This window comes from Dinoponera quadriceps, unplaced genomic scaffold (genome assembly GCF_001313825.1).
Source record: "Dinoponera quadriceps isolate SergipeBrazil2010 unplaced genomic scaffold, ASM131382v1 scaffold405, whole genome shotgun sequence".
Lineage (NCBI taxonomy): Eukaryota > Metazoa > Arthropoda > Insecta > Hymenoptera > Formicidae > Dinoponera > Dinoponera quadriceps.
In genome coordinates, this window is record NW_014554754.1 from 3,551,264 (window position 1) to 3,836,938 (window position 285,675).

General features: G+C 43.4%; 21 protein-coding genes across 48 annotated transcripts in view; 10 read left to right on the forward strand and 11 right to left on the reverse strand.

Moving 5' to 3' along the window:
• Window positions 1-8,394, reverse strand: part of LOC106741318 — a 206,265-nt gene extending 197,871 nt beyond the window's left edge. The window contains exon 1 of the mRNA XM_014613157.1: window positions 8,059-8,394. Within this exon, the coding sequence (XP_014468643.1) occupies window positions 8,059-8,290 (232 nt within the window). The 5' untranslated portion in view covers window positions 8,291-8,394. The remainder of the gene's footprint in view (window positions 1-8,058) is intronic.
• A 58,458-nt stretch (window positions 8,395-66,852) lies between these two features.
• Window positions 66,853-172,201, reverse strand: LOC106741335 (transcription factor EC). Of its 6 annotated transcripts, none has more exons than XM_014613192.1 (8): window positions 172,090-172,201; window positions 138,905-139,776; window positions 117,780-117,987; window positions 115,806-116,165; window positions 92,956-93,145; window positions 87,972-88,047; window positions 80,289-80,574; window positions 66,853-75,942 (listed from the first exon to the last, which is right to left on the reverse strand). In XM_014613192.1, the coding sequence occupies exons 2-8, from the start codon at window positions 139,084-139,086 to the stop codon at window positions 75,703-75,705; spliced, it is 1,542 nt and encodes a 513-aa protein (XP_014468678.1). In that variant the 5' UTR covers window positions 139,087-139,776; window positions 172,090-172,201; the 3' UTR covers window positions 66,853-75,702. The 6 variants fall into 6 exon arrangements, with proteins under 6 accessions (XP_014468678.1, XP_014468679.1, XP_014468677.1 ...); XM_014613193.1 differs by lacking the exons at window positions 138,905-139,776; window positions 172,090-172,201 and adding exons at window positions 122,668-122,740; window positions 128,992-129,248; XM_014613191.1 differs by lacking the exons at window positions 138,905-139,776; window positions 172,090-172,201 and adding an exon at window positions 129,156-129,638 and having other exon boundaries at window positions 80,295-80,574.
• Window positions 141,678-146,718, forward strand: LOC106741339 (cathepsin L1-like). Its single transcript, XM_014613203.1, has 5 exons — window positions 141,678-141,815; window positions 142,284-142,460; window positions 143,036-143,395; window positions 144,845-145,005; window positions 146,523-146,718. The coding sequence occupies exons 1-5, from the start codon at window positions 141,678-141,680 to the stop codon at window positions 146,716-146,718; spliced, it is 1,032 nt and encodes a 343-aa protein (XP_014468689.1).
• LOC106741336 (inhibin beta A chain) lies at window positions 155,967-169,483 on the forward strand. Of its 3 annotated transcripts, XR_001374169.1 has the most exons (6): window positions 155,967-156,248; window positions 156,631-157,336; window positions 161,923-162,177; window positions 162,757-163,139; window positions 165,320-165,681; window positions 165,988-169,483. XR_001374169.1 is itself a non-coding variant. In XM_014613196.1 (5 exons), the coding sequence occupies exons 2-5, from the start codon at window positions 156,919-156,921 to the stop codon at window positions 165,482-165,484; spliced, it is 1,221 nt and encodes a 406-aa protein (XP_014468682.1). In that variant the 5' UTR covers window positions 155,967-156,248; window positions 156,631-156,918; the 3' UTR covers window positions 165,485-169,483. The 3 variants fall into 3 exon arrangements, 2 of the variants coding, with proteins under 2 accessions (XP_014468682.1, XP_014468683.1); XM_014613196.1 differs by having other exon boundaries at window positions 165,320-169,483; XM_014613197.1 differs by having other exon boundaries at window positions 156,241-156,302; window positions 165,320-169,483.
• Window positions 172,202-172,341: 140 nt separating the features above from the next.
• LOC106741337 (acidic fibroblast growth factor intracellular-binding protein) lies at window positions 172,342-174,175 on the forward strand. Of its 3 annotated transcripts, none has more exons than XM_014613199.1 (6): window positions 172,342-172,657; window positions 172,756-172,957; window positions 173,025-173,252; window positions 173,370-173,597; window positions 173,672-173,926; window positions 174,023-174,175. In XM_014613199.1, the coding sequence occupies exons 1-6, from the start codon at window positions 172,573-172,575 to the stop codon at window positions 174,099-174,101; spliced, it is 1,077 nt and encodes a 358-aa protein (XP_014468685.1). In that variant the 5' UTR covers window positions 172,342-172,572; the 3' UTR covers window positions 174,102-174,175. The 3 variants fall into 3 exon arrangements, with proteins under 3 accessions (XP_014468685.1, XP_014468686.1, XP_014468687.1); XM_014613200.1 differs by lacking the exon at window positions 174,023-174,175 and having other exon boundaries at window positions 173,672-173,675; window positions 173,753-173,873; XM_014613201.1 differs by lacking the exon at window positions 174,023-174,175 and having other exon boundaries at window positions 172,343-172,657; window positions 173,672-173,675; window positions 173,821-173,920.
• LOC106741338 (pyruvate dehydrogenase E1 component subunit beta, mitochondrial-like) lies at window positions 174,167-177,125 on the reverse strand. Its single transcript, XM_014613202.1, has 5 exons — window positions 176,883-177,125; window positions 176,590-176,652; window positions 176,128-176,334; window positions 175,430-176,060; window positions 174,167-175,129 (listed from the first exon to the last, which is right to left on the reverse strand). The coding sequence occupies exons 1-5, from the start codon at window positions 176,889-176,891 to the stop codon at window positions 174,978-174,980; spliced, it is 1,062 nt and encodes a 353-aa protein (XP_014468688.1). The 5' UTR covers window positions 176,892-177,125; the 3' UTR covers window positions 174,167-174,977.
• An 803-nt stretch (window positions 177,126-177,928) lies between these two features.
• LOC106741340 lies at window positions 177,929-200,589 on the forward strand. Of its 3 annotated transcripts, none has more exons than XM_014613205.1 (3): window positions 177,929-178,115; window positions 179,947-180,065; window positions 200,508-200,589. In XM_014613205.1, exons 1-3 carry the CDS (start codon window positions 177,969-177,971, stop codon window positions 200,536-200,538), a joined length of 297 nt encoding a protein of 98 aa, XP_014468691.1. In that variant the 5' UTR covers window positions 177,929-177,968; the 3' UTR covers window positions 200,539-200,589. The 3 variants fall into 3 exon arrangements, with proteins under 3 accessions (XP_014468691.1, XP_014468692.1, XP_014468690.1); XM_014613206.1 differs by lacking the exon at window positions 200,508-200,589 and adding an exon at window positions 188,251-188,327; XM_014613204.1 differs by lacking the exon at window positions 200,508-200,589 and adding an exon at window positions 178,687-178,918 and having other exon boundaries at window positions 179,947-180,594.
• LOC106741334 (calcium-dependent secretion activator) lies at window positions 182,216-208,017 on the reverse strand. 7 transcript variants are annotated; one of them, XM_014613186.1, is made up of 15 exons: window positions 207,657-208,017; window positions 195,444-196,004; window positions 194,975-195,142; window positions 193,753-194,241; window positions 192,714-193,120; window positions 192,151-192,615; window positions 191,141-191,500; window positions 190,089-190,328; window positions 189,727-190,030; window positions 188,646-188,802; window positions 188,041-188,492; window positions 187,523-187,681; window positions 187,296-187,409; window positions 186,988-187,226; window positions 182,216-186,842 (listed from the first exon to the last, which is right to left on the reverse strand). In XM_014613186.1, exons 2-15 carry the CDS (start codon window positions 195,873-195,875, stop codon window positions 186,635-186,637), a joined length of 4,194 nt encoding a protein of 1,397 aa, XP_014468672.1. In that variant the 5' UTR covers window positions 195,876-196,004; window positions 207,657-208,017; the 3' UTR covers window positions 182,216-186,634. The 7 variants fall into 7 exon arrangements, with proteins under 7 accessions (XP_014468672.1, XP_014468670.1, XP_014468674.1 ...); XM_014613184.1 differs by having other exon boundaries at window positions 187,296-187,412; XM_014613185.1 differs by having other exon boundaries at window positions 186,635-186,842; window positions 187,296-187,412; window positions 189,730-190,030.
• A 7,124-nt stretch (window positions 208,018-215,141) lies between these two features.
• On the forward strand, window positions 215,142-222,772 carry LOC106741485 (beta-1,3-galactosyltransferase 5-like). 2 transcript variants are annotated; one of them, XR_001374190.1, is made up of 3 exons: window positions 215,142-215,769; window positions 216,007-218,672; window positions 219,363-222,772. XR_001374190.1 is itself a non-coding variant. In XM_014613581.1 (2 exons), exons 1-2 carry the CDS (start codon window positions 215,637-215,639, stop codon window positions 217,038-217,040), a joined length of 1,167 nt encoding a protein of 388 aa, XP_014469067.1. In that variant the 5' UTR covers window positions 215,142-215,636; the 3' UTR covers window positions 217,041-222,772. The 2 variants fall into 2 exon arrangements, 1 of the variants encoding a protein (XP_014469067.1); XM_014613581.1 differs by having other exon boundaries at window positions 216,007-222,772.
• Window positions 222,773-225,875: 3,103 nt separating this feature from the next.
• LOC106741500 (AP-2 complex subunit sigma) lies at window positions 225,876-227,593 on the forward strand. The gene is made up of 4 exons (XM_014613607.1): window positions 225,876-226,006; window positions 226,449-226,598; window positions 226,672-226,845; window positions 227,016-227,593. The coding sequence occupies exons 1-4, from the start codon at window positions 226,004-226,006 to the stop codon at window positions 227,115-227,117; spliced, it is 429 nt and encodes a 142-aa protein (XP_014469093.1). The 5' UTR covers window positions 225,876-226,003; the 3' UTR covers window positions 227,118-227,593.
• Window positions 227,594-227,684: 91 nt separating this feature from the next.
• On the reverse strand, window positions 227,685-232,671 carry LOC106741499 (integrator complex subunit 2). Its single transcript, XM_014613606.1, has 5 exons — window positions 232,279-232,671; window positions 230,151-232,222; window positions 229,601-229,805; window positions 229,210-229,516; window positions 227,685-228,894 (listed from the first exon to the last, which is right to left on the reverse strand). Exons 1-5 carry the CDS (start codon window positions 232,620-232,622, stop codon window positions 228,442-228,444), a joined length of 3,381 nt encoding a protein of 1,126 aa, XP_014469092.1. The 5' UTR covers window positions 232,623-232,671; the 3' UTR covers window positions 227,685-228,441.
• An 865-nt stretch (window positions 232,672-233,536) lies between these two features.
• LOC106741522 (trans-1,2-dihydrobenzene-1,2-diol dehydrogenase-like) lies at window positions 233,537-236,574 on the reverse strand. 2 transcript variants are annotated; one of them, XM_014613641.1, is made up of 5 exons: window positions 236,494-236,574; window positions 235,234-235,399; window positions 234,591-234,882; window positions 233,872-234,278; window positions 233,537-233,688 (listed from the first exon to the last, which is right to left on the reverse strand). In XM_014613641.1, the coding sequence occupies exons 2-5, from the start codon at window positions 235,397-235,399 to the stop codon at window positions 233,594-233,596; spliced, it is 960 nt and encodes a 319-aa protein (XP_014469127.1). In that variant the 5' UTR covers window positions 236,494-236,574; the 3' UTR covers window positions 233,537-233,593. The 2 variants fall into 2 exon arrangements, with proteins under 2 accessions (XP_014469127.1, XP_014469126.1); XM_014613640.1 differs by having other exon boundaries at window positions 235,198-235,399.
• On the reverse strand, window positions 236,575-238,769 carry LOC106741523 (mitochondrial inner membrane protease subunit 1). Of its 3 annotated transcripts, none has more exons than XM_014613643.1 (4): window positions 238,456-238,769; window positions 237,869-238,066; window positions 237,563-237,715; window positions 236,575-236,681 (listed from the first exon to the last, which is right to left on the reverse strand). In XM_014613643.1, exons 1-4 carry the CDS (start codon window positions 238,555-238,557, stop codon window positions 236,595-236,597), a joined length of 540 nt encoding a protein of 179 aa, XP_014469129.1. In that variant the 5' UTR covers window positions 238,558-238,769; the 3' UTR covers window positions 236,575-236,594. The 3 variants fall into 3 exon arrangements, with proteins under 3 accessions (XP_014469129.1, XP_014469131.1, XP_014469130.1); XM_014613645.1 differs by lacking the exon at window positions 238,456-238,769 and adding an exon at window positions 238,130-238,449; XM_014613644.1 differs by having other exon boundaries at window positions 236,590-236,681; window positions 237,592-237,715; window positions 238,456-238,767.
• A 614-nt stretch (window positions 238,770-239,383) lies between these two features.
• LOC106741518 (non-canonical poly(A) RNA polymerase PAPD5-like) lies at window positions 239,384-245,985 on the forward strand. Its single transcript, XM_014613636.1, has 8 exons — window positions 239,384-240,003; window positions 240,791-240,961; window positions 241,469-241,826; window positions 241,938-242,084; window positions 242,165-242,358; window positions 242,461-242,614; window positions 242,772-242,910; window positions 243,055-245,985. Exons 1-8 carry the CDS (start codon window positions 239,504-239,506, stop codon window positions 243,261-243,263), a joined length of 1,872 nt encoding a protein of 623 aa, XP_014469122.1. The 5' UTR covers window positions 239,384-239,503; the 3' UTR covers window positions 243,264-245,985.
• A 295-nt stretch (window positions 245,986-246,280) lies between these two features.
• On the reverse strand, window positions 246,281-248,095 carry LOC106741421. 3 transcript variants are annotated; one of them, XM_014613434.1, is made up of 4 exons: window positions 247,763-248,095; window positions 246,896-247,090; window positions 246,623-246,815; window positions 246,281-246,526 (listed from the first exon to the last, which is right to left on the reverse strand). In XM_014613434.1, the coding sequence occupies exons 2-4, from the start codon at window positions 247,082-247,084 to the stop codon at window positions 246,414-246,416; spliced, it is 495 nt and encodes a 164-aa protein (XP_014468920.1). In that variant the 5' UTR covers window positions 247,085-247,090; window positions 247,763-248,095; the 3' UTR covers window positions 246,281-246,413. The 3 variants fall into 3 exon arrangements, with proteins under 3 accessions (XP_014468920.1, XP_014468919.1, XP_014468921.1); XM_014613433.1 differs by lacking the exon at window positions 247,763-248,095 and adding an exon at window positions 247,527-247,717; XM_014613435.1 differs by lacking the exon at window positions 247,763-248,095 and adding an exon at window positions 247,550-247,715.
• A 360-nt stretch (window positions 248,096-248,455) lies between these two features.
• Window positions 248,456-256,198, forward strand: LOC106741418 (arginine/serine-rich protein PNISR-like). 3 transcript variants are annotated; one of them, XM_014613429.1, is made up of 12 exons: window positions 248,919-249,012; window positions 249,111-249,299; window positions 249,532-249,776; window positions 249,889-250,063; window positions 250,118-250,299; window positions 250,366-250,602; window positions 250,700-250,802; window positions 251,613-251,684; window positions 252,155-252,249; window positions 252,552-252,714; window positions 252,790-253,595; window positions 255,850-256,198. In XM_014613429.1, exons 1-11 carry the CDS (start codon window positions 248,919-248,921, stop codon window positions 253,572-253,574), a joined length of 2,340 nt encoding a protein of 779 aa, XP_014468915.1. In that variant the 3' UTR covers window positions 253,575-253,595; window positions 255,850-256,198. The 3 variants fall into 3 exon arrangements, with proteins under 3 accessions (XP_014468916.1, XP_014468915.1, XP_014468914.1); XM_014613428.1 differs by having other exon boundaries at window positions 252,790-253,592; XM_014613430.1 differs by having other exon boundaries at window positions 248,456-249,012; window positions 249,535-249,776; window positions 252,790-256,198.
• LOC106741419 (lipase 3-like) lies at window positions 255,374-261,306 on the reverse strand. Of its 2 annotated transcripts, none has more exons than XM_014613432.1 (9): window positions 260,490-261,306; window positions 259,645-259,770; window positions 258,782-258,983; window positions 258,584-258,698; window positions 258,131-258,374; window positions 257,295-257,453; window positions 257,148-257,235; window positions 256,925-257,067; window positions 255,374-256,652 (listed from the first exon to the last, which is right to left on the reverse strand). In XM_014613432.1, the coding sequence occupies exons 2-9, from the start codon at window positions 259,750-259,752 to the stop codon at window positions 256,500-256,502; spliced, it is 1,212 nt and encodes a 403-aa protein (XP_014468918.1). In that variant the 5' UTR covers window positions 259,753-259,770; window positions 260,490-261,306; the 3' UTR covers window positions 255,374-256,499. The 2 variants fall into 2 exon arrangements, with proteins under 2 accessions (XP_014468918.1, XP_014468917.1); XM_014613431.1 differs by having other exon boundaries at window positions 260,636-261,302.
• Window positions 261,307-263,649: 2,343 nt separating this feature from the next.
• LOC106741303 (dr1-associated corepressor) lies at window positions 263,650-265,834 on the reverse strand. 2 transcript variants are annotated; one of them, XM_014613121.1, is made up of 5 exons: window positions 265,631-265,834; window positions 265,334-265,406; window positions 265,128-265,221; window positions 264,760-264,939; window positions 263,650-264,510 (listed from the first exon to the last, which is right to left on the reverse strand). In XM_014613121.1, the coding sequence occupies exons 1-5, from the start codon at window positions 265,670-265,672 to the stop codon at window positions 264,237-264,239; spliced, it is 663 nt and encodes a 220-aa protein (XP_014468607.1). In that variant the 5' UTR covers window positions 265,673-265,834; the 3' UTR covers window positions 263,650-264,236. The 2 variants fall into 2 exon arrangements, with proteins under 2 accessions (XP_014468607.1, XP_014468608.1); XM_014613122.1 differs by having other exon boundaries at window positions 263,651-264,477.
• A 1,344-nt stretch (window positions 265,835-267,178) lies between these two features.
• On the reverse strand, window positions 267,179-270,747 carry LOC106741502 (DNA polymerase eta). The gene is made up of 7 exons (XM_014613611.1): window positions 270,456-270,747; window positions 270,090-270,224; window positions 269,756-269,958; window positions 269,521-269,687; window positions 269,193-269,416; window positions 268,995-269,118; window positions 267,179-268,861 (listed from the first exon to the last, which is right to left on the reverse strand). The coding sequence occupies exons 1-7, from the start codon at window positions 270,590-270,592 to the stop codon at window positions 267,437-267,439; spliced, it is 2,415 nt and encodes an 804-aa protein (XP_014469097.1). The 5' UTR covers window positions 270,593-270,747; the 3' UTR covers window positions 267,179-267,436.
• Window positions 270,748-271,574: 827 nt separating this feature from the next.
• On the forward strand, window positions 271,575-276,890 carry LOC106741503 (protein arginine N-methyltransferase 1). Its single transcript, XM_014613612.1, has 8 exons — window positions 271,575-271,753; window positions 272,087-272,419; window positions 272,501-272,685; window positions 273,845-274,003; window positions 274,194-274,381; window positions 274,480-274,706; window positions 274,862-275,221; window positions 275,472-276,890. Exons 1-8 carry the CDS (start codon window positions 271,741-271,743, stop codon window positions 275,579-275,581), a joined length of 1,575 nt encoding a protein of 524 aa, XP_014469098.1. The 5' UTR covers window positions 271,575-271,740; the 3' UTR covers window positions 275,582-276,890.
• A 6,172-nt stretch (window positions 276,891-283,062) lies between these two features.
• Window positions 283,063-284,397, forward strand: LOC106741321 (insulinoma-associated protein 1a-like). The gene has a single exon (XM_014613159.1). The coding sequence runs from the start codon at window positions 283,063-283,065 to the stop codon at window positions 284,395-284,397; it is 1,335 nt and encodes a 444-aa protein (XP_014468645.1).
• Window positions 284,398-285,675: the final 1,278 nt, after the last annotated feature.

The following is a 285,675-nucleotide window of genomic DNA, read 5'->3' on the forward strand; positions in this document are numbered from 1 at the left end:
GGCCGCACACGCGGGCCGAAGTTGCCCGCAAGTTAGACTCGCGTGGAAGCTCCTAAGACGAGTCAGTTTACGATCGAGAAGTAAGTTCGTTACTCGCCCGGTCGAGATTCGCTCAATCGCCATGCTCGCGGAGTGTCTCGCAATATCCGGTGTCTCTGTCGCGGCGGAAATAATTTCGACGCGTTTAGTCCGTTTGCCGCGCCACGAGACTGTTCAGACGTGCTTGGAACTTGTAACGTACACGTCGCGCCTTGGTTGCGTCTTAATCTCCCGTGTAATCCTAGCGAGTCACTTTGTAGAGGTACGGAGAGGCGCACCGTCTGAGCAAACTGCGATCATACCACTGCCACGCCGACACAGACATAAACGTCGCGAAACAGTAAACACTACGCGCCATTGTCTCGCGAGGTTCGTAATATTAGCGGCGCAACATATTGTGTGAGCCGAAGCGTTTTCCGTCTCATGCTGCAGTCTCGTGGCCGGTTTCGCGAGTTTCGTCGGTCTGCGTCAACAGAGGGAACGAAATATTTTGCGTACACGGAAAACGTCCCTGTCTATCCAGTTACAAACTACAGGCTGAATTGCGACTCGATTTTATCGCGAAATGTCATTTCTTTTTTACTAGAGGCGTGTGCACAAATTCGTCAAATTTTTGCCGGCACTTTTTCCCGTTAATAATAACGCAACAGTAAACAAAGTCAGTGGGAGAAAAGTAGCGACATTTTTTTTTTCAACGAGTTTTGCAACGCGTCCGTATCTACTAGAAGGATGTGTTTTTTAAAGAAATTTTCAGAAAATAAATCTTCGTATTTAACACCGGATGCGTGCTGAAGTTCGAGGTAAAAGCATTGTAATCTTTTCGCTACTGACTACATGGAAAAAAGTTACTATCAAGATTCATATTCTCACACATAAGCAAGAACATATAATCTTATATGAAGGTGATATTTGCTTATATACATAAAAAAGTTCCATATAGTTACACTAAAAATATCATTTTCTGTTATTCAAAAATAATTTTCATAAATTGAGAGGAATATTAGATAGCAAGAACCTTCAAACTGATACTTAGTTCGAAGATATTTTGATACATATATAAAATAATTGGCCTGGTCAACTGCAAAAGTATAGTTTCTCACTCGCATGTTTGCCGAGAACATGACCTAAATCCCATTGATCCGAGAAAATATCAGAACGGAACGAATTTCGGCACATTCTTCGTGCATGAAACAGAGAAATGTAATGTTTCAGCAGGTGCAAAAAATATAGCAATGACGCAACTCCGCGCTGCTTTATGTAAATCGCGCATTTAGTTTTCCCTGAATAAAAACGTGACGTTTTGCGCGGATGGCGATGTGGGAACGTGAAATCGCTAAAAAAACATGAGGAACATTGGGACAATAATATTAAATTTACATACACTACGGTGGAATACCGCATTAAGAGACAAAAAATATCGAATATCCCTCTCGCGCCTGTACGTGGGGGGAGGGGATCAAAATCGCGGCGTAAGATTTACATACCGCCCATTACGCACGCGTGCACGCGACTTTTACTGCGCAAAGTACGCATAAGAACGTTTTCTCATTGTACAAACACTCCATAATCCATTGTCGGTGCTAATGAGCTTATTGTTGTTACTATAATGGTTTGCCGCCGAAACCAACTATTATTTCCAATCAACCCAAGTTAGCATAGTATCGCATCACGGCGAACCGACTTACGGGACGCTTTTTAATTTATAGTTCCGCGACACGTCCGGGAGCGTCTGATGTTCGCGGGGCCAGTAAATTTTCCATAAAAATACTTCAGTGACGGTCACCGGAGACCTCCACTCAGTCGTATCGCGTTTCAGCTCCGTGAGCTCCACCGCACGCTATCGGGCATTATTGATACGCGTCCCCTGTACCGCCGAATAGCTCTTGACGCTATAGACTTCAGACCGTAGACAGGAAACTCGATGCGCGACCGCATCGTGCCACCCCCCCCCCCCCCCTTCCCAATTTTAGAGCCACCGCAGCACCGCTCCTCGCTCTCTAACGCTAACGCATCCCGCCCGCGCCTGCGAGGGTGTCCATTACGCGAGAAATGAAAGTTAGGGCGTAACGCGTATATATATTTACACCAGGCGTTTCCCCCGAAAACGTCGACCCGCGTCCCCGACAGGACGATGACACTTGGCTGCGACGAACAGATTCCCCGAGTCGAATTGCATACTACTCTGACGCTCTTAAGCACAGCTTGCGCCTACTTAGACGACCTGTAGACTAATAAAAGCTACTTCGATAATACTCTTTAACTTTCTCTCTCGAACCTTTAATTCTACAGGTTGAATACACCCTTCAACAATCTATTTTGATATTAAAACAACGAGAACGAAAATTTGAGATATTACCAGGATCAAAGTGGGAATTATATTATATTATTAGAATTGAAATTGAACCTATTTTGCTATTTTAGCCCCCGTGTTGCAGAATAACAAGTTAAACTCAGGACCAAAATTACGACTTGGGTCTTATAATGATATAATGAAAATTTTCCATCGAGTCGGAAGCGCACGAGTTGGAAGCCCACCAGGTTATTTCGAGCGCATCAAATTTGATTTGCCGCTCGCAGCGTGGGGAAGCTTAATAACAATGCAAAGATCACCGCAAAGTCTCGCCACCGCGGCGTTCTTCCATCTTCTTGAATCCTCATCGGTGAGAAGCACTCTCGAGAGAGGTGAAGTCCTTACTCTCTCTTCCTCCCCCGAGCTTTGCGCATGCCGCGGTCAATATCGGCGCAGACTGCGGCTCGAGATCGTGAATGAAAATTGATAAAATATCCACGTATAATTCCGACGGTGCGGGAGAGCGTCGGCGAATCACAGATCGCTTCACGTGGGATAAGAAAGGATACTCGTGGCGTTACGTGACTTCTGTACAGATAACGGCTATACACTCCCCCGTGGAAATCTCGCAGCGCTCTCTCTCTTTCTTTCTCTCTCGCAGTTTCCGCATCCGGTTTTTCCGGCAACCGTTTTCGCCCTGAAGCTCCGCTCAGACGCGACGCGACGTTAATTTTAATGACGCGTCTGAGCGGTTCGCGCGAGCCGCCCTATGAATAATTTGCACGACGTCGACGATCTGCGAGGATTTTCCTGCTAAGGTCGTATCGTCTCGATGACGCGGCGGGTGTGATTATGTAACGTGCGTCGCACCGTAAATGTGCTTCCAGTAGGAGACGAGACAAGATATCAATTCGTTGTACGTAAATTTACATGTATTTCCATGGGGTTTGCGAGCAAAATAAACGAAACACTCTCGAAATTTCTTCGAGTGAAACTCCACTCGAAAAACAGAGTGACAGCCGAGTCACTTGAATTCGAGTGATTTTTCAGTCGTGTAGAGCAGTGAATCGTTCCACTCTGAATCGTCGAGTGAATATTTTCATTGAAAATTGAAGAGTGAAGCTGATGTGCATTAAACTTTAATAAAGCCCAAGTCAAATCTAATTAGCCCTTATAATCGTGCAGCAGTGCATGCCACTTGTGTGCCACTGTATAACACATTTACTCTAATACCGTACAGTTTGAGTGTAATGTTCGCTTTTGTAATTTCGAGTGTATTTTCACTGTCGTCTCGAGTAAATAATCACTCTCTTTCTGATGGAGATTTCACTCCAAGAAGAGCTCATTTTCCCGTTTTAATCAACGATACACATTTCCGCCGAAATTCTTCTCCCACCCGCACAAAAGTCCATCGTGCCAAACGTAACTGCGCGCTGCGCTTCTCCGTCGTACATAAAATGGATATAAAAACTCTGATATTAAGGCACGACGCGGATATTACTTGCCTTCTTATCGGTCGTTACGCGAGATAAGCGCGAAACTTGATCGTCGTAACCCGTGAGCGTGTTCAAAATGTGATATTACTTTCCGCGAGAAATAAGCATGAACTTCACCCCGGCTCTATTTACCGTGAATATCTGGCTAAAAGGGTCCTCTCGCTCGATTAGACATATTGCACTTTTATACGCGACGAACGGTTGAACCGGTGTTTTCGAGCGACATTGTCCGAGAGATCGTCCTTTCTTCTTTTCGCAACAGCAGCGACCGGTGGATTTCGCGTGCCACGAGCAATCGCCGTTGCGGACGCCTTTGATCGACCATGCGACGTTTTTTAATCGCGTTAAACGTTCCGTCGTTGCCCTCAATCATCCAGCTTCCACTTGTCACACCCGCCCGTCCCGACTCCACCCGACCGACGGCTCGACCTTCCCGGCTTCCTCTCTCCTCCTTCGCTCTTCTCTCCTCCACACTGTGTGCGCGCGTGAGACGTCCGTTGTTTAATTAAAACCAGATCAAAATGACGTCCGCCGTTTCCGCACGAAACCCATGCGACGTTTCAACGGCGACGACTTTCAATTAATTCAACGTCGGTCTCTCTCGTTGGGCAATACCGAACGATGACGACGGCGCCGATGTGATCCGACGTTCCATGAACGTTACGCAAGAATTTACGACGATGGATCTTCGCGACGCGGACAAACACTCCGAAGATTCCGCGACCAAGTTTTACATAAATGCGCAACCGAAAGAAGATGGAAGCACCCGGTTCAGTGACGCACGCTTCCACCACGCGAGATGCTCTCTCGAAAATCCTTCGAGAGAAATTTCACTCGATACGTAGAATGACAGTCCATTCACTCGAATTCGAGTAACCTCTCGCTCATAGATATAGTGTGAATTCTCCATTATCGAGTGGATATATTTATTCGAAACTGAAAAGTGAATCTAATGTATTCAAGCGTTAATAAAAAACTTCAACATTTATCACGCCGTAACTCGCTAGTTTTTCTAATTGTTCGCATCATGTCCAAATACATGCATACATTATAATGTAAATATGACTGTTCGGTTAATATATCATTTCGACAGCTTGGCATATCGTGTCGTCGTATCATATTACATTTAGACATACTAAAAACGGTTCGTATGATTAGTGAAAGTTTGAGCCTGGTAAATATTAAGGTTTTATTGAAGCTCAGTGTACTCCACTATCACACAGTAAAAAATTTTGTGTAAAACATGGTCCACTGAAATCAGGTAAAAATTGGTTGAGGAATGGAGTAATTACTCACTTTGAATCTAGCATTTTTTCTGTTGCACTCAAAGTTCAAATTAAACATTCATTCTTGTGATTCCGAGTGACGGTGTCTTCACAGTCGCTATGAGTGAATTTTCGCTCTTGTTGAGTGGAGGTGTCACTCCAAGAAATTCAGAGAGGACGCAACAAATGGAAAACATGTATCATGCAAATGGACTCTCGTTTCCTCTCGTTGTGAGAGATAGAAAACGATATCCAAAAGTTCAAATAATTATTTATGTATTCGGTGCCCTCTCGATAAATTTGCCGTGCGAACACCGCAATGGACCTTTTTAGATTTCGTACACGTGCATAATCCACCGGCTCGGTGATATTTGTTTAATTCAGCGCAGCTTTCTACGCTGAAAATTTTTAATTTCATAATACTTGTCCTGCAGTTTGCGTAACACGCACGCGAGCGCACGAGCACAATCGCTGAACAAACACCGTGCGACAGGGAGAGGAACAGGATGGGAATAGCGCGCGAGCCTCCATTGTTCGCTGCATAATCTCCAGGCGCAATTTCGGACGCGGGATATTTGTGCCGGAAAAACATTTTTGGCAACGTACGGAGGACGATATCGGCGGCTGTCGGGACGATAATCGCGATCGATTATGATCTCGTACGTGCGTGCGTGCGTGCGGGTTGAGTATACGCAGGTATTAAGCTACGTCTATCGATTAGATAACTATATCGTTCTTTGCTCTATATAATGCGGCTACTCGAGATGAGCACACAAGGATTGTTTGCTTGCGATATTGCGACGACACGCGGGAAATTTACATTAACATCCTTTAGTCCATCTCACACACACGGCGTATAATAATCTCGTGACACGCCGCACGCCGTGTTATTAATGGACGCGCGGCGATTACGATCGCGCGCGTTTTACGGATTTTCCGTCGACTCGTGTTTGCTTTCCGCCGAAAATTCCGCCCGGTCGTCCCCTTTTTCGCGAGCGTTTAATGCCCAACTTCATATAGCTTTGTGACGGTCTCCGAAATTAAAATTCCTAATTCCGCGATTCTCCGCAGGAAGATTAAAAAATTAAAATTTCGAAACGCAAAAGCAAAATGACAAGTTAAGGGGAAATTCGTTCGAAATTAAATGCAGAATGCAGCTTCGTTAGCCGTCGTGGAAATCTCGTAGCCGAATCTACAAGAGACATTCCTCAGCTGCATATCTCGCGATATAACGCAGAAACGATTGATTTCGCTATTAATAAAAATTATTTACAATGGAATTCGCAAAAAAGAGATACACGGGCGATATGAAAAATTCCTCGTATAGTTTGAAAAATTATTCCAATTTCCTATTTTCTACCATTTATTTCAAAATATTTCGCACGATTGCGAGTTCGAATTCACGTCGAAACAACGTCGGGAATTGCATTTTTAAAGCATGATGGCTCCGATGAAAGTTAAATTGTCAATATAGGACCATAAAGACTTAAACATGTTTTAGTGTCATACGGTGTGTTCCGACATAAGGAGAACACTAAAATATCTCTCTTGTTTTGAATAATGGGAACTCTTTAGAATCGATCAAAATTTCGTATCATTAAAAACGAAGGGAACACTTAGGTGTTCTCTTTATGTTGCGGCAGCCTGTATATTGAGCGGAAAAAATTGCGCATTGCTCGACGGTGCATGAGTCACCGAATTCACGAGATCATCAGCACCGTGACGGACAAAAATCGTTCTGGCGCTTCGGAGGAGATGAGAGAGAAGCAGCCCCGATCAGCGCTCTCTGGCCGTCACTTAGTATGCGTCTCCGCCACTCGCCATTATTCGAACGATCTCTTAAATCTCGTACGCAGTTACGGTGATGGGGCATCTCGAATACGAAATCGCCGAGGTCGCGCGCCACGGGGTTACACCGTCGTTTCCCCCTCCGATGATCCGAGACCGACGGGGAATTCGGACCGCCCAAAGACAAACGATCGAATCTCTCGGACGGGTCTCGCGATCGCGGATCGTCGCCGTCTCGAGTCGCGGCAGGATGTTTGTTTCCACTTCGAGAGACCTTTGTCATGAAGCTCGGTAAATTCGCCGATGAACACGTTCCGAAGTTGGGCACGTTCCGAGTCTCGGTATTGGGTTATCAGCCGAATTTAGATGGCAGCGGATACTCATTGGAATGGACGCGCACGTCCAAGGATGACACAAAGTCCTTGTGTAACCTCAGCCCTCGTCTCGCGTCGATATCAAACATATCGTGTATATTCTTCATATTGGACCAAGTTTACGCGAGAGCTAAATGAGGTTGAAATTACACAGGCAACCCTTTAAACACTTCGAAATCAAGGGAATATTCTTCCAAAACGATTATAAGCAGCCGTCCAGCTGCCTCTCGTTCAGATCCGGGAAGACGGGCGGCTTTTTTGAGAAGAAATACTTCAAAATTTATCTATGGGATATAAGGTTTATCTCACGGAAATATAAATTTTATTTCCGTGGAAATAAATCTTATTTCTCTGCGAAATAAACTTTATATCTCACGAGTAAATTTTTTTAAGTACTTTCTTCTCGGTGTAGATTGTAATTTTCATGAATGAACCGCTTCCTGATTTCCTATACTTGTTGCACGTCTTTCGGTGTTATATCCCTCGGATTTGCATAAATTATAAGAGAAAGTTTTATGGTGTGCAGCCTCCCTTCACCGTTCGGGAGTTTCAACCCCTTATTTATTCAGGACTGATAACGATCCTCGGAATTAGGGAGCTATCCGAGCCTGCTATTAAAGCGCCTTATTTATATTTCCTTTAATGGTGGATTATGGTTTTCAGGCCTATTTATCCGCCGGCCGGTTATTTATCAATCATTCCCCCCGAACTTTCTTATCCACCGCGCGCGCGCAGCACTCACGACTCGTGAAGGATTTACGAGGATCCTCCGAACGGAATACCGCGGAGAAGGCACTCTCACTCACCCTTGCTGGGTACCGCCGCCGCGCCGACGAACTGAATAGCGAGGAGCGCGCCGATCAGGAGAAACTTGCCGGGACCAGCGCGTTTCGTCGTGACCGAAAGCCCTTCGACAGCCGACGAAGCCCTCAGCTGACGAACAGCGACACGCACCCCCATCCGCGACGGATGGCACCTCCGTGAACCCCCGTCGCCGGCGTCCGATCGGAATACCGAGGTCGTCCTCGTCACGGCCATAACTGATCACTGAAAATCCTCGGTACCGGAGCGCTGAACGCGCGCGGAAACGTCACCAGCGCGCACCACTCGGAGGGGATCCCTCCCGCGGGATCCTCGGGAGCTTCGTCGGTGTGGCGGAAAAAATCACGACACTCGGATCGTATCACACTGGCGTACAACCCTCACTGCCGTCCGTCTCACCACCGCTGAACGGGAGCGAGTCGAGCTCCACCGCGGTCACTCGGCACTGGTGACCGCTCGCGTCTCCAACTGTTCCCAAACAAAACACGCCGAACGTCACTCGCGAGAGCCGCACCGGCGCGGTACCTGGCGCCTTCGCGAGGCCGCTCGGTTCCACCTGGAACTAACCGTGCCGGGCGTCTCCGTAGGGCAGGTCCACCCCCATAACGAGACGAGACACCACCACCGGTCTCGTCGGTGTGGTAGCGCGCGCGCCAGCGAGACGTGAAAGAAAGGAACCACTACCCTTTTTTGCTCGCGCAGTCCGTTAGCTCGCTGGTCCCGAGGTGAGCGGTTTCGAGACTTCGGCGAACGCGACTGCACGCGTCGCGACGCTGTTTTCCCTGCGCGACGGGAAAGAGGGGGCAGGCAGAAAGGGTGAGATCGAAGGGGGAAGGGGAAAGTCACTCGCGCGCGGGTGGGCGGGTCCCACCGCGAACCCTCGAGAAAGTTGAAGAGGGCGGAAGGGGGTGGCCGGGCGGTGACGGTGGAGAAACGAGAGAGAGAGGAAAGCGATAAATAGTCAAACAGACGGATGAAGAGCGAGAGAGCAACGGAAGAGGACAGAAGGAGAGATGTGGTGTACACCGAATTTTGAAAGCACGACTGAAGCCGCGTGTCAGATCCCCTGGCGCAACGTGCTGCCGCGTCGAGACGCCCGGCGCTACTGAGGTGAAGGAGAGCGCCGGAGAGCCCGTTCGGGGGTTGCTGCCGCTACGCGAGATCGGGAGGAAGTGGCGGCGCAGGGGTGGTCGGGGGTAGAGGGGCTGTTGGGGGTTTGAAGGGGTGGCGGCGCGGCGCGCCTCTCGTCGGATATTCTCGCCTCTCTCCGGCCTTCTCCCGTTCGCTCCTTCTCTATCCGTTTTTCCACTCTCTCTCTCTCTCTCTCCCCCCCTCGTTCTCCACTTTCTCCCTCCCATTTTTCCTTTTCTCCCCTTTTTCTTTTACACGTCGAATTTAATGCACGGCCCTTATTTTATTCAGCATTGCAATTATTTGTATCGCGTTCGTACATTTTTTTCCTCGCACGCGTATGAAGTATTGTTGCGTTGGTGCGGAAACGCAGACTCGGCAGGCAGACTTGGGTCAATATTACTTCGCGAAACGAAAATTCCGACGGTGAGGTTTGCATTTCGCCTAGACGAAACTTCTCGCTCTCAGCCGCGCTCGTTCCATTCCGGACGCCTTCCAGGTGAGATGAAGCCGGCTACCGAATCAGCGACTCCTCGACCGACCCGCGAACATTATTTCTTCAATCGAACCGTTTTCCTTCGTGGGACTTCTTAAGGCGTCCGGAAGTACGCGACAAATGTCATTACCACGGGTCGAACGACTCATCCTTCTCTCTTCCTCTCTTTATGCGGGAGATACCAAAATATACGGTAGATACGCCTCTGAGCGCGCGAGATTTCGTCTGTGTGGGTGGGAGGCAAACTTTAATAAAGTAATATCGATCCGGAAATCGAGACTACGCTTGCTTTGAATTCTCATATTTATTGGCGCTCCCGCGAATACTATAGATTCCGTTTGTTACGCGCCCGCTTACGCCTGTATTATTTTTCGGTTCTTACTCTTACAGACAATTTGATCCTACATTCGCCATTCTCCCTTTCTTCCCCCACCCCTTCTCCCTCTCTCTCTCTCTCTTTCTTTATCGTTTTCTCTCTTTATCTTCTCTTGCGTAATTCGTTTCCGCGCACGCGAACGCGAAACGCGGCGCCGAGTACAGCGCGATGCACTTGCTAAAAAGCGAAAAAAAGCGAAAAAAGAAGGGAAAACAATCCTCAACTATGGCGTACACACGGCTTTTACAACAAACGGTTTCGATTAAACGCGATGGATCGAGCCGGCGCGCTTTGTGCCCAGAGCTGCATAAATTCGACAGAATGAACGGGGTACGAGTGCATCTCCACATACGCGCGCTCATGCGGGGACGGTCCGCAACTGTTTTACATATTATTATTTTTACCGTTCCGATCCGGCGACTGGTGGGCCAGCAGAGACGAAATCACCGCGTGGATATGTTTGCTGCGCGGGGGAAATTAGCGAGTAATTCGCGCGTCGATTCGCAACGGTTTGTACGCGCGCGCGCGCGCGTTGCACTTGATATCTTTCGTCGCGATTGACAGCCCTCTCCTCCCGTTCGCTTTATGCAACCGCCCGCGTAACAGCGTCGACGATTAATCGTCCACCGAAATGTTAAATATGTGACAGATACAAAAACGGGTAAAACGCGACCGCGCGCAGCCAGGTAGGATAGGTGGAGGTATGGAGGTTAACGCGATCTGTGTGCGAATTCGACAACTGTTGACAGCCGTGCACGCAGCGACGCGCGCGTACTCTCTCCGTGTAATTTTTGCGCGGCCGATGTTAGGGAAAACAATGTCCGGCAAGAGATAGGTAGACAGATAGGTGGAGATAGTTACGCGGAAAAAAAGCTTGCTTGATTCAACCGAAAAGTGAACTACTTGGTTGTCTACTTTCTGGTTGATTCAACCAAACTTTTTTTCACGTACGTAAAGAAAAAAGTTTCTTTGGATTTAATAAAATGTCTCCAATTGATGCAAATTTGGAACGGAACGAACAAACGAATGACTGATTTAACCAACAGGATTGTCTGGTATCTTAGACAATAAATCTTTACATCAAATAACATATATTATCCTGTACTCCTGTTGTCGCCCTGTTTCTGATGTTACCTTGGGAGATGTTATTGTTACAAGATGTAACTATCTTGTAACAAGTTGCATCTTGTAACAATAGAGGCAATTGTCACATTGTACACAATTGCTAGTATACAATTATCTTGTGTAACAATTGTTACACGAGAGAGAGAGGGGGGGGGGCGGATGAGTGGGAGAGAGAGAGAGAGGGTGGTAATCAGGAAACGATCGAAATCGGATTATCGGGCGCCCGATCAATCGACAATCACGTACGGCTTCGGTCGCTGGCGTCGTGCATACATTGCGCACGGTGTTGACACGAATCGGACCGACAGCAGATAGATCGCTAATTTCGCTCGGTGATTCGCGTCTCGAGTTCGAGCACAGGCAAACAGCGTCCATCTGCACGATTACGATAATGATTTCCGCGTCTCGCGGTGAGTTGCACATTAGCATTGAATTCGTGTAACGGGGGACATGCGGGGAAAGAAATGTAATCTTCTCAGCAATACGTCGAGCGTGTCTCTGTCGTCGCATTCATACTTATTGCCATATTCGTAAGAAAAATAATCTAAATGTCGAATTTAGTCTGTGCGCGCGTGTGGTCAATTCAGCGGATATTACCAAGCACAGGACGAGTTCTCTAGCGCGTCTCGGGGGAGAAAACGCCGGACAGAAATGACTCCCACGTTTGTTCCCGTTTCAAATATTAAAGCGTCCAATTAGCTCGATGGTAACACGAACTTGCGAAACCGCTATCTACCTGGTCGATGCATTAAGCTTTGTCCACGTGCTGCAAACACTGTGGTCACAAGCGCAGAACCAAAGAACAGAACGAACAGCGATGAGGTGTACGGGTTGCGTCAGAATCTCGCTCGGTTTCCGCGGACGCTGCAAGTCAATTTGACGAAAGTGGTTATCCGGAACACTGGCTCAAAGTAATGCGTTCATTTTGTAACTATGAGCGATTGGAAAAGTCAAAATCCCTTTTCAGAATAATTATTTACGATATAATAAGAATCTTGAGTGAACTTTCTATTGTATAACCGAATTTATGATTCAGTAAGATATTGAAAAAATATTCAACCCTCTGTTACGTTTAAAAAATACTTAATATGAATAATAAGATGAAGGATCCCTTTATCTCTATGTGAAATCTAATCGTGCCATTAAGGGAAATTAGCATCGGATTCGATAACAAGAAACGCCACGCGAGCTCTGAAACAACCAGTATTCTGGGACGTACACGGAACGACATCCGATCTCACGGAAAATCAAAACTTAACGGTGGACACGCTTTGCCGGGGTTAATGCGCGTTGCTCGTTTCCGCTGCGCTGCTGGAAACACTAATTCGCACCGTCGTGACTGTCGCAGAAAGGCACGGCCGTAGTCTCCGAGGAGAACAGAAAAGAGGAATGAAATATTATACGAAACTACGGCTGTGGATTGAAATGGACGACGAATTTCGTGGCCGCGAAACAGCGAAACCACAGCTACGCCGTTCGATAAACACGGGTTATAGTATTCGTCATTTTACTACGGATTCGCTGACCATGGAATTTTTCCTCAATAAAGAAATTTAATTAAACTTCGCACGCGCACGGGTATTTTTTTACGTAGGCTGTGGTAAATTTCCTTCGGACAGAAATTGTGCTATTTCGCATTGCATCTGTCATAATTTTACGTATATATTTTATAAAATATTACATCGGTCGAATATTAATCACTAATATTCTTTTCGAACGCTTTATGTAATGTCTGTCTCTACTTGTTATAATAAATCGAGTAACACGACAATAAAATCAGCGAGTGTTTTTCCTAAAGTGTTTTACAGCGGCGACAGGTGTAAAGTAAAACACGGTAGTCTCTTCTGCTCTTTTTTTCTCCAAGTGAAAGAAAAAGCAGCATGGATTTTTATACGACGCGTAAACTCGGTACGCCGGAGCCTCGTGACACTGAAAGTTCAAGAATTATACGTCGTTGGTCGCCTATTCGCGTAGACATAATCAACTGTCGAGGCGAGAAAAACGCGATGTAACTTCACGAAAGAGACGACGATCGATTCTGAATAACTTAAGGATTCCTCGGGAATCTTTCGTGGATAGAGGGAGAAAAAGAGCGCGCGCGAGCAACGGCACCGTCGAAGTTTTGTCTGCAACTTCAAAAGACTTGGCGCCAACACCAATCGAGCGTGGCAAAGCGAGCTTCATGAGCGTTACTTTTTTCCTCCTCTTCCACGACCATCGTTGACGAAGAGAGCGCGAAAATTACCCTTTTTTACTCGAATATAATGGAAGTCCGCGCGATGGGATAATTCAAATCTCATTTTAATCCAAATTTTTGGCGTCCCAAAGCGAAACGCTCAAAGCGTTCAGCCTTGCGCGCACGGCCCTTGACTCGTAATCTGCTTTAATTGCGATAATTGGGGTTGAACCACGCCATTAAGCTCTTCATTACGTTCGCATGTCTAACGTTAATTATAGAATCGCGCATTTAATTGCTCGTCTGGTTATTTCATCGTTAATTTAATCGCTTAATGCTGCCGCGCGCACGCGAATGCGTGCGCGCGCGCACGCACTCGTTCGCTCGCTCATCCGCTTATTGGTCAATACGGCATGTAAATCTCTGAAAATTTGTAAATACCACGTCCAATTATACGCATCAATTATTTCCTAATCAAGCGGCTATATAAATAATACATACAAATAATAACGCGCTCGCTCGCGCGAGCCTACGATTTTAATGCGAATTAAAACGCGTCACGGCGACGACCAGGAATAATTCGTCGACGATATCATTCCGATAGGGACGTATTCATTATCAATGGCGCTAATGAAAAGCTAATTAGCAATTATTCGCGCTGGCGATTCGCTGCGCGAGGAAAAACAAAGTCAGACCGGCGGGGCGACTCAATTTTTATCTACTCCACATTTAATTCCGTCGCGTGCTTTTTAACAAGTTTCGTTAACTCGCTAATAGCCAATTACGCGCCTGCCCTATGAAATATGGAAATGCGAAATATTTGTACTTGGCGCGACATGGTTTTGCGGAGCGGAACTTTTGATACGAATGATATAATAATTCCAGCATATTAAACGTATCGATAATTGCAGACGGAGAGGGAAAACGCGTCGCCACACATCGATTATCCGCTTACTTATACCTCGCAGCGGGAATAGAGAGAGATCTGATTAAATATAAACGCACAATGCGTTCCACGTTATTTTCCACGATGGCGGGTTTTATGAATAAATGATGAAAAAAGATAATACAGAGAGAGAGAGAGAGAGAGAGAGAGAGAGAGAAGAAGGGAGGAAAGGAGGAGAGGAGGGAAGAAGAGAGAGAGAAAGCGAGGCAGAAACGCGCACCGCGTATCTCACTGTGGATTTCAAGAAGATTGAGAATTTGTGTAAATCGAATAGGTCACGCAGGAAATAACGGATTTCTGCCACGATCAAAACGCAAATTTATACTGACTCTTCAAAAGTGCATGGCTTCCGCCTTCAAAAGCGCATATCGCTATGCATCTCACGAAAACGACGAGAGAAATATTCCGCCGAGTCTTTCCGCGTCGACTTTGCGTCCGGGAAGCGGCTTCGGCAAATACGAAAAAGTTGCGCGTCGTCAATTTATATTCCGCAATTAATTTGCGGAATAAAATAATACATCACTCAAACCCGCAAGAGAGTGAGCTTGCAAATATATCATTAATCCAATCGCAAAAATATACGAATCTGTAACAGTTCTTGCGACTGAACCGCAATTAAATTATAAAAAAATATGTCGACACCATTATTCTTAATTAAAAAAAAAAAAAGAAAATCTACAGATACTGTTAAATCAATCATCAAGGTAAATAGATGCATGATGATTTAAAATTTGTTCGATCGGAATGTCCCAGTAATGAGCGATCAGAATTTCATTCACTACAGTTAGGATCGTCGTTTTCTCGGAGAAATTGCCGCATAAACCGATGATAAATACGTACTATTTTTTCACTTGTTTTCCTAAGTAAGACAGCAAATTACGGCTGACGTATCCATAAAGTTGCTCCAGCAAAGCTGAAAGATAGTGGTCACCAAACCGCGATCTCCTCCGGAGACATACTGTCGGTTGTTTCAGTCAAATCGGAAATATATATATAATATAATAATTAGTTCTTCGCTAACTATTGTAAATTTTGCAAAATGGTACACGACTTTTTTCGCTCAGTTTCACCCGTTCTTTCACTAGTACACCACGGGAACCGAGATTAGTTTGGGACATCCTGTATACATGTGCCACGTGTGCAAATTCTATCTCTTTTTCTCTTGCTGTGACGCTCATGTGGGACAGAGCGAAATTGCCCTAACCTTTAATGGTAGCCAATTTTTCAGAGCTGTGCGTCTGTACGTGTGTACATGGATGTGTATACATACATACATCGCTCAACTTGATTTTTCGCTCGTACCATAATAGCGCAAAGCGTTGATCGTTTTAACATCTTTACTTTTACCGTTAAAACATCAACAGCCAGATATCTGGTGAAATATGCATTCAGGGATGCATCAGTGGCGCGCCAATTTAGTAGGTGTGACTTTTTTATCGTTATCAACGCATACAAAAAGATACATTATGATCATGTACAATGGTAATTATACTAATAAAGTCTCCGATAAACAATTGGTATATAATTAATCTATCCGCAACTTTACATTATTAATTAATGACAAACTCATTGATATTGTAACAATCGACAGTTGTTATTGACTCAAAATCATTCTCTATCTCTTGTTACTTTGAAGGATATGAATGGACGCAAAATATATTAAACATTGTTATGCGACATTTCCCTTGTGGGAGATGAATAATTTTGGTAGAAATACAATGATTTTTAATTTAACAACTGAAACCCTTATAACAGAAAATATTCAATGCCGTCATGGTTCACATCGCTATTGTTAATCGCGAATTAAGCTTACAATTCGCAATGGTCCCTAATGAAAAAACATTCTTGTGCAAAGTTCTAAGAGCAAACATGATTTTCGACAGAGAGAGAAAGGAAGATAAGTCCTGGGTGGAAATCCAACGGTTAAATAAATTTATCTTTCACGACGCTGTGCCATTGGTGGACCTCAGCGTTCCACGCGAAGAACCTCGTGCCGAGCTTTCGCAGACTTTTCAGGCACACGAAGTAGCTAGTCGAATTTCGCAAACGACGAAAGTCCGTGCAAGTCCATTGCGAATTTGGCAGCAGATGCTTGCCGCGACACACAACGAGAGTCGACGCGCGGATACTTCCTCTGCCCATGAAGATACTTCCGTCATTCGCTGACCCGCGAGGGGGCCAGCTGTCGCGCGAAAGTTCAGCAAGACAAACGGCTGCTTTTAAGAGGGCTGAAAGTTCACGCGGGGTCGCTCGCCTTTAAACGGCGAAACAGCGTCGAACGAGGAAATGGAGATTTTCGAACAAGCAATAACGAACTAAGTTCGCCGCGCCGTCATCGCGAATTGCGAGCCGAGCTCGTGATTAACAATTACAATGTGGACTGCGACGACGACGTTGCGAGTTGCTCTCGTTGCAAATTTCGGCGAACATAATTCAGAAACAGCGTTATGTTATGTACCGTGAATGCCAAATGTCGCGAAAGTGACGACGGGAATTTCAATGACAGGATTGTGTTGGCTGATTGTTAATCGACTACTCGTCAGCAAGAATTAACATTTCCTCCGCGACTGCTCTGAAGTTCTTCACAACTTGAAGCATATTTATTCTTAATTGCCAAGAGTTGACATATCATTTGAAAAGCCATCTTAATCCTCTAACAGCCATTAGTTAAAATGTAACGTTAAATACTTGGTAACTGAAGCTCGCGCGCTGAAATTCCGAAAAAGTCAACTCAACTTGAGCTTAAGTGAACAAGTTTAAACGAGCGGTCTTTGCGAAAAACAGGGTCTAATTTCGTCGAGGTCACGTATCGCGTATAACACGAATGGACGTCGCGGCGGAGAGCTCAGAAACGTCAAAGAGATTTTACTCTCATTGGAGTCCACACCGCGAAAAAAGCTGCCCCGCGGTGCCGGACGTCGCATAATAAATCTCTTTCAAAGCGCCCTGCGTTTTTCTCATCCTTGGGGACGGACGTAATCGTGAATTGTCGCGATAATACATCACGAATAATTCTTGCGTGTCCCGCATCGAAGATTAAAAGTCTCTCGGATATACAGAACGTTTCGACATTATCGGAAAAAGGGTTTTAACAGCGCGCTCGCGCATGTCAGTTTTGCCGGGGGACGAGAATTCGATCGATCGCGATTATTATTATTATTATTTATGTGCCGTGACATCTCAAGAGGTACATCCGAATTTCCCCCGAAAAATACTTATGTGGCATAGAATTAAAGGAAACATGACGTACTTTGGTAACGTGGCCCCAACAACAAGCTCGCGAAACGTTCCGAAAATTCGGAGCTAATTATGTCCGAGTGCAGATATAAGCAGCTCGCGAAATAGATGAACATTTAAATGCATTCGCGGCTCGTTCCGTTTCCGCCGGCGAGCCTTATTAGAATGAAAGCGCGTTCGCGGAGTATACGGGAAATTAAGTGGGTGCGACTCCGTAACCGGTTCCACGTGGAAGTGCTTTCACGTGTCTCGCGGCGATCTTCGGAGGTGAGCTTATTTACGATACCGTCGTGGCCAGCACGGTCCCGTAATTTCGTGTACGACCGAGAATGACCGCCGCAACCGTAAATAAGCGACGACGAGACAGGAGTCTCGCGCGGGTGGACGGGCGGGCGCGAGGAAGAAAAAATGGGAAAACCGACTGCAGCGTCCACTTAACAAAAGTTACGTTCGCGTTTCGTGCACCATCGATCGATCGCCAGCCTGCGCCTTGCCCCGTGTTCGAATAAATTAACGCTGTTTATTGAGCGCGAAGATCGTCGTGATACGTCGCTCTTCAACGGACCGTGATATTTTACGGGTTCTGTACGGTTAACGTAAATGCGCCGCTAAATCGGCAAATCGATCACTGGCCGATGAACGACTGTGGAATATCGATGCTCGTTTCTATAACCTGGCGGTTTAATTACATAAAGCAGCGTACTGTGTAGAGATTTTGCGTTTCTGAGCGTTTCTGAAATTTCTCGCTTGACGATTCACGACGCGTCTTACTCGCACTGGAGCACTCGATAATATAGAGGAACGATCGCTTCGTTGTCGAAGAAACGGGATAGTCTTGGCTTTCAAGTGCAATTTGTTTCATGTCACTACGATTTTCCTACGCGGAGATATCGACGAACGGCGAATTTCAAGCGGAGATTGAGACCTGCCGGCGAAGCTGCGCGCCGCCCGTTCTCTTTAGTCGAACGGTGTAAGCTTTAATATGCTCGACATCAAGCACTACACGAGGAATTCACTCTTGGTTGATGTATGCTCAACTAAGAATTGACTTCCGGTAAACAATAGTAATAAAGGTTCTCAGAAGCGAAGCAACGAGAAAACGAGACAAATAAGAGGCAAACGCTGTCGTTGATGCGCAATATTTAATAAATACTTAAAATTACTTCAAGACAGATATGGGGCCCGATTTCTTGTCTGACTGTAATTCGACGTTGGGTCAGGTATTAGCTGGCCGCGCGCAATCCCCAACATAGAACGCAGATAAGTTTTGCAAATCTGTGGCCGCAATCGCGAATGTGGGGTCGACGAATACGACATCGTTAGAAAGCTCACGATTCACGCGGCATGATATAATCGATAGCAAAGTTCCACGAATAAGAAACGATTTGTAGGAATGTTGAATTATTCATGCATCCATACCGTCGCTCACGAACACGTCGCGTAGTGCAAAAGTTACGGAGTAGCGAGGCCTCGGATGTCACCGCATTAATTCCGAATTACAAAGTCAACTACGTGAAATTTTATTAAAACTGAATCACCAACTATTCCGCGCAGAAAAATCATCCCTTCCCCATCGCAATTTTATCTCATCTTACAAATATGTAATTAGAGGAGTCGAAAAATGCCTTACACAAAAGATATAACTGCGAAAACGCTTTTTCTTTTTATCCCGAGTCGAAATCTTGGTTCTACCGACGAGTCCCGCTATGATGACAATCAAACGATCATTTGTAGCATCAAAATTTAATGAGAAACCAAGATTCCGATTCGTGCGCTGAAATGTTTCTCTATTAAAGATTAAAGAATTCCCAGAGAAACGGCCCTTTTCATTTTAACTTTATTCGCAATTTATACTTATACTTATACTTAACTAAACATCAAGATTCTACATCAAGTGTGCCATTTTAATTGCTAACGCGCCAGTTGGCATTATAGTAGTCTTCCTAAAACATCGCACTTCTGTGAAGTTAAAGCGGAAGTCGTAAGATTCTACGTGTCTCGCAGAAATGAAATTGCAAAACTCGGCGACAGTATCGGCCGTAAAAAGTCTCATCCGTGGAGCCTACGCGGTTTACCCCTTTCCTACCGGGAGGGGCATCTTTATTTCTCCAAGAATTCTCATAAAACCGTCATTTACTTCAAGTAACTTGAACATTTTTCGGAATGTTTTCAAAAAACTCTCACAATATATCCGATGAAAATTTGCGAATAAACATTGACGTTGTCGGACGAACGGCACAGTGCAATGATTCCCCGACGATATCATTAATAATTACAATGAAATTGTAAAATACGAACATTCAGTATTATCGCCGGGAGATCATCGGAAATCTGTAATTATTTATTCCGCCGTCGGGATTTATTATTACGATTTCACCGACGCACGAAATCATCGCAGGATCGCACTCGCCCGAAAATTGCCGCCTGATTGCATTTGGCTCTCGGTACGAGAAGCTTCTGACGAGACTAAAAATCAGAGAGATCGGAAAGGTTCATAACTCCCTCGATCCGGCGCTTTTTTTTATCGCGTATCGCGAAAGAGCGACGGGCGCTTTGAAATTCGCGGCGCGAGCTCGCGCAATCGAATTAATCGGGGCCGCGTACACCGCCGACAATATAATGCACTGTCGTCTGCGGTCGAGCCGGCACGGCCGAGAGCTTATATCAAAAATCATTAATTGAACGTACTCCGCTCGCGGTGTCCGAGTAGGGGACGAGAGGGGTTCAAAGGTAAACCGGGATTAATTAAACGTTCCGCGAGCGAGAGGAGCACCTCTTCGTGTTCCCGTGGGAAAAGATACGTTACCGGTAAAAATCCTACCGCTGGAGAGAGGGGCAAGGGGAGCGGGGAGGACGAAGCGAGGGATAACCGGGGATGGTCGGTGGGCCCTCCAATTACCGTGCAGCCGATGTGCGCAAAAAGCGCGCGACCGGCCGAAAACGTGGACGAAGAAGGCGAGCCGATAACGAATGTTGACGCACTCGCGTATCGTGGACACTCGATGGGGCGCTCTTTGCACGTGGGCGGACTCCTGTATTTCGTGCTACGACGTGATCGTTCGTCGCTCTCAAAGATCGCGGAGCAGAGGAAGGACGGGGCCACATTGGCGAGCTCATTACGGGCCGACTGACGCTTCGAGAGCTTTCGACGAGATCGCGAGATCGAAGGAAACCTCGATGGATAATTATAAAACGACTACATGGCCACGGATATAGGCGAGGCTTCGCGAATATTGAGGGAGGAAAAAGCGGAGTTCACAGTAGTAGCGCATCTGTCGAGTCCGCCGACAGTAGATACAGCAATTGATTTGTGACCAATTTTGGATCATTATTTCCAAATTCAAAGGAAAAATGCTCGAAAAGATGGTTGGTTAAGCAATGATTCAAAAGGTTAAACAAATAATCAATTTTTTAACATATTATGTTTAAGTTAATCCCGTTAATATAAGTGATTGCTAATCATTAACGAAGATGAAATTTATTCGAATATACAAAGAGATCGTATGTCGCGCGAACACCGATACATGTATTGTTGTCTTGCGTCGACTGGCGCTTCGCAAAAATCCTCATCGGTATTCCAACCGAATACGAAAACGCGACAGGTATCAGTATGGAATAAATGAAAAATGTAAATATCAACAAAATAGACATACCGAGGAGACCGGGGGAAAAAAAACTTCGGTCTGACGCTGCTCGCGGTGAATCAACGAGGTTTTCGGCGGAAAGATAATTGAAGGATCGAGAGGCTGGCGAGAACGGTCGATCGGGAGGGAGTCTACCGTAGTGGGATTACTCGCAAGGTTAAGTGGGTGGCCTTCGAACGGATCGCGCGAGAGTGGCCTGCGCGATAATTGAGGATACCTCGAAAGGGTAATTACTACGTGGCCGACGAACGTCGGAGTGGACGCTCGAGAGGAAACAAGCGGCGGCTCTCCGGGAAAGATACGGAGTATCCGGCAAATTACAGGGCTCGAGAGGGCCTTCGACAAACGAGTTACGATTGGGGGGTGCCTCGAGTGGAGTATTACACCCGTGGCACACACGACTTTTTTGTTTACGAGGCAACACACATCGCAAATCTGAAAAGCGGAGGGGAAAAATCCGGGGAGTTTGCGATCGAATGATCAGTGGAATATCCGGAGAGTAAACGGAGATTACATTGACAAAAAATATAGATAACGAAAAAAATAATTAAAAAAACATACAATAAAAATATATAAAACATACATACGAAGTGTGTAGAATGTAAACTAAATAATAATAATGAACGAGTCGAAAAAATACGTTCCGACTATGCACAATAAAAAACCTTTTTGTATTTCTGTTTAAATTGGTTTTAACACTTGTTAAAGCAATTAACTTTTGCGTTAAGTTTTTAACACACTCGTGTTAAAAATTTAACATCTTGCGTTTATGTGAAAAATTTGTGTAGATATGTGAAATATGTTAAATTTAATACAAAATCTTTAACTACGTGGGGAATGATAGCTGCTACTTTTTTAACGATTTTGCAGTAACTATCGATTTCCGCTGCGCAAAATGATCGTTCCCATCTACCTGTATTCGCTATGTTACACGAGGAAATATTTCCGAGACGATGCGGTACCGTCAATGCCATGAGAGTCGGCACTTATCTAAAGTATTAATAGTACGTTCATACAGAAACTCGGAAACACAACTTTCCTAATAATTCTCGTCAATAACAACGCGATCGCGCGATTTCGCGTGCATTTTTCGCAACACGCGAGCCGCCCGGCAAACACGCGAGCTCGCGGAAAACGAAAATCTCGCTCTATTTAAACGTCAACGCACTGCGGACGCAAAATTACAGCGCGATTCATAACACGGTCAATTGAACAAACGATCTCCCGGCTCTACTCTGATAAATAACATTGCGTCGAGGCGTGTCATTGCGTAACGTATCTACCTGAACATAATTCGACGAAAGTTATCACCTTGCCGCTTTGACCGTCACATTTTTACCACCGTAAATTGGACCGAAGAGGGCAAACTGCAGGAAACTATCCTATGTATATCGTGCGCGACGTAACTGAAGTTCAAGAAGAAAAATACGAGCAAGACGCAACGTGCAAACTTTCTAATCTTTCCCGCCGAAGCGCAAAATCAAAAAAGAGATAACCGTGGAGAAACAAGAAGCTCATAAATACAAAAATATTAACGTGCTTAGTTGCCAAGACACGATTACCGGGCTACTTTTTCAACCCAATTTTCAACTGAAAATTTCTCGTCGGCTTCGATCGCGCCGTTCCGTCTCAAGCCTATTATCAGCCTGCCGTCGATTCGATCGTTAACGCGAGTTAGCAGTCACGCGGAGCAAGTTTCGCATACTTTGTGAATACTTTCGCCGCGAAAGAAGCGAGCGAGAGAGAGAGAGAGAGAGAGAACGGGGGCAAGAGGAGGTTGCCATTACAGACATCCGTTGGGGTGCCATCACGAATGCCTGCCATGTGGCAGCGCGACGTCGGCGACAAAATCGTTGGTGCGGCTCCTCGCTTCTCCCGATACCCATTCGCCGATATTTATCACGTGACTCGACGAAGGGTCATCGCATTCTTCCTGCTCGTCGCCGCTCTCCACTGATTTCTCTTTCTCTCTTTCTCGCTTATCACCTCGAAGACACGTCCGAGATCTTCTTACCTCGATGGTCCCGAGAGCTCTCCCCGCAGGTTCTTTCCAACACGGGGGACGAAGTTGGCGGACTTTCACGCGGCTCATTGCCGTAATTGTGTCGATTAAAACGACGCTCGCGAGCCGTCTCGTCGGATCGCGAAATTAAAAACAGTTTGATTTAAACAATCACGAAGCACAAAGGGCCACCCTCGAGAATAAACGTCCGTTCGATCTAGCGATAATTAAGTTGAACGTTTATCTTGCCGGCATATTTACCATCTGCAATTTCTGTCGAAAGAGGGGGAAAATGGAGTCCTGGCTCCCTCGTGTTCGCCATGCCCTCCCTCTCTCTCTCGCAACTCGCAACACTTTTATAGCTAACTCCGCCTGTTCTCTCTACTTTCGCAAGTCATGTCCCGCTCCTTGTTTTTCCCTCCTCCCACCTTCTCCGTCGCTTGTACTTCCTCAGCGAGCCGTCACAATCCTTGCCGGCTACTTCCCGTATTGTCGAGCCTTGAATGAGGGAAAGGGAGGGAGAGAGAAAGCGACAAACGTCGGCAGGCAGGGGTGGTTGCCAAGAGGCTGTAGTAGGTACGAAGAGTGAAATCGAAACTTTGTCGGCATGTGCGAGAGAGCGTGTCTATATGGAAAGCAGTCTGCGCCGAACACGTACGGAAATTGCTTTGCTAGCTGGGTGCGCGTTTTCGCTTATTACAATATTTAAGTTGCTGTAAATTTGATGTTCCACTGATAATACGAGGACAAAAGGGAGGGAGGCAGAGGAGAAAAAGAAGCTAACCGGTGCCGTGCGAATTTTCCTTTCGTATAATGATCGCGTTAGAATCTCATTTTCCAGCGGCGGTTCGGCGTACAGCGGCAACGTCGGTTGCGGTATCCCGTTAATTAATACTTAACGTACCCGCCCGCGGCCGGTGCGCGGAAAGAGCGCAGTTGATAAATGCGATCAATTATGCAGGCAAACGTGTAAATTAGCGACGAGCCATAATGCGGGAACTGTAAATATTATCGATAGGGCGCGCGCGCGACTCGCGTAAAGGGGAATCACGATGCTGATACGTACAGCTAACTCACGATTGTTTACGTTACATCTCTCGTTTTAAGTAAATAGAGGTATATAAAATAATAAGTAATATTGATTCAGTAATATTAAACTTGCATTTGGCTACCGATAATTTACAATGCAATATATTGCTCCACCGCGGATATTTTCGCTCGCTTCGGTTTCCGCTTTAACCTCGTTTCGTCGAGAATTGCCTTCCTCTCTCCCTTCATTAGCGATGAGGATGGGCAAAATTTACCGCTCTTTGGAAATGTCAGCGGCCGAAATAATTCTTTCCTTAGGACGAAGAGCGTATGCGCCGCGTTGGGGTTTACAAGAGCACTACGGCGTAATCATAAAAAGTACTTTACGTTCACGTGGTTTACGTTCAGCCCAGATACGGCCGGCATTCCTGTCCGAAGGGCCGCGGAACCGGGAATAATAATCGTTCGAATCGACATTCTCGTTGGCGTAGAAAAGCGGCTAACGCCTCCATTACATCGAGAGATCTTAACGCATCGGGGCACAATGCGGCGATCGCGCGCGTTCATGGCGGGAGCTTTCGCGCGTGCATTAAAAATAGAACGCGACGACGACGGAAGCGCGAAGAGCGACGGGGTCGACGACCTCGCTCGTGTTATTTATAGCGAAAGTCTTCGCGACTCGCTCGTACCGCCTGTTCGCAGGTGTATCGCTGATGAGGCGTCGTTCGCGCGAGTATCGCAGTTGCTTTCACAGCCGCGATGCCGGTCGTAGCGCGCGATTCTTAGCTAACTGCTACCCCGTGACACCGCTCGAGCAAACTTAACGCGCGGTAACGCTGCTGCATCGCAATGCGGAAATTCCCAAGCAGGGCCGAAGTAACCGCACCTGATTGTCCAACCCGTACAATCCGGCCGTGCGATTCTGTATCGATACTACGGAACAGCGTAGTCGTGATCCGAATGTTTATTTCGTACTTTCATTCATGATACTTGTATTCATTTGGCTATGTACAACTTTCCGAATTTAAATCCCACGTTGAAATTCTCCTTTAAATGTTTTCTTCCAAAGAATGGTTCTTTTTTTTCACAACAATGTGACGAGAAAGGAGATGCGTAAATGTTTAAAGGGGGTAAGTGATAGGGAGATAAATTTTCCAATTTTCAGAGATGTTAATTTTTTAATGCTTATGGAATTTGCATCGTATAAATATGTGAGGTTGTATGATACGTTGACGTTGAGAATATTTAAAAATCCTTAGTCTTGTTTGGTAAATAAAACAAAATCTATTTTTCACGCTCATTTCTCTCACTTCATACACCTATGAAATATTCAGGGCATGTTCCTATAATTAGTTTGTTTCTTAAGAAATGTTCCAAATATTAACGTTTAAAACAGTTTTATGAGAATCATCATGCATTGTAAAGATTGTAATTATAATTTTGTGATTCTTCCTCTAATGGAAATTATCAAATATAATTTTTTATATCATCAATTAAATCCCCCCTTAACGCAATTATTGGGGAAAACGGAACCATGCTACATTGTGTGCGACACAATGTGTGTGTGTGTAACACGACGACAGCTCTCATATAAACGATACTTAGAAATCAATGTCGAGAAGAAACATCGAAACAGTCCCTGGTTTACCTTTTTGCTGTGCGGGCACGATTTATCACTGACCGGCGAGACTCGGCTGCGAAACGTGCAAAACGATCGCTTGAAACCACTCATAATCGCGCGATCCACGCTATGTTTTTGCGGCAACATACGTTTCTATCATGTCGCGCGCGTTCCGCGCCGATCTTTTAACTCGCGCGACAAAGACGCCGGGCTTTTATATTTTTGCGAGAATACGCGAACGCAAAGTTGGATGCCGCACGCTCCAACGCCTATCGGATGATTCTGCTCGGCGGATCGTGAAAATTTAATGCGTGAACGCGGGAATACGTACATAAACGCGTCGATAGAGGCTTTGCGCGACCACCGCCGTCTTCCAGGCCCTATTTAAGCTGAGCTTCCTCCGCGACCACCTGAAGTATCAAAGAGTCCAAAGAGGAATGCATTTCCGCACGGTGCAATCCTTTCACGAAAGTGCAATCTGCAAAAAGCAGCTCTCGCGGGAGTTTCGAATGCTTCGGTTACGAACACGATTAACCGTACGGGTAGGAAATTAATTGGAAGAGGAGATAATCGACCGTAATTAAATGTTATAAATTAAACAGAGCCTGTAGCCGCTGAGGATAAAAAGATTGGCAACATCAGTTTTAACGAGTTGGCCAGACGCTAATTTATAACTCCGACGGCGCATCGTTGAATATATTGTGCGGATTCGCAAAGCGAAGGTGATAATCGGGTGGAAATATAATTTACAGGCGTATGCGCGGAAGCGTAACGACAAGTGACGTTTCACGATTTCCGCGAGGACCTTCTTATCGTCGCTCGCCTTTTAAAAATGCGACTTTCGATTCGATTTTCTGCTTACATTCCGCTGCACTCGAAAAGCACAAGATGGCACAGAGGCAATGTCACCCATATCTCACTTCGTGTCTCGCGGTGTGTAACGCGGGGATAAGTTTGTTGCACATTTTGTCGAAAGTCAAAAGTGCCCGAAGTGGATTTTGAACGCTCGATGTGAAACACTCACTACGCCGTGCAACTTCGCGAAAGTCTACGCTTTTGTCACCTCGTGCACGAGCACGGATTATCCAAGATTTTTGAAGTACACACGACTGTGAGATGTTGAAATATGGAGCGAACAGTTACTTCCGAACTTCACGGAACCGAATAATTTCAGGATATTATATACGGAAAGAAAAATTAAATCTTAAATCAAGAATAGATATTCTCATATATAAGCAAGAATATCATAATTTTCTTAAGAGACTTTTAGTCTTGATTTGATTGAATTTATATTGATGCAAGTATTACTTGAATTCAATTTAAGACTAAAAATCTTCTAAGAAGATCATAATATTCTTGCTTACATATAGGAATATCTATATTTGATTTAAGACCAGTTTTTTTTCCGTATACACGATATACAATCATACATGTTAAATAAAATGAATATAATTACTATAAAAAAATGCACGCGTGATCGTCATATTGATATATTACGGAAGAAAAATAATCGACTAATAAAGATCTGACAGAGAGAGAGAAAGATAATCTAAAAATAAAATTGAGTTCCGCGTAATAATCTAAATGCTAATTCTTTCCGATGCATCATGAATCGATAAAGAATCCCGTTGTTATCCTCCATTTATAGCGACTAACGCTAAAAGCGACATTTTGCTGCTTTCTCGCATCGCGAATAAAGGCGAGAACCCATCATCTACTTAGCAGTCGCTTTATAAAATGTTAATACCTCTCTCTCTTTCTCTCTTTCTCTCTCGGTACGAATCGATAACAGGATCTTCGAGAATTCTCTCTGGTATAAAATTCCTCTTCGCATTTCAGGTTATTAAAGAGCTTCCCCTTTGCAGGGGCGTAATCAGAGGAGAGAGCGCTTCCGCACTCTTGCTTTCGTCACTCATTTTCAGGATAAGTTTGTTTGGAAGCGGAGTACAAATTTAATATCCGATTTCAGAGTTCCAATACCATTCGCGGAGCGACCATCAAGTATCGTTAATCGTCATCCAAACATCATTAATTCTTTCCGTAATGTTTCAATTAGCAAAATCTTTTCGACATGTGTATACGTGAATTATCACACGCGATGCGTCTCAAACAAAACAGAAAAATATCTCACAGAAGCAAAACTATTATATATAAATTTATAAAAGAAATTCTTTCTTACACAGTTTCTGTTGCGTTGCGGCAGAAATCAACTGGCCGAAATCTTGAGCGAACTGTCGATTCCGTCGCGAGAAATTTGCTGGTATCCCGAAAGCGCGAAAATCGGCGCCGAGAATAAGCGAATAATCTCGAATTGTTGGACTCGGTCCATCTGCAATTTGGTCAAGGTATGTAAATTGCACGGATCCTGCTGCGTTCATACAGCATTTGCCACGGACAGAATTCCCGGATACCGACACCATCAAGGATCGAAATGGCCGCTGACCGAGTCACTTACATACTGACCGCAGCGGTCAGAGGATCCCCATGTTGTAATTTCCCTCCTGATTACACACGGCGAACTAATCCGTGTCGCAACTTCAGGTGACCTCGATCGAGTGCGCGGAATAAGCCGCGTTTCACCGCGAATTACACCTAAGATTAAGCCGCTCGTTATCCGACGTAACGTCGATCAATTTTACACTCTATTCTTATTGCCTAATTATTCGCGAATATTAATCGCAGGTTGCACACTAGAAATCTGCCAGCTTTTCTGTGTTAAATTTGTAAGGACTTATAATATCCGACTTTATTTCACAACATAGAATTTATCGCACGATTCGTCACGCTAAAATTAAAGCGACTCGACACACCATTGTGTTTTATTCTAAGAAAACTATAAATGAATTTTCCGATAGTGTGGTCAAATTAAAACATTTCTAATCCGTTTACAATGTATCTGTATACATTTTGATTAACTGTAGAATTCGCGTTAAATTAAAAATATCAGTTTATTAAGTTACTGTTCAACTTGTAAAGAACCGTCTTTCAAGGCAACAACGAGGATATGGTCAAGGTCGAACATATCGATGTGATCTCCCTTATTGCTATTATAAGAGCACGTTATAGCAACTCGTTGGACGACCGGCAGCAAACTGTAAAATGGCCTCGCGCAGACCAAGCGCGACGAGGGTGCGAGAAGGGCGAGGTGGGAAGGTTACAGAGGGCGGGGAGAAAAAATACGGGGCTAGAGCGGATTTAACAGTTAACAGCCGCAGCGGACGGTTAACGAAGGCCTTATAGAGAGGCGCCGCGTTCTCGCGCCAACGACGTTGCCGCGAGTTTACGCGCGGCAACTTTTAAGCCAGGGTATTACCCACTGCGCGCGGCGTTAATTAATAATTAAAAATGCACCGCCAAGTTTTGCACGTACACCCCTACGCGCCGAAGGAACCATCGACGTCAGACGCGGCGCACGAGAAAAGGGACTCGACGTGAACGTAAAGCACGCGCGTCGTTAATACCGTAAGGATTAATTAACAGCGCGGCAACTCATTAGATGTGCGTTGGTCGTGCGTATTGGAAAAAGCTGCGTTGGAACTTTATCGAGTCGCATTATCTTCCGAATCATTAATTACTTTGATGAGAAACAAGATTTGTCTCCGACCGAAGTCTGTAATTATCCCGAATGTTAAATAAAGCTAAAATAATGAAGGGCAGAATTATTATATTGATTACCGTTTCCTTCAACAAAAACGTGCTTGATCCGTTCAAGTCAACTCAACTCATCCTTTTTCTCCGCATATTTGTCGTTATTTTGGTATGAAACGGATCTTACAATTATATTGTATTAGTATTATAGTGCAAGTATAAAAGAACAACGTCGCAAAGTCGCTCGTTTACGGTCCAATAAAAAATCTCGTCTCTCATTGCGCGTAGATTAGCGATGGAGTAACGGCGGGCGCAAACGAAACCGGCGGACGTCCGGTGATGAAATGTAACTCTGATGAAACGAAAGTAATTTAAGAAAGTGCACACGCCGGCTTCAATGGCGGATAATCACGGGCAACGTTAAGTGGCTATAAGATACGGCGAGGCAAGGATTCGTCGAGACACAGCAGCGCGAGATAGGATCCTGCCGAACGATGGAAACATCGGGCAGAAGTGAGGACTACGCGCGGTAATTGAGTGTAATTGTCAGGAGCGTCAAGGATTCGACTCGTTCTCATAGAAATAAATAAACTGGACGATTCTTCGGACGATGAAGAAAAAGGAAACGAGAGACCTTCATAATTGTTTTTACCCCGCCGCTCGGTAAATATGAGACGACGCGGAACACCGATTGGCCGGAATAAATAAGCAGCCGCAACGACCATTAATCAAGAACGAATTTCCCATTGATACGCGATATCGATACTGTGATTTTCACGTCATCGCGGTCGTAATTCCGGCGTAAATCTTGCCGCGCGAAATCACCTTCAGTCACCGTCACATCCCATCACGGGACGCCCTCTATCCTCCCGTCATGTCTCTCTTCCGAGACAGGAAAAGCTCCTCTAAGCAAGAAGCTCCCTCTCGACCCCTCCTGCCCGCCGCTTTCCTTTCCCTCCTCACGTTCAGACCGTACCCGTCGTCCCTTCGCTTCCGTTTAGGATCCGGAGCTCCGAAATGGTTAGCCGTTACGCCTTACGAGGCTCAGAGCGAAAAGCGGAGTCGAGTCTCGCACTCGAGGGCGCCTTTAATTGGATTCGATTGATTCGATTAAACTCGCCCCTTCCCGCTCGGTGGGAAGGGCCATTTAAATTCGACCGGCGCGATAATCCTCGCCGTTCTCGTGAGATCGTTCCCGCTCTCGAGCGCGACGACGTTTCTTCGCCGGCGGGTATCGGGACGCGTCTCGTTCGTTTCTTGCTTTCTCTTCCTCTCTCTTCTCGTCCTGCCTATTCCCCGAATCGACGAGACCCTCGTCGTAGGCATCTTTGTCAGCGTCGCTCGTCCTTGCGACTCTGCGTGTAACTCGATTTTGAGTGGCCGGACGTCCTGCACCCTCCTCGATAAGGAGGGCCACTCGAAACGACATTATTACCTAGAACGTCTCGAAACGGCGTCCCAGGCTTCGACTCGCGTTCCGCGGAATCAGCCGGATTTATTTCGACTGCCGGATTAAAGCCGCTTCGCTCCCTCTCTCACGTGCGCGCGAGGAGCGCATTTAGCATCAGTGTTGGCGGTTCTCAAATTTCTCTCGAGGAGCTTACGTTGCCATTTTAAATTATGTCGGGCAATCAATTATTCGATTTTCTTTCTTATCAGCGTTAATTTACAATTGCTCTCAATTTTCCCGTGCTCTCTTCTCGTTAAAAACTTTCTCGTCTGTATCTTGGTATATTCCGCTCGACCTAATAATGTCGAATGATCTATTTCATTCCGTTCGCGTATGCTCGCACGTTCTGTACGATCTTATCGCCAGCTCATGGTGGTCGAATCAATTCTTATCACACGCTCAACACCGCTATCGCGGGCGAGCCCTTTGAGAATTTTCGAGGTCTCCGCGAGATACTTGGAAAGAGCGGCAATCTCGGGACGAATCTTCGCAGGGCGAACTTGTTTGCGAATCATTTGTAGGATCATAGAGTGACGTAGGGCTCCATCCACGAGGGAAGCGGAAACGTCGGTCTAAAGGGAGAAATGTGCGCGAGCGAGGAAGAAGGGCCGGCGAAGATAGCTTGTACACACACTGTGTGTCGTGCTTTAGTGTAACATTGTCCTGTTTGGCGTCCATTAGGAGACCACGTTAGCTCTTACCATCCTTTCTCATCCCTTTTCAGCTTTCATCTCGGCCTCCGCGCTCTCGCCACCGGCTGTCTATTTCGCCATCCACTCCTAGTACCAACCCGCCGCACACATTATTACTCTTGCCGGGGGATAGAGAATAGCGCGTTCCTCTGCCGTGGAATCCGAACAACAGCTACGCCCGTTAGATCCCGACGATAACGAAAATACACTCGCCACAAAATGCGACACAGACATCTTTATTGCTTATTGCGTTTCTCAGTCAGAGCTGATTAACTGCGCCCTGTGTCACTCGTGTGTCTATTCGCGTCTTCAAGTTACCCGGGATTGACGCGACAACTCGCGAGAATCACACTGATTTATCGCGACGATATTCAACACAATATCGAGTGAAATAGAGAATCTAGGAACCGACAATTTTTCCTGAAGGCGCGTGTACATCCAGCGAACGAACAACGAACGAGCAGAGAATACGAACGTTACAGCTCGAAAAATGTATACACCTTAACGAATCGAACGTTCATGTGAGTACATACGAATAACGAACGAGCAACGAACGTTAATTATTGCAGTTCGGAAATGTTTACACCTCAACGAATCCGAACGCAACATTTGATTCGCGTTCTGGCCGATTCGCTCTCCTGGCGGTAGGACAAAGGAAGCTCGCGAATATTAAGTTAGCTCCTGGCTGTGATTTGTTTGTAATTTTAGATCCGACTGGTTTTAAATCTGATTGGCACATACTTTTGGATCTAAAAGTACAGACAAATCAAGCTGAAAAGAAATGAACGAACAACGAGCGCCAAGGCGGACCTCCGAACATTCGTTTTCAACGTTCATTCGCTGCTCGCTCGCCAGGGGTATACGCACCTTAATCATCATCAGAGCCGAGTGTCGCGCATTCCTCGCGGCCTGTTTTAAATCGCCCGGTGCGATTCACGGCGGACCCACGACGTTCCGTAAAATTCACTTGTTGTCGAGCTCATAAAATGCGCCCTTAGAACGGCTCTGTCTACCCTCTAGCAACAGTAACGGCTTATCGCCCGGAACAACGCGTCCTCCGCAGCCAGTAGTAGGCTACATTTCGAGCGAGGGCTTTAAGCTCGCCGACGTTCATTATTCGCCGGTATCTGCCGCCTAGCTGGCGCAACTCGCTCTGACCCTCCCGCCGAGGTTTTCATCGCCCACACAGTCATTCCAGAGGAGTTCCCCGCGTTCCGCGGTAGGAACCGGCGACGATGCCCGCGCGCGGCCGCCCTCGGCAAACTTTACAGGAAACACCCTCGTCGAACAAGAGCGTTTTCAGTCGTTCCGAGCACTCCGCTCTTTAATATTCTCCCTACAGTGTTTTCATTGCAGTGGCTGCCGGTGTCCCTTGCGCGAACTCTTCTCCTCCCTCCCACCGTTCGACTACCTTTTTCGCTCCTCGTTCTTTCGTGAGCTTTTTCCACCCCCCCCCCTCACCCTCCTTCTTCTCCGGCCACCTTCGTCTTTTGCCTCCACCTCATTGTCCTCGTTTCTTCCTTTCAATTACTTTCCTTCGACACCCCGTTGCCTGTGAGCGTTTATTTCTTTCGCAATTTTATAGCGGCATTAAATACCCTCCCCCCTTCCACCTTTCCCTCTCGTTGTCGCTCCTTCGTTTCTCCCCTTCTCTCGCAACGTGGGGTTTAATCGCGAGCTTAATCGGAAAAATCGTTCGCGCGAGCATTACGTCGCGCGCGGTGTCCTTCCCGAGATGCGGGAGTTAATTAAGCGAGAGTGGCGAGATATCTCTTGATTTCTGCAACTCGCCCGGATTGTAAGTCCGCGGGGAGCGTGAGCGCGTTTCGCTTTGAATTTTTCTGAAATTTTCCTCTGCTCGCGATTTGTCTCCCTCATGTCGAGGAATTTTCACCGGCTACAATTACATCCAGCTTAATTGACTTTTGAGACGCGCTTCGTCGCGTTAATAATGTCTAAGCTTCGCGATATGTCAAAATAAGTGAAAGACGCTCGAAGAGAACACTTCATCTTATTGACAAATTTATGAATATTTTTCTCGCTTTCCGAAAAAGACACGAAAGACAAGGAACTAGATTCACTTGTGTCTGTAATTTCCACTTGAATATTGCTGAGTTCTGTTGCCGTATTTCTCTACTGAACATTTCCGCCGATTTTATTCGTTTGCGTTTCCACCGTGTCTTCTCCGTTTGAATATAATTATAAAAAAATTAAGACATTGCTGCGTGTCAGAGCGCCGTTGCGTATTCGCCACGCCTCACCACTTTCCGTTACCCTATCTTGCGGGATTGAAAGCGCAAACTGCGGATGTTTGTACGTTAAAAAGGGTTCCCGTACAGCGTTGTTGCAATGTAAACACCGTCATACGTGCATCGCGCGTATTATTTCGATGTAATTAACTTCCGCGTACAAAAGCGCGACCGACAAGAAACAGGGACCTTTTATCCGGCGCCGTATTCTCGCTTGTACACCTGCCCGACGCTACGCCACGTAATTCAATTTAAAATAGCAATTTTTACACGATTAACTCGAAAGTAAAAGAAACCCCACGAATGGATGAACGAGCTCCTATACATCCGCGAGAGGAGACCCACTTCACCCTACCTCCGCCACCTCAAATTTACGTTTATCGGCTAACGTTACGTTGCGTTCTTATTTTAACATTTTTTCTAAAGATATATTAAAGATAAAAGATATATCGCGAATGCTATGTTTCCGAATTGTAATATCAATATCCTTAACAAAATACACTTTCGTACTTATAATTATATTAATTTTCGCCTGCCGTATAGTAATTAGTAAATATCATATAATTGCGTTTAATTTTATTATCGATATTAAATTTCTTTTTCGAAAGTTATTACACTATGATGGAAATATTATTAAACATTATTACATTTTTCGAATTACTATTTCCTCCCATTATGAGAGAAATTATATAATTTTAATTTTTGTGTAATACCATGGGCATTTCATATCTTTCTTGATAGAATACAATTTTACAGTAACATATTACAATTTTTTTTAAAGTAATCTAGGTAATTCTGGTAGAATCTCCGGATAATCTAATGTGAAGTCTTCATTTCGAATTATATCCGCAACACATTGAGAAGATTTCGAATCATCTTAGGCGAATTAGTGGTTGCACTTTGACAGACGATGTATAACCGCACTCCGACAAGAAATTCCAGATTCTTCCGAAATCTCTCCCCGAAGAACGTTCTTTCCATTTCGCACAGTCTTTTCCAAGGGAGACCGCTAACCTAACTGCAACGACCAACCCTTCCCACCGAGGGCACATACGCTTTCGCCGCTGTCGACAGCAACTCATCCCTTCCCATCCTTTCGTTGCGAACGAAAATTATAGCGACGAAATATCGGGTGTCCCGAAACAATGTCGCGCTACGGGTTTCACGGGGAATTTCAAGCCGGCAGCTTCCTCAACAAAGCGGGCAATTTAATTAGCCGTCGTTAGCTCCTTCAAACTTTTTAATTTTTCCTGAATCTTTTCTCTCTCTCCCTCTCTCTCTCTCTCTCTCCTTAACTTTCAATCTCGATTTTAAAGTTCTAAAGATCCTTTGAAATTACACAGTATTCTACGCTAAGTATCCCAGCACTCTTTTATTACCAGTCGCGTCCAGTTGTGAGAAATCGCCGGCGTCTCGGCGTGAAAGCGCCCGGCGCACCTTTTCCGATTACTTCGGGAGAATTAAACAACGCGTGGAACACCCTGTATACAGTAATGGACCCTACTTGCCGGCTAACTCGCTCGCACGCGTAACCCGAGACAGTTCCAGCCGTGGTGCCCTGTAATATTAAGCCGAGAAACGGCGAATGGACGGGCGGCTCGGTCAACTGTACGCCACCCAGAGGGTGTTTTGCGATTTGTTTGGCCATGTACAGCCGCGAAAAGGCGGAAATTAATCCTTCCGCATGGATGATCACAATTATCAGTTCGCTGTCCGAGACCGTAGGTGGATGCGCATTTCGCGGACTCGCCGAACGAATGGCTCCATGCGAGACGCGACGCTCAGAGAGAGAGAGGAGATAGCGTGCGGGAAAAGCCATCTATAAAACGACCATGTAAATATGACCAGGGGACATAGCCGGGGAGTTGAAGAATGCGATTGCTGAGCGCTCGCGACGAACTTGCGATCCTCAAGCGCTTTCGTCACGGTTGATTTACGGATGAAGCGAAGAGAATGAAAGAACATACACAGAGAAAGACCGCGACACGCAGTTACATACGTGCGTATGTACGGGATGTAAATCCGTGAAATGTGGTGGAGGATTTAACTAGACATTCGATATCTGAGATTATCGAGAAAACGTGATATACCCAGCAGAAATAGAAATAGACCTCGCTTGAAACTCATCCGATACCACACAGTTTTCTTCGAACCTAAATCCGCAATTTTATACGTCCGTACGAACGGACGTCGCCGATAAAAAAGCAATTTATATCCCGCGTAACCTACGTAATTGGTGTTCCTTTGATCTGTTCCGAGGTAATTATTTACGAAGGGGGAAATCGGGAGGTTAACTCTAATTGGAGTTAATATCAAGGAGCATACTTATTCTTGAAACGGCTTCTTCGTTCTCGAATCTTATTAACGCGACTACGTCACGTTGAATATTCGTTTAACGCGCCGCGAAATTACCTTCCACGCCGGGCGATCAATGATCAAATATCGTTAAAATACCGGCAATCAGACTGCCGACATCGAACTTAGACGAGTTAACGGATCGTTAACGGTTCGTTGGGAAATTAAGGGCGACGAATAAATACGTCGACGAGTTTACAGCGGGCGAAAAGTTTTCCTTTGATTTCCGCGTGTAGAGGCGCCCCGGCCGCCCTGTGTATTTTCGAAACCTTTCGAGTAGCGAGCGGAATCTCGGAAAGTTTACATTGTCCTCCGGAAAATTTCATGAATAATTTCCGAGTACATCAGTACGGCAGACGGGAACGCGAGTGCGCGGCCGCTGGAATTGCGGAGGAAAACACGGCGCTCGGACTCTTCCTCGTGCTCTCTTCTTTTCGCCGCCCGTTATCTTGGGGAAACGCGATATCACGAACGTCTCGCAGAAAATACAAGCAATCGGCCCGAAATGTTGACACGAGACACGGGCAACGGCAATGAGAAAGATAAATCTTGCGATCGGCACAAGAGTGGATTCATTTATATACGTTAATACGGGGCGAGCGAGTTCGCGTCCCATATTATTGAAAAATCGACAATCCAACTTATCGTTAACTCTAGATCACTAAACTATCGTCAAAATTACGACGCTCCTACCACACGAACAGTTTGCGATCTGTGTCCGTCCAAATCCAAGGCAATGACAACTAACTTGCATTAGCTGTAAACCAGCAATATGTCGTCACATGTCAACGCGTGTTCAGGTTGTGCTGAATAATTATTGTCTTAATTTTTCAATGTTTTTCAGTCTATCATAAATTTACGTAACTCTGAAACTTGTTCTTGTTTCTTTTTCTTTTCAGTATAGTTATTCTGCATAGCTGTTCTTAATATTTACAAAAAAAAGAAATAAAGTTTTCTGAGAGGAAAGAGATGAAAATAATCTCTCATCCTTTCTCCCCGGATCCACGGCTATTATCTTCAGGCAACAGTCGTATTTGCGCGATCGTGGAATCCGAGTTTCCGCCGCGCGTTACACTCCCTAAATAACACGCGCAAACGTTTATTAGCGGCAATTAGCTTCCTCGGCGAAAGTTAACGAAACCGTGAGGGCGAGCTTGCGACTCTCCTCGGATTTATTCGCGCTCGGCGTTAGGCCAGGATGCACTCTCTTTCTCTCTCTCGTAACCGCCACTGATGTTTCTACATCCTCGCGTGAGAGCAGCAGCCGAGTACTCGTGCTCGCTCGAAACACCCGGATCTGTCGCACGCGCGCGCGCGCACGCGGATGAGCGCTCCATGTGCAAGCCAAGTTTACGTATGTAAATGCGGTCGTACGTTGACGAATTAGAGACGGATGGCTGCTTACCACCACCCGCACTTTTCGTCCCTCTTCGCGCACGATTGCACGAAGATAATACCAAGATTAACCACGCGTTAATCAGAACGTCTCAAGAGAGATCTTGAGCGACCAAGAGAGCTAACTTAATTAGACGATCAAGAGTTACCCCATTTCGCGCGTTTTAGTGCGTCTTAACGTAATTGAAAAAATGATTCTTCCCCCACACCTCGATGTTGGGGCATTTATTAAATAAGAAAAAATACATGTGAAGTCAATATGGCGGAAGATACTTCTCTTCGATGAGTTTCCCTATTGGACAACAGATGCGTCTTGAAACTGACCGAGGTAAAAGTGCCCTCTGTCACCGACTATACGTGCCTTACGACTTCAACATGATAGATCACAATTAAGGAGGAAATTGCTTAAAGACCGCACTGCTCCTTATCATCACTTCTTCCTGTTTGTAAAAAATGTATACGAGAGGAAATGTTCTAAAATATCTCTGTTGAAACGTCTACAATCTGCTGTCAAGGTTTTCCTCGCTTCGATAACCGGACGATGGATAGTCGCGCATTTCCATACGGCCTAATGAAATTCATCGGAACGGAACCTTCATTATGGGGATCACGAGCTACTTACACACTCCACCGTAAATCACCGAACCTCGGTCGCGCGTGTACACACGAGCGCGAACTCCCGCGAGATAAGCCTTTCATCGTGAAATTTATCGGCACTCGAATAATTCCGCGCTCGCACGCCCGCGACAAAAGCTATTTACTGTCGTCGGCTAAGTATTTCGCTCCGAGCAACACTTTCACCATTGTTTCATTTAACGCGGCTCATCCCTCCTTTCACCCCCCTTCATCCGTCCCTCTGATTAATCTGTTTCATTATCCCCCCGACAAACTCCGCGAGCATACGGTTCAACTTTTTGTTATTAGCATTTAGGGCAGAGGCGGAGGCGTGCCGTTGCAGCGTACTCAAGTGTAGTCAGATATAGTACCCTCAGCTGAACGACTAGCCGGGGTCGAAGTATAATAACGGTACGGCGAGATATGCATAGAAATACAGGATGATTATAAAGTCCCGACCGTGCACGTCGAAATATTTGTGTATTCGTGACTCGCATAATAACCTATTTTATCCGGATGTACTTTTAACGTGTGTTAAACACAACGAGCTTGTTGATTCAGCTATTATAGTTCTTCTATCTGAACGTACCACTGAATGTGAATGTGAATGTATTAATACGGGAGATGCAAAAAGAAAAATCTCACGTTATCGAAATGACCGTATAAAAGAAAGAAGAACGGGGAAATTATTAGCGCGTATTTTGGCGCGAGCTGTATAAAATGATTTGCGTGCCGCGCAAAGTTATTCCTTCTGATTCTCTTGGAACTTCGAATAACGTCGGCGGCGCCATACAACGGCAGCGCGATGGTGATATTTGTGCCATCGTAGATACGCTTAGTTAATTCCGCGGCGTCAGTTTCCGGATACTGTAAATCTAACAACAGTTGCCAGATGTTCCCTGACAACAGACGTCATTCGTATCAAAGACAGCTGACAGGTGGTACGAATGTGATTATAGATTGGAATATCCTATGCGGACATACGTCGAACGGTGTACTAGTTATTACTGTTCGCGTTCGACATTGATAGATTCACTTATCGGCGCATCGATACTCCGATGACAACTCTCGCAACTTCGGTTCTCTATATAGGTGAACGTGTTACGAGAAAAATTCTTCAAAGTGAGATATTTTCAGAGACAACTGACGGAATAAGGATTACGTAAATATTCCAGTCGACGTGCGATGACTAAAAGCTCCGAGGTGAAGCGTATTTCGTTATTATATTCACCAAATCCTTCCTTTTTTAATTACACATGTCGTGTATATATTTTTCGTTGCAACCACATTTATAAAAAAGAAAAGAAGCAAATTGTTCGTATGAAACTCTTGACGAGCTCGCACGGAAAGCGGAAAAGCCCGAATAAGTTTTCATCCACAGTTCGCAGTACCTCCTCTTTCTCGTGCGCAGTCCTTTCGTATCCCATATTAAATAATTCCCTCAACTATAGTTCAGTCTCTGCCTTACATCTTCGTCGGGGAGAAGCCCGAATTACACGGGAAATGTGACTCCACGTCGTCTTTTAAGAGATACAGCTCGCGACACGCGCACGTACCGTAAGAATCCGTCTCCGCGCGATTATTAAGATTAACCGCGCCTGTGAGTCCTCGGCACTCCGGGAAATTCGTTTTCCCGGTAATACACCTCGTTATGTAATTTATCTACCTACCGGCGAACGATACCTACGGAATGACGAGTTACACGACGAATACTCACGGACCGAATCCCACGGGGACTTGCGAGACAAATCCCCCGTAGTTTCCGCCGGCGGATAGATGGATGGATGGCGTCGATAGCCGGGATCCCGCGAAAGGCCGTCAGCTATCGCGCGCGCGCGTAAAAAAAAAAGGGAAGACCGGGTCGGACAGAGCGTCGACGACAGCCGATTGAAAAATGGAGAGGACGAAGGACCCGGGCAAAACACGAGGCACTTTAGACAACGAACCGCACCGAATTCGCGTCATTTCCCCGACACTCGGCCGCGTTGTCGCAGTCCGTTATCGGTGTCGCGAAAATTGGCCCCGTATCACTGTGCCGCTACATCGATGTCAGCCGGTACGAACTAGTTTTGAATGATCTCTCTTTCCCAAAGAACTCGACGAAGCCAACATTACATCCGCGTTATCAGCGCTATTCAATCCTTGTTTTAAGTCTAACGAGCGATGAAGATCAAATGACGCTGATAGTGCGCTTCTCGAACACAGGTTTCAAATATCTCGTCTCGGAGGAAAGAGAGAAAAGAGAAGCGGGGATCTCCGCCATACGACGAAAGAGACCCGAAGAATACGAGGTGCCCGTTTAATAAAGTACCGCGCGCAAATCCGGATAGTCATAGATTCTTTTTTGATACGCGCCGTACCCAAGATACTTCCCTGTGACCGCCGTGGAGACGAGACTCCCAAAGAGAAGAATTTAAATTCCCGAAGAGAGACATCGACGGGGGCACGAGCAGTGAGAGAAATTTTATTTAATCGTCCACCGCAAATCCGGATATACTCGAGGAAGCTTTACGTGCGAGTGCGCTCGTATCGCGCGGAAGTTTCGTTTCGCGAGAATGAAGAAAGGAGAAGAGGAAGAGCGCGGGAATGAGGGAGCTCGATCGAACTTGACGAAGAGAAGCGGTGGAGCAGCACGCTCTCGCGCACCGAGCTTATTCACCTCCCCCCGGCGCGCACGTGTCGCACAGCTTACCCTCCTGCCCCGGCAAGAAAAGCTCCAATTTAATTTCGCTCAACGCCCGAAGATGAGGTTATTAACCTTAAAGCGGCCGGCGTTTGCGAGCTCATTTGTAGGCGCGTCGCGCGACGCTGCTCGCCATCCTCGTCGCCGCGTTAAGTCGGAGGTCACGACGACGTGGGGCTCCGATCACGGGGATAGAGCCATTTCTGTCTCGCGCCTGTTATTTTCAATGAAACTACAAGTGTCCCGGACGCGTCACGGGAGAGAGCAAGGGAGGCATGCCCTTTAATCCTCTCGTACATACCTCCGCTATATATACGTACCGGTAACAAAACAATAACTTTCACAAATATCAATATATGAACTGCGGTTTAGTTCATTGAAATATGTTATCTCTTTCCTTTACAATAATAATTTCTGCGTATAGTCTTATGAACATTATAAGATATATCTTATAAAGATACATAATAAAAATATATAATAAATAGAGTAATCATAGATTATCTGTGGTCTACGTGAATGGAAAGTCATGTGAAATTAGCGCAGCACTCAACGTGTTAATTAATGAACGTGTAATTCTCCCAAGCCATGGTTTACGCGACAAATGCTCGCGCCGTCACGCGAAGGCGAGATTTTTCGTTTCGCCGACGGAAATCCAGCGAGCGCGACAGGAAAAACGCAGTTCGCGCGCGAGCGAGAGCGAACGAACGCACGAGCGAGAAGGAAAGAGAAAGATGGGGAAAAACGATTAAAAAGCAAATGATGGAAAAAAAGGCGCGAGGGAGAGGCAATAGAAACGTTAACAGTGAGCGGTCTTGCGCGCTCTCACTCTCGCATAATTTCCGAATAGCGAGGGAGGAAAATTCCAATTAGGAAAAATAATTAATGAAACACGTCGGTGCGCCGCCACTCTCGTCGGCCGTGCGAGATAAAGTCGTGGGAGTGTAGAGGGGATGGAGGGTGAAAACGAACGTCGAACGAACATTAATGTGTCATTTCATCGGCGCGACGGGGCGCGTCGGGAGGTGTAAAAATGTCCGCGAAAAGCCACGAATTCTCGCCACATGAATTCTCTGGCGACGACGTAAAGGCGGAAAAAGTAATCCGACGGCATTGTCGCCGAAAGATACAATATTTTCCGCCACGGCGGACGAGAGACGCTTAATAAATGCGCGGATTCTTTTGAGGCACGGTTTACGCGACTTTGCGGCCGCACGTGAGCTCGTTTTCTCCCGGCTAACGCGAGTTACCGCGAAATTACTTTAAGCCCGACAATACGTCCGGAGCGTTGCGAAACGTGAGGTCGACGCCAGTGAGAATTACAGAAATCGTGAAACAAGGCGTTCGTCAGAAAATAGCGCTCCGCATTTCTCTCTTTCTCTCTCTTTCTCTCTCTCCATCTCTTTCTTCTCTTTGCTCTTTTCTTTTTCCCTTTTTAATCCGCGAGCTTTTAAATCTAATTGTTTCCGCAACATAAAATCAATTTTTGCTCTGTTACTCTATTCCGTACCATAAACAGTGACCGTTCGTTTCGTCATTTCCGGAAAAAACCGTGTCTTGCGGGGAACCGACCCCGTGTCCGAACAATCGCCTCCTCCGACGATATCGTGCCGCGGAAAGTTGCATACTCGATCGGCAACTCTTTTCGCGGGACTCACCATCCTTTCAATCTCGAAAGGAGCAAAGTTCGGGGAATTCGCGCCGACAAGTAAAGGCAGCCGAGTCGAATCGAGTCGTCGGATAGAAGAAAATGGGAAGACGCGGAAGGAGAAACACCGAGATGGGAAGCAAGAGAGAGAAAGAGAGAAAGAAGGAAAGAAACGCGCGGAGCAGAAGGGACAAGTTGAAAACTTTTCCTTTCCAATTGGCCCCCGCGCGCATCTCCCAGCTTGTTTTTTTTTCATGCGGCGTAATGAAATCGCCGGCGGAATCAAGGATGCGGAAGCCGACCTTCCGTGAGACGACGACGACTCCAGCGGCGACCAGACTGGATCCGTAATTTCGCCTAATTGAGGAATTATTCAAGAAAAACCACCGTCGCATCCTTTCCTTCCCCGGCGCGTCTTCGCCCTTCGTTCTCGCGGCCCGTCGCAAAGACCGACGAGACCCTCCTTTCGATTCGCCCGGAAATTCATATAATCTAAATCGAGTGCACACGACCGCGCGATGAATAATCAAATCGTGCAATCAAAATCGGAGATAAGCGACCGCGATGAATATGCGTCGCTCGAGAACCCTGACATGCCGTGAGATCTCTCCGAGGGGGATCGTCTCCTCGTAATCCCTGTATTGCGTAATGGTCTCCAATTAGTCACAGCTTCCCGTAATCGCCATCGAGAACTTCGGCTATCGGTGCCTGTCGATAATCACATCGTTCTGTCTCGCATTCATTTGCTCATTTATAAAACATTGATACGAAGTCTGGAGGAGAACACTATCCGCACATTGAATTATAATAAATATCGCAACGCATCTTTTTACTCTAGATATTTATCATATCACAATTTGATATGAAGCTTGATTTTCCGTATAATTTTCATGCAATAAAATAATGAAAATCGCCGTCAAATGGATGAATTTCTCTGCCGAGATTGCTACGATCGAATTGATATCTCTCCTTTTTTCTATTTCCTCCTTATCAACTTCATCGAAGAAGAAGGTATTCCCGTAATCTCATAAAATAATAGTTTCTCGGGGATTCTAAGGGCTAATAATAAACTCTCTCCCTTTCTCTCTCGCTCCCTCCTCGTAGCTTCCTTCGGCCGCGATACAATCTAAGCCGACGCTCGAGAGTAGCCACCTGGGTTCTCTATTAAAGGGATTCGATTACAGGTGGCGCAGCTCTTGACACTTTTGAGGGTTTTTGAAAGGCGCCGCGTGATAAATGATGAAATCCCGAGTAACGCGAGCGGATTCGCTCCCGCGGCGCGTCATTATTTACGTGTCGAAGCGGTAAAAGGCCCGCCCGAACTCATCGACCCGCTCCTCTTCTTATTCAGGCGGGCCGGAGAATGAATGGATCCGAACGCTCTTAACGACGGCGGATCGGTAAGTTTCATATTTACAACCATCGTCCAGGTTCCCTCGGACAAGTTAATCTCGTTCATCTTTACGGAGATATTATCGGAGGCAACGTCTCGTTAGAGTTACGCGAACAATTACGAAACACCCGCAAAATTCATCGTATCGAGACACGTGGCAGACATATAGCTGAAACGACAAACGAGGACACATTGCAGCTTGGTTACTTCTCTGGTAGAAACTTACGCAGTTTTTACTATGATTGCTGAAAAAAATGCGTGAAATTTCCCTACGAGAGTCAGTTACGACGGAAATTCTTTTCTGTGCGAGGTGGGTTTCTCGCCTAACATATTCACTCTCTTCTTTTTCAAAGGTGGAGCACGCTGGAACTAAAAACTAAGTTAGTTAAAACCAGAAGTGTAACTAAAAACTGGTTCAACTGCTTCGATACTGATAGTGGCTATTAAAAAATAAAAAGGAATAACGAACTCGCGCGGCTCTTCCTCACCCTTTCTCTATTACCCTTCGCACATATCCATCTATATGCCTGTCTTCCTATATATGCATGTGTATGAATGCATATGTCTTTTTTTATACGTCCAGACCACAGACACGAGCAAACAAAGTGAAACGTTGAATTAAATATTGCCGACATCGCCGCTAATAAAAATTTCTGCTGTGCCGTCGCACGAACTACGACGCAGCGGCACGCCTCGCATCCGTTAAATCGCGTTTGGTCGCATGTGTACCATAAATATGCCAACGTGTAACTTTACGTAACGATGGAGCGTAACTCGTCAACGTGGGACGCAAAAGTGAGTCTATGTATATATTCGCGCATTTCAACGGATAAACTGCGAGAAAGCGGAAGACTCTTTTGCCCATAGCACTCGACGACGCGCAATATGGCGGGGGAATTGACGATGAAATCAATCTTTCGCGAAATTCACTCGTCGTATCACCGAAAACAACGTTTCGGTAATGCGTTAAAATCTTCTTCACATATTGCAATTTTCGTATTATTTTGTTTTTGTGCAGATATGTATATGTTACCAGATCGGAATTTATATATTATTCTAGAGAGAAAGAGATAATATTTTCCCGCAAATAAATGCATAAATAAGTAAATCATATAAACGAAATATTTAATATTGACATATCTTTCAAAATTAATTCGTATCAATCCGTAGAGTGAATATTACGCGCGAGAGGCGTAAAAATTACGATCTAAATTCGCGGACAGGCGGATGCACAGAGACCGAAACGCGAAAGATAAGTACGAAAGTGGAGAATCATACGATAAATTACGGTCAATCGACGATGCAACACACGGTTCAACGTAGCGCGCCTGCAGTTGCACTTGATTCTCCCTACTCTCTCTCTTTCCCTCGACTAGGGAGCAAAAAAGTGGCAAGCTTTCTCTGCAGAGTTACAAATATTTCCACGGCGCAACGGAAGCGCAGCAACGTTGTTTTTAAACGCCGTACGCACCTGTTCCCCGACCGCGCGCGCGTAATTATTAAATTCTCGTATTCGTAACAATTTGCTCGCTGCTATTTCGCGAACGAACAAATATCACTTTGGCAAGCGCCGTGTAACGAGACTACGGCGAATCCGCTTCCATTGCGATTATTACTTCGGCGGTTTTTGTTACAACGAACATACGTTCTAATTAGAAATCTCTGATTGCCGGCTTAAATAACGAATGACAGATAATGAGAACGGAGCTTATCTTTTCGCCAGTGTCGTCTATAATTTTGTCTCTGTGTTCAAATCGATCAGTTTGATGTAAATCGACGAGTTGATGTTGTTCAAAGAGCAATAGTACAGTACAATAGCACAGTTCAAAGAGACAGATAGAAAACGAGCAGTCGCTGAAATATAAAAGATAATGCGGAACACTGGATTTGCGTCATCCATTTTGAAAAACATCGTTTGTAGTCCACTCGTGATAGATAACTCGCAGCTGAAATTGAAGCTGTCGCTAGGCCGATAATTCGAAAATAAAACGGCGAAGAAACGGAACAAAGTAGAACGGATAGGAGGATAGACACGGAGAATGGCAATTATCGCGGTTTTAGCAACACATCTCGCTCCGACGAGAATTCATTAAATTCCTTCTTCCAGCGTACCGGCCAACAGGCGCGGGAATTCACCGCGAAAGAGAGCGGAAAGCAATTCGAAATTTCTCGTTCCGCGTGAGATTCAAGGCGGAAGAAGATAATGAAATTACACACGTCGTGTCAACGTGCAACCGGATCGCGAAACGTCCGCGCACCGCCCCACGTTTTTCCGTATATTTTCGCGCCCGTGGAAAAAAGAGAGCTCGGCGGGCAGTTTTTTTAAAACTTTTAAACACAACGGCCGCACACCTGTTCCCCGACCGTGGGCAATTATTAATCCGCTGCGCTGCACGCCGCACTGGCGTCCGCAAGAGAGAGAGAGAGAGAGAGAGAGCGAATTTTCGCTGGCGGGTACTCGATACAGCCGGGACACACGTTCGATTCGCCAGCTACGTTTTTATTACGTTCGCGTGTGTTATTTGCGCTGCGGTCCCCCGGCAACGCCGGGCCGCGTGCCCCCGAAAATCGGCACGATCGCGTTTCCCCGTTTATTTCGGCGAATTTCCACTAACTAACGCGGACATTTCACTGCCGGAACCGTCTGGAAATTGCAAAACACGGCCGCGCGCGCGTACCAAATTATTATTCCCACCTTCGCCAAGGCAACGTGAACGCGAGCGATCGTCTCGACTCGAAGGTGACCCATCGTCGTGATGACGGGTGTTGCGATGGAAAATCTTGAAAAGCCGCATTGCGAACAAAAATAGCATCGAGGAAGTAATTGCCCGCGTTTCGATTTCTCTCTCGCGCGCGCCGTGTGTTTCTCAATCTTCATTCGCGGGGCAAGGATCGTTAACACGGCGGCGTCGCGGTCGCCAGACCCCGAAATAATCAAACCGCGTTGTTCAAACCGAAGGCCCCTTTAAGCGGCTCTACGTGATGCCGGCGGAATCCCCCCGTTAGATTTCTCCGGGACTGACGTAGCCTAACGCGCCCGTCGCCGCGTTAGCTCGTAAATCTTCCGTCGTCGTGATTCCACGGGATCTCGTTATCAAACTTGTCCAACGGGCTTCCCTTTTACGACGGGAGAGTTACGGCCGAACTTGTTTCAACCAACGCACGATCAACGTAACCCTGAAAGCCGAAATTACGCTGTGAGAGAGTCTCTCACATACCGGCTGTGTCTCCCCTCCGTTGTTTGTTTCATCGACACTGCCGTCCTCGGACGAATGGTAGCTGCGTGCGAGCGAGCCTCCCGAAACGCTTTGTCGCGAGCGCGAGCTCATACGCTGCGAGAACGTATCACGTCGCGCGGACAGGTGATAGCTGTCCTAGAAGCTGTCCGTGGCCGCTTTTCCTCCACCCAACGATCGCTCCAACAATTTGCAGTCGATTTTATCCGACTCGTCGTCGTCGTCGCTCGATACGTGGCGTTGGATCATTATTTTCATCATTCTCGACATCGACTGTCGCGTGGACGCGATTCGCAACGTCGAAATGAATACGAAAAATCCGCCGTTGCTTGTGAGTGAGCCGAAACCGGGAGCTTTTTGTCCGAGCACACACAGACTTTTCGAGTGTGCTCGCTAGTATTTAACGGGTTAAAATGCAGCGAGAAATTAAACAGCGTCAGGCGCCGTTGTGCGTAACTTTATTTAATCGGACGGCGCGTATTTATCCCGTCGGGCGATTTACTTCGGCCGGCTACGTCGACTGTCTCATCGTTGTAAACAATTTGCCTCTATCTCTCTCTCACACTCTCTCTATTTTACTTTAATTTCCAGTCGGCGCGTTTGCCCGGGCCGCATCGTCCCCCCCCCCCCCCGGCCGACAGCGNACTTAAAGCGCGCGAAACTTTCGCCGGCTCGCAATGAAGTTTCCGCGGATCCGTAACGAAACTTCATCATTACACTCGAAATCCGCCGGGATTATTGCCGGCGCTTGGCCGTGACAGTCCGCGAACGGATTTCTTCCGCAACTTTGCGCGGCGAGACCGAGTCCCCGAGCGGAACCACCGCCGGATTTAATGCTCGCCGAAGCACAAACGAACAAGGAGCGAGCGGGACAATTAATATCAACGACGGAGAACCGCGCCGACGAGGAATCTCCATCCGAAGGGTGCCGCGATCTCTCGATCCGCGCCGTTATGATTATCCGCTCTAATTTACGAGGGGGGATTCGCGCAAAGGAACGCCCGACTGGAGATTCGCGCTTGTTTTCTCTTTATAATCGTGCTTTTAACATCAATTATTCGTCCCGTCTGTGGCGAATTGTCACATCGAGCCACATTGAAGATACATTCTTAGAAAACTGCGGTACTTTGTCGGGAGGCCGAACGTTTTAAAGAATCGTTAAGACAAGTTCCCTCGTAAAGACGACGCATCAATAAGTTCCAGAGACGTATCGATTGTTGCGGAGTCTTTGCGGAGGGTATATAAAAATCGTCGCCGACGATCGCGCGAGAATTCCGTTTAAGACTTGACGGAGGGATGCACGAGGAATTGTAAAGATTAGAGAATGGAATTATCCGCTGAACATCTCATTTTCTGTGACTGTAATAAACGAATTTCTACGCATAAATAGATGAATAGATAATTAATTTTGCATCGCATCATTATTATACTAAACACGTTGAGCTGGTGCTGATCGATTTTAATCATTGATTTTCGAATACAATAACTGTTACTGCATTCGGCACTTGACGTCTATAAAATAATTCTGACCGGATTAATTTCGAAATTCTGTGTACACCCGCAAATTCCCAATGCCGAAGTGCATTGAATATATGTTACATTTATCCGACAAAGAGTCGGCGAGTATAAAGGCACTCGTACCATTGTTCACTTAAGTGGTTTGAATGAATTCCAATCGCGCTAAATTTCCTCTATCTCCAATTAAACTGATGAAATAAAGCAAAAAGACATAATAAAACGGACTCGTTTAACCGATCGGATGAGTCACCGACTACGCATAAAATGACTCTTTCAAATATACATGTAAAATATAGACTCTTTGTGAAATATGCAACAAAGTAAACAAGAAACTAAATAACAAATCAAGTTGAAGTTAAGTCGCGTTCTGATGAAAGTACAACAGTTTACTATCAAGTTATTACCGTTAAGGTTATTATAGTTTATTACAGTTTACACCTGTATAAATCCTGATCCTTTCTTTAACTCTCTGATTTTTTGTTCGCAAATCCCACTGTGAAACGACAGAAGCTATGAGAACAGGCTTTACGAATCAATTTCTCGGCACGCGATACGCTCGCCAAAGTGTTTCTCAATATGCTCGCCGTTACTATATTCGCTAAAAACGGCGAATTCCGCGTTCCCTCGAAGCCGAGTCGACCGAAGGGGAACGAAAGATATAGAGAGAGAAGCTCACTGGAAGCCAGGGCAGAAGTCTCGGAAAGTACCTATCCGAACTTCCGTCGCCGTATAATTCCTTGGACGTAAGGCCGCCGGTTAACCCCCGGACTCTCGTTGCATTATTACCATAATAGGAGACGGAGACGGGAACGTGGGAAGTTACAAAGCACCGTCCGCGTCTCGACAACGGCGACCGGCCGCCTCCGTAAGTGGATACGGATAGAGCGTGGTCGGACGGACGAGCCACGGCGCGGGCGCGTCGTTAAACTCAAAACTGTCCATAAAAGCTGTTCGCCGGCGGCATCTCGCACCGTTCCGACTCATCATTTTACGCGAAATATTTTATTTACCCCCGCCTATATGAAGGCGCGCTTAACTGTGGTGCGAACGAATGGCGATACGAGCCGCTGGTTGCGAAGCGAATGGTTCGGATCGCGATTAATGGTCTCGCCCTGGAATCGCGAACGACAGGACGCGATAGGGTATGATGATCGGCACACGCGGAAAAAATCGCGGGCCTCGCCGTTTCTCGAGAAGAGGATAACGACGTCGCTGAAACGACGATCGCGATGAACCGAATGTCGACGTGGGCCGTTACTTTTTACAACTGTGAGAGAGAAAGAGAGGAGGGGCTGGAATTTTATGGATTGCGATATAAAGCCTGGGCGAGTCATTAGCTGCATCGTGAACAGCTAAATTATCCGGTGAAAAATATTCCCCAGTATTCTACATCTTACTTCTTTCTCCACTAATGCGGAAATCATTTATCGAACATGCATCTTCAATTCGATACCGCGGTAGCTCTCATTCGCTCGAGTCTCTTTATGCGAAATCCCAACAATTTCAGCGAACACGTTCGCGCCGAATTTGATGGAAAGCACGATCGGGCCGATAGATCGCTCACTGGGCACCCCGGGGGAGAATAGGGAAAATGCATGTTAGAAACAATACATCGCTAGCCTGAATGCGAGAGTTGCGCGAACAGGTCGAGTGGATCGCATTATGAACGCCACTCACGCTCGACCGCAAGACCGGTCCGTAAAATTTACTCGCACGAAGTAGTCCGCTGCCCGCCGCGATAATGCCCAAGTGGCCATATCGGAGTAGTTGCTTCTCTCACCATACGAGTTGATTATCGTCTAACGAGATTCGCGTCCGTACGCGCTCACGAGTGGCTTTCCCCATTTATGGACACGATGTATTGGCAATTTTTGGTAAATGAGGGTCGCCCCGCCCGGCCGGGCGATTAACTCGCGAAATCTCGAAGGAAGCAACGCGTTGTTTCATTGAACTTTCTCGCCTCATGCTATCCTGCCGATACACGCCGCGCAGCTGCCTATTTGATAAATGGATCGGTGGGAGTAGCGCGATAGATAAGCTTTTCATATCGCTTCCGAGTAAACTTCGAGAAGCTGATATGAAAGGCCGCGCGACACGCTAGAAGAGAGCCATCTGAGCCGATTAACGTTATGAAATAACTTATTGTTCGACGGACAACTTCCATGAAAGATCGCATCCGATGAAACCCGCGAAAGATGACAATATAGATATCGCGCGCGCGCCGAGAGAAGCGATAACTGGGATCGAGGAGGCTAACGAGCTATTGAAAAATCTTTGCCGGAAGTTTCGAACACGGCAGTCGAATGTCAATGTTTAACTACGAAAGGTCTGTGTTAGAAACTCCAAGCCATAATAGATAAAGTGCGTAAGATCCCGAAAAGGACCTGACCAATAAAACAATATATTAGAATAATGCATTAAAGTCCTAATATGTACCTAATTATTACAAAGGTCTTCCTTATTCGATTTTTATCAGTACGTGATTAAGATTGTTATAATAAGGATTACCTTGCACTCATCTAATTAGAATCTTGTGCGATATCAGGTATACCTGATGACAATTTCTAGTCGAATTAATCGGGCATGCCGACGAGACTCTCGCGGAAAGGACGAGGCGGTACGCGGTGACGATAATAAGTGGGTGAAACGCGCGAGAAAGGGCGAAAATGTTTCGTCGCTCGCCGGAGAAGAATAAGTCGCCATCTGTCGCAGCGTCGCGACGCCCTTTCGTCGCTTTTGGACACGCACTTTCCACCGATGACGACGACGAGCATGAGAACGACGGTGGCGAAAGTTTTCCCTCCCGAAGTTTTCCGAGGTTCGTCGGGGACGCTCTTCGTGACGCGCTCCTGAATATTCGATTAACTTCTCGACGACTACTGAGAATTTTAATCGACAAGTTCTATCCGGGGTGCGCGCGTCATACTTGAAACTTCGTTCGCCGCCGCCGTAAAGTTCCACGCCGAGCGAATCGCGCCCGTTTGCTTAACGCGCCGATACGAGTGCCGGATGCGGTCGATTGTTTAATTAGTTCTCGTCCCTGCTGATTAGCGTCTATCGGCCCACGCGCCAGCCACTTTAACACTGAGAGAGCGAGGTGCATTCGCGCGGCGGTCGTCCTCGGAGATAAGGAACCGCGTCGAGCACTCTCGCTGAGGGAAAAACTTGAGAGAGGAGAATGGAAGAGTGAGAAGCGAGAGAATCGATTTTCTCCCTAGCCAACAATACCCTTCGTATTGATATTAATTATTAATATGACAATCATTACCTAACGCGTGAATTGACGCGACGATCACCTATGATTGACGTTATGATATTACCGCGTAACTCATTAAGTTACACGTAGAATATAATTAGTTGCATTTGAAAAATCGATAGCACAGCTAATGGAGAGCTAATGACACCAGCTGAAAGATACATATGTTTCGAATTATGTTTATTTATCGTATTTTTGATAATTCGATCATCGGTTTAACCATGACAATCTATAGAAATCAACGCGATTGTTATTATTAATAATATTGTGTTACTATTAATAACACTGACAAAATGTGTGTTATTTTATGCAAACATTTATGCAACATAACGGCATTTACAATTTCAAGATTCAAAGAACTTCATTGTAACCGGGTTAACGTGAAAAAGCTCACGACGCACGGAGACGTAAAGTAACGAAATTTTCGGGCATCTGCTAAAGATATATCTGGAAGACGTATCTTGAAGAAAAATTAAGGAATATGGAGGATCAAAGATATCTTATCTTGCGATAAGCAGCAGGACAAAAATTAACCGCGCCGTTCACGGGCAAGAGAACACTCCCGGAACGCACCCGAAGCGCGACGCTTAGCCGTTTCGTCGACGACCTGGTGCGCACCCTTCCAGAATCCGTGATTCCTCCTGACTCTTTAAAGAGCCGTGCGCGCCGGCGAACGGCGCAGGAAACAGTAAGACACGACGAAGGAAAGAGGAAGCGGGAGGGAATCTCGTTCGCAGTCTCGCGGAGGAAGCGCAACCCGCGGGAGCCGATTCGAGCCGGGCGAAAATCGGGGCCGGCACGATGCCTCCGAGACTGCGGAAACATCCGCGTACACAGCATCGTCCAATCTACTCGTTTCCGGCCGGTCTCTTCCCGTCTCACTTTTATTTATCATTTCTTTTTCCTCTTTTTAATAGAGGAACCAAACGAAACTCGAGGGACGAGCTTTATTGCCGTACGCTTGGGCCCGAGATATTGTCCGCGGCGGACTTAGGACGTGTATCCGGCCATGGAAGAATAAAACACGCTAACTACCAGCGGACGCGACCGAGTACGATAAGCCGGATCCGCGACCGCGCAGCTGATAATCAAGAGCGGTGATGGATGCACCGGCTTAGGGTTGCGACGTTTTATTAGCGGGGAGTCGTGTATCTCGCTTGTAATGCGAATGTTAAGTAATCACAAGCGGAGCTTCTTCTCTCCGGCGAGTCGTTGAGAGTTGATAAATTATCACGTCGTGATAAATCGCGATTTTAGGTCGAGCGACGAGTTGCCGTTTTATTGTCGGCTTCCCGGTCTTTTTTGCCCCTCGTACTTCGGCGAATCGTTGCGAAATTGTGAGATCCGGACGAGCGGCGGCCAGAATCTCTCGTGAAAAGCTACTCGACACGTTGAATGCGCCAACGCTCACCGGTGACCGGCACTGAGACGTTATCGCGCTTCATTAAGTTGCGTATAATTAATTGCGTTTGTACGCTCGATAGAAAGCCGAACTCGGCCGTACGATCAATAGAAAGCTAATGAAACGAGGTGAAAGATACATTTGTTTCGAATTAAATTCTTTTTACTGCGACTCTGCTAATTTAACCCTTATCGGTCGTAAGTCACCTCTCACGTGACAACAATACTTCATATTCAAAAAATAAATAATTTCTAACAAAAATGTTATTCTTATAATACTGAAAATTTTTCGCATATTTACCGAAACCAGCTACAACCTAGTGAGAATCACGCATAAAAAGCTAGTTTCCGATAAGATTAATCGTTAAATTCCGTGCAATCAACGAAATCAACGGCACTTTTGACTCCCTCTGACCTCCCTCAACATTTGGATGCTCCGCCCGAGGAAATCGGAGAAGGACGCGAGCGACGCGGTGTCGTGTTTACATCCGGTTACGGCCGCTCGAAAGGATCGAAGCCGAAGGACAACGCTTCGGTTTTCCGAGCACTTCGGAAATTCCTGCCACGGCTGACCATTCGTACTCGTCTGTAAGCCCATCGTCGAGACGCCATTATCTGCCGCATCCGCGCGCGCAGTCTCTAAGAGGAATAGCATTCGCGAAGCCCCGAGTCCTCCCTCCGCTATTCGTCCGGCTTTTCTCTCGCGAGAGTAACAGGATCTTGATTTATGCCGAGGACGCGCGCCGGGACCTGTCATAATATATGTATTATCCGGGAATTCGCGTCGAGTATATTTATATTCCGTAACGTTCACAGCGTCCTGAATTTCATTTCGTATCTCTCCTCCTCCCCATTCTCTCTCTCGCCTCTCACATCGCTTTCATCCGTTTATTAAGACTATGCCTCGACGCTGAAGCGTCAACCGAGGCTCTAAAGAGCTTCCACCTTTGTTTTAACATTTGACGCGTGCTCCTCTTTTTGACGCGGGAGAGAAATGTCGGGAAGAAAGTTTTAAAGCTATGGAAGTTAATGCGTTTTCTTTAACGGTTTTCTCTCCAGACTTTCGGGATTACCAAATGTCCGAGGATCTTCCTATTTTATCGAAAGAAAATCTGGCTACCAAAATCTCGAGGGAGAAGCCGAAAGTAGGAAATTCTTTTTCTTATTTCCACGTGAAATATCTGTTTGCGGAAATTCTAACAAAGAGACCGCCCGCACGGAAAGAGATGCATTTGAAAAAACACAGTTTAATAAATATATGTTGCATGTAAATAAAGAATAAATGTTTCTTCAGCGTGAGAGGGATTGGAGGAGAAGAAATAAAAAATTGCTCGATACTTTAGCAATTAGTTGTTAAGTTTTGTACAGTATTCCTTATAAATCTCACCGCCGCTTAGATGTGCCGAAACCTAAATAAAAAGGACAAGTCTCGCGCCAAACGATTTTATCAATTATTTTCACGTTCTCGCGTGAAAGAGCGAAACGGCGCGGGCACTTGTACACAACGATCAGAACCGGAAACATCCCGCATTTATTTCGCGCGCGCTTTCCGGCGAATTGCGCCGAATGTCGACCGATTTCCCGTCCGCTCGCGTATGACGGCCGCGACGTCGACGGAATATTAAAGGCTCACTCGGTATATGTGAGGCACGTAGCCGGCGCCCGAAACCGCCGCGACGTATCAACTGTCGATATTAATATCGCTCGTCCCGCGGCAGCAAATGGTCCTCCTCTCTCTCTCTCTCTCTTCCTCGACCGTCTCGGCGCAACGAAGCGACGGCCGAGTAGAACATATGCGGCAGGTGGAAATCGAATGAGATCGATCCGCGCGACAGGAGAGGCTGAGATTCGCGGAGTGAAGCGAGCGCGAAGTATTCCTTTGTCGCGACGCTCTTTCCGGCTGTAAGACCTCCTCTCATCCTCTTGGCTGCCGTCGCCTCGTGCACTTACCACCTCGCTCCGGTATGCTTCCGGCTCTTCTTGCTCAACGAATGCCATTTAACGGCACCGTCGTCCAGAGACGAAAGCAGCGTATTGGAAAAAAACCCGAATCTGTTCCGGAATGCTCCGGGGAGGACTGAATTAACCGAAAGTAGTTCGAAGATATCGAGTGAATCAGACGCGGCGATGAGAGGCATTAATACAGTAACTGGATGGGTCTCCAAGAAAACTGTACATATTTCTTCCAGGAAAAATTAATTACGTTATTTGGAAGAATTAGTAGAGATTGATAAAAATTAATCAACGATGACGTGAGGAGTTGTAAACGACCGTTTAATAAATCTGTGAATTAACGTCGCCGAATACTGGTACGATTAATCTTTACTGTCGCTTTATCTCTCGAGGCAAGTCGCCTAAAGTAGTTACGATCCAGAACTAGTCAGACGCAGTCGCGCAGATTAATGCGAGCTTATCGCAACCGATTGCTGTCGTTCGAACCATTATTAGCAAAAGATGCCGAGAGAGTCGGATAAGGCTATGTGATCAATACTAATCACCGATCTGTCGGCTCAACACAGGGGAGAACAATTAGAGTAATTCAATCGACATCTTTCCCAGACCGACCTGGCTATCGCGAAACACTCCGGGGTGAATAGATTTTCCAATCAGTCAGCTACATCGCGCGAAACGCGATCCGGGAATAGACGACGGATAATTTTTGCGTCTCGCCGATGGTGTGACTATCAGAAGAAAAATGACGAGTTCGCACGAGAAAGAGAGAGAGAGAGAGAGAGAGAGAGAGAGAGAGAGAGAGAGAGAGTGGCCCGAGAGGGGAAAAAAATTAATTAACTCGTAATGATCGTCACATTTGCCTTCGCCGTTCTTCTTGCGAAAGAACGACAGTCCGGGAAAAAAGCTGCCGGTCCGACCACCGTCGTCGTCGTCGCCGTCGCGGGGACCTTCCCCGAAGAAAGGATCGTATCACTATTATTTCAAGGAAAAACCGTCCGCTTTCCGCGTCGCTGCCACCAGCCAGCCACCCTTCGCTATGTATTTTTTCCCCTGCCGCGTCCACCAACCCCACATCTCGATAACGGCGGGAGATAGGTCGGGGGGACTAAAAAGGTGACAAAAAGGCGGAGGACGGAGGCGTGCGGAAGAGGCGCGAGAGGCAGAGAGATCGCTTACGAGGACAGATAGGCGCGGCAGGGGCGCTTTAAGGGCGCTTAAGGGGGCGGCGAGAACGAATTTACCGTTGCGTTATTACGAAAGCGCGGCGCCACGCAATGTCGCGTGCTGTTGTTGCCGCTGTCGCCATTGAGCGGGCCGACATCATATCTCACGTAACGCTGTTTGTGATACTAATTAATATATGTATTATGTACACGTCCGCATGACGCGTGTTAAATAAATAAATGACGGCACTGCGGCCGATGATAATGGAAAACACCAAGAATAACGGGCTACGCGGATTTTGCCGTTTTGCGCGACGTTACTTCGTTTCTCGCTTTCTCGCGCGTTTCGTCGCGGTGCGATCATTTCGCGGGCAAATAAAGCAATACACGGTGCCGTGTAATCGGGACGAAAAAATGTCGCGTCGAAAACGATGTCTCTAATCTTATACACGCGAGTCTCATCGGACTCCCCCCCCCCCCCNCCCCCCCCCCCCAAGAAGCGCGATACCACGTGCGCGGCGAACAACGGGACTTATGATAAGACGTCGCAAATCACAATCGCTGCAAATTACCGTCATTCCGCGCAGCCATCCGAGGGGACAACAGAGTAAAACGCGATATTTCACGAAGCGAGCCCGGCCACGGGGCACAGTCTAGGGAGTTAATTTTCGTGAAGGATCACTCGAGGGTAATTCCGAAAGGAAGGAAGGAAGGAAGGAAGGAAGGAAGGAAGGAAGGAAGGAAGGAAGATCTTCCTTCCGTGCCGCTTGCCACAACCCCTCTTCCTTCGACAAGAGACGCATGAGAGGCCTCCGAGAACGAGTGAGAGAGAGAACGCAAAGGGGACATCGCGAGGAAATAAAAAGCAGGGGAGGACGATGCCTAGGGAGGGGAGAGGGTTGAAACGGAGGGATGGAATGGCCGCAGCCACCGACACGCCACGAGTCGTTAAGTCCATTCCGTGGTTTTAATGTCGGCACTAACTTCGCGAGCCCATTCCTCCGTCGCACCGCTCTATCCGACCGAGGAGCCTCGTCTCCTCCAACCCCTTCGCCGCCCTCCGCCCCTTGGGCCGCACCCTTGTCAACCCCAATCCTCGCACATATTTTTCAGCCCTTGGCCGCGTTACAAATTCGCCCACGAGCTGGCTGCCTGGCTGTCGTTCCCATCGGCAAGAAGAAAGCCATGACGGCGTGACGCCGACCGACGGAAATCGGGTCTAATTATATCTGATGGATCGTCGCGGGTGTCTCGACGTCGAGGGGAAAAAATTGCGTCGCCTACGCGAACGAGAGCGAGCGAGAACTGAGGGAGGGAATTCCTAAAGCTTTATACAGAGATCTGAGTAAAAATAATTTGCCAAAAAAGAAATAATTACAAATACTATTCGACGATTGCCGATTGCTAATAGTTTCGATCATTGATAAATGAAAAATGAAAAATGCTAATAACCCGAGCCGTGAACACGTGTACTCGTGTCTAAGGAAAGAAGGAACAAAGTCTTTGCGACAATGCTAACTGTCGAGAGAGAAGAGAAATTGCTAATTTTATAATACTAATTTTTTAATTGTAATTAATGCGTGATCATAAATTATTTTTTTCTATTCCGACAAATTTCCTCTACTCAATTACTTCCGTTCGAATTATTACGGACTATTTCACGTTTCTTTACTTTTTTAATGTTTTTTTAGCTTTTCTTCTTTAGTTTTGAAAAAAACGTGAGCATCACGAAAGGTCTCTCTCTCTCTCTCTCTCTCTAACTCTCTCATCACTTTTAGTAGAGATTCCGCAATTTAATTATTCGACCTGAAGAACTCAAATCACGGAAATCGCGCTGCCGCCGTTACTACTGGCAGGCCAACGGTAATTAACGGATGCGCACACCGAATGCGCCGGCCGGAAATTAAAATAGTTCCACGTCGCGAAATTCCTCCTTACGCGGAAGGAAGAAGTATGTTAAACACGCGTCGGGTCCGCATGCTAAAAAGGAAGGACGGCTACCATGGGAAACCAGGGCAAACGACCAACGGTTCCGTCCGTCCGTCAGGAAATATCCGATACGGTATTCACGGATGCGAGGAACGCGTCATTGGTCACGACGTTGCGCCAGGAACACGAAATTTCTTCGGAGCCCTCCTCCGCGTCGGAACCGGGCGAATTATATACGTGTGTATCGCGGCGATGCCGACGGGCGAATACTGGCCGTCGTCGGGGAACGCGGAAAATTTACAGTGCTCGCAATAAAATTCTCGTTAAGCCATTACTCCGATCCGTAACCGGGCTGTTTGCACCGTATAAAAATAGATATATTTGAAAGAAAAGTATTCAATACTTCAAATATTTAACTGATATATAGACATTTAAAAAATGATCTCCTAATTATTTCGAGCAATGTATTTCATTGAACAGCACATACATGCAATAAACTACAAGCAAAGTAAGTCGTATTGATGAAAATCGAGAATAATAAACAAATAGCATCCAACATGCTCGCTCAATCGAATTATTATGATGGCTCTAAGTTTACTCAACTGCAAGTACTCAAGCGCGACCTTCAAAACAACAACATACATCAGTTAAAAAATATTCGTTGATTATATTTCTATATCGGATGTCAGATTCCCCTCGACTAAAGTCTATTCTTGCATATAAGACGATTATTCTTTTTTGATAACTGAATTAAACATTGCTAATTGTATGTGTATAATTCATTTTTTGTTCTCTCATATCAATATATCCAGTTTTCTCTTTTTTTTCGATCTATTATTATTTAACATGCTCTAAACGTATCAACGTATAATAATTTAATAGTGCTTTGTAGAACGTAAAGTAATAGAATAATTAGGTTCTCGATATAAATTAAATATGACAATATAAATCCTTTAGTGAATCAAATGTATTAAATAAATACGTTAAATATGTACATAATTTACGAGAATAAGCGAGAATTCTTGGTAAAAATACGCAATATCATCGATTCGAAAATTCTCTCGACGGTGCAGTGTTCCGCGATACGGATCGTAATTCCTTCTATTGGCGACGATACTGCGACCCAAATATACGAGTGAAATTTACAAGGCAGCTGGAGGCAGATTCCAAACATATTTCCAGGATCCGCAATAAAACCCTCGTTAAGATGACGAATGTCCCCGAGAAGTTTCGCGTTCGAGCGTTCAGTTAACGATGAATTTCCTCCTCTTTCCCGCAATCCGCGAGCATCATTTTCCATTTATCGATATCCTGGACTACTTTAAATTAAATCTCATCTCCCAATTTCCCTCCTTCTCGGTCCCACCGCGACTTTTCCATTCTTTTCCGCTGCAGCGAGCGCTACACCAGAATCGACTTCACGCTTCATTATCACGCGGTGTTTCATTCGAATTAATGGAAAAAATATAAAACTTTCTTATAGACCAGCACGAGCGGCTCTCGCGAATAAAGTTAATCCGAACACCCGGTGTAATCTAGTTAACGAGTCGTTACCGGCGACTCCTCCGTTCTATTTCCATCGCGACATTATTCGCGATCCTCGTTTGAGCCGTGATAACGCGATTGTAGACTATTTACGCTGTCCAACAATTTCAACTAAAATACCAAAGTCAGCTCGATTTCGAGACTTAAATGGGGAATACGTTAATATGCAACAGTAAATGCCGATTACGGAGTTGATCCAAAGAGCCTATTAATGAACGAGTAAAAGCGGGAAAGCTTTTTCTCGCATATAACTTTTATCTTTTGTACAAAAAAAGCAAAGGGACGAAGATACACGAAAAATTAACTCACGGAGTTAAAAACCGAGTGCAAGGCAAAGTCGATCTCTCCGACTACCTTCTCGTTAATCATTCTAGCTTCTTAGCCTCCTCGTTCGCCGATAAAAACATCTTTTACGCGACTGACTCGAAAAAGGAGATTGAAGATGCGAAATCGAAGGAGACAGAGAGGAAGGGAAAACGGGGAGCGAGAGAGAGAGAGAGAGGGCGGGAAAGAGATGGAAAGAGAAAGAGATAAAAATCGAACGCAGATACGGGAACGGGTGGCTTTTTGCGAAACAGTGAAGCCTGCTTAAGAGATATTCCCTTCGGCATGAAAGGAAACGATGAAGACGTCGGAGAAGCGTCTCGTCGTACCACAGCAAATGCGCCATGAAGATGGAAAAATGCGAAAACATTCGCGGCTGATCTGCGTGATTCTTAAAGCGAGATCGGAAGATTGCCAAAGAGGTACATCGGTCTTAAGAAAATACGTTAATTAAATATTACGCAGAACACCCGGGTCCGCCAAGTCGCATTTTCCACCTGTATATTTTAAAGAAAAAAAAGAATGAGAAAAAGAAGGAGAGAGAGAGAGAGAGAGAGAGAACTTTGGTGGATGGATAATAAAAGTAGGCAATGGAACACGATACCACGGATGATTCGCTGTGCAACGGGACATGAAAACAATCGCGTTTCTTTCGCTGGGATGGCGAAAAAGCGGGATAGCCGGGATTTCCGCACAACAGCGCACCAGCTGCGATAGTTTCCGCTCTCAAGGATCGCGAAAGTTAGCGGTACGAAAACCGCCTTGGCTTATCCTGTCCTCCGTACGAGTTAATTTCTCTTATTTATCTCGAAATACCGCCGGTATCCGAATTTTCCATTAACCTGCGACCTCCAGGAAGTCGAGGAGGCTTAAAGGACGGCATACACACACAGGTCATTTCACGAACTAATCCAAATTAATCGACCACCGGAACTGAGGAGGAAAGACTCGGGAAGAAAGCAATGATTTGAGCTATACCGGAGCGTCGCACCGAGAATGAGTTCGTAACGAAAAGTGGTCAACCAAAAAAAGAAAAAAAAGAGAAAGGGAAAATGTACGCGACGTAAAGGTACAAAAGAATTTACACAGACGGAAATCCGCGCAGAAATGTTATTCATGGTTAATTTCCGCGAGATTCAAGAAAACAGAAAATCTCCTTCCCCCCTCTCTTTCTCTCTTTCTTACAAATTCATCCTCAAATACATCGCCGACTTATCGCGAACTTTGTTGGCATTACGCGAAAATAACTGATCATCATTGTGAACGCGTAATTGCGCAATGGTCTAAATTAAAAGTGCAAACACACGCGAGAGATTAATCCGCAAACCTCAATTAGGAAATTAATGTATCCCCGCTGGCGTGTGTTCTCGTAAATTTTGTCGTTGAACAATCGCGCCTCGTCACCCGGTATATTCCCTGGTTTTCATTTGGCAGGGCGACGATATAATGCGCACTTGATGTAACCTTAATCCGCGAAATTTATGCCGCGGCGACTCGCAACGAATAGCCAGGTGCTCCATGGTCCGCACGTTGCCGGATGCAATTAATTAATTAATTAATTAACATTAATTAAACAAATATCCCCGACTCGATGTGTATGTTGACTCGCGCACGTAGCTTTCGTCACACCAGCGACAATCTCTCTCAAGAGGAACGTCAGCTATCTGACATTTCCACGTTGCCCTTTTTATAGTCGCGGAAAATTCTTCGCCGATCACGCACACCATTCTCTCAGTTTTGCGGAAAACAGGAATTTCCACGATACACACATCGATTCTCTTGTGACGATGGAAAATAAACGGCGACGCGGATCACGGTGTTTTAATGTCAAATTCATCTTAACAGGCATCCGCGAGAATATCGTGTTTTATCCAATGTGAGGTAGAATTCAAGCTACGCCGTTATTTCATTCCACGGAAAAATTACACGAGACTCTGTATGTGTGTATGTGTATGTGTGTGTGTGTACACGCACAGAGTTAATCGCGGCTCGCGTTCCGCCTGAATTCTTTGTTTCGCGCTCGGGAAGTCGCAACGTGCTTTCAGTGTATCCTCGGACTGTTAAGAAAATGATGGCTCGCTGTGTGCCAGCCGGACTCGCGTGGCTTAATTGTTCTTCGTATTAAATTTAAGAGTAGCATCATCATATACGACGGTCAAACACGAGTGGCCGCCTTCATTACCCGCAGCCGCGGGACGAATGAGTCGCAAAAAATATCGCGCACGTTGCGCGGAAGAATGCACGTTACCTGAAACGCCGGCGGCATATAGAAAACAAAAAAAGGTACACGTTGCTCTTAATTGCTGTCCCTTCAGTTTAATTAATACGCCGCGATAATACGCAAGGTTTATTTCCAAATTTCCTCCTCCCCGCAGCGCACGTTTCTCTCCTCTTGTTGTATTTGTCTTTTTCGACGATATTAACCGCGCGTCGTCCGGTTTAGGACTCGCTACTTATTCACCTTCCCGATTTACCCTTCCCACCGTATTATAAATGTATGACAAAAGTTAACGGCAAAAGAGAGAAGAGGGAGAGTGAAGAATGCACGGCGCGTGCGCCACGCGGCAGTGCGTAAACTCCGGAGTGCAGAGATTTATTTTCCGATGCCCGTAAAAATGCAAAGTGCACGTACAACGCGGACGCAGCGCGCTCTTGATGGCGATGAATCTCACCTAGCGATAACTTTTCGCAGTAAAGAGTTAAGTTGCGTGCGAAATATTTACCTTCGCTGGAGAAGGAAGGAAAATGGAACGGGACGTAGGAAAGAGAGAGAGAGAGAGAGGAAGGGGAACGAATCGCGTAAAAAGGAAATATCGCCGAGTGTGGAAATCCATGTGTGGTAATTGTGAGTTATCACCACCACCGACAATAACCGCTATATTCACTGCATCATCGCCGCCGTGCGCGGACAAGAGCTTACGCGAAATGCCGTTTTGCAATGTTGAATTTACGATCGATGCCGCTCCGCAAAACATTCCCACGTTTTATCCGCGTCTATTTCTGCTCTCTCTCTCTCTCTCTCTCTCTCTCTCTCTTGCAACTATTAATAAAGCACGTGTCCTCTATTTGCGATTTTTGCAGGCACGAGTGTAAAATGCGCGTTAATTAGCGGATATTCGTACTGCATGGCATAATTAAGAGCAGTGTATCGAATTCTGTTCCTTTGTATATGCGATACCTTCAATCCCGCGGGACTCTCTCCTGCGTGCGACTTCACGAAGTGTTATTTCGCGAATACGCTTCCGGGTAAGATCCTTAGCCGTTTGATTCCACGAGTGACTGCCACGGCAAATTCGTATGAGTATACCGGATAAATAATTCAAAGTCAAACAGCGGGAGTTTCTCGTATCGTGCACGAGAAGCACTGACAGAAATTCATATGAGGAGTTTGCAAGAGTGCTCGTCGGATATTGAATGATTATACTGAGCTAAAAATGAGTTATCTTTACAAAAGCGAAATCAGACAATTACCTGAAGAGTAACAGAAAATTATAGTTAACAACGATAGATACTTCGATTTGCAACAAAGAGATGTTGTATATAATAACATCGAGAAATAATATATACAATCTGTATATACTGCTTCGTTATTATTGAGAAAAAGAAATATACTGGATGAAAACCCAACACAAAATTTTGTCCTAACAATAAAAAGTGTTCGATAAAAGAGCGCAAGAGTTGCGACGCGAGGATAAGAGAACGGTATTATTACGAAGACAAAATTTACTTCGGCCGATTTAACTCGGCGACACGGTGATTTTATTCTCGTGTTTACAATTCCCCTCGGCACGCGTCGGTGAGAACCAACCTCGCGGCTGCGTAATTCAACGGCCTCTCGACTTTTTCTATTCTCTTTCTCTCTTTTTCGTCGTAGACACTTTCCCACATAATTCCCGCCAATTCCTTTCGTTCCCGGAGGATAGACCCGCCGCGGGACTTCGCACTTCGCCGGAAGATTCTCCTCCATTATAATGAAATCTCGTCGTTTTCCCGGCAGTCGCGTACAACACACCTCCTCGACGTCCTCTGTGAGCAAACAGCCCCCGCGGCTCGACGTCGCGCACCCCCCGGAATTTTTCGATTTTCCACGGCGTACAGAGGACGGCGGCGCCAGCGGGGAGGCCGTCGAGTAAATTGAAGCGATCCATTATACCGCCGGAAGAGGGGAAGGAGGATCGCCCGGTACAGGTTCGGCGATGTCGACAGTGAAGCCAGGTGCCGTAAAAAAGTCGCACGTAATTATCGGATCTGTAAAACGACCTCATTACTCGACTTGCCGATGATTACCTGTCGATTAGAATGTCCGAATTATTCTCCATCCCTCCTTTCTTTCTTCTCGCGAAATTTCAATGTCGTTCTCATGTCTAATTTCACACGCTCTTTGTGCCGATGTCATGTGATGTGACTAAAAGTCAGAAAAATTCTTCATGTCCCTCTCTCGCGATGTTTCGAAATGCATGTTTGAAGAAAGCAAACGTGTTTCGAGAATTTCGCGGGAACGATCCCTTCGATTACCCCGGTGAAACTTCATCGCGCCAATTATTATTATATGTGCGCGCATTAGGTTATTATAATTATGCTAATTGACTCACAACGGGAGGCAAAACGCATTTCGTTCCATAATGCGACTTTGTCTATAATGCAACTTCCACGTCAGACGGTATACTCCTTACCATCTCGCAAATTGTCGTAAGTGCCGGCTTCGCTTCCGCAGAAACGCGCACTTCGGATCGATGACTCGCTCGCGTGAATTATTAACCGTAGCGCTCGGCGACACACCGGGATATCTTGTGCATCAGCGTTGGTAATCCAGCATTAAAATTGCAGAGAGTCATAAGACACGCGCGAAAGAGTGCCATTAAACTTGCAGGGAATTTCGTGCCGAACTAATTATCCCAATTCGTACGACCTCCCATTGAGCTCTCGTCGCGACGCCAAAATCGCATTAAAGATCCCACGACGTGACGCGCGCGTGTGTCGTTGGATCTGATTAAATCCTCGGTGAGACGGGATTCAACCTTGCCGTCTCGAAAAGATTTTAGACGTCTGCATCTGGCGAATGCAACACCTCGCGCGGAGAGAATTTCGATAGAAATGTGAAATATTAATAAAATAACAGAAACAAACCATAAGCGAGATTGACGTCGCGCGAGTCATCCGAGACGCGATTTTGATTCTACAGTAATTTTCTAGATATTTTCGAACTTGATGGATCTATAGAGAATCTATATCACGAGTCAAATACATTAATTCTGCAAATAAGATAATCAAAATGGATGAAAAAGAAGGAGTGAGGCGAAAGATAGCAGATATGCGTATAAACATGAAGAACAATTTAAATTGAATAAATTTGCATTCAGCGCAAAACAAGGCTACGCAGACGTAAAAAAAGAGATATCGCATCTTGCGCACAATTTTTTACGCAAACGTATTATTTCAACAAGAACCGTAAATAACGCGGCTGTATTTTACCCGCAAAGTTTTCCGCGAAAGCAAGGAAGTTCAGGACGAATTCGTCCGCGATCCATAAAGTAAAAAACGCTTCTTATTCGCAGGGAGGAAAGAACGCCGACGACTCATTGAGGAATACACAGGTCTCATACTTTTTGTATGACATCGCAATTCGGAAGACTGATAGGGCATTATTTCCTTTCTAGCCCGGAGCCACTCGATTAGCCGGTATAGGTGAACCTGTATCAGCCTTGACCTCCTCGCCCTTTGGACCAACCTGGACCGACGCCGAAACCACTCGAGAAGCCCATTTCCGTCCGTCGTCACGGCAAATTGCATTTCCTCCTCGTGATCGCTCGTTACCGCTGAAAGAAGGGATTATGGCGGGTGGAAAGGGATAAAGCTGCGGGCTGTCGAAGAGAGAGATAGAGAGATGAGAGGAGGTGGGGAAGGAGGAGACAGCTCGTTGCGCTTCATTTTTGTCTTCTCAGCTCCTTACCATTTTTCTAATTCTCACCTTCCTTCTTCGTTGCTTCGCCTCGCCGGGAAGTCTCTCGCCTTTGAAACGAAAGGGTTCCGGCTCGCGATTAACTCCTCCTGGACGTTGAATTTTACATCACCGCTAAGCGTGCGCACTTTTCTTCATCACCGGCGGGTTATTAACCCGCCACGTTGCAGATAAGCCGCGTAAAAAATTGGAGGGAAGAAAATTTGGAGCGAACGTAAATTATTCGCCTCGACGATGCGATAACGAAGTTGATTAAATGTTTAAGGCCTCGCGGAGTGCTGAAGTTTCGCTTTCAAGATTCCGTATTAATTTTGCAATAGTTCTGCGGCTGACCTGATTACATCACCCTACTCGAGTTTACATCTAAAAACGAAAAGAAAAATAAGATGAAAAGTCGTTCCAGAACATTTACCACAGACACGTTGATACAAACAAGTCGATAATAACCGTGCGTCTACAATTATCAGTTTAAACGGTCAATTCTTTTCTGTCATTCCAACGACATATGTATCGATAAAACATCTGATATTGCGGCATTTAATGCGATCGGTTCAACGCGGGCTTCGATGACGCGTGAAAGGAGGCAGCGGTAAGGAAGCAGGAAAGAAAGCGTCTCCGCGATAGTGGGAATAAAGAAAGTCCACGATTCGGTAATGTCATCCTTTATCTTCGATTTGTCAGGCACTGTGTTACGTCCGCTGTCCGACGCGAATTGCAATCGCAATATCGGCACAACGGGTACGAGTGAAACATATGCATAACGTAACGTAATTCATCGATGGCTTCGCCATCGCGACGTAACGTAGCGCCGAACGCAACGCAATTTCGACTCGCCTGGTTCGTCATCGCGCATTTAACGATCGCAATTATACGGTCGCAATTGTGCGCCCTAATAATCGCACAATAGTAACTGATAACAATGAATAGTCATCGGGTGTCGCGCGACGGAACATCGCCGACGACGACGTCGATGCAACAATGACGGATGATAATAAAATATCTCGTCTCAACGGTAACATTAACGACGCAACAATAATAACGATAATCTTCATTATTACTATTATTATCCATCTAATTAACATTATTCACCGCCACTTTCCTCTCTCTCTCTCTCTCTCTCTCGCATTGTCAACAATTAAACTATGAAAAGTGGTAACACCGTTTTCTCCCTCCTCTCCTTCGCGGTTTTCCTGCTTGTGTGCGCGCTGTCTATATTTTCTATACGTATGTACATTTGCCATGAAACCGCAAATGGCTATCGGATCAAGATCTTAAACGCGGGGATCGGCGAAGTCTGGCAATGTCGCGCTCTCGCCGCCGTAAAATACTTCCGAAAATATATTCCTCGCACGCTCCTTGCGACCTACGTATTGTACTTATTCGCTTACATCTATCGGGTATATATCACACGTTATCATAGGGCTGTGAAAAGTCTCTCTTTTCGACGCGTCCAAGTTATCTCTCGCTGCCTGACGCTCACGCTCGGCGGAAAACGTCTTTCCGCATTCCGGGAGTATTGACTTACGCGTCCGTTTCGGGATACGCTCTCGCTGCGAGGGCTCGACGTCTGCAAGAGATTTATCTGTGCTTGCAAAGCGTGCGCAATTTCGCATCGAGGAGGCTGCGTCCGCGGAGAAAATTCGATGGCGGAGATACGCCGTGCGATCTCGATAGTTTCGACGATATATCCGTTACTGAATACGGCAAACAGCAGATTCGAGAATCGATCGGCCGCGATGGTTTGCATCGTGACTCGAAAATTCGCGTGAGCAAAGAAATATTACTTATAAAGTATCTCAATTATTTGAATTAATCGATAGCTTGACAAATATGTTTAGTGTATTGCTTTGAATTTATGGACGCCGATCTACGCTTTTCGCGAGAGAGCGTTTACTCATCAAGGGCGTGTTGTCCACGTCTTCAGCGGTGAAAGGATTAACACACGAAATTTTCCTAGTTCTAAGCCTTAAACTCTACGATCATCACTTCGGCACGAAATTTGTATGAGATGTGACTTTATAAATTGCATACGCCAATGCGCGGTTTTGTGCCGGCGATGAGACACGTAGTGGGCGGCATTTGAATTCGCTGTTCGCGTGACACGCTTATGGCACCGTTAACCATCGACCGTCAGCGAGCGGCGTGCTCGAACGACAAACGTGCGTGGCCGGGGAAAAGCCGGCGGAACCGTCTTATATCGGGATACGTACGCGTGTTAAAACGCGACACGCGCAGCTCATTGCTGAGCGCGTGCTCGTCCTCGGCCTGGTCCGCGCCGATGTTTTATTAACGAGACGGTGAAACTTACGGGGAAACCCGTTCGACCACCGAGAGCTCAACTTTTAAAAACTGGAGTACAGAGAGAAAAATGGAACGAGTATGAACGAAAGCGGGAAGCAAACCGACGAATTAACGGAAGTATCGATTACGATAACAGTATTTCAGTTTGTTTTTTTTTTTCAGTAGAAAAATTTATGTCTCGGAGATAAATTTAAGATATGTCGAATTCAACAATCAATAGTGAATAAAAAAACAAAGATAATTTTTCTTGACTTTATGAATTTTTCGAAGAATGAGGATGCAGTAAACGAGGTGTAACCTCGTCGCGCGATTTACGATCTCACCGAAGTATGGTATTTCCCCAAGCTCGTCGGGACGCGCGTGTCGCGGATTCCTCGATCGCGAGATTTAATAGGTGTGCTTAAAAAAAAAAAGAAGGGAAGAAGAAAATAATACAACGTCGCGAGGTGTTTTAACGGCGAGAGCTCGCGTCATCTTGCGCGACCGCATATTCCGCCGCTTGCGGAATTTTCAATCTCGCTCTTCGGCACGTAACGCCGCGGCGTTGTCTCTTATTTATGGCCGACGCTCGCACCTGCTCGCACTCTCGTTTTTACTCTCGTTGTGCTGCGGCGTAACATACCCGCATGCAAACGATACCGCCGATTCGCGGACACTCGCGGCGTCAGCAACAGCGGACTTGCGAAAGTTCGATCGTCTCGTTCGACGGATCGCGTTTGAGAGATTGGGTCGTCGAATGGACGAAAGGAAAGATTGCAAAATTGTATATGGATGCAATGTCGCGATATTTTAATATTTTTAGTTAAATTAACATTCCCAACAGCAAAATGATTTCTTAACAAAATAATATACTGAAAGAAAATCAAGAATATTTCCCGTATGCGTAAAAAATATGCATAAAAAATATCTTGTAGCTAATAAAATATATACGAGAAAATTTAAATGGTTACGCTCGGAAATGAAAAGAAATTTAATTTCGAACGGTTGAAATAAAATAATTGAAGTAGTATTTAAATTGTCGGCACATTACGTGCCGGATATTATTTTTAATAATTAATAAAGACATACACGAAAGCATTGAAATTATGTTTGAAAATTCGAGAAACGAATTAAATTTTAAAACACCGAAATGAAAGAACCGAAACATAATTTAAATTAACGATGCATTATGCGCCGATTAATTTTCGAAATTATTCCTTTGGTGGTGACATCAATATACATTTAGGAAATATTATAAACGCGGGAGCAACGTGAATAGCTGTATTCGAGCGAATCTCCGATACGTCTTCCGCACACAACGCGCCGCTGCACATTGGCGTGAAATTTCGTTCCGATAGAAATTAGTTTCGTTCTGGGTTTAAAGGTAGGCAGGAGCGCTCTCTAAATGGCGTTCCCGCGAGGCATGACCTATTTCGAGGCTCGCCGGCAAACCAGTTATGCCTGCTAATCATTATTGCATACTTAACTTTCGTTGTGCATTTACGATGGCAATAGCCTTTGGCGCTGTACGGAATGAAAAAATCTTGTAACTTTCGACGGTATATCGCGCCGATGGGGAAATAATGTCAACGTTAACTCCTTTACGCGCGCAGTCGCGACGAGATTACTTGCCACCGCACGAGTTATTCCACGCGCGCCGACGCTCGATCAAAGCCAGGGTCAATTGTGCAATTCCTGATTTTCCAACCTCCCCGTCGCAGTAAATTACCAATCGATCGGCTCGAAAAGACTTGCGAATTTATGTTGCACGATATATGTAATGTAACGAAATATACAGGAAACAAAATTGTAATATAACCGAGCAAGAGGTGATCCCTTGTCTAAAATTAACGTTCGTAATAAGAAATTTTTCAACTAGTAAAATAAATTAACTTTAACTGTTTATCATATTTTTCTCTTTAATCGTCCTTCACGTGAAATCTAAATTTCACGCAAGCCTAATAACATGTACGCTGTTCCGAAAAAGGTCAATTGCATACGCACTTGCGCACTCACGAATAACAGAACACCGAAAGTCGCAAAATTGTACGAGTTTAGACCAACTATGTTGAATTTTCGCAAAAAAATTGTTTAACGATTATCGCAAATTTCTGAATTGAATGGATGAGAATCTTTGAAATCGCGTAAGTTATACTTAAGAAGGTTACGTTTAGGGTTTGGAGCAGAAATTTGAGTGTTTCGCTCCACTGTGTGTCGCGTTTTGCACGTGTGAAATCTCGCGCGAGTCTCTCGGACCGGGGCAATCGCGCCGTCGCCAAAAGTCCTAACAAGCCCCCTTTACGGCAACGTCCCCGATAAGAAAGTTTTTCGTGAGCCACCGGAATCTGTATTTACCTTCGGCGCGCGTCGTGTATCCGGATTATTTATTTTTCCCCGGTGGTTACACAGCGCCGATGGGGGTCGACGCGAATGCACCGTCGAAATCGTTACGTATTCCGCGTCGCGCGGCTCGTGCCCGGAATTGCGAGTTGGCCCGGTTTCGCGAAAGAACGTTCGGCGAACTTTGATAATCACTCGAAATTCCCGCCGTCTTCCGCCGAGACCTTCGTTCAATTTTGAGGATTAAGTATAAGGTGACCCGGATCCCGCGCGTTTACGGATTCCCCGACGGACACGGACTTCCTCACTTTTCCGTCCGACGACAGGGGAAACGTCGCGACGGTTTTACTTCTCATTTATAAATGATGGAAAACGAAGAGAGCTCCTCGTAGGAATAGAATTTCGAGAACGTCGATAAACTCCGAAACCTTATTCTCCGCGCGATTTTAAGTGCACTTCGCCTCAACGGGAATTTCGTAACGTTGAATACTTGAAAGGATGTAAAAATAAAGGAAAACGTTAAAAAAAAAAAAGAAAAGAAGAAAGAGGGACATTGAAAACGCTCGATGGAATTTTCGGTGCGGCAACATCGAAGGTGTCGAAAAATTCACGGATGACAAAAGAGGGAGCTCAGAATGTCTGAGGCACTCTGTGTAATTCCCGAGCTAACCTTTCCGAGCTCTCCAGGTCGCGCGCGAGAGAGTTCAGAGGGCCATTAAATTTATTCCTTACAAAACCCCTTCCCCTCGCTCCCTTCATCCGCCGCGCACCTTTGACGCTCGTCGACGGCTTTCTCGTACCGACCGTCAATTAATCAACGTGAGCGCGCGCGCGTTACAGCGCTGACAATGATAATATAAAATTATTCGTCTCGGCCGTGCGTGGGCGCGAGCGAGCGATAAATTCATATACCGCAAACGGAATGATTTGTTAATGGACGTATCAGCCCCGGGACACTGCAGTCTCCGCGACAACTGCAGTTGCCGCGACGTTTTGCTCGTTTGTTTAGTCACGCTTGCAAGCAGAAACGGATACCGGTTTCCGACGTGGAGCGCTTCCGACGTGCTCTGACATTAGTTACGCAGATTTTGCGCCACGGAGAGGAGCCGCGTGCATTATGCCGACGCGATCGACGAAGAAGCATCCTCGGCATGATTTACGGATCGTACGCTAAAAACCTGTGCGAGTGCGAATTCTCGTCTGTTCCATTGATGGGCTGTCGATGTATTCTAAATGTCATTTATACGCGTATCAAAGGATCGACCTGTGTGAACTAACGTGGCGAAATCTAGGGAGGACGATTACATGGTCGCGATGTTGCATAATCGATCGCTACAGTAAAAAGATCTTCTATCAAGCGAGGAGTGTCGCACTGAATTAACTCGAATCCGCGTGAGACGCCGCATTTCCTTCGTCAAAAACTTGCGAACGCACCATTAACGGTGTTTCCGTGGTCTTCTGCAAACTACCGCGGGAAATGAATCTTCATTTTCTTGTTGCAAGAGATAAGATCTTTCCGTTGATAGAGAATCAATGACATGATAGGAACACACTTGAGGGCAGTGTGCCGGTCGCCTGTACGCCGACACGTCTAGAACGCACGTCGAGAATGTCTAAGCTATCACCTGTCGCGCAATTCGCACTAGACGAAGCGGAAAAATAGGTTACGAACAAAATATGCGTTAGCGGCATATTGTGCGGATAAATATAAAATATTCGGCCAACGTCTACGTTATATTAGAACAATATACGTCGCAATCAAAATATGTAATCCATGTATCCATTCAAACAGTTTGCGCTAATGAAACGAGCGTTCATAAATATTGAGAACATAAACAGTAAATTTGTGAAAAGCATTTTCTCTCTTTCTACTTGATTTCTTTAAGTAACCATTGCTCACCTGTTATTAATCGCAATTCCGCCGCTTGAGTAAGTAAAGTGATAGTTTAGATATTCTACGTGTAAATTATCGTTGTTTTCTCGATGTTGCTCGATGTCTTCCACCAATCGATCATTCTAATAGAAAGTACGATCGCTCGTGAAAAAATTGCAACAACGAATCTCCGTTCCCCTAGAGTCGCGAGAGAATATTTATCAATCGAACCTCACACGTCATATTCCACAAATTATTATTTTTATTATCTCGATGCGCAAAATGAAATTTTACTTAATTTCAGACAATTCAACACGAAAATACAAGTGATTCACGAAAAATTCTCGATTTTGTTTCATCGTGAGAGTAATGTAAATTACCATTCTCGTGAAAAATCTATTAAAACATTCCGTAAAAATCTCAATCTACCGATAAAATGTTTCACTTGAAAATATATATCCCGATTCGCAATCTATTCCTCCCGCTTTCCTGAAAAGTAGGTAATACCTTAATTGATGCCCTTCGTACCAGCGCCGGCGATTCATCGACGTTAATCTTCGATCGAATATCATCGATCTTGGCTCGAGGCGACGTCAACGGGCAAATGTGGGTTACACTCCGCTCGGTAAACGCTCGAAGGCAAAGCGGAGAAATCAAGGCCCGTCGCACAAAAGCCGCTCGCTGCAACATGCGAGGCACGACGTGCACACCCGAGGACAATAACTATTAGCAAACTTTATAACGAACTTGGGTGTACCCGTTCATCCGCTGCTGTCGGGGGATCAGACGTGAAATCGGTGTCTCGCTCGATATCGACGTCAATATCGGCTCTTTTGTCGAACGATTAATGGCAGAGTGTGTGTGCCTTCGCGAATGCTCCGAGCGGCTTTCGCGACGATTTTGGAATAGCGCGAGGAAGCGGACTGTTTCGTCGCGAACGTGCTTGCATCCGTAATCTTCGTGGATTTCATTGCGAAACGCGATAAAGTCGATCGCGACTCAAGTAGCGGCAAGATGATGTGACTCTATGTACAGAGGAGCGGGGGCTTCTCCGTGTTCCTCCGGACTCGTAGAGGTAATCATTTTCACAGAATCTTGGAGTTTACAACGAGGAAAACTTGTAGGAACTGCTGACGTATGCTAACTTTACGTTTCACTTTTTAGGACAGGGGACGCAGTTTGTTTATAGTGATGCGTACACGCTCTAATACTGAAATCGAAGGGTATATTTCCGAAAATATATTTCTTCTCGGCTCCTTCCACGAAGGCACTCGACTCGGGGATCGATGTCAAATTGTAACTGCTACGTTTAATAAACTGAAGATTAAATCGAATCTTAAAACACTGTGCGTCGTCGACGATTCGCCCTTCCATCGTTCGTTTTCTCGCGATATTCTCGTCTTCCGCGACGCTCGCTCCCGAAATCGCGCTTTCCCGCGAACCAGAGCGACGATTAGGTTCGAAACTTCTCGCGAGTTTCACGCGAGCATCGACTCCCGTCGATTTTAACGTTTTTCATCGGAGATAGAAACTCGGGGAGAAGGTTTTTATTAAAAATATCCATCTCCCGGCTGTGTCCTCTCGGCGCGTCTCGCAGACACTCGCGACCTACGGAAACAATTTCTCAACGGGCAACCCGCTTATCGGTACGATTAAGTAATATCATCAATATGAGCTACATCGCTAGCACTTTTACAAGACATTCTCGTCAAAGATCCTTCGTCATCGTCTAAGACCGACAATGCAATGCGCGTCACTGACGGCGACGAGGATGACGGTTGCATCGTTCTCGAAGAGTAGGTAACAATTTTCACTGGCGATAAGCATCGCGAAAGTTTAAGGCTCGACTTATGCGCGATAGGAGCGCGTCCTTCGATGCACTGACACGATACAACGCACAGCAAACGTCACGCATTCCATCGATGTAAACGGCCAGCCGTTCGTAGAATCGTGACAACGAGCCCCCGGTTCCTCGTAATTGGAACGACCCTGAACTCCTCTCCTGCCGTCGCGATAACGACTTTCACCGGCACTTCGAGAGACCCCCCTCCCCAGGCCGACGAAAACGCTCGATCTCGTCATCGACCCGAGAGAGAACTCGTCCGTATCTTCAAGGACGCGAACTTGACGCGTCCTTGCCGCAGCAATTTACTTCGCGACTTTCCCGCTAATTCACCGGGTTGAAAGGGTCTCTCTCTCTCTCCCCGAGAATGCCCTTGCTGCTCGTGATTAATGAAGCGATCGAGCCTCGCTCGTTGATGTATCACGTTAGGAGATCGAGAGGAGGGACACCGCAACAATCGATAATCATTGGGAACATCTCGGATGATTACGGGGATCACCGGCGTGATGATAATCAGCCGGTATCCGTGGTCTGATGAGTATGCATTCATGGTTGAGCCGGCACTCGCGTGGGAACATTTGAACCGTGGCTTCCAGTCTTCTGGTTCGTCCTTCGATCGATCGTCCGGATCTTAATTGCTTTCCTCCGCTCCGAAGCTCGGAAGAATACAATCGCTCCCTTCGCAAGGAATCGATTGTGCCGGCACAATGGCTGTCCTCCTCATCCGCCCGGCCGATCGATATATATTCGGGACGATTCCCCTTAAACACAAACAGCAAGTAACATCCTCCAGTCCGCGTACATCCGTCTTCATTGCCGCGGCCGATCTTCCGGTGAGGTAAGATCCCGCCCGAGTCGATGACTAGTTTCAGATAAATCCGCGCGCTCGTTCCAATAAAATCCAATTGGAGCCGCGCGAATTCTCTCCCCGTGCCACGATGAAGATCTACGACGTCGCAGCGGCAGCCCGACGGCTTCCTCGGGTCGTCGCCTCGCGAGTCACATACCGCCGGTGTCCCGTTCTCACCGCGTGTACCTAAATCAATCACCCCGGTCGAGCGGCGGCGCCGACTGGAAAATCCACGAGGTCTCGGCAAAGTTTTCGCTTCGGGGGGGCTTCGATCCGCGAGGAGGAGGAGGAGGACGGTGGTTCTTCTGGGCTACGCGACGATGTCCATGTCGGACGAGGAATTCGACGTGGTCACCGCCAGGCTGCCCAAGGTGTCCTCGTCGGCTAAGCCGTGGTGACAGGCGGTCGCAGGTGGGCTCAACGGTGGCAGGTGCGGCGACGACAGCATCGGGTCGCCGCCGTGAACGGGGCCGCCGGTGTCGTCCTCCATGAGGTCCTCGAGCTGCGACATGCTCAGGCTTGTCGCCTCTTCCGTCACCAGGTCCGGCATCTACGACAGAAAAACATCCGACATTCTATGAAACGAGCCAGTGGGGCCCCGCGGATGGAATTCGACGTGGGGGAAGGAGAGGAACGGTTTCAAGGAAATTGCACGGCGAAATCTTCTTCTTGAAGGATGGTAGTCGCGCCAGTTTGATCGGCGATTGACAGTACGGATGTCGGGATAATGAAATTGAGTGTTAAATGCTGCTTTCGTTCAAATAATAAGATTGATCAGAGGGATTACTCCTTTTCAATCGGAAAATGGTTCGAAATGTTAAATACTTGGTAGAGTCTGAATTTAAACATCTACCGGCGATCGAAGACTTACACAACTTGACAAAATAAGCTGATTGAAGCCGTTCCTCTGCCAGACGCGGTTAGCTGAGGCAACTTTGCGAAGTCACACAGGCAGGGTCGGCTTACCAGACCCGGAATTAATTTCCAATCGCATTTCAGGCGCAAACGACCGTCATCCAATTTACTTGTCGTTATATTACCGATGCAACTAATTCATCAAGTTCCTCGTCGATCCTCGCCGCGCTGAATTTACGGGAAATTATGTAAATACCCCCCGTCGGATCTAACACGTTACGAGGATTTTGAAGGGCGCGTGCAAAAGAAACGACAGGAGCCTCCAAGAAAGACCCTATAAATTACAGCCGCGGAAAGCTAATAGAACACGGATCTTACGAAAAACAAAAAAGAAGTCGGCAAGCGTACTAAGTGCGTTTCTTGCACGCTTTAGCAATAAAGATGTCTGCTTTCGGCCGTATATCTCGCGAGTCGTATGAATTCATACTTCACGCGCGATATTCCGCGAAGCGATCGCATGTGCTTTTTACATAACTGCACTCGGACGCGGAGGGCGTTAAATTTGCATGAAAAAATGCCGCGGCGCACGGTGGTTGCGCAACGTGTTTCTGACGTTACAACTCATTCAGCGATTATCCTTTGTCCCAACGGCCGGCGCGTTCTTCGCGAAAATATACCTGGCGAGATGCGAGATAAAAGGTATAAGTCTCACGGCGGAGAGGTAGCACGTACGATAAGGCGGGCGCGGGCAGACCGGCGATAAGGAGTGCGAGAAACGTACGCACCACGTCGGTGGTAAAGGTAAATATTTTCCACCGACGTTCAGCGCGTGCAGATTTAACACGCAATTGTGTTAATGCGATTATGCAATCTCGAACGTTGCTCGATAATGTCTTCCAGCGCAAATCGAGGCGTGTATTTCTCACTGTCATGTGCATCGAAAAATATTCTTTTCTTCATACCGAGTGGACGAATTTTCCTGTAATCTCGTTTTTCACATGAATAACTTCAAAAAATTTCAATAAAACGGAAGAAATTTTTCGTTCAAATGCCAATCAATTTTTCACGAGTGGTATCTTGCTGAACTAGACAAGATATTATACAAAGAAGTTCTAAAAAAAAACTACTAGCCAATAATTCATCAATTAATAGATTTCAATAATTGGAGAAACTCTCTCCTTTATGAAACTTAATTCTCGTGCATTTTTTTTTTTTATATAAAAATAGAATACTTCCATCCGCTTTTCTCTCTCTCTTTTACTTTCTTTTTCTCAAAGTAATTGATCGTTATCCGAGTTACAGTTCCACCGGATCGTTTCGCGCAAAGTAAATCGAGGAACGAAATTAACGTTAAACAAACCGTCGTTAAGTGTCGTCACGGTAAAATTTCGTCGTGCAATACGTCCCGAGACACTTCCTTCGCCTCGACAGAACTCGCCGACAGAGTCGCGGAGTGGGACGTTATCAATGTTTAAATTTCTAACCGCGAGGAAGCTGCTTGTCAGACTACTTACACTCCGCGACGGAACTTTATCTCGGACAATAATTCAACTCATCCCTCGGTACGTCATGCCGCATCTCTCTTTTCGCTATCTCGCACGTCGCAACGTGGCTACGTTTCCGAAAACGCGGACGAGAGCGGACGTAAATTAACGTCAATGTACACAACAATCGCGCAGTCATCGTAACGAATCGTTGCGAGACGAAGGGCGAGCTTTCGACGTCTTGTCCCGGAGAAATGCGAGCGACATTGCGCGATTTGAACGCGAGCAGGATTATAAACAAAGATGATTATAAATTATCGCGGAGACGCACGCATATTCTTCGAATTTGTTTGACGATATCGAGTGAGCTCTTCCTCAGAAATATCGACGGTGTTTAATGAAAGAAAATGTTATACAAATTTTTCAAAACGCCTTTATCAGTGCACAATTGACATTAGCGGAGTAAAGACGCGTGTACGGATATTGCTTCATCATTCTAATAGCATACCTGTTGGATTTCTGGAAGAAGTTCATCTAGCTCATTTACGGAAATATCAAAATTGATAGGTATTATGTTTAGAAACAGGTAGAAAAGTGTTAGCATTCTTAACTCGCTTATCGTGATACATTTTCTTTCATCGTTGCCATCTTCTGAAGCTATATCTTAAAAACCAAACTTTCGCGAACATACGTTTATTAGGACACTTTTTAACTTACTTTTCAACACGGAATCTATCCTGTAAATTTATCGGTAGAGTTCATTTCAATAGAAATGTAAAACCCTGTATATTATAAAGGTTGGTAAGGCAATCTCTTCGACGAAGAAATATTTAATGTTACCTCTAATTCTGCTATCCAATATAATTAATAATCTAATCTTTTACACGTCAACGTTAATTACGACGCCGACATAGCAGGAATATAATTATTTCTCGTACCGATATGGCTGTAATATATCCCACGTATCATCATTTCCGACGCCTCAAATTCGTCGTCAAAAATTCACGACTGCGGACGGACGTCGGTTAAGCCACGACTGCCACTACGTCGGCACGCGGGTGTGATAATAACATTAATAATCCACTTCTCTCTCTCTAACCTCTTACCGATATATCCTCTTTAAGAGGCCCGAATTTGTCGTCACAGAGGCGACTGATCGCGGTGCTTATCGGCGCTCCGAATTCTTAATCACGAAACCGCATGTCAAGCCTCGTATGTATGTACGTGCGCGACTTTATCGGGCACACAAATTCAACGGTAACTTTTGCCGCCATCTCCACGAGATATCTCCGTCGTCGGGCGCCTTAAAGAGCAACGTCGACAACCAGCGCCGACGACTATCTCGGAGAGATTCGGCCGGAATCGAGAAGTGAAATCGTAACAAGAGACAAAATGAACGATTAACGCGACGGCCACAACGATAAGCCGCAATTCATTATTCGGGACAATAATCCGCGCGAACGAAGAATCGTCGAAGAAAGATAGTCAAGCGCTGCTCTACGTCGAACTTGGTCATACATATATAATGATAACGTTAAAACGTATATAATACTCGATTTTTCAGATTTTTCTTTAAAAACTGAAATTGTAATGTCCACGTAATAATTTGTAATTATTGTAGAAAAGGCTTTCTAGCTGGTTATCGCAATTATTATGACAATCATTACAATGCGGTGTAAAATTGAAAATTCACACGGCTCGTTCGAGCGCCGTCGAAAATTTCGAAAGGCGTCTACGAGGCCCGGCGCATACATATCGCAGCGTATCGCGCCGATCGTCACTTCGCATCGTGAGATCGAACGGTCGCGTCATCTCGAAAGTCGCTCGAGGCGTTGCGAAGACTGACACGTTAATTGTACGTAAATGAAAGAGAAAAAAGAGCCATTTTTCATTATGCAAGCACGGCGTGGTCGGTTACGTAATGGAACCATTGCGCTACGTCGACACGCCGTCAAAAGACGTCTTTGCTGCATGCGAGAGGAATATGTATCGATAATCGGAGACGGCACACCGAAGTGCTCTCTCGCACGCGTACGGCAGAACGAACGAATAAGCAAACAGCTATTCGCCACAGTCGGAACAGATGCACATTATGAAACTAGTCCGGGGGAACGAGCGGAAGGTTTATTCGGATCAAGGATCACGGATCGATCGGTCGCTCCACAGCCTCGAAAACCGACCGCGCGCGGCTGTCGCATTAAGATTAAATGTCTCGCCGTTGCGACACTGAGCCTCTGTAATACCATCGACCGAAATTGACGCTATCGTTCGAGCGTGCGCGCGAGTAGAGGTGTCGCACGTATATCGCCGAGTAAAAATTTACTCTCCCTCTCTTTCTCTCGAGTCAATTGCTTCGCGATCAATTAACGCCAGCATAAAGCGTCGGGAGCTTGGAAATGAGTGAGACGAGCGAATCGAGATTGAGTGTAAAGAGGAATTATGATATGGACGTGAAGAAAGTTGTGAGAAGCACGATGCACGATGGAAAAGCGATACGGTGGATATGTATCGATAGCGAGATAAAAATATAAAAAAAAGAAAATGATTTTCGACTCACATGTACCTTCCGTTGTTCGAGTTTACTCCTCGGGAAGCTATTGAGCATGGTCACGGAAGTCGACGCCCAGTTGAAGTCCGAGACCGGAAGTCCGTGCGCCTTCGCCTGCAGTTCGAGCTCCTGCACGCGCAGGAGTAGCCGTCGATTTTGGTGCTCAAGCTGCTTGTGCCTGAGCTCGTTCTGCTTCATCCTCGTGAGCTCGTTCTTCAGCAACTTTATGTACTCCACCGAAGACTTGAGGATCGTACCCTTGTTCGGCCTGACATCCCTAACGATCTCGTAGTATCTGCAACACGACGGCGGAGAAACAAAATTACACCCGCCTCGCATTTCTCGACTCACGCGATAATGGTGCGCGCTCGATGAAGAAAGTTTAAGCACATCGAACGTTTTGTCGACCGCTGTCACGTATATACATGATTTTATTTCGCCAGCAGTTATCATCTTGTAAATATTTCTCGACGATGACAGTCCGTAATTGCGATATTGTAAGGGCATATTTATGGATTTACATAAGCAACGCTAAGAAATTAATACGTAATCACGTAATTCCACGGTATATGTAATGTGTAAGAAGCAAAGTGCGCGAGCACCGCGCTCACGTTTTCAATTTCCCCGTATTCTCTCAAAGAAATAAAAAGGCGATGACAAGCGTGAAAGCGACGAGAAGGGAGTTCCTCTTTCTCTCTCTCTTTGAAACCCTAGGCGGGCGATTATTTCGTCGGAAACGTGTTCGAGACAGGGTGTTTCGCGGGAGATTCCCAAAGTTCCTCACCCGACCGTAATACGACCGATATTACCGTCTCCTGAGTCACGCCTCGCACCGCCGCCGTTGCTGACGTTTCGAGGGCCGTCTCGAGATGGAATTCCGCGCGGGAATTCGCGCGGAATATCAGACGCACGTCAGGCCGCGATAATTCGACGGGACGTAGGCAACGAAATCCCGAAGAATTTCCATAAAGCGAGGAGCCGCGCACGCACGCCGCGGCGGCGCTTCCTCCTCGCCGTTCTCGTTGTGTCACCTCAGACACGGGCGATTTGTTGTTAGTCCCGGGGATTTCTCACGGCGACATGTCCTCGAAAAATTCATGAGGGCCCGGCGCAACGAGAAGCGAAACGCGGCAGTATCTTGGACTCTTGGCGGAGTCGCGCTTCTTCGCGAGATGCGTCCGCGACGATCCGGGCGCGGACAATCTCGCCGTGCCAGTGTAAAGGATGCACGCAGCGCGCGACTGGCGAATGAGAATGCGGAGACGAGAGATGCGCGAGATTGCCAGGGAGAGTGCAAATTTTCTCCTGGAACCTCCGGCAATTTACCGTAGACGGCGTCGAGAATACGACGTAGCTTCGAGGCGACGTATCGCGCACAAAATAAAGATTCAAGTAACTAATTAGTCCTCAGCAAATTTTTACTTGGTTTAACTAAATATTACTTGTAAGTAAATATTATTAAAAAGAAGATCGGTTTTGTTACTTGGAAAACAAACGTATTCTGAAAATAAAATTAAATAAAAAAACACGCAGTTTAACGTTATACGATTTTTCAATTTCTCTACAAAAAATTTCCGAAAAATATTTTTCACGACCTTTCCAACTCCTTTAAATCGTTTTCTGAACAATGAGTAATCATTGCCAGGTAAGCCCAAACAAACTCATTTTTCAATGTAGGTGGAGTTTTTTCTGCCAAACAAAAAAAAACGGTCACATCTCGGATGACTAATGGGACACGCTGAAATCAATAATAAGATATATCCGATAAGATACGGATATTATCCGCGAGTATTGTAATTCGCGCGATAAGCATATACGTGAGTATTTGTAATTGAACAACACGTCGCCTGGAAAAACTAGATTGCCCGGTCTATCTTGTAGATAGCATTTCGCGCGAAAGCTTACTTGTTGTGTTATCGTCGATACACTTTCTTCGTCGGTTTTCGCGATAACGGATATCTGAAAAGCATGCGCAACTTGCAGCGGGAAGACTCGTGCGCGCAAGAGATCGCCTGCGGAATTTTTGTATAAAGGATACTCCCCTCCAGGAGAGGTAGGCCACAGATTCGCCGTCGCGATTTAAATATTTCCCACGCGGAACTCGCGCACAACACTCACGGATTTTCGTCGTTATTCACGCCCTTTTTTTCGCGCTACGAAACGCCGCCGCTTCTCTCGTGCGTCGCGTCTATCTCTCTCTCGCGTGCGAGCACGCAAGCGTTGATTTACGGCGGAATCGTTCCGTCGATTTATCGCCCGAAAAATCGCAGAGTGCCGTCCACGAGGAAAGCGGCGAATGGAAAGCCTATTATGAGACGGCATTCGTCATGTCCGGGGCGACGCATTCATCCTACGTGGACTTCGTGCGAATTCAACCCTCCTCTCCTCTTTGCCTCCCCTAAAGAAAACATAATCCTCCGCCTTATCCTGCGGAATACCGATGATCGGAGACGCGTCATGCAGCTGTCGCATCCTCAGATTCACCCGGCATCGCTTGTATGACATCGAAATGTCCCGCCGTAACTCCCGAGCGAAGTAATGGTTCAAATTCGCGTTAAATCGCGCATTAATCTTTTCAAAAAAGGGCTCAATTTTTAATTTCATTCAAATACTCTGCAATCGGCGACTTAGTACTTCTTTTATGTGTTCTAAAAGTTTTGCCTATAAATAAAGATTATTATGATAATTTATATTGTTATTCTCGAAGGATATATTTTTCTATTGAATACCGGAATACGTTTCTAAGGATTTGTCGAGGTAAAAGTATCGCGACCTTGCTACTATTGATTCTACGGGCGAGAAAAGAAACAGATTACTGAACTTTCTTTACTGTTTTATGCATTTCCGGCGAGATAGCGCACATTCTCACAGAAACGTGAGCAGCGCCGGTAATAATTACAGTCTCGGTAAGACTGCAATTAAACTCATGCGCGATCAAGAATGGCGAATTGTAACGAGACTCGCGAGATTTTGCAAAACTCGAAAACCAAAAAGGCCGCGCGGAGTACCGAACAAAGCACTTTTCCGCAAGCGATGAGCGTGTTTCGTTCAACAAGTTCGCGACGACCGGATTCGACGACGTACTTTAACTACACCGTGCGTTCCCGCGTCGAATTCTGCATTTTATTAATTTTCCATATCGCGCAGAGAAGATGCGTGTGTTTTTAGCCGCTGAATTGTTCATGACGCGTGGCTTTACGGGTTTCGTAACGAGAGTAGATACCGCCCCGCCATCAGCACGTTGCCAAGTTAACTCTCGCGAATTAATATTCCGACTCGTTGCATCTTTCAGCGAGACCGCCCGCGCGTTTCGCCAACTTTTGCTGTCGAATACGACTGGATCCGTATAATTATCATTACTTTCCACGGTGAAATTTTAACACGCGCAACTTTTAGTTTGCATCCTTGCCGCGTTAAGCGCGACTATTTCGCCCTCTCGCCGTTCCTCGAGTGCAATCTTTATGTTGGACGCGTATTCTGCACGGAATATCTGTTGAGAATCATCGTTCGAATCAAAGTTTGCTACAACGATTATCAGCGCCACAGATTTTTATGGAGCCGTATCTTTGGAATCTTCAGAGAGATAAGACTTGTTACACGCGTCCGAAGAACAATAACCACGTGCATTCGAGTAGAAAAATCCACGCAGTCTCTTGAACGCGCTCGCTACCGGCACTGCACGTGTGCGACGCACCGATTTCTCAAGAAGGATCAACGTCACGTATGACAACGATCATTGTTTTCTTCCTACATTTAAGTAAAAATCTGCTAAGGAATAATTATTTGCTTGAATCTAACACTTTTTGCATGTCCACGTAAATAAACCAAGTCTGCTTTGCATATTATAGAAAAACACGCGGGGATAATTTCCCAAACGAACGGTAGCAACGAACGTGTTGAGTACAAGTCGCGAGCAAAGGTTCGTTCTTTCGCATTGCACGATGCAACCTGGCGAAAATCAATTACCGTTTTATTGCGATTAACGAGAAGATGCGCCTGAATTGTTAAGCGTTTCAACACCGTCGCGACGCGTTTGTGGACCTCTCTGCTGTTCGGGAGTCGCGCGGTTTTCGTACGGCGCGTCGGGAACGAGTTTGCACGGCAAACAATAAACAGTCGCACCGCCAGAATCGGCGAGTTTCTCCTTCGCTCGCGCTAATGAGCAACGACGTAAGGAGAACGCGGATAACGGAGGGAGAGTGAGAGAAGGAGAAAGAGATTCGTCTCGCAGGAAGGAAGACGGCTCCGAACGGGATGAACGAAGACACCGAGGCAAAAGGGAGGGAAATCTGTGTCGTGTTTGCCGGTGTCTTTAGAACGGGCTGTACTTCGTTATCACCGGCGCGCTATCGCGCCGAGTTTGCTCGCGTCCCCCTTGATATCCTTCCCGGCAAAGCCGAAACTGAAACCCGAAAGAAGAACGAAGTTCTCCCGAGAGTTTCTAAAATGCGCGACATCGTCGCGGTATCCACCCTCCCTTATCGCGTGTAATCGCGTACAGTGCGAGCAATTTCCATCGGCCGCGATTTTAGCAGAAAAACGAGAATAATCTTGTGAATACAGCAATTTTTCTTGTGTATACATTGTAAGGAATTTAATGTTTCACTGAGTCACTAATTAATATAATCTCTCCGATAAGAAGGCAGAATTGCAACAATTCAATTATCATTTGGAACGATGGAGACAATTGTAAAAAGAAAAAAAAATATATATATACACACATTGACATTTTTTTCGAAAAACTCGAAAATGATAAAAATAATTGATCGCCAATTTCTGCTTAAGAGAAATTCCTCGAAACGTACTCATGCTGTTTGCGATCAGACAACGAGGACCGTAAAGGTCTAAAAAAATATTAACTCGAATTATCTTGACGCGAGTTATGCCTGCTTACCTTAGACTGCGTCTGATTCATATCAAATTTCTCCGCGAGCGAAAATCCGCGGAGAGAATTGTGCAATGTGAACTCAGCGGGTTGACAATTCCCCGTTCCTTTTATCACTCGCGATAGGCCAGGAGCGCAGGCGTCGCGCATTTGCAACGAGTGCACCATTGTCTTATCGATGGTACGAGCGTCATTAGATAAGAGGCGCCGCGAATGGAGGACGCGTGTGTGTGTATGCGTGTTGAGCGGGGCTAATGTCGCACGGGATATTCAGGCAACGTGGACAATGAACGCACGCGCGCAATTGCGGCAACGGAATGCCAATCGGTGAATTTAAAATGCGCGTTAAGTGCGATCCCGACGTGAACGCGGGCAGCGAATATAAATTATCGCCGTCGGCAAACACGATCGTGGCGCAGCGCGGCGTTAATCCAACTTTCATCGCCGTCGTGCTGCGAGTGTCGGCGAGAAATTCGTCGTGGGACATTAATCCCGTGCGTGCTCTCGTTATCGCGTCTATTAAGAAGTGACGTGTCGAAAAATACCGGGATGTGGCGACAGATAAAGAAGAAGCAGTGGGCTACACATTTCTTCTCCTTCATCGAGCGCAGATAACGTAAATTACGGCGCCGTAAATCAATAATTACGAACGGCACACTTTGTGCCCGCATGACGCTCGGTACGAGCGATTTTAGCAAATTATTCCGCGACGAAGGCGTTAAGAGCCGCCGACGAATCTCTCGGTCGCGAGACTAAATCTTAAGACTAAAACTAAGTCACCACAGCGAAGGTTTCACTCAAAATAGATTTCTCATTCGTACGAGAGAACGTTTCAACCGATTAGAGTTAATCCGTCCCTCGGACGATGGAATACAATCGGGTTCACTCCAATTTCAAATGGAAATATTCACCCGGGAATGAAAATTGAAAGAATTCGCTATGAGTGAAAAATCACTCGGATTTAATTCATTCAATTATCATTCTACTTTTGTAGTTTTATTCAAAGAAATTTAGCGAGAGTCCAGGTTTCTTCTTTATTATTATATTATTTGTCGGAAAAGAAAGGCATACATTTATTCATCGCACGAAAGCTCCTTCGTCATTACCGAGAACGGACATTGGTTGATCCACCGCTAGCTCTAATCGACCTTAATTCGTTCGGATTTTCTCGTGGTTTTTCGAGGATCGATATTCAAAGGAGCTCGCCGGAAAAAGGTGAACGTCGAACCCGAAAGGGGTTAGTTTTTTAAGTTCTTCGGATGTTGACACAGACAAATGGGTCGATCGTCGGATTGATAAATGAACGATGAACTCAGCTGGCCATTCTATGCAAAAGGCTTACTCATTAGCACGTCCATCGTGTGTGTCGAAAGAGTCTACGGAGCTGAAGATTCGTGTCAGGGATCACGACCGAAACAGGTCAGACACGAAGCTATCGTCGTCGGCGCGGAAAAATAGCCGAGAGGAAACAAATCTCCTTCCTTCCCTTCTTCTCTTCACCCATGATCGGCGACGATTGCATAATCGAAGAACGTTTATTCAAAATCATTTACATATATTTTCCTAAACCGAGATAATTTTTTTACGAATGAGTAATTTATCTTGGGAACATCGGAAAACATATTACCAGTCCGGAATTTTTCATAAACTGTTCACAAATTCTACGCGCGTTTTTTGTGTAGTGTAATTTATGTACTTGACAAAATAATTCGGTAAATATTGAAAATGTTGTGAAACTGAATACTCGTTAACGTACATTATATCATATATGATTATACGATGACAAAGGAAGTAAAGTGCCGCGGCTAGCTAAAGTTTTTGCATCTCGACAACGGACTTTAACACGAATGTCAAATAGTACAGATAAGGCATTTTATGATACTGATATGCACCTAGTTTGTAGATAATTAGGCATATTGAATGACGATACGTTAAGGCTTGTTACGTCCTGTCGTTATCGAACCGGCATCTTGGAAAATGTTAAAGTTGTAAAATGTCACGAATTACGTTAAAGTGGCATTAAAATTGAAACAAAAGCGTGAACAACGATTTACTTTGTTCTCGACTACAACTGATATTTATTATTTCCATGAAAGAACTTGGACATAATTAGTTGTTAGCAAGTTCATTTTCAAATTAATATACGCGTCAAGAAACGCATTGAAAAGAAATCTTTTTTAATATAATAAAATGATATCACGAGGAGCAGATTTTGCAAATCACATTGATTCACGATACGAGAACGCGTGCATCTCTGGCCAAATGTCATAACACATGGAATAACCAACAACGAATACATTCATCTTTCCTGATTCCTCTCTCCCTCCCCGTATTTCCGGTTCCCGCTGTCATTTTTCCCTCGCATTTGCCTTCATTCACCGGCTCGAAGGACATCCCGGTAAGGAAGTGTTGCGCTTTGAGAGCAGGAAGGACGGGAAACAAAGCTGAGGTAGGAAGGAAGAGCGAGCAGCCGTGGAGAGCCAACGAGAGAGGAAGGGAAGTAGGAAAGGCAGGAGGAGGATCGGGATGAGAAAGGGTAAGGGCGAGGAATGGACTTCCGGTGAAAGCCTCTCGTCTCGAGCACCTGACCTGGACTAACTCGTCGTAAAGGGTCACGAACAGGAAATAATGGTCCGTGGGGAATGTGCAAAGCGAAAGGTGGAGAATAAGAGGACTGCGAGAAGAGAGGAGCGCGGCGGGTGAGACGAGGTGCAAAAGGGGCAGCCTGGAGGAGGACGAAGGGAGAGAGAAGAGCGTGGGGCAAGAAAAGTAGAAGAAGAAGCGGAAGAAAAGAAATTCGTACTCACGGGTCATTGGTCTTGGGCAGGAGGGTGCCGAGCTCCTTGATCCTGTCGTTGATGTTGAAACGCCGCCGTCGCTCGACTGAAAACGGAAATTGTGCACATCAATCATAGCGCTCGCGGCAGATGCGAGAGATCGCGTTAATTCGTAGCTAATCGCGCGGCCGGATCGACCTGCATCGCACGGGAATGACTTTGTTCCGAGCAATTTGGGTTTTCAAATCCGTTCGCCCGGTTCGCCCAAAAGACCGAGGAATGGCATAGATTGGTGTCTGTGATTATTGCCGAAAGGATGACTTTGTTACTGTTAACGTATTAAATGATCTCGTCGAGATCTGTATCAAATACAAGAACTACAACAATCGCCGATATCACAATACGTTCATATATATATATTACAAAATAGGGCGATAGTCTCGCGAAGACATCTTTAATAGATGCGTCAAGTGTTTGAAAATCTTTTCGAATGATTTCAACGTGCGTAGATACGAATGTCTCTCGCGGGATAGTAAAATCCCACTAACCGCCTCTTCTCCTTCCGGCTGCAATTTCTGGATGAAGGATAGAGGAGACAAAGGTTTCGTCTATATTTCTTCGGGGCTCGGGTCTAGATCCACCTACGCTCGCGGCTATTATTTTCCTCGAGTTTACAGCCACTTGGCGCGATTGGGAGCAAACGCGATATCCCCCGATCGCTCGATCCTAATAAACTATATCGTTGTTCCCCGGATCGCGCGAATCGTCGAGGGTCGAATTGTCCCATCCCCGAAATACCGAGGTATCGTCGTCCCGTATCGAAGTTATCCGGCGGGGAGGCATATCGCGCTTTCCGGAGGATATAGCGTATCTCCCCTGCGGAAAAGACTGTGAACCGGATCGCCCTATCATTGGCACATGACCCCGTTCTCAATCGATTATTCCAGCCAGGTATCTCTCGAAGGTGCGAGAGGTCAAGCCGCGCCAGCCGTCGGGAAAGTAAATTTGTCAAAATGCGTTATTGACGGAGAGCACTTCCCCGCCGAACGATGGGAGGCAGCAGCGTTACGTCGAAATTAATCGATAAAAATATACGCTTCGGAACGGCCGATCAATTTCTCCTTCGCTCTTTTTTGTTCGTTTCGCCCGATACGCTGATAAATAACGTCGGCTTTTTATCTACGTCGAAATTAATCGACTTCGGATGCGCGATAAGGATCGCAGAAGTTCCAAGAGGAAACGAGGAAATTATTTTGTTTCCTTCAGCGAGGAGACGGGAAATTTTTTCGTTCCATACACTTGATAATAAATTATGGCTCGGCGATGTTGAGTTATCGCCAGACGAATTTAATCGCTCTGCAGTTTATCCTTCCACGGTTTGGAGTAAAATATATTCGTCAGGGATAACAAGGAAATATATATTTATATTGAATTTTTGTATTTGAACTGAAGGAGAGTCTTTAATATTTTTCTCTTTTACCCAGGAGATTTAAGAAAATGCTCCGCCCTCGCGAGTGTTAAATATAGTCGAAGGGAAAAATCGATTTTAAATCAAATCCGAGCCAGTTCCGGGATACTTCAAAGCGCATCGTAGACATACAGCATGCCAAGCCAAATTCTGCAAATTGCTGATTTACGCAAGAACAAATATTTGTAAACAGCGCCGTAGGACACGATCGAAGAAATCGTGCGAGACACGCGTAGGACACGAAGGAACAGCCTTGAAAACTTTGAGGAAGCTATAACTTCCTCACCCGTACTTGGTTTACCTCGGAAGAGAGAGAAAGAGAGAAAGACATGAGAACACCAAAAGCAAAGGACGACGAAGAGAGAGAGAGAGAGAGGAAGGGAACGTGAGAGCAAGATGGATATCGGTGAGGACGACGAGGAGAAACTTCCTCTGATCTTGTTGATTAGATTACGATGGTTAATTCGGAAGAGGGTGAAGCAGGCTGGAAAGTCGGAACAGGGAGGAAAGGAAGGAAAATGGGGGAAGGGAGGGGACGAAGATCGAAGCCATACAATTCTGTGTCGGAGGATACGCGAATCTATGCTTTTCACTTGGAATCAAAAGACACGCTTTCCTAATCGATGAGTTTCATCAAACCGAGAAGAAATCGTCTCTAAAGCGTGAAGTAAAAGAGAGAAAAATACCGTAATTAATAAAGTTGGACAAATTAGACACGCTGACAAATGGACTCGCGTTCGTGCATTGATCGTAGAAAAAGGAAGGGGGAGAAGAAAGGAAGAAAAAAAAGACAAGTCCCGCCTATGCATAAGTACCTCCTTTGTTCCTCGCATATGGCGCACGTAGAACAGCGCGCGATCGACAATGCACCGCGGGATGCACAATAGCAGTCAATAAGTAGCGGGGACAAAGGGGGAGGGAGACGCGAATTAGCGGCGCGACGTGCGACTATTTTTACGGAATTCCTCGTTTATTTTCTATGTTTCCGTGTACTCCGCGGCCGTTGCTTCGCCATTCTCTCTTACAAATTCAATCTCGCTTCCTTCGTCCCGCACCTCCTCGCTGGCGGTCCGACCGGCCGGTAGGTCGGCCTTTCATTACGTCCGTGATTGTTTACGGAAAGTTGAACGCTCCACTTCCTCCCAATGCGGCAGGGAGCACCGGTTCCACCTGCCCTCGATTCTCCGTTTGTTTCGTTCGCGAGAATTGCGCACATTTTTTCCCTTAAACGCGGAAGACAACGGCGGGATGGTGGTTACGTTCTCATCTGGAGAAGTTCCACGCAAACGACGAATAACCGATTGAAAATCGCGTCGGTTAACGCAATTTCCTTGCCAAATGAAGTTACGTCATATCATTGCGCGAATTGTATCGGCGATATTATTTCGCGGTTATCACGTTTTCCCCTCTCGTATGGATCGGAGAGGGACACGGGAATCTACTCAACGCGAACACAAATGCACGTTAATTTTGAAATTGTTCATATTTACGGAAATACATTAACGTTAGAACATGCCGGGCGCGACGATATTCGCGAGACTATTGTCTGAATTGGAACTTTTTCGGTAACTTAAAACTTCCTTTCCTATAAATGCATGATCAAACATTAAAGTAGAAGAGTTACACTTTATTCTAGGATTTTGTTAATCTTTTTTCTTTCACGGTTTTTCCGTGAAATGGAATTTAGAAAATCGCACAGGCTCAATACGAATCTGTTTGCGGTGCGAACGGCTTTTCAGAAGTGTGCGGTTAATACACGTGCCAATGAAACGCGCTTAAAGTGCAAACACCGCGCGGGACTTCGGTGAGATTTTATCGCGTCGCGGCGGAAAACGAGGCGAGATAATTGATGCTTGCTGATCACTCGGCAAAATCCACAGGATCGCCGCGCGGATACATTCGCGCGACCGACCGATTCTGCGACGCAACGCGTATCGCATCGTAAAACGGGGACGCGCTCGGTAAAAGCGCGCGGTGACGTTGTCCAAATATCGCCGGTCGAAAATTGTTTATCTGCTCGTTAAGCGCGCCACCGCGATGGCTAATCCATTTCGTCACCTTAATGAGAATCCCTCGCGATAGGCATATACCGTGATCGGTTTTCGACGTTCAACACCTTTTCCGCGACAAAAGCCCGACGGTTGTAAATCGATCGACACGTAGCTAAATAGCGCGCGCGCGCGCGCGTGTGTGTGTGTGTGTGTGTGTGTGTGCATAGCGCGTTTAAAAACATTAAATCTCGGGTGCGTCTACATTTTTTTGCAAATAAAAATGCTATACATTTTATTAAATTAAGAGTGCGTCGCGATGATGTGTGCAATAACAAAGGAAAATGGCTACATCTAAGCGAGAATTAAATTTGCAGCGTTATCATTATATGTACGCGCCTTGAGAAAAAGTATGAAATTTCAAGAGACACGTGCGTCCGCATTCGTTAAACAATTGCTCATCTTCTCGCTACCGCGGGTAAATTTGAAACATTGAAATTGTCTAAGGTAACGAAGGAAGACAAATGCGTTATTACTAAAATGACAGAAATTTCGACAGCGATGTATTCGAAATATTGTGCGTAAAAAGCAAAAAATTGCTCGAAGCATTAAATTTTCCTCCCTTGTGGAAAGGTATTAAATTTTAAAAGTCAACATCGACGTAATAACGAGGAGTGACGCGCGGGAATTTTCATTAAACTTACAATTCACGCTGGCAACGTGAATACACGAAGTTATATTTGGTTGGCCGTCGTTGTTCATGTCAACAGATAACAGACAGGCACTAGTTTAATTGACTACATTTGCGATAATAATAGACGGTCGACGTCAACGAAGCAGCGAACGGGGCGACACTCTTTCATTGTCATTTAAATACTTCACTTATGTCCCAGCCTCCGTATTGACATAAGTGTAACGTAGTAAATGTCGCCAACAATGGCGGTGTAATGGTAGCAAACGAGACACCGCCGATTGCTAGCATTGAGGTGTAAATTACACGACGGCGCCTATCAATTATTGCTACACGGGTAAACACGAACATTTGTTTGCAGTCTGCCTATCGAGCGACATTCAAAGCGGCTCTGTCATGATGAAAACGTTAACCTTACTATCGCGAGCCACGTGTGCGAGAATTTGCACGAGCACGATATTCGGGATATTTTCGTGCCAAACTCACGTTTTCGAATCCTACCACGCGAGTGTGAACAAACTCTCTTTAACGAAAGATAAAGCGAGCCATAGCGTGTTACATGTATAAATGTTTGCAGTAGTGTTCCGAAACTGACAAATTGACAACGGAACGTATGATTCGTTGTTTAGATATTTCCATTGCACCAGAAAAAAATACCCATAAATTCGATTTGAAAAATTGTTCTCATAACTTGCAGATGGTTAGAATTAACGTGTCAATTTTTAAGAAACGTCAGTATATTACGCATTGTCGTGAAAAAATCCAAATTACTAAGAAACACGGTTCTAATAATAATCTACAAATTAATGAGAATATATGACTCGGTAACGACGAGGGTACCAATCGAAGGGAGAGCTGTCCACTTACTCATGTTGTGGTTATCCTTTTTCTGTCGATCCTTCGCAAGGGCGTGGATCTCTGCTTCGGTGAGCAAAAGAGGTTCCGGCTTAATTTGAAGCTCCGGTATATTCGTTAAGCTGCCGGCCTGGCCATCTTTCAATCCGTCACCCAAAGAACCAGCCTCGAACGACAGGATGTCGTCCAGAAGGTCCTCAGCCTGCAATTAGAACAGAAACACGTGCTGTCATATAGACGATATTAATTCGCGTAGACGATGCTGTAAGAAAAGAACACACTGTGAGAATTTTATAACTCTTCAGTCGGAAAAAGAATGCGACACCTCGCGTTTCGTTTCGTGCCGAATGTCGCAATTATCGTAAATCACTATCCGGTATCGTACACGATTGAAGTCGCACTGAAAAGTTAAGCCGAACATTGACACACGACGGAGAGAGAGAGCACAAAAGAGTGACTATGTCCGCTAATAGCGATGTGATTTATTATCATACCGCGGCCCGTAAGTTCATTCGGCGAGTGATTTGCAAATAGAAAAAACCACGTTATGCGATCGCCGCGCTTTTACGAGCCGATCGGTGATAAAGCGATCTCGCCCTCGCGCGCGACAACATTACCGCTTGCGGTAGTTAATGCAATTTTTCCTTGGGACGGAATCTTACGATCGTTCCGCGAGTGGTTAGGTAGGTAGAATACGAGGAGAACCCAAAGGAGGAAGGAATTCAAAAGGAGCGAAGGGAAGCCGCGAAAGAGAGGTACGGACGGTGCGCCATCGTTAATAATTCCTGGGAGCGATCGGTGCCGTTCGCTAAATCACCCTTTCAAGCCTTAAAGACTCGTTGTCTTCGGCGCGCAAAGCTCTCCGCGATATATCGACCGTAATGTTATTCACAAGCTCCTCGATAAAATGATTCACGCGTCGACGAAATCGAACTCGTTCGAGAGACGTTTATTCACCGTTTCCTCCCCAACGTCCGTTCCATATTCCGCTCGCTGTAATATTTCGCCCCCGCGAGGTAAATGATCGTTCATCGGGACGTGATACGGATTTAAGTGCCAAACATTGTTCGGCCGCCGTCGATAAAGTGAGACGCGCAATTCATAACGATAAATCCCCCGTACGATTCAATGGAAACCGCGCGCGGCCTTTTTATTCCCTCGTGATTATCTACGTATCGCCTGGTAAATTAAAGATTGCGCAAAGTGTTGCACCGATTCGCGCGCGATAAGAGCAGAGGCGCATTGCCGTCGAGGAAGAGCGTGGATCGCGATCGATAGAATCCACGATTGAGGTAACTTCCCGGCGGTGATTGATAATTAATTGTGTAATTTCCGCTTCTGAATACGGGGATATTCTTACAAGCTTTTTGTTTGAAAGTAACATTTCTCGGAATTTCCGGGAGGAAATCAATGAAGAAAGTATCTCCGTTAAACAACATAGTTGTGTCAAACGGGATTGTCTCCGCGTTCGTAAAAGGATTAAGGGCTGCGATTGTGCGCAACTGCAGTTCCTCGGGGCGCGCGTTGACGCATCGCGACAGCCGTGTGTGCCGTTACGTAAACATTACGTAAACAATAATAAGCGAGCTCCGTCGGCCTGTGGAACAACGTTTCGACGCCGACTGTTGCCGCGAACGGGAGATGAATCGAGTTACCTCTCGGTCCGACGAGCGCGCTTTGACGCGAGCGAGCCGACAAAAGCCATGCGCCATGGCTGCGAGCGAGAAACACGATAATTGTATAATGGCTCGGATGTGCCAGCGAGTGCACAGGGTATCCTACAAGTCGCGCGCGCCTATTACGACGAGAGGTCAGAACTCAACGACGATTCGGTTTAAAAGCGATTCAAAATCAAGCCAATTTTTCAGCTAATTCATTTTTAGTTAAATAATTTATCATACATTCGCAGCTAATATCAAATTTATTGTAAAACTTGTCACGAAGATATTAGATTAGAACGTGAAGACGGCGTGTGAATAAGTTTTAGCTAATGAAAATCTTGAGAAAATAATCTTCTTTAATAGCTACAACAATAGTTAAGCAAAGTAATAGCTAAATAATAATAATACGACGAGGGCGTGATTAAGAAAAAGCGTAGGACGTTCTGCCGCGAATATTGAGCGAGATCACACGACTTGCGAAGAATTAAACGGCGAGCGCCTGTTGACGCATACGATGCGTTCTACCGTTAAAAATCGCGCTGTCGACATACCCGTAAGAAATCTGCCGTTAACGCGTGATAGTAACGAGACACCCTGTACGCGCGAAGAATGCGTACACGCCGAGAAAGAGGCAATTTCGACGAGGATGAATGGCGGAGTGCAAAGGAGATAAGAAGTGGATGACAGAGACAACATTGATCGTCGCTGCGGTCAATGAAACTGACGCGCGGAAAGGGAGACACGGATCGGTGAAGGGACTATAATATATGTTATACGCGATCAAAGCGAATTGCTCCTGTAACACGAGCGTCAAGATGACGCACGCACAAACGCTCGCGATTTGACATTTAACTCCGCGCGACGTACTTTTACCATGAGATTCCTCCACGTAACGTAATCGAGATTATTAACTGAACGAGGAAAACGATCGGAAAGGTGCTCAAGCAAGAAAAACTAATGCTGCCTTTGACGCGCCCCTGTGAAAGAGTACGTGACAGTCACATTATTAACACAGCCGCTGTCACCAGCCACTTGTTGATAAATATTGATAACAGTTTGTAATTGCAATATTACAAGGACGATGTAAAGATAAATTTACGAATTTTTATACAAAGGAACGTTTTCATTAAAATAAACTTTCGAAATCCGGCAAACGTCTTTCGACTGTCAAAATAAGGACTGTCAGTGTCAAATTATCACCCTGTGTGACAATTTCATTTACCATTTTGAAAAATAAGAGAATATACAAAAATAAATATTAGGTAGTATTCGACATATCCGAAGCTTTGAAATTTGATTTGCGATCGACAAATCTTTAGGTTTGCGTTATTATTCCGGCGTGATACACGTTACATAAATTTTTCACTTTTTTTTTCAGAGAGAAAACGCACGTTCGAAAGTCCGCCGTAGAATTACGTTCCCGTATAATCCCGGCGTGAATCCCGCGCCGAGCGGAAATTTGGCGGTGCGTAGCACCGATAATAGTTATCTGGCGCGTCGATATTAGCCGACGATAAAGAGACCGCGCGTTTTATTTCGGGGATTCCCCGTTTCCACGTCGATCTGGTGAATTATGCCGGGCGCAATTCGCGAAATGTAATTGGCGCGTAGGCCCGCCGCTCGTTAAGTTGCGAAAAAAGGCACGCGCTACACCTCGTTAAACGTCACCGGTCGTTGATGGACACCCGTTTCGTCTCTGCTCTCGCAACACACACATTGCGTGTGTCGCTGTGCATAGCGTAAACGAATCGTCTTTAAAGAGCCGCTTTACGGCTGAAACAGCCTTGGCCGTAGAGACGAATGGCTGCGTTCACGATTATGCACAACGTCGTCGAGCGGTTACTACCACTCGTTAAGTAATATCGTTACGTGGCCCGGCGAAATACCGTGGCCGATCGTGTCTTACGTTTAAAATTATACCGAAAAACTCTTCATTTCTACAATTACGATCGCCTTGAGCGCGCCATCGGATATTTATCTGACACGCGGAAGAATTACATTTTGGTGTTAAATGTGTTAGGGGGGGGGGGCGCGTGAATGTGTCTCGTCGAAAAGGAATCGCTATAATATCATCTTTAATTTAATTATCGCACGAGCGACGATAACTCGCAAAAGTATCGTGAAAATCGCACAAAGCTACCGGTGCCAAGCTTATCCGGGAAAGAAATCTGCTCGTTGCTGAACAACGACCGCGCGCATTTTCTCGAAAATGTCCTTCCCACGGATTTTTCCACCGTTGTAAAATTCCACGTGGCTCCTCTCGGGAGAATCGTGTCGATGGTATCGATTGAATGGTACCACCACGTCCGCGAACTGAAATTATCAACGAATCACTCAGCGGTGAGCGGAACGAGCGCAGCGACAGGAAGCAATTGCGTTTGCGATTGCGTAACGAGCGAGGATTATAATTGCATACAATTAAGTACCGCAAGCATGCGAGATAATGTCAGGACGGCTTTAATTAATTCCGCTCGCATAAGACGTCCGATCCGTATACACGGGAAGGAACTGCGACGAGACGCAGTCCTTGTTCCGTTAGTCATTTCGCGTGTCTACAGCTAGAATATTCATCTCGTTCTGGATAAAAAAATTTAACGACGCCTGTAATTTTCTGCCTCAGCATTAATATCAGCACCACTCGCTCCTTCGCATGTAAGAATGTTACATGTACTTTCGATTATCGAGATCATTAACATATTTAATTAATAGATAAATTTCTCAGTCGCACGATAAAATGCACGAATCGTAATTTAAACTACTCGCGTTTTGTCGCGTATCGTTCGATCGAACTGTACTTTTTTATTCGCCGGCGACGAGCGAAACTAAGCAGAAAACAAAAGCGCCCGTTTTTCCTTGCTTGGCGTTTTATAAAATATATCGCCCCATCTATGTAAATGAGAACACTTTTTATATGCATGTTGTACGTCACATACGTATAACGGCGGTGCTATGCAAATTCGTATACGCGGCACGTGCGTACGCCGACCATTATTCATACTCCGCCTCCGTCTGCACGGAAAACAAGTTTATGCTTTGTCAAGGCGCTCGTATTCAATAAAATTCCGTATTAACTAGTCCGTAAGAAAAAAAAAATCATATCGATGCTGAAACGCATTGACCTCGTCACACACCTTGAGTATTTCACGCGATAACCGCCGCATTGATGTCGCGAGAAGTGATCATTTTTCTTGTCTCCCGCGAAATTTATCAAGCGTTGCCGGGAAAATATATTTGCATACACACAGTCTGGTTGGATTAATGAGCCGATATATTTAGGGAGATATGCGCTCGACGAGTTAAACGATTCTCTCCGAGAAGAGGAGTTTACTCTGTGTTGTCTACATTCTTCACGTTATTTCGCGAAATCGCACTTCAATATCGACGCGCATGCAATTAAGCGACAGCCTGCCCCCGTTAGAGCGTAACTACTTCAGATCGAAATCGCTTTTCATAATTCGTATAACAGTAAATCCGTATAATTACATCATTTACATTGACGCCTATTTCGCGATAATGACACACACACGCACAGGCTCGCTCGCGACCGCGTTATAATAATTTTCGCGGTGTTCTTGGCAACAGCCTGTCAACGGCTACGTACGTGTAATTAAACAGTTTTCACACCGTACCGACCCCGGGCGTGTCATAGTAATGCGCTCATTAGTATCACTTACATACGTCACGTACATGACGTAGCATCATTATCACGAAGCGCAGTCTCTCCACGTCGACGCCTACTTCTCGACGCGCGGATCAACGATCGATCGGTCGGTCGGTCGACCGACAAATTACAAACTCTCTACCCTAAAATCAAATTTAGACAAGTGGATCTACGCGTAGGCTTCTCAACATACGTTTTGTTCGTTTTAAGCGTGTAATCACACGTTTCGTGAGTGAGAAAACATTTTCGAGAGATTGCCCAAAGAAAATTTCTGACCATCGCGATTCTTCGCTGCAGAAGCTGTGTACATATTCAAAAATACTGAAGAATCAGACTTTCATTTGCTTTCCAAATTTCTTCGAGTAAAGTTCTACTAAAAATGTACAGTAACAGAGCAGAGGCATCAAGTGACTTTTCATTCATGTAGAGTGAATTCTTCCACTCTGAATCGTCGAGTGAATATTTTCACTCGGCATTGGAGAATGATGTACTCCACCGTGACTGGAACAATTCAACTCTAGTCGACTGAAATAATTCACTCGAATGGATTAAGAATCCACTCTAAGCTTGAGCGAAACATTTCATTCTCGTGATTCCGAGATATATTTCTACTATCGTTTCAACTGAATTTTCACTCGTCTTCAGTGCAATTTTTCATTCTCAGAAATTTAGATGCTTGAACAATTACTCATTATTTACAGTCACGCAACGTCTACATATATATATAAATAAATGTAAATTCATGCAAGAGCTTCTGAAAGAATTAATATTCGAGCGAAGATCTTTCCCGAAAAAAGCCGAAAAAATCGAGAAAAGATCTCCGTGCTGAATTTTTCCGGCGTTTTTCGCGCACTGAATTACACGGCTAAACGCCCAGCAAAATGAGCCGCGTTGATAACGGCATTGTTCGGCAGTAAAGCGAGAGAACATGCGATTTACGCGGAAGTACACGTAACCAATACGTTCGGGAAAATTGAATATTTATCACGCCCCGTGTTGCGTTCCGGCACGCGTTGTATCTCGTGTAACTATTACGCACTCTTTTCCGACGTGTAGTGCGATATTATCTCGCAGTCGCGAGGTAAACACAGGAAATACACGTTCGCCAAGGAACGAGCACGCAAATTTTTGCATTTGCGTTTCGTGCTAAACGCGATATCCGCCGCATCTGCGACACGTTTATCCGATTTTAGGCGCGAAAGTACGGCGGGAAAGGAACGGATGAAACGAGCGACACCCCGGTGTAATTTCAGTGTTTTGCATGCGAATGGTCAAGGCCTGCTTTAAGACTCGCATGTTACACCGTAAGCTAACCGTTACACGCAGAAATAACTCTAAACTACGGTCGTTTTAATATCGCTGTGTGAAATTCGGCTGTAAATTGTAACAATCTTCACTAGACTAGATTATTAGGATTTTTCAAAACGGCAAGCATTATTTGCTAATCATTCATTGATTATTCAAAGAAGTGGGATGTCAGAACAGTAACCTGTCATTGTGACAGCTTTACGTTAATATTCGGGGAAACAAATATATGCAACTAGAAAGTAAAATATGATAAGTAATTGTAATCAATATACCAATAACTCCTTATTTCGGTGTTAGTTAAGGCTATTTCATCGGTTAATGTACTTTGCGTTGTCCAACGCTTGTTTCGCGTGAGAAATTACACGTTTCAAAATCATCCTCGATTGGCCGCAAAGTCGAAGAGAGAACGCGAATCTGCGCTTCAACACATATATATATTTAATCTGCAACGCACGAAAGTTTCACCCAGTAAATTATAATCAGCATTCATTGGTGTGTAGCATTAAGTAATAAGCGACGAGTTACGCTGGCAATGAACAATACATAACATGCGACGCCCACGACGAATTGGCAGCTGCGCGCAAGGCCGCGCGGCAGTCACTATAATTACATCTCCGTGAAATGCATTTCTTCTCTCCGCACATCGAGGCGTTCGCATGAACGCGTTCGGGGGCGTTTCTTTTGAAATACCGCGGTGCATTAACGGCACGCGATACGACGATTTTGCGCATCTCGCGCGGGAAACGACCGTGCAACGACGGGGGCCCTTGAGGCGAGTGAAAACGCGTTATCCTTCGAGACGTACCGAAAACCATAATCTTCATATTTTATTTTTCCCCGCCACACGTATATACAACGGGACGTAAACGTTAATCTTCGAAAGAGCGAACGAGCACTGCGGACTTAAACAGTGCTACTTGAAGCGCTTATTTTCGAGGGAGCTTTATGAAGTATCCCAATATAAAAATCCAACCTCCCGCTTCTTCTTTCCTTTTTTACGAGGCCGCGTAAAGAGGGAAAAGTTTATATCGGAATAATTATAGGCGTAACTTTACCGACTTACGCCGTCGCCGTTCGCTCCCTCCTCTATGTGTGCGTGTGCACGCGTCAGGGGATACACTCCCTAAATTTTTAAAGCCTCCAGCGTGAGACTGGCTGAATTACGACGATAGCCGGGCCACGCAATCTAACATAGGCATCTTGAAATACAGCGATAGCGGTATCAAAAGTGAGGTATAACGCTTTATTACGAAATAAGGGTACGGTATATGTAGGGTCGCTGGAAACGAGGCGGCGGCACCGAGGAGCCACGATATTTAGTATGCCCATGAACGATACTTCTTTCCCGTATTCGCTGTACTCGTAAAGCTCCGCTCGTTTCCGGCGTTCGATGCGACTTCGAGATGAAGGCGAGCGCGCCGCGTGTACGCGCGCGGACATAAAAGTGGCTCGGGCTTTATCTCGACATAATTTTACATAACGAAACCGGCGCGGCGGCCGGTTAAGTAAGGTAGACGTCGGCGGTCGTTACGTAGCCGCGCGCCGCCGTCTCCATGAAGATGGGCGGCGTATCAGCAAGGTTACCGCTGCAAATTAGGAGCATTACCGGTTATCTACACTGCCTCAAGATGGATACGCACCAGCCACCGACCGGACCTCCATCGCGCTCTGATTTATCTCGCGAGAGAGACCGTATGTACCGTACGTGCGCCCCGCAATGCGCCCCCCGGTGAAATTTCCGCGAAATCGAAATCGCACACCATGAGGATTCCGATATTGACGCATGAATTTCAGGAGGGAGGGAGAATAGCCCGCAGGCGGGCGGTTTGATAGAAATGTCGACAGACGCACTGTTTTGAAAAGGAAAAAAAAAAAAAGAAAAATGTCGAAATTTAAAAAATGAACAAAAATTTCGCACCAATTTTCCTATTAAACATATATATATGGAGGAAAATAATTTTGCTGTTCGTAGCGAAACCATCATTGCTACTGCATATTCGTTACGAGAGCGATAAAACTTAATTGACCAAATTAGCGAATTACTCATAATTAGAGCAGAAACAGTTCTGTACTGCAAAAATGGGACAATTTTGCTGAGTGAATTTGTCCTCGAGACACGTTAATTTGCTGTTAGAACAAAATGTGTGTTTTCTTACGTTCATTCTAATTTGTTCTTACAGCAAAATATATCCAGGAAATGACAATTAATATATAATATTCTTAACAAATCATTTTACTCTCTACAGAGTAACTGACGGATTTTATGGCGACATCAAATTTGCCGTGCTAATATTATTTTACCGTATACATATTCGTGAAATAAAGAGAGTGGATTCCGCGAGAAATTAATACTCTTAACAAATCGTTTTGCTGTCCACAGAGTAACTGACAGATTTTGCTCCGCCGGCAAATGATTTTTCCCCGTGTACGATGAAGCGTGCAGGACTTGCATTATTATAAAATTTCCTCTAAGCCGGCGGCAGCGGTGATTCTCTTTCGTGTTATGAGAGGTGCAGCGCGAGGAATGCGTGAAAATTTGCTAGTCATCAATCTTGGCGCGAACACAATATGTTGGTGCGATACATTTCAGTGTGTCCGGCGCGATATTACACCGTCGTCGCTACGAATCGATCCTAAACGTAATTCCCATAATCCGTCATCGTCAAAACGTTCTCCTTCGGGCTCGTAATGCTCGCGTTAATTCCGAATATCAATCGGCCGGTCGTACAACAGCGCGTGAGAACGGGCGCGCGAGGATAGACGGTATCAACAAGATTGCCCCGTACAAATGGGGAAACATTACCGGCTATCTGCGCGCTTCTTCGCGACGACGGCATTACCGTTCGCACTTTCAGGCATCCACCGCTTTGATTAATCTACGCGTATATTTCCTCCTCGCGCGCGACATTACGAGACCATCGCGTCGCGAGTATCTTTACGCTCCTTGGCACTCTGAATCGGGATATTTTTATCCGCGATAAACGAAACACGATGAAACGTTCTCTAAATTTCCCGCGGTAAAATCTCACGAAAAAAATTCGAACGAAAATTCACTCGAAGCGATTGTGAAGATACCGTCGCTCAAACTTGCGGTGGATTCTTGTGATCCATACGACAGAATCGTTTCATCACATTCTCAGAGAAACATTTGACCAACGTTCCCTGTTAACCCGTTCGTGACTTATATTTCATTCCTTATTACAGTGTAATTGCCGATTGAAAGAAACGAAGATTTGTTCAGTTTTAAATGAAAATATTCTCTCAACAATGCACGGCACGAGGGAGATAATGAATGTAAAAAATGTCTTACATTACCGCGAGCATATTGAAGTATAGATTGAACGTACTCGCCGCTGTATATGCGGTACAAAGCTTCTCTTTCCCCTCGTCGGTGCAAATAAAAATCGAACGCGATAAAGCGCTTGGCATTTATGCAAAACGCGGTCGCATAACCCAGTTAACGTGCGAATTCGCCCATCGTTTCTCTGCAGATCACGTTTTTATCACCCCTAAAGGATATTACGTTCGATGGAGGGACGGCACCGAGTGATACCTCAAGGCGAACGCCTCGTTCCTGCGTCGCGTGTCCGTCGCGCAATGAGCGAAATTACGCATAATTTGACATCTGGCCTCCTCGGCAGAGGCGCACTCTCAGACGTCTACCCGCATCACCTCGTATTGCGCCGTACGCACATCGCGCGCGCGCAAAATTGCTCCGCTTCCTGAAAGCGCAACGTTCCGAGCACGCATGCCTCGCGGCGTCTTAATTTTCCACGCAATCGAGCGAACGCGAATACCGATAAGATACCGTTGATCCGAAATCCACTCGAGAATCGAGTGAATCGCGATATTTCGTTTATCTGCGATCGAGATTTAATTTTCTCTCGTCGCGGAGATAAATCCGAAATTGTACGACGCGTGCGTCTAGGCAAGTAATTATCATCGAGAATTATATGAAACAACTCGTGGCCCCCCTCGCTCGCTCGTACATCCAACTGCTACCTTTTTATCTGAAAGCGTCAACCTAATTATCGTGATTACCGTGCGTTGCGTAACGAGAGACGCTTCGCCGACGCTTTATTTGAGGGACACGTAACGTCTTCTTCGAGCGCATATGCGCGCACCATCTCCGACGTTGTGTCAGTCAGAGCGCGGAGCGATTTCGCGTGCATTAAGCCATTATTCCGACCGCAGCGTATCGTTACAATGTTCATCGGATGCGGATTACGTGAACGCACGGCGGCCAGCCGTGGCTCGCATCCGGTGCACCCGAAAGAGAACATCCTATCTTTCTCTCTCCCTCTTTCTCGCTCGCTCCGACGCGCTTCGGCGTTTCCTTTCTAAAAACAGTCGTCGCTCGACTCCACGGCGATTTCATTCCCGAATTCCCACCGAGACAGCCGGATGTGGGATATTAACCCGTGAGTGTGCGTGCGATCGAACGGAAATATAGCGCGAGAGATAACTGCGTGTTCTCGTATTGTTTCCTAATCAGACACGTCTGTGTATTGGTGGTCGATAATGAATGTCTAAACGAAGGCAAATACCTCGTCGCTGCGGAATTAAGTGTGACGATCGAAAAATATTAACGAAATATGTTGTCGAGACCTTTTTCTTTTTTGCTCTACAGTTGCGAGCATCGCAAAATCGATAACGTCGCGAAGAAGAATTTGAAATTAATCCGCGTGAATTTCTCACTTTTAAGTTGAGCTTTGCCTTTCTCGAGAAGACGAAGCTTTACTTTCACACGATTATACTTCGATAGCTGTACTTACGTGTCGAAACATTGTTTTTGCGGAAAGAATGAGCAGATTACGCCTATCAGCGCGCGTCACTCGGAGCGAAAGAAATAGGATATATCTACGACGCGTCGCAGATAGACATGTCGAACATTCATTGATAAAGCAATTAATCTACCGATCAGACCGCGCGCGACGTAAATACTGTAAACGGACTACCAGTAATTGTTTGTCGTACGAAAGTTCGAGGAGAAAGTTCGAGCTTTTTTTTTTCAACGATATCCAATTGTGGAAAAAATTCGCAAGTCGATAAACTGCTGCAATTCGATTTTGTTCCTCCATGCAAAAGTATATAGTAAAAATTGCCTTACGGTCACTTTTAATTAAACATCTGATATCTCAAGATTACGAAGCCGACTTAAAACACTTCACGAATTGCGTGATACTTTTCAAAGCGTTGCAATCGCACCGTATTTCACTTCCCGCGCGACGACAGATCTCTTCTGATTTCAACGGTTAACAAAATGCGTGAGCGAATCGCGCGAAGCACACGAGTCTCTGTTTGCGATGTGTCCTTAAGTGTATTCGTAATTAATGCGCCGGTGAAAAGAGCTGTGATGTCGGTGACAGCAACCTTGGTGCTGAGAGGAGACGCGATGTTTATCTGAATACGCTGTATCTTATCATCGAAGCGCCGCGAAATCAGGACTACGGCGGTGAAGAAAAATTCCTCGGCTCGCGGTGGACGCGATTATCGCGCACGGTCGAAACAACCTGTTAACTCCGCGCTCGTTGCATGGCAATGGCGACGCTCTAAGTGCACGCGAAAACGAAAGTTACGATCCCGCCGACGGCGTTTTTCAGAGCGCCGGCGCACACGTCGCGTTTCGACGCCGGAGACGTCTTTAGTGGGACGAATGGAAAGTAAACCGAGGATATACAATCGGTCCCCACGTCATAACTTGCCAATTGGGTCGTGCGTTTTCAATATTCACGATTATCACGAAAGCTCTTATCTACGCGTCCATTGTCGAATCACACTTGAATAACGACCCGAGTTTTTTCAACCTTGGCGCAATCAATGAGGCAAACATTTTTATCCGCCCGACGTTCTTTGCGCGTCGATCGCTAAATGTGATTTAGAAATGTCGTTTGTGGATCCGGCGACGAAGGTCGCACGCCGTCGAAAGACAAATAGAGGGGGAGCGAGACACAATATTTGATTATCTTGAGAATTAATGCGTGCGCGCCCTCCCTCGCCCGATCATTTCTAATTCACTTCACTCACCTTACACCTCCGCGCGATAATGTTAAACACCGGCATCGTGCAGCCGCGACACACGTGCTCCCTCGCGAAGCTGTCACTTCCAGTCGATTTCTTTCCGAGTGCTATCGATACTCTCCCTCCGGAGACGCTGCTCGACGACACGGGATGTTATCCCAGTCGTCGACGTTCGCTGACCGATCTCCGATTCGATTAATGGAGCGAGCGGCAATGCCGATCGAATTAAGTACTGAATTAAATTCCAATCGATCGCTTCTTCGATTTCGAGGCGATTCCGGCCGTCAAAAGCCGCCGAGGGTCAGCCGCGCACTCCGCGCACAATTAGCCGACGCGAGGAAATACGCACGATCCTAAATTTAGGAAGGTCCTTCGAAAATATCGAAGAACCGTCATATGCTTCTTTCAGCGCGGTGTCGTCCTCGGGCGCGAAATAAAGCACTGTTCCAATCACTGTCAATAATTCCCGCGCCAAGTGCTCCGAAATATCGAAATCGTCCTCCACCGACGATCGACGAGACTCGGACGACGCTCCCAACGATTAGTCAGAATTTTGTCCTCCCATCCCCCCCTCAAGACAACGCAATCACTGTTGATGCGACCGGAATTTCAAGAATTCCGAGAGGACCGCACGAAACGCGCGTTCCTTGAGACTCGTCAATTACACGCTTCCTCGCGAGCGACGAACTTAAACGTCGCGCCCGCGACGACGACTGTCGGCAACTAAATTGTACCCGCGATACCAATCACTGTCGGTGCTCTCTTTCTCTCGAGCGATTCCCTCGGAACTTGGCGCTCCGTCAGAGACGGTTTTCCAGCGGCGAGCGACGAACTCGAGGAAGCGTCGTTATTCGTAACGTTACGAGCGAACGACTGTTAGTCACTACAAGTCGCTCTTTAAGACGCTCGTCCAATCAGCGTCGACAATTAGATAACAAAACCGTATCGGCCGTGCCTGGTTGGTCGCGTTTCTCCTTTTCCTCGTTCCCGGCGTCGCGACGCGGCTCCGAAACAATCGTCGATCGATGACACTTCCGTCGTCAGGATGGGCGATACAGCCGCGCCGACAACGCGGCGGACGAAGAGGAGCGCATTTTCCTCGATCGCTCGCTCGCGTGCCCGGTGTATCGATCCCGACCTCGCGATTCCCTCCTCGTTTCACCTGCGAACGCTTCTGCTCAAGGTCGCGGCTACCAGATAACGCGCCTCTCCACCGACGTTTCCTTGAAAGCGGCAATGATACTACGAGTCAAAGACTGCTTTATCCTGCTCTCCGAGATATGGAAGGAGGAAAGCGGGTTAGTCCTGGGAGAGAATGATTTCCTCTCACTGTTCTTACGACTCGAGGACGATATCGATCGTTTAGTTGGGGCGGTCGATGAAATTTTCGGAAGAAATGACAGACCTAATAGCTTGTGAGGAAAATTCGTTTTGAAGATTCCTCGTGATTTTCTAAGGGCTCGCCGAAGCGGCGCTTTGATAAATTTCCCGGAATCTGTGGGAATGATCGGTGGACTTCGGGGGCTACCTTGGAGGGTCTTTCGGTGCAATTGGAATCACAGATACGTCAGAGCAGGCTGATTTGATCGATCGCTTCGAGGATCGATTTTAAGGAAAGAATAAGACGGCTGGTATATATTCGGAACCCGCGTTCAGCGCTGGTTATACTCCGATGAGCTCGCAAGGACAGGCGGCGAGGTCGAGCGAGGAAAAGTCTCGAGGAAATCCTTGCGTTCTAGGAAACGGCAAGAACTTTGGATCTACCGTTTGAATCGTGTGGTTGTCCAACGAACGCTCCAAGGCTGTCACGCTTTGCTCTGCGCCGCGTATTCGTTGAGAATCTATCATCCGTGTTCGCAATCAAGCGAATAAATCCACCGCGAAATTTTCTCGCGAGGACGGCTCGTGCTTTCACTCGCGGCACTCTTCTCAAGCGCGCACTTTACTCCGCCGTGAAGTGAAATCTCTCGTAGTGCGTCATCGATGCGTACCTCCCTCAGCCAACAATTACGATTTTACTTAACGTCCGCCCATTAATTAGCCTCACGATGAAAAAGCCGGTTTATTGCCTCGTTTCTCCCCGAAGAGAGACGTCCTTGATCCGGCTTTAGGAGAAGCGCGCGCTCGTCGCGCGTAAACCGATCGGCAGGAGATCCACCTCGACGGTGCGACACTTGGACGATCACTACGAATCCGAGAACCATAAAAAGCTCCGTTCGCGTCCCGTTGGCTAACGCGCGGCGCGCCCGACTCGCAGGAACTATCGATCGATCGATACGTGCGCGCCGGGACGAGAGCACGCGCGTCTCTCCTTCTCTCTCTATCCTTCTACCTCGTGTTGTTCCGTGAGTCACTGTATGAATGACGAGAATTAAGTGGTCGGCTGGTCAATAATCGCGCAAAACACACACGAGCGGAACAATAGGCCGGTGCGCCCACCAGGAGCCAACAAACAACACCTCGCGACGCGGCGGCGCGACGGCGGACTCGGTCTGAAAGAACGCGCCAGCGCTTCGCCGACGCTCGTTCGCGCGTGAACGGCGCGGGTGGTTCTCTCGGCCGCGCTCGTCGCCGCTCGGCCGTGCTCGGCTGCGCGCCACGCGCCCGAGCGCTCACTCGACCGCCGACGGCCGTCGCAACAGGTTGTTGTTGTTATTGTTGCTTCGAATCGCTCGCTGCGGAAAGAACTCGCGGACATGCCGGCAATCTTCGTTGTACTGTGGTGTTTCATTTCGGCTTCTTCCTTCGCACACCTGTGTATGAGAAGCTCTGCACAATTTTGCATCCCTGTTACCTTAACCAGGTGAATATGTTGAAGAGTATAACAAGGTGAATATATGTTAGTTTAACATATATCTCTATACTTTTTAACATATTCCCTATGTTAAAGTAACTTTCAATGGACTGTTTTTAACGCAGAATTTTTTATCGTGTCGTTATCGCAGAGGAAGCTCTGGTGAGAGATTGCGGCTAATGTCTCTATGAACATGTGTGCGGTCATACTATGAAATTTGTGCGGCCGGAAAGACGAGGCGATTTTTGTCATTCTTTGACCGACCCATTCGGTGTACTTCGATCGTATCTCTTCGCGTAAATAGGAGGAAAGTGCAATTTCGTCTCGGGTGATATACCGAGCGAAGGAAAGCAAAAATTTATCGTATTCGACGAAATACAGTTACGTCAAAATGTTGCCTTACGTCTGAGGATGATTGCAAAGATCACTTCGAATGATAGCTGTTTACGACATTCGTTCCTATACATTTTTTACTTGTTATTGAAAACAAGACGATAGTGCGCGCGTGCGTGATATAAGCTCGAGTAAAAAAAAAAAAAAAAAAAAAAAAANAAATAGAATAACTGTTCGCGTACATTGTAAATTGTTTGCAATGTCCTTTCGTTATAATACTCGACTCGAGGCGTTTCCACCGTGCACTGGACTGAACCATAATTTGAGAAATAACGCGATAATGGCACGTTAAAAGCTATTGATAATATTTTTACGATCACTCTTACGTAACGCGCGATTATGATGCTTACTTACTTCGTGCGTTTATGTAATTACGTTCAAGGTATCGCGCAAAATCATTCGGTCGTTAATTTTCTGCTGGAGGTTACGAAGGTAAATTTCATATATTACTACGCTACGCTACACGCTCCAATTTTAAGCTTATCGAAGTTCAAAATTCGATCAAGGAGAGTATGATTTATCCGTAAACTTTTGTAGACGTTTTTTATTAGAAACGTTCGCTGTAAAATCTTAACATGTACTCTGATATAAATTGGCTGTGTATTGTTGCGAAATCATTATCTAATTTCCTTGATTCCCTCTATTCATCACCAGTAGCATTTATATCATCTATTATACGTGTAATCTTTTAACTCGCTCCTATGTACTGATAAAATTATTTTTTATTTTTCTTTATTATATACAATAGCTACTTCTCATTCTTATGTTCTATACATCTACGAGATTATTATTTTGTATTTTATGCTATCTTTCGTCTTGTTAAATAAAGATTATTATTATAATTATAATGTAAATAAGCCGCGCGCGCAGTGTCCCAAATAAATTTCCATTCGTTTCTCGCGCATCGCATCGCCGCGACCTGTCGAGATACCTCGTAAAGTGAAGCATTTAATAAGATAATAAAGTAGAGTAATACACCGACACGCGAGATTAAAATCGAGTACCTATGACGCGTAATCTGGAAATCGCTGTTTGATAAGAGGAGCAGGAGCAGAATGCAAATACTGATTATCGGCGTCGAGTGGAAGATTACACGGTAAATACCTGTTCGCCGTGTCGCGTGTAATGTATAAGCGGGGCTCCTTTCTATGGAACCACGAAAGTTTGACGACCGCTATCTACAACCGTGTCAATATACGCTCTCGAAAGCGAGAAAAATTTAGGCACTCGGCAGGAAACGCATATTTGATATTGCCGTTCTCGCCGAATCGTATTTATTAAACCGTTTCTTCATCGATAGTATATGTCTAATACATTATTAATAATCCTTCCTCCCCTTAGTAGATTCCCTCAAACTGGCACACATATTTGCAAAATAAATATTTTTGTACGCCAGTTACGTCACTCGGGGCGATAACGGAAACTCCGAACGAAATCGGAACGGACACCTCAGTCGGAATCTCGGCCCTGTGGGACCCAACGATTCGCGTATAGATCTAGGTTCTTTCACCGGGCATTACGTATTCCGAGCTCGCGTTACAAATACGAGACGCTGTTTGGTTACAGAGACGGATCTCATATTTGGTAAGCGCGGTCTATCTGTGCCGCTCAACTAGACCATTGGAGCGACGCAATCGGCTGAAATACCGCGGAAGGCAGAACGGAGAGCGAGAGAGAAGAGAGAGGTAGGGAATATTTAGGTGGAATGTCGGCGGCGGGGAGCGCAACATCTATTACGTAACGCGGCCTAAACGTCCGCGGTCGCTAATTTACGATTCTTCGTTCCGCGCCGGCTTCGTTGCGTAGCAGCGATCGACGCTATGGTAACGCGAGTATTTCGATCGCGATGAAGGATTTATGCTCGATCGATCGCGACGACCCGCCGATGTATTACGTATGTATTTTATCCGTAAATTGATAATAGACTCGCGCTGGTCTCTGACAAACGGCCGAAATCGACCGCGTGGTTTGATCGTTATTGGGAAGCCCATTGACATTTCGCGTTCGTTCAGACCCGGAATCAACCCGCGTGACTCGCGAGTTAATTCGACGTGAAAATTTGACGTTAATCTTCTCGGATTCTCGAAATTTGTTCGAGTAAAATTCCACTGGGAAAATAGAGCGACAACCGAGCCAAAGCGCAGCACTCGAGGAGTCTCTGTATGAATGAATTCCCCGCTATGAATCGTCGAGTGAATACTTTCATTCGGGATTGAAGAGTGAATCTGATGTATTCTACCGTTCGCAAGAACAAATTCACTCTAATCGATTGAGAGAGAAATATTTATGAGTATTGATTAAAGTCCAATCTCTCCAAATTCCGGCTGAGCTCTTACAATTTAAGTTGGCGATGTTTTCACTACTCTCCAAGTGAATTTTCACTCGTTTTGAGTGAAATTACATTTCACGAAATCTCAAGAGAATCACAAGCCGCAGAAACGTCATATTACTGTGAAAATTGCCGAATCACATTTCACAGTCCGCGGACCGCTCTCTCTCTCTCTCTCTCTCTCTCTCTCTCTCTCTCTCTCTCTCAGTCCGAGTTAGCACCGTTAGATTGTGAAAGTGAAAAGGTTGATTTATTTTTCCACCTGAATCGAGAGGCCGGATTTAAAATTTGAATAAAAAATTTGTGCGTGAACTCGCTTAGAAAACGGGAAGAGAACCAGGTGACAACGTTCGCCCTTGATCGCGCGACGCTGAATCCTGTTGAATATACATATATCAAGCGAAACTGTTAAATACGCGGGCGTACAAATGAGATTTCTGCATTGCAACAGGTGCAAATACCAGGGTCATATTAAGATCCTAAGCCATTCAAACCGCGACGTATTAAGAGCTTAAGGCCGCGCATGATACATCGCGAATGTCAGACTGATGAAAATTAAGCCGATGGAATGCATCGACGCCGGGACTTAACAATTCCGAAATACAAACAGAGAGGAAGCTCATTCGAAACAACTCTGGTATGAAGTACACGACGAGTGGAGAGCCAGCGCAGGTAATCGCGTGAAAGAACGAAGCGATATTCGTCGCCGTAAGAAATTCACTGGCGCTTGCAAAACTATTTGTTTACAAACGCATCAATCTCGACGGTAATTATAACGGACAACCGCGCGTCACTCGGTACATCAAGCGTCTAACGAAGATTAATTGACGGTCGCGGGTATATCGGCTCGGCAGGCAGGCACGCACGCACGCACGGACAAGCACGCAGGCAAGCTCGAAATCGTCGTTCCTGACACGCAGCCCAAGTTTTCGTATGAGCTCGTCCGCGAGACGTCGATCATCGCTAGCTATATGTAGTTCCCGAGGAAAGAGAAGGCGTCGTTAAAATTGTACACGAGCGAAAACACGCGAACGAGAGGGATGCTAAATGCGTCGTCTCCTTTACGAGGCCGTTTTTACGAGTCCTCGACGGGCCAGTGATTTCCTCATGTTTCGCGGATGCGAGCCGAATATCAAAGCAGAAGAAAGTGCCGTTCGGCACTACTGTATCACCGATGGCGCAATCGACGGGCCGAAAGTAAAAGCGCACTTGCCCTCGGAATTTTATACCTTGTCCCGCTGCATAATTTACGTCTCTCTCTTCGCGAAAAGAAGGTTACGATTTATACGACGTGTTTATGATAATGATCTTCGGCAGATATATTATACAATCTGGTGATACACGTTCAGCATAGAGATACGTGCGAGCAAAGAAAGATACAGGAAAGCACTTGAAATCGAGGTTGCACTTTTGCGAGATTTAGGCCGGTGTTAATAGTCGTTAGTTGTCTCAAATGAGATACGCGGATTTGAGTTTTGAGCTTTTCGGCGGAATCGCAATTACAAAAGTATAACGATTATTAATACGAGGATGTCAAATATTAATATAAATCACGGTGAAAGATAGCCTCTCTCGAAGAAAAAGAACGCCAGAATCCCCGTGGGAGCCGTCATTAGAATCAAGTTCGATGGAAGTGCGCGATCCGCTGAAAATAATCGCACGCCCCCGCATCCCCCGGGCCGATTCCGCCAATATTTCGTTCTTGTAGGGCCTCTAGAGATATTGGATACCTCGCGGTATTGGTGGCGCCGAACATCCATAATCGGGGATATATGCCGACGAATGCATCGCGCAAATTGCGCTCGGGCGGGTATCCGGCTAAAAGCACTTTGTCCCCCGAATGCCGCGGATATCTACTTTGTCCCGCGAAACGCGTCTGATCCATTATTCAAAATGGAGAGCCGCCGGCGTAGACCAGCTGGCGTACGGCGGGATCGTTTCAAGAGGCTCAAATATTAGTCCGCTGCTATTTTTCTCTAGACTTTCGCCGTTGAATGGAACCATCTGTGGTTCGCGACGTCTGTCCACGCGCGTGTGTGTGTGTGTGTGTGAACCATTCACTCAGAGTCGACGGTAAGGTGACAAAGATCGTGAGATTGTCGGATTTTACTACGCGTGCGAAACGTCCCTTAATTAAAGTATTCATTCAGCGCGCTTCGCGGTAGTCGCTGATCCTTTGATCAAAATTTTACCTACAAAACTTCAAAATCGCTCGGTTTTTTTGAAAAAAGAATTAAATGTAAATAAAAATAGAAGTTAAGAATAAAATTAAAATAATGATAAAATATGGCTGACAACTGACAGGCGGTATGAAGAAATGTATCGTGTGAAAGCATTCGGCATAAGCAGAATTATTGATTCGGAAATTACATGTCAACGTGCCGTATCATAATAAAAAAGGTGTTAACCGAACATATTATTAATCGGTCTCACTGTATAAAAGTACAGGCAATTATTCGTAACAGGTTCTACGCAATTGGAATACACACACGCATGTACAGGAAAAAGAGCAAAATATTTTTCACTTGAGCACGATGCGCGCTTTCCGCCACAAACATTCGCAGATACGCAAATACTCGCTACAACTCGTTTGCGTGTCCGCGCTGCGAACAGGTTTTTTTCCTCGTATTCCGCAAATAGCCTGAACTTGTTTAATTTCCGAGAAGTTCACGCGCGAAATAGTTCAATCAACGCGAGCAGAGAAGAATGATCAGCGAAACTCTCAAACCGTCAGGCCGAAAAGGGACACCCGGTATAAATGCGGCTTCTTCCACGGCGAGGCACGACGGATCAAAGGATCAATTTAAAGACGGTCGCTCGGTATCGTGTGTACGCACGTCGTCACCAAAAACAATTTCGCCTTATTAAGAGCCCCAGCGTCGTAAAGCTGACGAGTTAACGAGCCGCCGACTCGTTCCTTGTACGCGGTATGTACCGGGTGAAACGCAACGATCAGTCATTGAAGGACCGAAAAATCTCGCGGCATTCGTGTGAACGTTTGACGCGCGTCGCCGGCGTCAAAAGTCGTGCACGGATTAATCGCGGCGAAATTTCCGCGTCGACGACGAACTAAGAAGAAGAACGTGCGACGCAAAGGCACGCACCTCGCCGAGTTTTGCGCGGGATATTATCGCTGTACGTACATATGATGTCCACCAGAGCAGAGAGATTTGAAATCAGAGAGCCGGATTTAGCGATGTGAATTCCTCCGCGCGCGCGTCCAGGGCGCTTTGAGAGAGAGAGGTGGCTTCAAATATTAACATTAATATCCCGCCCGTTGGCTGCTCTCCGGCATTTTTCGACGTCGGCGAGACCGGCGTGGCGCGCTGAGCGTTACTCTCCGAATATTCAATTATCATTACAGAGCGAACGTCTCTTAATTGACGCGCGACGATAACCAAGAAGTAACGCCGATAATCTCAGATATGTCAACGTTGTAACGCTGATGGACGTTAAGAGGCTCGCAAATATTCGTGTTCATACGGCGAGCGCATACGCCAAGAATAGCCGGTTCTCTTGTAAAAATAATAACTTATGTACACGCCAACGGAGGATTCGGTGCCGGCTGAATGGGGAGCTCCGAATCGCCTCTTTCAGGGACCTACTTTCCACAAGTTTCCTCCTCGCTCGTTTACGGATCTCCTTCGCAACGCAAATCAGATCGATTTGCAGACCCAGGCAATTAGCACCGCGTGCGTGCCGCGAATCCCATTTCGACATTTGCAGCGTCACGAACGTGCCTCTGGCATATCGTGCTAAATGCACGCGCGATCTTTCGCGTTTGCACATTCCTTTAGGAGAAGCGCAAGAAAAGAAAACGGGCACGGAGCTGATCCGGCGGACAGATCGGCTCCGCTCTATCTCGCGAAATTATTCGCACCGCGCGCTGTTTCGCGAGATTACGCAAGGAGCCGAGCCGAGCTGAGCGAGCGCGACGTCAAGAGAACGCGGGAACCGTGATTAATTATTAAACGAGCGCGCGAGAGTGAAGTTACGCGCGGGATAACCGAAGGATTACATAAGACCAGTTAGCGTTAATCGAAAACGTCGTACTTAGATTGGATCGAATGAGAACGGGCGACTTGGAAAAATAGCTTTCCACGCGACGCGTCGCGTCGACGCGTACAAATGCGCCGGCCCGATTTCACCGACTGAAGCTCCGTGTCCGCCGGATCTCCTCCCTCCTCTTATTCGGTGGTAAAAGAGCACATCGTGATTATTCCGGATCGCTTTTCGCAATAGCTCCCCGGCGTAGATTAACATAAAATGATAAAATCCAAAATTTCCATCCTCATTTATCAAATCTCGAAAAATCCTCTCTCCCTTTCTATCTATAGCTTTCATACAAATAGCATATGCTCAATAATCTTTATTTGAATTTCCATATGATAAAATATGGAACGATTATAACACTTGCAAATATACACTGAGAGAAAAATATTTGGTATTTGTGACCATCATAATGAAAGAATTATAATTAGAAGAGGCGGTTTTCTAGTATAGATTACTACGGTGTCAATGATAGTAACCTTGCATGTATATTGCTACTGTTATTATTATTATTAAAACCATAAAAAGGATATAGTTGAGGCCAAAAAACGATAATTTCCCCCAGTATCGGAAGGAGAAACTCGTGTTTTTTTTTCGGTTCGAGGAACACTGCGTTACACAATCTATCTATGTCGCTACACTCACCTCGGAGTTGCTGGTGGCGACACTGGACAGACCCGGAGACATGGCGCCGGTGGCGGGGTCCGGGCTCGCCGAGACCACGGGGTGGTTGCCGTGAGGAAGCAGCGCGGGGGCATGTGGGTACGAGGCGAGATGAGGATGCTGCGGCTTCGGGTGATGCGGGCCGGGCGGTGCACTTTGCACCACCATTGGGACGGGCGGCGGCCCGGCGTCGACCGGCGTCCTGCCACCCTCGCTGCCGACGACTGCATTGCCGGCACCATCACCACCCCCGCGAAACGACTCGTGCAGGTACTGGCGCACCTGGTTCTTCTGCTTCTGCACCACGTGGTAGCGCGTTGGATTTTCTAACAGTGTCCGCACCTATGGGGGGATACAACGTTAAGAATCATCAGCGCGGAATAAGCAAGAGGCAGCACGCAAGATGCGAACCGATCGGAATCTTCGCCTGTACTGATTATTTCTACTAATTATTAACGTTTAATGTTATCGCTTGTTGCGCTTTCATCTGTCAAGAATTATGTGGCACTGATAATTTTGATTTTATTAAACGCATTGCATATCGTTGAAAACCCTCTAATCTAATGGAAAAACTGAAATGAAATGAAAATAAGTGGGATTATAGAAAATATTTGGGTGAGTGAAATTCTAGAAAATATTTTAATATGAAACGAAGGTCAAAATCGGGGGATCAAGTTGACATTCGTTAAGGAGGCCGTAATTCTAATACGATGGTTTTACGGATATGATGAGCCGATTCGCTTACTGCTTAAGTCTTGTTGTTTACATTTTCCCGTGTGCTGTAACCCTTAACCATCCCTGAAGATCGTCAATCTAGCGCAGGGGCAAATCCGCGCGAAATCGTCGCGAATCCGGAGAACGTCGTCACCTCCGCGCCCGACCTTTCACGAACGCGCGACACCATGTTGCGTGGAGCTAATTACAAGGTAAACCATCGACGACTCTCGCACCTACTGCCTCTCGTTGCGTTTCCCACCGTCCTCCCACGCTACCGAACATTATTCCGGGAGGTTTAGCGGTATAGACACGGTGTACCGAATAGATCTATTAACGGCGTTACAGAACACGGTTCGCCTTACCGCGATACGGCAAACTGCTGGGACCTCGAAACTATAAGGTATCGTTATCTTAGTCGCTGTTTCTCCCGCGCTCTCCTCCTCCGCGTTCCCTGTACTCAAACGCTCGAAATATCTATATACGCGGAGCTTTAAGCGACGGAAACGCAAACGATGGTAACCGGATGCTTGACCCTTCGGAGAACAACGCTCTATCTGAGAAGACCGTTCCGCGTTTGGCTTTGCGTACTTCGGTACTCCCGTGAAGTCTAACATGAAGTTTCCTCTCTCTCTCTCTGAATTTGATACAAAATCTTGCTTTAACATTACGCGACGGGAAATAAAAAAAAAGCGGAGAGGGTCGAAGATACCTTCATTTTCTTGTAATAAGATATAATAATAATACGATGGCGTTATGCGATAACTGTTCGCACGAATGAACAAATAACCGTGCATTCTCGGAGGGTGACGTATCAATTATACTGTATAATAACGACGATGCAATGTCATCACTGGAAAAAAGGATCGGGTAAAAAGAACCGAGTCTCAAGGTTACGCAAATTGTTGCACAAACTGCACTCGAGTCAAGCTTGTCTCACATAAACGAGAGATTGAAAGAACACCCAAATTTTGCTGCAAAAATTAGAGCAAATATAATAATTAATATATAATCCTGAAATGGAGTTCGCTTAATTCGATTCCTTGTTTCGACTGTTGTCTTTTTATAATTGTTACTTTAACGCACTTGTGAAAGAGAGGACAACTTTTGAAAAAAACAATTGGGAGACAACTTCTTATATTAAATTATTTAATTACTCGCGAGTTCGAACCGATCTCTCGATCTGGGCGCAAGCAGTTCAGCATCGAGCATGCAAATCGAAGCGATAATAGCAGTACATACTTGCAATACTTGCGGCGGCACATCCACGCCAATGGTGGGCAATGGCGTAGGTGGCACTGGTCTGGGCGGTGCGGCAGCTGGCCTCTGCTGCTGCAAGCTCTGCCGGAATTCCGCCTCTCGCCTCTCCTGCTCATGCAGCTGCTCCCGCATCAGCTGCAGCTTCAATTGCGTGCGCGACGTCGGCGTCGCTGTTTTGAACGTCGGCGGACTGAAAAACCGATATTTCGTTCACGTAAGACCTTATCCCACCGTGTCGCCTTCTCGCCGGTATACTTTTGCGATTTATATTCGCGCTATCTCGCACGCGCCCGCGAGCGCCAGTTAACGCGAGATGGACCGTATCAGCTGTATCGCTGTAGAAGTAATAATCCAACAGCCTGAAATTTCTCCACCGAAACACGAGAAACTAAAGTCACGTATTGTACGGGTTTGATAATAGAAATAATTCATACGATATCTGCGTTTGTATTACGTAGACGTTTCTATAAAAATATCGTGGAAACTTGGATTAGAAGGGAGATAAAAAAAAAAAGATATTCTATGATGAAAGTATTCTCACAAAAGTATTCTCCTAATAGTAGAGATGTACGTACGTATTATATATAAAAAAAACCCGATTATTTTTTAATTGTCGAATGTAATCAAGAAATTTCGACCGAAGTGACACCAATTTTCATCTGAAATTTAACTACTTCGGTAACATTTAACGCGTGCGCGACTGAACTTCCCGGTAACGTGAGCGTTTTCACCCGACGTTCTTGTTACCAGTTGAAGCAAATGACGTTGCATCGAGTTCCTCCTCGCGGCGAAGCTCGTTCAGTTACGACGGTCGCGCGTTCGTTGTCGATAAATGTGCGAATACTCGACGTACCAGTTGAGCGAGTATATCGAGTCCCAAGTCCGAGACGACGCCAATTAATCTCGCAGGGCAAACACTATTGAATCGAACTATCTTCGCGGCGACAACAAGGAATCCTGTAAAGCGAGTCGGTCGATACGCGGCATCCAAGTAGATATGACATTAATGGAGAGACGCGATAGGCGAATAATAAACACGTCGCATTGTGATGAGGAATGTTGATCTAATTCGTGAAAAAAATTCGGCCGAAACTCTTACACTGCGGCGAAGAGAAGCTCGTCTTGACATAATATTCATATTTTATGACATATATCACGAATTATTTATGTATACTTCTTACAATATTTATAAATATGATATGTGAAATTTTAATATAATCCACAATTCGAAAATACAGAAAGTAAAATCATAATTTCGTTCATTTTAACAAATGCTTTTTAAAAAGCTTACGATCGAAATGTAACAAACATCGTGATAATCAAACGACAAATATACATGTTTTAATAAGCATTTTGCAAAAGTGTGCACGATAGAAACCCGTGCAAATAAATTAATTATTGATTAAAACAGAACGTGACGGTTAATATGCGAATCCCCCATTTGCATAATGAATCGAGAAATATTCACCAGATAGCTACAAGAAATGAATGAATATTTCAAAGCAGGCCCCGTGTGAAAAATTGATTCAAAGCGTCGATGAATATCATATGGCAAGCAAAAGAAGGACAAAACTATACTTTGAAGTTGATTCGCTCGGACAACTAGGCATGGAATTCTCTTTATTAATGTCCTAGCCGCCCTACCAGAATGGTGTTAGGAAATTAATGGTACCATGATTCGGACGTAAAGTCGAGTGATGGTATTACCGAGTCTTGGCAGCGTTGCTGCTCCGGCGATATTCGCGCGAGAACGCGCGGAATCGTCCGAATTCGCGGATAGCGAAACGGCCGTATAATTCAGTGCGCGTAATTTATGGCGAATCGGTAGCCAGTAAAATAAGTAGGACTTTCTTCGAAGTGCGCGAATGTTGCGAACAAACGGAAAAAGTACCACGTCGCGAGTACTAACGTCTCTGTAGTACTGCGAACGCGCAGAAATACATTGCGCATTCGCAATTGTCTTCTTAATTTCTTAACCCGCACGCTTGATCTCGTGCGAATAAAATCATTCGCCTTCGCGCTATTAGCGTTAAGAACAAGTATGTCATCGCGCGCGTCGTGTGTATATCCGAGGCGTTCGTTTCGTCGTCGGCTAAAGGACATTCCCAATTCGGGAACAAAGCCAAAATCTGGCCATAAGAAGACCGAAATAGAGAGGTTGCGCAATTTGGATCGAGCGTTAGTTCCCATCCTACGAGACGATCTTTCTCTCTCCCCGCTCTATCGCTTTTTATTAAATCATACATTTATTCTCCGTATATCTCGTTCATTGAGAGAAATAAGTATTTGATATTTGTGACTATCAAGATGGATCAAGACGCAAGGTTTCTTTGGAATGTCGCTTCTTTCAAATAACATATTGCTTGTGACAATCATTATAATGTTTCGATGAAAATACAAAAGAAATATATTATTTGACATAAAGATATTTATTGTTTGAGAAACCAAACAATCCTGTTTCTTGAAAAAGTTTCAAACATGTTCGTTTGTTTGCTCCATCCCAAAAGACAAATTTGTTTCAAGAAAAAAAGAAAGAAAAGAAGCAGAGAAATTTTGTTAAATTCAAAGAAATCCTTTTTCTCTATGTTGTTGAATAATTATAGTCGGAGCAATCATTTTCTTTTAACAAGTAATACTACTTTATGATAATAACCTTATATATATATTGCTACTTTGTCGTTAAAACCAGAAAAAAACATGACTGATATCCAAAATGACTATGAGATTCTAGTGGAATTATTCATATTTTTTTCTCAGTGTGCTAGCAAGAATACTAAAAATATTGATAGGAAACTTCATCTGAAGTTTTACAAACATACCGACAGATTCTTCTAGCCTTGCTGCGCAAACCGATAACGATCAATAACGAAACTTCAGAAACTGAAGTTAACTGTTTACAACAACTAAATGATCAAACTTTGAATTTGAGATTCGGTCTTACAAGCGACAGAAGAGTCGAAGCGACGCCATATGTACAAGAAAAGGACGCTGAAAATTCGCCGAAGTCTTAAACTCAAAAGCTATCTTTGTGCGATTACGAAATTAAAAATTCCTTCGTTTCCAGCCGCGTGCGCGGGTGCGCTACGAGAGCTGCCGTAGTAAAGCTGTTACAACTTTTATAATAGTACCGGCTGGTTCGTGAAAGGCGATTTAATCAGAACACCGGCTTTCCCGGAGACCATTAAAACGTCTTACGAATTTTTCTATCGCCTAAGACAGACTTGCTTCTTTCTCTTAACACTTCTATTCTTAAAAAGCATGGACCTTTTATCATCAACATGTTTGTAAAGTTTTGCTAAAATTAATTAAAACTACAATTTTTAATGTTTCACATTGTGCCAAATGCGAGTGTTACGTTATATTGTGAAATATTAAAATCTCATATATTTCGTGACATTATGAAATTTTTATAGAAATATCGCAGAAAAATCAAAACACGAGATTAAGTATAACGACAGAATAATACGTTTGGATTAAATATCAAACGTTAGATTTAAATGTCAGGGAAACTACATGACGCAAATATGAATTTCGTCAGTTTGACAGTCGATTAAGTTGTCGATGTAAGCATCGGATAAGGACATCGACATACTTAATCGACTCGAAGAAGAAATAATCGGCTGGGAGAGAGTGGCGATCAGAAGTTAAGAATCGAATATTACATATGTTGGCTGAGTTCGGCAGAAAACTCGCGACTGTGTGTCAGATTAAGGAATGAAACGAAAATACTGATGGAAGATTGGAAAAGTTTCCAATGAAAAATTTTACGCGGGTAAGGCCGAAGTTGAAATGGAATTGGATAGTTCCATTCCTTCCGGATAATCATTGTATTGATATTTAGTGGGAAACGCGAAAGTCGAATACCTGAACATACCGAGGGTCACGTAAACGCGCGCATTGTTTCAACGCTATTACATCGAACTTCGCTTGCACGTTACGTCATTAATTAGGCAATTTAATATCGCTTCTAGACGAAACTTGCCATTGAAAATCGATACAGCTAAATTGCTACTGTTAAGAACCAATTAAAAGCGCTCATTTAGTAGAAATTTAATCATCCCCGCTATGAGATCTCTCAACTTTACAACTTCCAGAGATCGATAAAAATAATTTGTTCCTTAGGATATTACCGTTGTGTATAATCGGAAAAATTTAACAATAAATGTCCAATATTATCATCGATCAATTTGGCGAAATTTCCGATAGAACAAATAACCTCTCCTTTGTGTTCTGAATATCTCTCAGAATTATCTTTAAATTATTTAATTAAAACAAAATGGACGGTAGGAGGAATCTTGGTCGTGTTCTTCCAAAGATATTCAACTCAATTATCTTGAGACTAATAACAACACACTAGTAACTGATAATAAATCGAAGCCCGCGTACCTCCAAATTAATAATCAGAGAGTTAAATGGATTCTCAGATACGCGTAACGCTATATGATTAAATTTCATTACATAATTCCCTCGCGTTATTACCCAAAAACAACGCGCCGATGCGGAAGGTTTCGGCAGCAAACTAGAATGTTTTTTTTTTTTGTAAACACAGTCGGCAGATCGAAGGTGGCCACGGCGCAGCCGTATATTTCTCCTCGCGATATTGGATATTGGACGACCGAAAATAATTTTCGACGGTCCCGTCGGATGCCATTAATTCTCCAAAGTCACGTACGAGTCCGCGCAATACCCCGCGCGAGTTCCTGTCCGTACGTATCGCACTTTTTGTCGAGGGCTTTTATACGTGTGCCGCGCTTAGCGGGGTGGGCGACCGTAATACTGAATTTAGTGCTTATATAAAGAGCGACGGAGGATCGCTTATGGCAGCTTCATGCAAATGCGCACGAGCCCTCCGGCCCTCCTTCTTACTCACTGTCTCTCTATATGCGACGCGCAAGGATTCTCGCAAGAGGATCCCCACCGGTGGATCCGGGGAACACGGTGCCCTATGTGCAAAGGAAATATTATTTTAAGGATAAGAATTTTTTCAAGATATATTCTTAATTAGTGGACGAATATATTGAACAATGTAATACATAATTGTCAGTCGCATAAATCTTCGGAAACGACGAGTACAGTTACTATAACAAACAATACTAGAATAATTTTATTACGCGTCAGGTAACTTGGCAAAATGAAAGAACATAACATAAATGAAACGTCTTGACATATTGAATAATTTTGTCATATCTTGAATATCTTCATAACGATTCATTAATTTCTTTCCCCAGATATGAAGCGGACATTTGGTGCGCCACCTAAAAAATCCACCACTGAGGATCCTGGGGGAAAAAATCGCCAGGCAGATATTACAGAGTGTGGGAGGCAGAGGCCGGTTGGTATTAATGTCATTAGTCTCGAAGAAAATCGGTGGCTCGCCGTCGCCAAAGTTTTATCTTCATTCCCAGGGAATGAATTAAGTGAGAAAATATAGCCGCGAGCTCCGTCAGACGGCCGATATAAATCGCGATAATATGGAAAGCAGCTTCTTTGTCGGATTAATGTATACTCCCGACTAAGACGTCAGCTCCGGCCGAACGAGGCCGTACGTGCGCGGAATCTCATCGTCATGGCGGAGATTATTGTCGCGGATGGGCTCTCGATCGTGAAATTCGAACAGCCATTTACTTCGGTATTCGATATTCCGGCGCGAGAGAATTAACCCTAAAGAGCACGAGTGAATTTATGGTAGAGGGAGAACAATAATAGCTGCGAATCTCTGCACACAAAATGATTATAAAACGACTTTCTCTTCCTTCCTTCGGCAATATTCTTTCAAAAACCTTTTTTATCAAAATTACTATCGAGGTAGAGAATGAACATCTCAATATTCACAAATGCTTCCAATAATTATATTCTTCGCGAATTTGAAAGATCCAAGCGACTGCGGAGCGCTTTACATACGGTTGAAATGAAGGGCGACACGGAGACGAGGTAGAAATTCTTCCTCGATGTGTTTGACGTCGTATTAAATGCCACGCCACCCTCGCATTCATCGCTGCTTGAGTTCTCTCGACGTAGAATTTAATAATAACAGACATTCGGCGAACGAGCCTGTCCGCGAAACAAACCGGCTAGAAATAAATTCAACCTTTGCCCTCGCATTCATCACGCCTCTCTTTCTCTCTCCTGTGCCTGCGCTGCGAAAGTTTGCGGGTTTATGAAAAGCACGAGAGTGTCGACTGATAATAACAATCATAATCGTAATAAACAGGGAGCGGAAAACGATTTACCGGAGAGACGATGGAAATTTGTCGGGAAACTTTTAGTTTACGGAAAGAACGAGCGGAGAAGCGAAAGGGAAACAGGGAAGGTGAGATGGCGGGAGACGAAAAGAAAAGATGACGGAAATACGATGTTAAAATACGAATAGCCCTTTGAAATATTACAACGACCAATATTCCGACAAAAGATAAAATCCCAATTTGCGACTCGCATCGATACATCATTCACGTGAATCGGCTCTTCTCGCAATCTTGTCTCTTATTCCATACGCTTCCTTTTCCTTCGCGAATATCGCCAACCATTATATTATTCGAATAATATTGCAATATCATATGAAATACGGAAATAAGAGCGATATGAAACGAATAAGAGCAACGATAAGAATAATATAAAAAATAATCCGCGCTTTCGGTGGCAAAATATACATGTCCCAAATTAATGGGAAATTTCCAGGCGACGAGTTCTTTGACGTATTTTTGTACAAAACATAAAATATTAATACTGAATTTCACGCTGAAAAAGTTCCGATCGATCACGGCTGAAATGAAAATATCTTCCAGTAACTCCAACAGAGACATATAACATAGAATGAAATAAATAAGAGTTTGAACAAAGGCGGTACTACGAACCGATGGTAAAAGTTAAGAGTGCAGCTTGCAATGAACAATGCGGAGGAGTGCGCGAAGAAACGTGCCGACCTGAATTATACAGAGCAGTCGATTAATCCGCAGGAACGAAGTTTTCTAACGAAGTGCACTTAGGTCGCTGCGCCTTAGGAGGTAAATGACCACTACCCTCCCGATTATGGTATTACAAATTTTCCGTCGTTTATCTCCCGGCCGGGCGCGAATGATCGCGTGGAACATTTTGTGTCGATTGCGTGTCGCGTTAATTCGAACAAGAGGATTTTAATTGTCAGCGCGAACGAAAGAATAACCACCATTAGTGGCGGCGTTTCTATCTCGTTGCGACGAAGACAAGTCTGCGGTAAGCTGGTAAAAAAAGAACGGGTTTACGACGATCGACGTTTACGGATATCGCGTTAATGCTTCATTAAGATCAATCAATGTCGCAACATAGCAGTTCCCCCGCCGTATTTGCCGTTTCGACGAGAACACATGTATCCTTCGCTCGGGGGGCCGGTCGGTTTCACGATATTCCCGAATTTCGTGGAAATCGACGTGATCGAACACTCTCCCCGCAGGCGGGAGAGAAACACTCGTAAGCTCGGAATTCTCGCGCGAGATTACGCTTTCGCAAGCTCCGTACGGAGGGCAAACGCGGAGTTTGCTGGCCGGAAAATTACGCAAGTTGACCGTACGGGGGTCTCGGCCGTAATCTTCGGCGCGTACGTGCACCAACACGTGGTGGCAGTGGATCGCGCCGGACGATCGGACGATACGGATTCGGGTTATGCAAATGCGGAAACCGGAGAGAGGAGAAAGAGCGGGAGAGAGATCGACCGATACGTTACAGCACGGAGGCGACGTTACCGTTACCGTTACCATTCTCGCTTACCGTAGCGGAACCGGGGGAAGGTAATCGAAAGCCCCTCGACGAAAATCAGGAACAAGGTCGTGCGACCGGCATGCGCTACGTAATTAGCCGTACGACAAAGCGATTTAGCGAGAAATTGTTCGTGATACCGTCAGGCTCACATTTATGGTGCAAAGATGGCCGCGTAATTTAATCGTCTATGAATTATGCAGCCCGGGTCGTTTAATTCTCCGCGAAATTTATATCTCGCGAATGGCAATAATTCTCACTCTTCGAAAACAATCATTCGTCGGTGCGTCCGCTGTTAGTGCGAAAATAACAGACTGTTATCGCCGCAAAAACGAATCGGTCGCATATAACTGTAGTCGCAAATTTGTGAAGTCGTGAGCTGCGATCATCGCCGCCGATAAATGTACGAGCTGAAAGCGCGAGTTCCGACTGAACGAGACCGAGGATCCCGCTGTCGGGATATGATTAGATCTCCGACGTTCATAGAGCAGAAACGGACGCGAAGAATGCGATCTCAGTGCAGTAAATTATATACGAGAGCAGATAATAAAATTTATCAATATGCAATCTAAGTGTCGATAATTTAATCCAATTATTAAATGTTTTAATTTAATATTAGTAATTTAATATCTTCACTAAAATTTGTATCTGTTAATTTTAATCTTACTCGAGACGCGAACGTCAAACGAACCGTCAACGTAAAAAATGATCTTCCTTCGGAAAATATTGTTTCCTCATATTTTCACTATACTTTTAGTACACAGTCGACCGCGGAGAGGCTAAAAATAATACGTGACAAACCGTAACCCGCGCTAAAAATAAATGAATTAGCGCTATACGTCTCTCGGAATTCGCGAAGTCATTGGCTACGATTGTCGCTAGTTATATATTGTTCACGCGACTATATATAAGTGACTTAAAAACGCGAGTTCCGACTACAGAAGAATCTTGTTCTCTCGCAGCGGAGGACGCGACGATCTGGATCCGGTCCAAACGTCGGTGCGAAACGCGCGTATGGAAAAGCCGCACCAATATGGATCCCGATGTTTACGTTAGCACAGCGATCGCGTTTCCTGCGCGTGCATCGATGCACTCGATTCGATCGGAAGCGAAAAGTATTCGATAATTTGTAAGCGCGATGAATCGGCCGTTGCCTTTATGCGAAAGGAAAAATATTGGTTAATTTATTTATACGTGGCTATTAATGGCTATATGTTCCGAAGCTTCCATATTCATTTTCAACTTCTACCGGGGGCGCTCATAATTTTCCTCTTACGCTCTTTTTCCTCAATGGCCGCCGCCGGTAGCACGAAATTGTTTGAATATTTATGACGCGTATACGCGCGATTGTGTGAAACTATGTTACGCGATGTATTTTACGTATACCGATAATCGATGGAGAGAAAGAGAATCGAGGTGGGAAGAACGTTTACGCCGGCGCATGCAGAGAGATATTCAGATAATTTCAGCATACAATGTTTATGTTACGTTATGACAGGCTCGCGCGCGGTTAAATGTAACGTGTTAAATTTAACATCGGAGCATTCAGCCACGTTAGAGTTTTTATCGATTATCAGAGCGGCTTTATCGCAGTAATATTACTGATATAGTAATGTTGCAATTAATTGCTCCAGAATTATTATCAAACCTTAATCAGCGATTTTCTACACCGTTAGCGCGGGAACATAATCATGCATAAATTCAACATAATTTTCTGCGAATGTTTCATTTGCGTATGACTCGGCGGGAGAGTATCGAGTATAATTCGGAATAAAAAATCTCTCTTATTGCTCTATATGTGACGCGTACGTTAAATTTTCACTCATCCTCGATTTGTAATTAACTGATAATTCCCCCTCGTCAACACCGATGCTGTATTGCAGAAAACCTTCGTGATGATGCAAGGTGAACAGGTTGCTCAAATTTATCGCGACACGTTTCGACAAGCGGGCAATAAAGGAGTCTGAAGTATCGTTTACATTTATTGCCAGCCGTATTTGGCGGCTCGGATTCGGCTTAGCGAACAGCGATGTTGCTCTTCGCGAACGAATTACGTACGGAGATCTCCAGAAGAAGTCAACATTGACGGAATTGCGCAGCATTCCGGAATTCGTCGCGATGCCCCCGTTCCGCTTCGATGCACTTCTAGAAACAGACGCAACGATCTTGACGGTTGCATCGGCCGGTGGCACGCTCGAGACAAGACGACGGGTCAGACGGACGAGTGATTCGCGTTCAGTGAGTTGCGGCAAGGACGTTTAAATTTGGACGTAGTGTTTACGACCGACGTAGACGACGTACGCGCGACGATCAAGTGCAGCGCGCGAGCAGGAAGACTGGCTCGTCGTGAAAGCAGAGCGCGCGCGGGAGTCAATACGCGATTGCCGATGGATTATAAACCGGAGAATAACGGCGGCGTAAACGCGGCCGATAAACTGACCGAACGGATTGAACGAATGATTTATGTCGGGGATGCGTTCACAAAGTACTCCGACGGATTATTTTCCTCGTAAACTAGGAATAACAAATCCCGTCTATAAATTAAACTCGTATTTTTCACGAGGAAATTTAGTCGCGATGTTTTCATAACAACTCACGACGCGGAAAGAGAGGGGGAGGAATTTTATATTTTAGATTTGATACTACATACGTATACGAACGTGTTGGCTAACGATCTCTTGAAAAATTTTGCCATTAGCGGATATTAAAATTCCGGGAGCCGAAAAAATGTGAAAAATAATTAGAGACGCGGGAAATTCTCATTAAAATAAATAACGAGAAATGACGAGACACGTGATGAGGACGCATCGTCGACTAAAATTCACGTCACTCTTCGACCACGTGGTCGTCGATGCACGAAAACGCAGTCTGATTCACGCGACGTGTAAGCGTCAAAATAGCTGCTATTTCTTAGTTTCTGCAAAATATTAGTCAAACGATCACTCTGAGATCGCATTTGCAGGTTTGTTAGGACAAAATCCCTAATAAACAGTCGAAATTACATCACCTAAAACCACGAGGGTGACAAAAGGGAACAAATGGTTGTAAGTGTCGTACAACCATCGCAATACGCACAGCATATATTACATACACATATTTCTTCAGAATTATACAGACAAAAACTAATAGCAGTCCAAGGCAGAAATGACCAAGCGAGGATGGCCAGATTAAAAAGTAGCGACAAACGCAACAACCCACAGACATATAGTAAACTGAGCATTGTCATTGGAGAGCTGAAGCCAAGATCAAAGGACAGAGATATGTTAACAGTGATGATGCTTTCTCTGTCACACAATACTGCAGAAGGGAACGATGCAGTAAGGGAAAGAATGGACATAATGAAGAAAAGAGAAGAATAATATGTATTTGATTGTCTGAGAAGGCATATAAATAATACACCAGTGTGTGTGTGTGTGTGTGCGTGCGTGTGTGTGTGTGTGTGTGTATAGTTATTAGTTCATAATACTTGTAAGCATGTGTCGCTTCTCCTTTTTCTTTCTCCCCACAAATCAGACAAAGAAAGCACCACTGTCTTATTAACGCCGGCTTCCATGGGAGTGCTCAGTCTATTCCATAGGTCTATGACAACAACCGTGAGACACCGAGGAGTTAAGCCGATCGGTGCAGTACCAGCCTTGCGGTCGCGTGGCGCGCAGCGGTTGCGTTACGTAGTTGTCGGGCGAGGCAACCGGGGCGGGTGTCCGATCGACGATCGACGGGTCCATCTCGAGGATCATCCGCAGATCCTCGTCGATGCCGATGTGCACGCGCACCCGTTGTCGCTGCTGGCCGTCGGCCGTGGGCGAGCGATTCGAATCGGCGAGACGGCCGTAAGGCAGAGACGTCGCAGCGAGCTGCGACGCCCGTGCCGGCGGCGGCGGCGGCGGCACCGACGTCGACGTAGCCGTCGTCGTCGATGGTCGCAGCACGACGTCGTTTATCCGGTCCAACCGCGAGACCAGCTCCTCGAACTCGACGATCTGTCGCGCGGCCTCGGACGCGCCGCCTTGCATCACGTCACACTTAACGCGCGCGCGCGAGATCGGCCGGCCCGGGGCGTCGCGACGCTACTAAAACCGGAGCAGCGTCGTTGTCGTCGTCGTCGACGACGACGACCAAGCGCCAGGTAACGGCGAACGACGCGGATCTAAACGCGGATCCTTCTCGCTCTCCTCCTCCGCCGGACGGACGCCTTCTCTCTCCCTCTCTCTCTCTCTCTTCGCGCGCACGCATTTATTTTCAATCCGATTCGATATCCTCGTCGCGATGACGCTCGCTGTAACACGTGCGCGAACGCGGGATTTTCCCAAAGCACGCTTTGCGATCGTTGATCCTGCACGACGTTCATTGAAAGTAATCGAGGTGTTTGGGAGAGATCGAGTTGGCGTATAAAATCACGGTCGCTGAGAGATATTTCTGTCCGGGCTGGCCGTAACTATTACTTCCGCGACACACGCACACTCTGCTCTCAGAAAAATAATACGACCTATTGCGGTCCTTGGTTACTTTCAAAATATGCTCGAGCAGATCCGAAATAAATGGGGAGGAATTTACGAAAAGTAAACGTGTGTTGCTCTTCTTGCAATAAAAATATTGTAAAATTTTATTTTTCCGTTGGAGCAAAAAACAACGGTGAACATGAAAAGCATCTATTCACGCTGAACACAGGACAGCGGGAGGATGAGTAAATTGAAATTTATCGATATTTAATTCCTTCACCTAATTGAAACATTTATTTGATCTCTTGGGATTGAAGCTAGTCTCCTACTGGGAACGGGCATGATAGCTCACGCGAGGAAAAATAGTAATAAAGTGGCGCAACTCCAATATTCATATCTGTATTCGCGCCTGCTATCGGGGGAATCACCGGCGCGCGTCCGCCGCTTATCCTCTTCCCTTCTTCGACGGCGGATGAAAAATGCGTCACCTTCCTCCCGATGCGGTAACAGATGCCGACTTGCATTCGCACGCGTGTCGAGCTCAAATTTATCATTATGCGCGTGTCTCGCTTGACTAACTCTGATTAACGATGCACCGTCCGTCCGGATCGTAACCGTGAATGTACCGCGGTGAAAGAAAAACTTGAGCTCCGGTTAGCATTTTAACGACATTGTTGCACAATCGATCCTATCTAAAATGAATTCCTTTTTCTAGAATTTTTAGATTTATCACCCGTTACTCCCGCGATGTCGTCACGTCTATCTATTTTGCGTTAGTCACGCGTCAATTCACTCGGGTTTAAACCGAATCCCACGAACGAAATTCGCGATCACGATGTGGCTGTGCACACACAGGTGCGCGATACGTCTCGCATCACAGTGGCGCAGCTCGTCCGTCCGAAGACGCGTTACGTAACGACGAAGCAGCTGCCGCCGAGAGAGCGTATACACGTGCGCGGGCAAACGGCGAAAAACAAAAGTAGGCATCGACGGCGCAATAAGAAGGAAGGGAAAATAGAATGAAAGAAGCGATTCGTCGTGACTGAGAAATCCGGTATCGCGTTTTCGCGAGCGCCGCGGTGGCGGCGAGCGCACTTATCGGAATTTCCAGTCATTGCACCGGCTAATGCGAGTATCGAGCCGGTTCACACCGGATCCGCGACAACCGCTGTTATCCATCTGCCGCGAGGGGAAGAGAGAGAGAGAGAACGAAAGAGAAGGCTCTATCGGTATCGTCGACATTGTCTCGCGAGCTTGCAGACTTTTGTCGGTTCGACAAAGTCGTGCAGAAAGGGGCGGACAATGTCGCCCACCGGGTATATTATACGTCTCGCGTCGCAACGCTGAAAACACGAGAGAAAGGAAGAGAGAGAGAGAGAGAGATTCCACTGAGTAGCTCGTTCTTCCATTGTGCGAGAGAGGAGTGATTATGACTTGTTACGGGACACAGTGAGGCGAGGGAACACGATCGCAAAAGTCCGGGAAAACTCATTACGATTTAACCAATTTGCAGCTCGACCGCTGAGCCGTCTTGCTGTGGGGAATTATGTTGTTAAAGATGTTACCTCATTGCGGTCAAGTTACGGGGAGATTAATGAAACGTTCCCTCTTATTGCGGAATACGCTTCTATACTGTGTACTGTTGTTATTAATCTCGCCTTTAATATACACGCATATGCGTTGTTAACATTATTATTTATAATTTTCACAATATCACTTCTCCCACAGCGATTATTGCTCGCATTATCTTCGGAAAAAGAAAACGCGCGTTATAAATCGTTGAAGCTTGGAAAGCTCAGTGGCGGAAGAAAGAAACGCGAACACTCGCGATGAAAATGGAACGTGTTTCTACAACGAATCATCGCGCGTACCGAAATCGTTAACGCGCTTCGATGACGCATGATATCCGTACATATAATACTCATCGCGTCCGACCGTCTATGACGTGGAATTAAACAGCGAAAGAATGAAAACAACAATTCGCACAATAAATTCAAGTGATGTTTGATATTGTCAATCATACCGATATTATCAGGAATGATTCCAGGAAATTGCCAAATCCTACGCATTCAATTAAACCTACAAACAATTCTACAATTAATCCCAGCCTACCGCCGCAATTTATCCGAATAATTTGTACTTGATGGAAGAGAATCGAAGGTCGGGAAAAAGATTCAGAAAAGAATTAAGGGGAGAACAAAAAATTAAGAATGCGGGAGCGAAATATTTCGTGCCCTTGTGAGGTATGGAACTTACATGAGCAACGACTCGATGTGTCCTTGACAAGTAAAAAAACTACGCTGGTCTTCGGGTCAAAAGTTAACGGTTGCCTACTTTTTATCGCGCGTTGCGCGTCGATAAGAGAGGTATCGCGATTACAAACGTCATATCTTGCGACTTCAGATAATGGTTGTGACGATTCTTTATCGAACGGTGCCACGGACCGGGGCTGGACCAAAGAGCATAATAAGAAACGCAAACTATCAACAAACACGGAGACAAAAAGGAAAAGGGAAAAGATAAAAAAACTAATCTCGAATAAGGGGGAAATCTATATTTGGAACATCCTATGCATGACGTTGCAACTCTCCGCAAGAAACACAAGCTTTTATTGTGCACTTGACTGCAAAACGTTTATGCGGAAAAAAATTAACTATTCATATAATACAACTGAAATTTAGTTAATTTATCTCATTTTTTTTCTCTATACCTAGTTTTTACCTCGCACAGATAAAAATAGGTCTGCTAATTAAATTTCAGTTGTATTATATGGACAGCTAATTTTTACCTGGGAGCTAATTTTTTTTCCGTGTACAATAAAGTTGGAAACGCAGCAAGCTATCACGATTGACTGTCACTGATGGGTTTGCCTAAGTGACAGTACAAAGTGTGAAAATAAATTTGTTCAAGATAACGTGACAACGTGATAATACATTCGAGATATCCTGGGTTTAAACGTTGCAATATTAGTGCGAATAATAAATATTATGCGAATAATAATATTCGCGCGAATAATAGAATAATATAAGGTTTTAACTATTTTTCGATACCAATATTAGTATAGAAAAATAATAAACTGTTTTTTTCTTTTTCGGGAAAAAGTAAAAATGAAAACTAAAATGATGAGGTAATTTCTGATCCGAGATGCCGTTTTTATCCCGGTTTTTACTTTAATTTTTTCCTAAAAAAAAATATTCGACTTCTTCGAATACCGAAATATTTCCATGGTTATATAACCCAATATATTCGCAAATATATTAGCATGTTGTCATGTTATCTTGGACAAATTTATTTTCGCATCCTATATTGTCACTTCGGCAAGCTCGTCGGTAGTATGACTCTCAATTGTGACAGTTTGCTGCGCTCCCAACTTTATTGTATTTAAAGCGTTTTGCAACCAAATGTACACGCGGTGTGTGAAGCACTCTCGAAAACGGTGGAAATCGCAGCGCCAAGTTCCGGTTAAGTGCCAGTTAATTTGACTCGAAAATTATGCGCGCAGAAAACTGCGATCGCTGTGCGCGGAAAATGCGTCGAGCGACTCGCGTCCCGGTCTTCGGCTTTAAAACCGAGGAGAGATCCCGGACATCGTAATTTTTCCGCGAGCGACTAAAAACGCGCTGCTTTAAACGGCTGAATCTTTCACGGAGCGTCCGGTATTTCCCCAGGCTCGTAAGTCTAGGAAGAACTTGAACAAAAACCGAGATCTTTAAAATGAATGAAAATTAAAATCTCTTTTTTCTTAGTGGGGTAAAAACTCAAACTTTTCAATCTAAATAAAATTCAAACGAAAGTCTTTAAAAGCTTTCGCAAGAATTCAATGTGCGTTAAAATGTGTGTTCTTCGGACATAGTAGTTCGCCGTGCGTATATTGACAATCTCGCTATTTGGATTTAAAATTGATACGATTCGTAACGCTTGCATTCTCAGATCGTGAAACGCTTCTCAAGGTTTGCACAGGTCTTGACTATTATAGTAATAATACCTAATGATCAATCACATTCGGATAAACTACCTTCCTATATAAAGTTATTTAACCTCGCGAACGTACACGTGGCGTATCTTGATTATACCTTGCCATATCGCTGCAATTGTTTCATTGTATAGGTAAAAGCACTACAGTTCAGTTCGGAATCTATTATACTAGCGAAATTAATCTGACTGACGGTCAACCATTATGATACGTTATGATCGTTTTAATGCGTCAAGATGCGTTAAGGATATATTGTCCATTAGTGCCGTATTTTCAATAGCGCACACATCAAGAGACTTATAAGTTTAGTATTTATCAAGCAAAAATTACGTTCTTATACATACATTTATTCACTCTATTTAAATAATAAATTTGAAGTACAAGTTTCATCAAATTCTTTTCAATCAAACTCATTTAATTTTACAACCTTTTTAAAGTGGAATAACTTTTGGTAAGTTCTGAATTACTGTCAAACTTGTGGTTTTTGTAATGCAGATCAATTTGTAATTTTTTCATATTTTCATTATTTTGAGATATGGATGATATATCCTTAAAATAATAGGCAAAAGCAAAGCATCTTGCGGTAATTAAACGATGGGCGGTTCCCGTGAAAACAAAACAAAACTTTCGAGAATAAAAACAACAGTTTTGAAGAAAAACCTAATAGCATTGGAAATTTAAAACACGATGTCGCAAAAACATTAGTAGACACGGTCCGCTGGATGCGAATAAAGTATATACGACAAGTGCTACAAGACGTCGCGAATACAGATCGATCTCCGCGCGAAGTTTCGCGAACGAACGAAGACAAAAGAAAAGATCGTCCGTCGACGGTATTTATGAAGTAGCACTTCGTCTTCTACTTCCGCTGATTGCCTCTATCGAGTAGATCGTTGATCCCTCCGAACCCCTACCTTCCTCAACACAGACGTGAACGCAATACAACTGAAGGTCAATCCTATCTAAAGGTTTCGCGGGATGACGTGTGCGAAATTCGAAGATGATGATTCTCGGAACGACTTATTATTGACCCCTCCAACACCGTCCTCCTCTCTCTTTCTCTCTCTTCCCCCGCTATCACCGCTATCTCCAATTCTCCTACATCACTTTAACTCTCCTACGAATGTGTGTATTCGCAACGCGATCTTTTTCTTTCTGCTTTTTTACGTACATACATCCATTCTATTACATTTTTCTGAGCGATAAAACGTTTACCGGGTCATCGACCTCGCGATGCATCACAATGTATCACCCACGTTGACAATGCCCCGGTAAATTAAATGCTGCATCTCGCTAATTCCCGCTCGATTATTGATAACGATTATCCGCCACCTCGGCAATATTTTGGACGGAAATCGTTATTATTTGCTCGCACGTGTGTTGCATGTGTGGCCAATTCATTAACGCATTATCCGAAGACTATCAGTACGCCGTGCCGGTCACGTATCGTGAAATCATTGCGTACGATCAATGTTATAAGCGACGTGATACCGCTTAACAGTAAATTTCCAGTCGATGCATTCCTTTACAATTAAGTAGTATCGGCGATTACCAAAGTCATACATGACGGTTGGAAATTATATAATCAAATTTATAATACCACTGTTTTTGTAATTGTATCAATTATACACGTAGAAATATACAACACATGAGCATTAAAAAAGCAAAAAGCCGTTCGCGCGGAATCAACAACGTTTGAAAATAAATAACTCGCGCGATTCGTAAAGAACAGCATGCGAAGGAAGTAATGTACTTAAGGGAAAAGTTCCAAGGATCTGGATGTTCCTTAACGCGTTCACCAACTCGCCGTTGCATCCTTCTTACGTCTAAATGAGATTTCAGCTTAGGCTCGCGTTGCCTTTCCTGTAGGAATCAATTAACGTCCGCGGAACGAGGCTGATTAGGCGCAAGAACTTTCGGGCGCAATTCGAGCGCATTCCCTCTGTCTCTCTCTCTCTCTCTCTATCAAGGAAACTCTCAGGGGCTGTGTGAAAATTGATATTCGCGTGTTTCAGCCTCGCTTCGTGAAGCCGGAGACTCGCGGGTCGCTGGTACCCGACCCTAACGCAAGTATCCAAGATGCACAGTTAAACGCTGTTAATCAAAGCGGAGTCGAGCGCGTGTTTTCCTGCGAGATCGCGTGCCAATCACGATCGTTTGGCGCTGCCATTGCTCACGATTCACTCCGAGCGAGAGGACGAATGAGCGAGCACGTCGTCTCGTTAATAGATTCATGAATATAACGACTTGCCTCTCTTTCATACGCTGCGTCGAAACGAGGATAAATAATGATTCGAGCCGTTTCGAAATTCTCTTTCCTCTTTTTATATCTTATCGCAAACGGTTCTCTTGATTTTGTGCTCGAAGAATGACGAAGATGCGCCACTCTACTCAGCGGTCGCATGCGCGACACGTTTCGATTCTTATAGAAACCGGACACGTGCGGGGCGAGTTTGATTAGATTTGATTCAATTTCGCAGTCAAAATTGGAGCTGGAAGCTCTGCCATTTTTTTCACCGTACGGTATGCGGAGACGTGTGGTTCACGCATCAACCGATGGACCGCTACATCCAGCGAATATTGAACGGTGAAAAATCTATCCTTTTTTTTTGTAAAAGAGCGAATTCATCCGGTCCTTGCATTTTTCATTTGTACCCCGGAAAGTTCGTTACGATCAATTTCAAGCGAGTTCTTTGTAAAATAAAAATGAGATTAAGAGTCTATAAATGGACTGATAGCTTTCCTTTGTAACAAACGTGCAAATCGTACACATATATCGGTATCGTTTGCTTCGCAGGTAATCTGTATTGATTCGCGCTGAAGTTTATTGCGCACCGAGCGCATCAAATGTCCTCCATCGTCGGTCTCCTCGGCTTGCGTTTACCGAACGGTTCGCCTCCTCGCATTTCACTCTTCAAAGAACAGTTACCCAAGATCAGAAATAAGGGCAAACATACCACCCACCGTTAAATAATAACAGCAAGCAACCCAAATATCGCCGATCGTTTCAAACATCCAAACAAGGATTCCGGGCAAGATCCAAATAATTAAACTACCGATCAAATTCCCACGACGAAGAATGCTCTCTGCACGAATTTCCTCGCAAAGAGTATTCCCCGTTGTTGAAACTATTTTTGTACATCCTGTATTTGTAAGCACGATTAGATAACTATTGCGCTCGCGCCGAGAGCGAACGTACGCGCTTCAAAATCGCCATTCTTCTTCGACCAGCCCTATCACGTTCAAATATTTTCCTTGATGTTTCGAATATTATGCCGGACGTAGACCCAGTCAAATTTAAAAATCTATCACCGTCCCGCATCACGTAATAAATTTCTACACGGGACAATCAGCATTACCATCGCTCGTGCGTGAGCTGATCTTAATCTCCTCGTTACGGAAGCCACATGGATCCTGTACGCCACGTGCGTATGAGCCCAATCTTATCGCCATTCAACATTACAACGATCGAAAAATCATGTCCGCCGAATAAAGCCCTCTGATTACATCGATTTTATTATATACCTACGCGTAACATCATATAACGGTTTTTTCGACTTTAATTAACACTCGGCCGTGTTTACTTTAATGTGATCCAATTCCGCGTTTTACTATCGCGCAGATTTATCTAATCTTATTTGTTTCAATATATTATATGATTTTACAATATATTTTTTCTCGAAACCTAATGGTCGCCTCAAAGTTGTCAAATGTTTTATCTAATTGTACATAAACACGATAATGACCGCTGTATAGATTCGACAGACAAGAAATACAGGCCGTCCACGAAAAAGTGTACACACCTGTGAACATATTGTCAATAAAGACTCGATGAGCGTGCAGAATATTTCGAACACACAAGATAACGTGATGTTTAAACATAAAACGTGTAACACTAATCTAATCTTTATCGTAACGTTTACTCTTAATTATAACATAAAGTGACAAATAGCACGCTTCTTTGGAATAATCTATACTGTCGAATTATGTAGCTATGAGCCACAGCGGTCACAGGTTGATAACGATTCATGTTTACTCATGATTACATTTGATACTAATCATGGAAAAGGAACACTTTCGGATCCGTCCGTGTAACGAGAGCTAAATCGCTTTTATCCGTTGAAAATTTATTAATTTATAGTGAATTAGATTAAATAAACTTTCTGTTTACTTAATAATCTTAAATGATTTACCTCTTTTTCTTTTTTTCCTCTCTTTCTATTAGGTGTTACCCTATGGTGTAACCCTATATGCAGGGTGTCTTAGAACTACGGGGACAAACTTCGTGAGGGCGTAAAACGGATTGAAGTACATAAAAAAATCCTATACCATTTTGTAAACAACATGCAAAATTTCGAGTTATTAATTATTGAAAGTGACCATGTATAGAGGCTTCTTTAGTTAACTCTATAATTCTAAGAGAGAGAGAGGGAGAAAAGAAATCAGTGCTCGAAAAGTTCAAGTTTTCGTAAACGCATAACAATACAATGGATTTCCTTGTGTATCTTACGCTTCTTTGTAATCGCTCGTACACCGATATCGTACTCCAAATAAAAGTGTCTTTCGCGCCTCTGTATTCCAACGCGTCCCGAACTGTTATTCGCTGTCTTTTGTTTGCACATCGACATCGCGAGAGATATGTATATAATATATATCCCCGCATAATTGTCGTAAATAAAATTCACGTCCGATAATTGTGATTAATGCGCTACAAGTAATATTTTCCCAATTAAAATTTATATTTCCTTCCCGCGTTAATCGCATTATCTCTCCGGCTCGCGCAACGTCAGAATTAACATTAATCGCTCGAACTCGATATCACATTCAGCCATTGGCAACATTAACTTTGGCCGCTCACGCCGTGACGACGACGTCAATTAGGCGCGAGATACGCTGGATTATCGCGCGCGATATCAGTGTCTCTCATTAATGAAATATTTTCGAATGTCATCACCCGCCACATATACCTGGCAGTGTCAGGAGCACGGCTCTTCAGCTCGTAGTACATCAAATCCTTGGTGGAGGACGACAGGAGAGACAGGGTCTGCTCGAAGTCGTCGTAATCGCCGAGGGCGGCGGGATGGTGGGTGAGGTCGGTGGTCAGTGCGGCCGTCAGGTCGAAGCCCATGTCGACCCCGGACTCGTCCATCGTCGCGGGGCGAAGGTGCTTCGAATGTGCCGCGCGCGACGACGCGCGACGAATCGTGGGCGCGAACGCGCGCGTTCGAAAGTTTCGCACTGCGCGCGGCGGCCGCGTTGTGGCCGCGAAAAATAACGATGACGGATACGGCGAAATCGACGGAGGAAGGCGAGGAATGTGAAGAAGATGGCCGACGAGCGGCGAGAAAAGGAGATGTAGAAGGTGGGAAAGATGGGAGATGGATCACGGCGCGTAATCGGAGGGCGAGCGGCACCGCGAGGAGACTCCCATTTTGCGGAAGTGTCAAGAATTGTCGCGCGAGTTGCTGCCGTTCGCAACGTACGGCGCGCGTGCACGCGTGCGCGGGCTCGTGCAGTCGTTGGGCTGCGGCGCGCGTTCCATCGCCCCTTCGCGCTTTTCTCGCGATTTTACCTGCGACGCTGCGGCGGCGACGACGACGGCGCGACGATCCGCAAGGAGGAAGAGACGCGAGAACGGCACCACGACGAGACGAGCGTGACGCGCGCGCGTATCGGTACTACGAGGACCGCCCGCCGAGACCGCCGCGGAAGCGTTGCGGCGCGCGACAACAACGTCTGACTTACGGCTACCGCCATCTCGCGACGATGGAACGAAACGGCCCGGCGGAAAACTTTGAACTGCCAGCTCCACGGACAACCCTGGCGCGACGAAGGACATCTGAACAAACAAATCATTACGAACATATGCATTTTTTCGCTTGCTTCATGTAACACAAATGATAGATATTAAGAAATAGTGTCATATTTTAACCCTTTGCACTCGAGGCCTTTTTCGCTCGCGCGAGCCAACAACTCGAGACGGCTAAATTAGGGAAGCATTTTACAGGTACTTTAAAATCATTTATACTCAAACAAACGTATACAAATAATAAAATCTCACCAATTCATTTATTTTTATATTGAATACAACAAAATTTGGTAAATATTACACTCTGTAATTAGTTTTCGTGTGATATTTCGTAAAACAATGCCCAAGATGCATCCTAGGTTTACTTCCCGTCTACCGCCAGGCGTGTTACGGTCAGAGCAAATCTTGCAGTCCCTTTTTGACCCTTTCACTACTATGTGAAGCTTCCCATTTAGTCAGGTTTCAACGGTATGCGACGTCGACGATTGCTCACGATGCTGGCGATATGATCCTCTCAATTGCTCGACAAGTGTAGTCCACTTCAGATAGAAACATCTTATCGCACATCGTAAATAAACAGATCGAGTTACAAAACACCGTAGCGCCGTAGCAGCGCATTTCGACTGAACGCATCAAACCTTCCGGGCGCCGTAGCAGCGCCGCTCGAGTTGACGCTTCAAATCGGCCGTATCGGCGCCGCTCGAGTGCAAAGGGTTAAATTTGTATACTCAATAAATGTGATATAATCAACATCCTCGTTTCTCTGTCTGTTCGTCAATATGCTCGAGCAAATGATTCGTTTGCATCTTCTAAAATTGAGATATTTTAATATTTCAAATTTAATAACCAAATTTTAATAAGTTTAATTTTAATACTATGCCATCCGGGGACACCACGTTGGTTACCCGCGAAAATTATCGCGCAAAGGCCGGCGACACCACGTTGGTGTCGTGCGCAAAACTATCATGCAAAGGCCGGTGACAGCACTGTGGTGCCGTTTGTGTTCTGATTGTGTACTGCTAGTGTTCTGTTTAAGTAACAATAAGTTACAGACATCATGATTCGATCGACAGACTTTCCGGTCAGCTAAAGCAACACCAGCTAATACAAATTTCCGAAACCGACAAACGAAAACGAAGAAAGTGCCATGTATGTTCCAAAAACAAAAAAAGAAGGACAACAAATTTAATGTGTAAGTCTTGTGGAGTCGCGTTACACCTCGGAGATTATTTTGCTTCATATCATCTAAAAGAGAAATTCTAAGTACCCAATAAAATATTAATAAATAAATAAATATATAATACAAAAAAATGTTACATTTATTTACATATATCCTCGAAATTTCATGAAAATAGCGGGACAGGATTGAAAACGATTTATGAGAACGATTTATGATCTTCCGAAAACCTCGAAAAACCGCCGGCGCCAAACAAAAAAATCCTGATGAAACGTGCGGACGGCAAAGTGTTAATAATTAAAATAATATTTTGAACATAATTTTTGTAATGCATAATCTTGTGCAAAATCACACGCGAGAAGATATTCCATTTCGAATCAAGATTCGAAACATAACATTGATTGCACAAATTGGATCTCCACATTACATAATATAACAATCATAAATTGTTCTCTTCTCGAATTAGGTGACTGTTCTCTATCGAAGAATTACTTAACTATCAATACTAAAACGCAATAGACCCTCGATGCGTAAAGAGAAGGCCGAAATAAAGCATCATACTTAGTAATGTTAACTAAATATGCATCAGCATAAAGCAAACGATTGTCCAGTGACGCAATTCGTGAATGTGCTGACAACGACCGCCCAATGCAACGTTATGACCTCACGCAGTATCGCGAGGTTCGTCAAGATAGCTGCTCCAAATCGCGATATCGAGAATTAATTAAAAACTGTTAATTATTCGCGAGCAATCATGCATTCGCGATTATACGTGTTTGCGCTACTGGTATTAATTTCGTCCGGGACATGTGCGTCCCGGATATTTAATAGTGCCGATACTTTGCCGCCAGAAATCTTGAAACAGCTGGACGATTATTGGCGAATCTACAAGGTGATTTGTCCTTAATACATCTTTAGAGTAAATATATGTGTTTCATTTTATATTATTCGTGTAAATAATATTATAATCTTCAACTTTCTCCCTCTCTCTCTCTCATTCTAAAATATATCATTTCTATATTTTTTAATTTATAATTCATATATATATATATAATAATTTATGACAATTTTTTTAATATACGAAATTGAATAACGAATGAATTAAATAATGATGAATAATGAATAATTTTTAATTATATAATTTGTAATTTAAAATGTATATAAGATGTATACTTAACAATGTGAGGCTTATCTCAGTCTCTCCCAATTCAATCGTATTTAAAAATGTACTTTCACCTGAACAGATTTATATAATGTAATTTACATGGGTGTTTCATAAACAAAATCTCAAAACTTTGTACCGGTGGTTCTCATCCTAGTAAAATATGTATTGATCACTGTTCCCGTGATACTTCACTAGATGCAATTTAATAAAACCTACACGGGAAATCTGGAGAACGCGAGACGAATGGCTTGGGAACAAAACCTTGTAGAGATTTATAAACACAACTTAATGGCCGCCGTGGGACATCACAGTTATACACTGCGGGATAACCATATCGCTGATCTCAGCAGCCCGCAATATAGGCGCAAAATGGTATGTAATTAACAACAAAATCCACTGACAAATTTAGCTCGTTAATCTAAATATCCGAAATCCAAATTCTAATCTACAAGTCCTAAAATCCTCAATTTCCATTCTCGAAATCCAAGTTTCACGGTTTTCAAGTCTCAGGAATATTAAATAAAACTTCCACGTCTAACATCCAATCTCATGTTTCAAGATCCCTAATTTTCACATTAAAAACACAATTGGCCAATAAAAGTCTACGCGCAGATGTTCCTGCGCAACTTTGTAATAATTGTTATTCGATATCAGAAACATCGGCTGTTACTGACAACTAATAATAATTACTACAAATTTATGCACTAATATCCGCGCATGGGCACTCATTAGTCCGTCGTTCCTTTAATTTAATTACACATTCAAAGAGCCTCCATCCCCTCATCCGTTATTCTTTATTTTCATGCCCTAAATGCAATTACTAATCATTACTTAATAAGACCCTTAATATAAAGTTGCGATTCTCTACTAAAAACATATGAATCCGTCGCGATACATGAACGGCAACAAGCCCCGACAGAACATTTTCTCCCGTCAATTTCCCTCAGGTAAAATTAATACCGAGTCGAAAGCGTCGATTGCCGACCGATCCGATGCTGTCGGCGACTTTGCAGCAACCGCACAATATACCGACTAGCCTGGATTGGCGCAAACTCGGTTTCAACACTCCGCCGGTGAACCAACGGGAGTGTGGTAGCTGCTACGCTTATTCTATCGTGGAAAGTATACAGGGACAGATTTTCAAGCAGACCGGCATGCTGATCCCCTTGAGCGCACAACAGTTGGTTGATTGCAGCACGGCGACTGGGAACCGTGGTTGCGCCGGCGGCTCCCTCAGGAACACTTTGAGATATCTGGAAAAGTCGAAGGGTCTCATGGCCAGATCAGAGTACCCGTATCAGGCCCAGGTACGCTCCTTTTCCACCTATAGACACGTGCAATTCGATATGCTGCGTCGAAACGTGTGTAAAATGGCTCTCGAATCGATTTCTCACACGATTTGCAAAACCTTACGAAACGCTCGATGCCCTTTGAATTTAAAAATGCGAAGAATTCTTCGTCTCCTTCCTCTTTTCTCTCTCTCGTTCTCTTGTTTGAAAAATACTCCCGATAACACAGTGAAAGATTTCTCTTGGACCTTAATCACGGACCTAATCGTCTGTAGGAATTTATCGAGGAACTATGTGCTCTTTTCTCTTACATTTAACAGCGGTAGAACGATGAATCTGAGTTTCTGGATTTTTCCTCGTCATAACACACAATATATAATACGTTGTTAGCAGTCGCGAACGAAGACGTTGAGACGGTGCGAATATAATTATCGCGGTGAAGAGACAAACGTAAAGGTCATTTTCATTATTTCGCTACCTCTGTTCGGAAATATCAGGAAACTCATGGAAGATTTCGACGAGAGGGATCCGAATTATGTCGGTTACGATAACGCGTTTATCTTCCATAATATAATTCAATTGACTCGGTGACGTTGACCTTTCGTTTGTTTTTTTTTTTTTAATTGATAGATACTTTGGACACATGTCATACGCAAGGAATGCGTATGTTCCATAAAAGAATAAAAAAACATTTTCTTATCTAGTGTGAGTGATTTAGTGGAACACACAACGTGTTATATTATAAAAATCGGATGATGCAACGGGAAAATATTTTATCTATGACAGACATGTCCCGATGTAACAGTATCAAAGAATCTCATGACTAAGTTTTCTGAGATCTTTTTGACTACTGATCGCCTACTCTTAAACACAACTCCATTAATTATACAGTATCAATCTCTATTGACATTGCGATAAATTAAATTTCAAGCGCGTATTACATATTTATTATTTAATTAACTTAAGTGAAGAACGATATCCAGTTATTGCTGAACTGATTCAGCAAGATGATTGGTATGTTTATCTTTTTGGAAAAATTTTTTCGTGTTATTCATAATTTACACATTTCAGGTCAATTACGCCAATATGAAAAAAAATAATTGCATTTTTATTTATAGAGGAATTTATAGTAAATTCCGTGGCATATCTACGTAATAATAAATCTTCGCAAACATTAGTGACAAATATAGCAGTTCCGATAATAAATTCATGCAACGATAAATCCAATCGTATGTATACTTTGGGAGTGAGAGATTAATTTCGAGTTTGAAATATTTCAAGAGCGACCGTTCTTGCAAAAATATGTACGATTTGACGTTTTGAGCGAGCGGGCGAACGATCTCTCTACGCCAAGAGTAATTAATTCACATTGAGCTCTTACTATCAAGTCATTCCCCGTTCAATGGTTCAAGATGGCAGAAAGATTTTACGTTATACGAAATACGAGGAAAGCTCGATATATTTCAGGAGGGCCACTGCAAATTTCTCAGAAACTTGAGTGTCGTCAATATAACGTCGTGGGCGATTCTGCCGGCGCGGGACGAAAAAGCTCTGGAGGCGGCGGTGGCGAGCATCGGTCCCATAGCCGTGTCCATTAACGCTATGCCGAAGACATTCCAGCTTTATCAGTGAGTACCGGCGTTTTATTTGCTCTCGGGAGAAAAAGCGTAGTCGTGCAAATTGCCTCTAACGAGCGAGTGACGTGTGCGCGACACGTTCGGAAATACGCGATAATTTAGACCTGCCATTTAAGAGAATATACGCTGTGCATCTCGGGTTTGGAATCCGCGAAGCTTCGCGTTCGCAATTCTCGACCAACTCGATCAATTTGCAAGGGGAAGGGAAGGCCGGAGGGTGAAAATACGTCATTGCAACGAGATGTTCGCGAATTACGACGTTCGAAAGCGCTCGACATAAGAAGGGGAAAAAATTCCACCGATAATCGACGCGAGAGCGACGGTAATAAACAGTTTTTTTCTCGCGCAGATAACTAATCAATCGTAATCCAGCAATAAATAAGTTAGTGAATATTTTAATCGCAAATTTCGGCAGCTGGCGCGACCTCTCGAAAAGCTGCGCAAACGAAAAAGTCGAGCGCGAGCGATGCCATCGCATCCGTTGTCGTCATCATCGTCGGTTTAACCTGGATCTTCGATTGATCGCAACCGATTGTTATTATCAATGTCAGAGCGCACGTTCATAAAATCGAGCGTGGAAAAATGGGGAATATTTTAGCAGAACTCTTTAAGTTAATACGTTAAATGCAATGTCATAATATTAATCATTAATGATACTGCGGCGTTTTATTATATATAAACTATAATTAATTGAATCGAATTAATTGAGACCTCACTCGAAGAAATTCAGAGAACGCAAACACATTCGAATACACGTGGCGGCCAGAGGTCAGAAAATTTGCGGTCAAAGATACGCTCGAGGAAATTAGTCTACCCGCGTGATAACCTCCTAGTGCATAGCCGATGCAATGACCCTTCATCATTCATCGGAATGCCTAGGCGCGGTCATCGAACTCGCGTCGCTTCGAAGGGCACGACGCCATTTTCCTAGTCGCCACGCTGCTTGCTCGCTTTGTCATCTTTCACAAATAAACAAACGCATACAGAAAATAATCACTTCATAGTGACTGCGAAGCAATAGCGATGGAAACTCGCGACCATTTTGCAAGTGCGCGAAAAACAGAAGATACCGATTGCGAAAACACGATCGATACTACGTTGTTAAAAACATGATTGATGTATAAACGCGATGCATCAGTGATCGCGTGTATACGCATGTTTATACGCTCTCACGTGCAGTTCGTGCGAGTTCAATGTCGAACATTTGCGTTTTCTAATCGGAAACGTGCAATGTGGCCTCTCTGCTCCACGACTTTTATTTTAATCAGATACAACGCGCGTCGTTTTGATCCGAAACGTATCGTCCATCTAGCTTTATCTATTACCTTTTTCGTGCTCACTCTCTTAAGTCGAATCAGTGATATTCTACCCTATAATCAATGAGAACTCTATTGTCTAATACTTTACCGATTTTGGCTAATGAAAGATTCACCGCAAATAAGGGAAAATGATCTCTTTGGATGCATTGGCAGCTAATTTAAAATGCTAATCGGTCTTTCCATCCGCAGCAAAGGTGTCTACGACGATCACCTGTGCAACTCGGACACGGTGAACCATGCGATGCTGATTGTCGGATATACGCCAACCGAGTGGATCTTGAAGAACTGGTGGGGCAAGCATTGGGGCGAGGACGGTTACATGCGACTAGCGAAAAATAAAAATCGATGCGGCATCGCAAACTACGCGGCCTACGTGAGAGTTTGAGCTCATATTTTCAAGACATCCCACCACCTCTTCGCATATTTCAGGTGTTTATATATTTAACCACTATTGATTTTTACCTGCGATGATCGAATAACAAATCACTGGTTACAGTTGGTTCTGTCGAGAAGAAGAATAAATCTTGTGTTTTTTGCGTGAAAAAAATATCTCCCGTCACTCTTGTGTCAGTTATACGTTTCGGATCGATGAAAGAATAATAAAAATGATAAAGGTGACAAATATGATAAAAATATTAGTTAGAGGCAAGCCGAAAAAGTGTCGCTTCCAATGGGATTTACGCGAGCTTATGTGCGGATTTACGTGCGATGTAGCGTCGCTCTACGCTGTTGTAGGGTTAAAGATCGCACGTATTCGGGCGATTAAACTCCGGGCAATTACTAAGGATCGCCAAACATTTATTACATAACAGCCACTAAACCGCAGGACGGACGCCCGACTGCCAGATACCAGACTTCCGTGACCACACGGGGATCCCGGGAAATTTAATCGGACCGTACAACCGCGGCACGATAGGAACTCCGAGACTTTGCCCGATCGAAAATTCTGCCCGAAGACGAAGTACACGACCGGCCGGGACATATCGCCATGGCATTTCCGCGAGAGAGCGAGAAATACGGCAGCGGAGGACGATCCAATTCGTGCAACTGTAGGTAGATAGGTAGGACTCGATGGACGCTAACCGCGTGACGCAACGTCAGGCGAACGTCACGTAACCGCACAGTGCAGCGCGGTGACATCAATCCAGGGACGCATCCCGATTCGCGTACGCACATTCGGGGAATCACGCGTGAAATCTGCTCTCCCGTCCGATCGGGAAAGCGTGATCCTGCGTTTTACGACAATTAATATCGGATCTGCGATCGTAAATCGTGGTGTCGCGATAGCGTGAAAAAAAAACTTGAAATCAGCTGCTCTCGAGTCGAATAGACAAACGTATATCTGGTGATTAGCGGGGTTTTACCTTCGTACGTGCGCGAGATTTCGTTCGCGTATTTCAAAGATGACACACGGGTTAATCTCCGAAAGCAGAATCTTACGAAGCGCCCCGTATTTCATTATACATGTCTCGACATAGAAAATATAGATATTCGAGAAAGAGAGAGAACCTGGCGACTTGCCACCGTCCATCTCGTAAGCTTCCGCGATTAAACGTACAAATAATAGCGTGCCCGACGAATAAAAGCTTCACTCGGGCGATATGCGACGCGGCGGAAAGAATCCCTAGAAGCAATATGTCCGGAATGCATTGTCGCTGCCTGAAGCCCGGCCTGATTTCCCGATATCACACGCGGCCCCGAGACCACGCAAATTCCATCTCTCCGTTCGGAGGTCGCCGCGACTCATTGTTCGTCGAATGGCAACGCGCAATCCGTCCCAGCATCCTCGATTGTTACACAGCATCTCTATCTGTTTCCCATCTGTTAAGCAACGTCGCGACGCATCCCGCCGTGTCTCATCCTGCGGACGGTCTGTTATCGGCAGCCCGGCGCGACCTGGCGTCGCAACCTCACCCCAAACATCATTCATCGAGATCTGTTAATCTTTTCACTATCGCGTGGATAATGTATTCATTTCAGATAAAAAGCAGCGATTCGTGAAGGAAAAAGATTGAGACAGCACACGGTATAAAAGTCTGACGACTACAGGCAATAAGCGAACGATTCCCGCGATATCGGAAAACCGAAGGCTAAGATCATTGGAGGCCGAGGAAGTAAACGCTAATTTGACGGATTGTTAAAATTTCGCCGACGTTTGTTAAATAACGACTTAAAACTTATGACGATGAAGATATAAAACGGATATTTCTTGTATAGAGAAAAGTAAATCTCGCGGAGGAGAGCAAAGGATTATACAGAATCGAATAGATGTCTTACTGAGACTACTCGAAGATTAAGTGGATGCTAAATTCTCGTATCGCCAGACACCGAACACTTTCGTTCAAGTTTTAATAACGCCATTAATACGCTGACGGCTCTCGAATATTATGATCCAAGTTTATTTATCACTCGAGCGTGTGCTTTAATAGATACTACGGTAAAACTGCAGTATAATTAATTCCTCGGATTATCTCAACGCTATTTGAGAAATTTTATCATGAATTAATTGAAAGGAAAGTAAGGACTTTACGAGAGGCGAGATGTATCCTCGTCGAGTACATCAATCTCCACGTTAAAAGAGTAAGGAAATCTCGACTAGGAAGATCGTTATTCACTTCCACCGTTGCGGGAAACAAGTACAGAAACAAGTACGGAAAATGAACTGGAAGCAACGAAGAAAAACAAGAAGAGGAGAAAAAGCCGCGAAACAATACTCGGTCGAGTTATTATGTAAGATCCGACGAGTCTCTCTCCCTCTTCTCTCTTTCACGAAGAGACTCCGTGCGGAATATAATCGTTCGTAATCGGATCAAGGGAAGTAACATGCTGATTTACGAACTTGCTTCTCCTTCGCCGGGTCCCCGCTCTAATCGTCCTTATCTCTCATTCTCACGGCCTTCCGTCTCTCCCATGAGACCGGGCCAGGAATAACTCGACGAACGCAAGCTGATCGTCGCCATGGGAAAATCGCGATCCTACTCTCAACGTCGCCGTGAGTCCTATCGATTGCTCGTTCTCACGTGCCGTGAACAGCGCTTTCGATCTTATTGTCGAACGTCCTCCATGATCCTTATTACGATAACAATAATCTGACGTCGTATGATAATGCAAACAAGTGGAACGAACGAGAGGGAAAGAGAGAGAAATGTTATTCCTGTTACTTTCTCGCGATGTTAAATCTCGCGAAGCTACGGCCACAGGAAGGTGAATCTTTTCGATCAACTACCTTTACCCACACAGAACGACAGGACTGGCGGGCCACGAGGAACAAGGACGTCCCGGTAATTTCCGCGTGATTCACGGTTATTTTCGGCGTTACGAGTGCGTTTTTCATTTCGTCCTCGCGTGGCAACATGACAAATGGCAGGCGAACAAAAGGGAAAATAAATAAGAGCGTGGATTCTCAGTATGCCGCGAGCTTTCATCGTCCGCTTTATCCTTATCCTCGCACGTACGAGGAGTCACGGAAAATATGAGAGCAACAGAATTTATTGTCCACTAGGACGGAGTCCCTTAAGAACGTCCGAAATACGTGCACGCACGTATACACGCACATCCCGGAATAATGCAGCGGGCTGAATAACGAATCGCAACGCCGTCATATATCACGATATCCGTAAACAACGGTGTTACATTTGCAAACATCGACTGCATTGCTTAGCGTTACGACCCCTGCGAAACGCCCCAAGAATTGAGAAAACATGAAACTGTAATTATTTATCAAATAACGGTGAATTAAAATATTTCAAGAGCAGGCAAAATATTGTAATCACTTGAGAGGAATAAAGATTAACATATACGTGTTCCAATATGTGCTCGCCGGCTCGAAACGCAATGTACACGTGCAAAAGCATGCGACACGCAAAGGTTGACTGCTTTGAAGGTCTGGAATGTTTCGACAATGCCGATTTTTGTCATCGCTCAGCCGTTAGCGGTGCTACGATATTTTGCACTTGACGGAAGATGGACCTTTTCCCTTTTGATGTAGCCTTTTTGTTTCAGTACTCTCGCATGTCGCGCGTGTTTTCTCATGATTCAATATTACGTGGCGAATGGCGCGCACCTCTATAGAATATGTGTATCGGTTGCATCGGTTACAATACCTACCCGTCAAGGTGATTAAAATATTCCAGCTTTTGAAATATTCAATTGGACTCCCGTTGGCATCGCGTTAATTAATACATGTTTCTTCAATCGAGTCGTACAATATACGCGAATGTCAATGTCGGTGTCAGTGCCACGACGGAACAGCGGGAAGCAAGGTGCTGAGTCGAGAAGCTAGGACACAGACGATGCAAGACAGCAACACAGGAATATAGGCAGTAATATATCATATATTTCCAAGAATACGAAATAATATAAATTTGTTTATTTCACGTATTTTTTATCAGCAACCACATAAATGACATAATTAATTAACTGAAATGGAGAATCAAAATCAAATACTTCTAATAGAGTATTAAGATCATTTTGAATATCAACTAATTTTAAAATAAGTTTTTCTTTCAAATTCAATACGGAGAAAACAACAGCAAATCGTTCAAAGAAAATATGTAATAACCTTTATAATATCTGACGATTTTCCATTGGTTCGTCAAATTTGCTAGATTAATGTAAAATTAATCTAATTAAGTGCAGAACCAAAATTTCGACTCGGGAATACTGTCACGAAGTGAGCCCGGCTTACGATGATTCCAAGTGACACTTTGAGCGCAATCAGTTCGCATTCGATAAAATTGATTCGATGATAAAATACGATCAGTCGTTGACACCACAAACAATCGCAGCATGCGGCGCGCAGTCCGTCTTTAACGTCGAAATGGATAAACGGCGACGAGCGTGCGAGACGGCGCAAACGTAGTCTCCTACCGAGGGGAAGATCGATTAAGCCGACAAGCATGTAAGCGAGATTCAAAGATCGATCGTCCGGAACAGCGGGTGACAGGTGGAGAGAACGCGAGAGAGAGAGAGAGAGAAACGTTCTGTTTCTTTCGCTCGTGTGCATATATCCGGCGCGATAAGCGTTTTCCGGAGAACGAAAAGCCCGGTGGATTTTCCTGTCGCGTCTCGACACGACAAGAGGGAGCACCGATGCGACACGACGCGTCGCATCGCGACGCTCCTACGACGAGCATCCTTATCCCGAGAATACGCGTTACAATGGCATCTCAGCCGTCCGTCATCTCTCCTCGAATCGAGTATCCAAGCACTCGTCGATAAATCGCATCTGCAGCCGTCACCGGTGAGGTGAGCCGCCGTGGGGGAGTGAGCGAGCGAGGTGAATATTTATCGAACTCGGCCGCGAAATGCACAAATGCACTCCTCTCCCCGCGCTTCGAGGGCGCCAATGCGCGATACGCCCGGTACTCCCGTTCGCAGGCCGTAAAGGGGAACAAATTGCGCCTCGTAAAAATACCGATGCGCCGATAACGTGTGTTTTCGTACTCTGCACCGTTGCGTGATAGCGCCCGCTTTTCAGTAACGGCGATATTGCTCTGGTCCAGGAGGATGTTACGTCAGTCGGACGAGGTTGAGCGGATAAATTAAATCGTGTAGGTTTTAATTTAGTATCGCGAACGCAAACGTTCCGCGCGCCATTCGTCCGGTTTTGCAACTCTCATGTGAAATTCGACAGACTAAACGCAACGGAATGTTATTACGCTCATTATTTGTAATTCCGTTTTTTTCTCGATATTCTTTCCGTTTTGTTTATCAATTGCGGTGGAAATGTTCAACAAAGCTACGAAATTTGCGGAGTATAGTTGTGCAACTCTCTTGGGATACTATTGATAAAATAACGATTGAAATGAACTGAAAATAACTAAAAGGGCAATTAGGACACTTTCTATTGTTACCAATACATATAAGATTTATCCTTAGCCGCAATATTTTTCACCTATGAATGGTCACAAATATACTAATTTTCCCATTATTTTTCTTTGCTTCTCAAAACAATTTTTCGTTCATCAGCTCTTGGCTAACAAACCCGGCACTGAAGTACATAAAAAACAGTGAAGGACAAAAAGAACAAAGAAGAAACATTGAGGTCGTGTATCAACGGCGATACGTTGTAGCCTGAGTATATCTATTGCATACATTTACGACTGACGGAGGTTTAAATATAATAGATACATCGCTCTATGATACTCAAATATCATTAGGAAACATGAATTTGGAAATGAATTCAATATTAACCGATGAGTCGACAGGACATATTTGTCATCTCGTATTTGAGCAATTCATACAATATCTACTCAACGCGATACTCACGTAAAACTTGATAAGTCGCTAGGTAAATATAAACCAAAGTATGAAATTAAACACGCAACATATAACGTAAATACATTACTATCGTGTAGAGATATGTTGTATACCGTTTAACGTATTACACGATGACACTTTTACGCAGATAAACTGACACATAGTGTGTAACGTAAATATTAGCGATATTACTTTTGTTAAGAAGAAGGTCATTGGCCCTTCCGACCCGTTCGAATCCAAGGGACCTCCTCAGCCGTCAATCACCGTTAAGCAATTTCTTGTCGGAGAGCTTTCACGCGAAAAAAACGTGACTATAAAGTGATCTTTGGACGGAGGCAACTTCAATACGCCGTGGATATATCGCGTACTCCTTATAATATATGAAACGGACGTTACAATCGCCTCTGACTTCCCTATCGTGTTGCGCAAAATTCGTTCTCCCCTACAAAATTGTAATCGCTCTTCTGTTTACCGCCTATGGACCAAATCAGTTGCCGTCCAAGCCAGAGAAAGAACATCAGCTCCACTTATCGAAACTAAATCATTAACAAAGAAAGAAAGCACGATTTAAAGCGAAGAAGATTTTTTTACTGGAGGTTAGCTTAGATAACTCTTGTGTTATCCTACTCTATTATTTTTAGCGTTTTAAGACTCAAATGTGAAAGTGAATGAACTCTCGGAACAGGATGTACAACATATCATTTTGAAGTTTCATTAACTGTATGGACAGAGTAAAAAATGAAAAAGGGAATATTATTACCCTCTTTATAAAGTAGCGCATAGAGATGTTCTTTTTTTCGTGCGTTTCAAACACGACCATGAAATAATCAACTTTTCCATCTCTTCTCCGGGAGACGGTCTTTATCAAGCAGCTGTATAGCTTCCCAATTATTTCACTGCTGATTATTGCTTCATCGTTATTCATTATACGATGGCGCAGCTCGTAATTGATGGCGATTTTAAATTACTGTGTTCCCCAGGTAATAATAAAGTTTCGCGCGCCACCATCGACGCCCGGCTCGCGTCGAATCTGGCACCTTTGACGGCAGCGCGTTAAACGCCGCGGATCGTTCTCGTTATACGCGTCGGAAATTAAACCTCCGGAAAGTTCGCGACAAAAAGTTTTCGCTCGTCACGATCAGCTTCCCCTTTCGCGCTCGTTATTAAACTCGCGGATATATCGCGGTATAATTCGAGGTGACTCTCGAAGAAAGAAATCGTTACATTTACAGAAATATGCAAACGTATTTCCAGTGAGATAATGGAGGTAGGGAATCCGCATTAATTTATGCATGCATGTAGTGACAGAAATTTATACATACGAATGTATCAGTCATATTTACGGACATGGCGAATATTTCACTCTCTTTCGCAACATTCGATAAATCCATAAATATGTATTTTCTTTCGAGCGAGAAAAATAATTACGCTTCATATATGAGTGAAATTTTTTGTTTGTATTAATGTATGTACATTCAGTCGACATGTGATTGACGACATCTCTCGCGTGTAATTAGATGTAATTTCAAAGGTATAAAGAATTATGAATAATGTGTCACGTTATTGTGTTATCAAGCAGGTAGATGAAACTTTTTTGCGCCGACGAACGGGCAACATTATAATACATTATTTGAATAACGATGTTATGTCCGTCAATTCGAAAAATTATATTTCAGTAACGACCGATAATAAGATAACGCAAACAAACGCTGCGATCTACAAATGAGCGTTACGTGCGCGAACTGCTGATTATGCGCGCTGTGTGTTGGGCGCAAATTATAGAATAATTCAACGCGGAGGATTCTGGCTATAATTTACGAACCATGAAGTTCGACAAATCAACGGGAATGAGCGAAAAGGGAAAAAGAGGCCGCCCGCGCTCAAATGCCGAAACGACGCACGTAACGAAGCTAGTTTCACCGCGATTATTAATGACACCGACGAACAGTAGGAAACGATAAAGTGCTTAACGTCGTGTTTCTTTACGAGAGTTCTTTTTTACGAGAATCGTTATTGCATGGTTTATTAAACCGGAAGAACGAGGCGGTCCAAGTGCAAGCAAGCAAGTGTTTTACCGCCTCCATGTTTCCCCAGCCATGTCTCCAAGCTTCCGAAAGAGATCGCAGTCGCGTCTTGTCGGACCCGATACATAAATAAATCTCGGCGGGCAACTTAAAAGCACTCGGTGATATTTTAAGTTCGCTTCGGTGTTCGACACGTCAAGGAGGAAAAAGATGTTCTACGTTTCCGGATCAGCGAGGTGGGTCATCTTCTGTAAGTAACGTGGTGTGCTCCGATGAACTGCGAATTGCAGGGCTCGGCTTAAAGAAACGTTGACACCAATTTGTGGCGTAGCTCACATCAATCTTTTTCACGGTAAACATTTGCCTTGCAAGAGTCTTGCGTCAGTTCTAATGAGCGCAATCGAGCGATATAAGTATCCTCAATTTTTTCGTAAGTCGAAGCTACGTCATGGCCAAAAGTTCCGTTATAACCTTAGCGATTGACTTCGATAAATTGTTACATGGCCATTTTAAAACCTAACTTATTTCTCCACATTAATATCCTAATGAAAAGATAGATGGATAACTAGATGCCTTTATTATCATTCTAGCTCATTTTTTCTCAAGGACGTTGTAATATTATAGTATAAATTAATAGAAAAAGAAATTATATATATTTAAGAAAAGGAATATGTACGTCTACATACAAGGGAATTAGTATATCATGTAATATATTAAAGCAAACCATTATACAGTTAGTATTTTTGAGAAAAAGAAAAAACAAACAATCTTTCAGATTTTTAGGCAAAATAGTAATATCACGATAATAGTACACAGAACTTGAAGATCCGTGTAGCCCGGCTTTATGAAAATTCGCCAAGTTTTTCACTTGATTTGTGCCAAAAATTTGCTTACAAAATATATATTTGAATAAAAATTAAAGTGTGTAGCAGTTCTCCGAAGATATTTGCTTCGAAATATTTTTATACAGCATCTCATATCAGTAATAGGCGCCTTATCACGCCTCGTTATAGGTACAAATGATCTATATGCGAAACTACGTTCTTGTCGCGAGGAAGAAAAACTCGCAGAATTGACAGTAACGTCGGTCGACGATGAACGAGACGAACTCCAACGACCTACGGAGGCAGAGCCAGCCGACTAGGGAATTCAACCAGGAACCGAAGTGTGGACACACGGAATCCCATCGGCGACATGTTCGCGGCGCGTGCTTGCGCCGCTGATAAGAGCATCGCCATCCAATCCACATTGGCCCCGCCGGCGGCGGCGGTGCAAAGTTCACACGGCCGCGGAGTCAACTACATCACTGGACCATCGTGACGATTCACCTCCAGTCTTCGTGAACGCGTCGCCCAGAACGGTGTCGACCACCCCGAGAGAGATCGTCGTCAAGAATCGGTTCGCGACACGACCAGGAGGTCGAGCCTCCTTCTTCGTACGCGCAGAGACTCGCCGCCGACCCTCGTAGGTCGGCGCTTCTAGAGTGGGAAAATAGTGCTTCGAGAAGAAGAAGAAGCAAAAGAAGAGCGGCGGCCGACCGACGCAAACTGGTTCCATGAATCGAATCTCGCGAGATACCAACTCGACCGACCTTTTGCAACCTTGTCAACAAGCAGTTTAAGATTGATTAGTAAGAGCTACCGCTAGATATTGGACGCGATAATTGAAATTTAAGAGCGAGAAGGTAAAATTATTCGATTATTTTTGGTATTTTTTGTAGTATTTTTCGCAATGCCGATTAAAGATTTCCTATAAAAGAACGAGGCGTATGCAAGAAAATATCTAATATTAAAAATATTATTCGCGAGATAAAGAGCGTTTCGACGTGGTAGCCGGCTACCATACAGTTCGTACGCTCCATATGTTGAAACTCTAGAAATAAATGCCGGCACCTACATTATATCATCAAACAATTTTATCCTCGCAATTAAATTTTAATTATCGCACCCAACATTGAACGAGAAAGACGGCTTTTACTAATCGATCCTTTTTACTGGTTGTTTACCTAACAGAACTTTCAAAAAATCCTCGTTGGTCAACAAGATTGCAACCCTGAGTCTGATAAAAAGGAAGAATACGGAAGCTCGAAGATCGATATAATCGATTTTGCAGATATTACATTCGGAATCCATGCGTCAGGCTCATCCGGGTGTAGTCGGGACGCTCGTCCAATGGGACTTCAGTAACCATCAGTACTCGAGGAGTTCAAGTGAACCATCGGCTGATTAACCGAATTGGTTCGAGCCGACCGTCAAGTCGGAGAATCGAGTTCGATCATTGTCTGTGCCGGCGGTGAGAAAATGCGTCTACTCGTTGTGTTCATCGTCGTTTTCGGCGCGAACAGTGCTTTCGTCTTGAGCACCTGGAAAATGCCAAACTTCATGATGAACTTGTCGAACATGTTGACGTCCTCTTCCCAATCAGCAGCGACGCCGGCCAGTGAGAAGAACAACTGTCCCGGCTGCGCACAGAATAAGATCTTGATCGATCATAATTCGTTTTTGACCGAGCTAAGAGTGGAGTATGTGAAGCAACAGATCCTGAGGAAACTGAGGCTGTCGAAGCCGCCCGAAGTCTCGATGCCGCTGTCGACCTTGCCGAAGCCTCTGATAAACGGCAATGTGCTCGAACTTCGACCCGGAGCTCCGCTCGTGCCGGATAAACCGGCGGAGAGCTTTTACGGAAAAACTAACCAGGTCGTCGTGTTCCCGCACGAAGGTAAGATTCGAAAGGCAGATCAAAATAGACAATGTGCGATCACCTCTCTCTGAAGTTTCAAATGATATCAAATATTGATCAGAAAACTAAATCTCCCGTTTATATTCGAACGGATTTAGGTAACTAAACAATAGATTTCGGAGGGAAATACTGAAATCGCGGATTCACAAACGCTGAAATCACGATAAGTGCGCGATCTCGAAAATACCCTTGTTTTCTGTGCATAGTTGCGCTACGGCAAAAATATTCGCGGAGATTGCTAATGAACAGTTATTCAGCGCGGCATGTAAATAGAGAAAAGGCGAAGAACGAACAACACGTGAGGAAATATACATCATTCGTGAATATTGTGAGCACATCCTTCTCATGGTGCCAGCCGGCTTCCGAGTGTTCGATACAAATTCCCTGAATATCGAGTGCGCGCGCTTTTCCAAGGGAGCGCAGATGAAGTGAATCCACAAATGAACTATTGTGCCAGAAACGTATCCGAACACTTGATCGATATCGAAATTTCGTACAGCGAAAGTGCACTCGCAGGCGGACTGTTTATGCAACATTTTTTAATGACGTTTGAAAAGCTACAAGCGCAATAACTGTGTATTGTTGTAAGTGGACGTATGTATGCGCTAACATCAACAGATATCACTAGTAAAAAAATTCTAAAAATATATACTAGCTTCCAGAAATGTGTTATTTTAATCATTTCGCGACATGGATATAGAAATGTATGTATTACGTTCGACATATGAAAATAATGATCCTCTTTCATTATTATCACGGCAACCAAACCCGAAGTCTAAAATTTTTCTGGGATTATCGAAGTTAATTATTCGCAAACAATTTCTACCTGTAGATCAAAAAAATAAGTGTACTTATAGATATATAATAAATTTATATTGATAGATGTCGATATTAAATCTATACTTGACGGTATTTACTTTGATTTTATACATTACTGCTGTACTAGATCAATATATAGACTCTTAATGGCCCTGTAGTTAACAATATTTTTGAATTTCCACTTGATTCCTGATGATCATCTAGCATTTTATATTCGCACATATGTCCGGCATACACGCGTGAAGCTAACCATCTCGCATCTCGAAAATAGTTTCCTGAGAAGCTCGCTTCATTCTTTCTGCAGGCTGGCCGTGCCTCTCGACAACCCCTTCTTGGCCAGCCAGACGAGAAACACCGGCGAGGATATGAATATTGCGTAATTGCACGGCTCCCTCGAAATAAACGAGAACCGGTAACAATGACGCCGTTTCTCTCTCCGCGGTGCGGCACTTCTGGATAGGTACCGACTGGGACCATGAATTTCAAATTTTCCGCGACGATGCAAATACGGAAGCCGCGTGAACGACGTACGTATGAATCCCGGCGCGGCGGAAATTTACCTCGAATTACGACGCGAAATCACGGTTCCGACATTTTAATCGCCCGCGTGAATCATTTTCGACGTGTTTGGCGAATTTCTTAAAATCGCAGAACCGTCCGGGAGATCCGCCCCGTTCGTGCGGCGCGAAACCTTCCGGCTCGCGAAATGAAATGTTACTCCGAGGAATTTTATCGAATGCGCGAGAGAGAATAAGAGAATGCGGAGAATAGGCAAAAGAAACGAGAGAAGAATAGGTGAATTTGCATTTTTGCCAAATGTCGTTTGAATTAACCGTTAACGCACGAGGCAAATGTTTTTCCCCCGAGATCCACTGTGGAGATTTATAAAGGGGTGTGGCGTAAGCTAAAAAGATAATTAAGGGATTCATTGCTTAAATTTTTCTCCCTGCGCCCGTTTAGAATAACAATTGCCCGTGATAAGGTAGCACACGCGAACGTTTTTACGCTTAAAGCCAACTGTTTCCATTTCGGCATTTTACCGCGTCATGCAACTTTGTTTGCAACGTGGAGCGATGCATAATTTACGAACACATAATTTCTTGCGGATGGCGGAATGCGGGAATACGATAGTGTATAACCGTTCATCAGCTGCACGAATATGCTGAATATTATTGTCCCGAATTTTCTTTCACGCCTTTTTACCGTGTTTCTCGCGCGCACGCGAGACTGTGCGAATACGTTGACCGCGTTTACGAAATTTTTTAGAGATCTATACTTTTCATAATGAAAGTGTCAGAAAAGCGTCTTCTCTAACCAAGAAACAAGTCCATTAAAATAAGATAAAAGCTTACAAAAAGATGAAAAAGCAGAAGAAAGAGAGAGAAAGGCAATATTCACAAATTTATGCCGAATCTAATTTCTCTACGATTCACAGCTACAGCCTTACTAACATTGGCGCGCATTGATATGTCACTGCATATATTTCATATGACTTTCCGCGGCAAGGCGATTGCGCAAGCCAATCTGACTGTGCCCAAGTCGCTTTTTATCTAATTCCGTCACGAATCTACCGCACACGGATGTACGCGCGCGCACATATTCACATATACACGGTAAGTCGTACGGGCTCTCGTAATATCGGCGCGGAACATTTGGCCTCGTTAACCCGCAGCGATTTCAGCGCGAAAGCTGCAGATTACGGCAGTGCGGTCGAAGGTCAGTGAACCGGAAGTGTTCATCGCGCTGTCGAATTCCGCTGGAAAGTAGTACATGTTCGAAAACGTCCTGAAGGTACGTGGAATTCGTCCCGTGAATAATTCGGCCCGGAAATCGGGTATGTGCTGGGCGTAAATGAAAAGCTGATGAACTACAGGAGTGCGATAGACTAATCTCCGACGGAACGTGAGGATTGTATGATGCGAGAATGATTATATTTTCTCAGTTAGAGAACAATATTATACAATGACTATATCACGGATAAAACATTTCGCGAAAATAAAAAAGAAATAGAATCCCGCTTTGTTTTTACGTGGTTGAGCTACTCATTAACGCGATCGTTGCATCATACATAATAACAACTTCTGTTATCATCATTGTGGAGGCAACTCTTCGTTTTATAACCGATTTTTTAGGCGTTACAGAGAGGAAGTTTGACATTCTATTTAAAATATAGCATGTATTTAAAAACTCAATGAGGTCAGTGAGAGCAGTCTTTCCGCTCGTACGTATTCACAAAGTGTGTGTAGTTGAGGCCGTTATTTAGATGGAAAACAATAAACAACAAATGTGATGGTAAAAATGTAACGTATCTGTGTGTGTTACTGACGCTTGGCACGCGTTGTGCAACGATACAGATTCACTCTGACGCCTGGCGTTGCATAATCCCGGCTACAAATCATGCGGAAGTGGCGATCAATCGGACACGCTGATCGCCCAAGAATCCGCCCGGAAATAATTTCCACGCGCTTGATAGTGTATGTTGCATCGCAGATTGCCGCAGAACAATCGACATATACGCGTCGGCGGAGTTTGACGCGCGGTTTTTCGCGGCGATTTTCCGAGTCGCGAATAGGGCTGGACAATTTCGACGTGAAAATTGTCAGGAAATGTTTCATAAAACAACACCAAAGTCTAAAAAAAAAAAAAAATAACAATAGTGACTTCAAATTTACATAAGCCGACTCTTTTTTTTTTCAGTTTTCCAAGAGGACTTTTATTATTTTAATCAGTGCAAAGACAACAGCGAATATTCATGTTGTTAAAATATGCGTTACATTTTTTTAAATACCAAAATAATTTACGTTTTGCGATGTTTCGCGCAATTCAGGCAATCATATGCAAATAATTGCTAAAGTGTCCTTTTCCGTTAATTTTGGACAGTTATCGACTTTTTTTATCACGCGCGAATGATTCGATCATCGAAGTTCTGTTTAACCTCAGGGTCACTTATTGCACGTGCTCGCTCAGAGATATCCTTTTTCGCACTTTGTCCCAGCTACAAGAGCCTTTTAACGCGCACTTTTTCAGATAATTGTGGTTCCATTTGAGGCTTGCTTCGAGCATCGCCGTAAATTGCAGGCCGATCGTGCAGCCAAAGGCGCACTCTCAAAAGTCTCGAATAACTGAGTCTCCAATGTCGTTCGTTGGTATACTAAATTAGTTTGTAATGGGATAACCCGCATATACGCGTTCGTCATGGCAGAGAGGCAACCGGATAGCCATATGACGCTCTCAGAGAAGAGGCTAAATAAGGAATATTAAAATTATCAGAAGGATAAAAAGTGAGATGGACGATAGTAGAGAAGAACGATATTATCGCGTGCGTTTCATATTCCCATGAAAAAACGGGAATATATATTTTTTTCTCCTTTCATAACTCATAAAATCGAAATATATACTCTTACGAAATTAAAATTTAATAAAAATAAATTATAAAACACGTTAAATAAGTAATAAAACTCGTAGAATTTTTTCGCGATAATTCTCTTATCGATAATTTTGTCGCTTATTTCCGTCGGATATCCTAAATCAATCTCCACGTGTATCTAACGTCATAATAAAATATTTTTGTAGATCGCGGTAAAAAAATCGAAGTGTGAATATTTCAAAGAAATGGAAAACTCTGATAAAGATTAATTTATCGAATCTAATCAGTTTTCCTTTCGACCTTTTTGTTTAAAATCTGACGATATTGACCTTATTATATTTTTCCTAAGAAAATACAACGCGACTGTTACATGTTACAGGTGTAGCCGATGCTACGAAATGCCATCACAGCTCGAATCACCTAGTAGAGTTCAGTGCAACCTGTTTCACGTTTTACCTGCCGAACGAGATGCAATTCGTCGACGTGACCTCGGCTCAGCTCTGGTTCTACAAGGAGTACGACGAGAATGACTATCTCAACCAGACCTTCGTTCTATCCGAGCTCGATCACTGGGACCAGGGTGGAAGCTTCGAAAAGAACACCGTCATGGCAATCTTCGAGACCGATATTGGAGGTAGGTAAATGGCGAATGGAATCCCACCCCCGTCTATCCGTCCGTCCGTTCGTCACGAATCCACACCGCATAGAAATCTTCCGTCGTGAAATTTTGTTATCCCATCACTGCAGGCACTTTGCGAGCTCGTCCTCCGCTAGCACATCGCAATTTCGCCGAAAATTTCATACGAATGATGAAGGATAATTTTCTGATATCACGATATCATGAGCGATCTCTAACGTTTCCTACAGATCGCTGCGGGATACGATTGGGAATCGATCGTTAAACGAAAAGTCTGACCAGAAGAGTGTCATGTCAAAGTCTCGACAGAAAATTTATTGCGTTTATCGTTCCGAAAGAATTCGATCGAAAATTAAAGAATTAAAGTGTGAGAAGTCTAATACCCTTGCCGCAAAAATTAATCAACTAAAGAGCAACGAATGTTGCAGTAATTATACTCTGCTTGAGGAAAGTCATATTTTTTTAAACGTCGGATCTTGCAACAGGTTCCTCCGGAACATCGCGCGACATTACTCCATATCACCATTATATTCGTGCCAACAAACTATAACGATTTCGCGCTATCTTCACTTTCAGAGGGTTGGGTGGAAATGAACGTGGATTTCATAGTGAAGAAGTGGGTAAATCGACACCGATTGAACCACACCATTCAAATAGCCTGCAACACTTGCTCGGATAACCGCGACACCGCTCCGGTATCCGTCGAGTTGACTCTAAAGCCCTTCCTCGTAATCCACACGGCGCCGTTGCCGCAGAGGAACAGGCCCAAGAGGAACTCGAACTGCCTGCCCGAAATGAAGGAGTGCTGCAGAGACGAGCTCTACATTAACTTCGAGGACATCGGCTGGAACGACTGGATTCTGTACCCGAGCGGGTATCACGCGTACTTCTGTCGAGGATCCTGCTCTTCGGCAGCATCCTTGACCGTAAACAGCTCGTCTCACAGCAACGTTATCAGGGTGAGAACAACACGACTTTTCGCGTTTTCACGAGGTCGATCTGCAAAAATACAGATTGAATCTAGATTCGCGTCTTTAGTGTTTAGCAGAAATTCCAAAGTCGAATTTGATTTAATTTCTGGTTTCCAACTCTAACGTTGGAAATTTTATTCTCTCGTCTTGTCTCGCAATTAATGTCGATCGTAATTGTGTTGACACGCTGTCTACTGAACTTAATTAACCCTTAGTAAAAATCCAATTAATAATTTAGTCCTAAAGTTTCGGTATAAATACAAATAGATCTATTCGTACATTCATACAACTTTGTATTTTCCAATATTTAAGTATAGTTTATCAGTTATTAATTTTTTTCGTTATCATTAGAGTGCATTGCTTGATTCTCATATCATTTCATATCAGAATTCTTCGAAATAACTAGAATCATCGATTATTCAGCTAATCCTTCTTCCCTAGGTTTTTCCTGTTTATATTATTACAACGTGGTTAATATATATATCACTTGCAATATAGTAAAAAGGTTTTCTTTGTGAACTAAATAACCCAGCATTCTTATTTCGCGAAATAGCTCGCTCTTATCAGATCGTACAGTACGCGGATATGTAACAACCGATTATCGTGCCGCTGGGAGAAATTTATGTTGCCAGAGTGATTTATATTCGTTCCATCTTTGTGCGCGCAAAAAACGCAAGTGACACGCGGAGGAGGGTGGGAAGGACACTGACGCTGCGCCTCTTTCTCTCTCCTTTGCTATTTCGAAAAGGTTTCTCCTCGCTTTTACTGTCAATCATATCGCATTACGTAAGGCATATTGCTAATATTACTGATACGCAAGACTTATTATTGCCGATAACGCGTATAAAAAGCCTCAGAAATCGACGCGTTGCATCTCGTTTTCAGAATAATTGCATTCCATTGAAAGAATAGAGTTAAGCGTTACGTACTTTAAGTGATTGAAATCAATTGTATCGATTGAGTCGCCGCATTTCAACATCGAGTAGAAGCATCTTCGCGACTTTTCTTATTCACGTTTCTCTGGTACGAAAAATTCTGAATCAAGAAAGCGAATGATTTATATTTCATGCATTCTTCCATGCACACACGTAGTCTCATGGTTCCTACTTCTATAAAGACTGTCCAGCAGAAGAAGTAATTCCTTTCCGACTCTTACGGCCAATTTACGCTTTACTTAACGTAAAAAAATATAGTCGCCCTGCATAACCGCGTCCTTTATTACCTGCATTAATTGTTAATAAAAGTCGGGTAGAGGCACTCTTGTTATACCGCGGCACATAATGTGGGTAATATAGTTTGCAACTCGTAACGATAATGGGGCGTTAAGACTCCATTATCACGCAACGTAAAACCCCATTAACTTAGGTCTATGCTTTCTGCCATATACGAAGCGTGACGCGAGAAATATCGTTTGCATACGCGAAATGGAGATGACTTTCTTACGTTTAGCCCGGGGGCGGCTGAAAAGAACGGTATTCGCCTCTACCGCTCTTTATCCGTTCGCCCGCTATTTCTCACGGAACGTTTCACTATTAAAACACGGACCTCCAAACACCGCAACTCTTTGCAAATGACTAAAATTTACTTCGAAACTTATTCCAACTCCGATAATCAATCCCCTTTTCTCTCGCCGAGTTGTTTCTTTCGAAACAAGTATCTTTTGTAGGCGGGAACAGATAAGTTAAAAAAAAAATCAGAATTTTATCAAGTAATTTCTATGAAAATAAACTCCCAAGATAATGTATCTAGAATATGTATTAAACATTACATTTATCCACTCAAACAAGGTGACGTTAAGTGACGTCTGCGTAACGTCTTAATGACGTCTCCAACATCAATAATATTTACGTCATTAAAACGTCATATGTCATTTGATGTCACTTTATTACTTGAACAGTAATGTTTTTGCCCTGTTATTTCACTATAATCATATAATTCCACGAACGAGATATGACTTCCAGAGCAAAAAATCATGTAAAAAAAAATAGAATTTTTTATCGTATAATTTCAAGTTCTCCCAGTTCACCGACTCCAGGCTGGAGGATCGCTCGGAAATCGACAATAAAGCCACGCACGTCAGTCATAAATTTATCATACCCGCCCGCATTTGTGCAAAACGCGAATCTCTGCGAATTTAACGAGCATGGTGACGTCGCTCCTGCTTACAGAAGTTGTTGGGCAACAAGGGCAACGTGCAGCGGAAGAGCGAGATAGTGCCGTGCTGCTCGCCGACGCAGCTCGCCCCGATTCAGCTGCTCTACATCGACACGAACAACACGATCACGCGAAAAACATTGCCGAACATGGTGGTGGAGGCATGCGGTTGCATGTGACGCTATCACGAGAACAGAGAAGATGGACCACTAAATCCCGACGCGAGTATACCGGACTCCACCAACACCCCTTTACTCCGCCGCCACTTTTGCTCACGCTTAATCACCGTGAGTCTAAACTTGCCGGGACTTGTCGTCCATCTCGTGCGAACACGAGGAGATCGGTTGTATGGACGAGATGATCGCAACGATCAGAGGTAGGGACACTTGTGACTGATCATTGTCGCGAGCTCACGCACTTATGTTATATCGTTATGTTATATACGACGACACCAACACAGTTACCATCGATTCATGCATACGAGTTGTCGATAATTGCAGTCAGGTTCGTCATTTGAATCTTCGTTAAGTGACTCGCGTCGTAGATTGATTTCTTTTAAATTAATGTGCAGAAAACCCGACTGAAACATTGTCGCGCGTTCGTTCGAAGACGTGATAACATGAAACTCGTGAGCTCACGTAACGCGACAACAGTGTGTTTCTATCCGAAACCTCGTTCTTAGGTTGAATACTGCGAGCCGCGAGATCGACTCCGGACGCTTGCGGTGCCATGGGAAATTAAGGCGTAAATTAAGGCGAGCCAAACCGTGGCGAGCTCGTTACGTATTTTAGCATAAGTACCGACACCCCCGCGTGCCTCTCCGCGTGTCCAACGAGTCGACAGCGAGAGATCTTTTGGGGCAATTTCAACAACGGCAATGAACTTCACCGCGTGCGCGCACCCCCCCCCCCTCCACTCTTTGCGTCTAACTACGTACGGCCGTTTCCTCCGGGAATCTCTGTTTCCACTGCGAATCTTCACTGAAAATATTCCGACGAAAAGTGACCCCTAATCCGACGGATGGCTCTCCAGCGATGCGAGACGATAATCGTGATTTTAATTGAGATATTAATCAACTCTATGATGGCATCTAATGATTTTTTTATACAAGAAATGAGACGCGAGAAGAGCCGATTTGTAGAAGAACACCGACAATGTTTAACTTGACAGGTAACGCTTAATCTTCGATTTTAAGTTATTGTTATGTCTTGAGAAATTTATAAGAGATATATTTTTCTGCCCAACAATACCACCGACAATATCTGATAAACAAATGAGCAATTAAGTCGAATCCTTCGAACTGTTTCAGCAAGCAGTTCATTTTGACATTAAATATCAATAAAAGAGACATCTCGTATACTTAATATCTTTAAACATATCTGAATATTAGCGAGAAAAATTTTGAACGTCAACACATAGCGATAATATACCACATAATAAAATCGCAAAATATTTAAGTGTTTATCACAAACGGTGGCAATTTAAAACTACCGATATGACAAACGACATACTAAACGCCATTATAGTATTTCCTCACCTTTGAAACCATTATATCGAACCGGCTTAATTTAACCAGTGTGGCACGCGCGCTCCTAAAATTTATTTATTGCTGAGTTGAGATTTAACATTGTCACGCCGTTTTGACAGCGGTTAGCTCGCGGGCACGACTGCAGCAAGTAAATAAAATGCAATAGTGATTATTCTAGAGGTAAATATACGCGATTATGGTACAATAATGTCGATAAGTATATTATTAAGCGATGCTAAGCCGACATTGCGGCTGACATGCCAAGATAAACGGTGAGAGGCTTGGCTATGTCGAAAGCTCTCGGAGCAATAAAAGGCGGCCCGATATTATCGATGTACTTGTTCCTCCATCGTACAAGTTTATGGCTCTCGCGTCGAGCACGAGATAAGTACATTCGCGAAGAATCGATCGATTTTCCCCCCGATGCTATTCAAGTGCACAAAACCGATGAGATGGATTTATCTCTGCGCTTGAGCCTTCACGAGACAATTTTCGATTTCTGCTTTGTCAGAACTTAATTTAATTAGGAATAATGTCACTACCGAAAATTTCACTCGACGAAAATTTAATTATACTTCCCCGGACGGCGCGGTGAAGCCTATATTCACAAGTTTTCGTATATAAATAAATAACAACGCGTTGTCGAAGCTGTGCAATATTTAATCCAATTCATTCGCTACGCGCGACTTTAACGCCACGTGAAAAAGTCGTTAATGGAGACTTTTTTCTGCATATTATTTTTATCGCGAAAGCGTCAACTAGTATCTGTAAACGTCGTAAATAAGCAGAGCCGCGAAATACTCGGGCTCACGTCGCGCATTTCTCAGCCGCGCCCGAAAACCCGGCTCGGGGGAATTCATGGCAGATGAGGGCAAAAACTACAGACGAACTTCCGCGGCTTCGAGAGTGGATTAGCGCGTTCCTTTCAAAAAATATATTTCGCGTTTCCCTGCGTAACGCTCGATAAACCTTTCCCGAGTAAATCCATCTCGCCGGGTTTCTCCCTCGGCGCCATGTAAATATATCATTCGTGTTTTGCTGTACGGTGCCACGTCTCTGCAAATGAATTTCCTGGAGCGCTTCCTTCCTCCGTCCGGAGACAGACACAGAAACGGCAAACGCGCGGCGGTGGGAGGGGAAAGGACAGAGAGGAAACGAAGGGGGTGGAAGAGGGATGAAAGAGGAGAGCAGAGAGGACGGAGAAGTGGAGGACTACGCGAGAGACGAGACGAGGGAGGAAGTGGAAAAGAAAACAAGCACCAGGCAGAGAACAGAGAGACAATGGTGGCACTGTACCGCGGGATCGAAACCGAGTATGTCCTTTAGAGACATTAAATGTAACAGGGAAATAATATCGCGACCCTGCGAGGCAAGTGTATGTCTTTGGTGACAGCCAACGTAGATAACGTAATCATTACTTACGCGAGCCCGCCCGGTCTACGCTTTGCATCGTGTCACGCGTTAAGACGTCTTTCAATCTTTATAATCCCAACGGGTTATCTATATGTGAATATCGCAACATTAGTGCGATAAATGATACAAATGTATGTTTATGGATTCTTTTGCTCGCGTCGCTTGAAAAAATAATCTTATCAAGAAGAAAAAGTTTAGCGATGTTGACGGAGGTTGAGATGATGAGTCTGCTAATAAAGATGCGTTAAATAACAATAACAGGTTTATTCGAATGTAGAGAGATTGCATATGTGGCCGTGTGTAGGCTACTAGTCTTGCTGTCGGCCTTGTAAATTGCGTGTTGGAATGGAACTCAGCATTTAAGTGGTCGGCGTTACGTGGTGGTGCTCTACCTTCTGAGAGCGCGCCGGGAACTCGGCGTCGACGATGGGGTGCTGGAACTTGATGGCGCGCTGAAGCTCGATGTTGAAGAAGGGGAGCTAGGCGTTGCGAAGATGACCCGAAAGCTCGGCGTTTGCCGAGAATAAGCCGGGAGTTAGGCGAGGTTTGGTCCAGAATGTCGTCCGAGGTTCGTCGCCTTGGTGAAAACCGCCACACGGAGGGTCGTTTAACAGCGAGAGTATGCCCCGTTGAAAAGGGCTCCTCGGACGAGGACTAAGTAACCCTGACTGCTCTCCCGAGCTTCCCGCGGCGCCTCCTTGTATATGCGCGTTTTTGCTCGCGAGTTGTATGTGTCGCCTAGTAGCGCCGCGAACTTTTAGCGATTTAAGTGTGGGGCGCCACCACAAAACCCGTCTTTCTAGATGCGCAACATTAATATTAATGTAAGTAAGCACTGTTAATAATGAACGCAATGTCTCATTAATTTGCAATACGAGCAACACGTAGACAAAAATAATCTATCGATCCTTGGGATTATGAGGAATTAAAGACACGGAAATAGTGTCTGTAAATATCGCGAGTTTGCGATATAACAGAGGGACCGATATTTTGTCACCGCGAATTTAAAACGAAATGCGACTTTCAAGTGTTTGCTGATATCGAATTTCGATAGTATATTGTTCTGCTGGAAATTTGAAATGCGGTCGCTCTTCTTGTTAAATGCCTGACCAGGTTGCGAATAACGATTACGGAATCGGTAATTTAATTTGTGTGAATGACGTTTGGTATTAAATAATAAATGTATAGATATAATTAATTTTTGCGTGCTTGTTTAAATAAACAGAGAAATTGTGAAGTTTTCAGCTTGAATGACTCCGCGCGCAGATAAAAGGCGCGTCGAGTGTTTATTCAATGCGTATCTTAATATATATCGAGCGAGCCCGCATAGTTCGGCACGTTCTCATGCATGAATATCGAATCATGCATATTTTTCCTTATTTTAACATGAACTAGCACGAATGGCACGTTGTACAAAAAGAAACAGTCTTTGTACGATTGATAAAATTCACATTTCGCGAAATTCCATATTCTGTTCTGTTTACGACTGTTATTCATGGTGAATCGCAGTGACCGATATAATTCCATGGCTTAAAAGTATGTCCATCGACACGTACTTCTTTTAGATCTCCCGTCGTTAGAACATTTAATATTACCATTGTATATTGAAAATATGTACGAGTTACGATAGGGAAACTCTGTTACAGAATTGCGAGGAAGCCTTGAATTTAATAGGATATATTATATATATATATAAGGTAATGAGAAGTTTAATATTTTAAACCCCAGGATATTTCATTCCCTCTTCTCTTTTTGTTTGGCACAACGCAACGTTCGTCATTTTAACTTCAAACAATTTCAAACATTTCGAATTTATTATTCCTATAAACACACAGGTACATATTAACTTTCTCCCAAATTTGATATTAAATTTTTAAAACTTCAAATTTTTTAACAGCATATATCGAAGATTATATATAAAACTCTAGCATTTCTTTTTTTAATAACAAGGGTGAAAGGAAAATTATTTTAGTTAACTGACTTGATATTCAAGTTTTATACTCTCAATATGCCATTACTCGTTCTAGGATTCGGTCGATACGTTAAGACAAAGCCGACGTATTCTATGACGGATTTTGTTTTACGGTACTATAATATTTATCGGTTCGCGTTATAACAGTCGCCACCGGTTAACGCGCGTTTCCGATAACGCGATAACGAGTTTAACGTTACGTGACGTTGCCTCGCCGCGAATCAATTGCAATTCGCGAGCGCAGTGGCAATTTCGATCGCTGCTGCCGCTGGCTGCACTCTCTTCGCTTGTCAATCAATCGCACGGAATTGCGGCCGGTGTGGCCGCATACTGTGTGTCGGTCTGTACGCACTACGCCGTTCGTATTATTTCGCTCCAAAGTCCGGCGATTACTTTAATTAAGTATGATATTGCGCCGGAAAAATGAAAATAATGTACCGGCCGCACCGATAAAACCCTGACATGTGACAGGGCCGTATCACCACGTAACATCGTGTGACCTTTTCGCTCGACAGCTGTATCACGCTCGATCCCGAAGTGTCGACTTTAAATCTCTCAGGCTTATTCACGGATAATAATGCTGGAGGAAGACAATCGAGAAGTGCAAATGAAACATGTTAGCCAAACACGGCATAATGAGTTAGAAGAAAAAGCATAATAATTTTATATTTGCAGAGGGATATCGTGATTTGTTCAGAATTTTTTTCAGAATTACTGTTAATTTGAAGCATTTAAATATTTGAAAAAACATTTATAATTTAGATATTCAGCAAAAGTGAGCAAAAGAATTCATAAACATACATTTGTATCATTTATCGCACTAACGTTGCGATATTCACGTGTTGATAATCCGTTGGGGGATTATATGGGGGATAAAGATGTAAAGACGTCTTTCTTTAATGCGTGCTATAATTTCGACATATAGAACTTGAACTTTTGATAAAAAAATTTAATTTCATATATATAGTTGATGAAAGTAGAATTTTTAGTTGAGAATTGCAAAATCTTGGTGAATTAAACTTCATGAGGCTACAAAGAAGTAATATATAGAAGCTAATTTCTCTCGGTTAATTCTCAGTGAACTTTATTCAAACAGGATTTTTACGTAAGGCTCAATTAACAGATATCAAAATTAGAACATTGTGAAAGTATAAATAGCACGCGCATCTAATCAAATAAAAATATTCAACATGATGTTTTCAACGTTGCGCTATTCACGTGATGAAATGAGTAAACATTATAGTATCGTAATAATAATACAAGTGAATATTGAATTTGTTCAAAACTCCGTATTTAAATATTCCGAAAATTATATTGTTACGAAATGAATTCGAAGTAAATTCTAATTAAAATCAGGATTAATATAAATCCCAAAATTATCATTAACTGCAAACTAATATATCATATTTGATGCGAAGGCATCAATATTTCTCTTGCTTGATTTATGGACGAAAGAAATAATTGAAAGGAGCTTTAAAACAAAGAGGAATGAAAACGACGAGATAATGGCTACGCCATTTTGTCGACGATGTGTTTGTACATAAAACTTTCCCTTCAAGCTGGGTGTACACTGAACAAACGAATAAGGAACGTACAGCGAATGCAAACTTTCGTTGTTACAATTTGGAAAATGTGTACGCCATAACGCATTCGAACAAAACATTGTTTCGTGCCAATTTCCTCATAAGATGGTTCATCAAAGAAAATTTGTGCGCAAAAATTTAGACACGAATATTCATATTACACTCTTGCTGTTCGTTCGCTTAGTGTATACCCTACTTTACGTTTGTCTCCTGCTAGGTTATTACTCCGCCAGATTACGTGTTTCGCATTAATAATACTACTTCGATGAATGATATTCGTTCAATTACCTTCTGATACAGAAGATCTTCCCTTCTTTCGTCTCATCGTCGACTTCGACGCCAATTCGCACCGATTCGATTACTTCCACACGCAAGTCGATGAATTTTCCGGTAGACGACCGTTTGAAACTGTTTCGAGCGCGATACTACGTGAGTCAAATAAGCTTCGCGTAGTGGAAGGACAGGAGTGCCATCTGACGGATGAGATCACATGTACGGCAACCTAACTGTCAAAGATGCGCGTTGTGTCACATGATATGTCGGTGTTTGTGCTTTTCTTACACAATTGATCTTTTTGCCGGATTCCAAGGTTTTGTAATATTTGAATAGATATTTAAATGGAAACATGACGAAGATCTTACGCGTGAGCAAGTGTTTTCGGCAACAAGAATTAACATAACGATCACGTTACTTACGTAAATATCAGTATAATTTTCACAATAATGTTATGCACTGACTATGATTTAATATAACATAAATATAACCTCAAACATGTTGTCGGAGGTTGATGTATTCATCAGTAACTACACACTGGTAGATCCTGAAATTTATCAGCTTTGGGTCGATGGTCACTCCTGTAAGTCAGAGGAATGTAACACAAACCATGTCTATTTATCTATGTGTTAAAATTGGAATCTACTGATCCAACATGACATATATGTACTTTTTTGTTAGCCAATGATGCAGTCAGCATTTTACATCAGCGAGGGATATGTCAGCAAACCGATGCACCACTTGAATTAGTCGCATCTGACATACTGGATCATTATCGCACCTATGCTCTATTAGAGAAGCTATTGCACACACCTACAAAGCTTGTCAGTGAGCAACTGGCGTTTCAGATTGAACCACAAACTAGTCAAATGCTCATCGAGATGTAAGGAAGGCTATCGATTAAAACTATATAATTCTTTATCATATTAAGAAATAATCACTTATTTCAGGTATTATGAATTTGATGACGTTGTAATACGTGAATTATTGGGAAAAAAGATAACTTCTAAGAGTAGAAAGGATATGGACGAGGTGGCAGAGAAGACAGGAGTTACATTAAAAAGTTGTCGAAGACAATATGACAATGTAAAGCGAGTGTTCAAAGTTGTTGAGGACTTGCCAGGATCTTTGGCAGCTAATATCAAGCAACACTTCTTACTCTCTGATGACCTTGCTAAGTATGCCTTGTGTATGGCTGATTATAAAAATTGTAGCAACTGGCTCAGTTTAACTGTATAATTGAATCACAATAAGAATCATGCAATTTATGACATAGTTGCTTCTAATGATTACAGACGATACGCAGTGGTAGTATTCATAGCTTGTTTACGATTTGAAATGAATAAAAGAAAACTGCAGTTTTTGACATTTCCCGACCTATATCACTGCGCTAATAGTATGATGACATCGTGGACATATCGTTGCGTCGGATCGGACTATTTCGATACCGATTTGGACAGGGAATTTCTACAGGAATTATCAGAATGCAGAGTGCTCTTGGAAAATGACAAACATCACAAACAGTATTTTGAATCTCACGAAAATAAATCGACTCATTCGTTATAAAAATCATAAAATCAATACAGCAATGTTTCAGTTTGGTATGTATTAAACTCAAACCAATGCTCCTCGAGCGATCCTATCAAGAATTAGACATGAACTTCCGCTCGTATTCAAGAGCGATACTAGGAATTGGATGCAACCTGCATAGATCGCGAGAATTGAGATTTTTCTTTCTGGAACTAGTGGAGAGATGCATAGAGCCTTGGCGACAAGTCAATTGGACGCATTCTGATCTCCGGAATTTTTTAGCCGTTTATACACAGTGTGCCCTTGACATGGATGTACTCAGGTACGATACACTTAATGCAGTAACGCGTTTCTTAATTCAATATATCGCGCAATTTGTGTCAGAAAAGATTATTATTCGTATAAATCTTGATTGCAGAGAGGGAGAACTGAGAGACGCGTTTGAACGTTATATGATGGTAGTGACATGCTGCCTTTTGCGTATGTATCATACTTGATTACTAATATACGTGTGTGTATGTAGAACATTATATTTATATATTCAGGAGTAAATAAAACAAACTATACGTGACAATTTATTAAATTTCTGTAATAAATAAACAAAAGCAGCACGCACGTGCTGTCTATAATTCTGCAATTATATGTGCGATGGCGCGTGAATCGATTGCGAAAACTGTACTACCCGCATATCCTTGTAAGTTTACCGACATTTTAAACAGCGCGCGGCGTGAAACTCCACAAAGAGAAAGGCAGTTCTTATTAAGACGGCAGTAGACTAGCACATTCGTTCGTTTTTCACACACATTAAACGGAAATCGATTTACTTGTAAATCGAAGACAAGTTAGAACTTTCCGTCTCTATAATTATACATATTCTCTTATTAGCATGCTTCAATTAGCATACTCTGATAAGTACTAAAATAAGTATGTACAATTGTAATTGATACAATGTTTTAACTACTTAATGGTAAAATGTACATTAATCAATATACCTTATCATACACATTGCATGTTAATTCTAAAGTGCAATTCTACAAACCTCTCTACATATATTGTCACAAATGTACGTTCAGGCTCTCTCCGTGTAAAACGTACTTCTTTGTAAAAGTTTCACGCATAAAACTTACAAGGAAATATTTCCTGGACATATTGTATTCAGCGACAGAGCATCATCTTCGCAATATGAAGACTTCACACTTACTTGATCGTTTCTCTGCAGCGAATTCTATTATCCATTATCTATCAATGATTGGAGACGAGGTAGTGTTCTATCAGGTAGAGGCATGGATCCGGGAGATGGGAAAACTGCAATGTGCGCTTTGAAAAACCGTAGAAATATATTGATTTCGCCTAAGTACTTGCAAGACTATCGACTACTGCGTCACTCCTAAAACATTGTTAACAGCGCTCACTATGTCCCTTATCTGCGGTAAGGCCGCGGCCTCCAGCGATTTTGCATACGGCATAGGCGTGTCAACACCAGTAATACGGATTACAGGCGCGTCGAGATGATAAAAGGCTTCACCTGCAAGAAAACATCTCTGTTAAGAAAACACACGTTATCATTAGGAACAGATGAAATGAGACCAAAGAAATTCACTTTTCTGAAGTCGAACGAAATTATCTATAACATATCAATCTTTTACATAGCATTTAACTGTGTAATTTGAAATGTCCAATTTAACAGACATTTATCATTCGATAATCTTTCCTATCAGACATTTGAAGCCAATAGTTTACCGATCGATATATCCATAAACTATCCCATGTCATCGTTATATAACTGATGAATTAAGTAGCGAGACAACGGTTAAGCAAAACTTACTCTCGACGATTCTCGCGCTGACCTCCGCGCCGATACCGCATTGCGGCCAGCCCTGCTCCACTGTTAACAAATGTTTCGTCTTAATCACGGACTGTACAATGGCATCTATGTCCAGCGGTCTCAAAGAACGAAGATTTATCACTTCGGCTTCGATTCCCTTGCCGGCAAGCTCGTTGGCCGCTTCGAGGCACTCCTCAACCGTTTTGGAATGCGCCACCAACGTGACGTGGTTGCCCGCTCGTTCTATCTTGGCCTTGCCGATCGGCAGGACGAAATCCTTGGACAGAGCTTCGTCGGACATAGGATACTGCACGCCGTACAATATCTCGTTTTCGAGTACCACTACTGGATCGGGATCTCGAATGGCCGCCTTCAGCAAACCCTTGGCATCTTCGCTGTTGTAGGGCGACACTACTTTCAAACCAGGACAGTGACTATACCAGGCGCCGAAACACTGAGAATGCTGTGCCCCGACGCCCGCGGCAGCACCATTGGGACCACGGAATACCACCGGCACGTTGATTCTACCCGCAGACATGTAAAACGTCTTGGCAGCAGAATTGATAATATGGTCGATTGCTTGCATCGCGAAATTGAACGTCATGAATTCACAGACTGGTCTTAGGCCGGCCTGTAACATGTTTATGAAACAAACATCATAAGAACGAATGATGACTCTATGATTGCTTTAAGCTCACCATAGCAGCCCCAACAGCAATGCCGGTGAAACCAGCCTCTGTAATTGGTGTGTCGATAACTCGTTTGTCTCCGTACTTCTTCCACAAGCCTCGAGAAACCTTATAAGCACCATCGTACATCGCTACCTCTTCACCAAGAAGAAAAACCCTCTCATCCCTTTCCATTTCCTCATCTAGGGCCGAATTCAAAGCATCTCGCACCGTCATCTAATATTTAGACAAATTTCCATAAGAGAACGTCATGCAGAAAGTGGATGACCTTTTATGTCCTTCAAGTTTCTACTTTGGTAAACTATCACAAATACAGGAAGTATCAGATTGAAATGAATGAAGGAGAAGCAAGAGAAGATCAACAATCTACATGTAAACATTCAGGAGCATTGTAACAATCACGAGAATAGAGCCGCAAATTTCAAAGTAGCAGACAAAAATCTAGGTTAAGTTGACAGTCAAGTAAATCACCTGCTGTGCTGCTGTCCATTTCGACGTGGAAAACGAGCGGCGAGCAACGGTTCTTATGACAGACTGCAAACAAAAAAGCATCATTAAAGCACATTGTTTCATTTAGATATCTGATACGCTTTACATTCTTTTATTTCACATAAATAGCAACATTGTTCTACTCCACTTTTGCAGCCACCTGCTGCTTCGCAACATTTATTTATGGCAAAACAATCGATGCCTGCAAAGTTTAGAACAAACGATCACAACACATAATTTGTCGTGCAACTTCATATTGTTTCACAGAATTTTACCGTGAGCATGATAGGCCGTTGAGTAGTAGCGAGTCGAGTATGAATACAACGGTTTTTTGTTCGTTCGATCGATGATTTCACTTGGAAGACAACCCAGCTGGAATTCTCGTCCTGTCGCGACTAAAACGCGAATTGTATCGGCGGAGCCTGAGACTGTTATGAAACGCCGTCGAACTGAAACAGCGGCGCGTCGAAACTGTTGCCGCGAGCCGTACGGTGCGAGTAACGCCAACATAAAAAGATAACGTGACCACGCTACTGTTCCCGCGTGACATTTACGTAAAATGCACTTCTACTTATATCCCACCAATCATGCATGGATCTACAGTGCAATATAATTACGAAAAGTAAATGAAGCAAAAATATAAAATATCGGAATATCTTGATGAAAATTAACGACAACATTAATATAGTTAATGTGGTTAAAAACTAGAGACTTCAAGTTTTAAAATACTTTTCGAATGATCTCGATAGCATCATTATTGTAAAAGTTACAGAAATTACAGGAATAACGGGTCTAATAATTCCATAAACCCGTTATTTCTGTAATGGGTATATCATTAATGTAACGGATTTACGGAATTATTAGACCCGTTATTTCTGAAATTTAGTTCCAGAATCTCCGCTACGAGTCGCCACTATACTTAAAGAGAAATTGAGGGCGTGATATGACAAAACGATGGAATCAGGCGTACTTCTCAAGTAGTATGACTCAAGGGCTGGTTAGACGTACTTTTTATTGTAATAAAACATAGATGAAATTCAACAGGCTGTAACTTTCGCGCAATAATGATGCTATCGAGTGCAACCGGAGGGTCAGCCGCGGAGGGAGGAGCGGCGGAACATAAGAAGAGAAAGGCCACCGAAAGAAAGAGAACAAGATTAAGAAATCGAAGAAGCCCATTTACAGAAAAACTCATTTTTATTTAACGCGAATGCGATGATGATTGGCGGGGGCCGTCGGCGAATCGGGAAGCGTCGCGGAGGGGGAAGAACGTTTGAAATCGGAAGAAGGAAAGGCGCGCAGTAGCGTGGAGACGCGGGAAGCGAGAGGACGGACATTGGGAAGAAAAAAAAGCAGATAACATGTCATCAACATGTCATCAACAAGTCATCAACTACGCAGACGAGGGGACATTGGAGAGGTTGCTGACGGAGGAGAAAGCTGGCGGAGACGTCCTGGTGCAAATCTCCTGGTGGAGGCCCAGGGAGACGACCGATCGCCTGGCGACGGTAAGTGCGCTGTAAAATTGCCACTGTTCCCCCTCGTAACTTTCCGTAAAAACAGAGACTTCCTGTCTGAGAACCGAGGCATCCGGTGGGAAGCTCGAACGCGGCACCGGTGGTCGTAAAACTAAGTTAAAAAAGAGAAAGAATCCCGTCGTCGGCGGGATCAAAGGGCTACCCGGTACGGTAAGCGACGCATGTTGCGTCATCCCGCCATGCGCGCCCGATCGTGTCCCGACGTGTTCGCGACGACAGTCTTGCGTCGGGATAGACATATAAAAGTTAAGACATCCCCGAACTACGACGCGTGGGGATAATTGTTTTATTTATTCGATGTAGCGGTCCGTGGAACAATTATATCTTACATAGATGTATATTTTTAATGGCTTAGACCACGTGATTTCGGAAAATTAGTTATATAAGATTCGTTCATTAAGTTCATTTTACTTTATAGGATTTATAGATCAGTATTTTTTGTTATTGCTTTATTTTTTCAAAATAGACTTTATCTTAGTTACTCTCACGAGGTACGTGTTCATTATTTCGCGTTTTCCTATCCCCATACCCGGTGTCTGAGGCGAGCGTCCGGTGATCCGAACATCTCTTCGGGGACGACAACTCTATCAGGGAGTCCCTCTATACAACTCTATCAGGGAATCCCTCTATACAACCCTTAACAGTAAAAGCGTATCTGGGGAGACTTGGCCGGTCCAGCTTCCCGGGCCTGGAGTTTGGGCGAAGCTCTCAAAAATAACGCCCTGGCGACCGTGGACGGACAGCGGGATCTGTGGGGAACTTTCCTTCTCAAGGTTCGGCGGGATTAAACGTTGATGTTTTCACTAAGCTAGTGACATCCGGTCACACGAGATCGTTCAAAAAGCATTTTAAAGCTTGAGGTCTCTAGTTTTTACCACATATAGTTTTAACCACATTAGCTATATTGATGTTGTCGTTAATTTTCGTCAAGATATTTCGAGTTAAACGAAAAATGGCGCCCTCTTAGTTTCAAACCTCGTCTTTCAGTTGAGTTTTCAGAACGAAAAAACCAAATTTCCTTCCGTGTAACAATTAATTTAATATACCGTTGCTTACACTAAAATAAAAATAATTTGAAATAAAATTAGTATGTGTATTAAATAATTGGTAAGCCAGACTATATTCAGAGGGTTGATTTTGTGTCTAAAACGTAATGAGAATTACAAAAGTGAACAAATTCAGGTGTTATTTCATTCATTAAGTTCATTAGGTGTTAACCAATGATATAAATTATTATGAATAATTATAAATAAGGATGACAGCCGCGAATCGAAGTAATAACTCGCATTGAGATCGAGATTTTGATATAGCAAATCTACATCACGGAAAAGCCGCAATAATTAGACATGCCTTCGTTTAGAGGGAAATACGATAAAGAAACGCGTACATCTTTTTTTTTTACTCGATTTTTATTAGCTGTACATTTTTGTATACGCAGTTAAAATTTCACTCTTGAAGGACCAACTGGTGGTTGTGAGTCTTGTATAAGGGCAGGAGATACATAAAAATGCTTTAGAGTGTTTAAAGGGGGATCACGATTGAACTATATTTGTTCGTTATAGAAAAATAAAATGATAATAATAAAAAAACCTCCGCTATTGATCATTAAAGATATAAAATAAATCGTCTTTAAGACATATTAAAGATTACATTTTGCAACACCTTAAAGACATTACAAAAAAACGTCTTTAAGACATCTATGAGACATGCGTTTATATATAGAAGATGTTTGGAGAATATATTAATTCTTATTCTACACAGTTTTTAGCTCGAAATAGTAACTTGGTCGAATTTAACATAGGCTACTTTTGCGACAGCGAGATGTTGGATGCTGAATGACGCATGCAATGAAATCTACCGAGAAGCGCGACGATCAAACGAAGATCGGACGAGAGCACATCATCACGCACGTGTACGAAGGTATGCACGCTACATGTATCACATTTTATAACGTATACTTTATTAATTGCAATTATACATGTATGCGTTTGCATTCATTGCCCCACATGCAAATTTACTTACACATTGCTCCACAAAAAGGAAAATAAAAAGACGTTCCGACGTTCACATAGCCTCTCTCAGCACGCGGCGTATATGTATATATATATTTTTTTCTCATTTATTTATATGTTATGCGTGAGGGTTCATAAGAAATACTTAATCGCTATGAGACATTCATAGTCTACGACGTTGTCATGATCGTGGTCGATGTTGCATTTAAGCACTGATCGATCGATTGTTTGTTTTTCTTTTCTTTTTTTTCTTCTTCATTTTATTCTTTTCATGCGATGTGTAATACTAATCTAGATCACAGTCGTTTCCACTTTGCAGTCGAGTAAAGAGATGCGATTGATGCTTCGATGAGTGAGGGTGGATGAGAGAAAGAGAAAGGAAGAGAGATGATTAGAACAAGAGGAGAAGAAAAAAAGAGAGAGCAAATAGAGAGAGAGAGGGGGGGAGGGGGGAAAGAGAGAGAAAAAAGGAGAATATGTGTATTTATGTGTGTATATGTGTGAGTGTGACAGGCGGTGGGTATTATTTATTATCACGATTAAGCAAGCGATTTTCTTTTTTCCCTTTTTCCTCTTTTCCGCGCGCTTCGGAAATGATAAAATTTGATACGAATTCAAAACGTGTTGATCATTTACAACGAAAATCGAACGTGTAACCCTTTCTTTTTTCCTTTCTCTTCTCTACGTGAAAGGATAGAATTAAATGGATTCGATTTTCGTACTCGGAAATAAAAGAGAAAAGATGGAAGAAAATCTTTTACTTTCCATACTTTTCCCTTTGTTTCGATAATCCAAACAGGAATTACATCAATTTCAATTCCATCTTACAAATTTTTCAATCTTGTTTTCTCTTACAATGATGATGCTACAATGAAGATGCATGTTACGTGCATGGTAAACTGTCGTTATTTACATGCGTACATTCATACCGCGTTTATTTTTCGCTTTGGACTTTATCGTGTTGGCGATAAACGATGAGTTTTTGTTCTCTATCCTTTTCGTTTTATTATGAAAAATATATAACGCATGATTGGATGATACTGAGAATGCCGATCATTCAAGCCGATTTCTGAGAAGGAAATAAAGAATATCGGGATATATCTTTTATTTTTTGTATCTTGTTCTGCTTTTTTGTCGGGCTTTTTATTAAAGAGAGAGAACAACAGTTGAGTAGGAGTTAAATCGACTAGAACATTGGCTAGAGTAAAAAGACCATCTCTTCAGATTAAACGCAAAACGGAGAAAGGTAAGCGGAAAAGGAAAGAAGAGTAGAGATAAATAGTGCAGATAAAAGAAAGATTAGGGAAGAAGGTACAAAGACGAAGAGCGAGAGGGAAAATAGACAAACAGACGGGCAGGTAGAGAGAGCTGGCGACAGAAGTGTTCGTATCGAAGTTCGATAGGTAGAAAATTACTATTGTCGGAGCAACAAAACGGAGACAGGTCGGTAGAACGATAGACAGATCAATAGATAGACAGACAGATAAGGGTAGTTAGACAGATAGAAAGAGTGAGAGTAAGAAGAGAGAAAGAGAGATCGTTTTATAACTGTCCTAATCTAATTAATCGTATAGAGAGTATAGGAGAATTACCAATAGTAAGAATAATCACGATAATCATAATAATTCTATCGTCGTTAGCATCGATAAGTACAGCATAATAATTTAGCTTTACTTTTGCGTTTTCTGGGTTTTTTTTTCTTATTTCTTCCTTTTTTCTTTTTCCTTCCCCTTTCGCATTCTTTGAACTTAAATGAATTCGCTCGTTTCGTTCGCGTTTGGCTTTCCCTCGTATATAGAATCTCATCGCAGTCGCGAAGGAAATTATCGTATGGTATGTGTAAGGCCGCTGTCACTTAGTCTCGATATCGATATATATATTGTGATAATATATAAGTGAATAAATCATAAAATTAGTTTATACGCTTCGCTGGACATCAGTGGCTGATATCAGTGACGAAACGTTCAAGCAGCTGCGATAACGCGCTCATCAGGGTTCTGAATTTTCTTCGCTTCTTTTTTTTTTTTTTTTTTTTTTTTTTTTCCCCCCCGNCAAAAAAGTTGTCTCAAAACTACTGTTTCTCTTCATATATAGATTCTATAGAAAATTTGAATTAATAGATTTTGTGAGGACTTGTCATACATTTGTTCACCTTTAATTAAAATTTCGATAAAACAAATAACTTGGTTAAAATCAAGCAAGAAACGAAATTTCGTTATGTACTCTTTCTTTCAATCTTTACAATTTTTTGTGCAATTGATAGCATAACTTGTCATTAAAATAACTGACTCTATTTGTAGTTTATCCTTTTCTCCGCATTTATATATAATTGAATAGATAATTACGATAATTTTTAGACGTCTGGTTTAATATAGACGACTATCGGAGGAAGTGATACAATCTAAAAATCTGTAAACGAAGAAAGATTCCAAAGCATGATGAAGGCATTTCTGTCAGACGCTGTTATTGCATTCCGTGCAATATTCCCTCAAAACTTGGTAAAAAGGAAAAGAAAAACTTCACGTAAAGGAAAGATCGAGCCTAAATACGTAGTTAATCGCGCGCTGTTTACACGCTTAAGTCAACCGCAACTTTTCGAAAGTAATGTGGCATATTTAGTACTGCGTTTCGCTGAGTTTAACGAGAGAACAGCTTTTCCGTCCCTGAAGAATCCGTAGAATATGTAACAATATATCGAAGTTAAAAGAATTTCTATACGAAGTGTGTTACGATTATTTCAATTGTTAACGAACTAACATGCACTTTTGTCGATTTCCGGCGAGAAAGAGACAGAGAAACGGGAAAGAGAAAGAGACATAGAGAAGAAGAGAGTGTGAGAGAGAAAGAGAGAGAGATATTGAGAGGGAGAAATAGAGAAAAAGGGAGCTCGCCTTTCATCGCCCTACTCTGTAAACGTGCGAACGATGCATCGAAAAATATTCTGTCAAGTTCGGAAGTCGACGATGAAGAGTATAATATTTCGTCTCTAAGAAATTTTCTTCTTCATTTTTCATTTCGTTTTTTGCCACACACACACGCGCGTCGTTGCAGGCTGCCGAGCCGTGCGAATCTCTCTATGCAATCTCTTGCTTTAGCAACTTGAGCGCACGACAGAACAATTTCTCTTAATCCGTGAGTTTCGCTTCGTTTTCGCGAGTTCTTTTTTGTGTTATATAAAAAATTGACTCTTTCCCGTTTCGCCACCGCTAAAGTATGTACAAACGAATGGTAAATCCACTTGTCTCGCGTTCTCGTCACTGCGATTACATACGAATGTCTTCTTTTTCCTCCCTTTTTTAAAGTTTAATTTTACTGCCTTACTCGCGTCGAAGTAGGGTGAAAAATGTGTCCGCCGCCAATTAAGCAGTGAGTAAGAAAATTGGTATAAAATAGACTACTTGACGTGATTTGCAGACGTCGTAATTCACTTGTATTATTGTTTCAGACAATCAGAGTAGAATTCGACAAGTTTAGGATTTATTCAATCCTTCTTAGATGCACACACATAGAATGAACCATATAGATCTTTAAAGTTGAAACCTACGAAAAAATTTATAAATTTAAATTTATATATATGCAGTATAATTGAGTTAAAATTAATATTGTGGATTTTACAAACTCAATTACGTTATCTTCTCGGTCAATTTCGATCGATCTCTCTGAAATCATTTGACATAGGCAACGAAATATTTCTTCGAATTTGAGGTAGACAGAGAGAGCTCAAGAAGAGCTCGAGAGTTACGAAGGCGATTATTAGAATTCGTCTTACGCATCTTCCGAAAAGGAGAAACGCGTAAATAAATTCACAGAGAAGATGGCGTAAGCTATTTATTTTTCTAGGGACGCGCATTTTTCATCCTGCTTCATTGTTATACTTTCGCATTAGATGCACTTTCAAGAGTTTATCAAGCTAAATAAATATCCATTAATATACGAACGTTATATCGTGAAGTTTTGAAAATATATATGCGCCTCGTGTGATCCAGTGACAAGGCTCTCTTGCAATGTAAACCTACATAACACCTGTCTTTTATAGGACGTTATAGTATCGACGACGACGACAACAAATAAAACAGCGAAAACGTCATTTCTTCGATCGCGACTAGAGCGAAATCGAAAGCGTTTGTATTGTTCTCCGTTGGAGACGCTCACTCTCGAGAGTTATCATCGACAGTAAAAATTCACAGTGGACACATTTGAGGATAGCGTTACCAATTTTTTGAACCATCCGAAAATTTCAGGCTATCAAGAATTACTCTCAAGACGAGCGATTCAGCGTCAAGTGAACACGTAGCTTGATGTATACTGAAAAACTTTACTCTCTGAGCAGACAATTAAACGCGAGATATCAGTAACTCTCATCAAAATCCTCAATCAAAGCGATCTTTCTTTATTGACAGAAAAAGTCAAAGTGAACTATTTAACTCTATTCGTTAATAAACAAAGGATCCTTTGATCACTCTCTAATATCTCGGTAGTGGATATTCTCCATTTTACAAAACACGAATATTCCGTGACATTTTTCATTACTGAAGTCTTCCTTCATTAGCTAATAACGTCGAAAGAAACATTTTAACGTTATTTGTTAGTAAACGAAGCATCCTCCGATCACCCTCCTCAGAGCGACTCTCATTAGTAAAGTTCCCGACTGTGCACACCTGCTCGCAAGTTCCCTCCCCATTCGCAAATAATTTCGAAGAGTCACGCTATTACATATCGATAACGAGCACAGATACGTGTAATAACGAGCATGATATATAACGAGCGGATAATAAATAACGTGCTACTACGCTCACTGCTTCTGATGGTTATCGGCGACCATTCAATCGCGGTTAATTAACGTGCGGAAACCTCTCCGTGTGTGTTTAGTAAATAGTACCGTCGGAAGCAACACTACAAAAGTTTATATGCCAGCAACTTATATCGCAGGTACGCTACGATCCGATTTTAATTGTTTAAGCGCTACGCTGATGCTTATTATTTATTGCCGTTCTGAAAACTATCATTGATATATGAATTACACGTTTTAACCGAAACGTTTCGGCCCGAAATGCACAAGCGGCGCGATAAATATTACGTACAGCGCGTTATATATATATGAGTTAATATCAGCTGTGTCAATTCTTTTATACAATGTGTCTCGGATCCGCCGAAGATTGCCTTCTCGATGCAGATTCTCTTTGACGAGTATCGAGTCGATTGCTTCCTCTTTAGAATTTTTTTTCAGAAAAATCATTTGTGTAAGCTATTTTCAATCAGTTAAGCTTCGAGAGCGTGAATGAATGATGCGGCTTTATTTTACGATTAATTTCAAACCATTTTATCGGAAATTCTTATTAAACTGTAAAAGTTAAGAAATAAAATAATTTTCGCGAACGAGCAGGATCGACTGTACGTTCGTCAAAAAGGCTGTCCCTGAAAAAAAACAGAAAACACTCCTCGGCCAGTCTCGACCACCCTGTATATTTGATTTTGTATCACAAAGTGACCTTCTCGTTTCGCGAAGATACGAGAGATGTTCGATTCGACGAATGGTCGTCCAACAGATAACAGCGATCGTATCTAACGGCTGAAAAAGCATTGACTTGTTGGTCGCAAAATTAACTCGGTATAAGCGGCGACAATCGCTTCTTCCCCCTTCCCACCGTTTTTCCAAGATTTTCTTCGCGTGCACTCCATCCTGCACCCAAGTAACGTTGCAACCGACCCGAGAATCTTTTCCGAGTTATTATGCATTTCGTCCTCGCTTTTGTTCTTCAACAACTAAATCCGCAAAACCAACTCGCGGTATACAGACTAAGTAGGAAAAATCGTATGCTGTTGACAATTCAGCTATATCAACGACGTGTCTGGCGTGCAGAGCACGACAAAAATGTACGAATATATCAATAATTACACGTTGCATATATGTACGTTTATATACATATACTTTTTTGTTTGTAATATATGTTAGTTGTCTACGCGTCATACTCCCGTCTGTATCGTGCGTGCCAGCACAATCAGCCTTTCCGAGCTTCATATATTTCTCGACTATGTTCGCTATTACCTGAGATCGAACATAAACACGGTAAACGATTCAATGAAAACTTCACAACGCGTTCCCTCTTCAACGCGTGTCTAATATTACGTTAAATCCGAAAACTATGCCTATAAGTGAACGGAAATATATCAACAGTTACTTTTGCGATATTGTGATTAATTGATAAGTAATTTTGTAATCCCGTACGCGCGCGTAATGTCGCGAGCGGAAGGTCTTGACGAAAATCCACCGATAAAACCGAAATCATTCGCTAGACGATAAAAGCAACTGATCGATTGCATCGTTTTAGTCGTACCACTCGTTATATAGACAAAACTCTAAATCATCGTACTGCTTAAGGTACTGGCTACGCCTTTAGAAGTCTTCCCATCCCCTTATTTAGACGAAGGAACGTACTAGTCGAATGTAAGGTACTGGCAGAGTGCTAGAAATAATAATTAGAACCAACTGGTGGCTCCGCCGAATTTTGTAGAAAGACCGCCGATGCCCTTGCCGAACATGCTACCGACTTTGCCAACAACGTTCGAAGTGACGTTGCTCAAGTTGGCCACGTAGTTTGCGTCATCTCCCGTTATCGTCTCAACGATCGTCACTTTTGTCTTAGGTCTCTCCACCTCGTCGTCATTACCATTCTCCGAAAGCCCTCTGCAACAAAAGTCTTTTCATCGAAACCAAAAACTCACTTTTGAATGGTAAAAATGAGTAAACGCACGAATTTTCATAATTAATTAGCGACGTCGATTGAATGAAGTTATCTTTTTCTCATGTTTCTGATCAGAAGGCGACTTACTCTTCGTTCTGAGCGCTCATGGTTAAGGCACAAGTTGCTTCTTCCGTCTGCATTCTCTTGGATATAGTCTGATATGTCTTCGAGTTGAGTTTCTCCTCCATTACGCCCTGGAGCTCGAAGTCCGAGTAGATCTTCTTCACGATGTGAGCTAGGCAGGTACATTGATACAGGTGCAGGCTATGATCGAGTCTCTCGGACAACCAATTACACAGCATTTGTATCTGCGCCGTGTACCATTGCTAGATACAAAAATCAAATCAATTCGAAACTTTTCTTTGATTTTTCCAAGCTTACAGGTATTGACTTACCTCGAAGAAAGTCAAAATCCACAATTCGTCGAGGACTTTACTGCGAATCTGATCCATGCAATTTCTCGTGAAATTTACATAGGCTTGTCCCATTTCTTTCCCACTTCCCGATACCTTCTAAATGACAATTTATCGATTAAAAACGTGCTATAGTGAATTTGTGACAAAAATCTGTCATCAATGCACGTGTTTTCATAAATAAACTATCATTTATTAGAACAAGGTACCGTAAAACTGAGAATGGAGCCAATGAGGGAACCTTCATCATAACGAGACAACTTCGAAAGTGTCGCTTCTAATACCGCTATAAGCTTGTTAATCATTCCTTGATTCATTTCCGCCGACGTCTTTTCAATCATGTCGTCGATTTTGGCATGATATTGATGCTAAAAGCACGCATATTAATCGACGTATGATAGCAATACAGATTTAATTTGCTGAACGGTTAACTTCACTACGTCAAGTATGTAAGTTGCATTGCAACACTGCCTTCTCAACAAAATCTTAACGTCAAATTTAAATATACAGTTAGTCGATTTTTTATTTCCTATTAATACCACCTCAACGTTAAATTAGACATCTGGTGTATAGCGTTTAATGCGCGTGATAAAAGATTAAAAATAAGAGTTGACGCTTCAATTTTGACTTATCGATTTTTTCAATATTTCTACGCTGAAAATTCTCCCGCGAGTCCAGCTGAAACGAAGATATTATATCGTGGCGATCTTGAAGACCGAGAACTTACCATATCGACACCATCGACAGTACAAAGTTTAAAACTCTGGTTCTTGGCATCCAAAATAACGTTCACCATAGCGCACATCTCCGATGGTATGATGTAATCGGTGGAGGTGAATGTCACGCCCTTCTTCAACCATTGCTGGAAGGCCGTGTCGGTCCTCTGAATGCACGATTCCACCATGTCGCAAGCCATCAATTTCAGTCTCTGTTCGAGGTGTTGCCGGAACTCCTGATCGGGCCAGTGCAGCCCGCCGATGAACGACTGCAACGCGTCCAACTTCCAGAAGAGGTCTTCCGAAGTGGCACAGCCGTTACCCTTGATCTCCCATCGCTCCTTCTCAAAGCCCTTGTGAATCGACTGGCCGATCGACGTTTCCATCAAGTCAACGTAGCGCACGACCAACGGCGCGAACGTGTCGCGCAGATGCTGATGAAACCTTCCGTTCTTCAAATTGTCTACGTGCAAATATGAAATTTTACGATCATCTACAGAATCCTTAAACATCTATTACATCTTTGAAAAAATTATAAGCTTACGAATGAATGAAATATAATATTTTAGTGTATCTTTCTTTTACAATTTTACACGTACAGATACAACAAACTCACCGTCCGTCCTAAGATAATCATTCATTATCTGAAACAGCGGGAAGCTGTCCCACGTGTCTGGTGGTTGCTCGGCCAAGATTTTATCCATGTCTTCGGCAAAGAGTGACCAGAAGATCTCGGCGTGCTCCACCATAAGATCGCTAAACCAGGCGAACGCCTGCGGTACAGTGTAGTAGGAGCGGATCGTGAAAATATTGGACGTCGCACATATACGGTGGGCACTTCCCTTGTAGCTCGGGGTGATGGGGACGTCACCCTGAGCACGGGACCCTCGAGAACCCAGAAGACACTACTTCTACCATGATATGTCGGTGGTGTGAACGATCGCGGAACTCGTGATTGCTATGCGTTTGCTGCATCTAGAGACTCTCTCGGCAAAGGGAAACGTCGAGGGATATCGCAGTTGCGTGTAATGGAGACTGCTCTCGTTTGCGGAAGATGTTGTGAGTGAGAAGTAAATCGTTTTTAAACTAAAAGCAGCAAAGAGAGTTGTATGGAGTGTGGAGGATAGCTATATCAGCGAAGTATTTAACGTTTTTTGCTGAATAAAAATTATCATTTTCCTCTTATATATAATTTTTTAAGTTTTCTTTCCAAGTATTTAGTAAAATCGTAATTTTTAAATAGTGTTAAGAATATATTATTCAAAATTGGGAACGAAGTAACGTCGAATTGACGAAATCACAGTCCATTTCCTGACACAGCTGTCCTACATTGTTCTGTGACGTATTTCGTGATGTGATGCGTGGCAAATTGAACAACGTTAGAGGGAGAAAGTGTCGCTCTCGCTCTTTCGCAAAGAAGCGAACGTCTCTTCATCGCAAAAATAGAGATACCTCGCAACGTCCGCCAGCCGGACGTCCATTCTGAACGAAAGTGACTTTTTGCAAATTCTCGCAATGATAATGAAAGCTGTCTAGCGCGATTGTCTACGCGATCGAGGTCTACGAAAGATAAGTGGGCGAACGCGCGTTTGTCTTCTGAGGAGGTGGCGGACCCTTACCAAGCCCGTTGTTTCGGCATGCTACCCTCTCTCTCGAGAGCCCCGAGAATCGACACTCAGTTCTAAAAACCCAACTAATACCTCCGAATAATATTCTTCGTTTTGCTGCAGTAAGTCGACGCACAACTCGGCGAGGTGGATGAGGTCCTCCAGCTTCTTGCTGGGAGACGCACACACCTCGCCGCTAAGATCGTCGTCGAGCTTCGCCTCAGCAGATAATTTTCCGTAATTAACAATCGCCGCCGTTTCAAGGCACCTCTTTATCAACGCCTTTACTTCCTCCTGCGGCACTGGCACCACGCTGTCCTTCATCAGAACGCGTTCCAATAGAGACAAGGTTGATTTCAGCGCCCCTTCAGGCCGCCCGAACGGGAAACTGTACCTGTTGCAAAAAAACAATGTGTCGTGCCTTTCTCAAAGGAAGCCGGGGGACTATTTACCTGAAATTGGTGATCTGCTTCTCGAGAATCAATCTCAGCCGTTCCTTGATCTCCTGAAATTTGTCTCTTTCTTCATGGGTGATCGAGCCCTCTCCATCGGTTGTGTTACCGTAAACATGAGTGGCGCAAAAGGCAAAGCTAAAGTGTATCAATGTCGGATCTATCATGATCCCACGATCGATTCTGTCCAACAGATCGTTAAGGTAGCAAAGATGCCGAAAGCACCCACGCACGCCGTATCTATCGTCAGAAAACAAATGTCAGTCGACATCGCAAACAAGATTGACGACAACAAATTGTTGTGTTAAAATGTTTAATTTTCAGATTTATATATGATCCGTCATCGTAGTGCAACTGTAAAACGGATGATTCTCTGTGGAAAAAATAAATGGAAAATGTAGAATAAAATTTTTTTCAAGCTTCGAGTTTAAGAAGATTAATTTTGAATGTGAAAAGAACAAAGCCGCATGAAAAAATTTTTATTTTACACTTCTGAATTATATTCATACGAGAAATTATCCTTTTTTACAGCTGTACCATAATTACGACTAGACCTTGTATTTTATTTTAACTTGCAAGTCTTAATTTTCATGAAAATGATCGTGATTTTGTGATCAATTTTTCTTGACTGAAAATAGCAATTATTACATGTATTAGAAATATATATGAGCAAAGAGAGAGAAAAATACACATTTAATTAAAACCACAATAAGACACAATCTGTCTAATGAGAACATGACCAACATAAGTTTTGAACTATTCGTTATAAAAAAGTAAGATGAACATACATTACTTATTTAGTACTGAACACTTTTATATTAATAAATCGTCGAGTCAACCCTTGTCTATATATATATAATTATCTGGCATTTCCAAGGCATATTTTCCTACTATTCGAGAGCTTTCGATTAAACGTGATTACAAACGAAAGTTTTGCCGATCACGCTCTTGTTAGACAGACTGTGCGGGCGTTTGTTCGAGTGCAATCATACGAAATGCGTCTCGGAAACGGACAGGTGAGATTAAAACTCGACAAACAGCAACTTCATTACCTGGCGCAATATTCGTCCAGCACAAAAAGTTGACCGGGCGAGAACCAGCCGAGCGAGCAGTAGGGATCATTCAGTCTGTAATCCAGGATCAAGTTCTGCAGATACTTGAACAGGGCGGCATGGTCGAACTTGCACGGGTCGGCGCTTATGTAGTCTTCCATGCCGTGCTTCTTCGCCCGGTCGGCGTCGCCCTGAATCTTACTGATGGTGGAGTTCTTGTCGGCCACCGAGACCGGCGGAGTGGGTTTGTGCGACTGACCGGTCGCCCGGTACATCGCCATCACCCACAAATGACACTCGTTCTCGTCGTCCGAAGCGAACACTACATGATCGCCCTCGCGAACGGCGTTGAAGAAGAACCTGCCGAGTATACGCGACTCATGAGCGGATCGTGCGATTGCACATGGACTGGACACTGGCCGACGCATGACCTTTGCCCCGCCAGCTGGGAGATACTCTGCGCGCTGGACGCGATCGTCGTAATGAGAACGAGCTTTACCGAAAGAACTCTATCTGCTCTTTCGCATCTAGCTACTGAGTACCGGCTAACTGCTCGCTAGGAAATCAACGTGTGATTGAGGAATAAACTTTCGGGTCGTGGAAGCGAGCTGTCTGAACTCCGGATTATCGCGGAGCCGGAGCGAAAATTCCAAGATCGGTTCGATTAACGGCACACGAGCTCGATCCAGCCGGAAAATCTCCTCGGTGTCTAATTTTCATCGGGCTTTGTCTACTATTTACAAGAAACGTCTAATAATGTCGCGGCAATGAAAACGAATGAAGCCAAGTGCTGCCACTACTACGACGCATTGCTCAACGTATCATATCAACGTGTCTAGCAACATATCGGTTAACGTTGTAATGAGAAAAAAAAACAGACAAAAAAAAGGAAAAAAAGAACGGCAACTCGCAATAACGTTACGATTGTGTGTGTACTACTACTCGCATGCTGCATCGCGGCGGTTAGGTATTTTTCACTCTCCGGCGGGTGGCGGGGGGAGAAAATTTACCTTCCGCCCTCTAAATCCATGCCGACCACGAGATTAGCAGAAACGACCTCGGTATAGTCCACTGTATAGCCATCGAGCTGCATCATTTCCGACGGCTCGCTTTTCTTCTCTTTGTACGAGCACATCGCAAATGTGTACTGCGAGACTTGGACCAACACAAAGTACCGCTTCTTCCACTTTTTCCATACGGACTTGCCCATCGCGAAGAGATAGCCGCAGTGTTTCATGTTGAGCGGCTTGTCCATACGACATCCGACCTTTATACGTAGATCCTGATCGGCGCAATTCTTGGGCACGATCATGGAATGCCATTCGGGCCCTTTGTTGTGCATTGGATTCGGCCGCAGTATCACCTTGCCGAGCTCCTTGTCCTCGAGAGCGAGCATCGCTGGGTTCTCGGTGTACAGTCTAACCTTAACCACCGGTAGCGGATGCATCGTCGTGAAGTCACCCTGTGTATCCCACCTATAATATACCCGAGGACGAGAATGACTCGATCGGTCCTGACCTTCCATGCAGTCGATCGTGATCGGTCGATCGTTTGATCGTCCGATTCTACTCACATGGGCTTGGAGGCCTCTGCCTGATCAGTTTGTAGCTTCTCTCCGCCCTCCACTTCCATGGTGCAATAAACTATTCTATTGGATGCTAGGCTTTTGAGGCCCTTGACCTCCATTACGACTACTTCCAGTTGGAAGGTCAGACCGACGTCCATTTTCGTCAGCTGGGGATCGGAATCGGCGGAGTCGCCCTCCAGTTTACCGAGAGAGCCCTGACCGCGGCAGCGGGAGCGCTCACCACGATGGTTGTAGCGCTTCAGCTTCTGCAGCCCGTATTTGCTGTCTATCGAACCCTTGGAGACCGGTAACGACTCCAAATTTGACATTAGCAGGTTGATAGACGACTTGAGCTCCTCAATGTAGAGCGACTCCATTTCTTTTACGAGGAATCTGGGCATGAGCTTGCGGTTCTAGGAATAAGAGAAGGAACGGCCGGTGGTCAGGAACAGAGCAGAAGCAATCGTCGAAGAATGCGTGAGAGTAACAACAGAGAGACAGTGTCCCAAAGAGGACGACGAAGCGATCGAGAAAAAAAAAAGAAAAAGCGGCTGTACACAGAGAGAACGATTCCTTTCGAGTTAATAAACTGTTATTTAATTCAAACAAATTCATCTATATGGAATAGTCCAAATAAGCCAATTTTTCAATCAGCCGGTACAATTGTTTGGCTTTTCGAATCATTTTATTGTTCGATCTTTCAATTTATTATTCGATCAGAATAATCTATTGTTTGGCTTAAAGAGAAGAAAATTATTTGCTTAAAAAAAAGATTGTTTCACTTTATTTTGTCATTTCACTAAAAATGGCTCGACAATTCTGGCTAAATAATCCTGAAGAAATTTGATATTTCATTTTTCGCACTATTGACTGTCTCTTCTTATTACTTTATAGTGTGCATGCCTTCCTACATCAAACAACACGGTTTAATCTAATGAAACAAAATGATATTTGATGTAAAATTATGTTATTTGATATAAAATTATGTTGTTTATATCCAAGTCAAACAAATAAAAAGAATGGAATCAAACCGTTCTCTCTGTACCTTCTCCATCTCGTTGACCTTTTGTACGCGACCGTCCAGCTCCCTCCTGATGGCGGCAGCCTGCTCATCGACTGAATCCAACAGGAGGGCGTTGAACAGAAGCTGGTGCTCGAATTTCTTGATGCCGAGGATCTGCTGAAACATGTCGTACAGCTGCTCCTTCGACAGTACCGCCTCCGAGTTCGAAGACTGCTGTTGCGTCCTGGAAGACCTCTTGTCTTCTTCACCTATACCTTTCACGATACAATCATACTTGGCCACCCAGGACGTAAGCACAGTCTCCTTGCTCAGTCCATCGATTTCCGGGAGGCACCGAACACGCTTCTCGATGTTCTTCTTGAATATCTCGCGGAAGTCGTTCTGGGTACATCCTCCGCTCTGCACCATTTGCAATGATCTATCTGACTTCAAGACCACGTCGTGAAAATTCTGTATGGCGTTTTGGAACGCCTCGTCCGCCATAATCTGCGTCTCGCCCTTCAAAAAACCCTGAAATTTACACGAGCCCGTTTGAAAAACCTCCGAAAGCGTATCCTGTGAAATGCGATTTTCTCCGGTATTACAACGCTCCTCTCGTCGACACTCTCAATTCTGAATTTCACTGATTAGTCTTTTTGTATCATCATGTATATATCATCATGTGTATATATATATATATATATATAGAGTATTCGACGATAGGCACATTCGCCGAACAGAGTGATGTACCGAATATTTCTTACGTAACGCGTAGGCGCACATCTCCTCACTAAAAAAATGTCAAGACGTCGTGTTGTAAGGAAATTTGACTTGGCACAGCGGCAAATACAAGGAAGATTAACATGCATCTCACGCAACGTGGCATAAACCGTGAGACACGATTGTGTCGATATAAGAGGAGAACGGGCTATATTTATAGTGGCCAATAATTTAATGCGATCGTATAGCTTCGATATATTCAGCAGAAGAGCAGCGAAGGTGAAGGTTACACGGTAGACAACTATAAGACTCTGAATAAGGCTTCGAGAAACGACCATCTGCCACGAAGGGTTTCGCTTTTCTTACTCCGTAAAATGATAAATACATAATACGTGTATTCAAACGGTATTCATGCACGAAGAAAATGTAAATGGACGACAATGAGTTATATCGTGTAGCATTTGTCACGAAGCTCTAATCTACAATTCTTATTTTTATCATCAATTAGGATTCGTTTCAAACGAAGATTTATCTGGTTATTCACCTGACAACGAGAGCATGTCGCCTCCAATAATTGCTTCGTTACTTTTATCGGCTTCCGCACCATATCCAACGGTTGTTTGGCGTTGAACGAATAAGCGATGCATCTAGATATGAAAACGTAAAGCTGGATCCGCTGCTTTCTCTCCACCTCTTCCCTCTCCTGCTTATCCTAAAGAAGATAAGAAGAAACAGGTATCGGCGAAACAGCGGTGCGTATCTTAGAAAAATCATAATCCAATTTTTCTCCGCGCAAAAGAAATTGGGCCAAGCAAAACGTTTCCTCGCAATTTCTGTTGTTCGCAATAATATAAGAAACTGTCGTTTTGTTTACATTATCAGACTATTTCCTGTGAAAATTCGCCTCGTACCTATTTCATTATTTATATCAGACATTCTCGAGTACATCCGAAACAAAAAGAACGTCGGAGACATTTTGAATGTGTTAAAACGTCAAGAAGGAACATGCGTACCTGCAAATCCACCTCCGTCTTCTCGCTAGCCACCGACGGTGACGGGCTCGTGGGCCTCTGAGCGTAGTTGGCGGCATCCTGAGCCGCGCTCATCGACGGCGACAGGGAGTTTCTAGCGCTGGAATGACTGCTGGGCACGTCCAGGCTGGATGCAGTGTCCTGCTGGCTCGTCGTGCTCGAAGCGCGACCCCCAGACCCGTAAGAACCCGGTGGACCCACATGATTTGGGCCACCGGGCGATGCGACGACAGTCGAGGCGAACGAGCCAACGCTACCAGAGCCCGGAGCGCTGCTGGCGCTGCCGGGATGGCGACGAGAGTTGTGGGAGCTTCCGCTGCCAGCACGGCCGCCGCCGCCACCACCGCTGCTGCTGCCATGGTGGGTGCTCTGATCCTCCTCGCTCTCCTCTTCGGACGAGCTTGGGTCTATCATCGTCTGAGAGACGCTCTAAGGGGATGCGCACGCGGTCCTCGACCTCCCCGTCGCAGGAGGCCCAGCCGCTTCACGTGGTCACGGAGCCGTCGTGCTCACTACTTCCGGGAGTGCTCGCTCTTCTGCTAACTGAAATCAGTATTCGTTTTCACATTTTTATACGTAGAAATTGTCGTTTGACGGGCGATACATGAACACGCGAGCGGAAAACGTAAGAAATTGAATCGCAACTCTTATTTTCGTTTTACACGACTGCAATCCCATTAATGGACTGCTAGTGTGGCGGATATTATGGGAGCTGGAAGAAAAACTTGAAAGTGTCGAAACGACTTTCTTCTCAACCAATTTTATTTTACGTTTTACATTATTTTTACTCGACGAATTTCTCTATTGTATGTTCGTATTTCTCGCTCGATTGAATAGCGACATTTCATTATTGGCCACAAAAGCGGCTTTTGAATATTCAGAATTCTCTGAAAGCTCTCTGAAAGCTTTTTTGTACGAATATTTTCTCGATTTCCTGTAATATTCAATTCAAGTCGAGAAGGACATTTGGAATTTTTTCTGACATTTGAACAGCTAAATACTCCATGAAAAAAGATAAGCTGCATCGCGACTTATTGCAAATAAAACATCAGGTGTGGCTGGCCGGTAGTAACTGGCCACATTGAACAATGTAGTTGCCGAGGATTAACGGATTTTATAGTAGGAAGTAAAATTACAGTAATTCCGCTCCTCTATGGCACAAAGCTGTATTATTTCGCTAAATGCACAGCGCGTTCAATTATCGTGATTAAGCGAGGAATTTCTAATTAAGTGCAGGACAACTTAACGGTCACCGTTGAACCGACCACCGTGCGATTGTTACGTTCATTGTCTGACACGAGCGTACGAGTTGCGTGCCGGCGGCGCAATTTGCATTCGGTCTTTCGGCGCAACTCGTCGTGAACTTCAGGACGCTCGCGTCGTAATTGGAGACTATCGTACGAAAACGAACGAAATCACTTATCCCGATCCAGCCGTCGACGCGCCAAATGGCAATTCACCAGAATGCGCGCGAGCTTTGAAGCGCCCCGAAAGGGCAAAAGTCTCAGATGGGGCCTTTGAGCGAGGTCCTTTCCGTTTCTCCATTAAGGGCCCGAGCCAAGAACCCGAGATAAACCATTGCGAGCGTCCTGCCGAGAGGCGCGTTCAAATCGGCCCGATAAAAGCGGCAGAAAAATCGGTTCGCGCATTCCGCGAAGAAAACTGGGATTTAATCCCGTAACCCGTCGGAGAGACAGCTGAATTTATCGGCTTACGGCGTGCTTTGTGCGCGCGGCTTTGGCGCGTGGTTTTACCTTAATTATAATTGATCGTTTGAAGACTCCATCGCCTCTCTCTCTCTCTCTTAAAATATTATCGGATTGCCTCGGGCGAGTTTCAATCGACTCTTTTACGAAAATTTATCGCGGCGGTCGTATATTAAGATTGAAGACTCGCCCGAGAGAAAGATATGCGAATTTCGCGCGGCTGTAGGATCTAAAAACTCGTAAAATGATCTTTCAAAGAGTTAGGAATACTCCAAGTTATCGGAAGATTTATGAATATACGAATTTTAAAATGCTTGAAATTAAACGAGCGATATGTAATAATGTCCGGTCGTTATTTCTGTCGTAATTATTTAAAACGCTGCGGCAACTCCGAAAGTGCATGAAATTATATGTATATGTGAGGATTGAATCAATTAACGTTCACAAATTAAAAGATATAACAAATCGATAGAAAGTCATTTCAAATATCTTCGCAGCAATCTCTCTTTCTCTCTCTCTCTCCTTCTCTCGTACTTCGGTATTTATCGTAACTGAGCGTAACATTTTTCCGTTTATCTTTAGTTCACGAGCGCGTGTGTGCGCCGCGATTTGTTAAAAACGCATATTTTCGGCTGAAATTGTCAAATTCGCACGGTAGTTTTCTACGAACTTGCAACGGTATCGAATGGATTTATTGACCTTTCCAATACGATAAATACGCTCCCGTATTTACTGATAGTATAATACTCTCCAATTTCGCGTAGTACGCGAACTACGGATGGCAAAACTTAATTGCATTTAACCTCTCCGTACGCGCAATGCAAGTCCATCGATAATTGAATCGACTCTTTGATGTGCATCTGTAATAGTAGGCAGTCCTTCGCCCACTCCCGCGTGATATACGTCACACTCGATTTAAACTGTCTTCCATCCAGCGAGGAACTCGCCTTCGAGCTGACATCGGAAATGCGCATTGATGCGTGAAGATACGTAATATCTCCGAATGTGTTATCTCCACGCACATTTCGCGGTCGTATTTCGTGTAAAACTCCATGAACTTCTGCTACATTTGACGAGTTCGAGAAAAAATTTCCAGGGCAAATCCTTCAACGGATTTGAAGTCGATTTTTGCAAATAATATTGCACAATATCACTGTTCCCTGTCATTTTCCGATGTTCGATATTCGTTTTTCAAATGACTAAAGTTTCATGTAAAATTTTTGTTAAAATTAAAGTAGGAATTAAGGGAGAGGTAAAACTTCATCCGTTTATGTCATTTAATCTCAATTCGTCAAAATGCGTTTTTCTACTTTAAAATTATACTGCAGTGAATCTGAAGCATTCCTATGTGAGATGGTTATATTTAAAATGATATAAATTGACGTCTGTTACTCTTAAGGTAATAAATTCGTATTGCATCGCATCTACGATATCGAGAACTTACATTCCGATGTTCCAAAAATAAGTTCTCACGAAAACAGTACAAGAAATAACAAACGTTCGAAAAGTGGTTAATGTCGTCGATAACAATGATACGATCAAATCGATGCAGATTCTAAATTAATCGCTGAATGAATCTTAATTAAATTTTGCCCGGCTCCCCAATAGTACGCATTGCATAGGTGTAATTACATCGACGAGTCTTGTCCGTATAAGATGCTTTAGATTGATGGAAATGCCAGCGGATCGTTCTCAATGGTATAACATTCTGCAATGGTTAAATGAGCTGACACGTGCAGACGTGCTGCGACGTGCTGCGACACGCTGAGACGTGCTACGAAAAATAGATCGCCTATTAGAGGCCTGGTTGCGTTAACGGGAAAACGCTTTTCGCATGTCGTCCGACGAGAGGAATTATTTTGCCGAACGGAGTCAGGTTGTTACTTGCGCTTCATCCTACGCAACTCAGTTTTACGTAATTTTAATATAATGTACGATACGTTTCTCCTTTTCGAATTAATTCGTTCGTTTCTACGTAAAAATTAGGAAATTAAAATAAAAGAGAGAGAGTATTCACTAATATTCTTATACGGCTTGTAAGGTATTCAACCAACGTGTGATGAGATTAACCGCAAATGAATCGCAGTCAGAACTGATGAATATCAACGAATATTAATTTCAATAAAATTCTCTTGGAAAGATAGAGTCAAGTTTTTTCACCTTTATTTAATAATAAAAAACAATGTGAAAAATATTGCGTTAAGGCTTAGTCATGTATTGGTTCTTCTTGTTAATGAAATTTGTTAATGAAATTTATTATCAATAGCAATTATTAACAATTGTTATCAATTTATCACTTTCACCTTCGCGATCTTTCGTAATTTATCAAGGCAAATTGAATTTATATTGCGAATAAGCACGCGAAGGGAATGCAATCCGAAAACGAATTTATCCAGCACTATTCTACCTTTGACCCATTTCTTCAGCGTTGTCTGTTCTCCATCGAGTCACATTTGTCAAACAGATACATCCGCGACGAGACGGGCAGTCTCCACAGATTCTCTCGACTTCCGTGAACTTTGTTCAGAACACTTTTTCATGTAAGTTCTCCAAGCAATTCCCAGTTTTCAAGAATCTTGCGCAGCTTTCGCTCGGTGTATCGCGTCGCGTTAACGCACAGAAAGCGCGATCGGGCAGCGTGCAAAGAGAGCCCTACTGATAGGGCAAACGGAGGAAACTCGGTTGGTTGGTGCCGAGCCATGGGACTTGACCGCGCAGAAGCCGTCGATAAGAGACTTCCGGCCAGTGAAATCGGAACGAAAAGGAAACTCGTGCGGCGCACGTGAGAGAGAAGAGCCTCGCGAGAGAGCGTGAAAGCGTACCTGTTCTCTGCGTTTCGAGGAGAACGCACTTGTACTGATGCGTGTATGCACGTGCGGCCGTTGTCCGGAATTTTTCCACACGCGATCATCGATTTCCGCGTGTAATACTGCGCGCTCGACGAATGCAGGAAGTGAACTGGAACGGAAGAAAGACGTGCGTGGCCGTCACAGTGCAAACATATCGATTGTCTCCGGCCCGTCCTTCTCTCTCCGCTTCCTCCTCTCTCTCACTCTTTCTCTCGCGGGCTATATCCACGATTCGCGCTTCATGTACGCACGCGTGCACACATCGGACACGCATCGTGTGTTTAACGCCAAGCGAGCGAACGAGGTTGCCTGGAAAATCGAGAAAAGTCGAGAGAAGGACCGGAGAAGGTGTCAAAAAAAAAGAAGAAATTCAGAAAAATTGCGAGGGAAATATCTTAAGCGCGAGCGAAATCGTTCGATCGATGATAATCGATGCGATTGCGTAGATCGCAACAAGCTGGATCCTAAAGTTGCTGTATTTCTTGTTACAGGTTGTCCTCTGGCAGGTATGCACCTGTCTGAGACGAGTTCCCCTCGTCCAACTATGTCGCGATTCCACTTCGCATATCTTTCCGGGCATTGAACGTTCGCATAAGTGCAAAAAAGAAATACTGGTCCCGTCCACATTGCGCGTCTCGTATCTACGAGAGAACCTAGAATACGAGATCTTCGCGCTTAACCTTTTGTTTCCCAGCGAATTATTATCAGCGAACCTCGCATTTGCGAAAATCAAATCTCGGATTTTGCGTTAACGCTATTGTACTAGGCAACAATAAGGACTCTCACGCATGTAGAAAATCATAGTTTCAAGTACTGCTGAATTAATAATAAAGAATCGCGTGATAACGCATGAGAAAGTCTCGCATGATCGCGGGGATCCATGGCGTTAAAAATAAAAAAATATTCTTTAAAAAAAGTGGGGAAAAGTTACGAATAAATGCAACACAATATCGACATGATGTGATCACGGAGAAAATATTGTACGCTGGTAGAAAATTATAATTACTTTCGGTGTCAACTATATCCACTTTTTGATTAACCATAGAAATAGTTAAGAGAATCATTTTTCTAGTCAATTGTTATTATAGTGTGAATAACTTTACGCACATGTAGTTATTACCACAAAATATGATTGGCACCGAACGTAACAATAAATTTCTATCAGTGTAGTAAAAATGATCACAAAATTTCGTAATGCTGGATACTATACCGGAATTATAACTGAAATTATGATGTGCGTTGTAATTTTTAGTGGTGTGCTTCGTTATAGACATTATATAAGATTACAACACACATAATAATTTCGGTTATAATTCCGGTATGGTCCGACGTTACAAAATATGGTAGTAATTTTTACTATAATATTTTCTCCGTGACTGACACGACGCAATTCCCGATCTAATTTCCAGACAAAAAATTGGCCCGATTTCGTCGATACTTAATCGGCTTCCTCGCGTGATTGTAACGATATGCGCGCCCGGTTCATGTACAAAGGCACATGTATACGGGCGTGTTAATGCCTAACCCAGAAATGCAAATGTTTCCGCGGTGGCGTTGATACAGGACGCGATTCGTCGGCCGGGAAAGTGAAATACCGCGTCCGTGCGAGCCGTAAAACGCGCGGATACCCGAGTGTAGTAGCCGTTATCAGACACGCGCGTGTACACTCGTGTGCATACGATGAATATTTAGCGATAGCGTACGTAGTAACGTCTGGCGTAAAAGGGATTTAGAATAATGCAGATAATGGCATCGCAGTTCAAACGATCGAGCAACAACGGGCAGCGTTGCGCTTCGAGAAACGCTTACGTTAAACGCAAAACGCGCGCGCACTGCCGATCGGTATTACGAAGAGTAATTGCCGATTATACGGATAATTATGGCTGAGTTGGCCTCGAGACCTTTGCGTCAGTAGCGTCAAATTGATCGAATATGATCCGGATTTGGTAAAAGAAATACCATCGAATTTTATATACCAGAAACGCGATAAATAATAAAACGTGTAATACGCAGTTACGTATAATAACAAATGTCGAGTGGGATTAAAAGATGAATTGTAATCTTGAATTAATATTTCGTGAACCAATCTCCGGGATAAAACGCAATTTTAATACAAATACGTTGTAAAATATGACGAAAAAAGAACGGAATATATAATCTCCAAGATTCTTCTATTTTCTAGTTTGTAGCCGTGTTGATTACGAAAATAAGTAATCGAAGTTCCTTACCAATCTGTTCGTAAGCCTTTTATTATCGGAATTAAGTTCCCACCACTCCTTTTCTCCGCGATGTTAACCATGGTAATCTAAAGTTAAAGTTAGAGAAGCTTACGTCGTAGAGAGAAAATATAACGATCGGGCGTGCGCGCGTAAGATTAGCTACTTCCTTTTTATTAACCAAACTTCGGACTTCGAGCTTCGTAGGCGACGTTATTACATATCCGTGTTCTCCTCTCCGATGCTGGGACGCACTTTATACTCTTCGTATTCTTCGTATTAAAATATTCGAAAAGTTATATCACGAGTAATATAATTATTCTCGACACGAACGCGATACATTGACTTGAGCGTGAAACGAACGTGTTTGCGAACGAAATTGGACGGAGATGGAAAAGCGGAGAGGGAAAGACATCGGTAAGGGTGAGCATGATCTCTTTGGACTCCGTCCAATCTCCTGTTCCCTTCGCACCGGAGAACACGAGGATATTCGCGATAGCATCGACGAATAAATGACCGGAGCTCGACTCGAAGTTGGATATAAGCGCTCATAAATAACACGGCTGACAATGATGGAAACGACGGGAAAGAATTATGAGCGATCCCGCAGGTCGGGATGTCGCGGGTTAAGGATGAAAACGATCGGCTTACGTAACGGCGGAGTTTATCAAGTTAGGTACTAATCCCGCATGTAAGCGCAGCGCGACCGAAACGCTATAGGCATCGGTACGGGCGATTAACTTATTGGATCACGTAAATGCGCCCCACGAGGAAAAGTTTCGAAACGGCACCACGGGGAGGAGGGGAGCGAAGGGACAGGAGGATCCGGGGGCACGATTGCGCCGCAGCCGCAACGCGAAATTTCCGCCGAACTTATACGCGCGAAGATCGATAACCGCCGCTGTGCTGTAACGTTCGGTTTTGGTAATTAGCGGCGCGCACATTTTCCAGATGGATTCGAAGCCGGATTTATACACGAGCTAATACCAGCCGCGGCTTAGGAACACACGGTTCGTCGGAAAAACGCGAATCGACGGTATTGACGAAAAATGGCGCAGCCGCAAAACTATGACTTCTCCCGGGAGAATCGTTTTTATCTCTCTATTGTTCAAAAACTATTGTCTAAAAGATAGCAAAAAGTTATTGATGGCAAAGGTCAATAATTTAATTAAAATATTATGTTATTTCATTGTTAATTTCATTATGAATAAATAAAAATCTTTAATATCATACGAACTTTTGCACGCACCTAATATTAAATAAATACGAAGTAAGTACACATGTGTGTGGAAATTACAGTTCTAAAATCTTTTTCTCGTGGCACATTTCGGAGACAAAATGACGTTAAGAGCTAATTACGATCGAAAAGGCTCGAAAATCCAGTTACAATATTTTTAACCAGACTGTCACGGAAGTAATCTATAAATAATCTATTTTCGATTGAAATATTTTAAATTTATCGGTACTAAAAGGAAGAAAGGGAAATTCGTTGGCAGTGTGGTTTAAGTCCATGACGTATTCAATTCCGGTACTGAATGGATCGCAAGCTTGTCGGAGAATTCTTCATTAAAATTACAAAGTAAAGGTTCTTCTAGGCAGTGACTGCCTATATATTTTTATCCTGATTCCTCGATGCATAAATTTGTGTTTCCAGAAAGCGAGTTCGATAAAATTGACTCCGACGTCTTTCTTCTGAAATGTATCAATTAATTATGGCTTTAATTGCTAATACTATCTCTTACGTATACGGAGATTCATGCGCGAAATTTCTGTGGAACTTATAGAAGATCGATAACCCGCGCTATATAACGTTCAGTTTCGCTAATTACTGGCATACCATCAATATACATTTTTCGCATTCCATCGGCTCCTCGTTAAACGTTCGATAATATTAAAGCACCGACCGGCCATTTGACTAGCTGATTAAAATAATTGTTGCGCCCATTCGGCAGAGAATTAATCGACTCGATTTCATCGCGCATCCGTATTTTCTCCGGGAAAAGAAAAATTATTTTATCCAGAAATCGCAAGGAAAAACGGATTTACGCACATCGAAGACTCTCGACATTTCCCGAAGGGGTATGACTTTAAGAGCAATATAAATATTATTAGCTCCGTCACACGTTCTAATGAACTGATTCAGCGCTAAATACAGCCGTTCCGATCCCCGTGTCGTTTACAACGAGTTTCGTTATTTTTAGATTGTTCGTCAGAAAATTTTGTTATTATTTCTGATGAAGCTCTTCGACCGGTGATTGGAAATCCCGCGTCAATCGAATTTCCAGGCATATGCCGATGCTTTTAGCTCAATATTGATGCGCTCCTTTATCTGCTCTTATTAAATATGGTACTCATTGATCCACTTATCATAGCAGCGCGCGCGTCATCTCTATCAATCCCATTTCCATAACGATCCTCGCAAACGAGGAGTCTACCTTTTATTTACCGTCCTCCTCCCGCATTGTATTTCTCTATTGTGCGCTTTCATTGCGTGTTTTATGCGTTTTCTTCCTAAAAAAAAATAAATGGAGGTTTTTTTCTCATAGTTTTCACGGCGGATATGATATTTCGAGGAAAAGGAAAGCGAAAGTGAAAACAGACCGGAACAACGGGAAATTATTTTAAGCACGTGAAAATGCGCGGGGATGATTATTTCCAGGATGGCGCCGGGTCTGTCTCTCTTCCTGTTCCTCGTCATATATCCGGATTTTACGTTGACCGTTAGGACAACTAAGAAGGTTAAAGTTATTCGTAAAACGCCTGGATATTATTTTTATCCTCCTACGCGAGGTCACACTTTTTTTATCAAGATCCAGCCGGTACGTCATGGAGTACCACCTGTATCGAACCGTGCGAAAGAATAAATATATTGATTTTCGCCGTCCTATTTACCGCGACACATACTCGCATTCAACATTGCGTTATGCCAGATTACAGCGGATTCGTTTCACAATGTGTTTCGATGCGCAAAAGTTCGCGAGCAGATTAACGGGACTTTCTCGCATTCTCAAAGCGCGAATAGATTATTTCGTTTCATGACATTAATAAAAAAAATTACAGTGGATATTACACCCGATATTACAACAGTCCATTTAATATATGAAGTTCTTCGGTGTATAAAAATGCGCGGAAATTACTTCTTAGTATCTTATTCTCCAGCAGACATTAGAGATAAAGTTGGAGGAATGCTGTAACTAAGGTTTTAATCTTCCTCTCGAGACAGCAATAATTTCTAAACGGAGAAATAATAAGGGCCGTTTAAGCATCAAGATGGTGAACGTTAATTCCGGCATGATTTTCTTTATCACAGGTTAAAATTTTACTTGAAGTTTATTCACTGGTGCAACTATCGTTGAAAATTAAAAAGTTGCCTCGATAAGCACAATCAAATGTATCGTTCCTGAGGAAACGAATTCATCGAAAAGCTCGCGAACGAATACGCAATTTCTGGAATACCTTACGTACCGCGGCTACACCGCAACCATGGCAACAAAGTGCTTCAAGTGAGATTTCGAACGTACGTTAATCAACGCATAAATCCAATTTAAATCTTATTCTTGCTCGTAAATTCGTACGGCGTGGTATAAATGCCGGGGAAAACCCGGCTCAGGATTTTCCCGTGCGCCGAAACACGACCCATACATATGTATATATCTCCGGCATGGTCGATAAGTCGTTTTGTGAGCAGCATGAATGGCGATGCCTTCGCTGATGTACCATTCACGAGAAACAGCACAGAAAAATCTCATTCCGCCTCGAAGGACGCGGACTGATTTTGCAAGAAAAAATTTCGCACGTATCATTTTTCACCTTCGGACGTGTGCACGCGCAAAGGGGAACCATCGGCCGTAACATGATCGATGGGACCTCTGGCGAAAGATAAAGGATGTCGAAATATAGCACGAACGATCTATCGTTCGTGGCTTATGAGATTTTGATCTGATTCTCCCCGCCTAACTCTGTGCAGAGTTGTACCAACCTGCTTTAATAGTAATAACGTCGGCGAGACTATCGGTAATACAATTCACATGTATCATTTCACATGTATCATTTCACGGTATCTGTACCCCCCGTCACGGTGCACGACAGAATCCGCAGATTTAATTTTAATTACGGACGACCAATGGCCGAAATTGAAATCGATTTGGCCGGATACTTAATGCGACTGTTCAACATGCTACGTTTCAGCGAGTGAAGAACATATTAAAATATCACGAGAGCACAGCTCGCTTCAATATCCTCGTCTTTTGCGAGAGACGACCTTTTATTACCCTCGATTACTGTAAACTCGAGAATAAGCGGCAGCAGAAATAATTCGCGAGAAAAATCGCAACCCAAATTCATCGAAGGATCTTTCACTAAAAATAAGATCGGGAATTCTGGGACACTTCGTACGTGCGTTTAATTCTGTACGGAGAAACTGGGTGAAAGAGGTTCGGTGGAAATGGCGAGAAAACTCTCCGTGTGACACCAGGAATTCTGTTACAACACGCGGTCATTTTATTTTTCACGCTAAATCGAGGCATACAGTTTTTTTCCTCGCGTCGCAAAGGTGCACCGCGACGTCGTCGTTTCGATCAGCCCGCGACGGAGCTCGCTCGTCGATTCTCTTTAATTCGCATTGGAACCTAATCCCGCCGTTCGATCGGCTTTTGCATCCATCGGATGCCGATATCTACCGCAACGTTTCCGTTCATCCTCGACATTCAAGCCGAGACGAGCCACACGTAAAAAATCGATAACCGTCTCGATTTACTATGACACACGTCTGCCCTCGCTCGCCGACGAAGAATCCGACTTCCTCGTCCAGTTCGAAATGGTCTCACCGAAGCTTCAGGAAGACTATCGTGGACTAATTATCGAACCAGGCGACCGGCAGACATTAGCTGGCAGAGCTGATAAATGCAGAACTGTATCGCGCCAACTGGATATCAATCAAGTAAATTATCAATTAAGTTCCGTCGTTAGTAGACCATCCATTGGGAGCTGCTAACGTCAATTAATAGATCACCGGCTAAGAGAGGATGGAACTATCGTCGATTAGATCGGATTAATTAATAGATCACTCGTTAAAAATGAGTATACCGCAAGGAGACCGCGGTCGATTAGCGTGGATCAGTTCATACATCGTCAATTATGGACTACCGTCGTCACGACACATCACACTCCGGCGGGCACGCTTTCAAAAGGGGGAGCGGGGATTCTCGACCGAGAAGTTTCCGGCTTTTCCTCGCGACGTGGTTATTGATCTAGCGCGTCGAACGCGGCTCCAAAGACTCGGTGGCCTTAGGCATGCTTGAGGTGCACATTTCATGGTTTGGGTGTGTCGTACGCTGTCGATGGACTTTCGGAGCGACTCTCTCCGTCCGCGCCTCTAAGCGGAGCTTTTACCCGTAAAAGCGCGAGTGTGTGGATCTGACTAACCTCCTATCAACCCGTGCGCGACTTCCTGGTCTGCCGAAGGTCCATCCCGCTATGTGTCGCCGGTGTGAGAAAGACTCGCAAAGGCCGTACACCACGTCTGTCCGCTCGTCTGATCGGTAACGCGCCACTCGGAGAGTAGAGTCGAGCAGCGCGACGGTGGCGGCGATGAACGTCGACTCGGGATGAACTGATACGGAGGAGTAAGAAAGAGGGAGAGGACGAGAGAGAGAGAGAGAGAGAGAGAGAAAGGCCGGAGACACTCGAAGGAGCGAGAAGAGGAATCGCCTGCGAGGGTGGAAACGGCAGACGGACAGACCCTTCGTGATCCGCAAGCTGGCGTGTTCGAACTGCGACCGCTCTGTCGACTGCCGTTCCGGTGGAAGGGGAGGCAGAAGAGGAGGTGGTACGGATAGGGGTGAAAAAGGGGCTAGAGGGGTAGAGCGAGAAGGGCGCAGAAGGGCGAGGGAGGGTTAGTGAAACGTCAAAGCGAGAGGGAGCCACAGTAATAACTAGCTGGCGCATTGAGAAGGAGGCGTGCAGGGGGGAAAGATCTACGGCGGTCAAACGGTGGTTGCGGAGGAGAAACGGCGCTCATGTTATTAAGTTCGCAAAGAGCCGGGGCTAAAAAGCACTATCACGGCTGCGATTAGATCAACGACGGCGATGACGAGCGTTGCGCGACGTTCGTCGCGTAGAGAGGAGAGGGATTATGAGCGAAAGGGGATGAAAACGAGGGAAAGCGACGAGCACGAGGAGGAAGAACGAAGATGGGGAGATTGAATGAAGGGGAAAAGCTGGGGAATGGTCAAGGAGAGCGCGGAAGGTTATCTATGGTACGGAAAAGTCGGAAAGGACGGACCTTTTAATAAAAGCTTCTCGAGCTAGAAGTCATTCTAGCGGCAGAGTGTGTACGCCGTGCGGAACTAAAAGAATCAAGATATTTTCAAGATTAGCGCATCGATACACAAAGGAAAGGAGTCGCCAAGTAGAGGCAAAAGGAAATACGACGGTACAAACGGCATAGCTGGAATCGAAATAAAGATCTCAGACGCCGGATGCATAAAACAGAAAGAGAGAGAGAGAGAATAGTGATCCGAAACTTCCTGCAGGAGTGGAGTCAACGACAGATAAGGAATGCGTAACGCAATATCGAGACGCGAACGGAAAAGAGACGGAGCAGAAAACGTAAAGGAGATGCAGGAGACGGAGCCAGTGGGTGAACCCGCCGAGAGGGACGCAAGAAGAGGAACGGGACGCAGAGTGAGGGTAGATCGTTAGGGTAGGTGCGGGAGGGGACGCTGAAGACTAACGGGGGTGGGGCAAGGACGGGGGTGCGCGCGCCAAGTGGCACTGGGCCATCGATCGGCTGCGCGCGACCGTCCGCGTCGTAGCAGCTGAGCATTTCGCGCTGCACGCAGATTCTCACAGCGCGCGACTTCTCGTCGCTTCCTCGCACTCGCCTAAGCGAGAGGAAGAAGATGACGATGGCGGAGGTGGTGGCGAAGGACGGAAAGCGCGTCGCGTCGTGGGCAGGAGGGGGTGAAACCGCGACAGGGTCAGTAAAGGGAATCGAGGATTAACCGCTCAGAGGGATGCCCGTCTGTACGATTCGTTCGCCGAAAACCCGACACACCGGAAAATGGTGGCTTACGTCGGTGACGGTCCGTGTCTCCAGGCAGGTTTTCGAAAGTCGCACTTTGAGACGGTGCTCTGACCGATGGAGGGTTTTTGGGTCAAATGGGCCTAATCGTGAGGTCGGCGAGTCGCGTTAGCGTACGTACTTCGGCGTACCGCGACTCGCACGGTTGCTTGGTAACACAGGAGTCGTTTCGAGGGAGCTTTAATTGTGAGCGAAAACTATCATTACCTATTTGAAGAAGATAACGTCGGAATCATGAGTGTGTCAATTACCGTCGAATGCTGAAACGAGCAACTTTTGTTACCGAAGATCCATGATGAACTGCGACCGAAAGATTCTTTTAATCTTTTCGAGCAATTTTCGCTCGGGAACGAGGGGAGGCGAAAGACATCCTTCGACGAAAAAATTGCACTCGGGGGGGTCCTTTTGATAAAAAACATACTCTCGTAAATACTAGTAGATGAGATTACTTGAAATTATTTGATTTTTGCCAGAGAGTATTTTTAAAATGAACGAAAAGTAAAACGAGACAAAAACTACGCTGGAAATATTGCACATAAGGATATACTGACTTTGAAGTAATATGATAAACGAATTATATATATATATAGATGAAAAAATCTATAACCTATTACGTATCTTTTAATAAATTTTTTATTGCTTCTCACGGTTATATATAAACGCGATTGTTAATTTTAAGATAATTTTTCCGAATTATTTCTGACCGGTAGAACCGGTGTGACACGATGCAACGTGCTTATCTAACCCAGGCAAATCGCATCTATTCTTACCGCTTCGCGTGACGCGATATCAAAGAAATACACGCCGCATCGATCGCTTTTTCCTTATCCATGTACGAGTGCATTGACGTTACGAGAAACCTGGGACATATTGATCTTATATGAAAAAGCCGAAGGCCAGCTACGGCCGCAAGACTGATAAATACGTTCAAGTTTGCTACCTTATGCAAATTCTTTATTTATTAATTAATGAATCTACCTCGGACTAATTTCAAGGCTGCAAAGGGATTTAATGAAAAGAACAGATTTGTTTAATTGTCTGTTGTATAAATATGAATCGATAAGGCAGAAAGCGTGAATGTAACTTGAATTAACGTAAGCGACTCTGAAAATTTTTCAAATTAATTATTGGCAGTTTTAACAATTCTGTTACTTTATTAATTAGCTATTATTGAGTTCGTATTAATTTGACAGATGAATAATTATTTTCTGCGCGCCGCTATTTCGACTTTCATCTTCCGTCCTTGATAATAATAGCGTTAGCTTATTCGCTATTTCTAGCGTAAAGCACTCGGCAAACTTTTACTTGCGAGCGGAGCAAGTTAAAATTCTGCCAGCATGGTGAGTTTGCAGCGATCCTCTTCAACCTGATCTCGACCGGCGAAAGCGAGCATCGACGTCGCTGCCTCGCGCACAATTGTAAAAACGAATGGGGGAAATGTTTGGCAATAGATCCAATGCTAAAATTAACGACGCCAACTTCGGCTCCGTACAACAAGTAGCGACTAATGGCTCTTTGTAATCGTCCCACGAACGTTGCCGAGCATTAAAAGAAATCCCCGACTTTCCGGCGGTTTCTCGGAACTTGCGAACCGCGAAAGTTGCCTCGGAAAAGCGGACAATGAGCGACAGGTCTCAGTCAGTCGGTCGATCGATGATCTCCGATTTCAGTGCTCAGCTTGAAAACCGGTCCGCTCGCGTGGCGATAATGGCCGCAGCTCGGTCACACTCACGCTGGAAATTTGATTTTATTAATAGGCGGCGATCGATGGTGCGCAATTTTAATGCAATTACGCCGGATCGGACATGAATTGAACGGTCAAGACCGTATAAATAACGGCCAGTAGTTACAATCGGGCACCGATCGGTTCGGAGCCACGTTATCGTCGCAACGATGCCACGTGCGCTCATATGCGTTGTTAAATTCATCACTACTTGGCCCGTGGCATTTATCGCAAAACTTCGCAATCTACGATCGATCGATGAGGGGTCTGAGATAAATTCCGAGCACAAATACACGGGACGCGAAGTCTCTTTGATTCGCGATGGCGATATTGTGCAGCCGATAATGCTCGCGTGATCAAGAAATACGCGCGGAAATGTTGCGCGAATTTACAAGGAAACGCCATTAAGTTCCGAAAACATAGGAAAAACTATTATTAATATTATCGAGCTGCAGATTGGGTATAGACCGGTTGTGCAGAAAAAGCATCACCTGTTAATAACGCGGGAAACTCCATGATAAACTCGTTTTGGTATTTAGGAAAATATTAATTATTTCTTACGATATTAAAGCTTTAGCATTATCAGAGACTTGAAATAGTTCGTTGAATATAAATTCATTAACTCGGAAAATGAGTCATTTTACATGCGCGGAATCAGACAGTTACCTGAAAGGTGGCAAGACAACGATAGCGGATACTTTGATTGATCGAACTTTACGCGCACATAACTTTATTATTATCAATAAAAAAAGATACGGCCTATAAAATCCGACCAACTATGGCGAAAGCCCTTAATATTTTCCGGATATCACGCGACACGTGTCTCAAAAAGTATCCAAATAATTAGGGATGAATGGTTGCACCTTTGGCGCTGCTTCGGCCGGCTCCCAAATGCACCGACGTGATAACGATGCATCGTTATACCGTCGCAGTGAATTATGATTCCACATTCATCACGCGGATAGCATCGAGTTATACAGGTCGCCGCAAATAAAACAAGCGCGTTTCTCTTTGTTTTCTGACAGCGACAACGCCGGCGACTTTGCGCTCTTTTTATGCCGTACATTCGGCACTAAATGCGCCTACCTCCTTTCACCGTGAATTTTTTTCAACAGGAAGGAGATCATAAATTTGCCTGCATGGGACGAAAATTAGAGATCGAATTTTACCGAGATTCTCGCTGCTAACGCAAAAGCCATATTTTCAATTGAGTGTGCTTACCTCCTTCCGACGCGGATTTATTCAATAGGGTCATTGTGTGCGCATGCAAATTCAACTAATGACATCAGGGATCGGATCGAATTCTATCGATTCTCGCCGTCGAGACGTCGCTGTCGTAAGCGCATTCGATGCCATCGGACGCGGAAGCTCGCGCGGTCACCTCGACCGTCAGTCTCGCCCTTGCTGTTTTCGTTGACTCCGACCGCCGCGGAACCTTGTCTGGATTCGAAAACATTCATGACCTACCCCGAGGACGAGATTGCAGTGTTTTCGATGTCAAAGAGTCAGCAGCACTCGCTAGGAAATCTGGCGCCACGCCAGCCGCAGAAAAATAGGTTATCGACCAACCCCTCAGTCTTGGTAATAACTACGACCCCCCCGAATTCGGAAGGCAGAGAGGAGGAGGAGGGGATACAGGGGGCAAGGGGTTAGAGATCCGCATCTGAGAAGTGGAAATCTCGTGCACGACGCCTCTCTCACCACCGACCGACGATGAGCATCATTAAATATACATACAATCATGAGCAGGCAGTGTCAAGTTTCATTAACGCCTTCAATTCCACAAGGGACTCGAGTGTATTTACCGATTATAGTAGCACCGATTAGAGCTTTGGCTGACTTTGGTCACGCAAGACTAATGAGGTGACGAATAAAGGAACGAAACGAGTGAAAGAGAGCCGCCGTCGTTCTACCGAATATGTATTTTTTTTTATTACTTATCTGCGACATTTCTTTTACTTAAACTCTTTCTTGATATTTTTCTGTAAAGGCTCATAAAGTGTTTTCAGTAGTACGTTTCTAATTATTGTGTGATTTCGTGATGGTTTGCAGTATGAAAAAAAAAAAACATGCAAGAAATGTTAAATTTTACAAAATTTTCGGAAAAGTAAACTTAACTCGAGTATGCCATATCCGGTGTAGCTTTCTCGTTACAAACAACACTGTGGATTTCTGGGATTAATTAAAAGAGAAGAAACAAAGATATTAATTTCACACGAGGAAAATACCGCAAGAGATGTTATCATTAAGTTTGCGCACTTCCGCTTAAGATACACGCCTTCAGTTATATCCTCGGTACTTTGAAGTTGTAACGAAGTTATATTTTAGACGGCAACTTCGAGGACGGCTCCCTCGCTATTTTTGAAATTAAACGGATTTAATACACAGCTATTTTGTTCACGTTCTGGAGATACGCGAGTTAATTTGCACGGCGATTAAAGTAAATGGGGAGTATCTGCACGTTGTTACTGTGTACACCTTTATAATCTGTACTGTATACTGTACTGTATACTGGCGTTTTATTAATAATTCAGGGTCGCAGGGAACGCATCGCCCAGGAAAATCACCAGGCTCCTGTCTTGCGGGAATATAAGTGCGCGAATGCGCGCGCGCGCAGGAGAGGTGAGAGAGGGCATGTTTACTCTTATATTATATTATACGCAGCGACTCATCGAGAAGGTCTGTCGCAATTTTCCGTCAAGTTACTTTTACGCAATATTCATTAATTTCTTAATGATTCTCAATAAAACGCTTTCGCGAACATACGAGCTCCGTTCAATTTCAGTATGTGACAAAAAGTTGAACGATATGATAAATATAAATTTAACATGTGTTTGCGAACAGCGTTACATATGTATGCTCGTAGCTCAAGCTCACGTTTACCCCGAATTTTCAATTTTATTCAACACATTTGTTACCAACGTCAGATATGTGACCTCGAATTTTTTTCTATATCCACATAAACGAACCAAATCTGTTTACACAATTACACAATGATTTTATGAAACAAATGCAATGTTGAGACTGTGGGAAAAATTCTGCAGGTAAGTCGTAGTCACGAAAGTGTTAAATAGCAAATAACGAAGGGACAAAGGGGAAGATGGTAAACTATGCGAAACACGATATACCGGACATTCCCAACGTCCGAAATTTCCTCGACACCACATAATACCACGTCCGGCTTGCCTGGGCAGGAAATAATTTTCTACGTAACTCAGGGAAATAGTTTCGGCATCGTTTTATCTGAGAGACCGATAAATTCCCCCGCGTCCTGTCGCTTGTATAATCACTATTTCAAATTTCCATCGGACTTGTTCAGATGATCCAAGTACTTTTCGCCTCACAATTATTGAATCATTATTGTCGCTTTGGACTCACACTTATCGATTCAGCCTGATTGTTAAAAAAAATTCACTCAGCGCTCGGTGTTTATCCAAAAATATACACGTCGTTCCGTTTTTATTTTTACCTGCTTCAATATATTACGAGATATTGCTGAATTATCGATCAGCCACCTTTATATAGATCTCATTTCCCACGTTAATCAACTTGACTCAGCATCTTCTTCGAGAATTGTCATACAAGGTTCAGAAAGTGTTTCGTGTACGGTGGATTTCTATTCCAAAAATAGCCGAAGCAGGCGATCACACACTATCGGGGGAGTTTATCGAGACGAGAATCTCGTTCAACTTCTAATTTCGACACATATCAAGTATCAGCTACTAAGCCAGGAGACACTTTTGCAACAGTGATGAACACGAATAATACATTTGAAGCACGTACCGGCGATACTTCAGTTGCGCTGTTAAAACATTCACAGCGGTTTCCACCGCGCGTCACCGGATATATGTCTGATAAACGACGGTCTGAACGAAGATACGCATACAAAGTGACCGAATTGTTATCGTCATGCGATCTAATGCCGGACTCTTTGACAAATTCGCTTGATGATCCTTTCATACGAGAGAAACTTGAAGGAAAACTTTGTTCGCAGCTTTCCAAAATTCCCTCAACGTATCTAAACATTTCGCATATAAAGCGCTCTCATCAATATTATTCCTCGTCTACTTATTTAATTAAAATTTCATCGTTAAACTCGAACCGTTCCTAAAGGACGATCCTCAATCGACGATTACTTCGATACTAACGACAGCTTCGCCGATTCATTAATAAAGAAACATAGCACTGCGGTGCACTTCACTGTTAGCAGTTTGAAATCTCGCGGCTTTCCAGCGGCGCCATCTCGCGGCCCCGTGATCAATGAGAAAGAGCGCACATGACAACGGAAGGGAAGCGTCGATACGATGGTCAGGTCGCGACGGATCCTCCTCACGTCACCTGGCGCACCTCGGGACCGCCGGCGAGCGCTCGGTCGGAAGCGGGCCAGTGACATTCGGTCGCGCGCGCGGGGCCAGGGTCGCTCCTGTCCGCGACAACCCCGGGGCGAGGGAAAGGCGAGCGACGGGCGGGTAGTAGTCGGCTGCACGCAGTATGGGAATAACCTGTCGGACAGCACGCAGCGCTCCGAGCCGCGACGGGGTCGCGCACGATGATATGACGTATAGGCCCAGGGACTGATCGAGACGCATCCAACGTCATGTTTCACCATCTGCATCTCAGGAGTCGTCTTCTGCAGACCCTGATCCTCGCGCTGATCGGCCTCACTTTCTACGCGTACTACCGTACCACCGTGTACGATGTCCGCCAGTTCAGCCTGCCACGAAACACCAGTGAGTATCTTTCCGTGCTACCGATTTGCTTATGTTAATTAGTAGGAGGCTAGATAGAAGAGATAGTGTGTATTATTCATTCCGGTGATTCATGCCATGGTGTCTTCATTTCGTCGAAACATCAACGAGTGATATTATTTGGATTGATGAAATTTACTTGAAGATTTACATGACAGTGCTTTCCCATGGCACACTCTGCTTTTTTGAAAGTCATCATGAAAAATCAATAAATTCCAGATCATTCCGTGTACCAAGAAGGCCTGAATCTCAGTGCGGACACACGGCTGACGAAGAACTCCAGCTCGGATAACGCGGCTTCGAGCCAGTACACGGCGCACAATAATCTCTCGACCGTTATCACGACGCTGTCGACGTCCTCGTCTTCCGCGAGCACGTCGAACGAGAAGCAGCCAGCCGCAAGCAACGCGACCAGGTCGGTCGTAGTGCGCAGTGATTCCGCGCGCGCCATATACGAGACCGGCCACACGGTGCCGATCCCGGAGCGGTGTCCGCGCCTGGGCAAGGACATGGATCTGGTCGTGATCGTCATGTCCGCGCCGACGCATCTGGATGCGAGGACGGCGATCCGGCAGACCTGGGGCCACTTCGGTCAGCGCAGCGACATGAGCGTGCTCTTCATGCTCGGCACTAGCAGCGACCGCAAGGTCGAGACGATCCTGCGCAAGGAGCAGAACATGTACAACGACATGATACGCGGTCGCTTCCTCGACTCGTACTCGAATCTCACACTGAAGACCATCTCGACGTTGGAGTGGGTGGACAGTTATTGCTCGAAGGTGAAATACTTGCTGAAGACTGACGACGACATGTTCATCAACGTGCCGCGACTGCTCGCCTTCGTGAACAAGCACGCGAGGGATCGCAACGTGATATTCGGCCGACTGGCCAGGAAGTGGAAGCCCATCAGGAACCGCAAGAGCAAGTATTACGTGTCGCAGGCGCAGTTCCAGCAGTCGGTCTTCCCGGACTTCACCACGGGGCCGGCGTACCTGCTGTCGAGCGACACGGTGCGCCGGCTGTACGACGCCGCCTTGGACCACACGTACCTGAAGCTCGAGGATGTGTTCATGACCGGCATCGTTGCCCACAAACTCGGCATCAAGCGCTCCCACGCCAACGAGTTCCTGAACAAGCGCATACAGTACACCGCCTGCAACATCCAACGCGGCATCAGCATACACATGGTCAAGTACAGCGAGCAGTTCGACCTCTGGAAGAAGCTGCTGGACGGCAAGAGCAAGTGCAAGTGATAATCGGGCGAAGGTCCTACGCTTGACCCTGGCGAACCAAGTGGTACGATCGTTACCGCCTAATGCGACTCGAGTGCCCGGTAACCAGCCGTCGTTTCACACATACACGCGCGCACTGTGCGCGAGAGTGGTAATTGCAAGAGTGTGCAAACGATTTCGCCGCTTAGATTTTTACACGACCCGCGCGAGCCTCACGCCTTTTCCCACAGTGGTCGGAGAACGAGAGTGGGTAATCTTCAGAGAGTATCGTGGCCTAGTCTCGTATTCCTCTTGCGTACCCTCGAGAATTCCAAAGAGAAGTATACTTATTATTGCGTAGAAAACAATTCTCTCAGTATGATTTCATTTTTTCTCTCTACTTCCTTCTCTCTATCTCTTGCGGATAAGATAATTCGGACAGATTTCTGTCGCGGGCTCTGGTCGGGGTTTGTTTTTACAATGTCGCGGAACACCAACTCTTCTCTCAAGGATCGCGCGCGTCTCTAATTCTCAGCTTGCATTTACGCGACCACATCCTTCGCGTCACGCGTGGCGAGATCAAACACGCCAGCAGGATACGGTCTAATATTTTTACGCTGCAGTGGAGGAGGAACAATCTCACTCGCTACATGAGATTCCCAGGGGATTCCTTTGTGTAATCGGCAGTTTCATTATGCTCCGTTGCCACGTGTCGACATTCAGTCCGCGGGTATAATCAGGTCAAAGTAACAATATCTCGCAAGATGCATCGCGCACTTTCTCCCGGCGAACAGCTCTCCGGCGAATTTGGAGCCGATGTTTCCGAGCGGAAAGTTAATCGTGCTGTTATATATTTGGCATTTAAGTGGCGCTTGACAAATTACGCTCTAATAGCATCGATGAGTTTCAACCTCGATCGATACCGAGCGAATCTCACTCACTCACTCATTCACTCTCTCTCTCTCCTTTTTTATCTGTCTTTCCCCGCACTGAGGAATCCATTTAATTGAATAAACAAAATTTTGGTTTGCCAAACAAAGCTCTTGTTAATTCAATTAAATGAGTTTCTCAGCGCGTTTCATTGAGAAATTCAAGTCGTAGCTTAGTTATCACGGAAGGGCTTCGTCTCCGAAGAGAAGCATGAATCGTGTTCGTCGAGGGTACCTAAGAGTCGCAAACTCCGCCGACCGCGTGGGATAATTGAGACATTTTGTGCGAACGTGACGGCGCGATAAGTCAACTGTGAGCGACTTCCCTTCTCTCCCGAATATTATCTAGTCATCGTTCTAGATAATACGTCGCGCGATAACGCGAACGCTGTATACACGATATCGACTATCCTTCGCGCCTCACACTTCCCCATCTCGTATTCCATACTCTCGTTATCGCACTACTTCATTGTATCCTGCGGAAATATCGCATATATATTTCCGTTCTCGGTGCCATATATATTTGAAGCCCGATTAAAGAGATGTTTAGGCTCGCGGCGCGACAAAGTGCGAAAATAATAGGAGCAGGGTGATTGGGAGCCTCGTTGGTAAATGGGACCTAACGAATATACGATCGATTCGTTGCCGTTCTTTAACGATTTTTCGACGATTGTCGAATAAATATTCGATCGAGATTCCGACGATCTCCGGAAGCTCTCTCCCGACTTTGATTACCGTCGGAATGGTACGTATTCTTATTTCAATCATTTTTTATAAATATAGACTTTTTTTTATTAGATTATAGATAAGTATGTAATTTTTCATCAAAAAGTCATTGCATTCCTGTTGTCTCATTACCCAACGGCCTCGGTTACCTATTTTTATATTTCGTCGCGTTCTGGGGGCTTATATGTATACACGTTGTGTTCCTATATTGCGCGCCGCGCTTTCCGAAAAAGTGCACGATATTTTCGAATTATTATTATTATAGTCGCTTTTTTTATTTTATTCACTACTCCTTCACACCTTCCCCTTATTCTTCCTAATGAACTATTTATAAAATATCTACATGACATTGCGTATTTTGACTGCTTTTTAAAATTTAAGAAACGTGACTTTCAAATTGTCAGAAGCGTGTATTTATTTAGTTTTCTTACTTTTTCACGAGAGATGTTACGTCCTTTCGTATGTGATTTTCACATAAATCAAATCGAGTATTCCACTCGCGTTTGAGAATGGAAATGAAGCTAACGAAGCGTCACTTGACACTTCATTTAGTTGTTTTTAAGAACTACTAGCTAGTGGAAAGCCGACACTGACGGATTTCTTGATTCCCAATCTAACGTTTAGGTGGGCTTTAGTTTCGCGCTTAATGAATTAAAGCCGCAGCTGGTTCGCCAAATTATTTATCAGCGAATCGATTCTTGCCCGACAGATTGAAGGAAGAATGCACCTTCTTGTTATCCGTTTCTCCTCGTGAGAACGCGCGCGCGAATCGCACGCGAGTCGCGAGTTAACGAGCCCCGAAGATCAGGCCAAGGCTCCTGCAGCTCGTTGCGACCATATGCCGCACGTACTCCAATTGTGTCCTTGGCACGTATTCCGACCAAGTACGAGGCAAAGCGGTTGTGAACGACCGAAACGAAGGGTCGTTCCATCTCGATTGCGATGCGGCGAAAGGAGAACGCGACCGGCCGGCCCTGACGAGAAGATTGACACGATCGCGCACCTAGTTTGTAGTATTTCGCCGACGAGATCACGCGAAGACGGAATTTTCCGAAAAGCAACTATTCTCCTCGATCATCTCAGAAATCGCGTCGTTCAAGAGATCGATTTCCCGGAAGATTAATAGTAAGATAAATGATAGAAGGTCTCCGCAACGAAGGTGGCTTATGATTCATGAGCGATTATGCTGCGCTAAAGAAGAAATGACTTCGCTCACGCAAACAGTACGTCTGCCTGCCCCGAGCCAAGTCGGCCGATGAAAAATCGAAGTTTGCAGGGAAGCGCGCGGATATCGCCATTCGTAAGCAAATAGTTCCACGGAATAGTTGCAGAGATTGATGCCTCACTAGGCTCCGCATGATACCTCGCGAGCGGATCGGACATGCATCGTTCCGAAAAGTAAAAATCCTGAAACTCGCCAGGTGTGTGACGGTTTCAAAGCAATTTCTCAACATGCAATTTTTTCCGAATATCTCGATAACATTCAGTTATCCCGAAAAATGATAATAAATCCGAATACCGAGACAATATGTCGAAGCATACTTTCCCCGAAATAAGAATATTAATTTAATAAATGATTACTAAATTTCTTTGTATTGTAACTTCTCGAGACGATTATATACTTTCAATATTTCGAAGAACCTTGGAAGATTGTTTCGGTGTTCAGGAATTTCGGGATTATGACTTTTCGACTTTATTTTGTTTTCCAGATTATCTGATTTTTCAAATCTCAACAGGATTTTTTTCTTTTTTCTCGGAACAATGCATGCCCATCAATCGCGGGCCAATTCACGGCAAACGATGGTATTCAACCAAAAATTCGAGTTAGAGTCCTTAGTTGCAGCCGACACGAGATAGTGAAACGTACTTACATGTTCTAGATTTGCAGTATTGTACCAATATGTATCTACATTTGTAATACACGCGCGCGTCTCTCCCGATAGGTCTGCACGTCGCACGATCCGGAGCGTCCGGAGATAACAATTGTCACTCGTAAAACGCGATCGCGCGACGGATAATAATTTATTTCCATTCCTCTCTCTCTCTACCCTTAGCTTAGGTGAGCTGAGTGCCCTAGATGATGTGCGTTTTATTTTTGTATGCGTCTACATATAATAATAATAATAACGATAATATGTATATTACGCGAGTGTCTGCATAGATATGTGATTGATTGACATGTGATGATTCATTGTTATAGTACGTTCACTTATTATCGCGAAGCCGGAAGAGTCGCGAGCGAGTCAATCGCGAAGCGTCCTGATTGTCCGGCTCGAATCTTGTCGCGTTTCACCCTTCATATTCAAAGCGATTTTTCTTTTTTTTTGTCTTAAGTAACGTTTTGCGAGCGACGGGCGAGAAATTCAGCAAACTATCTCGCGAGAGAGAGAGTCACGACGACGGTGTTGACAGTTTCATTTCGCTCGTCGTGAATTGTCGGCTAATTTATCGATGTGTCCTTAGTGATGTTTGTTTATAAGGGAAAAAATGCATTTGTATTCTGCGAAATTGTATAAGTCTGGGCGCGAAGAAAGAAACGAGTGTACCACTCCTCACACCACTACGCTTGTACGCGCATTGCGAAATGTACGGTAACGCAATTCGCGTAGAACATCCGGTACGCGTTAATAATACACAAGAGTCAATGAAATTAACAGTTCGCGTTGCGAAACGAAGGCAAGGTGAATGGGTGACTGGAAATGCGTGCGTACCAAACGTACCGGAGCTAATTGCGACACGAAGCGAACGATACGTAACTTCCGTCTGTAAGATATATCGGATCGGGTATCGTGGAATCTGAAATCCGTGATGCAAAAGAAAAATAAGAAGAGAAAGAAGAGAGGCAGTAGCGTTTTACGGATCTCGTGTTCTGCGAAATTTGACTTCTCTTATCTGTCATCCTGCATCGTATTGACTCATATTGGCCACTACTTCAAAAAAAAAAAGAAATAAACACTTCTACAGTGAAAAGAAAAGATCGGGTGAAAAGAACTAAGTCTCAGGGTTACGCAAATTTTATCACGGAATCTGCATTTGAGTCGAACGATCCGGCGTTTGAATTGCAAAATTTAATCAACGATAACAAATTAACAAAACTGGGATGTGTCTAGTAAATACAGTAACATTAGAACAATATTGTAACATCCCGCTCAACAGTGTTACGTCCAACGTATGTTATATTATAGTTACGTTGTTGAGTGAGAAATTTATATTATTGATATAATGTTACTGTTGGTGTTTTTACTGGATAGTTTCATGTATGATACAGATGTTCTTTCAACTACCAAAAATCGATCTAACTGCATAACACGAGTGGTTCTACCTCTGGTTGGAAGATTAAGCGAATCGGACAATTAATATGACCAATAGGTAGGCAATTATATAATAGTCTCATTTAACTAAATTCTGAACTTGTTTTACACAAGAGATTAAGAAAAATACGAAAATTCTGCCGAAAGAATTCGATTTTGCTGTATATACAATTCTGAAATTGAGTTCGTTTAACCCGATTCCAGTTATTTCGACATATCTTTCTTTACGATGTACTCTTTTCTCGCTGGACATTTTGAAAACTTTCACATGCCTCACGAAAAAAAATCGCGCAACGCCATATAAAGGATCTTTATCAACGCTGATTATTAGTCGTCGTATCTCTAGCGGGAGATTAACGTTTGTTCCCCTTGGACATAATACGACTATTTTTACCACGTACCATCATCATCACGCATAGGATTACGTACGACGATTTTCAGTTGCGAAGCGAAAGATGAAGAGGAACGCGAAAAGCTGTATATCCGCATTTTACGCACATTTCTCGTGTCCGCAGGTCGGGCGATTCTGGATTTTACGCACGATTTCATTCTCACTTTTAGCGAACGAGCTGTTCGTTGTTCGGTATTTAACGCGAATGAGACGTGAAAGATCGAATCGCCCAGGCTGGAGAAAGCTCGAAGAACGAGCGCGATCTGAAGCGCGTCATTTTAACGGCGAACGTTTCAGATCGCGCGCCCTCCGGGGAGCCTCGTGTGTATTTTTTATTTCGAGAAATATTTATATCGTACCACACGAATATGACAAATGCTCAACTGTCGTTTGAAGAATATAGATTCTTTGCTCACACCTGTGCGTTATTTGAACCGGCATCTTCTCACCTACGAAGATCATCCATGAGAATTTCCACTGAATCACGGATTTAGTCTTTCGATGAGGGAGATAAAAAGAGAAGAATTGATTCTCATCGCGGTTTCTTCGCGATCGATGTTTCATCAAAAAGTACTTACTCAGACGAAAGGAGAAAAAACTTCGTTCCGCACTGCAGACTTGCTTTCCCACGAAGAATCATCTCTTCGTCGGTCGCGTATCACGATTTACCGTGCAGCTTTCGTTAATCAATCTGAAATTAATTCATGCCACTCGTCTAAATAATTCGCAATTAACCTTTCCGCGATTAATCAGATCCCGATAATCAAAATCGAGACTCGACGGTCGCCGGGAGACCGATACATTTTTCGTCGGATCGCGTAACTCGAGCGCAATTTATTCATTTAACGCGCAATCATCGCGTTAGCTGGGTAAGAAAACGCAATATCTCATTGCGTCATCGCCTCGCCGTCATAAATATGTTTGCAATTTAAAAGACCGGGACCGATCTTGAGAGATTCTCCGTGACGACGACGATGTCGATGCTAACATGAGAGCTGGCCAGTATCACCATTTGGATCGGCAATTCATGATTCTATTATCCTACGTGTCAGTCTGGCACAGTAGCACCGTGATGCAAAAGAGGTAGAATTATGAGTAATTTGCAACGCGGCTACATGATTCATCTCCCTCGCACAGTGGAAGGTATAGGCGGGATTATTCACTTTTGTGTATCGCAACGGCGTCGACGAAAGCGATAGAGCCGCTGTTATGCATCTTTGCACGGTGTGCCTTTCGCCACGTGTGAGGGATATTTGCTCTCGAAAGTGGAAAATCCACGAGATACGTTCACCAAAGGAATCACACGCACCGGTGATCTATGATACCTCAATTATTCGCCTCTCGCGAGCGCGACCTGCAATTTCGTTCTTCTTCCGGCTTCTACACAATTTCGAAAGTGTAGAAAGTCATCGCGCTGCAATCGATCTTATTCGATACGTTTGTTTTTCGCGAAATTATATTCGATCGTAACTGTCTCTCAAGATAGGAATTACAGTGACAGGTATGAGACAGGAACAAGAGACCGTTCGCATGATATTCGCTTCATTTTTCGTTGAATATTATTAAAAAAAATATGTACAAGTTTAATTATTTAATATATTCGACGATATATGTTCGATATATGTTTGTTTAACACAATCGATACTTCGTCGGCCTTTAATCGAGAGCGAAATTCTAAGTTACTTTCACTATATCGCGAATAGAGAATAAAATAAAAATTCTCGAGCAGGTCGCAGGCCGAGAGCTTCACGACGACGACGAACTACTGATTTAGCGTTATGTAACCGACGACATTAAATCCTCTTCGAGTAATAACAGACGAACACAAAGAGCGGAGACCGGTCGGGAAGAGAAAGAAAGGGATGTAACCGGAGCAGCAGAGAAAGGTGCGGGAAAGGCAAGGCAACGCGGGGAAAGAAGGGATGGAGAGAGAGATAGCATTTGCGCAAACCGCGGTAATTAAATGCAAATACTGCGTGCACCCGGCGAAATTAATATTTGACGTCGACATCGCAACCCGACCCGTTCGTTCCTCCTTCGAGGAATCGAGGGCCAGACGCTCTGCCCGATAATGATCGACAAGTCGGGCACGCGCAATCGCCGACAAATTGGATAGACTAAAAGCCTTGCACCGACGGCGAATTAACGACGGAGAAATTTCTCTCTCCCCCTCTGGCATTCTCTCGCTCTTTCTCTCTCTTTGCCAGGAACGGAGGATGAATTCGTTATCTATTTAGAAAAAAAAATAATTCGTCAGAATTCAAAGCGAAATTAATTATGAATCTTCGAGAATCGGAATTCAAGATTAAGAGCGAATCTGATTTAATTATATTGATTTAAAAATATTCGTTTAGATTTTGTTGAATTATCCATGTAATAGTGCAGTTTCTTATCTTTCGCAAACGATCGGGCGAGTTTCTCTTCTCGATTTCTTCGATGGAATAACGTCCAGAGATATTTAACAAAATATATCGTTGCTACTTGCAGTTAAAAATATTGCTATATTGACGATTGAGAGAGGCTGAAGCTTGTGGCTCATTCATTTCCACGTAGATTCGTCCCTGCTCGCTTCATTTGCGTCTCGCGACTTCGTTCCACGCCATCGTGACGGGATTATCTCTCAGATAATAACGTCGATGAAGCCCACCAACAACCGACCGCGATGGATTCCTCCGTGTTTCGTCATACGTATCCAAGACTTGCTGCGATTAAGTAAAAGTCGACTCACGCGACAGATTTTTACTTTTTTCATTTCTCTCTCTCTCTCTCTCTCTCTCTCTCTCTCTTTATGTCTCCTTTTTTCCTTTACCGCGTCGTGGAAAAGTAAGTAATTACGTGGTGGAAAATCCAAAGAGACTTAAACCTCATATTCTGTAAACACGAAGAAATTTTGAGATCTCTCATGCACCTTACTAGAAAATATTTCTCAATGTTTAATTAAACTGTTTCTTATCGGTATTTTTATCTCTTAGCAATTTTTGGCTTTGTAAATAAACTACATTTTTTACAAAAATATATTTCTGCTGTATAGCATTTCAATTAACATAAGAGAAATTACAGATCCTATGTGAAATCCAACTAGATGAACTATAATGCAATATTTGTTTTGAGTTACGATAGATTTACTCTCAAATATAACAGATATCAAATAAATAATATAAGCAAAAAAATTACTAAAAAAATGAACTTAAAAATAACAAAAATATAAGGATTTAATCGAGTTTTTGATAGCCTCAGAAACGGAAAAAACTTCGCAGAAGTATAAGTAAATGTTACCGAGAAATATTTACAATTCCAATTTTCCTTATCGCGTGTATCGTTGACATGCTTCGAGAGACGTATGTAAGAATATAAAATACGTACGATGTACGAAATAAAACTAAACGTAGTTTGGGTATTATCGACATCTCGGTGGATATTGGTAACAACGGTTGTTTAAATACGATCACCATTCGAATAATATCGACAATCGTCAGTGTACCTGTTTGCAAGCTCCTTTGTACGATGGCGTTGTAGTTTTCCGGCGAGTGCACCTCTCGATGCCAAAGTGAATATCGTTGCGTCCGTGATCAGAGGGCGGGGAATTGATACGATCTTATGTTTACCAAAATTTCCTTACTTCGACTGACAGATTAATCGACCTTAAAAATGGTAGGTAGAAATTTCTAGTTGTAAAATAAGTCGGTATCTTCTGTCAATGTTAAGAACGTGAGTAAGAAATATTTCCAGAAAAGTACGCTGGAATGCCACCTCACTCGATAGACGTTTCGATATTTCCGTCAGGTGGTTGAATCATTCTTTTTGATAAATCCGGTCTTAACATGTAACATTTGATGGTGAATAAAACATAAAATTACCCTTAACATGTGAGAATCGTGAAGGGAAAAATTGAGAAGATTTTCAGTGATTATTCACACACTTGCAGTTGCGATAATGTGAACAGCAAAATTAGCAATGTATGAAAATATTCATTGATATTATAATGTTACAAGAACGTGTGTTAGTAGATAAACAAATATTACTCAAGATCGATTATCTCGATAATTTTCGTTCAGTCGTAGACTTTTGCAATTTGCATACATTCACTTTGCAGATACGTTTTATCCTCATACAAAACAGAGCTGGCAAGACCAGATTAGCAAAGTGGTACATGAATTTCGACGATGATGAGAAGCAAAAGTTAATAGAAGAAGTTCACGCTGTGGTCACTGTCAGAGATGCAAAGCACACTAACTTTGTGGAGGTAAATTCGACAAAGTATGAGCTTCCTTTATGTTACACGAGTGAACCAATAACCATATGAGTATATATTTCAGTTTCGCAACTTCAAGATAGTATACAGGCGATATGCAGGCTTATATTTCTGCATCTGTGTTGATGTAAATGACAATAATCTTTGTTACTTGGAAGCAATTCATAATTTTGTGGAAGTACTGAACGAATATTTTCATAATGTATGCGAGCTGGATTTAGTGTTTAATTTTTACAAGGTATTATGTGAACTGGCAGTTTGCATCAAAGTTAATAAATCTAATAATAATCTTTATAATAACCATTCGACATATTTCAGTATTAATCAATTAAATGTTAATTTAATAACATAAAAATTATTTAACGTGTTTTAATTTATTATTATTTCATAAGAAAACAATTGTTTCAGGTATACACCGTTGTGGACGAGATGTTCTTAGCGGGTGAAATCCGAGAAACGAGTCAAACCAAAGTGTTGAAACAACTCTTGATGTTGAATTCCTTAGAATGAACAAGCTCACGATTTTGGCTTTACATATGTTATGACTGCATAATCTAAATATATAACGTGTTTTCGAGGTGAATATATATGTTCATACTATGTAGTGATTGTGTCGCATAATGGTGAAATTACACGGTGCGTAATAGAAGCAATCAGCACACAAAACTTGCGTGATAGAAAAGAACGCTTCTATGTCGCACTTTCTATTCCGCAGTTCTATTACGCCCCATGTAATTTCATCCTTAAACACATAACATAAATATTCCATGTAACAGTATGATTTCGATGATGGTCGGCAATAATTTTTTTTCGAGAGCTATATGATGTACAGTAATCTCGACGTGAATTTTGTGTTACGAGTTATGAGACACGACGACGCTCAAAACATGACAAAGTATCGTAGGTATGAGAGAAAGATAGAAAAAAATATACGAATTATATCATCTATGTTCTAGGTATCTAATAAACCCTGTAAATACCTCTGATATAACGTCTCTCTTTATTATTGTGCGAATATTGCAACATTTATATTAAAGTAAAAAATATTAATTATACTTTTCTCAAAGAGAAAATTGCTCGTCTCTACAAGAGACAAACTGGAACACGTATCATTTCTTTCTATATCTCTTTTTTTCAGTTTCTAATAAATATAATCAATACTGTCCTAATAGAGTCGACTCTAACACTTCCTTACTTGGTATAAATTTCTAACTATAGAACCTATAACACTGGCATGAAAAGAAATATTTACAGTCCACTTTTGATTTTCGTCAAAATAACTTGGCTAAAACTAATTACCACTTTAAAAGGTCCACCGATAGTTGCAGCGACATGCAATAACAGCTTTCAGTGTGTCCGCGTTCGAAAGATCTCGTGACGCGCGACTCGCCGATTTTCCTCAATCAAGGAAAGTTTACTCTATTAAATCCTTCACGAACCTGGCTATGACCGATAATATGTCGAGATACGATACGACCATAAAAGGTTAATCGTGTTAATTACTGTCCTTTAAATATTACTAGCGTGCGCCATGTCTTATTTGCATTTCAGCAGTTTTCAATCACTTTTTTACTTATAGATGAATTATAAATTTAAACATAAAAATGTACTGACATTATATTAATGCACGTTAATTGTACGCAAGGATACAGATCATGCTTCTCTCTGTATTCGTTCTGGACATATCTTTATTGCGACACACTTAGCAAAAATGTTGAGCGTGTGGTCTCTCGCGTTATCAGTCAAGACGATGATAATAACAAAAAATGTTAAATTATGTGGTTTAGAACTATCTAGATATACAATTGACGCGTGATACAGCTCGCAAAGTCCCTCAGTACAGTTGCGTTTGCAGTATAGCTTTGTTCAGCATCTTGCAAAATGTCTCTTTTACTTCCTGGCACAACAGATTCGCCGACCTATCTCCCAGAGCGGCTTGAGCTGCGCTCACTCGACCAAGCTGCAGTAACAAGCCTGTGATGTCCTCGACCAACGGCGGGAAGGCCAGGCATATTCGCGTCAACGACTCCAACACTGGCATGAAGAGGATCACCCGTTCTTCAGCGGGTAATACTCCCAAGAGCGTTATCAGAGTGTTAATCGCTAGTCGGCAAACACTCAAAGTCTTCGGTAAGGCGTATTGAATCGCCAGGTGGGACGCCAAGTCCACCGCGAACACTTGTTTCTCGGGCTCAGGTTGCGACAATAGTTCCGGGATCCAATCGAGGCATATGTGCATGGACGGGATTCCCGGGACCGTGATTTGCAATAATTCCCGCGGATAACCCTGTGGATGAAAATATTTCTTGTAATGGTTCTAATTGCTTACAAATAATTAGGTTTGGGCGACCAATATATCAGGTTGATTGAAGAGTCTTCTCTCGTAGACATTGATGTTGATTTGATTGAAAAAAAAAACGAAGAAATATGCCGACGAATGAAATGTATATGAGAACATTTCTTACTTAGCCTAAGTATAACAACTGGAATTACGCGACTTTCGGTCTTATGCATAAGTTTGAGATCTTGTAATTCTCGACCCAGGGAATGATAAGGCAAAGTATGATGCAGTGTATATATATAAAAAAAATCGGCGACATACCTGGAAATGGACCAATTTGGCCAGAGAAGGATCGGCTATGAATACTTGATGCAAATACGAACACACGACACTACGTATCTCCTTGAGAGACCACATCTGTCCGGGAGTTTCCCTGTCCTCCTTCGTTTCCAGACACGCTTCCAATAAAATCTGCACCGCCGCGCTTTCCTGACCCGCCACCAAAGCTATCCTTAAGTCCTCTCTTTCCGTCTCGCTTGTTAACTGCCCGGTTTTTTCGGTCAATGGCTTGTCTTGCATATGCCTGGCTAATTGAGATCGGGATGCGGCTAGGGTGGCTTGCAATATCCTGTTGAAACAATTCCAGATATTTCTCGTCAATACAATTGTAATAACTTATCGCTACTTATTTAATACAACTGCCTCAACTTACCTAAGGACGACAGATAAAATCGGCGCGCATCTGAAGACCCTCGTGTCACATCTCAGTACCTGCAGTGGGTCCAATACGATATTATCTTGCGTTAAGTAGACACTTTTCACGATTGCATTCTCTATCAACAGCGCGTTTATAGACAGCACCCACAGACAACGTGGCAGAACAGTATTGAGCCTGAGCCACACTTGCTTGTAGAGTTCTGAAAATTTCAAAAGAGACTCGCGTAAGATTAAAAATAAGAGTTCGGCCGATTTTGCTCGTCTCTTCTCTGAATCCATTTCTCGTAAGCCCTCTCTTTTTACAATACGACTCCGTGTGATTTGTTATATAATTAATTTTATACGTCATTCTGAAATATTTGATTCGTGACTTTTATATGTTAAAACTTGAGCAATAAAAATTTTTTTATACGCATTATTCAATATCACGCTAAAAAAAATGGATCTCTTGAAAAGAAAACAAAAAGACATGGCGTGTATTGTGAATAATCTACATGTAAAAATATGATCTCGAATATATATTCTTGCGTATATCAGAAATTGACCTTGTATGTATCTAGGAACCTGTCCGTCGAGAATATCCTTAAAATAATGTATTATTATCTTAGCATGAGGCCAGATCTCAGTCGGCTTGAGCGTCATCAATTGCCTCAGCAGTCTCCCCGTCCTCGAGGGGCAAGTCTTAACGTGGCCGAACGCCTCGACGATCGCGGCGTCGTTGATCTTCATACTCTCGTAGCTCGCAATGCCGGAGTCTATGTTGATCATCTCGTCGTCCAGCCAGTCGTCCACCAAGGATAAGTGCGGGAAATGAGTGGCCAGTAGCCGCAGAAGCGGCGAGAACAGACTGGCATAATTCATCTGATCGCGCTGGACCAGCTGAAGGAGATACTTGATCGGCAACTCGGTGAGGAAGTCCGCCGAGTAGGACTTGACCTTTCTACCCTGGGATATGAAAGTATGCATGTTCGCCAGTCTCACGTCCTCGTACTGCAGGAGATAGTAGAGCAGCAGCAACTGGGAGGTGAGCGAAGGTGTTTTGCCGGCGTCTACGTCCGTGATGGAATTCTTCTTGGTGTCGAAATTGGCGCCGAACGCGCAGTTCTGGAACACCCTGCGGATCTCGTCCTCGGTGATGGGCTTGTTGGTGTGCTCCGACGTCTTGGTGTTGGTCACAAGGATAGAGTTGACATAGACCTCGACCAGAGCGGGCAACACCGGGTGCAGCGGCGGCACGCTGTCGCATATCTGCCGGTAGATCCAGTTCTTGATCGGCACCCGATGCTTAGCGAACGCCCGTGACTTCAGCAACTGATGGATACAGTGCACCGGGAGAAAGCCGGGGATATTAGCGTTGAGGTTCGCCGTGACCGGCACCTTGACCGCGTGCGCCGTCACCACTTGCTCGGTGAAGATCTCCTGCATGAAGATCTGCTTCATCCTCGTGAGATTGTTAGGCCGGATCGGTATTTTCATACCCAAGGTGGCGCACACCAGTTCGCAGATCGCCGACAGCTGATTGCTGTGGAAGTGTATGGCCATCAGCAGCAGCATCTCGCCGAAGCTGGCGGTGACGCCGCTCGCGCTCTCGAAGTAGGCCTCCTCGCGCACCAGCCACTGCACCCACTCGACGCTGCGCTTCTCGAGATTGTGATGGCCGATCAAGGACGGGCAGGCTATGAGCATGCACAGGCCCAGCGACACGAAGCGGACGCCGGCTGGCGACGGGGGCGGATGCGACGTCAAGAGCTGCACTATCATCGCCACCTCGTCGTCCTGGAACTTGATGCCGCCGATGCCGCGGAGGGCGCAATACAGTCTCAAGAGCGCGCTCGCCTGCACCACCTGCGAGCCCGCCAGCTGGCCGTCCGTGCTCTGCGACGCGATCGTCTGCAGCCGCTTGAGCAGCTCCTCCCGCAGCGCCTGCAGCGCCGTGTGCGACTCCCACTTCCGCTTCTGACCGTTGCGAATGAACATCGCGATCCATGAGCGCACCTGCTGATCGCTACCCAGCAGCAGACCGGACACGAAGGCAACGACGTCGCTCTCGGTGTCGCGACGCTGCGGGCAGTTCCTGTGCTCCAGGCTCAGAGCGATCGCCAGCGCCGGCATTCTGCACAGTTCCACGCACTTGGCCCTGATCGCCAGCGCTTGGCTGGGATTCATCTGGCACAACATCGTCAAGGCCTGCGTCCTGATTCGGCCCAGTGCTGACTCCTCTTGCCTCTCGCCGTTGGCGATCAGATGGGCGCACACCTCGGAGAAACTGTCCGGGCTGTTGGCTACTATCCAACAGATTATGTCGGGGCCGTGCTTCACGTGCAGGAGAGTCTCCGCGATGTCCAGTATAGAGAGCAAGGTCGGTAATTCCGCCAGTGCTATACAGATGACGTAACTAATCTCTTCCATGTAGACAGCATTGTCGAACAAGTCGGACTGCTTGATCTGAAACTCCTGATTCTTCTGCAGCTCTTGAATCTGTGCCGCTATGAACAATATTTCGCACAACACCAGTCTGATCCTGCGAGTGGACTCGCTGCGCTCGAATTCAAGAGCCAAGCCGCTTTGGAGGGATTGCGCCAGCACGCTCTCTCGCTGCGTGCTGCCTCCCTTTTGCCTGCGGAAAAGCAAGCGGTTTCATATTGACACACTAATCAACCAAGTGGCACTTACCTTAACTGCTGCTCCTTCCTAACGTCAGTTTCCAATGCGTGAAAGTCGATTGATAAAAGGGCTATAATGGAGTTAACCGACTCGATGCCGGAAAGTATCGTGAGTACCTGCTTCCTGCCCTCCACGCATTCCCTAGTTATGTCCAGCGGAGAAATAAGGCTCATTCTAACCAAACACGGCAGGATGGGCCTGATATCTTTGTGCGAACACAACGACAGCTCCGTGATGTCGACATTCTGTATCGCCGTGAATACTCGCGGTGATACGCGCGTATTTTCAAGCACCTCCATGATAATGGGATCTTGTTTCTTACCGTGAGAGATTTTACGCGGTAAACTCGTCATGCGAATGATCACCCCGGTGTTCTCTCTTCCGTTTGACACATCTCGCCGTGTCGCTAACGTCGTCGGTAAGAACCAGTGTTGCCCTCTTTCGAGGTATACGAAACTCATTGACGTGGACATTCGCCCCCATTTTCGTCGGTAAAAAGTGGTGGGCATCGGCAGCGCGGCACATGATTTTGCCATTTCTGCGAACGACCGTCTCAAGCGCATCTTCGAGTTTCAAGGAAGCCAGAATTGCCGCCCGAGAGCACGGAACATTACAGAATGAAATTTTTGAAGAAGATGAAGGTTCCTTTATGGCTGGAATAGTTGATTAAAGTTAAGTCCAAAAGTTTCGACATATCACGAGAAATGTTTCATCAAATTTTAAATACGTTTTTCTCGAAATTGTTTTCGAACATAGTAGATATGAATCCAAAAAAAGCTACTTGTCCGATTAACTTTCGCTTTTACAGTTATACTCAATAAACATGCCGTTATCGCTTGAATTAAAATAAATACATTGATTTTTCCTATTTTTTCCAAGCGAAATAAGAGGAAAAAACGAGTAAAAACTGTTTGACTGTACTCGCGATGCAAGTCTAATTTCGTCGCCATACTGAACTACGTAATTGGAATAAAAATATAATTTTTTTTCATTTACACTAAATATACTTTTAAACGAGATATTGTTTTTTAACTATATCTTAATTTTTATTTTTATAAAAAAGAACTTTTAAAAATAATTTGCCTTTCAAGAGTGATGAGATATGAGAAAACTCTTAATATCCTGAATCGTCAAAATAAATACCGTTCATAAATACTGTTGAAAATTAAATTAAACATCGCGACAGAAAAGGATTGATACAAGCAAACTACGAAAAAAGATTTTATTTCTTAATTCTATGTACCAATTTAAGGAAAAAACAATATCATGCGTTCAGAAAATACCGTTGATTATAACATGCAGTTTTCTGACAGTTCTTTAATATTTAATATTGGACACCCAATTGTTTGAGAATTTCGTTCTCCAGTTTCGCCAATGTTAAAGAATCCTCGTGTGTCATCTTCGGACTTTCTATCAAACCTGAAAAATTAAATTTTTTTATTCATACATCATCACAGCAAACACGATGACATTAAGAATGTCAAATAACGTATTAAAGACGTACTAACGACGTCACAGACGTTATTATTACGTTTGTTAAGATATCTCCTATTCAATTATCGATTTTAAGAAAAAAAAATTGCAATTGACCAATAGCTTTACCTTTTAGAATACAATTACGAGCTTCTGCGATCTCATAAGCAAGTCCGGCAGAGTTGATAAAATTGAATTTTGCTCTAAGTGATACTTTCGGCAGTTGTTCCATTACGGTGTTGAAATGTTCCGCATTCAATGTCGTTGCGCACCAAAAGGACGGCACTTCTATCAAATTCTTAGTACCACACATAATTGCCCTGTTTGGCAACTTGACCAGGCTACTTGACGTAATAGTGGCGGAGCGATTCCCTTTGTAATTCAAACAGGCCGACATGCATATATCGACGCCTTCCTCGTTCAAGAAACCAGAGGCCGTTATGCTTTCCGGCATCTCATTGCCGAAACACAAAGTTGCGAATTGAAGACAATAAACTCCGAGATCCAGAAGTGTGCCGCCGCCCAATTCTTTTTTACTGAAACGTGAGAGAATCGTTAAATACATATGATAGTAATAATATACGATTGAACGAGACCATAGAGTTATAAATAATACTTATTCAGTTATCGATGTACTAATTACTAATGATACAAAGGATTAACATTCTATTAGCCTAATATATAATAGTTATAAGAATTTTATTCTAAATATCACTAATTAATATTGTGATGGTGATTCACATGTTATTAACGATTAATACTATATCGGACAATAGAAATATATAAAATTCATCCTAATCACTGTTCAAATATGTGATTTTATTTCACTACTCTATCTTGTTACGAACATTAGACGATCTACATCCTGAAGGTCGACACCGAAGTTGGCGAATACATGATGAATATCGCCGATTTCATTGGTCTCGACAATATTCCTTAAGGTATCGTAAATAGGGAAAAAACGGCTCCACACTCCTTCCATCAGGAACAGATTTTTGCTTTTTGCATATGAAATTAATTTCGTCGTATCCGCCAGACTCATCGTCATTGGTTTCTCGCACAACACATGTTTACCCTCACTCAGCATCATCATCGCCAGGTTGTAGTGCTGAGTGTGGATCGCGCCGATGTATACAATATCTGAGAATACAAATAAATATACTTAACATTTTCTCACACAAGAATCGTTTTAATTGTTAAAGACGATCATTAAAAACATTATTTGTGAGAAAAGAAGTTATATGAAAGATATTTATATATTTTTTATTCCCATCATTGTTATAATTTTGTAGCAATTTATATGCGATGTTTAAATATCCTTATCTGGATCGTATACCAAAATCTCATTCTATGATAGAATCAACTTAAAAGTTTTCGCAGTAATAAGCTCTCGTTACTAGTTAATCCGATTTGAAAAAAGAAACGAAACGAAGAATATACGATTATCACAGATACCAATGCTTTTATCTTTGGCCAACTGCTCATAGTCACCGTAGGCCTTCAGGATGTTGTGTGCCTGAGCAAATTCTTCCGCGCGTGATAAATCTCGCGCTGCAACAGCAATCACGATATGTTCGTCGATCGGCAGACTAGTCATCGCCGTAACAAAATCGTGTGAAATCTTTCCTGCACTGGCGATACCCCACCGAATAGCCATCTAAATTAACACAGACAAATAGCCATTAATTTAACAATACACGATGCAATCACTTCTTCGATATGATAAGACACGAAACAAAAAAGTTTTTAAAAAATTCAATAAAAAAACAAAATTAACAAAAATTCAACAAAAAAGAAATGAGAAACACAATGACAGAATTATTGAAATTGCAGAATATTTAGAAAAAATTCTGGAAAAATTAAAGAAAACATTATAGAATTATTGAAATTGCAGAAAAATTAAAGAAAACATTACAGAATTATTGAAATTGCAGAATATTTAGAAAAAATTCTGGAAAAATTAAAGAAAGCGCAATGATTACTTGTCAACGATGTTAATAATTGATCGCCTTTCAAACCCGTTTAAAAGTTAACAAACTCGGTACTACGGATTATTATAAATTCAACGGTTTCATTAGAAGGAAACAAGACCGAGAAATGGAGGGGCTGGATATATATATATATATATATATGCATGTGTGTAAAACAATTATACATATAATAAATTATTATATATATATATGTAAAATAAACCATTTTTTAGTCCAACGAAAAATTGTTTTGTTATTAGATCTGCCTGCTTTATAATTCTGCAAAGTCAAATTTTTATTTAATTTATGCATTATCGAATGTCTCTTGTTAGCAATCTTTATTTTCCATGCAAATATTATCTGACACATATGTAAAAAGTAGTAAGGTCTCGCAAACAACAACCGTTCAAGAGATTATGCGATTTTTTAATCAACGAGTCAACATTATTTGACTTTCTGGAAGGTCATGCGACCGAATTGTGATTATTTTGTAAGTTGCGATATAATCTCACAAAGTGCGATCTTCGATTTGAAGAACAGCGAAATTGCCTTTTCATCGATATGTCCAGAATAAACTCTCAATTTTTATTTTAGGATTGTTTTCGTCAAATAACGCATTGAATCATGCCATTCTGGCATATAACCGGTATTTTTTTTATGTTGATCGTGTAGTTTTGAACGATAATTTAATCTTTGATTTGCAAACAATCATTGCAATATCTTGGTAAGTTTACAGTATGCTTAGATATTTGTATTGAAATATTCAAGAAAAAGAAAATACCTTGTTATAACAGCGAAACGTCTATCACAGAACACTCAGGTTATACTCATACTGATCACGATGCAAATGGACGACCTGATAAGAAGTTTGAAGTAAAAAGACTAACGAAAGCAGGCCACGTGGTACACATAATTCTTACTCTCTAATGAAGTACGTATGTCACAGAAATATTGGATACCGTCAAGGCCCTAGTAAGAAAGAGGGGAATAAATAACAAAACAAATTCATTTATTATTTTAGCGACTGCAAGATAAAAGCGTTTGCAGGATTTTCAATATAATAATCAATATGGAAAACATAAGCATTCAAACAATCTTGTTTGGATCCACACAAGCGCCCTGTACTGCATTTAAGCACGAGTTTGCCAAAGCTCGTGACGTATTACGCATGCGCACTAGGATTGGCTGAGAAAAATTTGTCACTGAACGGGTGTCGTTTATATCATTTTATGTTATCAAACTCATTGACCTTGGAACAACCTTGAAATTACTCAGTTACTAACGCGCGACAATTTAAAACCTGTTTTAAGGTGGTTTATCGTTCTAGCACATCATGTATTTCTATGTGCATGATTTCAGACTATGATAATCTTGTTGTTGATCTAATTACCACCACATGTTACATGTCATATCACAATAGAACACATAAACTGTTTGTAAAGTTTGAGTCCAGTAATTAGACAAATTTGATCGATTTACATATTTATATACAACTTTAAATAAAAATATGTACACGGAATATACTATAAAAAATAACATATGCAATTTGTTGCTTCCTAAATTAATAATTTGCAATATTTACGACAAATAATCTAAAAAAGATTCTTTACATGATACATATTTCAAGATATAAAGTACTATCATCACAATCGTATGTATTAATAAGACAGATTCTCCTGGAGGTATGAGGGAAGCGTAAATTTGTATAAACTTAATAACAGTACCCAAGGAACTTCAATTACAAAATTCAAAGGTTATAATTTAACTAAAAAGCTTACTAGATATTTTCACAATATTTTGTTAATAAAAATAGATATCTATATCACAAATATATGATTAATTTAGGTTACGTGTTTCGTTGTGAACAAAGTTATCTCACTGAATGGCAATATTTTACAGAAAGCCCGTCCAAGTAATAATCCCTGAGGTACTGGTCCATATATTCGCGAGTCCGTAGAATTACTACGGTTATCACCTTCCAGCCACACATGCCCATAAGGTACCTGAAGGAATATGCTTATTTAATATACAATATACTGAATAATTTCTTATTTAATTACATGTTATGATATGTTAAACTAGAAATAAATTACAAGTAAAAGTATATAACTCTTATAATTCTTTATCAAAGAAATACAAAGTCACAGAAAACTTACAGTTGTTACACTAAGACCATTCCTAATTTTATCTCCTGGCAAACCTACGATTCGCTTGCATATATATTGTTTCGGATTAGAGGGACACTTGGAAATGACAATATCACCTTTGTCAAGTCTTTGTAACCTCACAGATATTTGTTCCATGAGCAATACATCATTAGTATATAATGTAGGTTCCATGGATGACCCAACACACTGTAATGCATGAAAACTTGAGCAATGTATATTTTAAAGTCAACTAGTACAAAGTATACATACATAACAATGTGTAGCGTAGAATTTTATTTATAAATAAAAAAGTAACCTATATTGTACAAGTACTTCCCTATTATGTCACATGGTTTTAGAAAGTTGTTGTATGAAGAAACCATAGTTTTTCAGGAGAGAGAGAGAGAGAGAGAGAGAGAGAGAGAGAGAGAGAGAGAGAGAGAAAGAAAGAGAGATCTTCTCCTGGAGAAGATCTCTGACATTGTGTGTGAAACTCCAAAAGTCTAACGGTGCCGAAAGGACAAAACGTCAGATCTTACAACGCGGGACGTCTCTCAAGAGCAAGGACGCCACACCGCGTTATTAATACCACTCACCACAATGATATTCCCGATGTATTCGCCCACGCAGTACGTCACGCACGCACATTGCACGAACCCGCGTAAAAGTTTGGGAAAAAATTTATTCAACTTTGCCATTATCAGGGAACGTCATTCGACGGTGACACACGCAAAATATTCCTCCTCATCGGGCCTACCGACGTTTAACCTTCAAATTTCAAATCAATAACATACGCGTAATCAACATTACGCGTAATCTAACCTAACATCGCGAATGTAACGAACCGAATGTCACGAATTTTACAAAATTCGCGCGACACGAGGACACGTGCTGCCAACTGCGGAGATTTCGCGCGTCTCTGCGGTTCGCTCAAACGCGCGCATGCGCATGCAGCGGCTCGATCGCGGCATACGGTTTTCCTCTAGCGTGAAAACTCGCGAAATAATCTCCCAATTCGAATAGAATGGGATGTTCCTTCGGCGTGTCTCGCGCGATCGGCCCTTGAGCAACAAGCCAATCGACGCATTCAGGGGAAAAGATCCAGATGATCGATCGCTCACCACCCTAGCGGCAGGGTGGTAGGCGATGGGCGGTTTTCCACGTACCGCGAACTGGAGCGCGAACTGGTTCCGCGACCGCCGCGACGCGCTGTGCGATCAATCTCCCTCTCTCTCTTTCTCCCTCGCGAAAATTGTCCCCGTGGCCTTAATCGGGAATCGTCGGCGACTGTCGGGCTCGCGCTCGGATCGTCGTCGTGCTCCTCGGCCGAATCTCGTTTAGTTTAGTGTCTCGCAGGTTACGACCGATCAACCGACCGAACGATAAACGCGACGGTGTCTCACTCGAGAGTGACAGGAGGAGAAGAAGCCGCCGGGTGAACGAGCGGCGCGCGCGACGAAAAGTGACGTGTGGTGCGACCGCCCGCCCGCCCGTTCGCTCGCGCGTACGCACGGAACGAACGAACGAACGACGTACGCACCTACGGCGTCGAGAGGAACGCGCGACAATCACACACACACACACACACACAGGCAGACGCACACGGAGGAGACCTGCGGATCCCCCGTCCCGGGCGGCAATTTAATGGATCCGACCATCGGTTGGTACCAACCGGAGCAGTACGGCCCCGCCAAGGACCTGTGGTTGCACATCTGGGAGGCCGAGAAGGGCCTTGACGTACTGACCCTGCGTAACGACCCCGCGAACACGATGGGCGTGCGGCTGCAGCAGGACTTTCTTGCACTGGACACGACGAACTCGACGGCTACCGGCACGCTCACCAATGCCAGCGGCGCGCCGTCGTCCGCCGCGGGCTTCGGCATAGGCGGCATCGGCAACGGCAATGCCAACAACGGGGGTGGCAACGGCGGCAACGGCCGCACGATCCCCACCGCCGCCAGTAATGGCGAGCACCGCGTGCCACACAACGCTTGCTGCAACAGCTATTACAATCCGTCGCGCAGGAAAAGCGACAATCGCGCTAGCACCTACGGCATGAATTACAATTACGACGCCCTAGTCGGCGAGTACGGCGGCTGTCCTTGGCGGGTGCCGAACAAGCATTACTCCAAGGGTGTGATCGGGTGAGTGGTAACCTACACGATGTATCGACGCTTATCGCAGCCCATATGGCCGTGTGATAGGTTAGGTTAGGTGCCGAGCACGCAGGGGATCGTTTAACAATCCATTTTGACGATACGTACAAGCGGCCGGCTGCTTTTTGGGATTTAAACGTCGGGAGAGCGTCGTGGAGCCCGACGGAGTAGTCAAATGTGCGAGATGTTGCTTTACGTAGGTTTACTAATAAAGTCGAAGTCTGCAAAAGGTTTGCGTCGTCGCGACAATAAGCCGGTGAAAAGAGGAAAAAATTGTAAACACGTTGGTTGTATTTGGCAATATACGGTGTCTAAAGATGTATGCTACGTTTTGACCCGAAGTTATCAAAGGACAAGACAAAGATACTGTGATGTCAAGATAACATATACCTCTGATAATATTTGTTATAATTGCATTTGTTAGATGCATTCATACCTTTGTATCAATATGAGATGTGCATCAGTCCCTCGTGGGTTTTGCTGGTATTCTTTGTCTGTATTTGATTTACATACATGAAAAATATTTATTAAATCATCCAAGTACTATAATATACGGTTTCCCAGATTTTCGTAGAATCTAAGGACGTGTTCTTTGTAGTTCAACGTCATTTATTACATAAGAAGTATTCTTAATGATGTCTTATAATGTTGCTACTCTTAAGGCTGTGTTAGATAAATAACTGGAAAAAAAAATAAACAGAATATGCTTCAGAAACATAAAAAAAAATTATTTCCTTGTAATATTGTACATTGAGTAGTTGTATGTTCTGTTTAGATTACATGAAGAGATAGAAGATTTCTTTGCATACATGTGTCCGTCGCACGAGGAACATGTTTTGAGAATGCGAGTTGTAAAAAGAATAGAACATGTAATTTATGATCTCTGGCCAGCCTCTAAAGTTGAGGTGTTTGGCAGTTTTCGCACCGGTTTATATTTGCCTACAAGGTACGTATTGTACATATTGTACACATTACTGCACATATTAACATAATGGATTCGGGAAAAATGATAACTCATTTTGTCTCTGATCATTGCATGATACATAATATTGAACAAGCAATCGTGATTTAAGGTAAAAGTATCAATGCGGACATACCTAACTGTGGACATTCTTGTTGCTTTGGTCTTTGAATACTTAATCTTTAAACATAAAGTATTTATATACATTCAATATACGTAAAAAACATATTTTATGTTGAAAGTTGGAAGTATTCGTATTTAAAGATCAAAACAATAAAAATATGTGCAGAATTAGATATCTGTCTAGGCATTGGTACCTTATAGCTTGACAAATTTCCGGATATCATATCACATAAATATTTATTTCAAGTGATGAATTTGAATCTAAAGCGATTATAATAATAATAATACATGAACAACGTGCGATGAAAATCGCTGCTGTTCGCAAGATGCATACCTTCCTGTCCTCACGAGAGCTTTCTGTCGTTACAGTGACATAGATTTGGTAGTGATAGGAATGTGGAAAAATCTTCCATTACGTACTTTGGAACGTGCTTTACTAGATCAAAATATCGCTGAGCCATCCTCCATTAAAGTGTTGGATAAGGCCAGCGTGCCGATCGTCAAACTAACCGACAAGGAGAGTGAGATTAAAGTGGACATCAGCTTCAACATGAACAACGGCGTGAAATCTGCAGAATTAATCAACTCTTTCAAGAGGCAATACCCAGTACTCGAGAAACTAGTCATGGTGTTGAAGCAATTCTTACTGCAGAGAGATCTTAATGAAGTATTTACCGGTGGTATATCGTCGTACAGTTTAATACTCATGACCATCAGTTTTTTACAAGTGAGTACAGTAATCGTATGAAACGAGAGAGAGAGACGCATCCTCTCTGTCAGGCGATACGCTCACACGAGGCAAATATCTTTATCGAACTAAACGATTTCTATCCCTTAGCTACACCCGAGGCAGAATGCTTACTGTTCGAACGCCAACTTAGGAGTACTGCTAATCGAATTTCTAGAGCTATACGGTAGAAAGTTCAATTATGTTAAGACTGGCATACGTGTAAAGGACGGTGGTACTTACATATCTAAAGAAGAGGTCTTTGCAACAATTTTATATTTTACAGTAGCACGTTGTATATAGTCGCGAATACTGATCTTGCGTTAATTGATTAACAGGTACAGCGAGACATGATAGACGGTCATCGACCGTCCTTGTTGTGCATAGAAGATCCGCTCACACCTGGCAACGATATCGGCCGCAGTAGTTACGGTGCTTTATATGTAAAAGATGCATTTGATTGGGCCTATTTCGTCCTTTCTCAAGCAGTCAGTCCTTTAAATATTTTAGTCAATGACGCCAGTAAAGTAAGGTAAGACCCGACGGAATCTCTATGACGTCGTCTGTCTCGATGTCGTTACTTTTGTTTATATTGTCTATGGTTGAAACGAACGATACTTTCATTGATATACAGCATACTGGGAAGAATAATTCGTGTGACCGACGAAGTGATAGATTACCGTAGGTGGATCAAAGAAACATTCCTACTACCCTTAAGTGAGGGAGACTCTCTGTCAAGCTCAACTGGTTCTGACGCATCCACTCTCTCAGCTCCCGCCAGTGATACGGTAAAAATCTCGCTCTATACGAAACAAATATTACGTAAAAATATAAAGAATCGAGTCATACCTGCATCTTTTCAATCATTTCGTTTTATAATGTTGCTTACACTGTAAGCTTTTAACTTTACACTTTTAATAATTACGACTTCTTTTTCGTCTAAAGGATTCCGAATGTAGTCGTGGCAATTCTCCGAACACTGGCGGAAAAAACGACAACGACAAAAACAAAGATAGACTCTTTTATAATAATCAGCAAATTCACCATTATCCGGGCAAAAAAGCATTCAAAGCGACCATTTATGGTATGACAGTCAAGTGATTCTAATATAATTCCCATGTGTATTATCTGCTTCAACGGATCTCTCCAATGATTGTTGCATGAAATAATATGTACCACACATTGCGCATTTTTCACGTTGTCATTTCGTCGACGTTTCTCCTTGCAGCGAATCACCAGCAGAGCTTCAAAGGTATTCATCATCGCATTAACAACAATATAGCCGGCCAAAATAAGACCAAGCATGCACTTCACAGTAATGGAAGCAACAATAACAACAACAACAATACTAGTCACAGCCCAAGCTCCAGGCAAAACACGGTGAAGAGGAAGAAGCAGTGTACGATGCTGCGTGGAACCGGGGATTGTGTACGGTGATGAAACGTGCGTGATAATTTTGGACATTACTTCCGTCACTTAAGTAGCGAGCTCAATATCATAACTGTGTGATAGAAAGACAGCGATTATCGTCGGTCACGTAACAACTGAATTATCCTACGCGACTCTTTCTTCTTTTGTTTTCAACTCGATGTACAGCATGGGCACAATGTCCACGATTCTGAGAGAGAGAGAGAGAGAGAGAGAGAGAGAGAGAGAGAGAGAGCTTATGGTTTACGGAAATGTTACGATTCTTGCGCAGACAAGAATGCCCAAGTATAGTAACTCTATACATATATACATATATTTCTTTTTTTTTTCAATTTGCCAGATTTCTATTTTGCTCTGTACGAAAATTTACATACCAAAGAAAGACGTACAGAACTTTTGATCGCGAATCGAGATAGGATCTCCGTTTATACTTCACTTTTCATTGCACAGGCTATAATATAAACGGTACCCGGAAACCAAGTGTAATAACATTCTTAAACATTATCATTTACGAAATCAGACAATTCTTATTGCCATCTTCGAATAGCAATTGTGTTCACAGCCATAATTAAACGTATTGTAATACATTTATATAATGCAAAAAAGATACACGTATACACACATATTATACATATGCGCGTACATAAATTCACACACAGAGAAACGTACACATACACACACCACACACCGATATTAGTTGCGGTACATTTTTCTCGGGAACTTCACACAAAACTGTGAAACACGCTGAGATAGTGACAACAAAAACTTAGTTTTCTATATGAAACTATATTCTTATAACGATGGGATGTGACAGCGAATTCGGTGATATTGGGACTTACCTATAATGTACATATTGTAACATACATCATCAAACATAGAATAGTAAGTCTAAGAGTTACCTACTAAATCCTTTTTTATTTTGTAATTATCTCAGATAGAGTGTTTGTTACAGTGATTTTATCATACAAATTCGCGGATAAAGCCATACCTATAAGAGTGAATACTGTTGTTCCTTTTCTATATTATTTTTTTTTCTCTATCAAACGTATACTCAGTATCGTTGTTGGATGATTTTGGTATGTTTTTTCAGATTCTAATAAAATTACAGATTTATGTGCTGGTGATTAAAAAAGAAAAAAAAATAATAAAATTTTGATTAAAAATATTTTTAAAAACTCTAGCTTATTGTACTGACAGAGAGTGATGACACGCTTCGAATCTTGGCAGTCTGTTTCGTAGCAACAACTTTCTTGCAAATTAGCTATCTCTTTTGTACAGAAACGTTAATTTCTTAATGTTAGTTCGTAATTCTTATCCGATATTCCCTGAACAATGATGTATTATTTTTATATCAGATAATTAAAAAGTACATACATGTTTATATTATATGAAAGGAAAAAAAAAAGAGAGAACGAGAGGAATCTGATATTTATGAATCTTACATTGCATTTGATGAAACTTATGTATATGACAATACGTGAAAAGGCCTTGACATTACTTAAAAGCTCCGTATATTACGTTTCGTCGATCATGGTAGGTGTAGTTCATTGTCGAATATTACGAAAATTACATTCCGTTGACGCAATAACTAATGAGAGCGAAAAAGAGAAAAAAAAAAAAGAAGAGAATAAAGCGTTTTTACTGCAACAAATCTCTTTAACCATGTCAAATTAAAATTTTTTCTGGTGCAGCTGCATTTTTGTGTTCAACAATTTTTAATGTGCGATGCAAAGATTACCCTTGTAAAAAAAAAACTTTAGCTACGGGATTTGAGGAAGTATAGCTTTTGAGCCATTTTAAATTATGTAACACTCTTATATCCAGTATTCCGTGTATTGTTTAACTTAAAACTCTTTCGTAATGTAATATTGTATGCTGTGATTGAATTTAATAATTAAATTGTCAATTGCTTAAGAAGATATATATAAATATATATAAATATATAATTTAAATGTTACACTGTAAAAAGAGCATTATAAAAAGCCATACTACATTTTTAAAACTATGTAACTATTATTATCATCGCGCTTAGTGATCCTCAGCAAATTACGTGTTTTTTATAAATATCAGAATTTCGTAATCATTGAGAGTTTGATAAGGAAACTTCGTAATCACTCATATTTATCGAATTTTCCGACTTATTGGAATTTCTGTAAAAAAAAAGGGGAAAAAAGAAAAAAAAAGTTTAATAAATATGAATGATGCCGATGTCTGATCCTAATTATTTCTCGTCGTTCGTATACTTTAAGAAAAAGCGGCTTTACCTCACAGCTATTATTTATAAGGCCAAGTAGACCGTTTAGAGACTTCTCGATAGCAATACAATAGTTCCCGTATTTTGCAAAAATTTTGATATATAATCGTATTTATATCCGTGTGAATATATTTTTAAATAAGCAATAATGTAATGTGCGATGTAACGCGATCAGTAATGCCGAGTCTTACGTTTATAGAACCGTACTCGTCTCGTAATTACTGAGATTGCGTGAAAGTATTATTTAATTAGCGTATATGCATTACTGAAATCGTGATTTGCAATAATATTGCCGTCGCGCTTGAATAATGATCCATTTTTTTTTTCTTTTTTTTTTTTCAAACCATAAGCTTACGCGAGGAGAAAGGAAAGTGAGATAGCAGGGGAGTGGCGGCTATGCGATATTAAATTAAATTTGATCTTCTAAAAATCATCGATCTCTTCGGCAGCGATTTGTACTTATATATATACATATATATAAATACATACGCATATATATATATATATATATATATATATATATATATATATATATATATATATTTATTTATCTACTTATAAGTTTATATATATACGTTTAATTTGCAAATCATGTGAAAAATGTACAGAGATTAAATAAATCTTACTTACCTTTTTCTTCTTAATCGGATTCAGCATGGTACACAGTAGTTTACATTTTTGCATTTCTAATGTAATTCTCATGTAGTTTCTATAATAATCGTATATGTTCTATCCTAACATTTAATAACGAACAATATTTTTTAATGCCGAATAGCGTTCTCACGTAACCATGGCATTTATTAAAATTTTCTCACGCTAGTTATAACATACAGTGTTTAAGCGCAGTATTTAGAGAGTTTTACTGTACAATTACTAGTTATTGGAGTAGAGACTAATAATTAATTTTACTTCCGGGCACAAAGACCTTCAATCGGATTCACGTCGAGTTTCTTCATACGGTCTAACTGTGCCAATCGGCGCTCCGGATCCGTGAGTGTTTTCGGCAAATCTTGATAGGCTGCAAAGAAAAACGATAATGTGACGATTAACAATCCATTTGAGCAGATTAGTACAAGGCCTAGTGTTTATATTGCGTTGTTGGTCGGAAACGTACCGAAAACTTTAAAGTACAGGTACAACCATATTCCGGAAGATAAAATCAGCATACTTAGTCCCAAAATGCCTTTCCATTCTCCTGTCGGTGCGTCCATTTCGCTGAATGTCTGACGGAAACTAGCACGGTACAAAGCCTTTTTCTCTTCGAGACTCAGTTTCTTCCAATCTCCCTTCTCCTTTTCCCTCAAGGCCTATGTATGCAAAAGTAGCAGTAATTTGACAATTGTAAATTTATGTATTGTTTACAGTAGAATACTGTAAATTCTGTCACCATAACATCAGGAGTATTCTCCTGCCAACGGATCGCAGGCATTGGGAAATCCGATCGGTCCAAATAGGTGGGTTCGCCATTGTAGCCAAATCCCACTATATCCCTGTTACCGATTCTGTCTTCTGTAAGTAATCCACGACTTTGGATTATCACAGGTCGAAACCGATTCGCAAAAAGCCTACCCGTCATTGTTTCCTGAAACGTACAATTTGCATTTAGATAAAATTTTTTATCAAATGACATTCACTTACAAAATTTGGTCCCTTTCTTTATCATTAAATGATACTTTGCAAAAATAAGTATACATATATACACACATATATATGCATATACATATAACGATGTATCTATCCTAGGATACATAAAAATTGTCATTTAGAAATTATATTATTGCCTACACTATGGCAGCATTAAATAATTTATTCCTCATAATTTTATTACTTCTGTCAAATTCTTAGAAATTGAACGTTATACATTATGTCATTTTTTTAATTTGGCACAGATATATGTGCATTTCTTACATTTCACCACAATTTTTGCAAGTACCGATCTAACTACGGTAGCGTTTGTCTCGAAACCGTGACATGACATAAAACTGAATCCGAGTTATTCGTTGCGGAATCAGGCTCACAATTATCATAAGGAAACGTTAACCTTCGAAGGGTGCCCAGCTCCAAAACTGCGTACGACTGTTAGCGAGTTACCTAACTGATAGCTAAGAGTCGAAAATGGGGAATACGTGATAAAAAAAAAATCATTACACAAAGCAAAGGATTATGTAATCGAGATTGCGTTACAGTATCGACCGTAGATTAATTGTCAAGATGCGCAAAACGCAACAAATAATTTAAAGGCCGTGCAACTTACTTCCTGTGAAGACACTTCACGCAGGGCGAAATAAAATGGCCGTAACAGAGGTTAGATCATTGGATCGGAATATGTTCGAAAGTGTATCACCTCGAAATGTTACACTAGTGTGTGATTGGTTGAATTGGATTGAATTACATGCGAACAACTGTTTAAATCTCTGTCGTATTGCTATTTAGAGATTAAGGTGACGATCATGAAATTTTCCCTTGCACTCCACGATTTTACAGCATTTTCGACCGAAGTGAATTTAATGATTATCAGTGATTCAGTTGTGTATCTCAGAACGAAGTGAATATTATAAAAGCGAGCGAATTTACTGGAATATTTATAATTTCATCGGTCAACACCTATTGAATTTGCTCACCTTTGTAATTCTCACTTCGTTTTGAGATGCACAATCGACCTGCTGATTTGATCAAGAGATCTAAAGTTATACACCAATCAGATCCAAAAGTTCACTGAATACATCCTATGACGTCATAACTACTCTAGATCGATTCAAAGTCACTTCAGTCGGAAACGTTATTATTAATCCATGTAACTTTCCAAATAATGTAAATAAAAAATGTTCCCTTTTCTATGTTTTCACCTAAAGATAAGACAAGTGGTGTGGTAATTAACCAGTTTCACTGGTAATTTTGAAAAAGTATCTGTTGCCACAACGTTGGTCAGACTGGTCCCTTAACGCTTCGCGGCTAAGATCAGGCAAAATCGGCGGAGATGTTTGACACCTTTCCGCTGAAATATTCCCGGGAGTGCTGCTAGAATTTCATCTTGATTTCGGGTTGCTCCGGTCAAGAGGGAACCCGACCACTTCGGCTCGCTTGGTGAATCGGTTGACCGTTACGACGGAGGTCCGTAACACGTCCGTAAAGTTCACGCAACATACATGCGATACGTTCGGCAAAGACCGTGTTGAAACATCGATCGACGCCGCGGGAGTGTTAAGTACGCGGGAATGCTACTCTCTTGTCGCACGAGTCGTGCGACGTTGATCGTTTTGAGTTCAGTGGGTTAGAATAGTTGGAATATGTTCCTCCTAGCAGCAGGCTAAATGCACATAGCTGAATAAGGAAAGATTCCTCCTTCACACTTGGTGCCTCTCCTTCTGTCTGTCCTCCTCCCCCTCCCTTAGCTCTTTGCGGAGCTATTGATGAAGATGAGTGGTGAAATGTTCGAGGGAGAAGATTATCCGACTCAGTGGGCTCTCAATCCGTCTGCTTATCAAAACATGAGTAACGATCAAGGTAACTTGGTTCGCGCGTATAGTTACGTTATAATATGGCAATACATGGTGTCGCATGTATATACATTCACTGATTGTTTTTGTTTTTTGTGGAAATAGTGGACTGGGCAGCATTGGCCCAACAGTGGATAAAAATGAAAGAAACAATTGTACCACCAGCACCACCGCCACCTGCCATAAATACCATGTGTGCTGGCAACGATGGCAGTGGTGAGGCTCCTATGGATATGGATACTAAAGACGACGATGTGCCTCCGGCACCACCCGCTCCAAATATTAGTGGGTCAGGTAAGGAAAGATACATGATCTCGATAATTATACAGTTTCACAATAGATGATACAGATAGATAACAAAATGTACAGATTTATAGTATAAACCAATAAAAGGGAAAAATTTCTTCTTTGTAGTATTTATATATATATGTGTATATATATATTTCTATTGATTTGCTTACTTATATCCCTTTCATACAGTATGTAAAATAATAGCCAAATATTGCTTATACGCTAATATTAATAGAAGCCTGGAACCAATGGAACCAATGGGATAACTGGAATAGCTCAACATCGGGAAGCTGGGAATGGGGCGGTGTGCCTCCTCCTGGTGTCACGGTAGGTCCCGATGGGAAACCAATTGGACTTCCAGCTGTACCAGTTGTACCACCAGCTCCAGCGATATCTACCACTACTGATTTTAACACACCTCCACCTGCACCTTCAATGTATTCATACAATTCAGTATCTCCCGCACAGTCGTATAATCAGGTAAAAGAATGATAAAGTAATACTGGAAACTACCATCGTGCTCTACATTAAAAGACAGTCTATTTGACCGGTCGAGCTGTTTGAAGGTATCTTAATTAGACGGTTGTTTCAGGTTACTAACGCTTATTGGTCCGGAGAGCCACCTAACACAGTACCGCCACAGCCACCTGGTTTTATGAAGGGTATAAGGCACATGAGCAGAGCGTCTCACATGAGAGGGATAGACCCAGCTCGGTGTCGAGACGACAGAGAAAAGACACCGGAGGAGGACACCACTACGACTATAGGTGAATATAAGAAGGCTCTTTAGTCGGTTCGACAGTAAACACACTCGCATACAGATGCCGCGAAACGACGGCAGCTACCGGCATGGCTTCGAGAAGGGCTGGAAAAGATGGAAAAGGAAAAGCAGAAAGCTGTGGAGAAGGAAAGGCTGGAAATTCTAAGGAAGCAGGAATTGGAGGCTCGCAAGCAGGCCGAAGACGAGGCGCGCGCCGTGCTGGATCCCAGCAAGAGCAAATTCGTACGTGTTCATTGACTGACGGTCAGTCTCACCCTAGATTTGTACACTACAAGACGTTTGTCGTAGGATTCAGACTCGGAGAAGGAAGCGGAGCAGGATTTTGACACTGGTAGTGCGCGCGGCCAGCAATCCGAAAAGAGCTACGATCGCACCCCCGACATTGTGCTACGACCGCGAAAGTCGCGATTCAGAGACGCAGACTCGCCCGAATCTCACACGGCCGCCGACGAGAGTCCGACCGCTGTGGCTAGCACGCCTCCTTCCGTACCGAAGCGTTCCCGAGAGGAGATCATGCAGGACATAGTAAGTGGAGGGAAATTCATTTTAATTATATTTCAGTTTATCGGAAATTCACCTAGTCCGTCGGTATATTATAACCGTCGTAACTTTCGTCACACAGATGTTGATGGTACGTAGATCGCTGACGGAGATACTGTTAGAAGTGACGAATGAAGAGATCGGTGTGGTATGCAGAGAAGTTTGGAGCCACGCACGTACCAAAGGTACCCCAGATACACACGATAGAACTAACCGATTGAATTTCCGTACTTTCACTCGTCGGCGCGCGGAGTCCAATTCAGTGAGCCTACTCGCGCCACGCTGCGACCAAGCTGTTCGATTGTGTAACACGAATTTGAGAGCATTAAACGGAGCATTCCTTCATGCGTGGACTTAATTATTCAGGCAACATCAGAGGACATCCTGTTGGCTTTTTTTGCGTTTTCAGGAATTTGCGTGTATCGTAAGGCATACGTTTTTTCCGTTCCGACCGCATTTTCGCGTGCGTCGTACTTTTTAGTATTACGAAAAAGACCTTAGCATTATACATATATTCATTATTCCATAGTATGAACACACACACACACACACACACACACACACACTGTCCTGAGTCTAGAATCGGAGCTTATTTCAACTAAGGTACCTGGCTACTGTAACGGTCAAGATATTTCCGTCGCAGTGACTAGAAATACATCTCGCTGATGCCCTTTTTTACATCGTGGTCACGTATCGCCACTTAGCTTTTCGAATAACTTAACTGCGATCCAAGTCCTCGTGAGTGTCCTCCCGTGAGGCTTCCGCGGAACTTAGCCCTATCGCGTTTTCGCGTACGGAAGAGTTGTCTCCTGCGCGTTGAATATCGTAGTTCGTCTTGTAAGTGTGGAATAATGCTGTAAAGATTTCTTAAGGTAGGAGGAATGGAAACGAGGGAACGAGTTCGCTCCTACGAATGAGCTGATTCCGAGCCATTCAATTCATTCAGTGCGGTAGCACTTTTAGCGATTGGTTACTAAATGCGTGTGTATTGTAAGTCCCCGCAGGAGAGACCCCCGTCGCATCCCTCAACAACATGGCCCCTCTTGCTCAGATCACTCGCAAGCTCGGTGAGTACGCTTCGACACTTTAGCGTAACCAACGCGCACAATGGCGTCCTTTAGGGAACAGCCGAGTTCGAAGCAACGCGCAGTAACTCGTTAGAGAGAGAGAGAGAGAGAGGGGGAGAGAGAAAAGAAAAAACGTATGATGAAAAAAAAGAATGCAAGACGGGTTACTGTGCGCATGCACGCCACATTGTCCGTTAACCGTTGTCCAACGTTGTTCACGTTGTTTCGCTCATAGAGATTTATCGATGCAACCGCGTAAGAGAGAGAGAGAGAGAGAGAGAGAGAGAGAGAGACGTCCGTCTCTCCGGACATTTCTGTCTCAGGGCATTTCTCAATGAAAGTAGCGGCTGCGAAAATTAATCGGAGCCGAGCGTATGTTCTTTTTGTTTTCTTCTTTTTTGCCACTTCGACTCCGAGAAAGCCGCGTCGTACGTAGGGAGCGGATGTAATTCGGGCTCTGTATGCCGTAGGTCTGGGCATCTACGGCGACAGTAACAGTGAGTCTGACGAGGAGCAGAGCGAATACGGGCAGGTTCAGGACGATGACAGCGACGAAGAACTGATGGTGAGCGTTTTCACGAATTCTTCAATAAGAAGAATATTGTTGCATTTCTTCTTCCTTTACCGACGTGTCTTTTCCATTGTCTCTCCTCCTTTAGTATCTATTTCGTTTCACTCATGTGATTATTACTGTTTTTATTAGATACATCTGCGATGTATCTCAAAGATGTTCATTTCATTTGTTTTTATTTTTTGTTACCTTACAATAATCAATAAATAATCGTAATTATATATAATAATGTTATTATTTATAATAATTTATAATGAATCAATGCCAGCATTACAAAATAAATATGAATGTTGTAGGAAACGGTGAGACGGCGGCAGCAGGCGTTCCGCAAGACAGAGGAGGAGATCGAGGCGCGACTCGCCGAGGAGGATGAGCGGGAAGAGCAGCAGCTGCGTTACGAGGAGCAGTATAATAAGCAACAGGAAAATCATACCGGTAATACTAGCTGCAGAGAGTCAGGTATGTTTTGACAGACAACACAACCGTATGCGGCCGCTGGGCAATCGAGTGTAACTTCGTCACGTCACACTTTAGTTGATGAAAAAGAAACGGTAAATAATCAGAGAGAAGCGTCCGAAACTTTGTCGAGCGACGGCCAAAGTCCACAAGCGGCGACGGCGGCGACGACGCAGAATAATGCGCCGGCCGACAGCGCGACGAAAGCTAACAGCACCGTCTCGGGATCGGCCGACTCCGAGTCGAGCAGCTCCGACTCGACGAGCAGCTCCGAATCGAGCAGCCGTGAATCCTCGAAGAAGACCAACAGCAAACGCTCGGCCAAGCAGCAGCAGCAGCAGCAGTCACGCGAGCGGGAACATCGACGACGGAAGTCTAGGAGCAAGAGCAAGTTGCGAAACGACTCCTCTCGGCTGTCCAGATCGCACTCCTCCGACAGCCGTTCCCGCAAACGCAGGTCGCGCTCGAGATCGCTGACCAAGTCGCGCAAGGGCTACCGCTCGCGATCCTCCAGCAATCACAGGTCCAGCGGCGACGGCGCCGATCGGAAGCACCGTTCACGATCGCGCAACCGCAAGCGCGTCAAGTCACGATCGGCGTCCACCGGCAGGAAGTGGTCGAAGAAATCCCGTTCGCGCTCCAGGGAGAGACGACGAAGTCGGTCCCGCAGTAACGTGAAACGAAGGAGAATGTCTCGCTCGATGTCGCGCAGCCGCTCGAGGGGTTCGCACAGACGGTCGAGGTCTTATGTTTCCAGGAGCCGGCGACGGAGCCGATCGAAGTCGCGAGATCGCAGTAGAAAATCGCGATCCAAGTCGAGCCATCGCGACGGTAAGAAGTCGTCACATCGGTACAGGAATTGATCCCCGCTTCGAGCCAAGGTTGTATGTACATTCATTCTGATAGCCTTAATCTATTTCACAAGAGCAATAAGCTCCGCTTCTTGTACATACTTACGGAGAAGATGTGTTTTCCTTTCTTTTTTCTCTCCTTTTTCTTTACAGCGGCAGGAACCTCGATAATGTACCTTTCTTCGCGTTTATCCTTCGAGCACTTTTTCTCTTTAACTTTACGAGTGATCGAGACGACAATATTAGCGAAGGAAGCGACTGTTTACTTTATGCGCGAACAAAATTGCTATTTTAGGAATCGAGCGCGCTTATTCCGTAACTTTTAACGTATGCGTTACAAATCTTTGCGCGGACACAATAACTGCGCAACGATAACCAAATTTTCGTTACGAGTCACGGAATAAGAGAGCGCGGGTCACTTAGCTCGGATTCATTAGTTGGAAGTCTATGTAACCATGTTCGTACTCCACAGACAAAAGATCTTTTATTTTCATATTTTTTTTTATTTTTTTTATTGTTATTTTATATTTATTTTCTTATATTCGCTGGAGAAAGAAAGAGATTGGACGTCTCTATATTTTTATTTCTCTCCTTATGTACTTCGGTTCTGTGTTGGAAAATATGCAAAATTCGTTATTACAAAATAGATGACAAGTAGGGAAATCTGCTCAATTGGTTTCGAAAACTTACTGATAACAATTTATTAAGCTGCAATCAAAAGTTTACTACGTTTAAGTTGCACTATGAAAGATACAGTTAGGTACGAAGGTACATTATGATTTAGCTATAAGAAATGAGAACAGCATAATGCGACGTCGAGGTTAGATTCGTTAGGATGCATTTAAAAAAAAATTGGCTGTCATTCATTTTATATCATCATCAGTAATGCCCTCAGCGATAGACTGAAACAAACCAAGGCAATAATACATAGTTTCTCCAGATTCTTTTTTTTTTTACACCGATTTTTCACGAAAGACATTCTAGAAAGTAGTTATTATAAAATATAATTGTAAGTGTAGTTATTGTTATGTAAAACATTGATGCCGACGTGAATTCGTTGAGTTCGTGTACTATGAATGTACGATAACAACATCTTTATATTGATTCGCCAGGTTGAATCGCGTATACTTAATATAAGGAATTGTTATCGCATACTTTTAACGTGTATGTAATTATATATATTATACAATACATAATTTATAATTATATATGAAAATATATAATTATAATTCGAAAACAGAAGTCACATCGAGATATTATCGCGGTGAGCGAATTATTACCGGTGATAATTGGCGATGGATTAAACGATACATTCAATTATTAAGAAAATTTCCATTTCTAATCAATTTTTGCTACTTTTTCAACATCGAGATATGAAACTTTTATTGAATCTTTGTTTGTTTCAACAAATTCCGTTCATTGATATTAGATTTATCGAAATATAAGATGACAGCTAATCGGTTTTCTTTTTCCATTTCTTTTCAATATTATGTCTAACTGCGTTCACACAAATGATATCTAAGTCCATAGTTGACTCGTGCAATTCAAGTGATAAGATGATGTAATATACGAACGACGTATTTTATAATGTTGTTATTGCGCCAATAACTCGAAATACTTTCGCTAAGTAAATAAATGACCGATTGCTCCTTATAACACGGCGATCCGCTAGAATGTAAATCACAGAACGAAGAGATTGAGAGAGTATTGTTGAAACTTTCTTTCCTTTGTTCAAAGGTTTTGTTGAAACACGCCATTGTAAAGGGAAAAATGTAATTAGGGAACGACCGTTCGTTCAAAATTAAAGCGAGCATGAGGACGAGTTTTAATCTTCCAACTTTGTTTTAGACATCAGAGTTATAGATCCTGGATAGAAACATAGTGCGAGTTTTGTACAGTGAATTACGCGACAGACCCTTCATCGCTCAATATTAAATAATCACATGTTCAATATTAATTATATATGTACATATAAAAAAAATATATATATATTTACAAGTAAGCGTTATACAATTATAATTGTACTAACGTATTGAATTCGGAAAGCACTGAGTAGAGTATGTGGAGATTTGTATTCTATCGAGAAATCAAAATTTGTACTTCTGACACAAACGACTTAAGAATTGAAAAGGTACATTCGGATTTTGCTAAGACAAAAAAGAAAAAAGCTACGCTACAAAAAAATAATATTTTTCCAAAGTCATTGATCGATGATCGCGTAGATTGAATGTGTTACGCGCGCGCCAGCATTTCGACCAGGAGTCCTAGAAATCTTATTTTGTTTCAGCATCTTCCACTGGCTTCCACTCGGCTTCAACGATTTCACTATGATTCAGTTCATCAACGTATCAGCGCAATGTGTATACAGTTACATATTTCGAATATATCATATTCAATCTTCTCAAATAGTGTATAAAACCGCATGATATACAATAAATAATGATACACGTAAGGCGGTGTGTATAAGTATCGATCGCTCGTGTGCGCTGAAGTTTCTCTCTTCTCTTCTTAATAATAAGAAGGAAAAGGAATGCGAAGAATCGTCGTGAGGCAACGTGTATAAATACCGACCACTTGTATACAGAAATGTCTCTCTCTCTCTCTCTCTTCATTTCCTTCCTCATAATAAAAAAAAATGAACAGAAAGAAAGAGAGACACCGTTATATCTTGATCGACGCAGTGCGGGTAATGTACAAAGTTTACGTGATTACACGAGAGAAGGACGCGAGATAAAATTACGCAATGCGAAAAGATCAGTTGAAGTAATCTTCTTTCCACAGCGACTCTGCACATTCGCGACCTCTTACGGCCTCAGCCGGGCTGAAATCACTGATCGCTAATAAACTAACTGATACACAGATCGCAATTGAGCAAAATCGTTTGTAATTCACAGAAACGGCAAGCAAAATCCCAAGTTATCTCTTCTTGCCTCATCCTTACGGAATAGCGTTCATCTTTGTAATCACATGAGCATAAACAAGGGTTGATGTGTGCCGGCCGAACAGGAAGTCGAAGTGATTCAGCCTCTTTAGCGTCACCGTAAACTTCTCTACGACATTCGGCAATTTTCTGCTCAATATATCCACGTCCTGAAATTGCACGATATTTTGCAACAAAATAAAACACCAAATCCAACGTACAGTAAAGAGAAAGTACTTAAAAATTTTCTTGCGGGATGTAAGGTTTGTTTTACAGAGAAATAAGGTTTATTTCTGTATAAATCTTATATTCTGCAAATAAATTTCTAAGTACTATTTTGTCAGTATATTAATTGCAAAAATGACAGAGAGTTGCCTTTGCTCAATCGATTTAACGACCTTTCGCGATAACGAGGGAAAATTGAGCAACGTCTTTAAGCTACCTTTGGATGACCCAGCCAATCGTTCAAGCCGATGCACAAAAGCACTGGGGCCGTAACTTTATGCACGGGATATTCGGGCGGCTTAATTCGCTTGTAAATCTTAATGTTTGACAGTATGCCATAATCGTAAGGCTGGAAATGACCTGCGAAAGAGAAACGATTGATCCGTCTGAGGAAAATCGCACGCATATGCGGTAAATCCCGTTGTCACGGGGGCCGATACCTGGATTTTGAATGCCCATCGCGTAGTGAACCAATTGCTTGTACGAACATCCCGCGGGAGAGAATTGCAGAAATTTCCCCAAGTTCACCTGAAAATATGCAACGCTCGATGTAATCGGTGACATCTCGCGTCGTTTTGATAGCTTACGTGATCGAATTCGCCGTTGCTGAAACCGCCAACCAGGTAGATCAGTAACTCGCAGAAGGGCTGAGTTATCATATCTTTCTTACATATACCGTACGATATGGTTTTCATTGTGAACGTACTCGACAGAAGTTCGAAGTATCCGGTATACTTGTAAAGTCCCTGTCAAATCGAGCAATGATTAATACGAAAATGTCGGATGTGCTTTTCGGACGTATTTGAAATCCCGATATCTAATTTAATTTAAGAAAGTTGTAAGGCTCAGTGTTATATTTTCAGTGGCGCATTTCAAGGGAGCCACTTATAAATTTAGTATTTATGAAGCACAATTACGTTTTTATTTCACTACCTAAGTAATAGAGCTACTACGACGATTAATAAAATTTGCACGCGATATTCTCAATGTGAAAATATGAGATGCTCGCAAGATCAAAACATGCGGGAGAGTTGTACCAGCAAACGATTTGCGAGAAGATATTTAACATAAAAATCGCATAATATATCGTCGAATCAGGATGCCAGCAATGTATTAATAATTTGCACGAGATTTGCTGATGCATAGAATACGTACCCATACAACGTGCAGGTCTAAAAGACGTCTCAGAGATGTCGTTTATTTGACTCAAAGACATCTTTATGACGCCGAAAGAATCAGATTGTGTGGAATATACACGACTGAACATATTTCACAAACAGAATGTAGGCAAGCAGGCTTGTAGGCACAACAGGCGCAAGCTTTGCGCGCAAGAATTGTTATCTAGATGGTCACTTACGTTTTTCTTCTTATCTAAATTCGAGTTGAATGCTTTAACGTGAGCGCCACTCGATGCGCTACTTACCTTGAAGAAATAAGCGAAGTAACTGAGAATCTTCAACACACCAGTGATGTGTCCTGTGTAAGCGACAGGAGCTAAGGCGGTCATGAGTTTGATCTTCTCGTTGTACTCCGGCCTGAGAGACATCAGGACCCAAAACTGTGTTGTTCCCTGAGAGAAGCCTATATAGAACAGTTTCTTCTGACCGGTTTTATCCAATATGTAGTCTATCATAGCGGGTGTGTCGTAAAGACCGATCTCGTGCCAGCTAAAACAAGAAAAAGAATTGAGAATGTTGGAATTCTGGTCGAGCATAAAGCTGTAAATCAAGACGAACAAATGGAAGATTTTTAGATTCAGTAGCTGAATCGTTCTCACACTCTTCATGAAAATGAAGAGGCTGGAATGTAAAATTTTAATATCGAGAGGATCGCAAAAGATGAAACGGAGAATGGTAATTTCGGAATTTCACATTACCTAAAGTCCCAAAATTTCGCGCTTTGTATGGAGAGTTCCGTGTGGTTTTTGGAGTTTGTGGTTCCACGGACGTTACCGAGCCACACATCGTAACCATCATCAGATAAAAGGAAAGCTGATCGTGGTAAACAGAGATTTATTTTTAGGATCGACGTTCGTTTTAGCCTAAATTAAAACCCGCTCAAATGAATATCATACCGATCGAACGATTTCGACCCGTTATCAGCCAATCCGCCGAAGACCCTAATAATCCGTGCATGAGCAATACTACCCGCCGATTTGGAGCGTTCAATTTACTCGGGTCGCTAGGAGGTATCCGATGCAGAGCTAATATGTATCCGTCTTCGGTTGTCACATAATGAAGTTCGAACAGATAACCATTTTCCGCAACGTAATCTCCCTGTAAGTGCGAAGCTTAATTAAAGCAAGATCGACAGTCATATTGGCTACAGGATATCAGAGACGAGGAATGACATGCAGTAAATTTTTTGCGACATCAAATTAATTTATTCTTAATTTTTCCTGAAACACGCTAGCTTCACAATTCCGCAATTGATCGGTTCGCCGCATATTTTAGAGGTTTCAATATTATGATTACACTGATTAATGCTATATTGATAATATATTACTATGTTTTTTAGGGAAATAAATCTATATGTCGCAAGAAATTTATTGCATTTTTCGCCCATAGCTGCCGGAAATAAGTTATAACATTTTCTTCCCGACTTTTAACTGCGACTGATTTTTGCACGATCCAGTATTTTTATTTTATAATTTTCAAATCAGAAATATATCCTAGTAAGCAAGAAATCATGAACACAGTATCTATCAATCATTATTATAATGATATATTTTATAACATGTAACATTTTCAAATATGTAGTTCTTAATATTGTATACGACGTTATTCTTAACAATATTTGACCCCAAAACATTAAAAATAATATTTCTGTACTATGATTTTAATATCTAAGAATATTATCAAAATAACAATTTCAAAAGATCGATTTAATATTTCTTGCTCAGTGGGATCAGATCATGTCTCACAAGATTCCGCTTACCAGCATTTTGTTAGGACTGTTCAACGGAGGCAGCAATTCGCGTGTCCGGAACAGACCATTCACGAGGGTGATACAACTCAACAAGACGAAACACCAACTTGTAGCCATTTTGTCGATCGATCAAGCCTGCCGATGTTTACGATGTAATATTTGCAGGAGCATGCACTTTACGTTATGAACGTGTATATTACAAATGACCTCGCACATTGATTTTTCAACAAACAGGCGAATGTGAATCCGAACAGCCAATATCACGCGCTTGCTTTCCCAATAATAACGTATTTCGATCATCGATAAACCATTAAGGAAGTTATAAGGCAAAATGAGCTTGATAAGAATTCGATGAAACATACACTACGTATACATTGAAATATTACGTAACTGCTTTTGCAATTAGAAAGAGATTGATTATCGGAGAGTCGAGATAATTGCAACTCGACACTTATTATACGTGTTCTTTGAAATTAATGTGCTATTTTTTATTTTCAATTTCTTTTAAACTAAAAATAAGAGTTTGACGAAAAACTATTATAATATTAAAGGCCGCAATATGCAAATATATACAAATTTCAAAATGATTGACCATTTTGTTTTAAAAATACAGCGGTGCAAAGTTCATAGTTCATAGTAATACTCGAAATAAATTCACATTACACATATTTAAAGGCTTGATATAACTCTTTTTGTTATCTGTGCACTTCTATTAGATCAACTGATGCATAAATACAACATTGATAAGAAAAAAAAAAAAATATTTGTGCAATATTGTGTGTTTACCTTAAACATTTTGAGTTTAAGTAGTAAAATTAATGTATAAGAGCCTAATGTTGTTTGCTAAAATTTACCAGTGATTCCCGCCTCGATGTGTCACTGAAAATACAACGCCAAGCCTTACAGCCTCCTTAAGATGATTCTTTTCGCCTAATTGTAATCGCATCGAAGAGATTCACAGACGACGCACGAAAGTAAAGTAAAACAATTTTACACTCACCGGAGAATTTTACAACACAAAAGTGGCTTCGGACTAAATTCGCGCGCGAAATAGTGTTCAGGTGCAACCTTCTCTCTTGGAGAAGAGGAGAAAGAGAGTGTTTCTCTCCGAGCGGTCGCGCGATGCTTGTCGCGCTCTTGCTTCGGGGTAATATACCCTGCCGGCGCTTTCCTCCTCGGACGAGTCGCGGACGTAAACCGCGTCTAAATAATCTACTTCCACAGGACAGCCAGACACGTTTCCGCAAATCCCTCCCCCATCCGTCCCGCGCGGCATTATCCGTCTGCTGCTCACGTACGGATATATCACCTGTTTTCGCACGCCGACACGAAGGATCTCGCCGACGATATCGGGACCGCGGCGGCGCGATACACACGTATCCGCGCGCGCTTCCGAATGCGGGAAATTTTTATCCGCTCCGGCATGCGGAGACGCATGATCCTACGCGCGATATCGCCGGCGGAATTTTCGAGCGGAATGAAAATTCCGCTGACGTGACAGTGACATGACGACCGATAGTCGCAAAAATGCACCGGATGACTAATTGCGGCGAGTTGTCGTGTTCGCATGCGAGAAGCCGCAAGAGATTATTCTTGATCGCATTACGTATACTGGTTACACTAGTCAACAGATAGAGATTCCTCCTCGATAACACGAATTAAATGAGGTGGTTCTTATGCTACAATTTTAAGTAAATATTAGGGGTATCCATAAGTAATGTCTTTTTTGACATATAAGTGCATAATATTAAGTAATATTTCTGAAATGTTAATAGGTGGTTATATGTTCACCCTTCTAATAATATTTAAAAAATAATATTATTTAATGTTATTATATTTTTTTAATATTCAACTCTCTCTTTCGTGAAACATCAAATGTCTAATATGCACCTTATCCACACTTTGGCCTTCCATTCTTAACGGTACGCTCAAATTCTTTCCAAATTTCACAATAAGCACACTAAATGTCAATAAATTTAATTAGTATATAGGTTATATGCAATAATAAATCACGTCTGCGAACAAGGTGTAATGTTTACTCAACCTGAAAAAAAAACGACTTACTTATGGGTACCCCTAATATATAAATAAGCTAAGTCGTAGATTACGAAGCAATCATAAGAATTGGAGTTACAGTCTCAAGCTTAGTCTACAACGGGCAGTAGGAGTGCGAATTTGATTAGAAGTAAGAATAAGAAATTGACCGGCGTTTTCGCTCCTCTGCGTTTCTTTCGCGCTTTCAATACGTCATGTTTGCCCGTTCTCTCAATTCCATTCGAGAAAAGAATATATTAACGATCTTTATAACTGAAAATATACGTTCGCGTCGTCACGCGGCTCAGTCTCGTGTTATACGAGAGTCGCTTTGTCGAGAGAGTGGTTCTGAATTATTGCTTTCATGAGGAAGATAATTCAGACTGTAAAATTTGTTCGAAATGTGATGAAAAATCAAGAGCGCATGGCGGGATATCGAAGGACGGACACAAGGTACGTGTTTCGCGTGAGTCTTGTTAAGAATGAAAAAAAATTCAAATAGTGTAAGCTTTTTATTACAATGTGTAACGAATCGTGAATCGAAGAAAAAAATATGAAGAACGCTCGAAAAACATATGTGTGTATGCGCGCGCGCGTATGTGTGTGTGTACGATCTGGTCTTATCTAATTGCTTGTCCTCGCATTCGACACGATCAAAATATATACAGATTACGACGGAAGTTACACGTGTGCATCGAACATCTTACAGAACAATACACGACCCGATCGACCGATTTGTTAAGCGCCAAAATACCATCTTGATCTTTCGACGAGTCATAGCGACACATAGCGTTGCCGTCCTATGTACATACGCACAGTCGACAAATTCAAGGTTGCACACCCGGTAAATTAAAACTCGCGACACTTTTATACATTTTTTTAGATTCGCCATATATCTCATATCGAATAAGAGAACACTTTTTTTTTCGAGTCATTCGGAGGTCATTCGGAAAATATATTTTCTCATTGAGCTGAGATACGTTACGAAATACTTATTGAGATGCATTACAAAACACCGAAAAAGTGTTGCAATTTTTAATCTGCCGACTGTGTGTGTATGTGCGTACGCACTTCGAGAGAAAAGCGGTAAGGATCAATACTTGAAACCGATACATCTTCTAAATTACTTTCATGTATGCATATTACTGTACATATATGCATTAAACATTTCTCACAAAGTTTCCTCTGCACTCTACGCGTACGAAAAATTCTGAATTCTCTTATTCATTCTGAATCTTCCCTCACGGCTACTTGCGGCGCGTTTCGGTTTTGCAGTTCAACGGATCAGTCTTTGCGCAAGATTATTTTTCTAAAAAATCTTCTTTTCTTTCTGAGGTCATCGTATTGTCCGAGGCGAAACTTGGCTAATCCGCGTTGTCTATTGTCAAACTAAAAAGACGCATTCTCTCGAAGGTATACATAGAATTGTGAAGAAAAACACGTTATACCGCGCATCGAAACTCCTGAATATATACAAGTAAAAGAACACTAGTAAATGAACTGTATACGAAGATATTTGTTTTTGTAGAGAATACCGATTGAACGGAATTGAACGTCTCGTTCAGTTATTAATAATCAACTATTAATAGTCCATTCGACTCCCTATTGAAATCTCCTCATTCAAATACAAACATCGCACAGTTAATGAGGTAAACACGATTGCTTTTACGTAATAACGGTAACAATGTTCAGAGGCAATACCTTTGCAATACGTATAATAATTATACGTGTCAATAGTCATCTATACCATAACACGATATTAAATTTCAATCAAGTCGCTCTGCTTCTGGCAAAACGCAATTTAACATATTCATATAACATATTTGAATAATGAATTAATTGAACCGATACAAATATATAGAATCGCGAAAAAACATAATATATATTATATATTCTATATGTTGTACACATATATATATATATATATATATATATAGAAAGAGAGAGAGAGAGAGAGAGAGAGAGATTATATATACGAAATCTATATGAAAATATGAATTCCAGTAAAAAAAAACTAAATTTGACGATTTTGATATTTTACATAATAATATACAGGATGGCACAGAAGGCAGGAACTTACATCTATAAATAACGATTGAAAGGGAGGATTCATTATTTATCCAGAGTTATATAATGAATTTTAAAATAAAATACATTACATCTGAGGGAGAGAGAGAGAGAGAGAGAGAGAGAGAGAGAAGTTACGCATTCCTTTAAATGAAACAACTTAAAACGAAAAAAATTGAAAAATAAAGCCTTATGGAAATGATTTCACACCTCCAATAATTGATTTATATATATTTAGCATTTAAATTAAAAAATTATTAGTATATTTAAATATATATTACATCTACCTCACATGGTTCTGAAAAACCATCCTGTATAAATACGAACAAAGAACAAATTATTTCAAGGCAAACATATCAGATAGCGCTATCCATAGGCGATGCGATGATTGTAAAATCGGCACTATCGATGCAAGCGCGTTATCACTACTGTCTTCTGCTAATCGTGCTTCACGTTTAACAAAGATTTGCAATATCCTAGAATCTACCATGAGATGATCACTATGTATCGTAATCCTCGTCGATACCGGCAGTATAATTGGAATTCGACGTCGCTCGACTACTTGTGCTTTCACTTAAATTAGTGGGATTGAGTTCCATATAAAAATTTGGTTGGCTCATTTGAAAGGACACAGGTATGGACATCTCGAACTGTGGCACCTGTGGGGTTAGCTTTACGATGACCTCTTGTGGATTTTCTCTTGTGCATTTGTGATTTGGTACATCCAACTGCTTTTGATGTCTATAAACACATGATAATTCAGCGACCAAGGTACTATGTACCAAGGTACTTTCTTTGTAAATTTAAGCAAAAAGATATTACAAGTAAAACAATTCTATTACAAAAGATATACCGACTCTATATTCTATTTCTTTCCAACGTTTCTCATGTAAAACTTATTGTGAAAGATGATATGGATAAATGATTCACAAGGAACTTATCTTCTATATGACACATTGTGTGTGCAATTTATACGACGATTTAGCAAAGCCATTATTATACAACTTTTTGTAAGGAACTTACTCTAATTCAGAATGTGGTGCATTGTTCATGGCTGTGTTCGTTGTTGATACTGATGCTGACGTTGACGCTGGAGTTGCTGGTGGCGTAGGTACTTCATCATCAGGTGCTGGTACATCAGGCAGAGATTTCACCAGATCTTTCAAAAAATCAAACCGACTCTCCGACATGATACACTGTTTCCTACAAATAGATGTATACACAAGCTTTATTTAAGGTAATTGAGATAAATCCTCTGAATCATTGCTTAATATCTATTGTCTATGACTTAAATATTCTTTTAGATCCATGATAGAAGTTATGTCAATCAAGAGCAACATTCATTATGCATCCATTGAGCTCATTTTTCTACTGAGTACATATTTACTTACATATGAGTTGGACTTAGAGTCTTGGCATTTTTGGCACTTGTTATCTGCATGGCCTTGGTCAGCAACGAATGTACAAACAGTTCTAAAGTTCTAGGTAAACTATATTAAGGAAAAATTAGCCACATAGAAACATTAAAAGCATGATTATGTCATAATCGCTAGATCTACCTAGGAATTTATTTCTTGCACATGATCAAAAAGGATATAAATTATAATCGGCACTGCTTGGGCAACTTTTCCAATCTCCTCGTCCGTCTGCATGATTTTCTTGATACGACCCTGACAACAGACATCCGAGATTAACCTTAGCTTAACGGTGAACTTTCGCTCAAATTTGTGATTTAAAAAATACTTTTCTCTCTCTCTCTCTCTCCAACAAAGATTTAAAATTTAAGTAACTTTAAATCGACGTAATATCGAACAAGACAAACCTCAGAGTCTTTTTTACCAGTGTTGTCATTAAATTCCGCGACAACCGGGAAAGATGCACAATGTTCACTTACCGCTGGGAAACGGGCATTGTATTTCCTCTTTTTACTGGGCATATTGTTCTTCACGCACCACGAGGGACAAATCGAATTTTAGAGTACGGCACGGCGCAGCTATACACGATGCAACACGCACGCACGCATGTACGTAACGTGACGCGTAAACAAAACGAAACAACAAAAGTTCTCGCGCAAAGTTTCTGCGTATTGTCTGTACCATGCAGCGAGAACCGATCTAAAGATCGTATCACACTGCGGGTTGCAGGCTCGGTTAAAGTTGATTTGGTTTAGGGAACTGACCAATCAACGGTCTGTTTTTGGCTTCATCTCGAAAATGTGCTGAAAGTATTGAAAATCCATACTATACGTGACGTAAATTATAGATTTTCAGTCAACATATTTCGAATATATATTTTCATACTAACATATATTCGGCTCGAGTAGAACAATCTCGATAGCATCATTATTGGGAAAGTTACAGCCTGTTGTATTTCACCTATGTTTTATTATGACGTCTGACCTATGTACCTATGTACGTCTGACCAGCCTTTGAGCCATACTATTTGAGAAATACGTCTGATTCCATCGTTCAGTCATATCACCTCATTTTTTTTTTTTAATTGCATATAAAGGGTGTACAAAAAGGTGTACAAGGTCTAGGAACTTAGCCTATCCGACCATAAGCGCTATAGTATCACAGTTTGTTTACGATGGTTACATAATATTGACGTCGGAGAATAAACAAAATTTTTACAATCTTATATCAAGACCTCCCTCGCAAAGGGTGTACAAAAAGGTGTACAAGGTTTAGGAGCTTAGCCTATCCGACCATGAGCACAATAGTATCACAGTTAGTTTACATTAGCGTGGGTTACATAGTTTTGGCGTCAATGAATAAACAAAATATTTGATTACATAGCTTTGACATCAATGAATAAACAGAATTTTTATAATCTTATAGATAAATTAGTTGGGTGAATAACTGAGGATGGTTGTATACGCAAAAGGAGGAAGTTGTGTAGTAACCGGTGAGACGGGAGAAAAAATAAAGAGGAAAGAGAGTATAATTACGCCTCCGCTGTCGTAAGCTTTAGCGCATGTGTTTGTCGAGATTAAATCGCACGCAGACTTATGTGTCTAGGTTGCAAATGTAGGTGGAGTGAATGCGGCAAAGTGGAGGTAGTTTTTGGTCTTAAGATATTACGGACTTAGACCCAGTGAAGCGCCTGCAATTGAACACACAGGAAGGGTTATATGAATATATTTATTCCATTTATGAACTGGCCTAGTAGAGTGTAGCTTTTCAGATCTTTGGTCGCTAGAAGAGATTGGACCGGCCAAGGCAGGGTACGAAACGTGGTCATTCCGTTTCGCAACAAGATATCCCTCTGAGCTTCGAAGCGAGGGCATTGCCAAATTACGTATATCACGACCTCAGTTTCTCGTTAAGTATAGTGGCAACTCGTAGCGGAGATTCTCGAACTAAGTTTCAGAAATAACGGGTCTAATAATTCCATGGACCCGTTATTTCTATAATGGGTACATTATTAATGTACATATATATAAGTTGATAGAATATAATTTATTATAGTATTCTCTTTCAAATGTTAATATATTACATATAATTATATAGAAATACGTTGCAGGCAAGTTTCACAAAACCAAACATCTCCAACTATATAATTTACAATTATAAAAAGAAAATATACATACATAAAATATTTCTCCTATAATTTCTCTAATCGTTACAAAAGGCACGTTAAAATGTTGATTGACGGAAAGCCCAATTACCAATAATAAAAATGTTTTAGCGAAGCATAATTACGACAGAAACGTGGTTATCGATCGTGAATCTCTGTCGAGCTTGCAGTCATTATTCGGCTGACGTTTCGCGATTGATGCTACGACAACTTCGGCGCCTTCCAGTTTCCTTTTCACGCTATTCTCACCCGGTTTGTTGATCTCTCGGTACAGATTCTGCGCGATATGGAAGTCCGTGTGCTCGTCGTACCTCGTTACGGGTATCATCTGACCGCATTCCGCGCACCGTTCCAAAGGCTCGCTCGAGTCGGTCTTGATCAGGAAGTTGTCCAACAGGGGGCTGCGTCTCTTTGCTTTGGACTTGCCGGGTCTTCTCTTAGCCGTCTTCGCCGGCGGATCCCGCGAAACTTTCTCCCGCTTCTTATCGCGCGATCTCACGTACGACCTCGCCTCCTCCTGCAAATCAGGCGGTAGTATAAGTAGGATATTGGGATCCATGTCGTCCAGGTTTGGAAATATCTCTCGCAGTAACGTCGAAGGATTTTGCACAGTGCTTTCCTTCTTCTCAGAGGAGTCGTGCACGAGAATAGCTGCGCGACTCGATGACGGTCTCTCGTGATCGTTCTCGTCCTCATTCTCTAGTATATACAAGTCGGAATTACTGGTATCCAGACTCTTCACAGCCGATTGTTCGCCTCGTTCCGATTCCTCCGTAGCCCCGCAACTTCCGTTCTCGCAGTTATCTTTCTTATCAGTCTTGAATATGTTCATGAAGAAGGAATTTTGAAAATCGTTATTATTTATTGCCATGCTCGACATGCGTTTCAACTTTAACTTGGCCTTGTTGCGCTCCTTGCACACCTGCATCAGCTTGAAGACTTTCTTCGACGTGGGTGAATCCTCCGCGTCTATGTTCAACGAATTATCGATTCTCTTACTTTCTTTTGCCACCGTTTCGCTCGTTGTCGCGACCGATTCCTCGGTATTTCGAATCGACTCTTCCTTGCTGGTAACAATAGCGGAAAGCTTCTCCCTTTCTGCTTTTGGAGGCTGATCGTAGATAGTGATGACGGGAGGTTCTGCTACTTCAAAATTCGACTTGAGACTTGTTTCACCTCCGGGCTGACTTGTCGTCTTCAATTGATCGATGACAGGATTTACTTTATCGCTACTTTCCGGCTTAACGGTTTTAAAGAATTTCAAAAAACTACCGCTCTCCTTCGACGGTATGAACTTGCCGGCGGTAATGCCCATGTATGCTATTGGACACAGCGTCGATTTAGTGATAACGTCCACGCAATGGCTCGCTATTTTTTCCGGCTTGTACGAGTTCAAGGTAAGCGAGCGAGATTGGGACACGGTGCTTCTGTTTTGATAGTAATGATAAGAGACGGTGAGCAGCGTTGCGCGTCGCTGGTTCTCCGCGAGATCTTGCTCGAGCCGCTCGCAAACTTCCGCCGCCAAGTCTCCAGCCCAATGTTTCAACTGTGAGTAGATATTTCTCGTCATATATCATTCTTACGTTATATACGTGGTATTTGCAATTTTATATAAATAATTTATACTATGTTTGAATCTGTTTACATATGTTGAGTTTTTCTCGTATTGATTAGCTTACCACTTCTAAGGAGGTAATGGCCTGTTTTCCAGGAAATTTCTTGCACGCTCCAACGGACTTCGATAGCAACCTGTTGGTGACGGGCTCGTTGTCTATACCTCGGGCAATATTGTACAGCCATAATCTAAAAAATCGTGAGTTTACGAATCGTTGATTAAGATTGCTAAACTTCGTTCATAGAGAATTTTTCAGATCTACCCTGTTTTCTCGTCGAAATGCTTTTGTAGTTGTTCCAAAGGATATTGCATTAAATCACCCATAACCTTGCAACCAAGAGACTCGACTACGATATCGCCGAACTTCCCACCGAGGTTTCTGACCTTCTTTACCGGGAGCGTCGAATAGAGACTCGCGACCGCCGCCTCGTGTAAGATCGTTTGACAATTCGGTTTATGTAATCCGCATGCTAATTTCGCTAAGATCTGAAAATTAACGTCTAAAATTAATGCAAGAGTCGTTGAAATGCGGTTCGCAGGTAAAATCTAGAAAATACTGTCAAGTAACTACGAGATATATTATTTGCAACCTTATTCTGCGAGATTCCAGCCGAACACCTAAATCCAGTCTCCTTGTATATATTGGCTCTTATTTCTTCAACTATAACACCTGCTACTGCAAGCTTCTGTGCTTGAGTGTCATGTAGCTCCCTAGAAGAGTTTAATATCCATGTCTGCAGCCCTTGACGTCTCTCCTCTGAAACGTAATAATATAATTCTACCCAAATTGCAGTTTTGAAACAATTTATTTAATTTTTACAATACCTTCATTGTTCTTGCCAACCTCTGTATATCCCACAATATATGTATTTGCAAGAGACGATATTAGTTCTTTTGAGGAGATTGTATCTAATCTTTTCTCAACAATATTTGTAATATCAAGATAAGCTTCATCGACACTAGCACGCTCTATCATATTACAGTGTTTTCTTATGACTTCAATAACTTCACGACCAGCCTTTCTATACCTATATGGACAGAGTGTAAGTTTTTAAATATAAAATATATATTATAACATGCAATATATGAATAAATAATTAGCTCACTATATTTTATATAATTTTTATGTAAAAATTTTGCTGTAACAGCTAATCATTACCTGGTTGTATCTGCTTTTCCACGAAGACAAGGCACACTAGCTAAAACTATATTCGGACATATTTCTTTAGCTTCCTTGCCTCTCATGTGTCTAGTTACTCCAAAACTTCGTGCTTCATAATTCACAGCTATTATCCTATAGACAAATGAAAAACATTATTATTCACTGTCATTTATTGATAATTACACTTAATAAGATAAATATTATATTTCTAAATCAAAGATTGGTATTTTCTTTTTCCAGGAAAATTACAAGTTTTTCTGAAAAAAATTGATCTTGGAAAATATTTAAAAAGCTATCCTTTATATAAAATGCGATTATCCATATTTTAACTACATAAAATTTACGAAAATAAATTTTTCTTACCCGCCCATCTCCCATTGATTATATTGAACCACAGCGAGCGGTTTTCCCGTGTATTGCGGCTGCAACTTTGTTTCAACTTGACAGAAGAAGCAATCCATGTCTATTAGAACGACGATCCTGTTGCCCGGATTAGCCATTTTAGCGGGACTTCTTACAAAATTAATATGTTCACTAAAGATAACTATGAAACTTTATTTTCAAGTCAACTAACTCGATAAAGCGTTGATATCCTACACGACTCCATCTTAATGTGATGCATCTTGATGATGCACGACAAGCTTGGACAGGTTATATGATGTTTACATATGAAACAGCTGTGGAGATAGGGTGCTTTTCCAACAACATACATTACATTACGCAAGTCGTCTTATTGGTTAAATATTATCTTAAAATGATCTTAAGATAATATTTATCCAGTGTGAAACGACTTTCTGTTATATGTGCTTGCTGAAAAACACCGATTGATAATTTTGTTATAACTGTTCTTTCTAGTTGTATCTACGACATTCATTAACAAATATGCAAAAAATTTAAAGTTTTCTCTTTAAAACGCCTGTATCACATTTTCGGATCAAATAATTTTTCGCTCTGAAAACTCAACTGAAAGGTGAAATTTGAAATTGAGCGGTTGCCATGTTTCGTTTAACTCGAAATATTTTGACGAAAATTAAGGACAATATTAATATAGCTAATGTGATGAAAAACTAGAGACTTCAAGCGTAAAAGTGCTTTTTGAACGATCTCGATAGCATCATTATTGCGAAAATTACAGCCTGTTGAATTTCACCTGTTTTATTACAATGGAAAGTACTTCTGACCAGCCCTTGAATCATACTACTTGAGAAATACGTCTGACTCCATCGATTAGTCATATCACAACCTCAGTTTCTGGTTAAGTATAGTGACGACTCGTAGCGGAGATTCTGGAACTAAATTTCAGAAATAACGGGTCTAATCATTTAGTTGACCCGTTATTTCTGTAATGGTTATATTATTAATGTAACGGGTTTATGGAATGATTGGATATGTTATTTCTGAAATTTAGTTCTAGAATCTCCGCTACGAGTTGTCACTATACTTAACGAGCAACTGAAATCGTGATATGACTAAACGATGGAGTCAGGCGCAGGTCTGAACGTATTTATGACCGTAACGCGTAAGTATAAACTCGGCTTGAGATAAGAAGAGAGTTAGTTGTCGACACGTGCTCGAGCCGCACGGTAAGGTATTCCGACAGCTATTGTCCGATTTTGTCGTTAGCATCGCAGAGAAAGTGAAGTTTACCATGGCGAAATTAGGTGAAGTATTACTGAAAATCACGCATTTAATCGCAAAACGATAGAATGTAATGCAATCTGTGATGTGTGTAATTGATAAGTGAAGCGGTTAATCTCGTGCGTAATATATTTTCCTTTACAGTCTCTCTGAGGAAACTTATTTCACGCGAAATAAAAAAAAAGTTTTATTGTTATACGTTCACAAACGAAATTATTGAAAAATTAATTTAGATTTGAAAAATTACAAGAAGTTTTCCACAACAATTTTTTCTATTTGCTTTTTTTGCAATTAAATGTAATTCTTTGTAAGTATGTGTTGTATATACATGTAATATTCTTTTCCTTTCCTTCTAGAATGTGATATATACAATGACATGAGCGATGACGATAGTGGAGACGATTGGGATGAGAATGGTGAAGATGATTACAACATTCTGTGTCTATTTTGTACAGAAACCATTAATGGGTTTTCCACTGCACTGCATCACATCGAAACCCTCCACCAATTTAACTTGTGTAATTTTGTAAAAAGACACGTTCATGACACTTATACATATATTAAGTTAATCAATTTTATTCGACATAAGGAGATTTTACCTGAACAATTGAGTATATTAGGTGTAGAAGCTTGGGACAAGGAAGAGTACATGCATCCTACCATGGAGGATGATCCATGGTTAATGTATGGCAAGTACAGAGACTTTCAAATATGAATCGGTCTTTTGTATTTGTAATATATACTAACTTGCAAATATTATTTTAATAAAGATATCGAAGACCTCATCAATATTAGAGATATGAGCGAAGAGAGGATAGCAAAGCAAATACACTTGAATAGTAGCAATGGTAATGTTACTTTGCCAGAGGTGCAATATGAGGATATGAAGAAAACAATACGGTCTCTCACATCTCAGCTGAAGGAAAGCGAAACAATGTGTTTCCTGGTGAAACAGGTATAGATATACAGGGTGTCCCAGACCACCCGTCTCACCCGATTTTTTCGTAAACGCGACATTTTAAAGAAAAATGTTTCAGACAAAAGTTTTGTGACTTCGAGGGGCACATAAGATGGTGTCATTGGTTTGACCTTGGATAGTCGTTTGAAGATCACGTGAAGGTCACCTTTAATTTCTTAAATGGAAACCCCCATTTTTCAATGCATATTCTTGTAGCTTGCCTCGAGAGCTTTCCAAAACGCTATAATGACACGTTTTTTTAATCAGTACTTTTCGAGTTATGAGGGTTGAAAGTTACTGTACCGCCGGCCAAGGTGGAGGTTGCACGGTCGGATTTACATCTCTTTGTGTGTTGTATGTTTGTGTGTGTGAATGTGTGTGTGTCAACAGAGATAAGGACCCCACGGTTCGTCACTCCCGTAGTATTTATCGACTCCAAACCCTCTCTGCTGTACGCGGGCATGTGTGTGTGTGTGTGTGGGGCTGATGTTATTAGGCCTGGTGTTCGAAATGTCCACCGTTTGCTTCAATGCAAGCAAGTACTCTTTTCTCGAAATTATTTGTTGCATGAAGAATTTCATCAACACATAGAGAACGAATAGCGAGACGTATTCTACGAATCATATCATCTTAATATCATCCATATCACCTAAAATAAGCATCATATCACAAGCTTCCGCGTTTGAATACGACATGGCTGGTAAATGAGAATTTTGTTACACCTTACGTGACAGTATCAGACATGTCATACATCACGACTGGGTAATGCTAATGCCGGCGGTACCGTAACTTTCAATCCTCATACCTCGAAAAGTACTGATTAAAAAAACGTTTCATTATAGCGTTTTAGAAAGCTCTCGAGGTAAGCTACAAGAATATGCATTGAAAAATGGGGGTTTCCATTTAAGAAATTAAAGGTGACCTTCACGTGATCTTCAAACGACTATCCAAGGTCAAACCAATGACACCATCTTATGTGCCCCTCGAAATCACAAAACTTTTGTCTGAAACATTTTTCTTTAAAATGTCGCGTTTACGAAAAAATCGGGTGAGACGGGTGGTCTGGGACACCCTGTATAATCACCGAATATTAATATAATATTTTCTTATATGGTATTATGGGGAAATAGTAATAAAATTGTTTGTATCATTTTAGCAAATGGAAGAAATGAGCGAGAAAGCGCAGAAATTGATACTGGGCTGTGATTCAAATGGAAAAGAGAAGAGCGTTCCTGTCAGTGCTCACAATCCCAATGTTGATGAAGGATATTTTAACACATACAGTCACTTCGCGATACATCATGAAATGCTGACAGTAAGTTATGTTTATAGTTATAAGGTTATGAGTAAATTTCATCAATCCAATTCAGCTTGGTGAAATTATAGGCAATATTTGCAAGATTATGAAAAATAGATTATATCGAGATTATCTTGTTTGACTAAAGAAACATCACTTGAATTTGTTCAGAAAAATAAAATATTAATCAGTGTGTATTTGTTATCAGGATAAAATACGGACAGAGAGCTATCGCGATGCTTTATTGACAAATTCTAATCGATTCCACAATTGTGTAATGTTAGACGTTGGCTGTGGGACTGGTATCCTGTCAATGTTCGCGGCAAAGTCTGGCTGCCGCAAAGTTATCAGTGTTGATCAGTCTGATGTAATCTATCATGCTATGGATATAGTGAGGTGCTTATTACTTTTGTATATATCTAGTCATACTTTTACATATAATCAGCTATATATTTAAAGCATAACATAATACGTACATTTTCCCTAAATTTTAGAGAGAACAATCTCAGTGACATAATTACTTTAAAGAAGGGTCGTCTGGAGGATATTAGTATCGAAGAGGAGAAGGTAGACGCGATAATATCTGAGTGGATGGGTTACTTCCTCTTATTTGAAGGAATGTTAGACACCGTTATTTATGCTAGGGACCACTATTTGGCACCTGGTGGAGCAATACTTCCAAATAGATGTACAATTAGTATCGTAGGAAGCGGTGATACCAGTATGTCTTGTAATTTTAATTTTACTCTCTCTCTCTCTCTCTCTCTCTCTCTCTCTCTCTGCGATTATTTCAGTTGAATTATCTGCAAGATCTGACCATAATAAGGATAAATTATACGTGTGACAAATCTTTTATGAACTATTATTCTTTTGCAGAGAGGTATATCGATCTAGTTGATTATTGGACGAATGTGTACGGCTTCAGAATGAGTTGTATGAAAGCGGAAGTGGTGCGCGAGCCTAGTATAGAGATCTGTAACGTCGACGATCTAATAACGAGCACCGCCGAGATCCAAGCATTCGACTTGTACAATGTCACCACGGACTGCGTTAATTTCTCATCTCCCTTCACGTTGAACGTGAAGAAGACGGGATCGTTAACCGCGATAGTCGGCTATTTTGACATTTTCTTCGATCTAGAGAACCCGGTACATTTTAGTACAGGCCCTCACTCCACGCCAACGCATTGGAAGCAGACGGTATTCTCTTTGAGTGAGCCAATCAGTATAACCGAAGGTGAGCATATGTGTATGTCGCTTGATTTTTATGCCACGATTAATATGATAAATTTATGTCAATAGAAGTACAAGACAGAGTAAGGGCCATGGCACATAGAAAAACGTAAATAGTAAGAAAATCGACCAACTAGAATTGACTGTTCTTCGACTGTGATTGGTCAATTTTCTTACTGCTTAAGTCTTAATGCTTCTCTATGTGCCGTGGCGCTGAGTTTGCAATTTTACTACTTGTACTTTTCTTTTTACAGGCGAAGTTCTAACTGGTACATTGGTTTGTCGGAGACACGTTCAAGATATTCGAGGCTTAATCGTTACGATCCACATAAAAAATTTCAATCAAATTTATTATTTGAATTAAACGATGAAACTTTGAGTGAACCCGTTTCGAAATATGCACGAATAATAGCCGAATGTGCCAAATTCCAAAATAGGGTCCAGATATCGAGTTACAAAGTTCTTCGACTTCCGTTAGACGTTATCGTGCAAAAGTGCAAGTGCAAGTGCAAGCTGTGCGAAACGTGGTTAAGCTTTTACAGCTTTTTGCATAGAGTCCGAGATTTCCCATAAATTTAGAATTTACGATCTCCATCTTACTTAAATGGAGATGTAACTTTCGCATTTTGCGCTCTTTCGGATTCCAGCTTTTTATTTTTACGCTGGAGAAGTATATATACATACATATAAGCTAGTTTTAACAGTACATATCGCAGCGTATAATCGTTAGTATGTATACCCAATCTACGCCTTTTCATCGAAAGCGAGACATAGGATGCGACACAGCTTCTTTTGAATTCGCGAATGACAATTACGAGCAAAGCGAAATAATCGTTCATCTAGTAGTTATTTACATTTGTGCCTTTTTAATAGTAGCGCATCTTTAAACCGATTATACATTTGTAATATAAAATTTAGGGGTTTTTCGCACAGACGATAGAGTTTCGAGACCTCATAATTGACCATTTTTGGCGTATAAGCATCTGAAGCCACGATCAAAAAAAAGAAAGGAAAAAAAATGAGAAAAACCTGCAGAGCTTAATATACAGACAACGATATGTAGGGTTCGCTCAAGTCCAATTTTTAATAGATCACCCTAAGGAATATATTCAGCAAACTATACGACATTCTTCGAAGTTTTCCCGTTTCGCTTCTCAGTAGACTTTTTCTCTGACCGAGTTTCACTGATTCCATCTCTTCGGCGGAACAAAACCAACACTTGAATCGTCCGATTTTAATATTATTATACGAATTCTCCTGCCACTCTCTTCTTGCATGTGATATATACGTATGTACAAGAACGCGTACCGAATTAATAGGGGATTGTTCGTGCTACCGAATTATAAATCCGCAATCAAACAACTAAGTGCGAATTCTGTGATACGAGAGAATTAGCTACATATAGAGTGTTCATCGAGGAGCGACTTTACAACGGTGACAACCTCCGCATTTGTGTACGCGAGGATCTAATGCGGAGTAACGCTTATTTTGCTTCGTATATACGTATACATACATAAGTACATAAAATCTTTTGCGTAATATAAAATAGCGAATTTTAATCCGTGACCCGCGTGTGATTATCAGTAATTATGAATAATTACAAATTATCAATAATATGTACATCGATAATCTTTTGAAGTGCATGCAGGTCGAAATAAATCTTTAGGAACTTACAGCTTCATCTCTCTTGTACTGCAAGAACTCTCTACAAACTTTCTCGTAAATATGTACCATACATAGAATTTTAAATATAGCTTTTTTTTCATATCACACGCGCGCATAGGTTCAACCTGAATCCCTCCGACAGCTTCACGAAGATAACGTCTCTCTTACCTAGAAGAGTTTTTCAATTTTATCAATCCCTTGTCAAGTGTTTTCTACTGAATTTCTCCAATGAAATAAAAATCACAATATTTAAGGTTCCTGTTTCCTCGCCGCAGTCATCTTGATTAATGACGTCAGAAGCGAGAAAGCGTATGCCCAAAATTTTGGCGGAATACGTTGAAATAAAAAGAATGATAAAATGACACGGTGATCGATTGAGCACACTCGTAAGATATTCCGAAAACTATTCCTTTTACCATAACAATCGATAAATAACCATAAAATTAATATGACCTTACTTTTCGGCTCATTTTTTCCCATGACTTTGTCACGTTAATTTTACGGTTATTTATCGATTGTCAGAGCATAAGGAAAGTTTCCGGGATATTTTACAAATGTGGTCAATCGATCTCAAGTATCATTTTATATATTTCGCAGGACACGCGTTTTCTCATGTCCTGATGTTATTAAACCAAACGACAGCAGGGGCCAGTAGTCCTATTCTATAAATTTTTAACGACAATATTGTTACGTTATCGATGCAGAACTTCATATGTTATACCTGCGCAACAACAACATTGTTTTGGCGAAAAGTGCAATGAGCCGAAAAGAAGCAGTTAATTGCAAAGGAGCCGGCATGCCGTCGGTGAGAAATACGCGGGGTGTTCGCCGACGATACGCCACTCGTATGTTTGTCGCGGGCAAACTCATCGGGTTCATCCGATATCGCGAATAACGCGCCCGGCCGAGAATACCGGCGTCGCAAGAGAGGAAAAGCGAACGTGTGGTGTGCGCGCGTATGTTTAACGTAACTCTATCCAATAATGCACGTTCTGGCCTAGGGCAACCGAGTGTACCCCCCTCGTGCAAACACGCACGGAAGGTAGGGCAGAGCGCGCGCACGTACAAAATCTTTCTCTCTAAAAGTATTCATTTATCATTCACGTAGCATCGCGAATGTCGAGGTATTCGCCGAAAAGGGGAGATCTTTCTTCAAGACCGTCTTTTTTGCAATCTTATGTATCCGAACTATCGGAGAGATCGATCGAGCGAGGAATTTCCGAAGAGCCTTTCCTACGTACGAACTTACGCTCGATATTACGGGCGATTTCTCTCCTCGATTTCCGGCGACGGTGCGCTACTTTTTAATTGAACCGCCGTCGGGTCGAAACACCCGCTGGGATGCGCGCTCTCTTCCTCTCTCCTCCGCCGAGGCGACCGCAAAGTAATAGCCGTCGTTTAGGGCCCGGCGCGGATAAGGAGCGACGGCGGGACTGCCTGGGACGAGAGAGACCGCGCCGTGGAGGCCGGGGATAAGGGTGGCTTGTTGCGTAAGCCGATTAGAGCATCACGGCAGTCACTCCTGCCCCGTACAGCGGGACGGTGGCACGGTCTCTCCGTTCTAACGGGTGTTCGGCAGCAGCGGCGGCCGGAGACACATTAAAATCGCATGAAATATGCAGAGGCGCCCTCCCGTCCGTTCCCTCCATACCAGCGGACGAGAGCTACATCCGCGTAGGCAAAAAGCTTACTCGCCCGTCCTGGAAGCCACTCTCTCTCTCTCTCTCTCGTCGACACAAGAGCGCGTTCCGCTTTTGCGAGATATTTAGAAGATCCCTCTGTTGCGCTTCCGCAATCAGGGGATCTTACCCTGCCTTCTTCTTTCTCGTTGAGGACCAGTGCTAATGTATCGACGAATGTATGCACGATAGCATCGTTCCAATAGAGAGGATCAGGCTGATGGTAGTCGAAACGGTGGCTCTTTCCGGAGAACTCTGGTAGATGCTTCATGGATTTCAATTCGTATTATACGTGCTCGCGCGTAACCTCAAGTGTGAAATCGATGGGAATTGATTAATGTGAATTGGAAGTTTTCCAGCAGGAGCGAACTATGGATAGAACGTTAATAAATATCAGAGAGAGATTATATTTGAATATTTTCATCGTGATTGTATTTAAGTGCTATTAATGAAGATTGTTCGAATTTATCAAGTACTTACTTACGTCGATACGAAACCAGCGAGTAATGGAAGTTCTCATTTTTATAAATACGCTCTCCAGGTGGAACAGGAAGTGACGGTGGCGTCAAAATGTCGAGAAAATGATCGAAAAATGAGTTTCACCAACACCAATTAACAGTAACGTAACATTAATGTTACAATTTCTCACTCAACCATGTAAATGCAATACAACGCGTATGTTTTGTAACGTTAGGTTGAATGGGAAATTATAACATTGAAATTATTGTTAGTGTTCATACAATATAGCCATTTTCTCGTTATTCTCACGTCATCGTGATTCTATCCGGAGGCCCCCTCGGCAGCTTATTAAATCCGATTCGTTCGGGCCTGAGATTTAACGCGATCTCAACGCGCGAGAATACACCTTTCAAATACTTTCGCAACTATCGTTTCACCCCTTCACATTTGACGCGACGTATTAAACCGCCGCACAATTTCGCGGGCGAAAAGCGCAAAAGCGTGTATCTAATATCCGCTGGTCCGGGGTAATCCGAGTGCATCGCGCGGGTATTTTCACATATACGTTCCGCGAAACGCATTCTGCACACCGCGCGGTAGCGCAACACGTGGCAAAATGTTTTCGCCAGGTATCAAATAATCATGGCAAATCCGCATCGACCGCGCCGCGCTCGCTTCGCGTTAATGCCTATATTTTACATCCGTCTGTATTTAGTTCGAATAACGTTTGGCGGATAATAATGGACCATTTGCCACTTGTTTTCGTTCGCCCGGCGGAATGATTACGCGGGATACGCGTTGAAATTTTATGCCCGAAGGGGGGAGAGAGAGAGGGAGAGATAGAGGGAAAAAGAGAGAGATTACAGGGCGAATGTACGCGAATGGATTTCCGGATATGTGTTGCAATATTTCTCGCTCGCTGGCGTAATAATATAACTGTGTCGAATGCAAAATATAGAAAGAGAAGGATTTCGGGGTATTGAAATCCAAAATAACGACTAATCAATCTCGGCAAAAATAGAACGCCGTAAATAATGCAGTGTGCCCGGAATATATAACGATTCTCTTTCCGTCTCACCGCCATTGCCGCGATTTTATTTTTTCATTAATCTATTCAATCTTGCACAGATGGGGTCTGCGTTGCCAATAATAAATTAGTATCGAAAAGAATAAATCAGACACTTAACTGTCAACGAGCTCTGAAAGGCTTCTTGAGTATTCTATAATATCTTAAATGTATTTAATATTTATAATTTAATAAGTAGAAAACTTAAACATCTTTTAATTCGATCGGCAATCGAAATATCCTTAAATTACGACTAAAAATGTTTTCGCGACCTTCACTCGAGCAACACGCCGTGTAATTATATATATTTGCACGGTCTTTGCGCGTTTTCTGCTCAATGTTATCGGACAAAAAAATTCTCTGGAAAAATATCGCTTTTCCATCGTTCTCTCATCAGATAGGAGATCCTCCCCCTCTCTCCGCCTTGAGTTACGAGATTAATATCTTTCGCATATCTTAATTGCTCGGCAATTTTCTAAGCGGCCAGTCACGCGAGCAACGATAACGACCGATGATAACGGGCGACGATTGCGGCAATCGTCGCCGGTTCTTCGAGAGGGTAAAAGCGTCGTCTTGAGCGCATCTCAACAGCCTCTCGTCCAATTACAGCGTGATTGTTCTCGGTCTTGGCGGGTCTCTCGGGGGTGCAGATTAACTGGCGGTCCGACTTATGCGGCGCACACACGCATGCACGCACGCGCGCGCGTAGTCTCGCATTCGGGCGAGGAGAGGCACGCAACGCTCCGGCTGGACACGTCCATCAGCGTCACGGAAATATTTATGGCGATTAATCGGACGGGGCCCGTTAATTACGTAAGAAGATCAACGGATTACGACGCTGCGCTTTTCGCGAGACGACGTCTCCTCGACGAAGACTGTCGAGACGTTGCCGTCGCCAACGTCTTCTTACCGACGCAACCGCTTCGACAAAAACCCGCATAGAAATTTCTCAGGATTTTCCCAGACAACAGCGTAGATTAAAATGCCCAAAATAGATAGTCTCCACCAATAGGGGGAATCCCATTCTTATCGCAAACATAGGCTTCTTTCCTGCGATGCTTGCCGCGTCAGAGTTGAGTAGCAGTTTGACTGAATATCAGATTAATAAGCGCGGTTATATGTTTTAATGTTACTACACGGAAAAAAATAATTTTGCTGATGTAACGAAACCATCATTGTTACTGCAGATTCGTTGCATTAGTGGTAAAATTTTATTAACAAAATCAAATTAACGATTTATTCGTAGAACAAAAACAGTTTTATTACCAGGAAAAAAATGTTTTCTGGCTGAATTTATTATTATTATTTTATTAAGTAAATAGGAAAGCATAATTATTTCCACATTTTTACAATATAAAAAAATTAATAATATATTTAACTTGAGAGTTTCGTATATTTTGTCCAATCGTAGTGTAAAATGTGGAAGAATGCTTGAGAAAACGTTGACAATACTGGATCTCGAATTAGATTCCGAGAAATTTTCTATGTGGGAAGAAAAGAAACATCGATCTTGCGCCTCGTCTGAGAACCGTCGAGTTTCGGTCGAGTAATTCTTAGATATTTCAAGATCGAAGTGCACACACACACACACAGAAGTAACACGACGAGTCCTCAGACTTGACGAGAACCTTAGATCCTGAAACGAGCGGATCGCGATCCAGGCACCTGTGCGACGGTCGCGCGTAATTCATCAGAATAGCGCATTAATATTGCAGGGAGGATCTTTCAGATATGCGCTCGTCAATGTTTCACCGACAACGCTTACCCAATTTCCAATTCACCGCCGCCTGAATTAATCAGCCGATCGTTTGGTCGGCATAGCTATTTGCGTGAGATTAATCGTGCGACGTTTCGGCTCGGAAACGCAAACGAGCGCTGTGCGGAATCCGAGGACGTATGCAGGCGTATCGATCGATCGAGCGTCGCCGGCAGGCGTTTATAGCGCGGCGGGAATACTTCGGCTTCTTGTCCGACGTACGCACACGTACGTTACAGTATCACGTGTGAAACGTATCATTTCGCGCGTGCACGAGAGCCGCGTGTAATATCGGGTTATCAACGCGTCCCGCCGACGCGACGTAAGATCCGCTCATGTTTTTTTACAGTTGCGAAAGAACGAACAGACGTGCACGTAGAAAGGAACACCTTCGAGGCCAAGTTTAATGTCACGAGACAGAAGGAGAGAGACAGATGCCACACGGTGGTGTCTCAAACATATGTAACGTGTCGTGGCTCGCTATTAGGCACGATGTAGAGAGTTGTCGCAGCCGTAAGAAGGGTCTTATCGAAGCGACTGAATGATTAATCGCGAACGTCACGTAACAATATTGGACGTGTCATCATGCGTGTTGGGCGTCTTACGTAATTAATATATTACGTTATTGTGCAAATATTAAACGTATTCGAGAAATGTACATGCATACATAATGTATGCGGTAAAACTCGGTTCTTTCCATGCTTCGATATACGTATCGTCAGCTCGGATTTGCGTGTTTTCCAGACAGTAACAGCGCAGATTTCGCGTTTTCCAATAAGTACCGATCCATTGACCATACCAACTTAAGGAACGCGACTCCTGCTCTGCGGAGAGAGAAGCTACATCCCTACCCCACCAGCTGCTCGGCAGCGTCTGCTCGCGCCGAGCGGGGCGTCGGGCGTTTAAACGGGCACGCGCTGAAAAGGGCCGAGTAGGGGTCGGCCAATGAGAGTCGCGTGAGCCGTGGGTGCCCGGGCGGAGCGTACGGATATACGAGACGCGGCACGAGCGACCTTCTGTCAAACGGCGTCCGACCGCCGAGGGAGAAGGTCGTGCGATCGAGGGAATATCCTTCGGGAAAGGAGGCCTCTCTCCTCGGAGTTTCCTCGCGTCAGCTTCCTTCTCTTTCCTTCCTCTCTTCTTTCGGCTACTATGGAGACACGACGCGAGAAGCGACAGCCGCAGCGCTGAAGAGCGGTGTCCTGAAACAAAGAGGGAAGATGCTGCACGGCGCTTTGCCGAGGGCCTTCCTGGCCCCCGGCCTCAATTACTTGAGCTACTACAGTGAGGAAGTACACCCTGCTTACGCCGCGCCACCCGCCACGTGGCACATCCCGATGGAGGACCCGTCTTCGCCGGTGTACTCGCGAATTCCGACCGAGCATCACTCGTCGTTGCAGTCCTGGGAGTCCTCGAGGTCCTCGACGCCGTGCCCGTTGGACTTGTCGCTGAAGCCGCCGAGCACTCCGAAAACGGAGGAGATGATCGAAGTGGGCGATGAGAAGGACCTCAGGACCCGCGAAGACGATCAGCAGCTGGTGGTGGACGATTTCGACACCTTGCGCAGCCCCTCGGCACACTATGAGCGGCTGATCTTCAACAAGGAGTCCCCTCGCCTCCATGACTCGGTGATGGACAAGGTTCATCTGCCCGAAGAGAGCACCCGACTGCCGCCGTATCCCAACGACTTCAGCTCGAAATACCACCAGAAGCTCTTGATGACGAGTCCCACGCAATCGATCCAAGGTTACCACCAGCAGCTGCTACTGACGCCGCAGCACCATCTTCAGGGTGTGCACGCGCCGATGACGCCACCCAGCACCCCGTCGCCGCCTCAATGCCCCCGGAGAAGAGTCCGGGAGGAGGACCTCGCGTCACCGTCCTCGGGACTCGCCGTCTCCCTCGCGACCCCGAAGCAGAGCAGCGCGGAGAAGAGCAGCAACGGTCAGAGACCGAAGAAGAAGCACGCCAGACGACTCAAGTTCGACGAGGACACCAGCAGCCCGGTGTCGGGCACGGTGATCTTGGGTCCGGACGAGGCGGTGGTGACCGGCGACATCGATCCCGCCTTCAACATCGTCGAGGTAACGGAGGAGGCGCGAGCCGAGCTCGCAAAGATCGAGAACCGACTCGGTCCCTATCAATGCAAGCTCTGCCGGCAGCTTCACGAGGACGCCTTCCAGCTGGCGCAACACCGCTGCTCCAGGATCGCTCACGTGGAGTACCGTTGTCCCGAGTGCGACAAGCGCTTCTCTTGCCCGGCCAACTTGGCGTCCCATCGACGTTGGCACAAGCCGAGACTGCCGAACAACGACGGCAACTCCTCCTCGCCGTCGTCCTCGTCCACCTCCACGTCGGCCGCGGAGATCCCGTGCACCCGATGCGAGGCCAAATTTACCAGGCAGGCCGCCCTGAGGAAGCACTTGGCCGCTCAGCATCCTGAGACCAACAACACCGGCAGCAGTAACAGCAGCAGCGATGCTCAGGACGCCGTCGTCAAGCCGGAGGTCGTGCAGACCCTCGCGGCCAGCCAGTTGACCAACGAGATGACCTGACACCAATTTCCGGCGAGACCCCTGCCGAGACGACCCGGCCTCTACTGGAGATTCGGCCTTGACCTGTGAGAGCTGCCTTCCCATCAATTCGCTCCGACGACGTCGTAAGTGTGAGTGCACAATCAAAATGATCCGCGTGCTCGTTTGTAGAATATTAGAGAAGAAGACTGGAAAAAGAAGAAAATAGGAAAAAAAAACGGAGAGAAAAGAAGGGAGCGCTTTTCTTAATTTCTAAATTACCTAATCGCGATGTTCAAAAGGTTGCTAATGTGATCAGACGTTCTCGGAACATTTATCTCGCGAATTTTTGGATTCATTTATACCGCAAACTGTCGTATATACGCGCCGAAGGGGAGGGGAATTTCAAAGTCCTAAGAATAGAACTTGGACTGATAATAACTTTTAGAGAACGCTCGGATGCACACATTCGTTATCTTCGCGGCAGTGATGCGACGCGTGCTTTCGTTTGGCCATTATAGCAGATTAGATCGGAATCCGCGTTCTGAAATCAATAGATTTGGAATTGTTAGGGATGTAACGTAAGAGATTACCATTGCTATGTAAATTTGTCCACTCAGGATCTGTACCGGGAAGAAACAGGGTCGTGCATCACTATTGTACGAATCAAATATAAATTTGTATACATGTGTCGATCACGCGTAGGTGATAGGAAAAGCTGAAAATGAGAGAGAGAGAGAGAGAGAGAAAATCATGAGTAAAATATAAATTCCATTGTGCGTGTGTGTGTGTTATTAAGAATCGTAGATGATACATTCATAATTGATAACATATTCATGATTAAACGCGGTCACGAATCGCGAGAGAAAAAGAGAGAGAGAGAGAGAGAGAGAGAGAGAAATACCGAAATACGATAAGCACATTTCGAGATACGATCGACGCAAATGTTTAACACATTTCTCGCGATCAGATGATTATTATAATGGACAGTGCGAAATCGGCTGTAAAATTGTGTGAGAAAACGCGCGCTTGTAATTAATAGTAATACGCGATTTACATCGAAACGTTATATAACGCGCGGTAAAATTACGCGAATCGTGTCAGATAAATTATATTGTACCATCGGGCTTCGGTTAATTACACGGCTAACGTAGTAATCGTACAGCAGCTGTAACTGTCGAAGAAACTTCGGTGTGTCCGCGCATACGAGGCACGTTTTTGTAAATTTTTGTAAAATTTCGCGGGCGATGTAATCGCGAATGTGCGAGCGAGCGTGATGTAAATCTGTATATATAGCACGTGCGATGTGTGTACATAGCG

Bases quoted from the DNA above. Each gene is read 5' to 3' on its own strand.
- LOC106741335 (XM_014613190.1), bottom strand. From the start codon at position 129,538: ATGCAAGGCGGCGCGTCCGAGGCCGCGCGACAGATCGTCGAGTTCGAG. The intron at 93,146-115,805 runs GTGAGTGTAGCG...TTCTAATTGCAG, and splicing joins TCGCCACCAGCAACTCCGAG to GCTGAGGACCTTCTGGACGA. The intron at 75,943-80,288 runs GTGAGTCGAAAA...TTTCTGTCGTAG, and splicing joins TCGAACAACGGAAGGTACAT to ATGCCGGACCTGGTGACGGA.
- LOC106741339 (XM_014613203.1), top strand. From the start codon at position 141,678: ATGCATTCGCGATTATACGTGTTTGCGCTACTGGTATTAATTTCGTCC. The intron at 142,461-143,035 runs GTATGTAATTAA...AATTTCCCTCAG, and splicing joins CGCAATATAGGCGCAAAATG to GTAAAATTAATACCGAGTCG. The intron at 145,006-146,522 runs GTGAGTACCGGC...TTCCATCCGCAG, and splicing joins AAGACATTCCAGCTTTATCA to CAAAGGTGTCTACGACGATC.
- LOC106741336 (XM_014613196.1), top strand. From the start codon at position 156,919: ATGCGTCTACTCGTTGTGTTCATCGTCGTTTTCGGCGCGAACAGTGCT. The intron at 162,178-162,756 runs GTAGGTAAATGG...CTTCACTTTCAG, and splicing joins CTTCGAGACCGATATTGGAG to AGGGTTGGGTGGAAATGAAC. The intron at 163,140-165,319 runs GTGAGAACAACA...TCCTGCTTACAG, and splicing joins CTCACAGCAACGTTATCAGG to AAGTTGTTGGGCAACAAGGG.
- LOC106741337 (XM_014613199.1), top strand. From the start codon at position 172,573: ATGTTGTCGGAGGTTGATGTATTCATCAGTAACTACACACTGGTAGAT. The intron at 172,958-173,024 runs GTAAGGAAGGCT...CACTTATTTCAG, and splicing joins AGTCAAATGCTCATCGAGAT to GTATTATGAATTTGATGACG. The intron at 173,253-173,369 runs GTATGCCTTGTG...TAATGATTACAG, and splicing joins CTCTCTGATGACCTTGCTAA to ACGATACGCAGTGGTAGTAT.
- LOC106741338 (XM_014613202.1), bottom strand. The intron at 176,335-176,589 runs GTGATTTACTTG...TCTAAATATTAG, and splicing joins AATGGACAGCAGCACAGCAG to ATGACGGTGCGAGATGCTTT. The intron at 175,130-175,429 runs GTAAGTTTTGCT...GTTTTCTTGCAG, and splicing joins CAGCGCGAGAATCGTCGAGA to GTGAAGCCTTTTATCATCTC.
- LOC106741340 (XM_014613204.1), top strand. From the start codon at position 177,980: ATGTCATCAACAAGTCATCAACTACGCAGACGAGGGGACATTGGAGAG. The intron at 178,116-178,686 runs GTAAGTGCGCTG...CCGGTGTCTGAG, and splicing joins CGACCGATCGCCTGGCGACG to GCGAGCGTCCGGTGATCCGA. The intron at 178,919-179,946 runs GTTCGGCGGGAT...AATTTAACATAG, and splicing joins GGGGAACTTTCCTTCTCAAG to GCTACTTTTGCGACAGCGAG.
- LOC106741334 (XM_014613184.1), bottom strand. From the start codon at position 195,875: ATGATAGACCCAAGCTCGTCCGAAGAGGAGAGCGAGGAGGATCAGAGC. The intron at 188,493-188,645 runs GTGAGTTTGTTG...ATTTGCACGTAG, and splicing joins TGATTATCTTAGGACGGACG to ACAATTTGAAGAACGGAAGG. The intron at 186,843-186,987 runs GTAAGTCGCCTT...CTTTTGTTGCAG, and splicing joins ATGAGCGCTCAGAACGAAGA to AGGGCTTTCGGAGAATGGTA.
- LOC106741485 (XM_014613581.1), top strand. From the start codon at position 215,637: ATGTTTCACCATCTGCATCTCAGGAGTCGTCTTCTGCAGACCCTGATC. The intron at 215,770-216,006 runs GTGAGTATCTTT...AATAAATTCCAG, and splicing joins CAGCCTGCCACGAAACACCA to ATCATTCCGTGTACCAAGAA.
- LOC106741500 (XM_014613607.1), top strand. The intron at 226,599-226,671 runs GTAAATTCGACA...TATATATTTCAG, and splicing joins AGCACACTAACTTTGTGGAG to TTTCGCAACTTCAAGATAGT. The intron at 226,846-227,015 runs GTATTATGTGAA...CAATTGTTTCAG, and splicing joins TAGTGTTTAATTTTTACAAG to GTATACACCGTTGTGGACGA.
- LOC106741499 (XM_014613606.1), bottom strand. From the start codon at position 232,622: ATGACGAGTTTACCGCGTAAAATCTCTCACGGTAAGAAACAAGATCCC. The intron at 229,806-230,150 runs GTCAATTTCTGA...TGAAATTTTCAG, and splicing joins GGTTCCTAGATACATACAAG to AACTCTACAAGCAAGTGTGG. The intron at 228,895-229,209 runs GTATGTCGCCGA...TTTCATCCACAG, and splicing joins CCAAATTGGTCCATTTCCAG to GGTTATCCGCGGGAATTATT.
- LOC106741522 (XM_014613640.1), bottom strand. From the start codon at position 235,399: ATGGCTATTCGGTGGGGTATCGCCAGTGCAGGAAAGATTTCACACGAT. The intron at 234,883-235,197 runs GTATCTGTGATA...TTGTATTCTCAG, and splicing joins GGCCAAAGATAAAAGCATTG to ATATTGTATACATCGGCGCG. The intron at 233,689-233,871 runs GTAAAGCTATTG...TTAATTTTTCAG, and splicing joins TCGTAATTGTATTCTAAAAG to GTTTGATAGAAAGTCCGAAG.
- LOC106741523 (XM_014613643.1), bottom strand. From the start codon at position 238,557: ATGGCAAAGTTGAATAAATTTTTTCCCAAACTTTTACGCGGGTTCGTG. The intron at 237,716-237,868 runs GTAAGTTTTCTG...ATATTCCTTCAG, and splicing joins ATGGTCTTAGTGTAACAACT to GTACCTTATGGGCATGTGTG. The intron at 236,682-237,562 runs GTAACCTAAATT...CTTTCTTACTAG, and splicing joins CTTTGTTCACAACGAAACAC to GGCCTTGACGGTATCCAATA.
- LOC106741518 (XM_014613636.1), top strand. From the start codon at position 239,504: ATGGATCCGACCATCGGTTGGTACCAACCGGAGCAGTACGGCCCCGCC. The intron at 241,827-241,937 runs GTGAGTACAGTA...TCTATCCCTTAG, and splicing joins TGACCATCAGTTTTTTACAA to CTACACCCGAGGCAGAATGC. The intron at 242,615-242,771 runs GTAAAAATCTCG...TTTCGTCTAAAG, and splicing joins CAGCTCCCGCCAGTGATACG to GATTCCGAATGTAGTCGTGG.
- LOC106741421 (XM_014613433.1), bottom strand. The intron at 246,816-246,895 runs GTGACAGAATTT...TTGCATACATAG, and splicing joins AGAATACTCCTGATGTTATG to GCCTTGAGGGAAAAGGAGAA. The intron at 246,527-246,622 runs GTACGTTTCCGA...TTTTCTTTGCAG, and splicing joins CCTGTACTTTAAAGTTTTCG to CCTATCAAGATTTGCCGAAA.
- LOC106741418 (XM_014613429.1), top strand. From the start codon at position 248,919: ATGAAGATGAGTGGTGAAATGTTCGAGGGAGAAGATTATCCGACTCAG. The intron at 250,064-250,117 runs GTGAATATAAGA...ACTCGCATACAG, and splicing joins GGACACCACTACGACTATAG to ATGCCGCGAAACGACGGCAG. The intron at 251,685-252,154 runs GTGAGTACGCTT...TGTATGCCGTAG, and splicing joins TCAGATCACTCGCAAGCTCG to GTCTGGGCATCTACGGCGAC.
- LOC106741419 (XM_014613432.1), bottom strand. From the start codon at position 259,752: ATGGCTACAAGTTGGTGTTTCGTCTTGTTGAGTTGTATCACCCTCGTG. The intron at 258,699-258,781 runs GTATGATATTCA...TACCACGATCAG, and splicing joins GGGTCGAAATCGTTCGATCG to CTTTCCTTTTATCTGATGAT. The intron at 257,454-258,130 runs GTAAGTAGCGCA...TCGATTTGACAG, and splicing joins ACTTCGCTTATTTCTTCAAG to GGACTTTACAAGTATACCGG.
- LOC106741303 (XM_014613121.1), bottom strand. From the start codon at position 265,672: ATGCCCAGTAAAAAGAGGAAATACAATGCCCGTTTCCCAGCG. The intron at 265,222-265,333 runs ATATCCTTTTTG...AATATAGTTTAC, and splicing joins AGCAGTGCCGATTATAATTT to CTAGAACTTTAGAACTGTTT. The intron at 264,511-264,759 runs GTAAGTTCCTTA...CTTGGTACATAG, and splicing joins GCACCACATTCTGAATTAGA to TACCTTGGTCGCTGAATTAT.
- LOC106741502 (XM_014613611.1), bottom strand. From the start codon at position 270,592: ATGGCTAATCCGGGCAACAGGATCGTCGTTCTAATAGACATGGATTGC. The intron at 270,225-270,455 runs GTAAGAAAAATT...ATTTGTCTATAG, and splicing joins AATCAATGGGAGATGGGCGG to GATAATAGCTGTGAATTATG. The intron at 269,959-270,089 runs GTAATGATTAGC...CTGTCCATATAG, and splicing joins GGAAAAGCAGATACAACCAG to GTATAGAAAGGCTGGTCGTG.
- LOC106741503 (XM_014613612.1), top strand. The intron at 274,382-274,479 runs GTGCTTATTACT...CCTAAATTTTAG, and splicing joins CATGCTATGGATATAGTGAG to AGAGAACAATCTCAGTGACA. The intron at 275,222-275,471 runs GTGAGCATATGT...TTCTTTTTACAG, and splicing joins GCCAATCAGTATAACCGAAG to GCGAAGTTCTAACTGGTACA.
- LOC106741321 (XM_014613159.1), top strand. From the start codon at position 283,063: ATGCTGCACGGCGCTTTGCCGAGGGCCTTCCTGGCCCCCGGCCTCAAT.